Raw genomic sequence first — 286,912 nt, forward strand, 5'->3', positions numbered from 1 at the left:
TCCCCTTCACACCACAAGGTGTGTGTGTGTGCGTGTGTTAATGAAGAGGTTTGTCAATGAGTGGTTTATTCGAGTTAAGGGAGTTTCCCATTCTGCTTTCAATTTCCCAAAACAAGTTGTGAGAGCACTAGTTTATGGAAAATAGTTGAAAAAGTTCCACACAAACATGCAGAATAGAATTTCTCTGATGGTTAAGAGCTAGGTTGAAATTACAAGAAGTAGTGTCAACTAAAGCTGGCAAAAATACATGTTGGGAGTAGAGGTGACACCGTATATGTAGTAGAAGCCACACAACACTGACATTACCAAATAACCAATGTATAAACTATGACAAATCGATATTTTATCTGAAGAGTGATGATACATTGTTTTACTTCACTAAATAAAATACTGTGGTTACAGAGGTCAATGAGAATTCCAGTGTATTGTCAATACACTGAAAAGGAAAGGGAAAGTATTTTTTTATTTTTTTTTTTATTCCAGTGGGACGGATTTTTTTTATTTATTTATTTTTAATTCCAGTGGGATACATCCTCAAACAGTGAGAATTATCAGGAGTTGGGACAGTCATGCGGGTCTGTTAACTCATATCCAACAACCCAATCTTTCCCAATAAGCCACAAAGCCAGGTTGTTGTGCTGAGTCAACCACCACAATAACTCCAGCATTAACCAAGACTTTAGAGCCTTGTGACGTGATCAGATCGTCAGCTGGGCACATGGCTGATACATTTAGTTAATCCCAAAAATGCCTGTTAGCATAATACTTCTAAAGTATAAAGTCACCAACTAGTAGGCACCAAGAACAGATTCAGGAAGATGTAGGGCACCACCAAGAGGTCACACGAGGAATGACTTTCACAATATATTTCACAGCATCCTGCTGCGTTTGTCAAACGAAGAAAAAAAAAAAAAAAAACACTTAGTCACAAATTCCACACTGGTTTAATAAAGATGGTAGCAAATTATTAAATTACAGCAAGGAAAAACAATACTTTTTTTCTGAAAAGGGAACAAAACAACTATAGTTTCAGTGCTTGAGACTATGAGGTCGCCCCACCAATTGTACACTGGACGTACTAAGATTAAAGACTTGCAACAAAAGATTTATCTAACAACTTTCGGAACGTTGTTGGGTTTAACACATAAGATTGGACGCCATGAGATACTGCTTCACACGGACACCTCATCCGAAGGCAAGTGCTTCTGTTAGGAAATTGGGTAGAAGACCTTCACATTTACTGCTTGGAGAAGTAGTCTTTGCTCTTGTCGACGTCAGGGACGATGGTGTCGCTGCCAGGTTTCCAGCCAGCAGGGCACACTGTGGGTGGGGGTGGGGAGAGCAGGGACAAAGTTTACCACGAGGCATAACTAAAGAGACCTTGAACTTTGCATACCTTGAGCACAAAGCAAATGTGGGAAAACCCTGGAGGATAAACCAATAGTGCCTTCAAGTCAGTTTACAGCTTCAGGCAAACTCATTTTAAAAATAAATTTACTTTTTACATGCTAGCTGTAAGATGTGCAGTCAAAAAAATAAAAATAAAAAAAATAATCACGGATGAAAATGCAGACAACAAAAAAATAAAGCACGACGCGATAACAAATCTGTGGCAGATGAACCACTTTAGCTATCAACCAACACCTAACTTCATAACCTGCTCATCACACTTAAAAAAAAAAGAAAAGAAAAGGGAAGAGCAGTTACTTATTGAATTACCTGGAGCTGATGCTAAGGGCACAAACATAAATGCATTTAGTTACAAATGACTGATTTGGAGTTTCCTGTACAGAGAGCTGTAACAAAAAAAACAGCGACGAAACTATGCATGTAATAGTGCAAGGGTTATATTCAACTGAACCAAGGGGATGTTACTCACCCTCTCCATGTTTGTCAGTGTGCTGGAAGGCCTGGACCAGGCGCAGAGTCTCATCCACGGAGCGACCCACAGGCAAGTCATTGATGGTGATCTGCCGCAAGATGCCCTTGTCGTCAATCACAAACAGACCCCTGAGAGGCACAAAGTAAGGTTAAAGTAATGCACAACAGACATTTCTTTGCATTCGTAACTTGTGTCCCAAGTGCAAGTAACTTGCACAAGCACGCATGGCATACTGGCCAAGCTGGATGTGTATGGGTTAATGCTCTTGTGAAAGACACAAATAAGTACGTTGGGATGCTGAAATGCATTCTGGTACTCCAAAGCAAAACGTTTCATATCCGGGAACACTCATTACACCTGCCTTCTTCAGTATCTCGGTGTCCTCGGTGCTTAAGTCGTTAGGCTCGTTCGAGATGAACTGCGCCTCGCCTGTAAAGTAGACGAGAGCAGGCGGCAGCAGCGGGGGGCGGGGACAAAAGTCCGCTCTCAAGTCGGACAGTTTTCCAGCTGACTCCAGCAGCCTTCAGGCTGAACAGGAAGTGACACAAACACTGTGATCCGTTTGGGTCCGATTTAATAAAATGTTATCAGACCCATGTATCAGCTCCTACACAGTCTCCAGTTGTTTTAATTATGACAGAGTAGCTGTCAAAATTCTCTACATGCGATCTGTTGCTGATTTTAATTACCAACAGACTGTAGGTGATCGGTAATCTGAACAGATTTAGTCTCTGACTTCTAAACATAACTATCAGCCACACAACATGTGTTCTGTAAAGAATAAGCCTTTAAAATCAGACAGATCACAGTTAAAATCCCTCCGATTGAAAATCAATGAAAAGTTTATATAAAACGTCATCATGTTGAGTCGATTCTGAACCAATCAGCTGTTTGATCAGCTGAGAGGCCGGCGTTTCCCAGCATGCCCTGGTTCCGCCTGCGTCCGCCTGGCTCTTGCAGTTGGTGAAAAGCAACTGCGCTACCTGCGTCTCAGAACTGCGGCCGCCTTGGTCTCGTGAGATTATCGTTGCCCACGTGTGCATGACATCAGAGCAAGTCGGGATCAAGTCGGACACAAATCTAACCGGCATGCATTGGGCGCAGATCGCCGGTGATCGATTCTGCGCAGATCTGGCTCATCTCGAACGAGCCTATTGTAGTAGTCGTGGTACAGGAGTTGGTGCTCCAGCTGCACAGTGGCTACTGGCCTGTCATTTAAAAACGTATTCCAATCACACAACCTGTCTGCCTCACCTGTACGCGATGCCGTCGTCCTCTTTCAGCACGCCGTAGTCTCTGGAGATGGTCTTGGTGAGGTCTGCCACAAGGGGGATTTTCATGGTACCCAGACCTCCCTGCTTCCTTGGTGTGTTGATCCTGCAGGGGAAAAATAGAATAATCAAAAACCCATTTATAGGCCACCAACCTGACAAGACAGCATTACATTCACTGAATGAATGTAACTCCCATCACCAAAGCGGTATTTTACAGATTGTAATTATAAAAACACACCGGTTGGAAAGTGTTTTTTTTTTTTTTATATATATATATATATATATATATATATATATATATATATATATATATATATATATATATATATATATATATATATATATATATATATATATATCTCTTCCTTACAACCTATTAAGACATCAGAAGGCAGTCCACACTAGGGCAACATTTCCACAAAACCTGACAACTCGACAACATATTTAAACTCCAAAACAATTTACTACACCTAAAATTGTGCAGGTGCAATTAATAAGCCCAATTTCCTCACTTCTCTTATTCCCTTTCAGTTAGTCTAGTTTGACTCAGACCGTTGCATCAAAACTTATCAGGACTATGCAGAGAAGCACAGTGATGGGAGCTGAACTGATAAGCTGGGTGGGTGTTACTCCAGACCGTCACTATTAACGGAGTCATTAGAAACTGCCAATTAGGGATGTTCTGATCTTAGTTATTTAAACATTCAATAAACAGGATCCTGATCCAATATTTATATTTCCCTGGATATCATGGCTGCCCATCGCACACAAATGTTAAACTAAGCCTGGACCAAAAATTGTTAACACCAACTACAGCTTTCATTCAATGGATTCCGTGTGTGTTTTTTAGTGTCCAATAGCTTTTGTTTTTTTCTTTCAAAAACAGTAGTACTAAAAAAGGCACAGTTCACCTGCAAAATGATGAATGGACTACAAGCAAAGAAAACTTTTGTTAAAGCAGCTCTGCTTAATCCATTTGCTGGCTGCGTGGAGGTTATTTCAAAACAGTTGTGGCTGTTTCCCGTGCATACCATCACATGGATTACAGTGAAACTCAAGCCACGATTTCCCTTCAGTTAGCAGGAATTCTCACCATGCCAAGTGACTGAAGTGAGAGTCCACGGAGCAGCCGATAACCTCACAGCCGATACGGCGGAAATCCTCAGCCCTGTCGCTGAAAGCCACGATCTCAGTGGGACACACAAACGTGAAGTCCAGGGGGTAGAAGAAGAAGATAACATACTTCCCTGAAAAGCACAGAAGGAAAAGATGGGACAAATCCAATCAAACCATATTAGATAAAACATCAAATCTAAAAGTAATCGATAGTGAAGAAAACTGGGCTTAAATGTACTGCAAATACAAAGTTTTTGACGAGAGTAAACTCCTCAGAGATATTTAACAAAATGTGCAAACACTTCAACTACTAGTGGTGTACACATGTAAAAATAACACTAAGCTACCTTTGTAGTCTGAGAGCTGGATGTCCTTGAACTGCCCATCCACTACAGCTGTGGCTTTGAAGTTTGGGGCAGGCTTGCCAATCTGAGCATTTCCAGAGGACATGGTGGTTATGGGGAATGACTGAGGAAGAGATGGCACATATAGTTAACAGAAAATTCCTGAAACTCATAAACCGTCATAGATCAATTCAGCTGGTTGGAGCTCTGATAGCAGCAACATCCTCAACGTATTCAAATAGCCTAAACAAACCGGACACTTTGACTAAATAGACCAAGTGCCCGAGGGGCTTAACCAGACACCCGGGTTCTGCAGCTCTTTGATATTTGGTGCACAGCTCAAAAGCGTATTCAGTTTGGAAAACCACGTAAAGTCACATGCAAGTCATGCTCAGGCCGCAGGGAACAATAGCCTATTAGGAAGCTTACATAACCATGATAAGCAGAAAGCGATGAGGATAATTATTTGATAGGTCTATTTATAAGAGGGGTGTACATGTGATGTTTTTTTGTTTTTATCAAGTTGTATCGTTTGCAGTTATATAGAAATGCAGGATAATCACTTTACACACTAAACATAGTATCCAACCAGGCCTTCACATCAGCCATGAGGTACTAATTCCTTTACATATCTACAGTTTGGTGGTAACTGAAACTAACGTTACAACGAGTGCATATAAATCAATTATTTGACTGCCCTTGTCATAATTCAAAACTAGACAAAAGCTAACAATCCCTTGTCGTCTTCAATGACGTATAGATATATACCCCAGTAGCAGACATTGCCTGATCAAAGTTCAGCGCTGTAGGTCAAAGCTTTACAATTACAATGAGTTTGTCAAATGACTTGGTGGCAACTAACGTTAATGTTGAACAAAGCGATGGGGCACTGGCCAGTCTCTCCTGCAAGCTGCAGCACAGGGACAAAGAAAGAGCCAGAAACAGGCCCACATACTTAAGGAGGGGAGTAACTGACCCGCACTGCCTGGTTAGCTTAACGTTAGCTTTATGTAGTAACGTTAAAGCGGGTTTTTTTGTTGTTGTTGCATTCTCTCGGTTCCAGGCCGAACAGGTGCTGCTCTGCTCGAGCTGTGCAGACACAATAGGAACTTGTAACAGTAAAGAGTCAAACAAATGCACAATTTGCGGCTCACCTGTCTTTGTGTAAAGCCGAGTAGAAGTTGGCAGAGCGGAGGTCTGTTGCTGGCAGGAGGAGCGCACTCAAAGGAGGGACGGTTGAGTGCAAGAAGTAGGCAGGGCCAGCTGTGGCCTCCGGAAGTGAAATAACGATTTTCAAACTAAAGGCTAATAGAGTATCTGTGTGCACAGTGCAGGTGAACCATATTACTGTCTTTATTCAGACTTGAATTGCGTAGGCCTACATTAACTCCAAACTTCATAACTTGGGACATTGATCTCCATACACCAGGCAGTGGTGAAATGCAGTGGTGTCAGAAATACACTGGGATTTTACTGAAGAGGAACACCACCTAAAATAAGAATTCCAATATGTTATTTCCATAGACTAGGGCAATTCAATCAATATTTTGGAACATGAGCTACTCTCTCTCTCTTAAAGGTCCCATGACTTGGTGCTCTTTGGATGCTTTTATATAGACCTTAGTGGTCCCCTAATACTGTATCTGAAGTCTCTTTTATATAGACCTTAGTGGTCCCCTAATACTGTATCTGAAGTCTCTTTTATATAGGCCTTAGTGGTCCCCTAATACTGTATCTGAAGTCTCTTTTATATAGGCCTTAGTGGTCCCCTAATACTGTATCTGAAGTCTCTTTTATATAGGCCTTAGTGGTCCCCTAATACTGTATCTGAAGTCTCTTTTATATAGACCTTAGTGGTCCCCTAATACTGTATCTGAAGTCTCTTTCCCGAAATTCAGCCTTGGTGCAGAATTACAGCCACTAGAGCCAGTCCCACAATAAGCTTTCCTTCGTATGTGCCATTTATGTGTCTGTAGATATTGAGGAGGAGAGAGGGGGGGGCAAGGTGAAGGGTGGGGGTGTGGCCTTGACCAACTGCCATAATGTCTCTCTCTGTCATGGGTGGGCCAAATTCTCTGGGCGGGCAAAGCAGAGAAAGGGGAGGTAACCTTGCTCCTTATGACCTCATAAGGAGCAAGATTCCAGATCGGCCCATCTGAGCTTTCATTTTCTCAAAGGCAGAGCAGGATACCCAGGGCTCGGTTTACACCTATCACCATTTCTAGCCACTGGGGGACCACAGGCAGGCTGGGGGAACGCACATTAATGTTAAAAAACCTCATAAAGTGACATTTTCATGCCATGGGACCTTTAAAAGCCAGAAACCAGAGAAGCAATTGTGATGTCATAAAGTATAAAGTCTGCTCCATAGACAATGAATGGGAGACTGATTTTGTGGACATGTTACACACTCTTTTCATTCTGAACAAACCACTTATCAGTTTTCCCACAATCCATGTGTGAATGAAAACAAATATTCGAATGCATCAAAAACATGTATGTTCTCCACATTGACTTCCGGCAGCACCTACAGTATCCCAGTATGTCAATTCCTTTATATTCTTCTCACTGCACATCTGTTTCTTTCCAGAGGTTTTGTGGATCATTTTTTAAACGACGCAGGCTTATCTAACAATACTTACCTTATCGTATGTATCCTGTGTTGCCACATCAGACCAATACATTTGTTCAAACCTGAGTTTTGTTTTTCAGAAAATGCAAAGCAAAGTAGAGAATCAGGATGAACAGAGTTTTATAAAACCCTCCTTCACTGTTGTCGGTGTATAAAGTCATGTTATAGCCATGACAATGTAGGGAAATATTTTCTGTCATCTTTTTTCTTTGGGCTCAAAGGTCATAGTTGTGACAGTATATGCATCCATTTTGTGTCTTGGGATTGTTTTATGTTGGACATTTTTTATTGTTGGTACAATAGCAATTACCTCAGTCCCACTATTTATGTCTTCTTGTCTTCTACTTATTGTCTTCAGAAAATGGCACAACCAGTATGAGTGCTTATCAATTCATTTAGCTAATCTTTTCCATGCAAGCTGTTGGATTGTTAGAATAGTTTTCCTTTAAACTTTATGAAACTGTCATTAAAATGGCATCATAGTCATGTTCTTGTATTATATCTGTAACCAAAATCGTTTGAAAGCCTGTTATGATGATAATGACATTTTTAACAAACATTTGTACATTTTGTATAAGAGTTATTACTAGTAATACTTCATTAAGTAGTGAAATGATTTTGTTTAATCCCTTTTGGATTTCAAAAGCTGGTTCATTAATTATTATTATTCTTTCCTTAACTCCTCCTTTCCTGTCTTTCAGCTTTTAAAAATTAAGTTATTTTCCACTGAGGCGCACGACAGATAATTGATGGGTTTTTGGGACAGTCCACTTGATGGCAGTGCAGTTCTGTTATCATGATGCAAATAGAGTTGCACCAGCTCACATGACTTCTGACCCCAGTGACATTTATTTACCTCCTGGTAAAATCCTTCATTTGTTACTTTTCTTCTTGACTTGTTAAAATCAAATGCTAACACTTGCCTCTATTTGGCAATGCACTGAATGCAGCATACTTTAAATATATTTGTGTTAGATTTGAATACAATACAAGCAATCTAAATGCTTAATTCTGAGGAAGGCCCAGGGCCTGCTAAATCATGCTCTTACTCATTGTGAACATTATGAATTCCCCCGTTGTGAGATTAAGAAAGGAATTTTTTTCAGTGAGTAGTAGTCACTGAAAAAAAAAAATAGTAATACCAAATATTCAGTGAAATAAGTAAACCCCCTGCCTTTTTATTTGTAAATTGTCCCAAGAGATCAGAATTGGTCACCTGAAGCTCTGTTGGCATAGCCCTGTAAAACTGTAAAGGCATAGCCTCAGTGCTTTTATTTTGAAAACACACCGCATCGGGAATGTGTGGACAGCTACTTCCGCTAAGCTTGTCAGTGTCTAAAACTGATGTACTGAGGCAGTCTGTTCAAGCTTTTAGGTAAATTAACTTTTGTCTATAATTGATTATTGAAGTTTGGTTTCTAGTCCAGGGCGTAGGATGTGCAGCTAGTCGCGGTTTCGCTCAAATTGACATTTAATTTGAGCTAGCGTGCAGCTAACGTTAGCATGCTTCCAAAGCTAAACAAAGGGTGCAACGGAGTTATCCTAAGTTAGCTTTTGTAGCTTTACCTCATATATATATATATATATATATGGCTTTAACTTACAAGATGCTTCCGCCACCTGCAATTTTATAAGTAGTCTATTGCGTTTTGCTCAAAGAGATGTTAAAATGCGAATTAGAATTAGAAATGGGGACGTTTCTCTACAGTAAATAATGTTACAAGTTCCATTCCACAGCTAAAGAGGACATAAAACACTAATGTAGCTAGCTAGCTAGATGGATTCCCATTCTAAAAAGTAAAGGTCTAACACTGTCAGTGAAACTGGTTTAAAATAATATGTCATCAAAGTTACATTTTCAAAGGTGTAGCTCCATCTTGTCCTAGTGTAGCCTGTGACGTCATGGGGTTGTTTGGTTTGGAAGTCCTACATTTGGGCTCACATTATACCCCTTTCACACCGAGGGCTCAACCAGGGTTGACTTTGTGTTTAAAAGTGTTAACTCACAATCAAGTCTGCATATTGCAGGGAAGTTACACTTTTATTTAGCATTTTGGAAGCTAAATCCATGATCTGTAAATTCTTGTCATCACTTTTTAACACCATACATTAATTCATTGATATTCTTAATTTATATAATCCTCTTCCATTTGTGTACCCAAGGATCCGCAGAGTCAACTTTCTCATCCCTCAGAATCAACCCCCAAACATTATCAGCACTCATGGATTCACCAGGTAGGGGGCACTGTTATGAATGAGCTACCAATAATTACATTATTTCTTAGGTTGCATTGTTACAAGAGCCTGAGCTTGTTCATTTAAGTTCATTGGTCATCACCATGATTAGACCTCGGTCGTAGTATCATTTTAATTAGATTCTTTATAGAGGTTGGTTCTTCTATCACGTACATTCATTCAATCATTGGTGGGCAATGCCTCAGTTTTTAGTGCCACAGCAATCTCTGGCCTCAAGTTACTTTACAGATCGTTGATCCCAAGTTTCTTGCAGTGTAATACAGATGTGCTACAGATTAAAAATTTTGGAAGAAGAGAACTGGTATTGGATCAGTACTCTGTATCAGCAGATAACCTGAGTTTAGGTATCTTGAGTTTAAAAAAAAGTTGTATTGGTGCATTGCTATTAATTTGTGTTCATTGCAACTCATATTGTTATCAAATCTTGACATAAATAAAGGTTGTCAAGTCTGTCGTTAAGTGACAATATCTTAATCCGCTCATAACAAAACAAGCTTTAGGTTTGTTCTTTTTCTTGGTTAGAGACACTGACTGAAGATCTCATATTTAATTCTGTGATGACCAACTCCCATCTGGACTTCCCCACAGCAACCCCGCAGCCAGTCATATGTGAGGTCTGTGGTACGTACTTCGAGACACGGCGAGGGCTCTCCAGCCACGCCCGCCTCCATCTACGGCAGCTCGGTGTGACGGTGTCAGAAAGCAGCGGTGCTCCCATTGAGCTCCTCTACCAGCTCGTCCAGGAGAGAGGTGACTCTCTCCCTGATATCAAAGCAGACTCCTCTGTACCTGGGACGGCCCCTCTCAAAAAGACATCGAAGCAGGAGTCCAGGACACCTTCAGCACCAGAGGACAGGAGTGACTTCTTAAAAGCAGGCAGTAGAGTCATGACAACTCCGCAAAAGATGCATCAACAGGAATCTCCAGCCAGACTGAAAGAGTCACCAATTGCTCTCCTCCACTCGCCCCCCTCTGGTCTTAGGCTGGGGGAGTCAACAACAAGTGAAGGCAGCAGCTCATCATCAAAGCACAAAACCACAGCCAAGCCAATGTGGGCGCCGCTGGCGACTGACGCCCCCATCACCTTAGGTACGGCTGAATTCTGAATCAATGTTTTAAAGAAATGTTGGAAGTAGTGAGGGGAGTAGCTGTGTGTGCAAGACGGAGCTTAAACACCCAGGTACCTTATCTGATTATTTGACCACTGATAGCAGGTAGTTATTCATGTAACATTTGTTTTAATAACGTTAGCATGACAGCATTGTCTCATTGAGACTGAATTCCTCATCATTTTCTTTATTCTTGCAGCTTCAGACACTAACAATGAGGTCCATGTGTGCCAACTTTGTGGCTGCTGGTACGGGACACGCAAAGGCCTGTCCGGTCATGCTCGGGACCATCTCCGCCAGATTGGGATCCCTGACAGGGACGTTAAGGGCAGCCCGATTGATTTGCTTTACAAGATCATGGAGGAGGAGGACCTCAAGCCCATCAGCAGCGCGAAACAGGAGGAGCTCACCTCAAACGATCCCCCTAGACCCTCCTCTAAACGACCCTCCAATCAATCCTCTCCACCCAGCAAGCAGCGTAAATCATCAGAGGACTTTACCTGTATTCTGTGCGGGGAGGAGTTTGAGAATCGCAAAGGCCTGGCCATCCATGCACGCGCTCACCTGCGTCAGATCGGAGTGGTTGACCTGCAGGGGAAAATCTCTGCGATTGACACCGTCCAGGAACTGGTCAGCAGTGGCATGCTAGAAGCCACACACCCTCCCAAAACATCTGCAGCACTATCTCCAGCCCCGTTTGCCTCCACATCGCTCTCCTCAAGCCCTGCAAAATACACCAGGTCTCCTGTTAACAGGGCCCCAAAGGCTAAGAAAGGCTTTCGGCTAGCAGTGGACCCCCTTCATAGGAAGCCCAAGCCTGAGCCTTTGGAGATTGAGGTGTCTGTTCAGCCGAAGGGATCCAGCACTAACAGCAACTCTCCCACGCAGAAGTCCACTGCTGCTTCAAAGCCTGCCAATGCAGGTAAACCAGAGAGTCATTATTCTGTATTAGTTGTTGGAAAATGCTATTTTTTTTGGTACCATATCATGTTATATCACGCTCCAATTGAGTTTTTGATTCGTACTCTCAACAGCTGTGATATACCCCAGATTTCTTTCCATGTATTAATTTGTTTGTTTGTATACAGTACAGGCCAAACGTTTGGACACACCTTCTCATTCAATGTGTTCCTTTATTTTCATGACTATTTACTTTGTAGATTCTCACTGAAGGCATCAAAACTATGAATGAACACATATGGAATTATGTACTTAAGAAAAAAGTGTGAAATAACTGAAAACATGTCTTATATTTTAGATTCTTCAAAGTAGCCACCCTTTGCTTTTTTTGATACAATGCAAACCCTTGGTGTTCTCTCAATGAGCTTCATGAGATAGTCACCTGAAATGGTTTTCACTTCACAGGTGTGCTTTGTCAGGGTTAATTAGTGGAATTGTTTCCCTTATTAATAAAAAAGCAAAGGGTGGCTACTTTGAAGAATCTAAAATATAAGACCCACTTTTTTGTTAAGTACATAATTCCATTTATAGTTTTGATGCCTTCAGTGAGAATCTACAATGTAAATAGTCATGAAAATAAAAAGGAAACGCATTGAATGAGAAGGTGTGTCCAAACTTTTGGCCTGCACTGTATGTATACCAGATATTGTGTATTCATCCTCTTTATTTCACTTCCACCTTTTCTCAGTGTCCTCCACAGATGTACAATCCACGCCAACAGTTCTTTGTGATTTCTGCGGCCAGCTGTTTGAGACTCGCAAAGCCCTGTCATGCCACGCCCGTGCCCATCTGCGCCAGCTCGGCCTCAGCTGGTCGATCAAAACCTCGCCGATCGATCTCCTCAAAGAGGTCATGATTCATGGTGAAGAAGGCAAGAAAGGGTCATCAGGCAAAGCCACGTGGACCCCTCAAGGCTCCAGAAGGTCCCTGGACAGCCTCCGGTCAGGGGAACCAGCCACCAACCCTTCCACCTCACCTCTTGATTATTCCATGAAAGAGAAATCCCCCCCTGGCAAGAGTGGAGCCGCACACCCCGGTAAGACATTAACACCACAGGCTAATTATGTCAGTTTTACAACCATGTTTTTATGATAGTGAGCCACATTGTTGTGTCACAGCAACTGTGACATGTTTCTCATTAACTAAGATGAACAAGGACACTGAGTCAATCCTACATAAACTGCCCTGGTGCCATAAATACTCACTAGAACACCAAATGTGTGTTGGTCTGCAGCTGAAAATAGTCCTCAACAACAGACTAGGTACTATTGTTTGAGTTACATTTGTTAAAAACTACAGTGGCCAGATTTACATCTTCAGTAGGAACAAATGGAACGGAGTGCAATTTATTAGATTAGCCTCTTTTCTATGTAATGTCTTTTCATGAGACACATCCCACAATGCAATGCTGCCTCAACACATGCTGCATTTTGAGTAAAGCAAGCATTTGACTTTTACCTCAACAGGAAAACTGCAGTATTGACATTGCTCTGCTGATACTCTAACTGATTCTACCTGCATGCACAAACGTTCTGTTAGGTGAGATATAGTCTCACATTGCCGGACCTATATCTATAGCGATGTGGAGTAAGGTCTGGCAACACCACAGATCCATTCTAAGATGGAAGAAAAAAAAGTATCGGGGTTGTTTGCATTTCTTTTAAACCAATCACAATGCCTTGGGCAGCGCTAAGTTCCGGATGCAGCTACGGTGGCGAGAAGAAACTTGTTTTGGTGAAACATTTGCACCCCGCAAAAGAAAAACGCCACATACAATATTAAATAAGGTTAACTGTTCACACAATACAGTAACGTGAGCTATTTAAATTAGCTGGATATACATGGTTAAATGTAATTTGCTCTTACCAGTGCACAAAACTATTCCTGGAACTCACTTGAACTGGTAATACATGTCTCATCTGTCATTGGTAGTTAACATCTGTCATGTAGATTCTGATCCTTGTTCCAAAATCTCTCATCTTTGTGTCAGACGCATCCTGTGAGCTTTGTGGGTTTGAGTTTGAAAACCGCAAGGCGCTGGCCAGTCACGCGCGGGCCCACCTCCGACAGCTGGGAATTATTGAATGGAAGGTAGATGGAGCTAGTTCGCCAATTGACCTCCTCAGTGATTTGATGCGGAGGGACCCAGCCAAGGTAGCAGCAATAACCAGACGCTATCGTATGGGAGACCTTTACATCAAGAAGGTTGGCTGTGCCCTAAAATATGCTTAAAATACTTCCTATTCAGATTTGGATACACACAACAATGTATTAAGCAATGCCAGTTTTAATTTACTGTATATTCATTTTCTTTCAGTCCCAGAGAGGTGCTGCGTCGCCCTCTCGGTCCACAGACTCTGACTCTGTCCCCGGCAGCAGCCTGAAGCCTTCAGTGGGCAGAGAGAACTTAGGCGTAACTGCCGGCTCATCCAGACACTCTCACAGCCACATACGGACTATTGCAGCCCACGGCACCCCCAGTGTGCGCTTCCCAAGGGGTGAGAGACGAAACTAGCTGGAAACAGATTTACTGTAATTGATGAAAAGACATTTAGATTTGTTTCTGTTCCGTTACTCTTATTTCCTTTCTGTGTGGTTTCAGGGGTCCATCCACCAAAACATGTTGTGCCTTCAGGGGAAGAAAATCAGGACACCAATCCCCAGCAGCCATCACGGTCTGGCAGCATCCCCGCTATGCTGCCAAAGCCTCCGCTAACACCGCTGGTCAAACTGGTGGGCAAAGTCTACTCCCTTCAGTGCAGGTCAGTCTATGAAGTACAAAATATATATAATCACATTCCCCTTGCATTCAGTGAATAATAGTGTTGAGAGTAATAGACCAATTTTCAGCAGCTTGCATTGTCAAATATAAAAAATACATCTTTACTTTTAAGTCAGTAGAGAAGTGACAGAAAATGAGGGGGGAAGGAGACGGGGGATGGCGTTAGAGGTCTGCCATCTGAGCCGGGTTCTGGCCTTTTTAAAAAAAAAAATGTATAGACTGGGCTTGGGTCAAACTCTGGCTCATATAACTTCTCTCCTTTCATTGTGCCCATATGTGCTGCAGAGCACACAGTGAGGAACCATGACTGAGAGCTATCCCACCACAGCCTGTGCGTTGGTGTGTGCGTCGAGCTCTTTAACTGAACAGCAGGGCCGGCATGTGTGTGGTAGAGCGGGTGAGAGAGAGACGGTGGTTAGCTTCGGAGCGAGTACTGACTCTAGAGGCATAGCGAGAGAAACAAAGTGTCTCCCCTGTGCTTTCTGACCACTGTTGGAAATCTGTAGCAGGAAAAGTTAACCCTCTCCTTGATTTAATGTTGTTTATGGAAAAGGAGAACCAGGAAATGAGTCGGGAATGCAACGCTACCAAGCCGTAGGGGTGGGAAACACCAGCGGTCTGATGATACGATACATATGACACAATACGATATTATTGCGATTTTAAATGTGAACACATCTCAGAGAACCGTCGACTCGTTACACGTATGTTATCAACCCCTAGGTTCATTTTGCGCCGGAATTGCCCTTTAAGTGATCGGTATCGGTCTCTGGCTAAAAAATTGCTTTGTTGGGCTGAGGCTGGGTTAGGGCTTTTTTTTTTTTTTTATAAACAAGCTCTATTTTCAATGCTTGTTTATGCAATCTGACACCTTATTTACCTTCAAGGTACATGTCTTCATCTTGAAAAAATATAATTTGTACCTCAAAAACTGTTTACTTTCCAGATTAATTATAAATTGTGATGTTAATATATTATTAGTTGTTAGTATTGCATAGAAACAGAATTCTTCACAACTGCTATCATTAATCATTTATTGGCGTTAGAAAAACCGTTCCACGTATTCATGTTAACATTCATTTATTGAAAGATTAAAAGGGTTTTCTCTTTCACTGTCACACACACACACACACACACACACACACAATTACACAGTCCCACTGTTGTTGAGGTGATGACGTTCACATACGTTTCTTTGTTGAGCTTCACATGGGCTTACATTTAAAATTACATTTGGGGATACACTAGCAACATTGAAACTCTGTTGCTAAATTACATTCTCAAGAAATTGTTGTACCTCATTTAATGCAGTTAAGATCATATCCCCCTCTCTGTGCTGCTGTTCAGGTTCTGTGAAGAAGTGTTTCATGGACCTCAGTCTGTTCAAGAGCGGTGGATCATACACCTGCAGAAACACATCCTGTCGCTGGGCTACAAAGGCAAAGCATCTCCTCCTGCTGCACCAGTGGCAGCTCCAGCACTTGTCCATCCAGTAGCTGTCTAGTCCACAAAGTCTTTCTGCAATGCACATTAAACATCATTTTATTTCCAACTTCATCATTTAAAAATGTCACAACAAAGTCGAGAAGAAGTCTTTGTGTCTATTTTGAGGCAACAGATCAGTCAGAAACGTGCAAATTAGATGTTCCTTTTTTGTCCTAAAGAGGGCGAGCTTGAGCCATATGAGGGAGCAGCAGCAGAAGGTAATCCACTCAGGTAAAATCCACCCCAAACAATAGATCACAATTCTGATCACTGGAAGTTTTTAGAAAATATCCAAAGATAGTTCAGCCCTCATTTTGATGGTCAGTGCTTTCTTCCTGCTCATCAATCCTACCATTTGTTTAGATGTTGTAAATGTGTTGGAATGCCATTCAATATTTGTCATCAGCACGTTTCATGTCCCATACGGATAGGACGATCCTGGTCAATGATTTTCACTTTTTGTTTTTGTCCTACTGAGTAGACTGGTGTGGTCGCCATTTCACTGTGATATAGTTCATCTCCTTTATATGCTTATGAATTTTATGTATTTTTAAGTATTTTTCTATAAATCTGGATTGATTAAATAATGATAGAAGAAAGTTAGACGCAAAATTTGTACCCAACTCGTGACAACTTTGTTGAAAAAAAAAAAAAAGGTTATCATTAATTTAATCAAAGCCTCAGCCGTCTTGACCATAGAGACACTGTGTTCCCGTTATTGCCATTTTCTTCGGGTATAACTGCAAGTTTAGTTTTTGTATTAATTATTTTCTATTGTCAATGTCTGTGAAAGGATTGTAACTTTAAAACTCCCTGACTTTCTCGGTTGCCTATAACAGCATGTGGACTGATTTCTATGTAGAGGACCCAGGACAGGTTTTTCAAAGGCAATTCCCCCCCCCCCCCCTATACTTCCGGTGCCTTTCCTCGGGGTGTTATCTACCAGACCGAAAGGCAACGCAGATTTCGGTGCCACTTAAATGTCTGCGCTGCCCCTCTGGTGCTCTGAAACAGACCTAACGGACAAAGAAGCGTTATACCTGGCAGCAGGTAACGCTAGCCTACCGTTAGCTACTAGCTGGCTTAAACGCTGTTTAAATGCTTAAAGCTGAACTGTCTAAAGTGTAGCTGTATTTTACTGCAAAAGGTTTCCAACAGCAGGACGTGCAGCTGTCTGCAGCTAAAGACACAGTGTAGCCTAGCTGCACTTTTTGAGACACCATGGCCACTGCCGGAGTTGGAGAATCAACACAGACTGGGCTTAATGGTGCATTCACTTGCACCTTGTAAAATCATGGTGCATTCATGTGCAGCTCCAGAAACTTAACCTATTGTTGTAAATTACCTTTTTGCCATCTACTGTTGTTTACCAGCAATTGACTTGTGAAATAAGTTTTTGTATTTCAAATAAATTATTTAAATGAATTTTTAATTTTAATCAATGGACAAATAATTACAAACAACCTGCACTTCACCAGCAGCCACAGTACTCTGTGTAAGACTCCGATAATATAGATAGTTTCTCCATATAGCGGTTTCCAAAACAAGCCAATATATTAAACAATGTAGTTCAAGTTGCTTGTTTTAGACATAAAACTCTGCCTGTGTCAGATAGATGCTACATAACTGACCACTTGTGAAAAGAAACTCCAAATTCAATTTTCACTTTCCTTCTCATGTAAAACCCTGTCATTGTTGTGTCTCAGGCTTGGTTAACATTTCAAACTTCAGACCAGAATCTAATTCCCCCCCTCCCTCCCCTCCCCTCATGGAAGAATGTGTGAACAGCACTGTTTTGAATAACTGTACATTTCTCCAGTCTTCGATGCAGATTGCTGCTTTTCTGATGGTGCCTGTGAATCCTAAAAAAAAAAATTCCTTTGTTTACACATTCCTTGAAAACCTGAAGGCTTAATGTTCCTTCTCTGCCATGTTGCATTATAATCACATCTCCCCTTTGTTTAAACAACCTCATGCTCACAGTCAGATAAGAGATCACTTTTCACACAGCATCATTGTCTTGAAAATGTGGAAGTCATGAAAATAAAAAAGAAGCACATTCACCATCAGATTTATCACCGTGACCTCACCACACAACTATGTGTTTCTGTACTCCTCAGTCCGAAAAGGGTTTCCATTTCATAGACATCATATTGTTGATAAGTGTGTCTTGATGCTAGCAGTGACTTCTTTATTTATTTTTTTTCTGTTGATAAATACAGTATATAAGTGTGTTGACAAGGAGTCATTAATTTCACTACCTGTCTGGCTTCTGCACTAGGTCCTCCATCCTTTATTGCTCTTGGGTGGAGCTTGAATCCCTCCGCTCATGAAGAGGAAAGGCTTAAATTGGTAAACTCTGCACACAACCGTAAAGAATAATCTGCCCCGTATCTGCTCAGATTCTCTCAAAACGTGTGTTTGTGTGTGTGTGTGTGTGTGTGTGTGTGTGTGTGTGTGTGTGTGTGTGTGTGTGTGTATATATATATATATATATATATATGTATATATATGTATGTATGTATATACACACACACACGTTTTTTTACATCTTGAAAAGCTGTAAAATACATTTCAAAATTTAAATTATTTAAATTTATGTATTGCTATACATTTTATTTTTCATTCACTTTTCATTTTATTATTTATCTTGAACAATCAACAATGTTGTAAAAGAAACCAAAACAAAAAAATTAAAACCACAAAATAAAACAATCAGAATTTACCAAAAAATAAATAAAGGATAAGTTCGAGAAGGAGCAGGTGGAAGTAAATAGCTTATTAGGTCCTGCCCCTACTTCACAATATATTATTACAAAACAAATAAGATATGCAAATACAGCATACAGTCTTTCGGGTCTTACAATAACTTGCAACAATACCTTTACATTACAATTCCATTCTTATGTTTCGGTCTATTCTTTTCTGTATTGGTCAAGTATTGATTTCTTTAATGTATTTTTGAACTGAATGATTGATTACGGCTCTGTTTGAAGTCATTGTTCAGTCCGCTCCATAAGGTCACCCCACAAACTGAAACACACATGCTTTTAACAGCAGTTCACACAAGAGGTTGTTTGAACATACAATGTCCTCTTAGGTGATATCCCCTGTTTCTTTCATTAAACATTGCGCGTATGTTACATGGTAAATTATTTTCTTTAACTTTAAACATAAATTGTGCAGTTTTACATGTAACAATGTCCATACAGTTCAGCAAATGTGAATTAAAAAACAGATGATTAATGTGCTCATAATACCCGGTGTGTTTTATTATCCTGATTGCTCTTTGTTGCAATGTGCAAATATTTTGTAAGTTGCTTTTGTGGGTATTTCCCCAAACTTCCATAACATAACATATATGGTAAAATAAGTGTGCAGTATAGAGTATGTAATGTATTTTGGTTCAATATGTATCTAGTTTTGCTCAATATACCAACACTCCTGGCCATCTTCATGCACAGATATTGAATGTGGGGCTTCCAGCACAGTTTGTACAACGACTCTTTCAATTGTTTCGTTATCAATTTAACATCTGTACGATTTCCAAATATCATGAATTTAGTTTTGTTCGAGTTTAAAGATAACTTATTTGAATCAAACCAAAGTTTCAAATACATCTACAAAAATACTGCAGGTGAGATCAGATTTAAATCTATAAGACAGCTGAAGTGTCTCATACAACTTGTTCAGATAAGAAAAAAAATGTGTTTTATTCTAAAAGAGGGACATCTTTGTCGTGCAATGTATATTGAACAGCTGCTGAATGGGCCCTCTGTTCTGCAGTGAAGTAGAGAAAACACCTCACAGAAATGCTGAGAAGATGATCTGTAATAACTCTCTATGCAGCACAGCACAATTTCTGTCTCCACCGTAGACCGTACATGGTCTCCAGTCTCCTCTGTCTCTGCTATACTCATGTCACAGTGATGATCTCTGGAGCCTCATTCTTTGTAATTTACTACCAAGGGGAGCAGGCAGCGTTTCTGTCTGCCTTCAGTCACTGATGGATAAATCTGATGTCTATTCCTCTGCTGGCACACCAATCTCAAAGAATTTAGTGAGCGAGTGATGCCACTTGACAGGGTCTGAGCAGGCTGTAGCTTACAGCTATCAACGCCCGGTGGTTTAATCACAGACTCAGGGGACTCAAAGCAGCTATTTCCAAGCACTCATTGAAGTGAGAGCCCAAATTAGGAGCACATATGTCTTCCAGGGCTGTGGGATTTGGAAGATCTGGTCAAATAACTTTGGGTTTCTGACTGTGGTCCATGGGATTTAAAAGTGGAAGCTGGACAGTATAGCGCAACCATTCAATTCTTGTAGTCAAGTACAAGCCTTATTAGCTTACTCTTGACAAGACTGCACGCATCAATGTGGACTTTAGGAAGAATAGGAGTTCTAAAGTCTAAGTCACCAGGAAATTAAATAACTTGCAAATGCCATTAACTTTCCAATTAATTATGATTTATTAACGTGCCATTTATGAGGTTTTAAGGGACACTTAATGGATTATAATTTCCAATGGTATTTGAATGTGGTTTTCCACATGGTTTAAATGTTTTAAGCAGAGGAACCCCATAAAATTCACTATATTAAATCTTAACCTTAAAAGGTTCTTAGAGGTGGGGGAAAACGTGGATTGAAACAAAAGTTGAATAGCACAGCAGTCATTTAGGCTTGTCTGACACAGCTCTAGCACAGCCCTCATAATATTAATGTTATTGGTAGCCTACCAGCTGTGCTTTTACTGCTGACAAAGTCTGTACTCCATCTGATGAGCACCAAACAGCAGGCAGCCTTTGATACACCAACTCAGAGCTAAAAGAGAGAGTGACTATTCAGCTTAAATTTGACAAACTTTATAAGGTGATGTCAGCATGTAGGTACATCAGCTTGTTGTGTAGTTCTTTTGTCCCAAGTTACCTACAAAATCATTTAATGCCATCCAACTGGAGGTTCATTTGAAACCATAATACTCCTGGTTTATTAATGATTTTATTTTAGCAAACAGTTTGCACAAGAGTTAAAGGTCCCATGGCATGAAAATTTGACTTTATGAGATTTTTTTACATTAATATGCGTTCCCCCAGCCTGCCTACGGTCCCCCAGTGGCTAGAAATGGTGATAGGTGTAAACCGAGCCCTGGGTATCCTGCTCTGCCTTTGAGAAAATGAAAGCTCAGATGGGCCGATCTGAAATCTTCTCCTTATGAGGTCATAAGGGGAAAGGTTACCTCCCCTTTCTCTGCTTTGCCCGCCCAGAGAATTTGGCCCACCCATGAGAGAGAGACATCATGGCTTTCAAACGGGAAAAGTGGCAGTTGGTCAAGGCCACAAAATGTGGAAAATGCTAACCATAGGCACTGCTCAAATTGATCTCAAGGGATCCACATTCCCATAAAAAAAAACACCTGCAGAAAACAAATTAAAATTCTTCTTCATTCACAGGACATTAGGGCGGGGCAGGTGATCACACAAAGACCGCAAGGAAAGTTACCTGCCACAGAAACAAACGGTGAGATTCCAATAGAAAACAGGAAGTGTGCAAAGAACGATGAATGTAAAAAGAAAACCAAAACGTGACCTAGGAGCGAGAGCTGGGCGTGACAGGTAGCAATATGTGGAAACACCTGGTAACACTCAGCTATTTTAAGCATACATATTAAGCATAAATGTCCTCCTAATATCCAGTCATCAAATCTAACAACGGTGTTTTAAATCATGTTTTTTTTTTTTTTAGTTACTTCCTTGAAAGGAAGGTAAAGGCAGAAGTTTATAACTGTTGATTTGTTATTTGGGCAAAAGCAAAGCAGCGGATCAGAAGGGAACAAGGCTTTCTCTCCCTTCTCGAGTTTGTCTATGACTCAGTGTCTGAAAGGAGATTCTTCCAGCATCTCCAGTAGGATTTATAACATGTTTTAGGGCCTTGGCAGAAGATGGAGTTTTATCACACAACTTGTGGCTTCGCAATCATCCCTCAGAGAGGACCGATTCCCCAAGACTGTGCAATGTTTGCACTTTTGTACTTTTCCCATTCCGTTTTTGGGTTGATTTTTTTTTTTTTTAAATAGCTGGTGTTGGTATACTGCACAAGTACGCCACAGATGTATGCAAACACAATGTGTGCAGTTGTAACAGCTTTTGTGAAACAAACAAGCTCCTTGTATTTTTGCACCAGGAGTAAAGCCATCTGTCCCTTGGATCACACAGCGTGATACAGTCGTTTTACTGCGCTGTCATATTTCAGGCAGGGAGGTTAGGATTATGTCATCAAAGTGCACTTGGCTGCTCAGGTTGCCAGCTTTGCAGCATTCAGACTCACATTGGACACCAGAGACGCAGCGCAGAGCCTTTCCCAGGGGGCCGTGCTGCTGCTGGTGTCATCATGCCGCTGTTCTTGAGACTGCTCAGATGACCTCGCATAACTCCTGCGTTTACAGATTCTGGATCAGTCAAACATAATCTGAAACCTATTTGCCACAAGCAATATATCACTCCAGTGAATTACAGTGGAACAAACACATGACTTACTGCCAAGGGGCTTTTTGGAAATCCAGCCCAGAACCCATATTTGTGAATCACATCTCAACCATACAAGAAGTTAACAAGCGAAAGTTGTGCAAGGCTGGAAAACAAAACAAGCCACCAACTGCTGGAGCAGATGCAGCAGATGTTTGACAGACAGGCTGCAACTCAACCTCTGACCCCCTGAACAGAGCAGAGCATGAAGTGTGTGTTTGGAATTACTGCATCTGCAAACATAACAGAGATGTTGGGCATTACTATGTTTTATACCTCATCTATAAAACTGACAATCTTTAACATTTATTCTAAATAAAGGAAACGGTGTTTTCATTTGGTTTCAACATGTTTTTTTCATCAGATGGAATAATCATATTCCAAAGTCTCAAATTAGATACAGAGCTTTTTTTTCCCTTTTTTTTTTTAAACCCTGCTTTTAATCTTCTAGAGATTTTTGTGTGATGATTATTTCAGTACTTTACATAAATATTCCTTCCCCAGACAGACCTGATCATGAAAATATGGCCGCTGTAGAGATTTAGAGCAGCCTGCCATCACACTATATTCTGAAACTAGCTGCAGCTCGGAGCCCTGTTTTTGCCTGGGTCGATGCAGAACGACGCTCACATCTGGTCGGGGTTTGGGTGTGTGGCAGTAGCCTATATTTGTGTGGATGTATATGTTTTTATTTCTTGTTAGTATTTCATTTATAATGTTTCCAACACATCCAGTATCTTTTTTTCTCCTCCCAGGAAACTAAACAAACAGTCACATCTGGCATCATGTGAGAACGCCAACGGCGGTCGTTCAGACTTGGCCTCGGGGTGTCTCCGACGACCATAATGTCTGTTGCTGTTACAACAGCCAGGAGCACTGACAAACAAAGTGGTATCACTCATCTTGACAACAACCCCACCGAGGTTGAATAGCCGAAGAAGTCTCTCAGATGAGAGCCAAAACGTCTTCGAGCAGCTTTAACCAGGTCCAGTTGCCGTTAATTTTTAACCTTCCTCGGAGAACACATCACCTACTTACGTACAACCATAACAAGGATTATATGTGACAACAAACATTACATAAATGACATCCAGTCTAGCACAAAAGCATTGGGCAACACAACAACAGAACAGCATACACAAGTAGTAAGACAAAGAGGCAAAGCAAAACAGCAGCAGCAAAAGTATGCAATGGACAACAGCAGACAGATAAGGGTTAGGGCATATTAGTGGGTCGGGAAACAGCAGCATGTTAGCTAAATAAATATCCACAATAGAGTTCTTAAAAGCTGACTTGGAGATAAAATTCTCTTTTTTTTTTGCAAATGGTTCTAGTCTTTGGCTGCAGCAGACCGGAATGACGACAGACCGAATTCCGGTATTTGTTTTTGGAAACTTTCAAACAGAATACGGTTAGAAGAACAGGTGTTAGGGTACAGCTAAAGCAGATGTAAACGGAAAAAAAATGTCTGTGTTTGGAGCTATCAGAGCGTTTCAGTGAACACACACAAATATATGTCTCCACAACACAATAACAAGACATTTGAAATATGACAACATGTACGGGACCCTAGAGAGCAGACGCCAGAAAAAAACATTTACAAAAAAATTCTCATTTCATTTTCTCTACAGTTCTATCAATCTGATGTCTTTGGTTTTGCTCCAGAGTTCTAGCAATTTATTTTGTGATGATGTGGTTTGACTTGTTAATTTTATTTAGACAGACAATTAATCATGACACACTTAATGTGTCAGTAATGAATAGCAATTACGATGTGGAGCTCTAATATGCCACTGAACATAAAACCTGCCGTTGCTGATTTGTTTGTCTTTTTTGGCCATGTGGAAGCAGCAGAAACAAGTCTTAATACATCCATGGTGGAAATGGCAAAATTTGTTAGCAAACAGTTGTCTATTTACACGTCCAGCAGACATGGAGCAACAATAGCATTCATTTAGAGTTACGCCTCTGACCGCAAGGAAGATTTATGTTCAATTCTATATATATTCTTTTTTTAGCTCAGATTCCTGAGTAAAATATGTGGCTCTATGATGCCTTAAGCCAGAAGGAGAATTTCCTCTGTGATAAGATTAATATGGGATCAGGAGTATGGCTGCACAATATATTGTTTTTTTATCGTCATCGCTATATCAACTGGTGCAATATACACATCGTGAAAGGCTGCGACATATCACAAAAGACACATTTTTTGTGTTAGTTGAAAGAAATTATGAGTAGAAAAATGCTCTTTAAAATGTAACTCATTTTTTAGTGGTGCCTTTTATAATCAATTCAAATAATGTTGGAAATATGTCTTTTTCTCTTTTTTTTTTAGTCAACAAGCAATTTGTTGTATTTTAGCAGACTGCTGAAAGCAGCAGAAATGCATAACTGAGTACGCTTTAATATCTCTTTATTTATCGCAAGTAATATCGTTATCGCGATATTCAACAACGTTATCGATATTGCATATTTTCCTCATATGGTGCAGCCCTAATCAGGAGATTCTTTCTACAGCCAGCAAAGAAGAAAAGACAGCAGTTCATACTGCTTGTCACAAACCGACTCAATGCATGTGACAAAAGAGGGGAGACCAAACAGATTAAAATGCCAATAAAGTGTTTATTGCAACATAAAGTAACTACTATTAACAAAAGAATCAAAACAGATGTGGAATCAGTGTGATCAGTAGCGTAAGCGGTGTATGTGTGAGTGAAAGATATATAAGCAAATGACAACTGCAACAAAAGAAACAAACCAAACCCAAACCAGGAGATGTGGAACCTAAGAGCAGGAGAATGAAGACCCAGAACAATCAAACATGACTTGTATAAATAGTCTTGGTTGAGGCCTACCCAGGAGTCCACCAATCAAGTAACGAGCCCTCCCAAACTGCCAGCTCAGCCAATCAAGCCAAAGAAGCCAACAGCAGGCAGAAAAGGGAGGGTTCGTAACATCCCCCTCCATAAGAACGGGGTTCCTCTAAGAACCACGTCAATCGTAAACACTAAGCCTATCTCCTGTACGGTCTTTACACAATAATCATCAATACACTTTGGTTATGATTGAAGACAAATTAACTAAAAAAGGTCAATACATTACCCATAGTCCCATGTAAATACTACTCCTTCTGGTTACTTCCCCCAAAACAGTCCATCTGTCTCCAAGATCCAGCAACCCTGGATACTACAGGAGCAATTTAAGGCAAAGAAAAACAGAGGAAATAGGGGAAAACTCAGAAAATAGAACAATTATGAACATGAGTCCTATGGTAACAGGGACAAATGAGCTCTTGAATGTCTTGGTCTTACACCTATAGGTACAACGTACCTGCGACCAGACGGCAGCCGCCTGTATTCCTAAGACAAGGGGGCGACTAGGGTCAGCGAGTATACAGTAGCTTTGGCCTTCCTCATGGCTCTGAGCCTGTAGTAGAGTTTTCACGATGCTGTTTAGTCTTATGCTTATTTTTCAAAGTGAGAGACCCTAACCAGCAGATAAAAGAGAAAGTTAAATCAGACTCGATAAAACCAGAATACAACATTTTCATAAAAGATGTATCAGCATAAAAGTACATTCGCTGGTGGGCCTTAGCACAAACCGCATCTGTCTTGGCATCAAATGTCAGGTCTAAAATTCTACCCAGATGTTCAACAGTCTAGCCATGAATAGAAAACTTGGCGGAGGCTTCTTCTTACTAAAATCAATAATAATTGTTTTGTTTTAAAAGACATTTATGTTTAAGAACGAGCGCTTACATCAATCAATAACATCATTCACCACCACACCATGATTAGTGTCGTGGTCATTAAGTAGCGACAAAATAACTGAATCATCCGCAAACTTAACAATGTGTCTGTCTACATTTGGTCTCCGGTACTCATTATTGGTGTATAAGTTAAATAAAAGTGGTGAAAGGACTCATCCCTGAGGGGAGCCGATGGAAGATAAAAGCACTATAAAAGTATTTGATCAAGCACCATTTACCCTCGCCCTCTGAGATCTGTCTGTTAAAAAAGTCAACTAGCCAGCCTACTAGATTATTGTCAATATTGTGTATGTTGGTGAGACGATCGGTTGAAATGTGAGGCTGTATACAGTTTAAAGCAGAGGAAAAGTCAATAAAAAGCAAGCGAGCACATTTTGTTTTGCCCCATCAAGATGACCCAGTAACAAGTTAAGTAAGGTGTTAACAGCGTCACCAACCCCCCCTACATACCCACCCTGTAGGCAAATTGGATTGGGTCGAAACTGCTTTGAGTTGCTTTGTTTTTATAACTTTCTCAAAAGTCTTCATAATGAGAGAAGTTAGGGCAACAGGCCATTGGTCATTTGGTGGTTTCGGTGTTTTGGTTTTGGGCACGGAAAACAATTACAGAAGCTTTCCAAAGACGGGGGACCCTGTGGAGCTGAAGAGACTCTGTGAAAATAAAAGAGAAGATGCCAGCCAGCTGCTCTCTGCACAATGCTTCAGAAGTCTACCCCCAGTGTTGTCTGGTACAGGACTTTTTTTTCCGCCTTCACTCCCCTGAAGAGTTTAAAAACAGTGACGCGTGACGTGATATTCACTGAAATGTCCATCTCAGGGGGAGAATTTCTGTATACAGACAGTTCATTACTAAACTCATGGGTGCTAAATAGATGAGCTCAATTGTCCAATTTTCATTTGGAGCAAAAAATGTCTAAATATTTTTACTGTAATTAGAATCTTGTACGAATTGACTCCGTGGGAATGAAGGAATACTAGTCAGTGTGTATTTTCTGGAGGTAAGAAGAGAAGGAGGAAGGCGGGGCTGTAAGTTTCATTATCTTGTCACATAATACTCCTAATAACACCACATTATTTATGAAACTATTTGGCATTGCCGTGGTAGGACGTTTCTATCACTGGGCCGTTTTAATCAATGCATATTTCTCTCAGGGAGTTCCAAAGTGCAGATCAAGCTTTTCTTTTGCTTTACAACTGCCTTTGATTTGTATCGACTGGCAACTTCAGAGAGGAATTTAACAAACAAAAACTAATCACACTGCCCATTTTCATTGAAGAGGAAACAATGTAAGCAATTGCAGTTGTTGGGGGCTATTTCTCAGGAGCCCATGTGTGCAGTGAAGGCTTAGGTTGCCTTATTTCACAGAGAGGGTGATTCTGAGCTAGCCACATACCAAAACTGAAATACTATTAGCTGCCATGCCTAAATATCCTGTGGTTGCTTTTCTGCTTTCAATTTAGAACATGAACTCTTGTACCAGCACATAAAGGTACCAGTGACATTATTTGGCCTACAGCATGTTTCCTCTCTGTCAGAACTGGCCAGGGTTGATGTTGACATTTGTACTGTGCAAAGGCAAGAAAACATTGCGTGGAATTAAACTGGAGGCCCTGAGACAGAGCCAGGGCAGATTGCCAGTCCATCACAGTGCTCAACACAGATGGTCAGATACAAAATGACTCACATTCATATTTCATATAAAATATAGAGAAAAGGGATGTGGCAGAGCACCAAATTGCTTCTTTCAGTAAGTACTTTGTAGATAAAAAACACTCCATAGGTGTCGCTCTTGTTAATAACTATGTGTCCGAGTTTACCATACTGACAGTCGTGTGGCCAGAAGCTTTGCCTCCCCTGACAACATTTCCCATCAGCAGGTCCCATTTTCCTGTCCCTCTGTCCAACTCTGACTCCTGATTTATTCATGGTCCAACCGCACCCATCCACATTAAATATATAGTGTGAATGGGCCCAGGGAGAATACTACATTTCAGATGAATGAGCTAAGATGTTTTAAATTCAAAGCAAATCATCAAAGTCCTTAAATTTTCACTCATTAACAATAGTTCAGTGCAAAGCCTTTCCTCCCCTCCCAACACTGTATAATCTTACATGAACCATTTTTTTTTAACTTTATAAGATACTGTGACAGGACACAGGCAGACACAGTAGCTCTGCTCATTACAGAGGAGTGCCTCGACCAAACAAAGCATGCTCCAAACCAGTGTGGCTACCGGAATGTGGGAAACAGGGTGCTGCAAGGTGTAAGCCATGCAAAATGGATATTTCACTTACAGTCCAAAAATCTGGAACTCATTGGGACAATTTAGTGAGAGCCCTAAAAACCCTTCCCTTTGTCACAAACTGGGTTTGTACATTCGATGAGGGGGACAAAATACAAAAAAATGACTATAAAGCGTTGATAAATACACCATGTAAGTAAATAATTCATGTTTTAAATTGTTACATTAGCTATGCACAGAGGTGTATAAAGTACTAGAGACCCATACTTAAGTAAAAGTACAAGTGCTCTATCAAAAAAGTGACTTGAGTAGAAGTTGAAGTGCTCTTTAAGCACCCCACTTAAGTGGAAGTACTAAATTATTCAACAGTTTTTGTACTTAAGTATTGCAAGTAGTTTATTTTAAAATATACTACTCAAGTACTAAAAGTAAAAGTATTGTGTTATGTAGTTATTAAAGAAAGCAGTCACATTTTGAATACCATATTGTTGGAGTTCAACTACTTTTTCTTGGTATTAAGGCAGTCACAAGCTGTACATTGCTGGATATGAAGGACGTTTCTGAAATAAACCCCAAAAGGTACATTAATGTCACAGCTGTTATAACTACTATTATCTGATTATTAATCACTTATTAACAAATACTGAAATAAAATGTGTGATGTACAGGAAAGTTAGCAAGCTAGCAAAATACAGATAAACTAGCAGCTTCACATCACAGGGTCAAACGGTTAACATTCAGGACTCACTGCAGACTCAAACAACTCAGGAATAGCTTCATCTGCTGCAACAATAGCTAAATAGAAAGAGTACAAACTTAGATCGTCTCGGACTTATAAACGGGCAACCGTAATGAAAAGAAACACGACGCGATCTCTGAGATTCTTTAATTATCGTACGTAACTAACGTAGCCGTAACTACACGCATCTGTAACCTACACAGTCTCCGTAGCGTGAGGATTTCACAACAGTAACGAGTAACTATGCAATACATAAAAAATGTATCGGAGTAAAAGTATTAAACTCATCGAAAATATGTACTCAAGTAAAAGTGGAAGTAGGAGAAAAAAATAATACTCCAGTACAGTTACAGTACAGATACGACCTTTTAGTACTTAAGTAGAGTAGTGAAGTAGTTCTACTTTGTTACTATACAGCTCTGGCTATGCATGAACAAATATATTTCCCTCATTCACAGATAGGGTCGACATACAGTATGATGTCCTGCTATTTATACTTTGTAGATTAAAATCCACACGACTGTGTTGTTAGGCACTGTGAAGTCTCAAGTCTTTCTTTTACTCCACAGTAACAGTAAACTCAGTGCACACTGACTCACAAGTAATTTCCAGGAAAGTCGTACAGTAGAGTACAGCTGTTGTGACTGTTTGAGCCTCTGTCACTCATCAACACTTCGGTATGGTTCATCAGACAGAGAGAGTCTGCAGATACAGCCAGTCAAAAAGGTCCAGACTCAGGGAATGAATACTGAGTCGGAGTCAGACAGTGAACAAGGAACACATTCGGGGTGTTTTGAGGTTAAGACCCAGCCTGAAATTGAATTGGTGTCTGAATGTTTAACTTGGAAAATAAACACCTTATTATGTCTCATAATTATTCAAAATACAACCCATATTTACAAGGCAACTCAAAATAACATTCCAGAATGTTACAGTAATCCCATAATCAATAAGTCAACAAACCTTATACACCAAAAACACCTGCAGCAATATTTATAGTACATCAGATAACAGTCATCTTATGCAAAACTAAGCATTAGGTGTTCTTTCCTGAATAATAACAACCTTGTGTGACATATTTGCAAGTCTCACATCATTTGCTGCACAGAGCTGCGGAGTTCGTACATAACATTCAGTGACTCCTCATTGTGTCACATAAACACACGACTCCTCCATGGTGCTGTGATGCTCTGCAGGGCAGCACAAGCTCCAAATATGGATCCAAAAATATTGGGGAGCGACCAAAATCTCTAAAAGCTCGCTGTATGATTTTGTTTCTGTGATGTTTACACTGATGCCTCAATCAGCAGCGAGCACAGGCTAATGTGACTGCCCGTCTCGTCTCGATCCCGCTGAGGGAGCTTGGCTCCTGAACAGCGGTTGACTCATGTTGTTTCGTAACGGATTGTTCACTCTCCTCTTCGATTTGTCTCACCGTGTTCTACCTTCTGCTCTCTGTGGTCCTCCTTAACAAATCAAAGCATGTGAAAGTGGAAAAACAAGTTTGAACACCCTTATGTGAGATTTATTTGCAACTAGTAGCTTTAAAAGCTTTATTTCACATACCGACCATTACATCACACACACAATAAACCAATTTGGCACCATTGATAACTCACATGTTAGTAGAAACCAACACACAGAGACACGCTAATTCATACCGTAGATAACTCACTGCCACCCTGAGGTTGCAGACAGACACTAATGATCTTTTCATGATGAATCTTGTTTATTCCCTTATGTCCGCAGTATATTGGCAGACCTGTTGGGTGAGTGTAATTTACGGCTGGTAACAAATGGATCAATTTGACCAGTTCAAGGCAGGACCGCCTGCAGTCACACACAAACAATGTGGCTAACAGGTCAATCGGTGCACTCCTCTGCCTGTATCTGTATGTGATACATCTTTAGCTGCTACCCTTCAAATCTCTTGAGCTGTTTATAGACGGTCATGGAAGTCATCCAGCAGGCTCCACCCTCTCCCTTTGTGACTGGATCACACCAGTCCAGTAATTCAGTGTCCTCTCCACCCACGGTACACAGAGGTCAGTCAACACATTTTTTTTTATCCTTTTCTCGAGCTGCAAAGTAGAACCACCCCATTTCTGAACTGAATATAGACAATGTTTTTCCCATAAATTCATACAAGGACGACTTCAGGACATGCTGCACCTCCCAAATGGCAAAGACTGAAAATATGGATGTGTACTGATTTATAAAAACGGACCCACCCAGACTAATTCCAGCAAGAATTTACAGAAAAAAAAAGAGAAAACATGATCTGAAATTGCAATAGTGCAGATCTCATGTGGATTGTTCAGAAAGAGAGAGTGCAGCCAATATGCTGGACAAAACGCCAAAATGAATGTAGCTTACTGTGTCCTAACATGCATCAAACTTCCAGATTTTTAGCTTCACACCCATTGGATCAAACCTCCTTGTAGTTTTTTGATTTTCATCATCCCTTTCATCTCTGCTTCTTTCCCCCTCTCCTTCTCTCCGCTGGGATCTGCATGTGATTCATGGGTTCATGCATTTCAGAAGCCTGTGGAGAGCCGAGGTCGAGTGTGTGAAAAGACTGAAAATTCCCAGTGAAACAGAACAAAGAAACACTGTACATTCCATCCCAGGTGCACCTGCTGCACACTTTTTATGTTAGCTTCACTGACTTGACCGTTCGTCCAGTTTCTGTTGCTTCACCTATCAAGCAAGGCATATGCAGTTTACAATAAAAAACAGTGGCAGATTTTAGCAATAAAACCCATAGTATTTTTTTTAAAACAATCACTACGTTTACATGCAGCCAATAACCCGTTCAAAACCGGAATATTAGCAATAACCAGGTCGCGCACGGCCATGTAAACTCCGGCAAAAACAGGATGCTCATATTCCTGTTTTTAAAAACCCAAAAATGATCCCTGGGTTACCCCTTTTCTAACCCGAAATTTTGGTCATGTAAACGCGTATCAGCATATCCCCATCAAAAGGAACATTCATTTGTGTTCTGCGCATGTTCTATTCGCAAGGAATCTTGGTCTTTTGAGTAGAGGAACTTCTTGTATGCACCAGAAAACCTGCGCGCAGTATACTGGAAGAAAACAAGAAGTAGAGGTAAACATGGCGAGACGCAGCACAGCACCACACTTTTGGAGCGAGGAGGAAACCAATTTCTTTATTAGTGTGGTGAAAAGCATGAATATAATGTCTTTTGTTGACGGCAGAAAGTACCGAGATAGTGAGATTTATAAGAAGGTGACTGAAAAGTTACGCAAAGCAGGGTTTGTCCGTACGTCCAGACGCTAACCGTGCGTCGCCGTTTACATCGGGATATTGCCAATTGATTACAAATTCCATGTATACAGGAGTAACTCTCTCTGCTCACGCATGTAAACGGGTTATTACGAATGTTTCAGAAACCCGAATAGTGACCTTAACCCGACCATAACCCGAAAATTGACAGCTTGTAAACGTAATCACTGACTCATTGGTTTAAGACAGATGTAGACAAAAACTGGCCTCTAATTTCTACACAGCGACAGTCAATATCAGCCGTAGCTAACTAGCTAATTAAGCTAACGACTTTTCATGTCCGGCTGACATAAAACTAACTCATTTTAAAACAAGAATCCTGTAAAATGGATCCTAAACATGCACTTAATGATACACAAGCTCAATCTTTTAAGATTGAACATTAGTCTGGGGAGTCTGCTCTGTATTTACTACTGAACAAGAGGCGTGATCAACGGGCATAGTTCAAATGACTGTACGCAATTGGATAGTCCTTCAACCAATCAGACCAACGATACGGGTGACATAGCAGCAACAGCGGCATCAACGGGTTGCTGCGCTTCCATGCCCGCCATGTTGAATGTCAAAGTGATGGTTCGGAGTAATTCACCCTAGGGTCCTTTGCACCATGACCTCGAGCCAAACACCCCCCCAGAAGCTTTTTTCACCTGGGTCTAACATTGGGCGAGTTAGCGTAGAGTAGCGTTAGCCGCTGAATAGCTGAGCGCAGGGGCTAATGGACCCACGTTTGTATCTCTTAAATGACCCCACTAATAATGCCCGAAATGATACCAAAGGTCTACACTAGTATATATAGGTTATGCACTCATAAAACGATGGATTGGAAAGTTTGTAAGTACACCAGAAGTTTATGTAAATAACACTTGCCTGCTGTCTTCTGCTCTCTGCTGTTGTTGTTGCTGCTGTGAGACGAGTGCTTAGGGACATCTACAAATTACAACACCGAAAAGAGATGCAACAAAAATATTTTTTAATTTAACTTATTTTTTAAAGTAAGTGCTGTAATATAACTAGCAGGAGACAAGTAATAATTGAGGTAAGTTTGGAGACATTACCTTATTTAATCATTAAATTAATACACATTTTTGTTGTATCTCTTTCGGTGTAGTAATTTATAGGCGCCGCCCTAAGCACTCGCTTCGTCCGCAGGTAGCAGCAGCAGCAGCAACAGCAACAGAGAGCAGAAGAGAGCAGGCAAGTGTTCATAAACTTCTGGTGTACTTACAAACTTTCCAATCCATCGTTTTATGAGAGCATAACCTATATATACTAGTGTAGACCTTTGGTATCATTTTGGGCATTATTAGTTGGGTCATTTAAGAGATACAAACGTGGGTCCATTAGCCCCACGCTAAGCTACTCAGCGGCTAATGCTACTCTACGCTAACTCGCCCAGTGTTAGACCCAGGTGAAAAAAGCTTCTGGGGGCGTGTTTGGCTCGAGGTCATGGTGCAAAGGACCCTAGGGTAAATTACTCCGAACCATCACTTTAACAAAAAGCTGCTTGGTCACTTCTCTATCGTCATCGTGTTAAACCCGCCAACAGCGCGCCAGGTGGATAGGCCAGTTTGTGATTGGTCCCCGCAAATTTGTAACGGAAGCAGTATAGAATAATGTACAGGTTTCCAGCCTGAGCTGCAGGGCGAAATCAAATACCCAGTCTAACGTAGCGTACTTGTTTGCATTAAACACTATTTTAACATACTGCTATCTCGGCTTACGTTGGCTGAAGTGTACCACAGTGGGGAAATACTACAGAGTGGATATGTTGTAGTGAACGTAACCGTAACACCACAAACTAATGTAGATTTAATGATGTGCTCCTTGAACTTGGTAGTAATACTGGGTCACTCCTAATTGGTAGTAAGCTAGTTAGCTGGGCATACTATATGCTTATATGATATTAGAGCACATAATCATGTTAAGGCCATTCCTTGCCTTCATCATCCAAACTCTTTAAATTCAGAGAATTGCTCTACAGCCCCATGAGCCCTGCTTCAACATGTGGAGAAATGCAAAGCTTGACAGGTCTGCCATGCCTAGTAACAGTTTCTAAGTTAGTTAGGGTTGGACAATCACTGTTTGGGGACGGGGTGAACAGTGAACTGCATAACTGATTTTAACTGTGTCGGGCTCGGACACAAATTTCTTAATGCATGTCGGCCTCGGGCCGGGTTCGGACACGGCTCTGTCGGACACGGGCCGGCCTCGGACAGAAAAATTTGGCCCGATCCGGACTCTAATCAGCAGGGACTTCTGCATCTGATAGACTCATTATATAAATATCTAATGGGTTTTCAAGGGCTGTTGCAATAGTGTGCTTATCCAATAAAACAGAACAGGGACAGAAACTACCTCTATTTCCTGATTTGTTATAACTATAAAGTCCAAACAGTTGATTCAATCATTACACAATATTAGCTTTATTTAGATTCCAGATTTTTTAATAAAACCAGCCAGGCACAAGGACATACAAAAGTAGCGAACATTAGCTGTACCGGCCATTTCCTGCTTTCTATGCTTACTGGTTAGCCATCCAACGTGTTTTTTTTTTCACACTGCATCTTTCCAAAGCTGAACACCAGAGCAACAAGATGGACCTGAGTTCAAAGGAAAAAGATTCTGTCTGGCAGGAAAATATTCTGTAATGGTGTACAGATGTCGATATTACACAGCTGAGTTCAAAAGTCTGCTAAATGTCAAAGTCAAGATTCTTCAGGTCCCGTTCTTGAGAATTACATTTAGGGTTTCTTTGGTATAGACACAGTCCTAACAGCAACCATAAACATATTGAAGCCATTTGTTGTTACATTGGATTTTAAAAAGAAACTACTGTAAATGGTGACTTCTACTACACTGGCCTCCAATCAGCCTTCAGCCATACTCTATTCAGCAGCATTTAATCAGCCACAGTGAACGACTTTCCATGCCAACACATTGTATATTTAACAGGAACTCAGACAGGAGTGGCTCACCTGTGTCAAAAAGGAGTTTAAACCAGTTCTTGACCTACTTTGAACTGGCTTGAACATCACAGAGAATTGCAGACTGACAGCTGGCACACAGGAACTATTAAACATCGCCCCACCAACATTCACCTAAGTGCTTTTACAAAAAACATTAGTATATAATGTAATTACACTCAATATTTCCAAGTTTTTGTTTGATTGAAATGATTTGTGCTGCATCTTTTTTGTAAAAATATTTTCCTTCCAAAAACCATTTGGCCTTAAACCCATTTCCCCATGGCCAGGTTCATTACAAATTCTAACTCAATAGTAGAGCTGATAACAGGGTTTATCATAATCTGGCAGTCAATGGATGTATCTGGTTGGGACTACGACATCTGTGTCAGCTGTACAGATCAGTTCTTTTCCTTTGTTCTTTTACACAAACGTTTTTCATTTTTTGTGAAGACAGTTTTATTGACATATTTTTTAAAGGCTTTATTTAATCATTATATTGCACATACATTTAATTTGCTATTTACATTAGCTGGGAGGAAAAATTCTAGCTAATAACTTAAGATACCATGAGGCAAAGTATAGTAATGTAAAGAAATTGCAATCTGCCAGAATGATTTAATACCACCATAAGCGACTACCTTAAAATTGGTTCCAAAAACAAAATGTAGAGGATACACATATATACAGTTGAACTTGAAATAATGTGTAATGCGTAAGTGGAAGGACAGACAGGGTTTTGGAATAAAGATTGCATTTCACATTATGAATGGAAGTAAGGAATGAGTAATGGGACTGTAGTGAAATCCTAAAAGAACATTCATAAGTCTATAAGCTAAAAAAAGTTTCCAGCTTTTAGTCACAACCTTTGAAATGCTGCCAAATGATACACAATGCACAGAGTACAATGTAAGGGCCGTCTGATCACATTTAAAAGACAAACGGAGCCCAACCTCCGGTGGAGTGACTCTCTCACGGTCATCTGATACATCATTTGTCTTCATCAGCCAAGTTCATTGTTCGACTTAAATTACAACCTTTCGGACTGTGTTTGAACTAATAACCATTATAATATGTATTTATCACTGACACCTGCTCGCAGTACGAGTGAAATGTGAAAAATCTCAAACGTTGCCCAGATCTTGAACACGAAAGTATTATTTGTTCCAGACGTTTTGAAGTCTGGATCATCACTCTGTGCTTTGAACAACAGCCGGGCCTTTGTGCGCTTAAAAGTCGTCCACTCAAATACTGTATTTTCCTGACTTATGGGAAAAGATATGTGAGTAAGATTGATATTTTTCCTAATTCAAAGTACAGCGCAGAATTAGTTTTAGTTGAAGAAACTCTTTAACCACATAAAATGTGTGTTGTACTACCCTTGTATAGACATTGCAGCGATTGGCACAAAGTCTTGTTGTGGTGAGCAGCATCGTGCCAAACATGTGGTTTAGGTTTAGTGTGTGAGAATGCCAGGGCACACTGACATCCTGTAACTTAGTGCTAACACAGACATACATACATACATCCAGCAGCTGTGGAGTACTAAAATGCCCCGCTGAAGCACTTCTTCACTGATATATTTCTTGAGTTACCGAGTTGAGTTTGATATTTTGAGTTTCCAATGTAAGTGTTTTAGATGGATAATATGGAAATTACAAAATAAAAAGTGCACATTTGTAAAGACAAATCACTCTTCTGTGCTGACAAAATTCTGTGGTCTGGCCAGTTTACAGCTGTTGAGTTTCCGTTTCAAATGTTGTAATAATCTTTTTATTCTGCAATGAATGCGATTTAAAATGTAATGGCGTACAAAATATACTCATTATTATTGAAAAACATATTTAAAAGTTTGACAGTTTGGGAGATGAGAAGATTGATACCAGTCTATTTACAGAATCAGAAGTTAATCTTTTAGTTCCACCCTTGCATGTAACACACACATGCACACACTCATATACTGGATGGCACGCACTTCTTATTAACTTCCTCCTTGTTTTCCATCAAGTTCCACCCCTCAAACACTTACAGTAGGTATCTAACTAATAAAGGCAGGGATCTCTGTCTGTGAGTGAGTGAGTCCATCCGGCTGTCTGTTTTGCAAATGTGCTGACCCGCGCATGCGCAAAAGGCGTCACAGATACTCTCGCAGGCCACCGGTGTCTATCTGGAAATGACTGTAATACCTCTGCTGTATATTTCACCATGTGTGTTTTGTTGATGCTGGATATACCAACCAAACTCTTCCTTATTTCCCATGTCGACTCACAAGCATGAGTGGATATCTAAAAAGGTTGCAACTAAAATTGTATAAGTTTGTCTTACTAACTTATAACACTTATAACGTTATCGCCGCTAATTAAATCCATTCTTTAAAGCAACATTATGTAACTATTTTACCTTAAAATAACTTTATAACCAGCGGTGGTCAAAGCAGGTGACTAATAACGTCTGTAGCAAATCTCGCCAGCACCGTGAGTTCTCTCTGTACAAACACAGACAGGACAATCCGCTCACAGACAATGGCACTTTTTATTCTCACAACTGCTCACACACATTGCCAACATAAATACACAGCTTCTTTTCTGTTGCACATAGTACACAAACTCCTGACAAAGGTCGGCAAACTTATTTACTTAAATAGTAAACAAAAAAACAGTCGGCGTGGCTGTCTGTCTCTGGTGTGTACTAGACATCCCAGGTTCCAGCATGCTACTGCATTTGAATGGAGAGTATATCTAGTCAATGAGCACCAGCTGTGTCAATCAACGCACGGCAGTGCTGCAAACCATGCCCACATCCACAAACACACTACCTCCGCTGAGGACGCCGAGTAACTCTAAAGCTGCATTCATAATCATTTAACCAGGGGTTCAACCTTCGATTATTAAGTAAATAAATCTAATCATACATCAGTGTTTCATTTGCGCGCCACCGTCCATAAATGAGGCAAATGTCTATGCTTAGTTCACGTCTTTAATTACAGTAGGACAGTCCCGTGTCTATGCTTAGTCCACGTCTGTAATTAAAGTAGGATAGTCGAGTGTCTGTGCTTAGTTCACATGTCTGTAATTACAGTAGGACAGTCTAGTGTCTATGCTTAGTCCACATGTCTGTAATTACAGTAGGACAGCAGAGTGTCTATGCTCAGTCCACATGTCTGTAATTACGTCTTCTACGTCCTGCTACGCCCTGCTACATCCTGCTATGCCCTGCAGTGCCCTGCTACGCCATGAACTACTACAACTACTATATCTAGTCATAGTTCCATTATCTTTATTGTGACCGTCAGACACCGCCTACCAAGAGCCTGGGTCTGTCCCAGGTTTATCCCTAAAAGGAAGTTTTTCCTCGCCACTGTTGCACTAACTGCTTGCTCTTGGGAGAATTACTGGAATTGTTGGGTCTTTGTAAATTATAGAGTGTGGTCTAGACCTACTCTATCTGTAAAGTGTCTTGAGATAACTTTTGTTATGATTTGATACTATAAATAAAATTGAATTGAATTGAATTGAATTGAAAATGACTTCAGGAAGAAAACCTTTTTACTCAAAGTAATGACTAAAATTAGACTAAGATGTAATAACTTTTCATCATCTAAAACTGGACTAAAACGTTTTGAGACGTCAATGTTGGTATTGGCAGTAGTAGAAGAAGTACTCAAAACATTTTTCTGAAGTGAAACTATTAATAGGCTAACACTTTTAATACTGCACAGTACAAGTCCTGCATTCAAATGAGAGAGGCATTATCAGTACAATGTATTTAAATTGACTTAATGTCTGTTCAAGGTGGAGCTTTCAACTCTGATATAATGCTGGATATGTTTATTGAATAATAATGCATTACATTTTTATTTTTATGTTTTGTGATTAATTGATCTGAATCTGCAACATAACCAGTAACATATCTCTGGCAGGTAAATGTAGTAGAATGATGTTTTCCTCCGAAGTAGAAGTACACAGTAAGTCAGTAGTATACAGTCGGGTTGCTTGGAGGGCCTTCTGTGAGTTATTTCGGGGTACAATGGTTCTCGAGGAAGCTGCAAGCAGCAATACCACAGGCCGAGCAATCGGGCCGTTCTAAACAGGCACATTTTGAACGGGCACTGCACTAGTTGTAGTAATTTGGCAGAAGCTGCTTCAGGCCACCTACATAGAACTGGCCGCACTTTGCCAAAGTGAACATTACACACTGCAGCAAATTTACATCACTGTCTCTATCAGACAAAGGAATGCAACAAATGTTCTTTGAGCCACGGCACGGATCAATTAAAGAGTGTTTTGACGTGTCCTTGTATGTTTTTTGATGCTTCATAAAGTACACAGGACTATAAAAGAGGATTATGTGAAAACAATGAGATGTATATTGGCATTTAGAGTCTACCATTTTAATGACCCTCAGCTCTATTTACAGGTTAAATATTAGTGTTATGTCTCATCATTCCTAATTCTCTACATGACATAATGTTCCTGCTGTAAAACCTTTTATAGAAATGTCTAACCACATTGTTTATCATCAGCAAAAGTTGGCTCATAAAACCTAATTTTCAAACGGATCTTCAGTTTTTGACCCTGTAAAAACAAACTAAACTGAGAAATAAATCAGTTTTAATAAGGTGTCTCACTGCGAGCATACTGTATGTGCATATGAAACTAGAACCTAAATGTTAGAAATCTAACATAGACACGCCATTAAAAAGCAGAAGGAAAAACATCCCCAAAACTGCCACTTTTTTCTTTTACTGTATTTCTTATTTCCCCAAACTAACAATTGTACATTACAATAAACATAACAAAAGTGAATATACAAATACAACACGGGGCAATAAATAAGTATAGAATAAACAACAATAACATTAGAGTTTAATCACATTGTACCACATGTAATGAATCATCAGGTAATGAGACCAAAGAAATCAAAGCGATGACAGCAACAGCAAACAAGAAAAAACTCCATCATAAAATACAGGAAACACGGAGCACTAACCAGTCCAGTAAGGGAGGGTGACGTGGTAGGTGTTGCTACAAACATGGAGGAATGTAAGGACAGCAATCTGTTTCTGGAAATAGATACTTCGCAGTTCAGCTGCGTTCCTCACTTCAAACCATGTCGATCTTTGTTACATTTACTTGACAGTGAACTGAGATGCCATCACGTCAGGGTGAGCCTGGACTTTGGAGATGCTGTGGGAACAAGGCTCAATGATGAGCCTTTGATCCTTTCATGGAGCCTCAACAGGTTCCTATAACAAGGGCGCACTGACTGATATATATATGATGTATTTCTGTCGCTCTTGCACCCCTGTCCCAGCTGTTTGTGTTTTATCATCAATGAGAGACTGAAACAGAGAGAACTAACAGTATTCGGGGAACAGTATCACTATCCATTATGATTAATGGCCAGAACATCAGTTCACTGGATGTCAAGCGGTTTGTGGTGATTTGACTATTTAAAAATCAGTCTGGGGATCCAGTTGTAAGACCTTCATTATTTCAGTTTAGTTTTTCCATCTTGCATTGGTATTAGGTTAACCAAATTACTACACAGCAAGGTTGTGGCCAGGTAGTGCTCCATAGAGATAACATACACTGTTATCATTTATATACAGTATAGAAACACTTGATAAATAGGGGTTATAACACACAATCATGTATAATATGTTTAAAACAGATATAAGGAGATATAAGTTCTTATTCGCATATTTGTCAACAATAACAACTCCTGTGAAGTATCCATGTATAAACAGATAATGAATGATTGACAATATATATAAAATAAGTCTTATTTATATTCATGTTAGTATGCATTATATGTATTAATTATGCACTTATTGTAATTATCATACCTATTAATGAGGTATGTATTTGTTAATAAAGACTGCTTTGCTCTTCATGACAACATCTGCTGATAAAGGCTGTGAGTTGTGGCTGACAGCTCAACAAGAAATCAGGTAATTCAACCTTGCCTTAATGACTTTCTGTTATTTAGACCATTTCCCAGGTCAATCAAAACGTTGAAGCTCAATATTTTTTCATGATTTTGAGCCCATTTATAAACCTGCTTGTGAATAATTTATGCATGTGTGTAGACAAATATTATTTATGATGATTACAGCTATGTTATACTGTGATATATCACTCTTTCATTAGCTGTTTATACACAGATGCTTCACAGTTATTCACAAGTTATAATTGATGACAATACATAAATAACCATCTGCTTACAACTGTGTTAGGGTGTGTTATAAACAATGTTCATTGATTATAAACTGCTTGTAAATGCTAAATAGGGGGTGTTAACGACTTTATGCTATTAAGAATGATATTGTGTTACTTTTTGGGTTGATTTAACTGATGATCTACTTTCACAAATAGAATATATGCCACAATTTAGAGGGATTTTGATTCTAGACATTATAGTTTCGAACCCCTCTGACATACAGTACTATGTATAGGAGGGGAAAAAATCTGTTAGTAGAGAAGGGAGGACACATGATTATCAGCTTTGTTACCAAAATCAGTGAGCTGGCATGTTACTTTCTCTGTGTCACCACAGTACAGTATGTACCTTTAAAAGCACTATGCTGAGCAAGTTCAGTGTGGTGAACGCGGCAGAAGTTTTAAGGTCGAGAGTGTGAGTTATCTGTCCGTCTGCCTACGCTCTCTCCCGTAGCGTCACAGCTGTGTTCGGCCTGCCTGCACTTAATCTGTCATACACTACTGTACACTCATCCCTGCATAGCCGTTCAGACTGAAGATAAATGCAGGGGAATTATGGGGAGGAAAGCTTCTTATGCAGACCGTTTCCCAATCAGGCAACTTCCCGGGCCATTTATCATGAAACATTTACAAAGATTTTACCCAAAGTGTTTGAGTTCAGTAATATATGTGACAAATGACATTTTATTCTATGATGAGAGCCACTATGACAATACTTGAGTCCAGATGAATCCTATTAATTCCAGCCCTCAAGCTGCAGCGTATACAGCCACTGACATTTCATCATGGCTATGAGACTGATGATGAAATGGAAATGAAATGGAGGGAGGGAGGGAGCTGGACTGAAGAGACGGATGGCTTCAAAAATCCCAACCAAGCCACAGCTCCTATTATTGTTGACACTGTAAATCTCTTTGTGTGCAGCAGAGCATCTGATTTTAAAGGAGTGACATCGACATATATTACAATTGTGGTCTTTGCTCCCTCAGTTTCAAAGGTTAATTGCTACCCGATCAATAACCATTTGCCTGACTCCAAACTATCTACATGTATGCATAAACAGTAACCTGCCATTAAAATCCATATAACCTGTGCAAAAAAGGTTTATAAAAGTGGGTGTAGTAAGTGGTAAAACTCAATGGCAAGGTTATTCATATAAAACTGTATTTGATGCTTGTCTAATCAGAGGGCATTTCCATAACAATATCATACAAAATCATAGTAAACACACAAAGAATATTGAGAAACAAAAAGAACAGTACAAAAAAAAAATGTCTGTTGTAAATGGTCACACTATTGCTTCAAATTAAATTAAGGGTGGTGGTAAATGATTTCTCTATCAGTATGGTCACACATTTTCTCCAGTTTGGTTTTGACAGATGAAAGATATGATGTGTGAGAGCATGAATTGCCTTTAGCCAGACAGGGAACATCTATGTATGCCTTATTTAATGGCATCCAGAATTTATTTTACAAGGTTGATGGGAGTTAAATGTTTCTCACTTGATTCAGTAGCAAGTCAGAAATAGACAAAAAGAAGAAGAAAACCGAAACTAATGGGCTGTGTTTCATTTCCTGGCTTGGCTCACTACCATACATTTGAGCCCTCAATACCAGTCTGTGATCAATTAACAACCTTCACTGAGCAAATTGCTTGTGAAAAACAATCTGGCATTTAAAGGAACAGTTCGACATTTTTCCATCCATCGTCATCCGCTTGTCCCTTTCCCGAGCCACATTAGCCAGCTCTGACTGGGGGATCCCGATACGTTCCCAGGCCAGGGTGGGGATATAATCTCTCCACCTAGTCCTGGGTCTTACCCGAGGCCTTCTCCCAGCTGGACGTGCCTGGGACACCCTCACCAATCCTCACCTGAAACGAGTCTGACTTACTACCGAGAACCCAGACACAGCTCACGCTTTGGACGTACAGGGGTTATGCCATGTGAAGTGATTCCTTCCGAGTGAACACAGTGAATATGGCTGCAGTAGATGTGAAAAAAATGCATAAAAGTTGTGCTAATTCATACCTCTGTTTAGTTCCGGTGTTCCGGTGGTGAGACTGCAAGACGAGTGCTTCGTGACCGTCTACGAACTACAACACCGAAAAGCGATACAAAAGTATTTTCTAAAATAGGCATATGCTTATTTTTTTAAAGTAAGTGCTGTAGTACAACTAGCAGGAGACAGGTTATAATTGAGGTAAGTTTGGAGACACTACCTTATTTAATCATGAAATTAATAAATATTTTTGTTGTATCTCTTTTCGTTATTGTAGTTTGTAGACGGTCCCTAAGCATTCATCGTGCCGTCTCAACACCGGAACTAAACAGAGGTATGGATTAGCACAACGTTTATGCATTTCTTTCATATCTACTGCAGCCATATTCACTGTGTTCACTCAGAAGGAATCACTTCACATGGGTAGGCACTTGTAATGACATCTCGAACATGTTAAGAGGCTAAACGCACGTTTAAAACCTGCCCTGTTTCAGCCGCCTGGGTGCGAAAGCTAGCAGTAGCATAACTCGTTGTAGGCAACACCGATTAGTTTCATTTTTCTCCCTACTGACAGCACTACGTGACAACAAACAACATAACTACGTGTTGAAATCGACCGGAATTCTCCTTTAATCTTCTCATATATCTCTCAGCAACAAAGTGAATAAGTGAATAAGTGAATTTTCAAAAAGTAGTGCTTTAATGTTTTAAGAAATAAACATGACACAACTCTGAGAAATAAAGCACATAACTAATTGATTTCATCCAAATGCAATTAAACTCACAGCATTCTCTTTGCAAATACCATATAAAAGTGCTATGTAAATAATGCAATTGCCAATAGTATTAAATGGAATTAAAATCTCAAATTTGATCAGAATGAACAGATTAACACATTGCTTTTTGAAGTACTTACTGGTGGTTCCAGCTAAGAGGTTAATGTGTGACTGAATATGTGACAGTATAATTGTTTGTTTTTGTGTGGGGAGTGGATAGGTGGTTGGGTGCTTGTGTCACCACACTATATTAATATTATCTCTGCTGACTTGATTAGCATGCTGTGGTTCTTAAATCTTGCTCTGCTGCAAACCCACTATAATTACCACTGCCCCTCTTTTCTTCACACTGACAGGACTTCTCATTTATCAAAGTGATTATTTTGTACTCTTCTTTGATCTAAAATGTCCTGGAATAGGAATGTGGAAGACACATTTATGGAGCAGCAGAAGAAAATAATGTCAACTCAGGATTTATGTTTTTCCATTGGCCCTCATGTATTTTGTATTTAAATTCTATGTCTGGGAAATCCATCCAATTTTAACCATACCAAAAGCCAAACACGTCAGCCAACTCAGCTGGAGACAGCCATGGTCCCCTTATAGATTTATTCAAATATTGACTAAACATGGGTTTAGTTTGGCCGAGGCAGTGTAGGGAGAATCTGAACTGATGTCGACCATTAAACACTGATATGGAAAACTGTCACTGGTTTCCCCTATGAAAAAAAAAAAAGAGAAAAGAAGCCACAGAAATGTTACGGTTTTGCAAAGACAACAGGAAGGAAGTTTCGGAAATTACATTTGGTTGAGATCCTGTACTGGATGTGTTGCCTGGCACCTGCAGACTTTCAAGCTGCTGAATTACATAATGGTTAACTGTAAAAGGAAATATATTAATGTCTTTTCTTTTCTTTTTAAGGTCACAGGGTTCTTTCTGTGATCTTAGAAAAACTTCCCAAAGTTAGAAACCAGAGCTCAGACTGTTACGTGCATGAACTTATCTTGAGGCTGATGTTTGACTTTTGCAAGGAGACGCATTTTTAAAGTCGTGAAATAAAGCATATCAGTATATTCAGAAAACTAGCAAAAACACTTTCACTGATTTAATGCAAATGGAGCGGTTGTGGGAATAAGTGATGTTTGAGGGCATTTTAGAAGATGGTTCATGACAGTAGAAAGGGAATGGAAAAAAAATTGCATGAGAAAACGAATGCCTGAAGCAAGCTAAGCAGTAGAGACAATGCCTGTACTTGGCATGACAGACTACTCAGTGCTAAAACAGCATGCCTGTGTGTGAATGGACAGCCACAGAGGCTGGCGTCCCAATCACTGCGGTGTTTTCTTCTCCTTCTTACTTTGCACATGTCATGACACCACTTTGTTCTGCAGTCCTAAGTGTTCGTCTCCCTCCAAATCCCCAAACCCCAACAATTAAATCCTGACACAGATCATAAATTTGTACAAAACAGGCAAATCGTGTTGGCTTTGCTAGTCTCCAGATACTGCGACACGCTGCTCCATTTTCTGAAACCCTTTTATCAGTGTCATCCGCGCTGTACAATGCTGATGCCTTGTGTTAAGTCATTGTCTTTGCTGTCTTTGCTGTCCAGTTTTACTTTACTTACCAAACCGTAGATAAAGATAAAGAGTGGAATTCATAATCACAAACACCATCACACACACTAACATATTTCACTGAGAGTGTAGTGTCACTGTCATTGGTGTAAAGACTTTCAAGGACATCCATCACCGTGTTGGGTCTACACAGTGATAGATTTATGACAGAGGGAGAACGTTGTCCTCCAGAACAGACGTCATTCAGTCAGACATTTCATTTGACCTTCATTGACAGCTGGAAACTGAAGAAGAAACAGAAGAAAGATTACACTTTTTTTTTTTGTGAGGAATCTGTCCAACATTTGTAAATATTAAGTCAGCTTAACTTTATAACCATTATCCATTTATGTATTGTATGACTGTAACAATATCTTAGCACGACAAAATAAACAAAGATATGTCAATAATCTGGGAATGATGCATTTCATTTCTATTTTTAATGTAATGTTGCTGGTAGTGATCAATAGAAACAGATATCACAAAGTGATAGCTATCTGTGTACGCCTGATATAGTGGCAGGGCAGAGTAGACACAGTGATATACTGCAGAAAAGAAGAAAAGAAGAACATTTCTATTTGATGGTAAACAAATACGTCTACAGCTACACTAACAGCTAGAGAGGCCACTTAAGCAAATTCGTGCTTTGAGCTAACAATGATATAATAATAACAATGCTAACTATTATTGCTATACATGCAGATGTTAGCATGCTTACATTTGCTAATTAGCACTAAACACAAAGTAGCCTACGGCTGAGGCTGACGGGATTGGGATTAGTTTTGTTTGTATTTGGTCATAAACCAAAGTATTAGACAAGCTTAAATTTTGACCTGGTGGTGCAAGAGAAAAGGTCAGGGGATCCCTGAAGTCATTAGAAGTCATCCTGAGGGTAGTCTCGCATTGCCAGACCTTCCTCCAAAGCACTGCGGAGGAGGGTCCGGCTAGTCCACACAGAATTCCAGGATGGGAGAAAAACGTCCTCTGGTTTATTGGCATTTCTTTAAACCAATCACAATCGTCTTGGGCGGTGCTAATTGCCCGACGGAGCAACGGTGCCGTTGCCCTGCTATATCCTGCTACGCCCTGCTACGTCCTGCAGTGCCCTGCTACGTCTGGCTATGTCCTGCTATGCCCTGCAGTGTCCTGCTACGCCCTGCTACATCCTGTAACACCCTGCAGTGCCCTGCTACGCCATGAACTACTACAACTTCTATTTCTAGTCATAGTTCCATTATCTTTATTGTGACTATTATTGCCACTGTTCATCACACCCCCAACCGGCACCGTCAGACACCGCCTATCAAGAGCCTGGGTCTGTCCGAGGTTTCTCCCTAAAAGGAAGTTTTTCCTCGCCACTGTCGCATTAAATGCTTGCTCTTGGGGGAATTACTGGAATTGTTGGGTCTTTGTAAATTATTGAATTGAATTGAATTGAAAATAGCCTCGGGAAGGAACTTGTTTTGGTGGAACATGTGTAGTCTCAGATTGGACAGATAGTCTAGCTAGCTGTCTGGATTTACCCTGCAGAGATCTGAGAAGCAGTTAACCATAGTCCTCGTAAAGCCTTCGGAGTTTAGAATTCCAACACAAAGAAAGCGGAAGGTAACGGACATCCGGCCAAAAAGAGTGACATCCAGCGGAATTTCTGGCGGCACCGCAGCAATCCCAGAAGTGGAACGTTGGTGGATATAGACTATCCTGAGGGGAACATGAGCGTGTGTACCAAATGTTATGGCAATCCATACAATAGTGGTTAAGACATTTCGCGCAAAACCAAAAATGTCAAACTCATGGTGTCGCTAGAGGAAATCTCAGAGCTGGTTAGCTATGCCAGTTTGTATGATGTTCTAGTGTCTTCCAACCCAACCCTGTCTCCTTAAAAAATATGTTCTCAAACAACGAAACTGCATTTTCAATTACATTTTCGAGGGCAATGTATTTTCCAGTGACCTGCGCACGTTGTGAAACATTTGTGTCAATCCATCAATCACATGTTGTGATATTTCACTGCATGAGTGCAAAAGGTCAGTGGGCTTCATCTTCTATGGACCATAAATGTCTGTACAAAATTCCATGGAAATCCATCCAATGGTTATATTATATATTTCTGTCTGGACCAAAGTGGTGGACCGACTGACCGATGTTGCCTTACCATACCTGGTCATTGGTAAGAGCTTGTATGAGTAGCGGAGTGGCAATCGAGGCCGCGAGGGCCGGTCTGATAATAGCTATACATTGCAAGTTCTTAGCAACACCATCCGGCCGCTGCCCGCTGGTCAAACTGTGCAGCCTCTGCTCAACCCGTACAGCGGGTCGCAGCAGCCTCTTATTTCAATACAAACACAGGCTAATCAGAAAACAGTAATGAAGTCCAGGTCACAACCATGTCTAGGATTTTCAGAAATATAGGGGGAATATATCAGTGAGCGGCCCCTCCCCAAATGGCATAGCCCTGCTCGGCCTATGACGTAAAGCCATCAAACACCCCTTTTTTTCCTCGCCATGTTTGGAAGTCTATCAGTAACGTTAACAGACAGTGTATGAGTCTAATGATGGAAAGCCAAAAAAGAAAAGGGAAAGGTGGCGCTGAGAAGGTCAGACGAAGAAATGCTCCAAAATAAAGGACATGTTCCGGGCATCAACAAGTAAAGATACTACAGGTGAAATAAGCTTTGCTGAGCACCTAGGCACAGATGGGAATTAGAACCAGCTACCAGCCAGCCAAAAATGTGTGAAATTTGAAAGTAGCTTGTGGTAAATATGAGACAAATTAATGGTTTACTATCGAGTGGCTCTTGAATTTGTCTTTCTGTGGTTGGCAGATATTCCTAGTTTTAAAATGAGTAACTTGTTATTAAAACACAATGTATTAGGTAGCTAGAAATGATGCCACATGTCTACCACTTCGAAAGTTTGTTTAGATCCTGTGAAACTGCCGTTTCGCTACTCTATTTAAAATTCCAAAATAATAAAACGTATTAACAGGAAGTGGAAGGCAGGACTTAGGTTGTTTGTTTTGGGTGAATATGTAGCTGTGTGTAGCCTACCGTCTAGAGCAACCAAAGCTAGAAGTACACATTGGGTTGTGAAAACATTACACCTAATCAGTTTAAAACTCGGACCCTCCACTCGCCTTGCCTAGAACCTGTGAGGTAGGTCAGTGGCTTTCCTTTTCTCAATTTGGCTGGCTGTGGCATAAGTTAGGTTGGCAGTCAGTTCCAATGCGCTACTTGCGTTGGGCTAGTGTGGATCATGTTGCTGTGCTGTGTTGTCCCCCCCCCCCACCCGAGGGCCGGTGGTCCACGGAATTTCCCGGTAGACTTTTTTGGTCCCACTCTGCCCCTGCCTTGTATGAATCAGTTCTGTAGTATTTAGGGATGCACTGTATCTTGTTGGTCGGTTAGTCACTAGAGGCAGCAGGAGTGTATCGAATGTTTCGAGCACTAATGCTCTTCATCAGACTAAGACAACTGCTTGAAATGTCACCTAGGTGTAATAAATAAGTGGACATTGGATCCCTGCAGTGTGAGAGCTATTTATTCGTTTATTTCATGATCTATATACTAATGCAGCCTGCTTTCACATCATGTCACATCATGATCAGGGGTTCTGTGCTGCTGTGGAAATGGAAGACTGGAGTTCTTCTGTCTAAACACTGTGGTTCTGTTCGCTCAAACGCTCCAGTAAATATTCAGCTGTGTCGACACAGGACAGCATCTTAATACTGACGAAATATTTCTGTATTAATATTTCTTATTATATGTATCGAACATCTTTAAGTTTATTGTAGAAAGCAGTGACACAGCCCTCCATCCTGAACAACCAATCTTGTCTTCAGTCTTGTTTAACCTTTACCTTGAAATCTGCATTGCATCACTGGATAGACTTCATCTTAACTTTGAGTTTGGCATCGCCCAAAATGGATGACAACTGTGAGTACTTTTGGATCTCACCATATTTTGCTAGTTCTCTCAGCACAGTGAGCTCTCCCTCCCATCTTTGCAGAATTTGAGACACACAGCAGGCAAAACAGTAACCAAATATTAGAAATTTCTGGGTTCCAGCCAGACAGTCAGACGGCAGTTTTTAAACAATTTGCACTATGAGGAGTGTGCATTTCATCAGAGAAAAGTAGCTGAACTTATTTCTGTCTTTGACAGCATGTTTGTCTCCTCTTCTCTGGGCTGAATATTCTCATGCAAACATTCCACTGTTTCATTTCTGGCCAGTAGTTTGTGAGGCGCCCAGACAGATAGTGTGTGGCTTTCCACTCATAATAGCTAGCATCTCCTTAAAATGTCAGTGCGGAATGCACAAGCACACAACCACCTGTGTACATTTACATGATGTCACATTGCTAGATAGAAACTAGCACCTTGCAGTTGTAAAAAAAAAAAAAAAAAAGGTCATAGGCCTAAATGTCCTTGCTGTAGAAACAAAACATTTCAAATATTAGAAAGCAAACCAGACTCCTGTCGAATGGTGAAAATAATCTCTCTGACATACAGGCATATGCACTGCAGAAAGTTTTGGCAAAAAGGGCGAATGAGAGGAACCGTTCCACAGCTGTGGAAGCCAAGATGGAATACTTGGGTGTAGGGCTGCTCCCTCTAAGTCGATTAGTCGACTGATCGGTCGTTTTGGTCTTAGTCAACTTAGATTTCTTTAGTCGATTAGTCATGTTTTATGCTTTTTTAACGCTGAATGACTTATTTCCGAAGAAACGTATGAGCACATCTCTGGTAAACACAAGAATTAAATTTGTGCTTTTGCATGACTCTTTGCGGAGAAACTCAGATTTACAGATCTGTCGATTAAATCAACTAATCAATTAGTCGATACAATTGAATGAGTGTTAGTCGACTAAGAATTTCTTCAATCGAGCACAGCCCTACTTGGGTACACATGCAACAAGAAAAGAGTTTTTTTCTATATAACATTTCAGACTTACAGAAAAGATAGAGATGTTACCCTTTTCTAACTTCTCCAATCTGAAGAGCTCCTCCATCTCAGAGTGCTTTAAAAATCATCAGGTATGCACTCTGGGGTTTTTCACTTTGTGGTCAGCAGAAGGAGAGCGGGTGTAGAAGCTGCCTCAAACCCCAAAAACCCAGACTTAGTATTGGAAGAGCCAGTGGGCTGCAGAGGCCAAATGGCACCATTTGTAAGAGCAGTTGATGAGGAAAATGGGGGCAACAGGGTCTCCTTTCAGAGCCGGAGGAAAAACACACATGGCGGCCAAACGCTTGATTGTTGCACTTAGAGTCAAAATGGGCACCAGGAAAGGAAGACAATCAGACATAAATAACTGGCTCTTAGTCCAAGAGCAGCACACACTGAAACATGCCTATTCTAATGTGCTAATAAGATATATGAAGCCAATAAGAAAAAGCATTCTAGTTCAGCATTGACTTCCCAATATGTCCGGTCTATTCTATCTGAATTCCTTCTGAGGTCTGGTCTGAACTGCATGAGTATAAAATTGCAGTCAGCCTTTTTACTGTGATATGTCTATAGAAAAATAGAAGCAGAATTGCAGTAATTTTTCAATATTTCTTTAGCCATGCTAAAATATCTCAACAACTATTGGATGGATTGCTTTCAAATGTAGAGGCATTCTTGCTCACCAGACAATGAATCCTAATGACTATGGTGATCCCCTGACTTTCGTCTAGCGCATTGTTTTCTTTTTTTTTTATTCTTCAACAAATTCTTTAACAACTGGCATAAAATGACATTCATGGTACCCAGAGGATGAAGCCAACTGACTTTGGCGATCCCCTGACGTTTCCTAGCGCCATCATTTTGGTACAAACATCTGTGTTCCTCAGGATGAGTTGTAATGACTTCAATGATCCCCTAAAGTGGCTGTACTCGACATACTGAAAAAAAAACTGCTATAATAATGTTCTGAATATTGAGTACAGCCCCAGTAACTTTTCATCTAGCGCCATGGTCAGATCTGCAACATTCCCATCAGCCTCAGCTGTACTAAACTGTGTTTAGTGCTAATTAGCAATAGTTAGCAAGCCAACATGTGAAATGATGGTAAATATGGTAAAGAATATATCTGCTAAATATCACCACATTAGCATTGTCATTGCAAGCATGGCAGCATCCTTACGCTAGCATGTAGCTCAAATGCAAAGTAAAGATCAGAAAAGTGGTTCTATGTCCAAAGCAAAGGTGTTATATTTCACCCCTTAAAGCTTCAGTGCGTAACTTTTTAATATTAATAAACGTTTGTTACATTACAAGACGTTGCCAAATGAGTTGCTGCAAAGCTTATTAAGACTATCAGCTCCACACAACTCTCTCTGTATTTCTCAGTATGGCTATGTTCAGAAGATTGTGGCGTCCGGTGACTTTCCCGCGCAGAAACTCAAGTGAAGATTACCTCTTCTGAAGAGTCCATCATGTTCTTTAATTCTCCGTGTCCTCCTTGGCTACAAGTAACTGTGTGGAGGAGGGGTGGGGCCGCATGTGTGATCACGTAAGGCTTGTATCATGTGGACGCGCCAACAGTTTTGTTGTCATTACTTACGCTGCGGCTCCACTTTTGCGACACGACTGAAGCATGGTGTCGCGATGCCTCCCCTCGTTCAGACGTGTGTAGGCGTTTCTTTTAAAATGTCAGTTTGCAGCTCATAGTCAGTTCGTTTTAACTTGTGTTTCTCACAAATGTACAACCATTTTAGGAATGTATTTAACAGTATAAGAAAATATTAATAGCCTATACAAACAATACAAGCCATTTCGAAATCTTATTTAATTTAAATTAGTCAAAGCAATCTCAAATCCTCACCAGAAACAGTCAATATTTTTCTCCAAATCCTAGTTTCATTAGTTTTATGGACTACTAGGTGGTCGTGGTGCAATAAATTGTCTAAGCGGAACCAAAGTTTCACAGGCACAGTTGTGGTACAACAAAGGACCTACAACCTTGTGCTTTCATTGGATAGTCGTGTCACGGATTAATTTGCATAAAGATAAAGATGGGTATTGGCCAGATTTTTGATGCGCAGCAATTTTTCAAATGCAGCACCGCCTTCCCGGGATGCTTTTCTGGTGCGTTACAGTCGTTTGACGTCACCCATAGGAATAAAGTGGAGTGCGGCGCAACAGAAGTGTCGCACGGCCAGGTGGATCTGCACGGTTAGAATTCCTCATGGGGGTGACAGAAACTACGCACTATAGCTTTAAGGCGTTGATACACCAACACGGTTATCGGCCGTCGGACAGTCTGGCGAGGTCGCTGACTCGAGTCTGTTCGGTGTGTTCCGTGCCGTCCCCAGTCGGAGGAGCCGTCGGCCTTCATTTGGGCCGATTTGACTTGTTGAATCTCTCAACAATGACCAATCTGATTGGTGGAGTGCTAGCCCGTGACTAGCGAATCAGTGCACGAGAAAACCGGAGCTGACAACGCCAGTATCTTCATAGCCATCGTATTTTCTTCCGTTCAGCGAGTAATGACAACAACGATCCTTCTTGACTGCTATCAACACTCTCTGATGAAAACAATGACTGACGACAGCATGCTCTGTGTGTATATGAATGGACAGAGCATGTGTGACATCACCCATTGGTTTGTGGAGATCTGCTATCCGTCGTCGAGTTTGCCGCTACGGGCGCAGCCATCCTGGTTGCGGATGTGACGATTTTAGACGAGAGGGAGGGAGGAGCCCTTACACTCTACGTTACGTTCCACACTTTCACTGACAATCATTCTGTGTTGCAGAAGACTTAAAACTAGCGATTGAGACCATAAACTCATTATGAAAATGTTTACTCATATTTAGGCTATCAGTAATAAATCAAGTGAGAAGTGGGTCACTTTCTCATAGACTTCTACAGAAACCGACCTCCTTTTGCAACTGCAAACAACCCCTGTTGGAATGCAGGTTTAAGGCACTTCCGCATTTGCAGCACTTTGCCAAATCGGATGCATTGTCCATTAATATTTACAGTCTATGGTCTAGAGAGATGTTCCGTCATTTCCGGTTTTAATTAATACAGATTAGCTCCACCTGCTGTTATGGAGACTTTACGTCTCAGGCACGCGCAGAACATATGCTCAAGTGTGTTCCGATCAAGTCACTTCCCAGACAGCAAAATGTATTTGGGCCAGATTTGGACCAGGTCTTCATTGGCATTTGGCGCAGATCCGCTAAACGGACCTGGGCCGGGCTCATCCTTTCCAACGGCCCAATACCGGAACAGGTTGGAATTACGGATCAGAGACAGATCTGGGCCAGAATTGGCCCAGTACAGTTATTGATGCCTTGACGTGTGGTGCGGATCTAGCCCAAACTCATATTTTAAATCTGGGGCTCATCTGGCCCTGATCTGTGATTCATATTTAGGCTATCAGACAATTAAGGCCAAATAAAATACCCACACAATTTGTAATTTTCAAAATAGTTTTAATTTTTTATTTTAAAAAGGTAAAAGAGAAAACTACAGCATGAACAACCATCTGACGTGAATCCAGATGCACAAAAAGACAATACAAACCAATACAATCAAAAATCAAAGACAAGAACAAAGACAAAAAGCATATGATTAAAGATCAATGTTAATTATTCAAATTACAAAAGAAAATACAAAACCAAGTAAAAGCTAATGTGAACACTGCGCCTACTGTATATTTACTGCTCATTAGTTGGGTGAGACCAGGCAAGGCGGCGGCCACCCCCGCAGTCGCAAGGCAGATTAAACCATCTGATGGCTATTGATTTATCTCCGTGTCCGTGGCTTTGTCAGACATGCGATTCTTCCTCACTGCTCCTGTCAGACGTAGCCTACAAAAAGCACACAAAGCAAAGAAACAAACAGTATGTTAGATTAAATATTCAAAGATTATTTATTACAAGACATTATAGTAAAATGCTTGCACAAATAAATATGAATAGGCTAAATGTGGCTTAAGTGGTGTGTAGTGAGTGAATGAGTGAGGTAGTGGTGATTAAGTAAAGACTGAGTGAAAGGTATCTATATAGGCTATGCTTATGAGACATATTGGCCTTGGTTGCCATCTCACTGAATTTGTTTTTATTGTTAGGGTAACTACAGACAAAAGACAGCCTAGTTAGCCTAGTGGGTAGCGCTAACAAACGATTTTGCAGCTAACACACAATGGACACGATATTCATTATCCTAATTTTGGTGAATAATAAGCAAAGATCACCGATTCAGCCTTAAAGCCTATGTTCACATTAGTTGTGGATGTTTAAAATAACCTATACTACAAGCATAGCCTAGGCTATAGGTCTACTAGCCTACCCAGCTTGTCTGACACGTCTCAGGTTGTAAGAATGTCAGTGTAAACTAAAATTGTAAACTTTTATGTTTAGCCTATACATATTTAACAGATTAACATGACATCAACAGCAGTTTACTTTTACAATTTTACTTGTATAATGCACTTACCAATAATCACAAAGACGGTGCAGCCTGCAGTCTTCTTCTCTGCATTTCAAATAGAGTTGCGGGTTTATGCATGAAAAAAGCGGTTTCCATTAGTTGTGGCGCGTCTGGTCTGCGCAGCTCCTGCGGATCTGGCCCACACCCGCCGGGCAGACTCAATTCAGTTGTGGCGCGTCCGGTCTGCGCAACTCCCGTGGATCCGGCCCACACCATGATGTATTAGAACAGGCCCACACCCGCCGAGTGGACTCAATTCAGTTGTGGCGTGTCCAGTCCGGCCCACACCTGCTGGGCGGAATCATTTCAGTTGTGGCGCGTCCGGTCTGTGCAACTCCCGTGGATCCGACCCACACTCGCCGGGCGGACTTAATTCAGTTGTGGGGCGTCTGGTCTGCGCAGCTGCCCCGGATCTGCGTCACACCCGCCGGACGGACTGTCATACTCAGAAGCTACAGACAAGTCTGGCGCAAAGGTGCAGATGTGCATACTGAGTGTGACTGCTGCGCGAATCTGCTGATTCGAAAACGGATCTGGCACAGATGTAAATGCTGTCTGGGTTTTTTTACCTCAGGGAGCCGACTGATCAGTCCGACTGCCTTTTCTGCCGACGGTCGGCCGTCGGGTTGGTACGTCAGAGCCTTTGAGGCCGGGACACACAGGGCCGATAATCGGCTGTTGGACAGTCTGGCGAGGTCTGTGACTCGAGTCTGTTCGGTGTGTCCCGTGCCGTCGTCATTCTGAGGGGCTGTCGGCGTTCATTTTGGCCGACCTGACATGTTCAGTCGGAGGCAGGGCAGTCGGGACTCACCCAGAAATGGCGAGCGGAATGAGCATGACTTGAGTCTCTCAAAATCTGACGAAAATCTTTTAAACTGACCTTTGTTGAGCTGAAATGAAGAACGATTCAGGAACTGCATGGCCTATTTCTCGCTTAAAATGTTTTCAGAAACATGTTTCAGTGAACTATTTTAGTACAATATGAGATTGTATTCTGAACAAGCCGCCATAACCAAGGGGGTAAGCGAGCGTCTGGAATGCGTAACTCCTATGGCGCCATTTTGATGCTAACAAGAGATCACCCGCCGTTAGCATTCCATTGACTGCCATTCATTTTGACGTCACTTTGACAGCGAGTAACTTTACATCTGAAGCGTTTAAAGACTCTATTTGTCCATTGTTTATTTCTAAAGAAACACCACAATGTATAAAAGGCTCCATTACCTTGTACCTCACGTTATGGCTCCATAGCAGACGTTTTTGTAAAAATAGGCTGACGATTGTGTCATAACCAAGCGACTTACTGTAGAGAAACATAGTAGAGAAATTACCGTATAGTACAGGAGAAGCTTGCAGGCAGTTTGGGCTTACATTAGCTGTTTAGGTTTAATTACTGATGTTAACTAGCATTTTAGTTAGCAATAATTAGCTTGTGCCCATGTTATCTCCTTACATATACCTACGCTCTCTGTCTCTGTAAGATTGGGAATGATTGAGATTTCTCTTGGCACAGCTACCAGAAGACTTACAACTTTCAGACACATTGCTCACGTCACATTTACGCTGTCTCTCTCAGTTGGAGGCTGCGCATTAAAGCTGGCCATCACCGGAAAAGTGCTTCTAATATCCTTCACTGGTCTCCGTCCAGAGCAACGGGGTCTATTGGTCCATTATATACTGTCTATGGCCATGACAGTCTGGCTTTGAATTTCTGGAGAAAACAAACTCATGTGATGCGTTCGTCCAATCAGCTGCCGGTTTTCATTTCTTGGGAAACAATACAGAGTAGCACCGCCTGCTGCTATGGAGAGGTATTACATTTCTCAAGTCGGTGTCGCCTCAGTGTGTTCCGAGGCACTTTTTTGGACCTCAGGACCGACTGATCATCTCGACTGGCTTTTCTGTCGATGGTCAGCCGTCTGGCTGGTGTGTCCCGGCCTTTAAACCTCTCGCTCAACCGACGCACTCTCTCATTTAATATGAAAAATTTTTCTCTAACAGACATTTTCTACAATAGGCAAATGACAGCTGTCAGTTTACATACTCATTACGCTGTTGTCAATCCGTAGAATATTTCACGCAGGTGCCTCTTTTTAAAAGAAAGAAAGAAAAGAAGAAGAAAAAACAATTTATATGACTTTGCCCACCTCTGCCCTTTTTCCTGTGAACCAGCAGCCAATTTGGATGTTTATTTTTACCCTGTTTCCAAACCTCTACTTATGCAATAATCTGTCCAGCTGGTTGCCAGGTCCCTGTAAAATGAAAACAAACATGACCACCTGTCCCCAGTATGCAGCGAGAGGACCAAAATCAGAAATACATTATGCCTCCTCGTGGTTTCCCCTTTCAGTGTCAATCAAACAGAAGAAAAATTGACGTGTTTTCCTTAATGCAGCTGCAAAAACCTCAAGGACTAAAATCACAGGAACATCTGGAGCTTCCATGAGGTTAAATATGACTTCTCCATTTGAGTTTCCATATCATAGACATTTGGATCAAAAATACAAATGCAAAACAAACAACATACCTCATAATTCGACCACAACTAATCGTTTTAATTTACTCTAAATAATAGACCTGCCTCCTTTTCACTGAGGCCATTTTATTCAGAGAAGTGAAATAGAAAACCCCTGTACCAGCAGACGGATGAACAGCCTGCTCTGGATAACTGATACCTCAGAGGTTATTCTGAGCGCAGTATTGCGCATCATACAGCCAAAGCAATTAATGTAGTGTATGAAACTGAATATTTACATCGATCCAGGCTCCAGAAAACAAAAAGCTCAACAACATCTTCACCACGAGACAACTGGTCACAAACTAATCCTAACCTTGTGAACTGTTTCCAAGTCTGCGCATTGAAACATTTTGGTGACGTTTAAAAGGTGACAAAGCTTTTTTTGGTGAGCACAGCTGTAGCCTACTGCCTACAGATTAAATAAATAAATATAACCAGGCCAATCTTAGATCATTTCTTAGAAATGTAGGCGACAAACATAACGTGAGTGGCGACATTAAAGTTGATGTAAACAGAGAGACGCGATCCAGAGCCATGCAGCAGAGACGTGGGCTGACTCAGGGGCGCACAGCAGCAGAGACGCCCACACATACTGAAGGCATCAAGACGCGCTATAAAAACGTTACTCGGTATTTGAGTGTCAGTGGGGATCCTTTACTATCTTTAAGCCACCATGAAACAACCACACGGATTCAGCCATGGGAAATACTCCACAAATGACATCGACGCGTTGGCTTTCATCAAAGGGAAACTTGATTTCTGAGTTTAAGCAAAATACATCTTTTCCCTCTGTCTGTGGACTCTGCTGACATTGTTTCATACAGACCCTGTCTGTGGAGTTTCTCCGGATACCTGATTGTCAAGGAAAACTATCTTCTGGCTGTTCAGCTGGACTGACAAGATTATCTGAACTATGTAGTGGTGAGTCAATTTTTTCATTTTAAAGCTAATAGTAAAGAAGAACAAAGTAGACTTTTTTTTATATGAGGGAACTTAGCCTAAGAAATACAGTAAATGTAAGATTGGATGGATTGCATCTTTAATGAAATATCTGACGACGATTTGATAAATAACATTTATATTGTTTATTACTGTGATCATAATTTTCCTTCCTTTCTTTCACACTGCCAAAGTGTCTATTCGAACTGGTGCAACATAGTGCAAATCTTCCATCAAATTTTTGTTCTAACATGTGTTCCACAACTGATAAAACTGCTCAATGAGAAATTGTATACAGTAGGTCAATTATGATGTTTTATTTATTTATTTTTATCAGGAGTCTGATGTGCTAACATGATCAGGTACAGAAAATCTGCTAGATTTCTTTACATCACTGGATATTTCTTTAATTCACAGTGATGATTTCTTTACATCGCTGGATAAGATACTTTATTTATCCCGAGGGAAATTTATGAAATAATAAGATCTATGTTGTAATTTCTCAAAAATATCAAAACTCATTCTGTGAGAAATCCCAGTAAGAGATTTAAAAAATTGCTCAGTCGTGTGTTTTAATACAGGCCTGTTGCTTTTTGTTGGCTTGTTGCTGGAAAGACTAATTATGACCTGTGATTTGATCTCCAGCCGAACTAAACCTGAGCCATCAGAGTCTGCACCACCTTGTGCTTTCTCGGATATGCAGGCTGGACACCATACACACGGTGAACAGCTGTCTAGTCATGTTAAAAAGGCATTTAGAAGATTTGTGAGGGGACAGGCAGGTCTCCTTGTTACAGATTCTCCAAGTGTCTCTTCTACTGAAGGGATTGGATCATAAATACAGAATAAATTCCCTCATTTGTTGTTTTTTGATGATGGAGAGCTCGTCTAACATGCTCATTTAAGTTGAGATGTCGCAACTGTGGCCATGGCCTATGATTCATATCATTTTCATATGCATCAAACCGCTCAGTGACCACTTTTGCCCTGTATGGAAACGTGTATTCATTAGGTTTTGACTCATTTATTCAGCTTCTCCCTTTGTTTTCACCTGTATGTTTGTGTCATTTATAATTATAATAACATCAAATCATCAGTATTTTCCCTATGTTGACACAATTGTGCCCTTCTTTCTCTTGCAGCCTCCCTTAACTATGGCCCTCATGAGCTTCAGCGTTCAGTGATGTTAGCTCTGAGCCACTACAACACCTCCGCCTCCCCGCTCCTCCCTCGTTTCTCTAATGACAGCGGAGGGAAGGTGGAGGTCATGGTGGCTGTTGAAGGGCTGTCGCAGCAGGGAAACCTCACCTTGGTGCAACCCACCACCAGCGGTGTCATTGTCGTCATACTGTCCATGACACTGGGCATCATCTCCAACATTGTGGCCCTCTTCATCCTGGCCAATGCCTACTCCCTCCAGCGCCGGCGCACCAAAGCCACATTCCTTCTGTTTGCCACTTCACTGGTGGTCACAGACTTCTTTGGCCACGTGATCCCTGGTGCCCTGGTTCTCCGACTCTACCTCTATGGAGGTGTGCACCCCAACTCCTCGGATAGGATGTGTCAGTTCCTGGGTGGCAGCATGGTGTTCTTTGGCCTGTGCCCACTCTTCATGGGCTCTGCCATGGCTGCTGAGCGCTGCCTGGGTGTCACGAAGCCTCTGCTGCACTCATCCCTGGTCACCAAAACCCGCACAAAGATCTGCCTGTCTGTCATCTGGCTGGCAGCTCTGTGTGTGGCCATGCTGCCCTGCTTTCAGCTGGGCTCTTACACCTATCAGGACCCAGGGACCTGGTGTTTCATCCAAGTGCTCAGTGACACTCAGGAGGTGGATGTGGCATTTGTGGTGCTCTTCTCTGGACTAGGTCTGACCTCGCTAGCTGTGGCGCTGGTGTGTAACACCATCAGTGGACTGACGCTGGTGCTCGCTCGGTTCAGGAGGCGGCTGGGCTCCCATCACTCAGCAAAGTCCCATGATATAGAGATGGTGGTGCAGCTGGTCGGCATCATGGTCACCTCGTGTATCTGCTGGAGCCCTCTGCTGGTGAGTATCAGGAAGTACAATGAGAGGGAATCATGATAGGTCATGAGATCACGTCCCCTTTTTTCTAAGTACACCGGCACTCTGAGAGAACTCATTCGGTTTGCATAAGTACCCTATACTGTAAAAAATATTAGCATAGCGAGATATACTGAAAGTCTGTTATTGGTAAAGGCTAATAAAGCGGTATCAATATAACATCAATAGTTTTCTCACACAGAGTTTTCACCTGTGCTGTCTGATTAGAGCTCGGCTCAGGACCGTGAGTGTACAGACTGTGCTTGATTGACAGCTCCATCGTCGTCTTGTCAGTTTTGTTGCAGCTGTTAGGGCGGGACAACTTACACCTTTCTTGTTGGCGCCTAAAGTTTGACAGCATGGGATTCCCAGCATCACAGCCAACTTCAACCTGGCTACAGTTTTAATCAACCAGGGTAATTGAAAGACAATTTGTGGATGTGCAGGGATTTAAAGTATTTTTATACTGCCCACATTTATGGAAAAGATTACCTCCCAAGATTATGTCACTTTATACAAGTTCAAAATTAGCAACAGGTTAAAATTATTGTTGTCTTTTGAAAAAAAAAAAAAAAGACTCTATCTCTAGTACTATTATTGGAGAGGACCAGAGAGATATTCTGCTTCTTCAATTTCTTTTGCAAGGATTTTCACTTTAGGGAAGGCAGGCAGGGCAGCTTTATTTCTATGGCACATTTCAGCAACAAGGCAATTCAAAGTGCAAAAAAACATTAAAATGCAGTTAAAAACAATTAAAAGAAGTTCATTAAAGAGATTTTAAAAACAGCTAAAATAGAAAAAGACAGGTATGAAATACAAGAAGAAAAGTTACAGTGCCGTGTAAGAAATAAAGCAGCATCAAACAGAAAAGTTTTCAGCCTTGATTTAAAAGAACTGAGAGTCGCAGCAGACCTGCAGTTTTCTTTGTTCCAGAAAGATATTCCGCTTCTTTGTTTTCTTTCTCAAGGATTTTCACTTTACACTTGACTTTGTTGTGGAAACAATAACCGTCAAAGCTCCACTAGACCTGAAATAAAAAAATTTTAAATCTGTTGCAATCAATGGAAATTCAATAGGAAAACAGTTATAGTAATGATTAAAAATAATTACTGGTAACTTGACAAATAATATATCCAGTTTACAATCAACATGAAGAGAGGGTCTATGTAACAAACACTGATGGCAGATTCTGCTGCATGCTACTCAAATAGGGACAGGCAGATGAATACCTCCAGTATTAATATAACCTAAAGAGCCTTCTTCTGAGTATCAGCTCTAGTGTCACTAGGGTCAATTAAAAAAAGAACTTGATCCATCTTAAATTTATAACGATCTTGCATGTGATCGAAGTAAACCCGACCCATTGTTCTCCCACATCTTAAAACATATCAGAAAAAGTATCTGTCTGATATGATATGGATGCAACAACACTATTTAAAAACAACATTGGTGTGACCGGGTTGGCTCAGTGGGTAGAGCAGGCGCGCATACACTTGGAGGTTTATGTCTCGATGCAGAGGTCCAGGGTTGGAATCTAACCTGTGACGATTTCCTGCATTTCATTCTCACCTAGCTGTTCTATCAAATAAAGGTGGAAAAGCCCCAAAAATGACCTTTTAAAAAAAATAAAAAATATTGGTGTCACAAAGACATCCAGAACATCCCTTTATTGTGTTTAACAAAATGAACCAGATCACTGTAAGAACTTGTTTGGTGTTCTTAATACTGCAAAGCAGAGTCATTTTAGTTTTTCTATCAATGCAGTGTGTTTGCTCCTTCATCATGTAATAATTGCAAGCACGTGTTTTCATGCCTGCAGATCTTTGGCCTGATGTCGGTGATCCGCTCCTACACAGGATCTATTGGAGAGGACTTGTCCAGCTATAAAACCCTGATGGTGATGGGCGTGAGGCTGGCCACATGGAACCAGATCCTCGACCCCTGGGTGTACATCCTTCTGCGCCGCACCGTTCTCCGCAAAATCTACCTCATCGCCAAGTGCCAGGCAGGACTGAGGGGAAATATATTAGGCCGCTGGGAACCAGCCTCTTTTCACAGCTCAGAGAAGAAGCAAGTCAACCAAGTATGAGCTGAGAGAAAGACTGATAAAGTACTTTGTGGATTTACTTTACCGAACATACGAAGAACTGTGCAAATAAAAAGCTTTAGAAGGAGAGACCCACAGGAGCGTGTGAAAGGAACTAGCTTTGTGGCTGTGATGGAGGAGCCCATTAGTTTAGAAGCACAGTTTGCAATTTCTCAGTTGGTCCGCTTCACAAATGCTCAACGGATTCAATCAATATATCTCTTTCAGACTCCTTAAAAGTTTGAGTTCATTGTCTGACCTGTCAAATGGAAGCTAGCTAATGCTATGATTTTGCACATACACTTTCTACTGTTTACTTATAATAAGTGGACATTCCTGATTATGATTGTATTCTCATTTTGGAAACTCATAGTATTGAAGGCCACAGATGTAGGCCACATTTATGAATGCAGTACTAACCACACTCTGTCCCAAAAGACTCTAAGGTTTGCAGGAGTGATAGAGGTTTATACCGAGTTTTATTTGGTTTTATTTCTCAACTTCAGTTTCACCAGCTTTGGAAGTAAAAAAAAGAATAAGTTGCACATTGACTTGCTAACACTAGATACATGTGGAGAAACTGAGCTGTAGCTGTATAACCAGAGAGGAAAAACAGAAGACTGCACTCAGTGACGGTAATTATTCTGCTGAATGTATTTCATGAAGGACTGTTAATATTCAAATACTGTGGAGCTTATGTATGTTTAAGTTTAAATATGCTTTCCATATGTTTATACAGTGCTCTGTGTGAAATAATGTAAGATTTTATAAGTTAATACTTGAATTGTACCCTCAATTTACTGAGGATATGTTAAGAACTTTAAATTGAATGTAAATAAAAGAATGCAATGTGTCCTTACTTTGAATTTATTTTTGACTAATTGTCGTGTTGAGAAGGACGGTTTTTGTGTGGTTAGTAAATATGTTACACTTTTTTAATGTAAAGGTGTTATACAAATAAAATTGACAATGACTGCATACAGTGGTGTAGTTATCAAAGTTGAACTCCTATAAACACAGGCAGTATTTGATCAGATTTTGAGTCAAATTTCAACAGAGAAGTATCGCTGTACTTAATCTCTCAGCTTTCCTGAGTATTCATGATAAAAAATCTGCAGCTTGGGTTGTGCATGAGTTTGTTTAACTCTGAGGACGGTGTGATCTGCAATAGGCATTTCCTGCTGATTCATTCTGGACTTCACTTTCCATAGATGACAAATCGAAAAGGATTATCCACAAAGGTCAACATAATAAATCAAGAAGATTGTTAAGCAAATCGTTTTGATCCAAGCTTGATTCATTTTCCTTACTAGAGTACGTGTCTAGGCAGGTAGTCTGGCTCTAATGTGACAGGCTTTAGACGAGGTGCAGTGTTTTAATGAAATGCTACTATTAGTACCAGTTTAATTTATCCATTTCCTCCCCTGTATCATTTCTTTCCAACCACATTTGCGTTGTCTGCGACTGAAACATTTGTTCCTTCTTATTCCACATGCCTGCCCAAAAAGCCTTTCAGCCAGTTGCAACTAGTTGAAAACAGCCAGTGATATCTAGATGACTCACTTTGAAGTGCTCAAATAGCACTGTGCTGGTGTGTAACTGACACATAAACATCCTGCATTCTGTTCACCACCTAGAATATGTAACAATAATACATTTGTACAAATTAAATAACTATATATATGGGATATGTGTATTCTAAGTGAGTACCTACAGTGGTGTAGTCTACGTGATACGCAGGTATACGCATTATACCCAAAAGCTCCAGAATTTCCACATACCCACTTAAAAATGCGCAATGGAACGTAACAACATACTTTTTCCATTATAATTTTGATATATTTTGAATTGTCATGCATTTTATTTTCTTCTCATAGGCTAAATTAAGGTATTTCCACTGTAAATTGGTGCATAAAAGTGTGTCAGAATGCAGGAAATGAAGTCTTTGATGCTCAAAATTTCCCTGGGGGAGGACACCAAGACCCCCCACTGTGATATGCACCCCCCCTCCACCCCCACCCCAAAAGGCCCATTCTGGCCCATACAGTACAGTATACTCACTACAATACATCAGACTAGACCACTGCCTACCTACATCTATCACTTACAGATCCAGCTCCACAAGATGACATTAGGTCATGTCTTGATTTTTTCCCCCTAAAATGTAATTCCTAACCTTACAGTGTACTGATGGTTATCTATATTATCACTTTACAAACAAAACAAAAACAACTTCTTTTGGCTTTTTGTGGCAGATCTTTCGTTTCCCCAGTTTAAAAGGGTATCCAAATTAAAATCGTTTAAAGGTTTTCGGTTAGAGAATAAACTTTTATGTTGGCAAAATTTTGCTACTAAAATGATTTATGACATATTGGTTTTGTTCTGAAATGCAGACATCATAAAAAATGAATTTTGAAAAAAATGAAAAAAACAAACAAACAGATATACAGTATTGGACAAATATAGTTGAGTTAAATATAGATAAGTTATCAAACACAGGAATCTTTACTTATGGAGGAAAGTACACATTTCACACTCTCAAAACCCACTTACTGCAATTAACTCTAAATTCAAAAACATTACAGCTTTATAATCTGTGCAATCAATTCAAACGTAGCTAGCGTCAGTCTTAGCCTCTGTGATCTTCCACTCATGTGTGCCCTCTGCCCAGACCAGTCTGCTAAAAAAAAACACAGTTCAAATAGGACAGCAGTGCAGTAGCTTCTTAAATAGGTTCCCAGGCAAAAGCCTACCAACAACCAATTCATAAACCATAAAAACATTGTCGGATTACATTACTGTCCCCACTTTCCACACTGTTTTCTGGATGTGAGAGGTGTATTTGTTTGCCAGTTGAGTTCAAATACCAACAATCTTTGTGCAGCATCACTTACTGCACCTTTAATCTGGGTGAGAAGAAACAATTGAGACTTAAACACTAAACACATTAAAAGTGTTTAATAAAGAAGCCAAATACAAACAAACTGTGTGTGTGTGTGTGTGTGTGTGTGTGTGTGTGTGTGTGTGTGTGTGTTTTAGAAAGATGACAGATTGGCAATTCATTCTTTCATTCTGGGTGGCTTTTGCGCTCCGACCCAGAGTGCGCCGGATAATGGGGAGCTTGTGTTCGGACCCTCTTGACTGGCTGGCTGGCTGTAAACATGGTCATGTCCTGCCGTTACCTTGGCAGGACGTCTCGCCACTGCTGTTGGTTGTGCATGAATAGTAGGGCCAGCATGCCTGGCTGCCCTACGGATGGCTCCAGTTCTTACAGATGCCAAGCTGGTGTTTTTTGAGCGGCCAAACATATGTAAGGCTGTCATGATCTTTGACGGATCGTCTTTTATTGTTTTAAAGGCCTTTACTGCAGCTATTGAGGAGGCTGTAAAAGATGCGTCGCTGTTGACCATGGCTGACAGCTCCTGGCACATTTCAGCAAATCCTGCTGCAGCATCTTGATGTGATACTGGAAAACAATACCAATAATAATTAAGACAACAATAATAGCTTGATTAAAAAAAAAAAAAAGCAGAGTACTTGTTATCACTGCAACCTACAAGAGGGGGATTGGCAAGATAGGGTCTGCGGGGATAGATCGTACTTCAGCTCATCTAAGGCTGAACTTGGGCAGCGTCCTGCTTCAAAAAGCTTGTTCAGTTTAGCTTTTGTATCATCCCCAACATCACAGTGGCTCAGTGCATCAGCCACATAGACGTTGTGGTTGTGGTCACTGCAGATGGACACGATTGTGGGGAAGGTAGGCACGTGAGGGTCCTTGCTTCTGAAGAGAGATAGACAAAAATGCCATGTTCTTAACTGTGTAAGACAGGACAACAGTGCTAAACCTTGGGTACGTTAAAAGGCATAATATTAAGAGTAGGCCTTACTTACAGACTCTGCCTGCCTCTGCTCACTTGAGTGCGTAGTAGTGTCACAGTCATCTTAGCAGAGCAGTTTGTAATCTGGCTTCTTCTGCCTGCCGCGTTTTCATTGCGAGGTCTCGTATTGCGTTGGCATCTGAAGTCCACCTTAAAAGTACAATATACAGGCATTATTTTAGGTCTGTCGAAATAATCTTGATTAATCCTCTCTTTCACATGATTCATTGTGATGTCTGCGATGGTCATTGTAGTTGTACATATTGGTTTCTTCTCCTGCAAACTCTGGGAGAACTCATTCATACTTGTAGGTACGATAAGAATTACAACTACCACAAATGTTAGGATACCTTGAAAAGTACTTTCTGGCCCTTTCTTGGATATGTTCGGTCCACCCTCCAGGTGACTGTGTGACTTTTCAGCCACAGCTTTATATCATACTCTGTGTACAAGGCCATCCGAAGAATGGCCCTATAGTTAATATGATCACCTGTCTCACTTAATGTTTTATAATCACATACATGGTAATCATACCTGCCTGGCAGACAGTCCTGTGAAAAACAACAGAATCACATAACGTTATCATTATTAAAATCGTACACTCTTTATTTTTAACAGAAAAAAAAGACATTGGGTTATTATCATAGATATTGTAAATGGACCTTCAAAGCAGGGAAGTCAGAAATGTTCTGCTTGGGGTTGATGCAGGCAAATCTGAAGAGAAAGATTATATATTTTAGAGTTGTTATTTAAAATATCGTTGGCCTATGGAGAAAGAGAAAGTTATCTATAGTAAAATTAACATTTTTAAGGACAGAAACTGGTTAGTAAAGTTATCAGTTAGCTATAGCTAACTAAATTATCAACATTTTTGTTAACGTTAACTATTATGACTTTGGACTTCATTTTCACTAACTAATGCTAACGAAAACATGATAGTGAAATAAAAATTATTGTAATTTACCGTTTTCCTTTACTGAGAGTCTGAGACATGATGCTATAACGACATCGATGCCTTCTAGCATCCATTTTAAAAAGGTCGTGTAGCGACGTCATATTTAGGCGACCCTTTGATGGTCAATAGCCATATTAACGCGATAGCTACGTTACCGCGAAAAGCTCTTGTCTACGCTGTTTTATTCGCTCGTTGTAAAAGGTAAGCCCTAACTGCACAAACTAAATTTAAACAGAAGTCAGTGGTATTGTGCAAAATCGACATATCGAATGCCAAATTGACAAAAATAGCATTGGCATGCTGGTCAACGTTAGCTAGCTAACTAGCATTAGCTAAGTGGGCGGTCAGTGCTAGCTAAACATTAGCTAGCTAACTAAGGTAGCTGTTTGTTTGTCGCAGTAACGTTACCTTTGTTCACCATAGGATATGAGGACAAATTACGGGACTGCTGTATTGATGTTGGGTAATTTGAGGCGACCTAAACTACTAATGCACACGTTGCTTATTTGTATCCTGAAGAGTCTCTTGTGTGACTTGAGCGTTAACGTTAGCTTGTTAACGTTAGCTAGCTAGCTGTCAGCAGAACATGCATGTCGAGTAACGTTACTAACGTTGCTAATATCATTCATTACACTTAATTTGATTGTATAAGGCCAGTTATCTACCAGTAGTGCACAGACTAACAAAGTTTGTTTCTCCCCTTTTTAGTATAGGTGGTAACGTTACTTTTATCTGAAAGTCGTGACAGGATGGCTGCAGCGCATTGGGATGAGCGCCAGGCGTATGAGGAGCTGCTGTACTGGGACAGCCTGATACAAGAGGGCCACCGCCTCCACCCGCAAGATTTTGATAGGTAAACACGCACATTAAATCAAAGTAAATGCAAGGCATTTAATTTCTATAGCATAATGAATTTTAGGTTCTTTACATCGAAATGCATACAACAAGTAACATACAGTACCGGCCAAAAGTTTGGACACACCTTCTCATTCAATGCGTTTTCTTTATTTTCATGACTATTTACATTGTAGATTCTCACTGAAGGCATCAAAACTATGAATGAACACATATGGAATTATGTACTTAACAAAAAAGTGTGAAATAACTGAACATGTCTTATATTCCTCAAAGTAGCCACCCTTTGCTCCGATTACTGCTTTGCACACTCTTGGCATTCCATTCCAGGAAAGGAAGACCAAGAGTCACCTCTGCTGCTGAGGATAAGTTCATCCGAGTCACCGGCCTCAGAAATCGCAAGTTAACAGCAGCTCAGATTAGAGACCAGATGAATGCCACACAGAGTTCTAGCAGCAGACACATCTCTAGAACAGCTGTTAAGAAGAGACTGCGCGAATCAGGCCTTCATGGTCAAGTAGCTGCTAGGAAACCACTGCTAAGGAGAGGCAACAAGCAGAAGAGATTTGTTTGGGCCAAGAAACACAAGGAATGGACATTAGACCAGTGGAAATCTGTGCTTTGGTCTGATGAGTCCAAATTTGAGATCTTTGGTCCCAACCGCCGTGTCTTTGTCGCGGAGCGAAAAGGTGAACGGATGGATTCTCCACGCGTGGTTCCCCCCCCAAAAAATAAAAAAAAAAATGTTTTTTTGGGGGTGTTTTTTGTTGTTTTTTTGTTGTTTTTTTTTTTTTTTTTGTTTGCCCCCCCCCACCCCCCCCCCCCCCCCCCCCCCCCCCCCCCCCCCCCCCCCCCCCCTTTTTTTGTTTTGGACCATCATTTATTTTTCAACAGGACAATGACCCCAAACACACCTCCAGGCTGTGTAAGGGCTATTTGACCAAGAAGGAGAATGATGGAGTGCTGCGCCAGATGACCTGTCCTCCACAGTCAACGGACCTGAACCCAATCGAGATGGTTTGGGGTGAGCTGGACCGCAGAGTGAAGGCAAAAGGCTAAGCATCTCTGGGAACTCCTTCAAGACTGTTGGAAAACCATTTCAGGTGACTACCTCTTGAAGCTCATCAAGAGAATGCCAAGAGTGTGCAAAGCAGTAATCGGAGCAGAGCGGTGGCTACTTTGAGGAATATAAGACATGTTTTCAGTTATTTCACACTTTTTTTGTGAAGTACATAATTCCATATGTGTTCATTCATAGTTGTAATGCCTTCAGTGAGAATCTACAATGTAAATAGTCATTAAAATAAAGGAAACGCATTGAAGGTGTGTCCAAACTTTTGTACTGTATGTACAGGAGAATACAACTAATACCTTTTTTATAATTTTAATTCAATCATAACAAAATGATATAAAGGAGAAAACACACACAGAAATGTATCAAATCAGAGAAAATAAGAATTTGCTGTTTGCATTTAAACGTGAGTAGCAGTGAAGTGGCAGGTAACAGGTGAGTTTGCCACTGAGCTGATCAGTAAACTGTATAGACAATTTTATTGTCACAGCCTGTTATTAAATATAGAATTATACAATGAAACACTGTGGGTTGATCAACCCTTATAGGGTCCTGCCAATCGTTGAAAAATGCGGATTGTCGTGTTACTACGTTGTTGTAGCACCTGCTTTTGACTTAAACTGGAGTTGTCTTCAGAGCTGTCCTCATTTTATTTCCTTCCTCCAGGTATGAGGATCTGCGTTACTGGTATGACTGCCTGTGCTATGAGGAGGAGCTGAGACAATACCATGATTACATCACTGCTATCGAGGAGATAGAGGGTGAACGGCATCATGAGGTTGTTGTTGTTTTACTTGCTAAATTGTCCCCCAATGACTTGATAATCCATAAGCTTTTTTTGTATTTGAGTCATTTAACCCACTTCTTCAATCCTCCACATTAAGACTGAACATCTAATGTTTTCCAGTTTCTTTTGTACTTATATTAATATTGCTTTACCTCTTCCACGAAAGCTTTATCTGGTGCATGTTTCTTTTTCCAAGTGTTTTATTTATTTATTTATTTTTTTAAATCATGCACTTCCTTACTATTTTTGTTTCTATTATACTTCTCAATTCTATTTTTGCTTTACATGTTCTATATCTTAGTAGCAATAATCTGAATTAAGAGCATTACTGCTTTTAATGACTACTTGTAGTAATCTATTTATTACAAAAAAAATGTCTTAAGTGATTACAGTATAAAAACTAAAGGTATATTTGCTCACATCTACACTGTGTTCTTTTCTCCAAAATAAACCTCACTTAGTCTGATTTCCATATTAAGGAACCTGTGGCCCCACGGGTGCACATGGGGCCATATGAGCGGCACACGATGGCCAAACACTCTGAAGTTTATCCTTCACCAGAGGAGCTGGATGCAGTACAGACAATCATCTCCAGTGTGGAGTGTGCCCTCAAGATTGTGTCTGACCAGATGGATACTCCGCAAGATAACCAGGGAAATACAGAGACAGGGAGGTGAGCGAGGTGTCTAAATGGCGTTTGTCCCAATGATTTTAAAAAGTATACAGAGTGGCATTTTAAAATTTGTCTTTTAACTCAACACTTTTTTATTTTTTTAAATAATTAAATTGTTCTGATTTCCTCTTCACAGTGCAAGCGGTGATTCACAAGAGCGTGTCCTGCGTGGGGTTATGAGGGTCGGCCTGGTGGCCAAGGGACTCCTGCTGACGGGAGACAAGGACCTGGAGCTGGTGCTGCTTTGCTCCAGAAAGCCTACCATCACCCTGCTTAATCAAGTGGCTGAAAAGTTAACTGAACAGTTAGAGGTAGACTTGAGTACCTACAGTTAATGTGTCATTCTCCATTTAAAAAAAAAAAAAAAAAATAAAAAAAATAACAGAATTAGGAAAGCAAAAAAGGAATCTTAATATATAAGAAACAACAACAAATATCTAGGAAACAACAACAAAAACCTAACATTTTGTTTCTCTTTTTAATAGGCAAGTTCAGCTGGGATTTATACAGTAAGCCAGTGTCCAGGGGATGCAGCCCTTGTTGTGAATAGCACTGAGTCGGCCCTGACTCTCACTATCCACTTGACATCACCACTTGTCAGGACGGTGCAAGAGAGTAAAACAGCAGAAGAAGGTACGTATGTTGGTCCAGTCTCCAACATCAGCTACCACAGGCCTGATCTATGTGTTCTCAGTATGCAGACACTGTACTGCTCCACTGATCTGTAGCTCTGCACTGACAACTGAAACGCCACACACGTCCATCTTCTTCTCATTAACCTTCAGTGGAGCTTGTACAGTGACTGTCTCAGACCGATGCCTGTGAACAACCAATGAATGTTGGCTCTTCACTGCCTCGAGAGTCCTGGCGTCGATTTGGGACAAACTGGCGTTTGCCAGCACTACATTTCCTCTGTAGTCGCTGATACACTCTGCACATGTTGTTGATAACAAACAATGCCACAGTCATAAAAAAACAGTTTTACTCATGTTGAATTGTTTTCATGTTTTAAAGTGAAGGCTTTTCAAGAATAACAAGCTAAAGCGCGTATTGCATGTACTTGATGCTGAACATGTACATTTGGCACCAGCTGCAGCAAAACTGATAATTTATAAAACAGAACGGGGACATTTCTATGGCTTCTCTTGGATCATTTAAATGCAACCAGACAGGACAAAAGTAGTAAAAAAAACTAAATCACGGTTGTTGGTTTATAGATGAATGTATTTGGTTAGTGGAGTTTTTGTTGAGCTTCTGTGTTGATCAGCATGAGCTGTATTTACATGGGAGTCTAAAGTTTTAATGATGGGAGTGCTTAAGCCCCCACATACAGAACCATACCGCTCTCAGTGCAGTTTTAGTGCATTTACTACAGTGCACACTGGGGCTGCACTTAAAATAGTGTAATAATTGTGATCCTGATTTAGCTTCCACAATCATTCAGACTTGATCAGTTGCAGCCCTGACTCTGTGTTTGAAGGGCTTACACTGGTGCATCCTATTAGGTGCTCCCTATTCACAGGTACACTTTATCAGTAGTAGTGTCATAAAAGAACAATGGTTCGCATAATGTTAAGAGCTGTGGGTACAAATACGTTTTTTAAATTACAGGGCTCGGTTGCACATGCGACCAAAATTTGTAAAGGTGCGACTAAGATTTTTCCTAGGTCGCACCGGTGCTCATCCGCCTCCAAAACGATGTTTATATAATGGTTTAATTGCTTACATGACCCATTCCTTCTGGAAAGCCGTACCTGTGTTTGGATCTCTACTCTTTCTCTCCGCGCAGCCCCGCCCCCATTCACTCACACACGGCTCCCTTGCAACATGGAAAGACACAGCACCACCGGTCCAAACTGCTGACATTTGTCTACAGTTTTGTTATTAACACAGCTGTATATTGATAAGTATGAGAAGGAAACCTGTATTGGTACCAGTGTTTCCGCTGGTAACTCTGTTATTGCGGCCGCCACAGCAAAAAACACATTAGAAGTTATTAAATGCAACTAACTTCAGTTCGTTGAGTAATAGCGTGTAAGCACGGAGCCTGCTGCACCTTGGCGAGAGATGTGACCCATGGCCACAATATCATAGTTAATCAAAATGCAGCGCAGTGACAATACAGACATTTCATACACAAGACGTGTGTAATGCCGCTGCATCCGCCAAAGGGGGTGTGTGTGTGTGTGTGAGAGTGTGTGTGAGAGAGTGTGTAAAAGCTGAAGACATGAAAGGGGGGAGAGAGAGGGGGGAATGACATGCAGGAAAGGGCCGCACTTTTAATCAGTCTGTTATTGTTGTGAAGGAGCTTTCTCAGATAGATAATTATTTTTATGTATCCTAGGCTATTTATTTCAGATAACCTTCATTTACATGTGTTGCAGCTGTATATTTTCAAACTGGTAAAGGAAACCCTGTCTTTGCATTTTATTTTAATCACAATCTGTTTTAATAAAAGAGCTTGTGAAAAGTGGCTTTGACTTAAAACTGAACATTTAGCCCACTTTGTATAAAAATAAAATACAGAGTTATATATTGTGTATCGCCATTCAGCGTTAACGGCGACGCAAGGAAAGATTTGGGTGCACCTAAATTTTGTGCTGGTGCACCTAAATAAAGAAAGTTAGGCGTACCAGTGCAACGAAGGCAAAAAGTTAGTCTTGAGCCCTGAATTAACTGTGTAAACTATAGCTGTCAGTCTTCCTCTATAATACCAGTCAAATTCTTTTTTTTTTTTTTTCCTTTCTATTTTTTTATTCAAATATTTGAATATTAAAATATATTAAATATTTTCCACACAGCAACAAACGCAATCTGCAGAAAACTCTGTAATGAAACATTATCTAACAAGTGTATTGAAGCAGCTCTGTAAAGGCTAACGTTGCTCTGTTACCAGAATGATATCATGTTAGAAAACACAGCCAACGATTTGTCATAAACTAAGTAACAATAGTGTTAGCTACAATGTTAACAGCATTGATAACTAAGCCAAACGGTGCTGCCACTGCTATCTAAGTGATTTATAAGCAACCGGTTTCTTGCAGATTGTCACGTTACTGAGAATACAGCTGTTAGAAGGTAATCTATGAAGTCAAAGCTAACTGGCAGCTAACATAATCTTTAGCTTTCTCCTTGAAGCTCCCAGCTAAGATGATGATGATGATGATGACGATAATAACTCGCGACGCAGCTAGGAAACCATGACGACCTAACTATTGATAACCTAAGCATTTTGGCTTGGTGGATGTCAATTTTAAAGTCATGTTAAAACTATTTCCCATCCTTCTTCTGATTTCCAGCCGCAGCCTGTCACTCCCCCTTGTACTAACTTTACTCAATACGTAACGTTGGCTCACAATGCTTTGTTTCTCACTCCCGTAACTTATGTTCATCAGACATGAGAAGAGGGAGATTATCTTACGTTAGCCATCTATTTATATAAAAAAAAATCACATTCGAATAGTATTGATTTTTTTTTTTTTTTTTTACTATTCAAATTATATTCTACTTTCGGATTTCGTTCCAACAGCCCTAGTGTAAACTTATTGTCCCTTTAGGGACCGAGCTAACTAAGGCTGGGCGATATGGACAAAATCAAATATCACTATATTTTTGACCAAATACCTCTATCAATACTGCAACGATACTGTTGTGTTGACTACTAGTGCTTTAACTAAATATTTACACAATGAGATTTTTGATAAATAATCATCAGTAATGTGGATATAATGACAAAGTGGGTAAAGGTAAATAATAGAACAATTACGGTCTGGTAAGTTCAGAAAATGACAACTTCATTGTAATGCAGCCTTAAAAACCAGAAAAAGACAACACTTATGCCATATCACCATATTAGGATATCCAAAATCTGGGACGATATCTAGTCTCATATCACAATATCGAAATATTGCCCAGCTCTAGAGCTAACTGTTTGCCAACTGACCCTTAGCAAACCCATTACCTCAGACCGCTTTATTTTCCCTCTTCAACCCCTTAATTTCAGTAACTTTGTTATTGATTGGGATGATGTACAGTGGTGTTGAACACAATGCTGGTAAATGGAACAGTGAAGGGAAATAGAGAGAAGCTGCGGGAGTTATTGTGACTGAGCTAATGAGATTTAGTAGGCCGCAGCTGTTCTTTCAATGTGTCAGATACACATTGAATTAAAATGTAAGTAAATATAAGTATTGGATCTGAGCAGATATAAGGGATACCCAATAAAAAGGACATTACTTTGGTGACATGAATTATGGAATCTTATTATATTTACTGGTGTGTTGAGCTTTAAGAAAATACTGTACTTTTACTTAAACGATTTGACCATTTTTAATATGTAACTCAGTAGTTCAGATTTCCTGTGTCGATAATTGTCATTTCAGTTCAGTATTATTGGCATTAAAATTTTGGCTTTTATCGTGCAGCCCTGTTGCAAGCATACTTTACTGTTGGCGATTTGTTTTTCAGTTTTTAATCTGTCCTATAACTCATTCAGCCGTTCATTTTGGTGCAAATGAAATGGAAATCAACTTGCAGAAACTTAAAAACCTGCTGAGGTTAGATTAGTTGAATTGGATCTGTAGTGTAGAAAATGAGCTAAAACTTGCACAAAGCTGGTATGGCCTGGTATATTTGTTTTTAATTTTTCATAAGGCCAGTTAAAGCCACTTATAGGTCAGGCACTCGATCAGTTTTGCTGCAGTGTGGGGCTGACGTGAAGATTCTCTAAATGCTTGTGATTTTCAATTGATTGCCTTTTAGTTTGTCAAGTTTTTAGGGACGCTGGACCTTTGACCAACTGGACATACTGTCTCAGGAGGGGGGGAAGCAGCAAACCCAAGCCGAGGGATAGGGGGTATTTATTGTAGTTTACACAGTGCACACATCAACAACATTCTATGTCATTTTGTAAGTACTACTGTGTCTTTATGACATTCTTCCACTTTCACACACTGTGGAAAGGTTAACTGGCGTCTGTGACAGATGACTGTTATGCTTGTTGGGACCATAGATTTATACATTAGGTACCTGGGACCCCCTTTCCCTGCTGCTGCTGGTTTGGGGAAAGCTGCTACTCCCTGAGCTGCAAGACAGATCCGACCCCCTTGGTCAAACTGTACCTTTTCTTCTTACCCCACCTCGTCAATAGAAACGCAAACAGTCAACGATCCGCCGGACGTTCTGGACAGGCAGAAATGCCTAACTGCCTTGGCGTCTCTCCGCCACGCCAAGTGGTTCCAGGTTTGCATTCACGTCCTTATTTGTACACATTTTAAAATGTGCTCTCAGTTGTTGTTGTTGTAGTCTTCTATGATCTTACGAAAGGGGAAAGTGTCTTCAACTCCAGAGTTTTACTTGGTAACTCATAAAGAGTGATCTGCTGAGCCATACCTATGTCACATTTGGATGATTGGTATTGACACCAGCATATACTTTGATTTATCCAAATGTCCTCTGTCAGTCTGAGCTTTCTCAATATCAACTGTGGGGCAGTTTCTCCTATTGACCACAACAAACAGCATTTGGACGAAAATGTGTAGAGATGCACCGATTACAACTTTCTAGGCCGATTCCGATTTTCATTGAGTTAGGCCAGCCGATACCGATTTTAGCAGATTCCGATTTTTCTAACCACTTAACAGCACACACAAATATTTCTTTTCTTTTCTTTAATAGAACATTTTGCACATAATTTTTTTTTTTAACAGATAATGGATCACTATAAAATAGAACTACATAAATTACTCCTGGTGTGGGAAATTCACACACATCTAAACTGCAATGTTAGAACTATTTCCTTCTTTTCACATCCAATATCCAACAAAAAAAATGTGATTTTTGGTGTAATCCCTCCACGCCCTGCTTTTTTCTTGCAGGTGTTGCATATTGCAAACTTGTTATCTTCTGCACACTCTTGACAACTGTAACTAGTATAATTTATGTTGTCAGTTAATTGTAGCATTGACCGCCAGGAAATTGGCATATGTCACACTGACCTGCCGGTCATGGCCGAGCACGTGAAAACCGTCCACTTCCGGTCACCGCCCGGTCTATCGGTGCATCTCTAGTAATATGTATTAGTCCTAACAGTTGTTGATGTAAAGATGGCTCAGTTCTGACCTGTCTGTGCTTTGTTTTCTGGGTCATTTGTGGAACCTCATGGCACAGGGTTGAGCTGACATCTGAGGTGGCAACACCTCACACTGAACTGCCTTTTGTTTGTGTCTCCAGGCCAAAGTCATAGACCTGAGTTCTGCTGTTGTCGTGATCCGGATCATGAGAGACTTGTGTAACCGTGTTCCTACCTGGACGCCACTCTCAGGATGGGTGAGGACACACTGGTTGCACATGTTGCAGCTAAGAAGTTGTGTACAAACCAGCCTCATTTTTGGCAGCTTCTCTTTAGCTCTTTGATTGTTGGCGCTTGATAAGTAGTGTCTTTACTTTGTGCTTTCATCTCCACATAGCCTCTTGAACTGCTGGTAGAGAAGGCTCTTGTTACATCTGAGAGACCAATGGGAGCAGGCGAGTCATTGCGCAGGGTTTTGGAGTGTGTTGCATCTGGAATGCTATTGGAAGGTAAACTTTTTATTGAGTTGTCAAACCAGCATGCATGTTTATACACTAACAATAACATTAATGCATTACTTTAACTAACTGTGCAAAGATGGCCCTGGATTAAAAGATCCATGTGAGAAGGAAGCAGTCGACGCCACTGAATGTCTGACTCCACAGCAGCGTGAGGACATCACGCAGAGTGCTCAGGTAAGATGAGGATGCTAATACATGTAGGCATGGGCCGATTATAAGGTGTACCGCGGTTTGAAAAAGTCATGGTTTCAAAACCACTAACATTTTCTGTTAAATCGTTCCTAAGGTATGAGCTGTGAGTGGTCAAGGAGAGAAACTGCAGTTTAGTAATCCGTCTCCCTGCCAGTGTGCAGTGTGTTTAAAAATAAAATGCATTGTGTTCAATGGAGAGAAAAAGTTTTTTTTTACCCAGACATTTAAAAAAACAAAACCTTTTAAAGCTGTAATTGCAATACTGTGAAACCGTGATATTTCTGCTGAAGGTGATCATACCATCAGAATCGAATACCGACCCATGCCTAAATACATGCACCTAAGCACACTCAGGATTTTGACCTAACTTTTACATTTTCCATTTAGTTTGCCCTAAGACTGTGTGCATTTGGACAAATGCACAAGGTGTTGGGGATGGACTTAAAACCTCTAAAGCCACGGAAATCAATGGGTGCAGGCAGCAAAGGTGGCTCAGGTACCTAATGATCCTTTCCTCTTTTCTGTGCAGTTCAGTAAAAATCTTCCACGAAACGATGTGTCCTCAGGCTTGTTTCTACTGTTTCATGCAGCCCAGATACCACCTGCAGGCCAGTTCAACCTGCCTGCTAAGAGATCGTACGCAGAGGTAGAGAAAGAAGACGAAGAAGATGAGGAGGAGCCCCAGCTCAACAGCAAACAGAGGAAGTTTCTCAAGTTCCAGAAGCGCTTTCAGAGGAAATCATGTTAGTAAAGACTATCCAAGGCCTCGGTATAGGCTGAGCCTTTTTACTTTTAAATGAACTGTAGATATTTTATATAGACTGTATATAAAGAAAGTGGCTTGACAGCTCCCCAAAAGTAAAGCCAAAACATCTCGATCATCCCCTGGTAGCTGGCTTTTGTAAAGGGCATAAACCCTGCCCCCTCCAGGACATCGGCCATACTTAAGAACCAAAGTGCACGTCAAATAAATGTTTCCCAAAGGTGGTTTCTGTTAACTTGCGTAGTTCTTATCGCACTGATGATTATGATGTTATGATAATTTTTCTGAAGACTTTGGTTTTTATTAGTAATTTAATGCTTTAAAAACTGGGTGAAACATGAGTCATGATTGATAGCTGTGATTAGCTCGCAATTGGCGAGGTGGGTGTATTGGTGGCTCCACCGCCCGATCACAACCGCGCAGATTCGGGCTCCAAAATTACAACATGGCAGCATCTGTATCCGGGATATTTTGGCTTTACTTTTGTACAGTGGGAGGAAGTGGAGATGAGTCATCCATCTTTAGATAAGTCTGATATTTTATTTAAGTCTTCACCTTGAACTTCATGACACAACTTGACCCTGTCATTGTACAGGTGTTATAATATACAACTGTATGTTGTCAATTCAACAGGGCTTATTTAAAGAAACACGGAGTTCAATTGGAGTCCTGGGTCTTTCTATTTTCCATCCAATTTAATGTTCATTTTTACAGTTTGTACAATACATTTTTTACATGCATCATCATACCCTGAGATGACAGTTTATTATGTACACTTAGATAAATCTAATGCAATCTAATATATGTACCTAATAAATTGGCAACACAATCTAACTATAAAGCAAGACATCTCTCTGTGTGTGTGTGCGTGTGTGTTTCTCCTTCGCGTAGCTCGAGAACAGTTCATCCAATCTACTTCACACTTGGATGTATTTCTGTGGACCCAAGGAATTGCGGTGTAGAATCTGCATGCGTTATATTTTAATGAGAAGCGTGAATTCTTTTTGATAGTGCGTGTCATCCTTGCACCAGGATCCATGCTAATCTGTTTCCAGTTAATGTGAGGTGACATGAAGCTTTTAAGAGACAACCGGACGACTGCCTGAGTACTGATGAACTCTGTCGTGCGGAGCCAGGCGTGTATGTGTGGTTGGAATGTTTTTGGGTGCAGGCTGGAGTAGAACACGCTGCATGAGCAGGATGTAATGGTCTGAAATCCAGCTTGTTTTTATTTCTTTAAACCAATCCCAATTGTCCTGTGTGGAGCTAAGCCCTGGATGTAGCGATGGTGCCGTTGCAAAATCGATAGCGGAAGGGGAGGGACATGTCAGGCGTTATCCCATTACATCTGGTGAGGCAGACTACATTGTAGCAAACTCTTCGCTTCAGCGATGTAACTCGGAATGAACGCTTTTGTTCCCGGGAATAGGCTGTTCCAAAATAGGTCAGCGTATAGGCCTACTCTAGCATTGCTAGGGGACGCAACTATGTCATAGCAGTTGTATTGCTGAGGATCCAAGGGAGTGAAGTTTGAATGAGCGGTTCTCGAGAAAGCTGCAAACCGCAATGCCAGAGGCCAAGCAATTGTACTCTTCAAATATTAAAGGATAGATTTGCATTTTTACAGCAACCTATAACCGTAACCCAATAGCATATTGCATCAATCACATAGTGTATTAGACCACAGCATTAGTGTCAACAGTGCATATTTAGAGGTTAATGACAACATTGAACCCCTTGTGACACTGGACCCTAAACCCCATGAGAATGAGTTTATTTTGACCCAAAACCACTATCCTTTCCTAAACTTAGTGTTCATATTATTCTTTTCCCTTTCCTTTATTGTTATATATCTTTTTTTGTGCAGGTTATAGTTTACAAAGTGAAAAAGCCCAAAGTCCACCCCCAAGGGACTTACCATCTCCAACAGAAAACCCTGTTCACAAACTGCTCCAAACAGCTCTATTGTAGACCTATTGTCAACCTTTACTTCAGAGACAAACGTGGACACTTTGTAACACCCGTTATAATGCTCGCCTAGCTGCTAGCATGGCACGCCCTCGTGCTCTGCAACTGACAAGCTAGCAGTACTTACTGTGCATGTGCGACTCCCAACAAAGATAGTACAGAAGTGCGATTCCTCACTCTGTCGCTAAAACGGAGAGGGCTCAAGACAGGGTGAAAAGAGGAGCAAGTATATGGTGTTTTCTGAAAATTAAACCCCAAACCTATTCTGGTACAACCTCTAAATACAATTATGAATCTGAAAATGAGCATAATATGAGCACTTTAATGAAGAGATTTGTCAAAAGCTTTCAGGCCAACTTTCTCCCACCCTGTGTGTGTCAGCAAACTGAATCTGGAATGTTTTGACTGCTACTAGAAACGTGGTGTATTGATAATAAAAGATCTTCTGTAAATATGCTTAAATATACAATTAATCAATATAACAAGTTTTGGGGAAGACATGAATAATGTCAAATACCCACGCATTTTTGTTGGATAAAACGTAACATTTGATTGCTCATAATTCTATTTCTGCCTTTTCTCTACCTCTACCTGTTTCTCTGTAGTCACAGATGATTTCAGCATGAATGCCGTAATGCGTCTGAACCAGTACAGACCTGGCCTGGAGTACCGACTTACATCTCAGACTGGTCCCGTTCATGAGCCGGTCTTCACAATGGCTGTGGACGTAAATGGGAAGACCTACGAGTCAACGGGGCCCTCCAAACGAGCTGCCAAGCTTAATGTAGCAACCAAGGCAAGATACTTGTCTACATAAGTTGCTTTAGTATTGTAGCGCAATAGTAGCAATTATTAATGATCAATAATCAATTTATGCCCAAAATATATAAACGATAACTAATACCTCAAAATGATGCATCATAAACCCATACATTCGTATCACAGATGGCGAGTGATGGCTCTCAACTTCAGCTATCAGAATTAGTTTAGCTTGAATAACAGCATTTAAACTTAACTTTAGTCTTTGTAAAGATTGGATATAAGGGCTCTTAGCTGTAGTCCTATATTACTAAATGCCTGAAGGTAATCATGTGGTAATCGGCGCTTTTGTCCAGCAGGCCCAAAGAGACGTAAAAACAAGCAAGACAGCATCCTTTGTCCTTACACCACAGTGTATGCTATTATATATTCAGAAGTGTGGTGCTGCCCATGTGATCACATTTCATCAGGTCAACCTTCCTTAAGACATCAGATCCTGTTCTTAAACAATACACAATGCATTCTGTGTCTCTCTAGTCTGTAAACAACTTTGGTATTCCTTTCCCAGATTTCACGCATTGACATCGTTTAAGGACACACCACCTAGAACATATGCCTGTCTTCATTGTTGACTGTTTTTCTTCACCGTTACAGCCCACACTAAGCATGTGAATGAAGGAAGAGTTGTTAATGTTTTGACTTTTTGTAATTAACAGGCCCTGCAGGATCTCGGTCTCCCAACAGGCTCAGAATCTAAAGCAGAGACCATTAGTGATGTGGAAGGAACCCAGGAATTAGTAAAAGCTGCTAGCACGGCCTCTACTACGTCAGACGACGTATGTACCTCCGGTTCCTCCCTTTCGTAGTGGTTTATTAAGAAGCCTCTTTTAAATAAATAAATAAGCCCATGCAATAAAGCCATCTCAGCATTTGCTTTCCCCCAGTGAGAAAACAAAAAGTGAGATGTTATAAAAAAATAAGGGTTTGTAGTCACATGCGTTTAACAGCCATTGTTTGTCTATTTGCTATGAACAGAGCGGTCAGGGTCCTATCTTAACCAAACATGGCAAGAACCCTGTGATGGAGCTGAATGAGAAGCGCCGCAGTCTGAAGTACGCGCTGTCTGCAGAGACGGGGGGCTCCCATGAAAAGTGCTTTGTCATGGAGGTGAGTCGGCAGTATTCTATGCACAGTAGAGGTGTGAATCTTCACTCATCTCCCGATTGGATTAAGATTATCAGGTCTTCGATTAGATATCTCGATGCATCACGATGCTTCAAAATACATTTTTCTATTCAAGCCATACAGGATATTTGACTTAACAAACTTGCATTGTCAAGTGCAATGCCCAAGCTGCAATACGTAACTTTAGACTGGAAAGATGAAGTGTTTGGGTTCATTTCTTTAAGGTAGCTACCACGAAGGTTTTTTTTTTTTGGATTAGTCATATACCACCCTACTTTTAGCCAGCAAATCTATTGTTCTGTATTGGAATAACTGACCCCAGACAACTCTTTAACAAAAAAGGTATAGTTTACTGAACAATAACTTAAATTTAATAAATAACATTTAGCCGTTGGATTAAATAACAAAAATAACTCAAATCACACCTTTTCAAATAAGCTAACTGCAATATTTCTTCAAATGATATTACACACAACTACCCTACCCCTTTTCCCGTTTCTCTATCAGTATCCACTTAAAACACTCCAGCTACACAAAATTATTCCTCCTTACAGCATTTCAATGAAAACCTACTCAAACCCTATTAAACCACTGTGTTAACACACACCTACCCACCCACCCACACACACCGAGAGGAAGAAAAAACGTGCAACAGCCAGCAGGACGTTATCTTCAGTGCAGCAAACGCACAGAAATCCAACTTACAGTTAGCTGTTAGTCCAAGAAACACAGCTCAAACACAAAAACCAGTCACCAGCTGCGGCAATGTCCTCTTCAGCAGGGAAACACGCAGTCGTCCTCTCTGGTCCAAAATCAGCATCCTCCAAACCAGCAACTCTCCGCTGTTAGCTCCAACTTTAGCTAGTCCGTTAGCTCCAACTTTAGCTAGCTAAGACCGTTAGCTCCAACTTTAGCCAGGCACGCTAGCACAACGTTTGATCTAAACCACTGCTGTTAGACAGGAAAAGTGCCGTAGTGTAGCTACACCTCTTGAGCTTCATTATTTCACTTAGATCGTTTCCAACCTAACTAGTGTCTCTCAATGTTTCTGTGTGTGTGTGTGTGTGTGTGTGTGTGTGTGTGTGTGTGTGTGTGTGTGTGTGTGTGTGTGTGTGTGTGTGTGTGTGTGTGTGTGTGAGAGTGAGTAAAACTGGTTAGCTAGGCTACTGAGAATGTTGTTTTTCATTTGAATGTTTATGCCGCGGCCGGAAAATTAACGAGCGACGTCATTGCGTTATAATCGATTATGGTGGGCCACTGCATCGATGCAGCATCGTCCATGTCCACGATGTTCATCGATTATTTGATTAATTTCAACACCTCTAATGCACAGGCTACCTGCGGGATCTTAAAAGTCTTAAATTCAGTATTCTAAAAATAAAGTCTTAAATTTCGTCCACAAAGTATTACATTTCATTAAAGGTCCAGTGTGTAACATGTTGAGTTGTTCATTATCAAAATCGGTGTTGCCCGTTCACAAACTTGTCCTTTTTCATGAATATTTACCACCACCATCAATTCCAAGTATTCCTTTTGGCTTGAAATTTTACATTTGCATTCACATGAGCTGGGGTAGACGCTCCATATTCATGCTCCATCTTGAAATACGTTAGCCAGTAAGGGACATACAGGACATACTGCTCCGCCTTTTGCGTTTTCGCTGTCACATGATAAACTCCCAGGTGCTGCTAATAGGTATCATAGCTTCCCGGCCCCGGCAACTTTGAAGAAGGAAACATGGAGGACCACACGCATTCAAAATCCAAATTTCAGGAGCAGGAGTCTTCTTCTTCGCCCAGAAAAAGAAAAAGGATATTGAAAAGTGCAAGAGACCGGCTTTTTCAAGCGTGAAGGCTACCGTAGCTGTAATGCGTACTTTGAGCTGCTTGGTGCGAGAGAGCTGATTGCAATATATGATCTCAACGCTAGATGGGAGAAATTCCCACACATTGGACCTTTAACAAAGGTCTTACATTATTTCTTGTCCTTTCCTAGATTAAATAAATACTGTAACGTCATAAATAAATGCTTATTGCTTGTTAATGCTTATTACTGCTACTAATGCTTATTTTTTTATTTATTTTTTTTACATTTTTGATGCCATTTTTTCGAAGTTTGAAATTGTTAAATTTTTCTTCTACACATTTTCAGTGCTTATTTCTACGTCCCATATTTTCTAATATAAAACAGAAATTGAAAACGGGTCAATTTGATCCGAAGTCAACACAAGGGTTAAATACGACAGTACCGGTACTGTTTACGTCAGTGTTTTACCTTACGCTCTTGACTGTGGATTGTGCGTGACAGTCTATATCCACGGCGTTCCACTTCCGGGATTGCTCGAGTGCCGCAGGAAATTCCGCCTGATGCATGTATTTTAGCTGACGTTAGTTTCCTTCCACTTCCTTTGTGTTGGAATTTTAAACTTCGGTGGATTTCTGAGGACTATGGTTAACTACTCCTCAGATCTCTGCAGGGTAAATCCAAACAGCTAGCTAGACCATCTGTCCAATCTGAGTTTTCTGTTGCACGACAAACAACTTTAAAACATACACACGTTCCACTAAAACAATTTCCTTCCCGAGGCTATTTGCAGCGGTTCCATGCAGAGATTAGCGCTGCCCATGACGATTGTGATTGGTTTAAAGAAATGCCAATAAACCAGAGCACGTTCTTCTCCCAAACCCCAGAATGCTGTGTGGCCTTCCCAGACCTTCCTCCGCAGCGCCTTGGAGGATGGTCTGGCAAAGCGAGACAACTAACAAGCTAACGTTAGCTCGTCGGTTAGAATGGGCAAGTGTCTGAAGGTCTGGCCAGAGATGCGGAGGGCCACGGGGCTGAGGTTAGCACAACAAGCGGATCGGTGTGTGAGTCAATCTAGTGCTAATGAAACGGCAGTATGCAGGTTCCTGATCAGCTAGCAACGGAGAGAGGGTGGTGTATGACGAGGACGGTGTCAGCGGTGCTCCACCTTTTGTAGGATATGTTGGAAACAAGCACGCACATTTGACGGCATCACCCTGGGTGAGAAAACGAAACCAACCGGAGCCCAACTCTCTATCCCCGCTGCTTTCAAGCAGCCTTTTGACGCAAAAGCAGAACAGGATGGAACAATCACTGAAGCAATAGGCATTTGCATTGGCATATATTATATTTGTTTTATAGCAAAAGAGCTCTTCATGCAACAAATACTTTATTATCTTATGTTATTAGATTACAAACACCCCTTACAAAGCTATTATGAACTAATTATGATGAGTATTATGTTTTATTCAATTCAGGTTACGTTGCATAGTAAATAACTTTTCTCAGGCCTAAAATCCACACTGATTTCCCATTGTATGGCTGTGAAGTTGGAATTAAATTTCATCCTAGGTGGTATTAAAATGGTCTTAAAAAGTCTTAAAGTTAATCCTGGGGGTACCCTGTATGCAAGAAACAAGACTAAAAAGATAATCAAAAGGTTTCTGTTGTCTGTTTTGCTCTTAGTGTCGAGTGAAAAAAAAAAAAAAAAAAAAAAAAAACCTACCCAAATTAAATTAAAAAAAAAAAAAAAAAAAAAAAATGCTTTCTTATTATCCCCCCCCCCCCCCCCCAAATAGTGTTGTTGTTTTTTTAATTTTAATTTTTCATTGTACAGTAGAGAGACAGCAAAATAAAGCATATTTTATGATATTAAAAGTAAAGTTGGGCTTTGCTGTCGGCTTCCCAACGCAGGAAAAGAGATTTGCGCTACCCAGCAGCTGCACTGAACTGCAGGCTAGAGAAGCGTCTTGTGTGACAGGGGCGGTGCTGAGAGAATTAAACTCAACTTTTTTATCTATCTATAAATCTATACTCACTCACTCACTCGATTTTACAGGTAGTTTTGCCTGTAAAACTCTGCTACCGTTCTGCAAAAGTTGACTTGTAGAGTCAACTTTGGAGACGGACATCCGGGCACACTGTCAGACATCTCTTCTCAGAGAATGAATTAAACCGCTCTACTCTGCTGTAGTTAGAACTGCCTGTGAAAAAAACCCAGCGTAGAGCACAGTGAGACAAAAACTATGATGATGATGTTGTTTTTTCAAAGTGTGTGGCGACCTCTGACGACTGCCCCACTCTCATTTCCAACCAATCACATAATTTGTCCTGCCCCGGCTGTTAGCAACCCAGGTCGTGTGCAATTCACATTGAAATCGACCCTAGTGCTACCCTGATCCAGCCCACCTCGGGACCTGGGTTGCGAGGCAGAGATGGTTGATGAGAGTTAACCCATTCAAACGCACAGTCACCCTTGGTTCAACCCTGGTTGAGCCCTTGGTGTGAAAGGGGTATTTGTAGAAGAATCATATAAGAATAAACACTGATAGAAAGTTTTTTCCTGTGTAGGTGGAGGTTGATGGGCAGAAGTTTAAAGGTCGAGGCTCTAATAAGAAGGAAGCAAAGGCCTACGCTGCCCTCGCTGCTCTGGAGAAGCTGTTTCCAGAAGACGGAGAGGAAGACTCAAACGCCAACAGAAATTCGAGTTTTACAAAGAAGAAGGTCACCTACACCGACATGGCAAGTTATCTAGTTAAGGATGTGATCTATGGTTTATCTAGGTAATACTGCTGACCAGTCAGGGTGCATTTTCATTAGTGTACAAGGTATTATATAATTGCTTTTATGTTGAATAAAACATTTTAGTTCCTCAGTTAAATATCTAAATTTTAATTTAAACCTTAAGAAATTCATGCTCACTTAGGGAATTATTTCTTTTTATCTTCATATATAAATGCATATCTGACACATTAGCCACTGCATGCACATCTCCACTAAAGCATACAGTCTTGCCTAAAAGCATTTGCCCTAACATCAAATCTTCTGCCATTTTCTGCTCAACAGCACATCCCAGGGTTCGGCACTATCCGTGGCATTCCTTCAGACTCTGGGCCTCGTGGCTGGGGTCCCAACAGAGGTCGAGGCAGGGGCCGAGGCAAACCGTATTCTTCAGGACCCAGCTATAACAAAAGTAAATACTTTAACACTCACTAGGTGTCGGGCTAGCTTTACAAAGAAAATATAAGATTCTTTTAAATACACTTAACATACCTGCAAGGAAATTGATTAAATGGCCATTTCTTTTCTTTATTTTAAAAGCAAACTATAGTTATGAGGGCGTCACTGGCACAGGCTATCGTAAGTAAACCCTTTTCACTAAAATACACTATAGATTCCTCTGTAGTCGCCTTAATGTTAGTAGTAAAAGTCAACCTTTTTTTTAATGCTGCGCATATCTTGCTTGACTCAAGTTATACTGCTGTAGGTTTCTCTAGAGATTGGTCCGTTTTTAGTTTGTTCCAAGCGTGTACAGAACTGATTTTACATAGCAGTGATGTTGCTCTCGTTGTCTCTGTCTTTTAGATAAACTGTATGATAATAATGCAGCCAGCACCACAGCCCAAGCCCCTGACACCACTGGATCCGGCAGCAACATTGGCTACGGCACCTTTTATCCGGAGGGCAGCAGCTCCACCTACCCTCCCACACCCGTCCCCAGCGCCGACTTCAGCACCACAAAGGGAGAAAGCTACCAGTCAATGCCGCCTCCCGCCGACCAGGAGAGCCCCTACAGCTACGGGTATGGAGATGAGAAGAAGAAGATGCTGACCCAAAGTCAGACTGAGGGCCAGGGAGGAGACTACTCTATGTACAGCACGGCTTACCCTAGCTCGGTGACGGGTGGCCAAATGTATAATAATTATGGTGAGTAAAGACGTAGCAAGTTGAAATTCCCCCCTGTAATCATATATATATGTACTTGTCTCTTCCTGCTAGTGCTTTTTTTAAATACCGACATAAAAAAATTCCTTGCTGCATTTATGTCCTGTTTCAGAAAATGCATCCGATACAATAAATGATGCCTTTTTGTTTTGATCTCACTCCACAGACTGGGGGAACCAGCAAGGGTATGACACGAACCAGGGCTACGCAGGGCAGAACCAGAGCTTCGGGGCTCAAAACCAGAACTACGGGGCTCAAAACCAGAACTACGGGGCTCAAAACCAGAACTTCGGAGCTCAAAACCAGAGCTTCGGAGCTCCAAACCAGGGCTCATACTCTGGATACAGCAACATGAATTACTAAAATCACATTGTGTGCAACCATTCTCACCTCACTATCTTTTGAATCTGTCTCTGTCCTCTCTTGATGATGATCCTGGGTTAGTACTTCTGCTTGTGTTGTCTCTGAAACTGGATTTAGTTTTTTGTGTTTTCACCTAACTTGTTAGTTCTTGGACATATGGCAACGGTAGACGGATACAGACTTATCTTTTGATTTATCGGTTTACTTTTTTTCTGCCGCATCCTTCATCATGCCTGTGTTGACATGAGTGTAAAAAAAAAAAACCATACATGGTTTATCATTATGTTTTGTTTCTAGGGTCATGTTTTTTAATCTAGTGTACTGGTTCTGTATCAGTATGTTGTGGTCTTTATTTGAAGCCGCTTGTAGGTTTGAACTGAAGAATTATTTCTGTCACATAAACTGCTCTAATCTTTCTTGTAAAATAAACAACTCTTATTTTGGAGCAAAGATTCTTACCATCCGTTTGCTAATTCATAGACAAATACAATGTTTCTAAATTCTAACATTGATCTTTTAGAGCTTTTTTGCCTTTTCAGTTACTGGATGGAGCTGTGATATTGAATGTCACAGTTCCAGTCAGAGTTGGGCTACTGTTTGTTGGATTATGAATTATGAAGGCGGGTCAACTTGACCTTCCCTTTAAAAATGACAACGATATTCCTCACATCAGTGTTATGAGGAATGTTTTGCAACACCGAGTGCTGTGAATGGCTTTTGCAGCGTAACTCCACAGTATCAGCCATTTATGTATTATCGCCATGTAGCAGCGTGCATGCTCTGTATATGATGAGCAAAGATGAGATAAAGCCTCAATGATCGCTGTGAGGAAATGATGTTACTGAAGTTGAGAAAGCCCAAGCAGATGTAAAATAGGCCATACACGTACACTTCCCTGCCTTATAAACGAGCACATCTTTCAAACTCCAATCCACTAGATTGTAACAGGCTTGAAGTTCAATCCGAGATAACCCTAATGACATCACCAGGGTTATTTTCTCAAACTTAAACAACAGTACACCTGAGTATCGTTCTTAACTTTTCACATCCCTCAAACAAAAGAAAAAACTTAATTTTTGTGAAAATCAACAACAAGTGGACACAACATGAAGTGGAACGAAATTTATTGATATTTCAAACCTTTTAAACAAATAAAAACTGAAATATTGGTGCAAAATTATCAGCCCCTTAAGTTAATACTTTGTAGCGCCACCTTTTCGCATTACAGCTGTAAGTCGCGGGGTATGTCTCTATCAGTTTTGCACATCGGAGACTGACATTTTGCCCATTCCTCCTTGCAAAACAGCTCGAGCTCAGTGATTGGATGGAGAGCGTTTAACAGCATCAGTTCTCCACAGATCGATACATCTGACTTTGACTTGGCCATTCTAACACCTGGATATGTTTATTTGTGAACCATTCCATTGTAGATTTTGCTTTATGTTTGATCATTGTCTTGTTGGAAGACAAATCTCCATCCTCTTGCAGACTCCACATTTCTTCCAAATTCCTGTGTGGCTCCATCCATCCCCATCAATTTTAACCATCTTCCCTGTCCTGCTGAAAAAAGCGCCCAAACCATGATGCTGCACCACCATGTTGACAGGGGATGGTGAGTTCAGGTGATGAGCTGTGTTGCTTTATGCCAAACATAACGTTTTGCATTGTTGCCAAAAGTCGATTTTGTTTCATCTGACCACAGCACCTTCTTCCACATGTTTGGTGTGTCTCCCAGGTGGCTTTTGGCAAACTTTAAACAACACTTTTATGGATATCTTTAAAAATGGCTTTCTTCTTGCCACTCTTCCATAAAGCCAGATTTGTGCAGTATACACGATTGTTGTCCTATGGACAAGTCCCACCCACTGTAATCTCTCAGATCCAGAGTATCATGGGCCTCTTGGCTCATCTCTAAGCCTCCTTGTAGCTGAAAGTTTAGAGGGACGGCGGGCTAATTTGTAGTGGTCTGATACTCCTTCCATTTCAATATTATCTTGCAAGTGCTCTGGATGTTAAACTGGGAAATCTTTTGTATCCAACCTTAAACCCACACAGTATCCGACTGGTGTGTTGTCATATCTCTTCACCCCTGAACTAACAGAAAAACATAACACCTCATACACATGATAGTCAAAAACCCAGCTGGGATGACAAGTAAGGCTGAATATTTGCACGCCCACTTTCTTTTTATTTGTTAAAAAGTTTGAAATAGCCAAAGAATTTCGTTCCACTTCATAATTGGGACCCACTTGTTGTTGATTCTTCACAAAAAATTACAGTTTTATATCTTTATGTTTGAGGCCTGAAATGTGGCAAAAGGTCGAAACGTTCAAGGGGGCCAAATACTTTCGCAAGGCACTGTATATACAGGCGGACTGCTGGCAAGTGCTAGTTCTTCATCTGTCCATGTAAAAATGTCTTCTGTAGCTTGATTTAGGGCTGCAAAAAGTCAATCCATGGCTTATGATGCTGTACCAATGGCCTTCTAGTTCAGCAGATAATTATATGCTTGCATCAAAGTGAAAAAAGAGCAGTGAGTCCTGTTTTCAGTGTGAAAATAGGGGGTCGTGGAACCCAAGTTTAATAAGACCATAAAACAAATAAAAGACTGCATTCTTTTGAGACTATACAATTTATTTTGCATGTATTGTGCTTTATGTTAAAGCTACATTTCTTATTCCAAAATTATCCTTAAAGATGGAAAAAATGAAGAAGGAAAACAGTGATTAACACGGGAAGTGGATCAAGTGCAGTCTGGACACCCCAGCTATTATAACCGTTGCAGATCACATGTGGCCCAGATGACTGGGGTCCCAAGACTGAGTCAGTGTGTGAGCAATGATCATTCATCCAAGGCTGGTCCTCCTGATATAAGACGGGCAGAAAGAGGACGGAGAGTGTCCCGTCAGGTCCTCCTGAGCACACCACCAGCTATCAGCCGTGAGTGTTTGTTTTACTCTTATCTTTGGCTCTCTGACATTAATACCTCTGAACACTGACACCACGTCTTGGCATGTTGTTTTTCTTGTCAGGACAGCTTTGTCTTCTTTGTGATGGGAAAGGATCGGGGCATGAGATAGTGCTTTACTTTTGAGGTGTCTCTGCTAAGGCTGGAGAAGTTAACGTGATTGAGTTTCTTATTATAAAAGAAGCAGACTGATTAAATGCTTTGACAAACATGAATGTGTGACCTCTGATCCTCTCAGCCTCATGGACATTGCTCCTTTGATTAGCTTCTATAAGCTCCAGCTGGGACATGTCCGCTTCAGGCTGCAGCCAATCACAACTCACCTGAAAGCATACAAGCAAGCGCTATTGTTGTTTAGTGAAGTAGGAGGAAGAGAAAGAGAGAGAGAGGGGGGAAGCAGAGGCTTGCATGGTACGTTGAAGCTGCGCTTTGGTTCTGCTTCCTCTTCTGGTTTCTTTGATTGTGCATGCGTTGACTTTCAGTTGTGGTTATAGCTGTTATATGTCATGTTCTTACTCTGCGCTGTGTTCAGTTCTGCTGCTTTCTGTTGATCTGATTTGGGTTTTTCTTTCTTTCTTTAAAGATGGCACTTGCAATAGCATACCTCTTGATTGCTGCCATTCCTGTCGCCTACTGCTACCCTACTGCCTTCCAGGACCTGAAGCAAAGTAGCAGTAAGTATCACTTGACATGGGCTTTCATGATGAACAACTGTATATCTGTGAGGTCCTGCTCCTCAGACTTGTCAGCTCTCTCTGATTTAGTTGTGATCCCTTACAGCAAACCGAACCTCCATTAGGTTCCTGGCTATAGGAGACTGGGGCGGCATTCCTTCCCCCCCCTACATCACCGCTGTGCAGGAGTCTACTGCTCAAGAAATGAGCAGGGTAGCAGAGCAGATGGGAGCTGACTTTGTTCTGGCCCTTGGCGATAACTTCTACTACAGAGGCGTGGACAGTGTGGATTCTCCTCGGTTTCAGGTCAGTGGAGTAAACTTGATCTCTTCAAAAATGAGTTTAACCTGATGTGAAAGCGACATTGAAAACCCCTGGTTTCTGCTCTGAATCTGTCAGGAAACCTTTGAGTCCGTGTACACGGCAAAGTCTCTCAAAGTCCCCTGGTATGTGATTGCTGGCAATCATGACCATGCAGGGAACGTCAAAGCCCAGATCGAGTACAGCACCAGATCTGACCGATGGTAAGAACCAGCTTAAATGTTTTCTAAACTTGAAACACTAGCAGTTTTTTTTTTTTTTTTTTTTCTTCAAAATTGCTAAAACATATTTCCAACCCAAATGTATCTCAAAACTGTAAACGAAAAAAAAAAAATCTTCAATACCTTCAAAAAACCTGACTCAACACCTCCAAACTACGGTACTTTAAACTCAAACAATGATCAACATGTAGCTACATTTTTATTTATTTTTTAAAAGGTGAGCATTAAGTTGACCCATGATTTGCTATCTGATGCTCACAGATTTGTTAGAATATATCTAAAATGTAAATCAATGCTGTAGGCTCCTTGCTTAGAATATCTTTTCAGTTCTATTCAGCAATACAAACGGTGCCAATATTTTACTGTATACAAATGTTCTAAGATTTCAAATTGTAAATTCCCTAAACATGCAGTAATGTTCGGTAAATTTGAGTCAATACTGTGGAGGTGCTGAACAAAAGTTTAAAGTGGTGGTTGCAGAAGTTGATATTGATGTCTGTATTTGTGTGAACGCTGACTCGGCTGCATTCACAGTATTGTTATTTGATTCTTTATTTCTTTCTTTGGTTGCCTCTAACTTCTGCATACGTTAAGCTACAGAAAACATTCAAATATCAAAATGTTCAGCTCTTTAAGCACAAGATGGGACTTCTTCGACATTTGTTCTTTTTTTTTTATAACAAAGTTAATGAGAGCAGGCTTTAAATCCTCTTCTACTTCAACATGCTACTCCTACTTCATACTTTTACCTACAGACACCAATCAAACTTTAAAACCTCCACAAAAACTTCAGCTATTGGGCTCGATCTCAGCAGTTTGATATCTTTAACAGTTTTTGTGAAAATTAAGTTTAGTGTTTCTTTCAGAAAGCTTTTAATGGGTGTGACTTACAGTGGGTGATGTCATTGCTAGAGCATGGAGCCTTGCTAGAGCACGGAGCCTTAAAAAAATCATCTTAGTCCCTTCTCTATAACTTGCTCTCACGCCCGCAATGTTTCCTTGTCATACAACATGTATACCTCATAACGCAGGTATGCTTGTCTACTTTCAGCCAATGTGCTCATTTAAGCAATAGGACTTGTACATTTTGCTCGGTGAGCTTACGAATGACAACCGTTCCAAATCTTCCTCCATTCGCTGCCCATGTTAAACATCCTTGACATTTCCACGCAAAGGCACAGCGAACCACTTTTTTGAATCGCTGATATGCCCACATTTTTGAATTTTTCAAATGAGGTCATTTCAATTATTCTACCTATAGTTTAGGCTGTCTGAGCCTTTCTTTCACAGGTCGCTCTGTGTCCCTTAATGCCAGCAGTCTGACACAGGTGATAGGTCATTGGCTGATTACAGAGATCAAAGGGATCTCCTCTGTGTTTACAAACATGGCCACTGATTAGTAAGCATGACGCAGCATTTTCGCCAGACAGTCAAACTGCAACTACAGACCGTAATATGTCGCTTGCTTGCCACTGCTAAACCTCTGTTGTAACACCTACAACTTTCATACAATATGGCTATTATTCAACTTTTAAAGATATTAATTAAAAACATTATCACTTTTCTACATGTCTTAAAACTTCACCTTCTTCTTAACACATTTAAACTAGCAATCCAGTTTAGCTTTAGCATTAGCTTTTCAAAAAACGTTAATTATTCCCCATCTTTTTTTTTTTTTTTACATTAGTGATGTTATTCAACTTGTCAATGAAATTCATACTAATAAAAACTATTACCACTTTTCCAACTATTCTCACTACTTCAACTTCTTACAGATTTTGGCTATTAATCCACTTTAGCATTAGCGATTTAGCTATTCAGCATTCACACGCATTTTCTGCAGGAAATGCATTTTCTAGTTCATATTTTTATTATTTTATGAGCGCAAATTGTAGGTTTTGATGGGTGTATTGATAAGTTGTTGAGAAGGTGTCCTTTTGTTTTCTTGAGGGCTGTGTGGTTTTGGGAAACTGAATGGGGATTTGCCAAAGCAATCACGGCACTGCATCACTGAAGACAAAGTGTGAAAATGTTTTCATCTTCTGCCGCCTGCACTTACTTGCATTTACCATTAGGCAACACAAAGTGCTTCACATTGCAACGGTTTTAGGGAGTGAGAATGTGTTTATTTCCACTCTGCTCTTCTGTTACCTCATTAGGAAATTCCCCTCCTACTACTACGAGCTGAACTTCCACATCCCCAACACCGGGAAAACCTTGACCATTATCATGCTCGACACCATAATGCTGTGCGGCAACTCTGACGACTTCTCGGATGAGAAGCCCAGAGGCCCCCTGTGTGCGGGGGATGCCAACCGTCAGCTGACGTGGCTGCAGGAGAGACTGGCCCGGTCTAAGGCAGACTTCCTGTTGGTGGCCGGACACTACCCTGTGTGGTCCGTGTCCGAACACGGGCCCACCGCGTGTCTCCTGCAGAAGCTCCATCCTCTGCTCCTTAAATACAAAGCCACAGCTTACTTCTGCGGCCATGACCACAATCTGCAGGTTGGTTCATGCTAAATGTAGTAGAGCTGTTCAAATGATTGACTGGTAGTGTATCATTTTTGTATGAACTTGTTTCAGTGGTGTTGTGATCTATTTAGAAGCAAATTGTGCTTGATAGATATAATGGATGGACGTAGTGGTACGTGGACAAATTATTTAATTAAGAAATTGATGGAATAGTAAGTTGATCTATTAATTGATCAGCATTTTATTTATTTTTTTATTATAGGGTTGTATGGTTGTTGAAAAACAATAGATTGAAAACACTTTAGTAAGGGTATGGACATTTCAAAAAGGGTAGGACCAGAAAATCATTTAGCTTCTACCTACTCCTTTTCGGACAAGAGTATTTATGTATTTTGCTTGTGTCTGCCTTTTTTTTTTTTTTTTGTGAAATACTTTTGTATTAAGGTTGTTTTTTTTATGTTTGAAATAAAACTATTCATTCAAATTTAAATGATTGGTTTAAAATCTGCAAGGCTGCTTTTGCCTTCAATCCCATCTTGTCCTTGTCCCCCATACAGTACATTGAAGAGTCTGGTGTGGGCTACGTGGTGAGCGGTGCTGGAAACTTCCTGGATCCCGATACCACTCACTGGAACCATGTACCCAAAGGTTCTGTGAAGTTCTTCACTGGCCAAGCGTCAACACTGGGAGGCTTCGTCCACGCTGAAGTCACAAAGGACAAGATGATCGTGACCTTTTTCCAGGCTAAAGGAACTTCTCTCTATCGCACCGTGCTCTCCCAAAGGAGCTTTGAGTAGACGAGCTCGTCACAGGGGCATTCAAGTTTTTAATAGCAGACTGCACTGTCTGCAGAGATCAGTGTAACTGCTGTTACTGTTTTTAAGAATTTCAAAGTAATCGTAATGCACATTTTAAAAAGAATTGACTAGTTTTACTTGTACATTTATTGTGTGATAAAGAATAAATGGGGTTTCTAACAAACATGCCTGTCTTGTGACTTGTGGCGTAAATTTGACTCTGAGCTTGCAGTGATTGCTTCAATCTGCTTAGAGTAGAAGGGGTACAATACCGTGTGTGCTGACTCTTTTGAATTGTAATTTATAGAATGGCTTTGTGTACCATCTGTAAACACAACTGAGAATGGATCTGCTTAGTCGGCTGTATTTCTGTATGGAAAGGAGAATTCAACATGAGGCTTGGGATAAATTCAGGTTCTTGAAGACCTCAATGCATTCACTTCTCCTTTGGTCTGGTACGTAGGTCACAAGGAAGAGAAACCAGAACACCTGGTAGCAACTCTTTTTTTTTTTTCTTTTTTTTTTCTTTTTCTAAAATTGATCCATTTAACACTTAATGCTAAATGTCTCCATTTATTTGGGCCTACTTTGCTCACATGAGGAGTCTGGTAGGAATCTATAGTATCTACAGTAGCATAGCTCCCAGTATGGCTAATATGACTTGACAAACAGTAGCTGCTTTGTTATGATTATGATCATTTGACAATGAGCATATGACATACGCTTGCAGTTATGCACATCTAAGTCATGAAATACATATTCCTCTAAGCTTTCCTGCTAACCTTTTAGGTATACAAAATGTAAATGTTTTGTGTTTTTGTGTGTCTGGCAGATGTAAATGACTAGTTTGAGACAATTGCATGACTTTAATATTCCAAATGAGGATTATGGTGCAAAACTATGGCTTACATTTTGCTTTTAGTTTAGTTGCATGGATACCAGGCTGAGCCAACAGTAGCTCTTTTGCAAATTTTTTTTTACCCATTTCACCTGTTTTGGCTTTGCCTAATTTTCTTAGGCATTATGGAAAACCGCATAAGAGTTGTATTTTAGAATTCACTTCAAGGTGTGCATTTCCATTGCTTTCATTTGCAACATTCAAATTGTAAAAGTTTTAAATACTAAATCTATTGTAACACATTTGGATCCCATCACAAAATGGTTAAATATACAGACCATATAATGGTGTAATGCTGATCCTATTAGAAGCCCATGTGCAGAGTTCAAATACTGCCATGACATTGCTGCTGCTGAAGGATGGGAGAGGTCAAGACGTCCACAGTCGCTGATCTTTTGTCCCTCACAGAGAACCACCTGGCCTGCCAACAGAGGATTAGGCTGACAGACAGCCGATTGGCAGATAAACTCAGCCAACTGATGACATCACATCATTAACCTGGGAGCAAAGCAGAACAGATGGGATTTTCCCCCTCCTGCAGAAAGTTGAATTGTTTAGCTTTGCTGCCTTTAATTTTCTTATTATGTAAGCAGGATTCTTTTTTTTTTATCTCACCTCTTTTATTGCAGTTATTACTACATCGATAAAAGAAAGAAAAGTTGCATGAGAATGACCACTGTATGTTGGTTAATAGGTTCACAAATCCCCAAACAGGCCAGGATGCTGTACTGTCTTATTGTATAATGTAATGAATGTGTTTTTCATGTCTTAACCACAGTCTGGCTACTATAGGGTTACTGACTCTTTAACTGTTTTGTCATGATCCACTTAGGATGAGTTACAGTCCGCTGATCGTCAAACTGAGCTGGAACTAAGAATTGAGTCAACGGCAATAAGAAGGCGGCCCAGGGTAAGACGGTCACCTGAGGCTAAAGAACAGGTAAGGATCGCTTAACTCTGACGGCAGAGCAAAAGAAAGCCTAACGTTTGCAAGTCACGTCAGACAGACTGATGATTAGACACTATCTGATTTTACAGTAATTATATGCTTGTACATTTTGATCTCTCACCTGCAGGGGTCCTCGGTGGGTGTTTAAATTGATGATTATATCGGCTAAAACCGATATTTTTTTTGCAATAATCACATATATACTGACAAAGCTGTCCGGCCTATAACTTTAGAACTTTACTGTTTGGGTTGTTTTCAGTGAAGAAGCTTTAAAACCCACTGTACACTACCCGCAAAGTGCCAAATGGCACACTGGCAAATTTAGCAACTAGATGGTAAACATAGTGGGGTAATGTAGCAGATAAAGTGCCAGATATTTCCCCCAAGAGTTGGTAGAGACCAAAAACAGAGCTGAAAGAGAGTAAATATTGGGCTTATTCACCAGGTGGACACAAACAGCACTTCAGATGAATGCTAATGTTTCTCAGGTGATTGTTAACAGTTGTTGCAGGCCTTTGGTGTGGCAGTAGCTCAGTCTGTAAGGAGTTGGTTTGGGAGATGGAGGGTTGCTGGTTCAAGTCCCCATACGGACCAAAGTATGGTGGTGGACTGGTAGCTAGAGAGGTGCCAGTTCACCTTCTGGGTGCTGCCAAGGTACTCTTGAGCAAGGTGCCGAACCCCCAACTGCTTGGGGTGCCTTTCAATGGGCAGCCCCCCCACTTTGACATCTCTCCATTAGTGCATGTATAGGTACTGAGCATGTGTGTGGCCTGTGTATAATAACAGGGTGATTTTTTGAACATTGTAATTTACCCTTGTGGGATTAATAGAGTATAAATTATTATGTCATCATAAAGTAGCTGCTAACAATCAGCATTTTCATACATGCGATTTCAAAGCAACACAAGAAACCCAAAAGGTCCACATTGTGTTTGTAGAAACACCTGACAAACCGAGTCAAACTGCACTGACAAAGAGGAACAAGTTCACATGTTTGAAACTTACCGAGAGAAATATGCAGAACAAGGTACAGGAGTTGACTGATACTGACACTGTTTTTTTAAAGATTATTTTTTAGGGCATTTTCGGCCTTTCTTTTTGACAGGACAGCTGAAGACATGAAAGGGGAGAGGGGGGTGGGAAATGACATGCAGCAAAGGGCCACAGGTCAGAGTCGAACCCCTGGCCCGCTGTGTCGAGGAATAAACCTCTACATAAGGGCACCCGCTCTACCAACTGAGCTATCCGGGCGCCCGATGACACTGACACTGTTAATTGGCCTGTAACCTAATGGGAGCCATGTTCCTACTGTAGCGGTTATTGAGTTTATTTGGTTTACCATCTGTAACATATTCAGCTATCAATGTTACATTTCTTGAATTTCAGCAGTTTTTCAGCAGTGGCCCAACCCTCAGTCACACAGGTGTAGATTCAGTTGAAATGTAGCTACATATGTATCCCACCTGCCAACAAATGTCCAAAACTGGAGCGCAGTAATCCTGCACTCACGTGTTCCAGACAACAGCTGATCCTAAAATGTCTTTACACTCCGTGTCAATGTGGTGTTTGTGTCTGACAGCTCAATATTTTTATTCCAATGATGTAGTGTAGGATTATGTGCAGGTACTATACGTCCGGAGCTTTGCCTTAACTTCACTCAAATTAAAACGTTCACGTCATTTACCAACACAGACACAATAAAAGGATCTTTCAACAACATCAACAACCCAGGAAAAAAAAAAAAAAAGCCTGGGGTCAACTTTTGAAACACTACATCCAGGGTCAGAAGAAATGATAGAAATGAAATGAATGTGTTGAGAAGGGTGATATAATTACCCATGCAGTTTAAGGGTTACACAGTGGGTCTGGAACCCTCCTGTGTAGCACTTCCTCACAGGTTTACCTTCTTTATCAATTGACTCCACCTTAACCTCTTACCCCTCTGCACCACTTACACAGCTCCTGGGCACCTCCCGCAGTGTCAGTGTTGGAGTTTAGAGCACTAAGATCTCCTGCCTAAGGAAATAGGCTTAGCAAACCTTCTATCTTCTTTCCTCAAGTCAGAACTATAAAAAGCCACATTTAAAAAGATATATTTAATTTCTAACTTGTCGATACCCTTGAATAAACGTTGATTTATTTGAAACACGTTTTTACCAGAGAACTGAGTAAGTAACTAAGTAAGAACTAAACGGTAAGCAGAAGAATACATCTAATGTGATATTCTATTCTGTTCTATATCTCCTATGTTTTTAGGTTTTGGGATTTATTTATTAGGACAATCTACATTAATCAACATTTCTGTGTTAGCCGGATGGCTGATTTTCGACTGTAGTCCCAGTTGCCTAGCATGCATGTCTTTATATGGAGGAATCTGGAGCACATCGTGAGGAAACCCACTCAAACACGGGGAGAACATGCAAACGCCACACAGGAAGGCCCTGCCCGGACCGGGGGTCGCTGAGCCACCGTCATGTGTCTACATGCATACACCCCCACAACTTGTACCACTGCAACACCAGGGATGTTTTAACTTCACACCAGGTTGTTGCAAACATCAGCTCTTGCCTATTAGATACAATACTTTGGATGTGTGTGCAGCACAGTGCCGCTGTCCCCTTTTTTTCCGGACATACTCCACACTCGTCCCTCTTGAAACTCTTAATCTCTGCACACCTCAGCCTGGATCCAATGACTCCTGGCATACAGGCAGGATAATAATGTTCAGTGTCATGTCCGTTCACTCAGATTAGGCTGCTGCTGTCCGATTACCTAATTCCACAGCTCAAAAGTAATAAAAGGATGCTGTATTAAAGGCTAAGCTGCTCATCTAATCTTCTCTCCCTAATCTCCATCCCTCACTGAATACAGGGACTCTGGGTTTAACAGATGGATTGAACAATGTTAATTGAGAAAAGGTGCAATAATCTCCTTTTTAGTTATGGGCACGGAGTGAAGATGAAAGTTAATAATGAAAGAAATGAATACAAGTACAGACACTGTCTGTGTCTGTGTGTGCGTGTGTGTTTGTGTGTGTGTGTGTGTAATGTCACAGACTTCATATCTTAACAGCTGATCAGACTTGTGTAAATCATGTAGCTAGGTTAAGGCCATAATGTAGTATCTATGTCACACCTTTTACCAATTTAACATTATGTAATCACTTATTTCTGTATTTATTGTGGCTATTTGCCGAAACAGATAAGTGGAGATGATCATTCTAATTAATCGTACGCATGCTGTCCTTAAAAGGCCTCACAGTCACGTTAACGCGCTCACCTACACTAATTAAATTAACTTCACCCGATTAGTTAGTAGGCCGATCCTCCTAAGTGCCAGAAATACACATAGCATCAGAATAACATTGACACACAAAGTGTTTAGCAAACATTATCTTAGCGTACACCTACAGTACATATTCACCTTTATTTGACACGAGAACTCACTTGGCTTTCCTGTACTATACACATGCTCTCTTCGTCATTCCTCTTCAGGTATTCATAAAACAGGATATTCTGAAAATATATATGTGGAACACATTTGAGAATCACTCAGTGGAACGGTGAAGATTAAAGACATTATCCATCCATCTAAAGTTTGTCCAATGAAGTAAAGATGCTACACAAAAACAAATGTGACAGCATGGCCTGAAGTAAGAGGTGTGTGTGTGGAAGGAGGTTAATAGTCATAATGCTAACTTGGCACAAATCCATAGGGATAATGAACAAGTAAAGGCCGTCCCACTCAGTGTCCCAGGCTCTGATCCTGAGAAGATTAGATTTTTGTCTCAGGTAGACACATCAGTTACTCCGACTGAAGTAAATCTATAGATCAAAGTCTTAATGCATACTTTCCAAGTCTCTCCAGGCCATATGACGTTGCTGACATGTTACACATTTTACAAAATAGATTGGGGTAAAATGTGTTTCAGAGGTGAAAACATGGAGCTAAAGCACTCAACTAAAGAAAATCAAAGTGCACAAAGGGATACAAAAAGAGAGAAGGAACCATGTTTAGCAGATATACACTGTAAATGAAAACTGTCTTGGATCCTTTGTGTTGCCTCATGCATCACTCTCCTTCGGGATTGGCTGACTGTAGGACGGGCTGTGGACGCTGTGGGAGTTGGGAAAAATTGAAGGTATGTATGGGATGACGGCCATCAGAGGGCTGGAATCCGGGCTCTCATCTGGGGGAGTCATGGGGATGATGATGTCATCCTGGTCCCACACGTGGAATGCATTTGGGTGGGAGTGACTGAGGACAGGTGGCAAGTGCAGAGGGGTGACTCCCTTCGCTCTCTCTTGGTTTGTTTTCAGGTCCTCATCGAGTGGGCCCAGCAAACAGTCTGTGGAAGGACAGAAATGGGGGATTGAGAATTGTATTACATAATTAATATTCCCACATCTTTACAACTGTCTTGTTTATATACCACACATAGTAGCTGTTAGGGCCGCACGATGTGAGGAAAATATGCGATAACATTGTTGAATATCGTCATAAAGATATTGATAAACAGATATTGAAGTGTACTCACTTCTGCCTCTCTGTTTTCAGTATTCTGCTAAAATACAACAAAATGCTTTTTTGAATTTAAAACAAAAGAAAGAAATAATTTCCAACATTCTTTTGTTTAACAAATTGAACATTGAATTGAATATAAAAGACACAAAAATAAGTGCAATTTTACTCATATTTATGTTCGACCAACACAAAACGATCTGTGGGTGTATGTCGCAGCCTTTGCGATGTGTTTATTGCGCCAGTTGATATTGATATTGCGATGAGAATTTTAAAAGAAAACTACGTATTGTGCAGCCCTAGTAGCTGTTGCTGAAAAGTCCACTGACAGCAAGTTTGCTCCGGCACTTACATGTATGAGCTCCAAGAAACATTACTTGGACAAGATTTTGTTATTTCAGCCTTTATGTTTTTCACAGAAATATTTGTTTTAAAACACACAAACACACACACACTGTGATTCTACGTGTGTATTGAATTTAGAGTCTTGTGTTGAATGTTGAAGTGCATCAGCCCTGATATTTTTCTAATTCAGCCAGAGTACAGTCTTAGACATCTGCTGATCTTGTCTCAATAACAGACTCAAGTTGTAGACATACCCTGGTGGAGTTTACTTTTTGCATCACTAGCTCCAAACTACCGGCATATGTGTTGTACACTGTCATGCAGCATCAAACTTGATTCGATGTATGAGGATAGACAGCACAAGGTGACAAACGTATATAAAGACCAAGGGGAATTCTGGTAAACTAATAGTAACATGAGACAGCTACCTCTATTAGACTTGGGTACCTGTTATATCCAGCATGAGGTCTTTGATGAGGTGACCCACGATAGCGTAAGCAACACCAACTACGACCAGAGCAGCCACCACAAGGTAGAGGACCGATTTAGGAAGCTGGATGAGGTCCCTGGAAGGAGGCTTGTACTCCGTGTACAGAGGCTCCTCATTTTGAACAGAGAACTGGAATGGAATTCCGCCTTTGTTTGTGTAGTTAAAGTTGTCCATATTCCCAGAGTAGGAGCTTCCACGTCCTCCAAGGAGTTGTAGTTATTTTATTATATTCAAATTGAAAGGTTACCCAATTCGATCATCCACTTCTGAGATGTCACTGCCTAAAATGCAGAGAGGCAAAGTCTACAATTTAAAAAATATGTATATTTTATTGTTTAAATAACTTTAACACAGAGCAGATGGAAGCCACTTAACGAACATGAAAATAGGCCATCAGGGAATAAATCCACCCACCTGTCAAGACCAAGTTTTTGCATCTTCCAGATTAAACGTGTGGATCTTTGCAGTTCTGATTCACCGACATGTTTCTACACAGCGGTTATTATTAGTACCATAATGTTATCATCAGGCCATCCTCCACAGACATCAGGGCATTTAAAACAGCCTCTGTGCCTCCCTGCTGTGTCCTCTCTGCAGAATTAATCCAGACTGTGGGCGGTGACACAGAGAGGCAGAGAGAGAGGAAGGGAGGGATTACACTTCCAATCACAGCAACGATCAATCAGTCCCTCATCCCAGCCCCATCCCATGGTCCTCCCACACACAGATTACTTAATCCACAGTGAGGGCTTTCTCGCCCATAATTCTCTCTCTCTCTCTTTCTCTCTCTCTCTCTCTCACACACACACACACACACACACAGAAAAAACTAATTGTAAATTGTTTTGAAGTCATCAAATAAAAGATTTGTCTCTGTCATAGGCTACTCACTACTAATATAGCCTGTAAAAAGCTGATAAATTAGGGTTTCTGTTGAATTGGTGGTAAATGCTGTCAATTTTGAAGTAACTATTTCCATTTTCTGCTTACATTACTTTGCATCAGTTACCCCATCTAATCCTGCAATATATTGATTACATTTAATTGAAATAAAACACTCAAATGGACGATCACAAGGTTGCATAATGAGTAATTTAGTTTTGATTGTAATGAGTACTTTTGCAGTGCTAACGTTACTTTCATAGAAATAAAACGAAATTGAATATTATTTATATATGGTTAACGTTACTTTACGGCTGCTAACCAGGTCAAGGTGAAAACATCTCTTCATTTTAGCCATAGACGGTATTAGAGCGAAACCACGTGACAAATGGTAGCTAGCGAGATCGAGATACAGGACATTAGCACTTAGCAGCAAGCTAGCTACTGAGCGCAGTTAGCTAACGGCCTGGCTACGCGCCAAATAGCTAGCTATATCTTGGTAAAGGAAACATTATACGCATTTGTTTGCAACGTACTATAACTAGGTTACATAACTGTATTACTTCTGTGGTTTGTAAGTGTGAAGCTAATGGTAATATATTTGCCAGTCAAGATGGGTTAAGGTGCCTGTTAGCTAACATTAGCTGAAACTGCTAGCTAGCTAATTGAGAATTGAGCCACATTATACTCCTAACGTTATTTGTGTATATTTAACAGGTGTTTTTTGTTTTGTTTTATTCAACTTAGATTTATACCTGTAGTCAAACAAAGCAACATGGATTTTTTCTTTGACGACCTACCATCCACCTCACAGTCCGCTCCCAAGATCGGACATGAAGATTCACAGCTGGTAATTACAGGTTATCATAGCACACTAAGGAGCCAGAAAGAGAGAGAGAAAAGATTCCTTTAAAAAGAAAAAAAGGACATTAACTTGTGGAATGTTGAAGTTTAAAAAGTTAAAACATTGATGTTTTAGAGCAATATACTTTTAGGTCAAAAATGTAATTTATTTTATGTAAACTGTTGTGAAACTGAGCCGAAAATGATTGTTTCAATACTGATTAAGCCTAATCAGCATTCGACTGCCTCACTCCAAACCTAGCTTCTAAAGAATTAAAGACTTGATTAGAACAAAGAAAACGCATATATCTGTAAACTTGAATAGAATCGGCACTACCATGATAAACGACCTTTGTCTGTGACCTGGAGTAAATCTGAAATCAGAGGTGTGTCCTTAACCTGAGAGACTTTTCACACACAATTCCACAGGAATATAATTCGGAAACAGAGGTGATTTCGGGACTGCAAGCCTGTGACCCGACAAGGGAACCAGGTGTTGTCTTTTCCTGCTTTTAAAGGCTGCATTACAGTAAAGTGATGACGACGCTGAAGTTGGCATCCGATTCGCAGCTTCCGATTCGGCAGTTAAGGGGAAATTTAAGGGAAACTTAAAACTGTCCGATTCAGCAGGGAAACAAGATTTACATTGCTGATCCTCCGTTTTTTTAACCTATTACTGTATTGAATGAGTGTTAGTCATTACGATAAATTATTAATTATCTCTAAAACACACTTTTAGATTTGTGAAAGCTTTATTGTCTTTATGAGAACACAATAAAAGTAGGTTTCACCGTTTTCTTTCATATGTAGACCACATTGGACCAGGTCTAGATCCAAAACCGCAATACCTAGACTTGTCAAACGTGGACTAAATTATCCCAGAGAGTCTAAGGAGTCTTAAAAACACAGTTTGAGATTTGTGAAAGCTTCATTCTATTTGTGAAAATGCAATAAAGGGAGATTATACTGTTTTTTTTACACATAGACCACATTGGACCAGGTCCAGATCCAAAACCGCAATACCTAGACTTGTCAAACCTGGACTAAATTATCCCAGAGAGCCTAAGGAGTCTTAAAAACACAGTTTGAGATTTGTGAAAGCTTCATTCTATTTGTGAAAATGCAATAAAGGGAGATTATACTGTTTTTTGCATATGTAGACCACATCGGACCAGGTCTAGATCCAAAACTGCAATACCTAGACTTGTCAAACCTGGACTAAATTATCCCAGAGAGCCTAAGGAGTCTTAAAAACACAGTTTGAGATTTGTGAAAGCTTCATTCTATTTGTGAAAATGCAATAAAGGGAGATTATACTGTTTTTTTTTACACATAGACCACATTGGACCAGGTCCAGATCCAAAACCGCCAACCACTTGTCAAAACTGGACAAGAATTATTCCAGAGAGGCTAACGAGTCTTAAATACATTTTTCAGATTAGTAATGCTTTTATAGCAGGTCTGCTGTTGCTAGTTGACATTCAACGTATAAGTCCACGTCTCTCCATGTCCTTTCTTATCTCCATGAGCAGGTCTTCCTTCTCACTTCAAAAGAAAAGTAGAAACAGTTATTTTTACCTTTTGGAAAACAATCAAAATATCTTCAAAGATTTGCCAATGGTTTAATTTACTCTTCAAATCCTTCTCCTTCAACATAATTGTTGTTCTCTCACCTTTCCTCCATCTGGCCCTGTTCAACCTCTCTTACTGCTTCTGCCAATGTCATTTTCCTCACCTTAGCCAAAGCTTGCACTGTGGCCTGTGTTAGAGGCAACATCATTTAGACATAGTGTGATTGGTTTTCATTTTATCTATAAATGAAGACATTTTTATTACAAAGCTTTTTGTCAGTTCTTATTCACAGTTATGAAATCTTGTTTGATTCTCACATCTGCCGCCATTTCAGACCCTGCCCTTCAACTTCTGCCCACCAGGTGTCCATTGTGTTCCTACTTTGCCAGTCACCTCACAACTGCCTGCACTCATGATCTTCATTGTCCTCGTAGCATTGCTAACATTTTGTTTTGACTAAATCTGCCTGACTGCAAATCATGCCTGTCTTAACATTTTGCCTGTTTTTCTCTTTTTTGTGTCTGTGTTATGCCTGCCGACAAAGTAATCTCTGTTATGAATATTTGGGCTTTTTGAGTCTGTTAATCTGTCAAAGTTCAGAGCCTATACACAGACAAACCTACATCATACATTTATACACATAAAATAGTATATTGTAGTAGCAGACAGATCTAATTGTGCATTTATATTATATATCTTTTTTTTTTCTTCTCATTCACTGTGTTTCCTTTTTTATTTTGATAACTTTTACATTGTAGATTCTCAATGAAGGCATCAAAACTATTAATGAACACATGGAATTATGTACTTAACAAAAAAGTGTGAAATAACTGAAAACATGTCTTATATTTTAGATTCTTCAAAGTAGCCACCCTTTGCTTTTTATTAATAAGGGGGAAAAATTCCACTAATTAACCCTGACAAAGCACACCTGTGAAGGTAAAACCATTTCAGGTGACTACATCATGAAGCTCATTGAGAGAACACCAAGGGTTTGCAGAGTTATCAAAAAGCAAAGGGTGGCTACTTTGAAGAATCTAAAATATAAGACATGTTTTCAGTTATTTTACACTACTTTTGTTAAGTACATAATTCCATATGTGTTCATTAATAGTTTTGATGCCTCATTGACAATCAACAATGTAAATAGTCATGAAAAAAAAGAAACAATTGAATGAGAAGGTGTGCCAAAACTTTTGTGTACAGCTATATATATATATATATATATATATATATATATATATATATATATATATATATATATATATATATATATATATGCACAATTAGAATCTGTCTGCTAGTTCTGCACTTACAACAATATAAGCAGTATAGAGTATAACACATAAATACAGTGGACCAGCCTCCTCTGATATATAACGGGCCAGATGGAGGAAAGGTGAGAGAACAACAATTATGTTGAAGGAGAAGGATTTGAAGAGTAAATTAAACCATTGGCAAATCTTTGAAGATATTTTGATTGTTTTCCAAAAGGTAAAAATAACTGTTTCTACTTTTCTTTTGAAGTGAGAAGGAAGACCTGCTCATGGAGATAAGAAAGGACATGGAGAGACGTGGACGTTGAATGTCAACTAGCAACAGCAGACCTGCTATAAAAGCATTACTAATCTGAAAAATGTATTTAAGACTCGTTAGCCTCTCTGGAATAATTCTTGTCCAGTTTTGACAAGTGGTTGGCGGTTTTGGATCTGGACCTGGTCCAATGTGGTCTATGTGTAAAAAAAACAGTATAATCTCCCTTTATTGCATTTTCACAAATATAATGAAGCTTTCACAAATCTCAAACTGTGTTTTTAAGACTCCTTAGACTCTCTGGGATAATTTAGTCCAGGTTTGACAAGTCTAGGTATTGCGGTTTTGGATCTAGACCTGGTCCAATGTGGTCTAAATATGAAAAAAAACGGTGAAACCTACTTTTATTGTGTTCTCATAAAGACAATAAAGCTTTCACAAATCTAAAAGTGTGTTTTAGAGATAATTAATAATTTATCGTAATGACTAACACTCATTCAATACAGTAATAGGTTAAAAAAACGGAGGATCAGCAATGTAAATCTTGTTTCCCTGCTGAATCGGACAGTTTTAAGTTTCCCTTAAATTTCCACTTAACTGCCGAATCGGAAGCTGCGAATCGGATGCCAACTTCAGCGTCGTAAAGTGATGTCGTTTTCTGTATCGTTGCAGTATCGATATCAGGGTATTTGGTCAAAAATATTGTGATATTTGATTTTCTCCATATCGCCCAGCCCTACTTGTACAGTAACTGATTACTGTCGGCCACCTGGTGGTGATGGAAAAAGTTGTTTTGTCATTGTCCTTGACAATATAGACAGAAGACATGGACCCAGATTCATCAAGAGGGAAGCCTTCAAACACAAGCATGACTGAGACTCAAGGACAGGACACCTGGTACTGCATTACCTGCACAGTCTATTCCATTCACTGAAGTGATAGGAGCTACTTTTTCCTCAACAGTTCTGTCCACTTTCCCCTGGATGGACAGTACTCTATTGTTCCTCAATTAATAAAACATTTAGAGATACATCCACATTCAACCCTGCATGCATGTCTGTTGTAGCTCCAAAATAGATGACATCAGCAGGAGAGTACAGGAACTGGTGGAAAAGATAAACGACAACCGCACCAGTGACCAGAAAGTGATGGACAGCTTCCAGGAGAAGTTAGTGCAAAAGGTACAAAACTTCTTTTGTATACCACAAATGTTCATCTGGTCAACAGACTGATTTTTGTTTTACTCACATTTAATTCCCTAGGTGACAGAGATGTGTCGGCAGATGAAGGAGCACATGTACACGGTCTATGAAGAGAACAGTAATGAGATGCAGGTGAAGCTGCAGGTGTTGTCCGAGGTGCTGGAGAGCTGCACTAAGCTTAACAGTGAGCTAATAGAGGCCAACCAGGCGCTGGCAAGTCTCAGAGGGGGCCTGGCCATTAACCAGACATCAGAACCCTGATAAACTAGCTACTGTTGTCATCTTAGCTTATATTTGAACTAGTTAATGTTCTTTTGTTTATTATGTTGAGTATTCAGAATAGTTGACTTGAATGAGATTACTACTTTTGGTTTCCTCTTTGTTCTTCCTCCTTTTTCAAGAATAGACAGTAGACTGTGCCTAGGTTTTTAGGGCAGTTCAGGTTACAGCTTGTGATTGCAGTCTAAGAAAACAAAAACAAAAGCTGAATCCATGTTTTAATGTATGTTCAATTCCAGCATCCGTTGATTTAATAAATACAAGTACAACAAGGACAAAATAAACCATGTTATTTTGCTCTCAGGTGTTTAACATTTTACACCAACACTTAAATGAGAGTTATTCAGACCTACAGTAACTAACATGATAATGTAATATGACAACAGAAGAGATTTGTAGTCTGTATCAAGGGATCTGTACATACTGAATCTCAGCTACACTCAATATATTTCTCATTCAAAGCCATTTATTTACATATTTAATTATCACAAAATAAACCAACATAATGCCACAACATTTACATGCACCCTTCATAGTCAGTATGTGAAGTATATTTTAGGCATCCTAACTATAAATGTCATCCCAGTTGGACGCAATGCTTAGTTAGGTTGACCTTAGATATTCACCAAAGACACCGAACAGAGACAGTAACAGACGGCTCATATCGCTAGTTTGAAAACATAAAATGTAATGAGCCATTTGAGATTCATCCCACCAGCCAACGCTCATAATGTGAGACAGATTAAGTGCACTTTATGTTTCTATACACATGAGTTTGCCCAATGGCAAACAGGTAGCACGGCACTAATCCACATCAAGTCCATTTCAACCTTTACTTTCCAACAGTGAAAGACTGCAGTCCAGTGATGGCTCTGCCCAGGATCAAGGCATGGATGTCGTGAGTTCCTATAAACAACAATGACATTTTACATCATGAACAAGGTGTTTTCACATGAAAGGATACTTCATTTGCAGTAAGAATCACTGGATTCCTCTGAAATGTATGTGGTACTTTCCAAACCTTACTCTTTTAAAAAGTCCTCCTTGGGTATGAGAAAGAATATCTATTTTAAGTTTCCTTTTACAGTAATTTGGCTAAATTCAAACAGAACAGTTTATTTGTATTCATTTTAACAAATGTGTTTGATTTTAAGTGGACAGAGCATTCTGAAAAATCTATCGCTTAATCAACCTGTAATAATCTATACACTGCTGACCTCTGGTGGTAGAATTACATAATTGCAGCTACAGTTTGCAATCATTTCCACTACAAACCTGCCTTCTGTTGGTACTTTTAAAAATGCTAAAAAAAAAAGGAAGACTAAATGTATCCACAGGTGTGTGCCTACCCTCGTATGTGTTGACGGCCTCCAGGTTCATGACGTGACGGATTATGTGGTACTCATCTGCGATGCCATTTCCTCCCAGCATGTCTCTGGCTTGTCTGGCAATATCCAAAGCCTTGCCACAGCTATTCCTCTTTAGCATGGAGATCATATCTGGTGCTGCTCTATTAGGATAAGAATACGCACACGAAAAGTTTTGTTTTTCCTCTTAGTAGAAGACAGGACTAACAGACGCCAAAACAAAACGGGAACGAAATTCTAAGACAGAAAGAGGAGACTCACTTCTTCTGATCAATAAGTCTTCCCAGGGTCAGACAGGACTGCAGCCCAAGGGTGATCTCTGTCAGCATGTCAGCCATTTTCTTCTGCATCAGCTGGTTCCTGGCCAGTGGCACCCCAAACTGGATTCTGATTGGAGGGCAGAAAGACATGAAAATCCATCCTTCCCCCAAAAAAAGCTGAGGCTAGTATAACACAAGGAGACCTAGATGGTAATGTGGACACTTTTTTCACTGGAGTTGGATTTGTTTATGTCTGTAAGATCCTCTGACCTTAACTTTGACACACACACACACACACACACACACACACACGCACGCACACGCACGTACCTGTCCAGCGTGTACTGCCGTGCAGCATGGAAGCAGAATTCAGCAGCTCCCAGAGCTCCCCATGCAATGCCATACCGGGCGTTGTTCAGACAGCCAAAAGGACCCTGGTCACAAAGGTCAACAACGTTGTTAGATATGAGCACACAGTAACATTGTTGTTGTAATATTTAAGTAAAACATATTTGGTTTTGTTGGACTTGAACTTGATCTAAGGGAGAAGCCACTTACAGCCAGACCAGAGACGTTGGGCAGCAGGTTCTCCTGGGGAACTTCCACTTCGTCCATCAGGATCATGCCGGTGGCGGACGCCCTCAGCGAGAACTTGCCCTCAATCTTGGGGGTGGCCAACCCCTTCATCCCACGCTCCAAGATGAAACCCCGCACCTTACCATCTTCACACTTGGCCCACACCACTGCGATGTCTGCCACGGGGGAATTTGTGATCCTAGCAGAGGAAGGAAAGTGAGGAACAAGAAAAACATTAACTGCCCGATTACACGTTTAGGTCATTCACAAAAAGGGATTGACACTTGGTACAGACCCGAGTTTCATTTAAAGTTTGCAGTTTTCTATCACTAAGCTACCCCAAAAGAGAGGAGCAGGCTTTGTCGACGTGTGGGATGTACTGCATCCGTTAGGACTTTATAAATACACACTGGCTGCACTGTAGTAAAAGTTATTTTCACGTCATTTATCACCAGAACTCTGTGTGTCAGACACATTCGTTTTAGTCCCCAGTAGTAGGCAGTAAACAGAGTCCAAAACTAAAAGGACACACTGGGACAGAATATTTCCCTATTCTTCTTTGCAGCGACAGAGTAAAATATGACTTTGAAATGGTTAAGTAGTAACATTTATTTTGTTGCTAGAATTCATTATTTAAATTTTCTGTTTTCCACAGTATATCAGATTTTTTTCACACCGATTAGCCTAGACCAAACAATTAACACTGTACCTTCTAAGGCCGGCTCCACACTGGCTGCGCGGCGTGAGCGTGGCGTTTCTGTTGCGTGGCGTTTTCTATGTCTTTACACACCAGAAACGTGTCTGACGTGGCGCTGCTGCTGCTAGCCTTGTCTGTACACATGTATGTTTCCCATTGATAAAATGAAATACCATGTTAAAACATAAATATATACTGATTTGATTACAGCAAAGACAACGTCGGCAGTACTGACGGCAAAATAGGCTACAGAATATCTCGTTCTGTATTGACAGGTGAAATATTTGAAAATCGATAATACATTTTTTATTTTTTTTTAAATTACATTTATATCTGCATTTATGTCAAAACCTAGAGACTTTCAAACATCAAAATTTCATTTATTCAAATGTATTTGTGTCAAAATGACATATAAACACCTTTTTGTATTCTATTTTGCCTGGAAACGCTTCCAACACGCTTGCGTGTCATGTGAAAAATAGGCCTCCTATTTCTAGCACGCACGCGTTATTGGCGCGGCTCGAGCCGCGTCTGAGACGTGCGTGTCACGCAGGCAGTGTGCAAGCTCTGACCGGTTAACATGGGAGCCAAAATAAAAAAAACGGACACGCCACGCAGCCAGTGTGCAGCCGGCCTAAAGCACAAATCGTTGTCCAGGACTAGCATTCATATTTTCATGTTTGTTTCAGGTCAATAGAGAGCTTTGACAAAACACTCCTTATCAGGAAAACCAGTGTTTCTTATATTTGTCCGTCTACCTACCAGGTCTTGGCTCCACTGATGGTGAAGGTACCACTGGATGGGTTGTATTTGGCCTTGGTCTCCATACTGCTGGGATCACTGCCGTGGTTAGGCTCCGTCAAGCCAAAGCAGCCCAGGATTTCTCCCCGAGCTGCGAGACAAATGAAAAAAAACACGAGGGACACTCTTGAGACTGCCCTTTGCCATTTTTAAAATGTCATGTACAATTGCAGAAAATGGCACTCTCACCAAGCCGGGGCAGGTACTTCTCCTTTTGGGCCTCAGTGCCATAAGCATTGATAGGGTGCATGACCAGTGAAGACTGGACACTCATGACCGACCGATACCCGCTGTCCACTCGCTCAACCTCTCTGGCAATCAAGCCGTACGCCACATAACTCGTGCCTGCACAGCCGTACCCTGCAGGGTAAATAAAACGGCGTAATGCGCTACAAGTAATCATCATCCGAACATATAGAAAACACATTTTAAAAGGTCCCATGACATGGTGCTCTTTGGATGCTTTTAGACCTTAGTGGTCCCCTAATACTGTATCTGAAGTCTCTTTTATATAGACCTTAGTGGTCCCCTAATACTGTATCTGAAGTCTCTTTTATATAGACCTTTATGGTCCCCTAATACTGTATCTGAAGTCTCTTTTATATAGACCTTAGTGATCCCCTAATACTGTATCTGAAGTCTCTTTTATATAGACCTTAGTGATCCCCTAATACTGTATCTGAAGTCTCTTTTATATAGACCTTAGTGGTCCCCTAATACTGTATCTGAAGTCTCTTTTATATAGACCTTAGTGGTCCCCTAATACTGTATCTGAAGTCTCTTTTATATAGACCTTATTGGTCCCCTAATACTGTATCTGAAGTCTCTTTCCCGAAATTCAGCTTTGGTGCAGAACTACAGCCACTAAAGCCAGTCCCACAATGAGCTTTCCTTAGTATGTGCCATTTCTGTGTCTGTAGTTATTGAGGAGGAGAGGGGGGGGGGGCAAGGTGGATGGTGGGGGTGTGGCCTTGACCAACTGCCACTTTTCTCGTTTGAAAGCCATGATGTCTCTCTCTCATGGGTGGGCCAAATTCTCTGGGCGGGCAAAGCAGAGAAAGGGGAGGTAACCTTGCTTGTTATGACCTCATAACAATCAGATTCCAAAACGGCTCATCTGAGCTTTCATTTTCTCAAAGGCAGAGCAGGATACTCACGGTTCGGTTTACACCTATCACCATTTCTAGCCACTGGGGGACCATAGACAGGCTGGGGGAACTCATATTAATGTTAAAAAACCTCATAAAGTGAAATTTTCATGCCATGGGACCTTTAAGATCTTCGAAATACTGCAGAACTAAGATATTGTCCTAAGACAAAAGGCTTACATACTGTAGGACAAAATGATGATAATGTAGTTTTCTGTTTACCTTTAATAGTTGGGCCTAAGACGCCCAACTCTCCCATCTCTGAGACAATCTCACGGTGGAAATCTGTGGGATGGTGCACGTTGGGAAATTAGGAACTTGCAGTCAAATATTTATCAGAAAATAATAAACACTTTTTGCACACCTCACTTAACCTAAACGTCGCAACTCGAGAAGTAAAAAGAAAAACGGCCTAAAAGACATTAGACTTTGTATAGACAACAACAAAGTTCAGCTTCTATGAGCTCGACATAAGTTCGTCCATGTAGTCGAACACGGACGTAATTCTTACGTTCGTGTCTGTTGGCCATGAGGATGCGGGGCATGAGTTTTTCCTGGCAGTAGTCGCGGAAAGAGTCCCGGATCATGATCTCCTCCTCGGTCAGCTGGCCCTCCAGATTCAGTGCATCCCGCCAGTTGAAGGCCACCTTGGCTAAGGGTCAAAACATGTACACACACACACAATCGCACATACACAGTGGTTATGTCACTGTGACATGTGACAACATAACGTGTAAAGGAATCTGGAGAGATCAGGTTCAACGTATCAAAACTTCACTTACGTTCCTTCGTTGGCTTTTTATTTTCTTCAGCATCTAAAATGGAAGAAGAATAAAAGTGGTGAGTCTTGTGGATGACACATCATCTTAACAACTTATATCTGTTTCACCTTCTGGGAGTTTTTTTTTTTTTTTGGACAAAAGTGAAATCAAGGGAGATATTTCCCTCAAGACTGTCACGCCAAACTTTATCCAATCATTTCTTTCTATATATTTAAAGAATTTAAAGCGTACCTTTGGCAGCGGTAGCAGCTGTGCCCTGGGCTCTAGACACCGTGACAGCAGCACATTTTTGGCTGTTGGAGAGCAGGCGGGTGACGGCACCTCTGAGAGCCATACTGTAGGTTTATTGATCATAGAGGAAAAGCAAATTAAACACATATGCATTTTATATTATTCAATATCCATAAACAGAGTGAAAGCACATTTCATAGTTAATGGCACATTGTCATGCAACATTGTTGTAGGTTAAGTTGCCAGACCAATGAAAAGCAGGCAAATTTGTCAAAACATAATATTACAATTTCCTTAATTATCTATGTCAACTTTTTTTGTTTGAGCATTCATTAAATATTATTGCATTATTATCACTCCATGCAGTACCAAAGATAGTGGTTTTTGGGGTATTGATTATTTACAAGTTTTCTCAAGAAGAGAAAAGAAGAGAGAGAGAAAAAAAAAAGTGTTGCCTGTTTATAATGTCAGACATCAAACTTTGATGAACCAACTAGCATGCTGTCCCTTGGTGAGCAACGTTCAAATACCCTGAATCCACTTGCAACTTCCATGCAACAATGTTAAACATTTAGTGACTTTTTATGTTTTAGTAAATCTCAGACTAAACATGCAACGGTACAGTACCTTTTTTTTTCTGCCGGCTGGTGGCTTTAATCTGATGCTGCGATAACTTTTCTGCGGTAGAGGTGAGCTATAAAAGTCGCTTAAGTAATATTTCGCCGGTTGCAACGTCACAGGGATATGTAACGGCAAACGTAGGAGCTCTTTTCCTCCATGACAGGTGAGGCAAAATACACTGGAGGCAATGCACGACCTATAAGTTGCGCAACGCGTGGGAGTTTATGCAACCAAAGTTGGACTGCTTATAGAACTGGAAACTTAATTATACTAAAGACATCCGGGGTTTGTCTGTTGGGAACGTGCGATTCTGCTTCCTGCGCCGTGTCGAGCGATGCGTTTTAATTAGGTGCGTGAATTAAACCCGCTGTCACACCCGCAGCGCATTTCCACACTCAAAATGGCGCATATGGATCCCTGTTCGGCCGGGATGTGTTAAGGGAATCGGCCCACGCGCTCCCATCTCATTGGCTGGTAAAATAAGGAGCCATGCACAGACGTCTTCAGGGCCTGTCGAACATTTCTATGTTGATCTGCAGCGGACAGTGGAGCCAGCTGACAACAGGCAAATTCAACATTTCAACAACAATCATATATATGATATGAATGTTGGTATTTAGCTTTGTATATTGTATATTCAACAGACTTTTGTGAGAGAATTGTTATGTAGGTAGTAGGCCTATATTTAAGCAAGGCAATAACTCTGGAAAACTGAAAAATGCCCACCAAAAGCTACTAAAAAGTAAATATTTTGTAGTTGTTTAATATGACCACCCCCAGGTGGAAAATATAAAGACAAAATATAACCTGTCTTGATAACTCATAATAACCTAAAAATGTAAACTTCCCTTGGGGATCATTAAAGTATGTCTTTATTCTTCTTCTTTTATTTTTTTATAGATAAAATATAACCCAGTTAAATTAGACATTAGACACAACATTAAATCAGTTGATATAACCAAGACATTTTCTTAACATGAAGCTTTGTCAGATGCATTACTTTATTTGTTGTTTGTTATTTAAGATAGTTAAATGATCTCATGAGGATTTTCTTAACAAACCCGATACTATTTCTTATTTATTGCTTTACCGGCACACCTACACATGACACTTTAGTGGTCAGAGGTGGGGCAGAGCTGCCACTCGACACAGTTCACCTTCCAGCCAGACGAGTTATATAAAAACATGAGATAGTCTCTCCTAAATGTTTGTCCTTCAGAGGAATTTTTCATTTTTGGAGGAATGTTATGGAGTTAGTTTTGTTTTTGTAGGCCTACGTCACAGATTTGCTGTAGTGTCTATATGAGCTGAGTGGAGCAGCACAGTAAGCAGTAGGTCAGTCATGGTCTATCACCAGTTTCACTTCTCATGAAAATGTACATGGTAAGAGTATGCTATATCTATTACTCTCATGTCATGAGTTATATGGTCAAATGAATAGTTTTTCCTCAGAGTAGTGGAGACTGTGCTCCAGTGGTGGAAGACCAGTGGTGGATATCCTTAAGTAAAGGTAACAATACTACATATTTTATTTATAATAACTTCATTAAGAATTTAAAATGTTATTTAGTTGGGTATACAGCGTAATCCGCTAAATGTAGGCTACAGGAAGTATCAAAAGAAAAGTAAGTTGTGGTCAGCATTTTTAGCTGTATTTGGTCAATGTTTAGCCAATTTTGACTACTTTATATACCGGTAGATTAATCATCAGTAACATTTTATACACTGATACTTTGTGAATGAAAAAAAACAAACAAAAAACTCAATCAGCACAGTACAGTGGAGTAGAGCTCTTTATACAGAAGTAGGCTATAAAATAGCATGAAAGTACATTACAAGAAGCTCTCAATTGTAGCCCACTTACAGTTTTTCTCAATTGCTAAAACACTAAAACCCATTGGCTGAACACAGTTCCCAGTTGCCTGAACTCATTTAGCTAATTGTGCAGTCATGTTGTCAATACCTTAAACCATTTCACATGGTAAAACACAATTTGCAGATCTCACTTATAGACTTTTCAGCAAAACTCTAAACACATTCTGCACTCTAATGCACATGTCATCCATACTGGTAAACACAAGTGGCAACAATCAAATACAAATAGAGAACACATTTTTTTGATTTCACTTGTTTCAAGTGAAGTGTCACAACCAATATAAGCTAGTTCAGAGAGCAAACAGGTTGTTGAAGGTGGGAAGGAGAAAGTCTGAGAATGGATAGAAGAAACAATGTGAGAGGACGAGGACGAGTGTTTATGCAAGGTGGGTGACAAGGAGGAAGAGGAGGAAGAGGAGGGCAAGAAAGAGGAAGAGGAGGATGAAGAGGAAGAGGAAGACAAAGAGAAATATCTGATGAAATCCGAGCAGCAGTCCATAGACCATGTTCTTGTCTGTGGACAATGACGGAAAAATATGAAATTTGTTTTGATATTAAAAATATAGCAGCCTATACGTACTTCTCCCTGAGAACTATGTTTTGAACAATGTGTTTTCTATTTTTTTTGGTGTATTGTTTAGTGACTGCCTGATAGTGTATATCATTTTGATCACTTTGTTTATGATTTGAGAGCAGTGTTTGATTTTGAACAGGTAAAACTGTTTTGAGGCGAAAGTTTCATTTTGCGAGAGGAGTCTGAGGTTTTGTAAATAGGGCTTGAAGATGAGGTTTATTAGTGTTTTCAGAAAATGGAGCAAGGTTTCAGAAACTGTGTTTTAGCAATTGAGAAAAACTTTAAGTACGGTAGCTGAGTAAATGTACTCTATTTTTCACCCTTGCTGTGCTCTTTTTATTGGGGGTACTTTCTTTCCCACACTCACACACATAAGGTTAAAATAAGAATAAAAAAAAAAAGCTCTCTGATTTACGTCTTAAACGTCTTTCTAAATGCATTATGTACATTAAAAACACATTAGCCCAGGGCTAATAAAATTACAAATTAGATGAGCATGTGGACACACATTCCATTCCATTGAAGTAGCGGCAAGAAAATGGTTTTGTCCCGCTTAGGCGCACTCTGATTGGCTAGGGTAGCTGTCAGTCACCAGGCTCTGCTCTCCGATTGGCTGCTTTCCCTCTCCGCTAGCCAGGAACGCGCCTCTCTCTCTCTCTCTCTCTCTCTCTCTCTCTCTCTCTCTTCTCTCTCTCTCTCTCTCTGTGTAGCTGTAACGGTAGTCGGTCACTGTTATTGATGGTTTTTTCCTCGACATTTCCATGGTAACTGTCCTGTCTAACATCTGATCAGCAGCGAGGAGCCGAGCAGTGTGTCAGAATGGAGCTGGAGGAAAAAAAACCGGACCCTAAATACGGTAAGAACAGGTTTATGTCACTGCTTTCTTCACGATCTTTTATTTTTCTCTAAACGGGCGAAGAAATGGAAACAATGACTGCAAGGGATGGATGGGTGTGGACCTCAGTGGGTCTTATGCAGATCTGAAGTCATTCTCATCCTCCACAGCCGGGTTCTTTAACAGAACATCGGCATTAAATTAGAATCTTTCATTAGTATTTCATAATGCACAGTGAATGAAAGCAACACGATGTGGGGTAAAATGTGTGGTTGTATTTGACTGGTTTGCCCTATTTTACCAGCCTGTAGCTTCCAATGAAACCCAAACTAGGCTACACACCTAGTTGTTTATTGTTGGTATATGTCTTAATGTAGGCCTACTGATAAAATAGGCATATAAAGAAAAGTAGATTGTCATCCATTCAAACAAATGTAAGGCTTGCCTTGATGGGCTTATATTAAATTAACTTCATACACATTCTGTACTGCAGAAACACACACACAAACAGGCCAGATTTATTGTGTTTTCCTCTGGGCTCAAAAACCAGTTGGTGTTTTGTAGATTGGCATATGGTCATTTCATCCACAGATGCACACGCAGATACTCACACAAAGGTACAAACACATGCTCTTCACATGAATTGCTTTTGTTCGCACTATTTTTTTTTTTTTTTACAAGCACATATTATGGAAAATTCTCATATATAGCCTACCAGCCAAAGACATGACTCATTGCCTATTATTATGTGTGTCACACATGCAGTTTCTCAACTTAGCAGCCCACCGCAGCCTGGCGTGCTCATCTTGTGTCTGGGCTTGGTTTTTGTTCGAATGGACTGTTGAGTCAGGAAGTTTTCCTAACCAGTGTTATTCTTGCTTGAATACCCCTCGTCAGTGTTGTTATATGAGACGACGGCCAATAGCTCAGAAGCAAACCGCAGCCTTCACACTGTCATTGAATTAGGAAGACGACACTAATGCTGTCTCATTGTTAAGTTATAAATAATTCAGGAGTTAATAGAAGTAACAATTCCTTCTTTGACAATGTAAGAAGCTCCCAACAACAGCCCACGCCCAAAAAGTCCACATCCTCTCCAGTCAATCCATGGAGCTCCCACTGTGGAGCATTTCCTTGTTGCTTTCCTTTTTACCATGTCAACAGCTCTTTCTCTTACCTCTCCTCCCCCAGTAAAGGCTAAAAGGTCAAAAAACACAGGCCTTTTAAAACTGTTATAAAGCTTTATACAATGTAGACACACAAAACACATTCCAGCTCACCGGTATTCCTTAACAGCAGTTTTTTTTATCAGCATAGTTTGACCTGTGAGTAGTCCCTGTTTGCCTGCTACTGCTACCGCATGTTCCCACTGTCTGTTACGGTGAGCATGCAGGCAGGCAGGCAGGCAGGCAGGCAGGCTACAGCCTGCACGGCCTGGATCTGTGTTCAGCCTTGCCTGCTCTTCCCACTCAGCAGACACAGTCAAGAGGCTTCCAGTCAATATTAAGCTGGCAAACACTTGGATGGATTACCACACACACACACTGAATGTACACATACACACATGCATGTGTGCACACGCAGAGACGCACTAATGCTAAATGTTTCACAATGATCGTTTGTCATTGGACTGTTAGTTGGTTTGGGAAAATCAGACAAACTGTCGCTGTTTGATCCGAGCAGTTTTCTGTAGAGAGAGAGAGAGAGAGAGAGAGAGACAGTGATCAGAGCCAGTGGTTGTCAGCTTTTAAGTATTTAGCTCTACAAAAAGATACTTTAATGTGTTTCCTCAAAGACGTCATTGGTAGCTGTCAAAATGGGATTTTTTGAAGCAGTAGCAGCAGATAGACACAGCAGTAGAACGGTAGTAGCTACATGTACACTAGGTTCACCATCTTTATCTACGGGCTCTAAATATGAAAGATAAAAATGTCATGAATGAAAGCGAAGGAGATCAAATGTCTCACAATGTCTCTGTGCATACAGTGCGCGTGCGCACACACATACACCACTCACACACACAAGCACAGTGGCCACTAACCCATTAAGGTAGCCAGAAAGGGTTCATCTGATAACCCCTCTGGGCCCATTAGTGAATCACGTCAGTCATGACATCATCGCATCCTTTTAACACACACACACACACACACACACACACACACACACACACACACACACACACACACACACACACACACACACACACACACACACACATGCATACATCATATCAACTGAAGCAGAGTCAAATTTGTTTCAATTTAATTTTTAAAAATGTTTCATGATTGTACTAAACATCGTTAAGATCAGTACGGTTTGGTTAAGATTTGGCAGACGTCTGGAACTCCATATGGACCTGAATGCAGACAGACCGTCTGGCAGGCCCTGTGGGTTCCCACCGTCAGGGCCCCTGGAGTATGTAATTAACTACTTGAGGAACCCAGGCTGCCGAAATGAGAGAGAAAAACATCTGCAACATGTACACCTTTTAAAAGATATCCCTTCTTAAGGTTGCTATATCTACTCAGTCTGACCTCACTAAACCACCACTATCCCATTAATATTTTGCCAATTACCTAAACAAACAAGACTATTGAAAAGACACTTGGCAGCATTTACACATCAAATGTGCTGGAATGCTTTTCAGCACAATCACAGATTGTTTTTTTTGTTACAAAGCAGGCAAAGAGCCGCCTGTTCCTCTCTAATGGAGCTGTGTCCCTCACATTAGCAGATGGTCCAGCAAATGAAAGGCTGATGGAAAAATCACTTTCAATGTTTATCCTCTTCAGTAAAGAGAAACATACACATGAAGTGATGGCAGGGAGGAGGAGTAAGAACAAACAGCAACTGCAAACCCTTTAAACTTGTATATAGATACTATGCATACAATCAGTAATAATCCTTTTTCTAACTGCAGCCAGGAGACTAAACACCTCAGCAATCCATGTTTGGCCAGAATCATTTTGGTTAACAGTAATTTCTCAATAATTGAAATCTAAAACTGAATTACAGTTTTCCCTGATTTAAAAAAACTAATTCATATCACAAATCCTCACTTTAAAGTGCTCATATTATGCTAATTTTCAGGTTCATAATTGTATTTTGAGGTTGTACCAGAATAGGTTTACATGGTTTAATTTAAAAAAACAACAACATATTTTTGTTGTACTGCACATTGCTGCAGCTCCTCTTTTCACCCTGTGTGTTGAGCTCTCTGTTTTAGCTACAGAGCGAGGCATCACACTTCTGTACCATCTTTGTTGGGAGTCGCACATGCGCAGTACCTAGGTAAGGACTACTAGCTAGAAGCTAGCGCTGCTAGCGGTTAGCAACCTCATTCTCAATGGCAAAACACTGCTACAACACACACGAGTTCACCCCTAATCTGCAAAAGAAATTGTATAGAACTACTTACATGTCCCTCGTCTGCAGGTATTCCACGCAAAGTTGGAAGTGCGCCCTCGTTTAGAAGAAGTCTCCCGGCTAATCCTGCCTCGTACCTCGACCGAAGTTGGAGAAACAGCTAGCTGATGTGGTATTAGCTAAAGTAGCTAGCACACAGCAAATATTTCGGCCGATGGCGTAGACGGCCGTGCAGATTTTGACCAGCTGACCCGGAGACTGAAGGCAGGCTACATTCGGAAACTCACTAAAATCTCACTCAAAACAGCATGGATGGTTATTTTTTCCAAGTTTGTATGCGTGTGGAAGCACCAGAGACACAAAATAACACCCCAAATCCCAGAATTTTCTTTTTTTTTCGTAATATGGGCACTTTAAAAAAAAGAAAACAATTGAAAACAAAAAAACTAAATAGGCTACAGTACAGCTTTTAAATAAAAAACTACAATTTAGAGCCCAGTGCTGATATCATGTATCATTTTAGCTTATCAAAATACACGTAGGCCAATAAGTAACAAAAAATTGCAGTATAGAAACACCGAAGCTACATTTGAGATGTGAGAACGGTGTCCATTACATAGTTTGTACATCTGAGAGGACTGATGAGGTTATTGTTCAAATGCAAAAATGCCCCGCTCGCTCTGTACATGTTTTGATCATCATTCTTTAATTAAACCAAATAGTCAGGATCCATATCAAAATATTTAATTGTGTTATGTCTGCATGCTAAAACATGAATATATTTCAGACTTTCAAAAATATATTGTTTGACATTTTGGATTCACATTCTTGCCAAAAGTTAGATGAGAAGATTGATACCACTCTTAGACATGAGTGGGTTTGATCTTCTCCTCCGACTCTGCTATTACTATTACTATAACTGTCTCAATGCTAGTGTATGAGGCCAGTTGTGAGCATTGTATTTCATGCTGTGGCATGCAGTCAGTCTGCCGCATGGCAGTGGAAGTGGGCAAATCAATCTCTGATGTACCGCCTCCCATGTGTCAAACGCGCACAGTGCATCATAACCAAATCATTCATTTCAAGAAATCTTTGTCCATTGTTTAGGAAGTTAGTTATGTAACTCTGTAGCTCTTGGCTTGGGAACCGGAGGGCGGCCGGATCAGGTCCAGCTCGGACCGTGTCACAGAGTGGGGACTAGACCTTGAGCAAGGAATTGACACCCCCCCCCCCAACTAGTTGGAGTGTTGACTTTGTGGCATTCGCATTTCTCCGATGCATTAATTAAGTGAAGAGAAATTTTTAAGTACTTCTTCTCAAAGTTTGAATATGAAAGAGCTTAGAGGGGGATGTGGTCACAATGCTGCAACAAGATGGAAAATATAGCTTAAAGTAAACCGGAAGCTGAGAAAACAGAAGCCATAGATCTTACTGGATTAGGGTTAAAGAGAAAACTGTTCAGTAGTGTGGTGTTGTTGTTTTTTCCCCCCCCAAAGCTCATGCTGCGTCGTGAGAGTGATATTTTTCGGGCATGTGTGACAACTGAGGTGAGAGTGTAGCTGCAGTTGCAAACTGTAAAACAGATGCAACAAAGAAACAGTGAACGTTTATCACGCTGATTCAATGGATTGACTTGATGCCTAAAACAACTGTTATGGTGCCAGCGTGAAATACTGTTTTGACTTCAGATCATGTCCCTGTAGTCGGATGTGTAAAACACACGCATTTTAGCCTTTACTCCATTTTGGCAACAGCAGGTTCACAGGCGCCACAAGACTTTGTCGCTTCGCTTTCTCTCAGTTCCCCCATCGACAACTGTTTTTCCTGTGATTCCCCCGACGATCCCTGAGCCAAGAGAGGGACCACAGAGAGAACGAGGGAAGAGTAGGTGAAGGCAGTGCTCTGAATACACTGAAAGAAGGAAGTGAAGAGGTTGGAGGACCTCATACAGGAAGGAGACATTAAGAAACAACTGCCATACACAGCAGCACACTGAGAGACATCTTTTTAAACCGCCCATGACAGAAACGGAGACAGAAATAACGACGGAATGACAAAATACGAAAGACAAGGTACTGTAGCGGCCTGCCCTGGCTTGATTTAGGATGATGAAGGTTCTTTAGTTGCTGAATGTGTTACTGATATTATTCGAGCTTGTCAGATAGACTGCTGCATTAATGGCTCATGAAAAGATCACTAATTCAAATGGTTAACGGACTGCTTTAAGTCAAATATGACCCCAAATACAAAGTCCGGTGACGCCTTTGTGGTAGTGCCAGTTGCGTCTCTGTAATGTTTGGAGCAGAGTGTGTGTGTGAGTACATTAGGAGTGTGTGATGATGACATACTGTATGTAAGCACTAGGCAGTGACTACAAGTAGCTGGGTACAGTAATGTGACAGGATGTAGCTCAGAGTCTGGTTATCTTAACAAGATGTCAATGTTTACTGAATTTCTTCACCGAGCTGATTTTCTGTGTGAAACATACGGCCTTTCAAGGTGTGATTTAGAAGACTGAAAATTAGCGATGAGCACATTATTAGACTTTGAAAATGACTCACAGCGTTAGCTCACAATGACCTCACCGTATAGGCAGAGTGGGCTTGGCTGATGTTTCTTCTCTTGCCGCGTCTGAGGTGTTTCCATGGCGGCTGGTGATGTCCATGGGGAGCTCACTGTCGCCGGGGAGCCATTTTGTGGGTTGCCGGGCATGGCATTCAGGCAGAAGAATCCTTTTGTTCTGGAGAACGTCCTGTCTTTGTCAATACATGGACTTACACTTAAATATATATTGTACTCTTGTGAATCTGCCGTACGCAGAGTGCTCTTTGAGTGCACACATACATTGAATGTATTAATATACCCAACTGTAGTTACTTATGAAGTATTATTAATTTAGTGTAATTGGAAATAATGCTGTTCATCTGTACTAAATCAAAAAATTATTTGTTAGTGTGTGTAATCTGTGTCAGTAAACCATGCGCTGACACTGACTAATAGCTCAGTTTCAAAATGTCAGTGGTACATAAATAGCCATATAATCACCATGACAAAAGCTATTGAACAATGTTACTTTTGAGATAGAGAGGGCGGTGTGTTTCCAACTTTCACCTCGGAAAATCCGACTTTCGAGTACAAATGGAACGCGCTATAAGTCTAATCAGATCGAAGTTGAAAGTTATAGTAGTAGGAGACATTAACACACCTGTCGTCCCTTTCTTTCCCCAGGGGAGTCCAGGAAGTTTGACCCAAACTTCAGAGGGCCGATTCACAACAGGTGAGACATCGGTTACAATCAATGATCATAATTCTTTTCTTTTAGGATTACATAACACAAATAATAACAATACTCTCCTCTCCTGTGCCCTCTCCTCTCCTCTCCTCTCCTCTCCTCTCCTCTCCTCTCCTCTCCTCTCCTCTCCTCTCTCCTCTCCTCTCCTCTCTCTCCTCTCCTCTCCTCTCCTCCTGTTTCCTCTACTGTTTCCTATACTCCTCTCCTCTCCTGTTTCCTCTCCTTTCCTCCTCTCTTCCTCCCCTCTCCTGTTTTCTCTCCTTTCCTCTTCGGGTTCCTCTCCTATCCTCAGGGGCTGCACAGATGTCCTCTGCTGTATTCTCTTCATCGTGGCCTTGTTCGGGTACTTTGCTGTCGGCATCGTCGGTAAGATGATCCTATCCTACATTACAGTTTTTCTGAATTGCTAAAGCTCCTAACCCCATCCTCTGAACCAAATGCTCAGTGGCCTAAACCCATTTGTCGAATCAATCACTCTTCTTGCAAATCTCTAAATACATTCTCACTCGCTAAAACACATTTCACACTGGGATGCACTTGTGTTGCATAATGGTTAACACGGGCAGCAAAAGTTAAACACAACTACAACACAGTTGTCATGGTTTACACACAACGATTCAAAACTGTACACACACATTTCTACTGAGGCGATCAAACCAATAGTAGAGAATATGGTTACACTTTACTTTAACTTTTCTACATAAGACTGACATGACACTGTCATGAACGTGTCATAAAACATTATAAACAAGTCATAAACGTTTATGACATAACTCTTTTTTAGTAGGTGTCATTCGGTTTTGTCATGACACTTTATGGTTATGTTATGGTTAGGGTTTGGGTCAGGGTTCATGTGTCATGACTGTGTCATGACAGTGTCATGTTAGTGTCATGTATTCATGACAGTGTCATGTCACTCTTATGTAGAAAACTTAAAGTAAAGTGTTACCGAGAATATAATCCAGTTCAGAGCAGTGACAGACTGGCCATCGGGAATTTGGGCAAATGCCAGAAGGGCTGCACCCCTATGGACCCATATGGGCCACTACTGATAATATGTATTTGGTTAAAAAAGTTATTTTATGCATGCAGCCACAGATATTAAAGATTGTACTGCGGCGAGGTGTGTGGAAAGATTTACTCGGAAGGCAGAGTTACTACAGGTTTTTTTCCAGTTGCTAACACACTAAAATGACATGCACATATAGCACAATTATTTAAATGGACACACAGAGAGCAAAACCTCTTCTTAAGTCTCCAAAAGTCTAAACACATTTTCTGCTTTACACACATTTTGCAAATCAAAATGGCACTTTTTGAACACGGTTCTCTGCATAAGACACAACAATCTGACATAAAGTCACATGTTTGCCATTTCAAAACACTAATTGGCCGATACATGCGCCACCTGGCCAAACACCTCAATGGTTCATTGTTACCACTTCAATCAGGAAGTAAGTGCTAAGATTCCTCTTTTCTTTCTATATATTTTCTTTTTCAGTTTACTGTTTTTTGTGAGCATATTTTTGTTCAGTCCAATGTAAATATATCTGCTGTGCATATTTTGCACTGACTAGTTTTGTGAAAAAAAAAAAGTTTCAACAGCATGTGTGTGTATCTTTACATTGCATTTCTGTGCATGTGAACAATCTGAAGAATCTTCTACAATTTGAACTATTTTAGTATTATGGAAAAGCATACTAAAGATGGGAGTGCTTTTCATTATGCCCAACAGTGTGTAGTTGGTTAGACAAAAAATCTGGTAATATGAATGAAGTGTGTGCCATTTTTGGTGCAAAAGTTTGATTTTGATAATGCTATATAGTTTTGGTTGCAGTGCTTCATGTTGCAGGATATATGAGGTATTTTGCAGTTTGGGTGTGTGGTTTTGTGAATTGGGTTAAGTATTTTGATAAAACCAGCCTAGTTTGCAAAATAGTGTTTTAGCAATTGGAAAAAAACTGTAATTTCCAAGCTAGGTTATTGACAAAAATAGGGCCGGTGTGTTGCAAATGCCAGGGCCGTTTTTTGATCCCAGTCCGTCACTGGTTCAGAGTGCACAGGAGGTCACAGGAGCATTGAATGTTGATGTCTGATTTTGCAGTTTCACATTTTGTGTACTGTCATCTGCTTTTCCTTTCGTTTTCTTTGTTCTTTGGCCTTTTTCAGTTGGGACTACTGTATTGGCTTACAAATGCCTACAGTAATATACAGATATTCAATATTGTATTACTTGAACTACTTGCAGTGTACAAGATATTCACTGTACAAGTTGTGATATACCTTTTGTTGTGTGTGTGTGTTTACTGTATGAAATAAAAAAAAGGAATAGAATTCTGTAACTAGAAGCCCTGGACACTGTTCTTGAATGTTTTAGCTAATGTCTAATGAATGCTCTGTAGTGTTTAGTTATTGACTGGCTCTTCGTATGATCTGAAAGCATTGTTTGATTTTGCCAGCAGAGTCAGGTGTTTAGTGAATAGTTTTGAGAAAATGGGTGAGGGTTTCAAAATAATGTGTCTTAGCAATCGAGAAAAACTGTACTACAATATGTACTGTTTAATTGCTTGAACACTTGAGCACTATTGTGTATGTTATGTAAGACCATCACAATTAATTAATGTTGCACAGGTCTCCTATATCTACCTTGCCTTCATCAGTGTGGTGTATAAGGCTGTTCTGAGACTCCTTAGAAACCTCAGTCCACCACACATATTTGAGACGTAATGCTTTGTCTGCTTCCCCAGAATGCAACTGTCTATCCGTACGTACTGGAGTTTTACTCACCAAATATTGCCAGCAAAGCGATAAATCGTACACATGTGAAATTGCAAAATTTGCTCAATAACATTTAATTTATTTGAGTCAGTATTAATAGGAAGATCTGGTGATGCGCAAGAGCAGTATGTGCGACTTTCCATTTTGTTTTATATTTATTGTCATTTGATCTAATGTCCTCTTTTGTTCTGAATGATTTGAATTCTTCTCCGTGCAGCCTGGTCCCAGGGTGACCCCAGGAAAGTGATCTATCCCACCGACAGCAGGGGGCAGTTCTGCGGACAAGCTGGAACACCTCTGGAGTGAGTAACCTGACAATAGGAATATGATGTTACAGTATACAGTATAAGTGACCTTGGAAACCTCTCACATGCAGACTATCTTGTGTATTGTTTATGTAATCATAAGTATTACTGTAATCTGTTACCCCTAATTTAGGACTTAAAGACATTTATTTATGATACAGGCCAAATAATAGTTCTGTTATACTGTTCTCACTGAACAGGAAGAAGCCTCTTCTGTTCTACTTTAACATCCTGAAATGTGCCAGCCCTCTGGTGCTGCTGGAGTTCCAGTGTCCCACCACACAGGTCAGAAACCATATCTTATCTTTTATGTGCATTGCAACATTTTTCTCCTCTCTAACAATCACTGATTGATTGTTGTTATTTGTGTCTAGTTATGTGTGGAAAAGTGTCCTGACAGGCATCTGACGTTAATGAAAGCCAAGTTAGGCAGCAATGAAGACCGTGAATACTACCAACAATACTGTAAGGATGGCGTGAACCTGTCCAAATTGGTAAGCATTCAAATCATTGTAATTATTTGCATGTTATACGTGCTTAAAGTGATACTGTGACATGCATTACAGCACAAAAATGTAGTGAATTGAACTGCGTTTTTACATGATTCAGAGTCCTCCTGAGATCCTGAAGGATGGCCTGTGTCCTGCCATTCTGATGCCCAGTAAAGCCTGTAAGTGAGAAGAAGCTCGTTCTAAACTTACTTCACCTTCGCCCACAATCACAGCTGTGTCTGTAGATCTGTTGTTTCTGTGTGAAACTGAAACAAATAGGACCATATACCGTACATAAATAGATCATCTCCTTCCTCCATAGTCACGCGTCGGTGCCTTCCTGCCTTGGGAACGTTGAAAGGTGGGGTGGTGGTGGTGGGCAATGAGACCACTTTCAATGATGGAGAGGGCTCCAGTATCAATGCCACAGACGTGCTGGAGGCATCCAAGTGAGTACTTTTCACTGTATGGCGGCACACATTTTGACATTGTCGAAAGATTCATTGAATAATCAGAACAAGTGTTTATAGATTAAAGGTCCTCTAAGCGATGTCACGCGTTTTTTAGGCTACAACATGTTTTGTCACATACACCAATCATCTCCTCACTATCCGCGAGCTGCCGGTCCCCTAAAACACACTGTAAAAAAACGCGGTGGGGGGGGGGTTAGTGCGCTGAAGCACAGAAGGGAGGGGATGGGATGAGGAGGAGGGAGGAGCGAGCTAGTCTTCGTTTTGTTTGAAAATACTTTGAACGTCAACAAGAAGTAACGTCACCCAACATCGCTTAGAGCACCTTTAATCCGTAAAAATGAAAATAATCCCTACTTTTAAGCCCAAGAGAAAATGCTGTTAGGTGGGTATATGAACCAGTTCAGGGTCGACACTCTCGACACACGTGTTGCTATGCTGTGTCAGCTGACAGCTAGCACGTCACATCCACGCCACATCTAACTGCAGTGATTTCATTGGCTACTTAACAGTCTTAATGCGCTTATTTACTCCATACGCTGATGTGTGTTTGCTACAGTGTTCGCTGCTATCTGTATGCACCCGGGAGGATATTTATGTCAGTGTTTTTTTATTAGCGTTATTCCCACTGGGGCTGGTTGCAATGTTCCCTGCATGTTATTTATCAAGATGATGATTATGGAGAGGGTACAACCACACCGCCAAGTCAAATTGATTGTCATAGTTGTCATCTTAATTTGCAGTCTGACACAACTAGACTAATACATTTATAACATAATAATAACTTGTTTCTTTGAGGAGAATCACTTCAGAATGACAGTAAATTTGAAATTTCAATTTCATTTCAAATTAAAAGTCTAAATTTTGCAGTTGTCTCATTTCTTTTACCAAGTAACTAGTTTTGTAGAGCAACATTAAACAGTATTTCTTTCTGACAAACGTATGTTAAATATTGCAGCTGGTAAAAATGTTTTTTGATTTCTTAGTTTGTCAGTCCTCGACTATGAAGCCCTAAAATGTAGTAAAAGGCGTAGTGGCTAACTTGTTAGCGTTAGCTTGCCGGCTAAAATGTAATTAAGAAAGTAACCACAATTGTGGTTTGTTTTTAATTCATTTCCTCTTTTTTTTTTTTTACAGGAAATCAAATGTAGTTGTTGAAGCTCGCCAGGTGGCCATGAGAATCTTTGAGGACTACACTCAGTCTTGGCACTGGATATTGCTGTAAGTCTGTCAACTTTCCAGTGTTTACAGTAACACAACAGTGTTGTGTAGAACATCAGGAGTAAAATCCAAGACAAAATGCTAGTAAAAAAAACACCAATCTTTTACATTTACTCATTAAAGGTCCCATGGTATGAAAATTTCACTTGAGTTTTTTTTTAACATTAATATGCGTTCCCCCAGCCTGCATATCGTCCCCCAGTGGCTAGAAATGGTGATAGGTGTAAACCGAGCCCTGGGTATCCTGCTCTGCCTTTGAGAAAATGAAAGCTCAGATGGGCCGAACTGGAATCTTCCCTTTATTTGGCCCGCCCATGAGAAAGAGAGAGACATCATGGCCTACAAACAAGCGAAGCATGGCAGTTGGTCAAGGCCACACCCCCACCCTCCTCCTTGCCCCCCCCCTCTATCCTCCTCAATGGCATTTAATGCTACAGACACAGAAATGACACATACTAAGGAAAGCTCATTGTGGGACTAGTGGCTGTAATTCTGCACCAAGGCTGAATTTCGGGAAAGTATAGTAATACAGTATTAGGGGACCACTAAAGCCTATATAAAAGCATCCAAAAAGCAGCATGTCATAGGACCTTTAACTGTTTTTTCCAGCCAGTAAACAGATTCAGTCAGCTGAGCTAACACACACAGTTATCATGCCTTTTAAATGTTTTCACTTGGTAAATGAAAGCATCTGAGTGTTCAAGACCGACTTTTGCTGATTGATCATTTTGAAACCAGAAAATATGCATGATCACAACTGTCAACGTCATTCGATGTGTCCCTCTGCAGTGGTCTGGTGATCGCCATGCTCGTCAGCTTGCTTTTCATCGTCTTGCTGCGATTCCTTGCTGGCATCATGGTCTGGGTCATGATTGTTCTGGTTATTCTAGTCATCGGATATGGTAAGTCTTTAGCCTCTGGAGATGATACATGACCTGCTTTTATCAAAATGAAAAGCTTCTAAATATTTGAACAATTTCTTTAGGGATTTTCCACTGTTACATGGAGTTTGCGAGTCTGAAGGGAGAGCCGGGCTCTGACATCACCATCCGTGACCTGGGCCTGCAGACGGACTTCTCTGTCTACCTGCAGATCAGACAGACCTGGCTGGCTTTCAGTATGCACTAACAAACACACTTTAATTTTTTTTTTAAATACTGTACATTTCTGCAGTGTTCAATCTATACCGTGGCCTTTGGGGGAGCCCACTTTTCGTGCACTTGCGACTTACAATGACTTACAAAGATACATAACAGCTACAAGTGTATGCACTATGGATTTACCCTATTATACTTTATCGACAGGAATTGATAGGTCACACAGCAAACTGCCACCCACAAATAGTCTGTAAACGCATGAAGCATCAGGCTGTCTTTGAGATTTCACATGAACAACGGTTAAAGTTACTCAGGCTACCGAAGAATACCATAATTCCTCCGTTCCATTAGGCCTAAGCGATGCATCCCAAGCTTCCATCCTTAACCGTTTTGCCAGCAGCGTGTTAGCATTTGAACAAAGTGCTGTGTGACCACAGTGTGTGCAGACTGTATTTACAGTATTACCCAAGGCCTTTTGGAGGAACAACACTTAGGTTTTAGTTTGTGATCTCCCTGCAGGGGAAACGGTCTCTAACACGTTCCGTTTAAGCTTCAACTTTACTGTGTATTGGGAGTTGCACCTGGAATTGCCTATAGCCTGAAAATAAACAAGAACACCAAAGGATGCAGCCAATGGCCAAGTGTGACTTAGCTCAAGATGCAAAGGTGTTATACTGCCAGCTATTCCATCAATCAATAGATAATCTCTCTCAAGGGTTAAAGACGACAAAAGGGTTAACAAACAGCCATGTATATGGGCTCTTCCGGTCTCTCCACTGCTGGATGTTAATTTAACAGGGGAGAGGAGCAAGAGGGGTTATGATCGTGACCGGCCTCTGACGAGCTGTTACCACCTCCATCTTCAGCCAGAGAGGACATTATTTCTTCAGCTTCTTCTTGCGTCGTCACCCCCGGTGGGAGGTGTGCTAACAGGGCTTGCAGCAGGTGAATTAGTCGTGCTATTAACGTCATCGCTACACAATTCCTTAGTAAAACCAAAATCAATTAAACTGCCTTGTTTTCTTTTTGCCATGGCTATATGATGCCTACTGCAGAATAGATTTCAAGGACATTGCGCGCCGATTAATGGCCTCCAACATTTATATTTTTGTACTAAACATGAGTTGAATTTGCACCACAGCGCCGCCACGCCTTGATGCTCATGACGAGAATAGCATGTAGTTATCTTTATTGAAGTGAATTAGGTTTGAATCGCCATACACATAATAATCCACGATGGTCACATTACACAAAACTGAAATTGCACGTCAAAATGACACACTGTTAATATTTTTATAGACCCCCCCCCCCCAAAATGTTTTCACAAATCACGTTTTCAGGGGAACCCATTTCTTATTAAGGGGAGCCTTGCTCCCCTGTAGTTCGCACCCTGCATCTCTGTATGAAGTGTTAATGAATCCTGTGAATCTAATGCCTTCACTGTTTTGCAGTGATCATCTTGGCTATTGTGGAGGTCATCATCATCCTGCTCCTCATCTTCCTCAGGAAGAGAATCATGATTGCCATCGCCCTCATCAAAGAGGCCAGCAGGTCAGTCTGAGTTGGGCGTGTCTGGTTTTGTGCAGTGTCTTTTCCATTCCCGATTTCTCTGCTGAGGTAGACAAGAGACCAGACCTGCAGTGCTCACATATTTTAGAGCTGTACTAATCAATCATTTTATAATGAAAGGGGTTGCCCATAGTGACAGACGGACAGAGAATTACCACCCAACTCTGCATTTCCTTTCAGCTCTACAGTGTTTTTAGCTTCTTTCAGCTCGTTGTTTTGGTTTTTGTTCACTCTATCAGCTCTCATCAACCTCCTTGTGAATGCAGCAGACAGCTTTCTGTTTTCAGCCCTAACCTTTGATAAACCCACTATAGTCTATCTGTTAAGTACCAAAATGCGTTGTGGAGCATGTAGCAGCTAAAGTAAAGAGGCAAAATTTGCCCTTAGTACTTTGCGGAGACCAAACAGAGTTAAAATGATTGTTAATATTTGACTCCATGTTTGCTGAATGTGTAAACAGGCAACGTTTAGCTAATACCTTCATCATAATAACATCATAAATGAGTAATATGTCAATGTTATATTTACTGCTTGCTGCCTCCAAACTAGAGAATAGATACCCGAACCCGGGTCGGGTTCGGACAGATATTTAGAAATGATGTTCGGGTTCGGGTCGGGCTCGGTAACATCAGCGCGATAAGGCACTGAGCATTTTAAATTTAAAAAAGCTTATTATATAGGTGTGCGCCTGTGTTAACATGCGCTTGTTGCCCCGTGTGCACTGATTCGCTCATCTGTTGACATTTCCGAATGTCAACAGATGTATGAGAAGATTAGTATGAGAAAAAAATTAGATTTTAACTGTGTCGGGCTCGGGCCGGGCTCAGACAGAAAAATGCGGCCCGATCCGGACTCTACTCCAAACGGTGAAAAAAAAAAATTAATGCTACTCTTATTTAATTGCATTTGTTTTTGTGACAGTTAAAAAGAGATCTAACACTTGAACAGGACTGTAAGAGAGTGCTATGCTGCGTCTCTTTGTTTGGGAATCTTTCCTCCTTTTGGAGGGTGTTACATCTAAACTTGTTCCCATAACGTTTCCATTGTTTTCTTTTTCAGAGCTGTCGGGCACGTGATGTCATCGCTGTTCTACCCACTGCTGACCTTTGCCCTCCTGGCGGTGGTGATCGCTTACTGGGCCATCACTGCTGTGTATCCTTTTAATTTGTTCCAGTGATGATCAAAACATAAATGTGTCGCTTTGTATTGTGTTGTTTCCAACTCTACACTGCACCATTTCTATATTCTATTCTATATTTTTGCATTGAAAAAGAAAGAAAGAAAGAAAGAAAGAAAGAAAGAAAGAAAGAAAGAAAGAAAGAAGAAAACCTCTAGAATTTTATTTTCTATACAAAGGCATTAAATGTGCTAAGGCATAACCAAAAAAAGAAAAAAGAAATAGATAATAAATGACGAAAATGAATGAACTGGACAACCTGTCAGTTTGAATGATCATCTAAATGAATCCATCAGTTAAACATTCAATCCATCACATTTACTACTTCTCAAGGCTGTAGCCTTTGTTTTCCTTGTTTGTTACATATTTCCATGGACTTATAAATAGATGCAGATGTGTCATGACTGTGGCCTTTTCAGAAATATCCACCCTTTGTTGGCGTAATCTCCTTGACCACTCTGACCAGTTTCTTGTCCACCTCTAATGAGCAGGTGTACAAAGTGTTCAACAACTCTGAGTGTGAGTACTCACGAGAGACCTGCGACCCCAAGGTACGCTTTTAATGTCACTGACTGAAGATGTGAGTGGGGTTCAGCCAAAAAGCCAAATCAATATTCTGCTAATATTTGACACATTTTAGGAAGAAACTCTTTGCCTGGACAGCATCACAGGTTACTGTGTGAAAACTCACTCCAGTAATCCTGTGGTCTGCCTCTTCTCTTTTTCTCCAGACATTCAACACCTCCAACGCTTCAGCTCAGTGTCCTGATGCAGAGTGCCTGTTTGCCTTCTACGGTGGGGAGACCTATTACCACAAATACCTCATCCTGTTCCAGTTCTACAACGTCTTCCTCTTCTTCTGGTGCGCCAACTTTGTGACGGCTCTGGGCCAGGTCACTCTGTCGGGAGCCTTCGCCTCGTATTACTGGGCCTTCAAAAAGCCGGATGATATTCCCTCCTACCCCATCTTCTCCTCACTGGGACGAGCCCTCCGGTAAGCCACATTTATATTTGTGTGTGCAGTATCTCACTGTGTGTTTGTGGATCAACTCCTCATTTTTTTTAAATAAATAACATTCAGTCAGGAACACTCTCGTCATAGATATAACCATTTATTGCAACAAATGGAAATACAGTTATGCTTGGCGCTGATGGCTCCGCTCTTAATAATGCTCTCTGGATCAACAAAGCAACATGCTAAGCTGAAACAAGCAATGGAGAAACTCCCCCTGTATACAAGAGTGGGCCCTAAGCCTTGGTGTAGCAGGGATCAGTGAGGAGGAGGGAGACATATTTAAATGGGCCGCCTTGATGTGAGAATGGATGTGATTGGTTTGTGACTGATAGAAATGATAATTCAATTAGTGGGTGTATGACTAACGTGTCCTGCATGAACTAACGCAATGCTTAATAAAAAAAAAAAAAACATCTAAATTTCACCAATTTATTTACTTACTATCACCTGCCAACTACTGCATAAAAATGACATGACTTCCATTTTCCTTTATGCTCTGATGAAGGCCACTAGGCCGAAACATTAGCGTATTTGTTTGAATAAATGGGTGAAATAGAGATAGAGTCTACTTTGTCTTGAAGATCTGTGTGTGTGTGTGTGTGTTACCTTTTTACCATTGGGTATTCAATGGAGTGTTGACTGTAAACAAGAAGAGATGTACAATGTTGGCTCCTGTTTCCTCCTCCTGTCCAGATACCACACAGGCTCCCTGGCTTTTGGCTCTCTGATCCTGTCTATTGTCCAGACCATCAGGGTCCTTCTGGAGTACCTGGATCACAAGTTGAAAGGTCAGAAGATTTAATTCAGAACAAGATGAATGACTTCTACTATGACTAATAAATTACTTGACAGTGTAACTTCATCATTATCATATATTTATTAGTGAATGTGTGTTATGTGCATTTAGGATATTGTTGTAGAACTGGTTAGTCTTGAATCCTGGGTTTGGATAGATTCATGTATAATGCCAAAGGTCAGAATAAAGCAAGTTATCTAATCAATCATAAATTAATTGGAACATTCTTGCTTTCAGGTGCTCAGAACAAGTTCGCTAAATTCTTGCTAAGCTGCATGAAGTGCTGCTTCTGGTGCCTGGAGAAATGCATCAAGTTCATCAACAGGAATGCCTACATCATGGTGAGTACAGCTACAGCTGCATGAGAGATGTTGATTCTGCTCAGGTCTTAAAAATGGCAAATTGTTGTTTTTTCCCTCCAGATTGCCATCTATGGGAAAAGTTTCTGCCCCTCAGCTCGAGATGCCTTTTTCCTTCTCATGAGGAACATTATCAGGTGGGATTTCATTATATTAATACCAGCATTAGTCTCCAACATTTATTCAATGTTTAAACTACTCTTAGTCCGGTTTAATGTGATATACTCTCATATCCTCCGCTGTGCCCGTTCAACACAGGGTGGCTGTTTTAGATAAAGTGACTGACTTCCTGCTGTTTCTTGGGAAGCTCCTCATTGTTGGAATCGTTGGTAGGAGGCTTTTTTATTTTTAGACCAAACATTGTTTTTTCTACACTATAGAGAGATCTGTCTAATTCACTTTTTTTTCTGTACAGGCATCTTCTCTTTCTTCTTCTTCTCTGGAAGAATCAGAGCGATAGAGGATGCTGCTCCATCTCTGAACTACTACTGGGTGCCAATACTGGTGAGAGACATATGTATTTGTATGATTTGATGCTTTACGCTTGCTTGTGGGTTTTTGATGCCACAGCAGAGTTCTTGATGTATGTGATTTTCTTCACCCAGACGGTGGTAGTGGGATCCTACCTCATCGCCCATGGCTTCTTCAGCGTGTACGCCATGTGTGTGGACACACTGTTCCTCTGCTTCTGTGAGTAACTTTGCATTCAGCCAGATCGCCTCTCTTCTTGCTGTTTTCAAGCGCTCATACAACTGTCTGAAGCTGAAATGCTGGTTTCTTCTTCCTGCCATGTTTCTGACTCCTCTTCTCTTTGTCTCATTTCTCCCATTAATTTTGCTTTACTTTATTTTCACTCATTCCCTTTATTTCATGTTTCCATTTTCCCCTGATTTCCCATTAACCCAAACAAAAACTCAAAACGCGCATCCCCACACACGCAAAAGGTGAGGACTTGGAGAGAAATGACGGCTCGTCTGAAAGGCCTTACTATATGTCCCCCGAGTTGCACGAGATCCTCTCCAAAACCAAGAGCCTGGAGGAAGATAGTGTCGAGCAGGGCGATTCTGCGGATGCCGCGAAGCGAGCGGACGAGGTGACACTGGAGGAGGAGACCCCTCTCCAGCAGCACCAAGATGGAGAGATCCAACTGAAACATCAGACGGTGCTCAAGCAGGAAAACGAGGAGGAGCAGCCTCTGCAGGCCACGGTGACGGATGCCGAAGAGCCAAAAGAGGAGAAAAACGAAGAACAAAAAGTCTGTCCGGATGAGGAGGCTGAAAAGAAAGAAGAAGCAGAGGTGAAAGGAGAGGCGGAACAGCAGGTGTTCAAACCGGAGGAAAAGACAGAGGAGGCTGAGAAAGAGAAGACTGATGAGAAGAAAGAGGAAAAAGAGGAATCTTTGGAAGAAAATCCTCCCTCTGCACCACAGAAGTAGATGTTAAAAAGTGAGATTTGGTAAACCTCATAAGGAATGAAAGAACTGTATCTACAACTGTGTGACATGCGCCTGTTAAATGTACGGCAAGCTAAAATTTCAGATGGCCTTGCTATGTGAGTGATGTGACGTCCAGCTGGAGAGGGTTGTGGTCCACACGTGAAGTTCAAAGCAGGTCAAAAGCCCAGTGCATCTCTGTAGCTTGACAAAAAAATGCTCTCTTGTGTTGGTTGTAGAACAGTGTTGGTTTTTATATTGTGAAGATCTGTAGAAAATTGTGAGTGCTGAACCTGTGCCTGATTACTGTCACTAATATTTGTTGTCTGAACCCTGTTAATGAATGCACTACAGAACCACTAAGTACCGTGTTTACAGTCACAACACACCCATCTCAATGAATGGTGAATGTCTTTCACTGTTTACAATAATACCAGCTGACGGCCAAAATGTTACAGACACATTTGATATACTCCTATGGAACTTGTATACAGTAGTGAACGTCTGTTATGGATTTTTTTGGCTTCAGTCTTGTAGACATCCAAGATGGTGTCCCGTGTATTGTATTGCCACCTACTTGCCTTGGTATTTCGGACTGGCGTAAGTGCTGTGATTGTGTCTCCATGACGCAGCCATCGTGACCTCTCTGCGGCCCCCCGTTGTTTACTGATCCACCTGCCTTGCTCTGTCCCTATCCTCTGTCTCTCTAAGTGCTGCATGGTGTTGACATGGCCTTCTGAATGCTCACAACTAACATCTTAATTCTCTGGATGCTTTTGTACCATTTTCTTCTTGTTGGTCACAGTGAAAGATGTAAGTTGATTTCCCAATGAAATTGCTGATGACATTCCATATTTATTGGATGTAAATCTTGATTAAAGGTGATTGTATTTAATCGTGGTAGTTCTGTTGTGTGGGTAAACATGTGAGTTTGAAGGTGGTTTGGCGTACTGGAAGCAGGTGAGTTTTCATGTCCAACAAAGTCAGCCAGGACTTTGATTTTGTCTTAAAGGGGCACTCCAACAATTTGACATGTTAAAGCCTCTTGACTTGTCAAGGGAGTACCACTCAGCCTGTAAAACAGATAATGGTTTCTGTAGCTTTGGAGTAGGCTTTTCTTAAATCTGTGGAAATGAAAGGACAGGAAAAAAACAAACATATTGAGATGCATTATGGGAAGTGTAGTATTCTGTTTTATTTTACTTGAGCCATGTTAGGGACTTAAATCAGGATATTCCTCTGCTGTATTGATTTAGAACAGTGGTTCCTGTCGGTACACGATCCGTTCTGCCTGCGCGACCCGTTCTGCACATGCGCAAAATGTTTGTGCATGCGCTGTTGTACGAAGATTTACGACACCACACGATCTGTTCCACGCTTCCGGTCGACAGCCAAGCTAATGTTAGTTTAGCCAACAGCTAATTCGGCTAACCGCTAGCTAAGACAGCATGTAATAACTTTAAAAGACCCTCAAATTAAAACTTGAAAATAAACGTTTACATATATAACAGCTGTTACGTCAGTTCTACTTTACTTGTGCTCATTTAAAATACAATCACTCAATATTTGTCTTTATTGTTATTACTGTAAAGTCTTAATTTAGCTGTAGCCTGCTTTTCCCATTGAAATTATAGTTTTTTGCTTACACCTAGTGGTTCATCCTGTTAAAGTGATGTACAGGTGTACTCCACGACCCGGGGGGGACATCACTATTGGTTGTGGTTACCGGGACAACCGAGCACACTTCTGACCACACCCAAGGGACTTGACATGTTCAACCAGAGATGGGAGCCAAACACTGCTTTACAGCCTGGTGTCTCTTTCGGGTCTCCCTACATTATTGAAGTGCAATATTAAATTGTTGTTGTACTCCTTTAATTCCTAATCAGATGAAAGGCAAAACAGACTATACGCAGAGAATGCATGAATGCAAGAACGGTTAAATGACCCTTGAGGGTTAGCATGCTGTTGGAAAAATGTTGTTCCTCACCTGCTTCTGTCCATGTCACAGTGGAGGATCTGGAGCGCAACGATGGATCAGCAGAGAGGCCCTATTTCATGTCGCAGAACCTGCTCAGCCTCCTAAACAAGTCCAATGAGCAGGCCAAATCTTTAGATTAAGTCATCTGTGTGTGTGTGTGTGTGTGTGTGTGTGTGTGTGTGTGTGTGTGTGTGTGTGTGTGTGTGTGTGTGTGTGTGTGTGTGTGTGTGTGTGTGTGTGTTTAAGTGGAAATCTGAATAAAAGGAGAAATTGCAGTGCCATTTCCTGTGATACATTATGTATGTATCAGTATATTTGTGTCTTGCTGCCAAATGAGATTCATGTATGTTCTCTGTATGATATTATTGATCCTTTGGTATTTTGTTACAAAGCCTTAAGCTCATTGACTCCCTGTATTTGCCCAAGCGTGATTGTATATTGGAAGGAATATGGAAGCTTGACTTATAAATGATAACTAGTTAATTTAAGCAACAGTTTGCTTTAAATACTTATGTTTTTTGTTTTTCATTGTAAATGTTGGTCTTTTTGTGACTTTGTGTGTATTTTGTCATGCAGGTTTTTTTTTTGTGGAATCTTCAAAGGGTCCAGTTTCTTTCAAATTCGATCTCCATTTTATGGCAGATGTTGATATATAAATAAAGCTGTGCTTTTTCAGTTTATCTAAGCATATTGCACTGTTGAAAATTAGCTCACCAAAGCAAAGTTGCTAAACTGCAGGCGATTAAAAGCTTAGTATGACACTCCAAGCTTTAAGAGATTACAGATGAACCAAGTGCTTTAACTTGAATTTGCAGTCTTGATTTTTTTTTAACAGCTTGTGTTATTTTTTGTTCATACTTTGAACATAAAATATATCCATGCTTAATGTGCACATTTTGAGTTTGTAAAAGACAACCTCTCATTTTGTTGTAAACTAATAAAAGTCTGTGTTCCCATATCAGTGTTTAAAGGACAAAAAAAACAGAAAGACCACTGCTTCTTAGTTTTATTTGGATACAAAAACATGTAGATTAATCTTTGTTTTTATCAGTGTTGTCCATCTAAGTTTGATACAAATCGTATACACAAAAGTAAGTTATTTTTTTAAGAATAGGCAATTTGAAATATAAGCGCATTAAATATTTATATTACATATTTTATAATATGTACAATGTACAGACTTTGAATGATATCCTGTACAGTCATGTAAGAAATATAGTTTCAAGGATGAAATGCTTAAAGTAGTCATACAAAGTTCACAAATTGTATAGGCTGTATGCGTCTTATATCCTTATGTCCTTATGTGAGCCTTTATTTATTACTGTTTTACAGGAGCATCATACTGGTAGGATAAGGCTATTTAATGACATGTCTAAAATAAATAAACTGTGTTAAGTGGTTGAATTAAATATTTAGTAACTAAGAAGGGGACGTGTCCCTAAGTGACTAATGTATTGTATTTATCATTTATTTATTATTATTTATAATTTTAAATACCGTTTTCTGTTTCCACAGTCACTGTAAATGAGACTAATGTCAAATCTGTATTTGTCAGCATTGCAGTGGCTCGAGAGGGTTAATGTCAAACTTCTCAGAGCCCTCTTAATAGTAGCTACGTCCATGTCAGAGCCTCGCTTTAGTGTAAGTGTACAGGTTGCTTGGCAACACTGGAGCCTGCCAGAGCTGGTCTTCGTACAGGTCAAGCTAACACCGATTGTGTGCAAATGTTCTTCGCCAACGTTAATTGTGTACAACAATAACGAAGCAGGGAAATGCCGTTTAGTGCCGACGCAATGAAACCTCCGCTGCATGACCAAATAACGGAGATGCAGCATAAAATCCAACTTCTGGGTAAGTTTGTTTACCAAGTCACTAGTCTGAGCGTCGCTTTCAGTTCATGCTAAAGGACGTGTGCTTTGCTAGCTGCCATATTTAGCTAGGTTACCATGTCTAGCCACTTATATATGTCAATGCTGTAAACCCCATAACTAAATCTATTAAAAACAGCAGCTAGCTTAAGTCGGCATACCTAAATGTGTTGTTAGTGTAACTATGAAATGTGTCCACCAGAGGGCGACAGAACTGCATACTATGAGAGTTCTCAGTCCACCATAAAGAAGAACAGAGATACCGTCCGCCAGCTGAGGCAGGAGAACAAGAGGCTGTGCAGAAAATTGGCAGAAGTTAATGCCGTAAGTCCCATAAACAGAGGCAACGTTCCCAGCTTAGTTGCTTCTTCTCTGTCCTCACATATCTTAGTCAAAGAAAACAGGCATAACATCACATAAAAGTCACAGCATCATGACAAACTTTATTCAATCTTGTTCCCTTTTGGTGTCTTGCCTCCCAGGGTGATGACAATCTCATCAAAGTGGCCTTTCATAACAGAGGGTTGGAGAAGGATGCCTACCGCAACATGTCAGGGAAGGTGAGAGGAAGGACCGTAAATACTGTACGATTCACCTTTTTATAGCAGCATTGCTGTTCATTCTAATAATTAATATAAAATCATTTATGTATTTAAGGTTCATATTAGTGGACTACAAAATTATATTGTGAATGGACTGTTTTTATATAGCTTTTCTAGTCTTAACGACTGCTCAAAGCGCTTTCACATAGTACAGGAACCATTCACCATTCACATGCTGTGGCCAAGGCAAGGTGCCACCTGCTCATCAGATAAACATTCACGCACACATATACACTCCGATGGTGCAGCATCAGGGGCAACTCAGGGTTCAGTGTCTTGCCCAAGGACACTTCAACATGGGACTGCAGGGCCAGAGATCAAGCCACCAACTTTACGATTGGCAGGCAACCGCTCTACCACTGAGCCACAGCCACCCATTGTTGGACTATTTTCACCATAGGTGTTCCCACTGTTAACCCCTCAGCTGTTGTCGATAGCTACGAAGCTGAGAAAGTTCTCAGTTTTGTGTCTCACTAAAGCAGTCTTGTATGAAGTACTTGAAAGCAATACTTGAGTAAAGGTACAAGTATCTTACCAGAAAATGACTTGAGTAAAAGTCTTAAAGTATCTGCTATTTACTGTACTTAAGTATCAAAAGTAGTTTTCTGAAATCAAATGTACTTAGGTATTAGAAGTAAAAGTAAAAGTAAAAAAAAAACTTTAATTATGAACTTTATGGCCAATGGTGTGTAACATCACCACTGCCTTTGAGGTGGTCATCGTCTGTTACCAGCAGGTGCTTCCATGACACTGTCATGCTTCCTCCTCTTCTTCTTTAGTTTTTTCCTGTGTTTTTTTTTTTTTTTTTTGCTGCTTGGCAACAAACAGGCATCACGTTTCCAACTGGAATGGAGCGTGCATTATCTTGGCAATCTACGAGCAATGATTCGCCAAACCTGCTTTGTAACAAATTTGTTCAGATTTTTTTTTTTAGTAACGAGTAACTAAGATGCTTAGGGGAAATGTAGTGGAGTAAAAGTATACATTTTATTTAGGAAATGCAGTGGAGTAAGAGTAATAGTAAAAGTTTACAGAAATAAAAATAACGAAGGAAAGTACAGATACGTGAAAATTCTACTTAAGTACAGTAGTGAAGTATTTGTACTTTGTTACATTACAGCACTGCACTAAAGTGACATAAATAAAAGTTTGACACTGCTTGCAAGTATACAACTCTCTGTTTCCCCTCACTGTCTCTCTTGTGCACTTACACGCTCTCCCTGTCGTTACTCTTTTCTCAGGCAGCCCTATCAACGCTCGACCAGAGGGTGCTGTCCAAGATGAAGCGTCTCAATGCCCTTAAACACTCCACCCAGACCTACCAGCGCCGCCTCGAAGAGCTGAAGATGGAATATCAGAGAATGAAACCAGCGGGCAGCAGCGGAGCACCGTCTGCCGGTGCCCGCGCTTGGAAAAAAGAGGAAGATGCCATGGTGGTTACTTCTCAAGCTCATGGGGAAATGTGCAAAACATGAAAATCTATTTTTCTTTTTTTGTTCTAATGTTCACCCTCATGAAGTACATGACAGAATAGTACACTCTTTAAACAGTGTGTGCGTTTGTGTTTCTTCAGAAGCTGCGGGCGCTGGAGAACAGTCTGGAGAAGACCCAGTTTAAGTGCAAGGAGGCTGAGAACATCATGACTAACTATCAGAAACTCAAAAGTCACCTGGAGGTTTGTCCAACATACACATCGTTAGACTCCGAATAATGTTTTGTACTCAACGTCACTTGCTTGACATGTTGCAGGGGTACTGTCGGCACCACCTCCCATAATGATTTGTGTCTGCCCATTGTAGATGTTATTTTGCAACTCGTGTATGTACAAATATGGTAACTGTGCATTATCATGCGGTCTATTTGCATCAGCAGACACCCTTATGAGAGTAAAAGTACTTGTAACATCAGTGTTTTGTACATCCTGCTAATAATCTTCATCCAGGTATCATGTAAAGAAAAAAGTGGATGCTGTGATGCCTGTGCTAAGACTCTTTGTTGTTCCTTTGATATCCGATTCTGTGTTTGTGATTTGTAAACAGATATTCCCAGTGCTTGACAATGCACTTAAATCTCCTTACAGTTACATTTTTATATTTGGTTAATGGTTTTATCCAGTGCAACTGAAGTGCATCAATAGATCAAGCTTTCAGGCTTTCATGTCTAGATCACAACCTACTGTAATGATCAGCCAGTAATATTTCATGAGGTGGTCCAGGTCACAGTGTTGCAGCAGTCCTCTTGTGATCTTATGCTTTTGATGTTCTAAAACACTCGCTGCTCTTTACATCCATATTTCTTGTCCTTTCTCTTTCTACCCCTCACTTTTCCACTGTCACCACTTCAGGAGGAGAGTCTGACTTTCCATGGCCAGTTGGACAGTCTGGAGGCAGAAATCCTGAAGCACAGAGAGGAGCTTCACAACATGCAGGCCATGAACAACAACGCCCAGCTCTCTAAAGAAGCTGCTAAGGTGACCTGCAACCTCCTCTGCTATGACTTCGCAACACGCATGTTTCTAATAAAGGCTTCACAAGGATGATTCACTCATCATTACTATCACTATTAATAGAAGTTATATGAGTCACAAGTAAAGCAGCTGCAATGGCTTTTTCAGTGTTTGTTCACCTGTGTTTTTAATGTTGCTGCATATATCGGTATACAACTTGCAAATACAGATACATTAGCCTACCTTATCACTATGCTGTACATTGTGCAAACAGCATTTTTTCCCCCCAAAACAAAGTTACACTCTTTTTCCCTTTCATCTTCCTGCCAGGTTGAATTACAGCAGCAGGAGGAACTGCTCTACAAGGAGCGCAAGGAGAGAGAGCGTATTATAGCAAGCTACAGGAAAAAGGTCGACGAGCGCAAGTCCCAGGCTGAAAAAGTCGATAGAAGGGTGAGATACACACGATGCTACATGTACACTTCAGGAACATTACTGTAGTTATATTTTGATCACCTGCTTTCTCATTGACCACGTGCAAACGATTTAACATGACATCAAGAAACATGACCACAGAAGAGCCAGTCCAAAAGCACTCACACTCATAGCTATCTGATTTTCGGTCATTAGTGAATGTTTTGAGTTCTAATAACCTCCGCCACCGTTAGGCTCAGAGAACAACTATGCAGCCAGACGAGCTGAGCAGTGAGGCCCAGCGCAGCACCCCCAGGATGGCAGGGGAAGAGGAGAAGGCCATCTCCTCCTTTGAGGAGGCCTTCCGACGCATCAAGGAGGCCACCGGAGTCACAGATATACAGGTATGGATGTGGAAAGAGAAGGATTGGCTGTACCAGCTGTGTATTCTCACACACACGCTGTACATTGTGTTTACATGTACGTTTGTTTTTCTTCACGTGTGTAGGAGATAGTGGAGCGCTTCATCTCACAGAAGGAGACCCACCAACATCTGGAGAAGCTGAGGGAAGAGAACGAGAAGGTGCTGCAGCAGCTGAAGGAGCAGAAGGAGCTTCTGAACCAACAGTTCCAGGATATGAAATATTCTGGAGAGGCTAAACTCTCCAGGTGAGACACTCAGACAGTAGCAGAGGATCAAAGGCGTTGTGTATGCAGCTGTGTAAGGTTTATTCTCAAGCCTTAACTCTTTCTGTGTGTTTGTGTGTGTGTGTGTGTGTGTGTGTGTGTGTGTGTGTGTGTGTGTGTGTTTTGTTAGTGACCAACAGATGCTGGAGGAGTGTGAGCAGCAACTGCAGGCTCAACAGCAGAAGTGTGATGCAGGTAAACAGCGCCTGGAGTGGCTCGTTAAAGCCCTCGGTACTGTCCGAGCCGGTGTGGAGCATCTCGCAGACAAACTTCAACACATCACACTGGTAAATACAACTTTGACCATTATGACAGTAGGTTTAACCTCCAGGGTTTAATCATCTGTCATATTCCTAACATGTGTTCATTTTATTTCCCTCCCATCAGCCCATACGTCTTTAGTTTGAATTCTTTTTCCCGTCAAGATTTTTGGTGACAATCAAGCGTATGTGTGTTCACCCTTCTTCCATTTCTCTCCAGAGTGAGGACGCGGTGGCTGACGTGTCTCCAGACTCTGATGAGTTTGTGGTGGAGCTGATGACCCAGTGTGAGCTGAAGTTGCGGTTACTGCAAGAGGAGCTTCACGGAAAGGATTTGGCCGCTATAATGAAGGAGATGGAGGAAGAGGAGGTGAGTCGAATCTGATTGGTCGAGTCGTGTCTATCGTCGACTGATTGTCCATCTCCATTTTTTAGGGTGGGGTTTGATCCATACTCTCATTTGCGACATTGGCTTCCATTTTTTTCCAGGCAAACGACAAAAAGAGCTAAAACGGTCCCGACGTCAAGAGTTGTCAGTTGTAATTTTTGCCCCCTGTGTTTAAGCGTTATGTATCTATAGAAAAATAATAACAAAAACAACAACATTATTGGCCGAGATTCATGATGTGACTATCAAACTGGAAAGCATCTCCACATTTGCAGCTTTTTAAGGAGCTGATCATTTCGTTCACTTGTTCGTCTCTACCAGCTCGAAAAAACCTGGCATGTAGCATCTAAAGGAACAATATCAAGTTTCCTTTTTGTAAATTTGTTTCCTAGCTCAAAAAAATATATTTATTTATTTTTTATAAGTTCTACTTGTGAGATTATTAATGTTTTTCCAGATCAATTTACTGTTGCCTTTTCCCTCATTCAATATATTGAGCTAAAAAACGAGATTTCGCTCATCGTACCTCTTGGATAACTTTGTTCCTTAAACCTTTATAAATCAGCGTGGCAGTGTCTCTTCTAGTTTTATATCATAAAATCGCTCCCTCACAGAGGTGTTACAGCCATTGTCCCAGTTCATGCTGTTTATTTCACTGAAATTAACTGAAATTCTTCTTGCCTAGCTTTAGGTATGCACGGAAGGATCTTTGGCTTAGTTGCTGTGTTCCTGAATCTATTTTTTGTCAGTTTTCTCACAAATAATGTTAAGTTATGATCTGATGAGCCAGTGATTCAATGATATCTTTTAGTTTTTCTTTCTGGTTTGTTAGTAAATATCAGCTCAATTTGTGTACTGGAACGTTTTTCAATCCTAGTTGGACCTACTACTAGTTTGTTTTATGTGAAATTTCTCTGTGATCAGGATTAGTTTTTTCTTCTTAGATTTATCCTCTCAGTTCACATTATACTCACCCATAACAATTAATTATTTGCTGAGATTTCACTTCATTGCATTGCATTTTCAAGACTTCTTCTGTGAGTTGATCAAAGACAGTGGCCTCAGCAGAAGCAAGCCTATAAACACCTAAAATGGGAAATGGCATTTGTTGGGACAAGATTAATTTTATCCCGACATATTCTAATGTGTTATCCGCTTTGAAAACCAACCGTCACTGACCTGCGGATGGAAACATATTATCTTATAGACATGGTGCAGGTCACTGTGAAAGCCAACACCTGTGACAAATCCCGCCTTTATTTAATGGGTGAATCACGTTGCCACTAGAGATGCACGTGCATGCTTTCTCCCAGAAACATGTGAAACCTTCCCTGCTCGTAGACATGCCACCCCAACTATGTCTGCTATGTTCGGCATCTCAGAAATGCTTGAGCCTATTTGCATAAATGTTTTGGGGTTAATTGGAGCCAGCTCTTAGGTGACTCATCACTCACAATCATCAACACTCACAGTGGCTTTAATTATAGGTTCTGTTTCGGGACAGGATATTGAAACCTGTTTTGCATTCTTACAGAGGTAGTCCTTGTAAACATACGCGGGAGGTTAGTGTACAGTTTTACTGACAGGTGTGTGGGAAATTCAAGAGATAATCAGATCAACCACAAAATATAGTACACACTGCTAGAGGTGTTGAAATTAATCAAATAATCGATGCATCGAATCGTGGACATGGACGATGCTGCATCGATAATCGGCAGGCTCATAATCGATTATTTCTGTTTACAATTTAATGTAGGCCTAACAACATTTCTTTTTACATATTCTGTTATGTTTTGCACATTCAGGAAGTGCCATGTGCTCAGTGTTGTAGTTTTTTGTATCCAATTTATTTAGTATTAGAGCACTGCAGAATGTTTTGTTTTTGAAGCTATGAAAAGCTATGAATTAAATATCCTACAAGGCTTTTATAGAAAAATGTATTTGACGCATCGTGATGCATCGAGATATCGATGAGAGATATCGGGAGATCAGTGAAGATTCACACCTCTACACACTGTCCTCATTAACAGAGACTCTCGGCTCTTATTGGCCGAGATACATGATGTGCATTTGCTTTGCTGTTGCTTGAGGACAGCGGACAGCTCTGTTTGTTGTGTGTAGGGGGTGTGTTTGTGTGTGTGTATGTGTGGCACTGTCCATACTGAAACAGAGTGGAGGGCATCGATAGACAGACAGACAGAGCACGTCACTTAGTTCGGTTTCTTAGCCTGCTTGCTTGTGAATTGAACGTTCGGCCCAAATTCCATGCCTCCCCCCCCCCCCACTATTGTAGCAATCCACAGACAGAGGAGAAATGACAGGGAAGTTAAGGGTGTCTCTGGTGACTTGCCTTATGAAAGTTGTGTGACTAACATAATATCTCTGTAACTGATTAAATGGTTCCCAAAAACCCTATTATATGTGTAAAATTAACTTTGAATATGGACTTCTGGTTTGAGAATTGACTAACAGTCCCCTCTGTAATGGCTGTGCCTAAGCTTGAACTTTTGATAATAAATGCAGTTTGGCAAAGGGCATGTTTTTTAAGCCTACATCGCACGGGGCGACAAATGAACACTGCATGGCTGAACATGTATGCATGCGTGCTGCTGTGCTTGCATAGCTTATCTTAATGGAAAGGCAGCCATTAGAGCCACCTCAAGTGTTTGTTCTTGATTACTAACGCTCGGCAGCACTTTGTTCTCTGTTTGAGAACAAAGGATATCAAAGTGTACCACAGGAAACACTTAACAGTCTGTAGGCCATTTTTCTAATGACATTGACTTTTTTATTCTCAAATGTAGTTTTAGAAGGCATAATCTTTGTAACTGACGTCACCCTGAGCTGATCTTTTTTTTTTTAATCAGTGACCGGTACTGTTAGAAACTGTTTGGTTGTCCTCGTCAAACAGCTTGCACCTATACCATAAAGAAGTACAGTACTTCCATTCTGGGCAAGATCCACCTGCTGCTCATCATACCTGTTACATAATAAGAACATAGACACAGACATCACTCGCTATTACTCAGTGTTAATACTTATCATACACCAGAATAGGTGAACACCACTAGGCCTATGTAAATGACAATGTATACTGATTAAAAAAACAACGCTAAAACAAAGGTTAGTGGTTTGTTTTATAGCTTATATAGATATAAATCTGTCCTACAACTTCAACTGGCTCTTTTAAAGTTTTTGTTTCTAAACTGGCCTCACACTAATTTAATTTCTTTTAAATAAATGTGAAATCCTGTTTATATTACAAGGCTTGAAAAATCAATAAGCCAACTAGAATATTATTTATCAGTTTTGCGATATTTCGTGCATGAACAGACCTACATACGCTCAGATTTCATGGAGATAGGGGATTTTGAAGAATAATATTGAATATTATAAGCTACGTTGGCAAACATAGAAAAAAATAAATGTTTGACTGGTGGTAATCATTTACTTTTTTTTCGTTTTGTTTCTCTGAGCAGTTCTATGTCAGGATTGAGGGGAAACTGCCAGCTTACAACACCCGCGTCAAGCTGCCTGACGACCAAAGACTGGACCTCTTCAATGACGGTGAGTTGGGAGCCACACACACACACACACACACACACAAGCACAGAGTGTAAACTGTCACTGTTTGGGTCTCAGAGGACGACAGTGAAGAGGACGAGGCTGACATCATCACACGTGAGACATTGAAGCGCCAGTCTCTGATGCTCATCGACTCCAATAACAAGAAGAAGCCCTGGAAGAAGAAGAAGGGCAAATTCTGAAACAACGCCACCGTCTCAAGACTCAAGAAAAATTAAGAACCATCTGAGATTTTCTCTGCTATTTTAGCCATTAAATGTTTCATCTCCACAATTATTATTATGATGTGTTGCCACCAAGATTTTAAGTCTTAGCTGAAAATACAAATGAAAATGTTGAAAGATGAATTTAACAGCTCTCAGGTGATTCATATTAATATGTTTGTTTCTTTAAAGCTGGTTACTTGTAGAAGTGGATGTGTTGTGACAACAGTAATGTTCTCTGTCAGGTGTCAATGTTGCATCAACAATTGTTTCTCTTCCTCTTTTTTTTTCTCACTTTTTCAGAATTCCACCCTCTGCTTCATGGGAAGCCAATAAAAATTGCTTTCACTTTTGATCGTATATCGTATTTTCTTTTACCATAAATGTCTGTACGTTGGCAAAACAGCTAACTTGTGTCCAGAGGTTTTCTCTTTCATTGTCCTGCTGATCAAAACCTAGTCATTGTGAATGTCATGGGTTTTATCTTACAGACGTGGTGCAGGTCACTGAAAGCCAACGCCTGTGTTAAATCCGGCCTTTATTTGATGGTGAATCACGTTGACACTTTAGACGCACATGCATGCTTTGTTCCTGTGTAAAACTTGACACAGTTTGTAGACATGGAGTGCCACCTACTTCTGCTATGATCAGAATCTCAGAAATGGTTGTGCCTCTTTGCTTAAATGCTTTGAGGTGGATGGAGCCAGCTCTTGGGTGTTAGGTGGAACGTGTTGGTTGAGTTATTGGCAGAACAATACAACAATTATAGATATGGCGTCATTGTTGTTAATGTGCTTGTTTGTGTCTAAATACCTTTATATTATATCTTTATATTATCTGTTGATGTATTTGTCCGTGTATATTGCCACGTGCAGAGTGTGAAAACAAATGTCCCCTAGGACAATATCCATCTATCTATCTATCTATCTATCTATCTATCTATCTATCTATCTATCTATCTATCTATCTATCTATCTATCTATCTATCTATCTATCTATCTATCTGTCTATCTATTTGTCTATATATCTATCTATCTATCTATCTATCTATCTATCTATCTATCTATCTACTTGTCTATCTATCTATCTTTCTATCTATATCTATCTATCTATCTATTTGTCTATCTATCTATCTATATATATATTAACTATCTATCAACTATCTATTTATTTATCCATCTATCTATCAATAATACTTTGTGCCAAAATGTCAGAATGTAACCTTATGATGTACAGTTTTTAATTGTCTAACTAATAATTGCAGCTGCTGCAGTAACCAACAATTAAAGACAGAGTAGTGTAGAGAACTATAACCTGTAACCAGACAGACAACCAGGGCCAAGGCCAGGGGAAAAACTGCAATGGCCATTTTCAAATGGGTCCCTTAACCTTTGACTTCAAGATATCTAAATGAAAATGGGTCGTCGTCGTCACAGCCTCATGCAACTTTACGAACACAAACTAGAGACCTAGAACAACAATCAGAGGATTTTGTTATTGACAAGATTATTATATGATGGATTCAAATGCAGCAGATCTGTCAGCTAAACATTCAGTCTGTGAACTCCACTTCAGCATAGTATAACACAACCCTAGTGTTCCACTGGGATGGGTGATGGATCAGAGGAATACAGTAGAAAAACACAGATAGATCCGCACACCAAATAGTTTCTGTTAGAAGAATTGTAATGCTTTAAATAGTGATGCTTCGAGCCAGACTTACTTAAAGCATTAACATCCTTCTAATGGGAGCTATTAGGTGTGCAGATCTAGCTGTGTTTTCCCCCATTTCTTCACCATGATAGCTGCCTCCAATAGGAACAAACTCTTACACAGAAGTTTCATGTCAAAGAAGGACATTTGATCGGATTGGATTAGATCAGTCACATACTAAGTTCTCACAAAAGATAAGAAAAGAAGAAAACACTCTCAAAACAAACTATAAATATCACATAACAGAAAAACGGTGTATGCATAGAAAGTAATGGATTTTTATTTTCATAGTGATCCCGACCTGCCCAATACTGTAATACCAAACAAAGAATGTTGTGTCTGTGCTACATTACAGGTTTAACTACTGTAGTTGTTACTCATCAAACAAATAGCACATCAAATATTAAACATTATACAAAAATAAAGTTTGATTGATCCCACAGCCTGGAGAGAACCTCTGTCACGTCGGAAACTGATTGGCTAATATACAGGCCGGCCAGACTTCGAGAAGCCCCAGGACCTTTTCTCCCCGTCTATTGTTTTATGTGTCACCCGGTAAAAACGGGAGTGTTGGCAGCTATGGTATACATGTGGGACATATACAGTATATATATATATATATATATATATATATATATATATATATATATATATATATATATATATATAGATATGTATAGATATGTATATATTTTGTGTGTGTGTTTGTGTTTGTGTGTGTGTGTTGTTGTGTGTTGTTGTTGTGTGTGTGTGTGTTTTTTTTTTTGAAGTGTTGTGTGTGTGTGTGTGTGTGTGTTTTTTTTTTTTTTTTTTTTTTTTTTTTTTTTTGGTGTGAGTTTTTGAATGCGCTGCAGACCAGCAACGGAGTTTGTTTCTTGTCTCTCAACATCTCCAGCCATCCACCGGCCTCCAATTTCAATTCAACAAGTTATCAGCAGTCTGTAGAGGTTTTAAATGGCGAATTGGTCACGTTTTTATAGACGCACCCTGTCTGAACAGTGTACTGTTACCCAACCTCAGGTAAGAAACATTTCAGCCCTTAACAGCTTTCAGCAAACTCTTTAATACCATCAGCCAGTCCAGTTCAAATTAGCTAACTATATACACACTGAAAGAATATAATAATGTGGATGACTCTGCATTTCTGTGCACTTTCTGTAAGCAGAATCCAACCATCCATATGTGTGCTTCAGTGTTTGTATATCACTCTATACTGTAGTGATGGTGAAGAGGAGTTTGTGCTTTTATTCTAATGAGATGGTTAGTGAACTGGAATGATGGGATGTGAAATGAAATCAAAATGGGACACAATTATATATTACTGTGTAGCTTACAGCCAACAGAAGGAGGCCAATCCAACACACACCCACCCACACATAAACATGCCCGCAGAGCATCATCCACCCACAAACACAAAGAACAATCAGTCCTCAGTGATGCATGCCAGTTCCATCCAAGTTTGACACTGACTGTCTCTACATGAATATTGTGGCTGCCGGACAAACACAGCTCAGAACATAGTCTTCATCAGGACTCAGGAGACGCAGATTCACGACCAGCAAGATTATGGTAAAGTAACTATTTGTTTTTTAGGGTTTTTAATTTTATTCAAAGTATGTTTTGAATGCTAAGTTATCCAGATTTCAGTTGGGGATGCTGTAGAGGATACAATGTTCTCAATAGTTACAGTTGTGAATTGTGTATGTTATTGAATAATGTTGATTTTGTACCTTTTTTTTTGTATTTAAAGAAATATTTTATGGTTCTTGAACATTGAATTGAAAGTCGTATTCTGTACCTCATTGTAGTCTTTATATTTTCAGTGATTGTTCACCAATGGGGCCATTTTGAAGCCATTTGAGACTGTATTAAATATCATATAAATAAAGTTAATATTATGTAGGCCTACACTTTTTCAGTATTGTCATCTCAGTAAAAACAATACTGGCAGAGAGACAGTCCTCAATATGCTTTTGTTTAATGCAGATACTTTCCAGGTGTAAAGCTGTAGAGAGGATTCCTCAATCAGTTCAGACAAAATGTATTTTTATATGTCAGTTTAGAGGTATTCTGTGCCCTTTTTATTATGAAGGGAACTCGTTGAATTAAGATAATTTACGTCATTGTGCTGTGCTGCTCCTAATGAACTGAGTTAGGCTAATATACCTCAACCCTATTTCTGTCCCAGCATGGCAAATCCAATAACCATTTTTATGCTCAAATTAAACTACAACTAACCCAGTTTTTTTAGAACTGATCTTTGTTTAATAAAATTTAAGAACAGTAGGTTTAAAAGTGTAACCAGCTGACCGGGACACTTCTTTGATGGTTGTAAAAAAAACAACAACATGAAATTACGAGAAAATGTTACAGCAAGGGACTATGCCTAATGTTTTCACTCTCCTCCCTGGCACAGATGAGGCAGCAGGTGTGGGAGAGATCTGACAAGCTGTGTGTGGGCCCGTAAGCGTGACACAGAGCACGAGATGAGGACCATTATTCCTGTGTTTGGAGGCGGTGATGGAGGGGAGTCCCGCGGCCTCCGCAGCAGGGTGGGCAGGATGAAGAATCTGCTTTGGCTCAGGCCGAGTCAGTGCGTGGACGTCCACATGGACACAGAGCCCGGCGTGTGGCTGACCAGCTTCCAGTCGTTGGACACTGATGGACAGTACGAGGTGAGTTGGAACCCGGGTTCCCTGAACCCCAAATTATCAATGCGGGATTCACCTGTTGTGTTCCTGTGCTGCAGTTTACTGTAACAGCTGCTCTTGGTGTCCTTTGAAATTTTTTTAAAAAAAAAAACCTGGGGCTTTATTTAAAACTCATTTTTTTTTTTGGGGGTTTTCAAAAAAAAAAAAAAAAAAAAAAAAAAAAAAAAAAAATCTCCACTGTGAACACCTGGTTTATTGGGCAAACGGAGCATGATGGATGACGCACACACGCACACACACACACACCAAACACCAAACGTAGGAGGGTCTCTCAGATGTAGGAGGATTCATCATTCATCATCATAAGAATATTAAAATGTCTGAGGTATTCCACCTAGAGCTAGGAGGAGTTAATATAATATTCATATTGTAATATGCTGTTAAACGTTGCCTGGTGATTTGGTAATTATAATGTTTTATGGCTGCATGAGACGCAACACATTCAAATGCTAAGGCTATTTGGCTGCCTGGTAGTGTAGAGAAAACACAAATTTGATGTCTCTGTCTGCATTAGTAATGAGTCCACATCATCCACTCCAAGGGCTGCAAGTAATGATGATTTCCTTGTTGCTTAATCTGTCCATTTTTTTTTTCATATTAACTGTTCTATACATGGTCTATACATTTTAACAAAAATAATAAAAAAAAAAAACCTCTGTCACAATTTCCAAGAGCCCAACGCATCATCTTCAAGTTCCTTGTTTTGTCCAACAGTCCAAAACCCAGAGATATTAGATGGACAGTGACATAAAACAAAGAAAAGCAGCCAATCATCACTTTTGCTACGCTAGAACCAGCAAATAATATTAATAGTCTTAGTAATAGTTTGGTCTATAAAATGAGAAAAGATGTTTACATTTCAGAAGCAGGAATCTGTGAGATTTTACAATTGTTTTTGCTTAAAATGATATCTAATTGATTTTAAGAATTACAATTAATGCATCATCAAAATTGTTGTCGATAAATTATCTGCTGATGAACTAATTAAAGGTAATTGCCTAATTGTTTCGCCTCCAAAGCAAATATTTGGCATTTTGCTTGATAATTGAGCGATTAAGCAATTATCAAAATTATGTTTGTTTGATTTCCTGGTCAGTAATTGATTTTATTGACAAATGGCTCCAGCACTAACACGAGTAAAGTGTGATAATGAGGCTGGGTGTTCTAAAGTATGCTACCTTTTATATACAATACAGGCCAAAAGTTTGGACACACCTTCTCATTCAATGCATTTCCTTTTTATTTTCATGACTATTTACATTGTAGATTCTCACTGAAGGCATCAAAACTATGAATGAACACATATGGAATTATGTACTTAACAAAAAAGTGTGTCTTATATTTTAGATTCCTCAAAGTAGCCACCCTTTGCTTTTTTATTAATAAGGGAAAAAATTCCACTAATTAACCCTGACAAGGCACACCTGTGAAGTGAAAATCATTTCAGGTGACTACCTCATGAAGCTCATTGAGAGAACACCAAGGGTTTGCAGAGTTATCAAAAAAAGCAAAGGGTGGCTACTTTGAGGAATCTCAAATATAAGACATGTTTTCAGTTATTTCACACTTTTTTGTTAAGTACATAATTCCATATGTGTTCATTCATAGTTTTGATGCCTTCAGTGAGAATCTACAATGTAAATAGTCATGAAAATAAAGAAACACATTGAATGAGAAGGTGTGTCCAAACTTTTGGCCTGTACTGTAGTAGCGGTGTTATTTTAAATGATTGGCTGCTGAATGATTGTTCATTTTGATTGACTCCTTCCTAGATTAGATATCCTGTTGTATTGAGAGTCCTGTGATAAAAGTGGTAGTATTTGGGCATCCTGAAATCCCGTGGGATCATTGGACCGGCGCTGTGCTCGGAGTTGCCCACTGTGGTGCTGGAGCTGAGTCTCTTGTGATTGCGAGGTCCCAAGCGAGAGTGGCACTGTGCTCCGTGAATTATTAGTTGTACTTTGACCACTGGCCATGCACGTATCTGTGACGGAACAGCTGTCATACATTCAGTCATTGTCTACGTCAGGTTTCTCTCTGGGAACTTTTGCCGTTCCCGTTCAGCTTAACATTTTTCCACTCAGGACGTCATCAACACCTGACATTTACTGACACTGCAGACGCTCCAGGAAGTATATTGTGATCATAGATATAGAACAATATCTATGATTGTGATCCTGTGGGTGTGCTGTGTATTTCCAGCTAAAACGAGCCTTTTTAATGGTCTGAGGGTTTTTGAGCACACAACTTCAACCAGCATGTTTCGGCATCATCTTGCATGCATGCTTCCGCTTGTTGCTTGCCCGTCGCCTCATCACCCATTCATGTGTCTAATGAGTACTAATTGAGATCTCTCCTGGCACTTTCTCTGCTCTTTTGTTGAGCCTCTGTAGAGAGACTGGATGACATCATGACATGGGAAAACATGGCAGAATGTTTGTAGCTTTTCAGTTCAGAGAGAGAGAGACTCATTAGAGAAACAAAAAGCTCACTATTTTCGTTGAACTAGCGAGTTATGGACAGCCTGATTTAAAGACGTCCCATCGGCTCAGCTTGTCATTGTAATGTGTTGCTGCTAGTCAATTTTGTCTCTGGATGTAATGAAATGCCCTGTTTTCACTACCGAAGGCTCTTCATTTGTACATTCCTTGAAGTCACAATGTTGAAGTCAGTGTTTAGGAGCAGAACAGACCTGTTTCATGCGCTAAGTCCCCACCACGCCCCTGACACCATAAGCAGGAACAAATAGAGGCGGTAGAGAAAAACTGTCCTGACTGGATTCTTTAGCGGCAGTGGCGCTGAAATGCAAAATTCCTAGCATTTTGATATTGGCCTGAAGCTACTCAGCAGATGGAACATTCCTTTTGTAACTTGCATTGAATCTCTTACTGGAAAATTATCACTGGAGTTTTGATTTTAGATTTTAGGTGGCTGTGGCTCAGGTGGTAGAGCTCTCGCCTTCCCTATCGGAAGGTTGATGGTTCAATTCCTGGCCCTGCAGTCCCATGTCGTTGGGCAAGACACTAAACCCCAAATTGCTCCCAATGCTGCGCCATCAGAGTGTATATGTGTGTGAATGTTTATCTGATGAGCAGGTGGCACCTTGTATGGCAGTATCGCCCGCAGTGTATGAATGTGTGTGAATGGTTCCTGTACTGTGTTAAAGCAGTTTGAGTAGTCGTTAAGACTCGAAAAGCGCTATATAAATACAGTCCATTTACAGTCCACTTTTATCTCTGATAACTTAAAGGAACATGCCGAGTTATTGGGACTTTAGCTAAAGTCAGCATGTTCCTTTTTGTTTCTCTGATAACTTTAGATCCGATGACTAAAATCTTTCATCCGGTTAAAAATGTACAGTATAGTAAAAACGACCAAGATCTAAAAATGTGGCTTTAAACTGGATAAAAAATAATTTTATGACCGCTTCTGGCAGTCAACCACAATGCTTGATGCATGTGCAAGGGGATACGAGGCCATCGACGGGCGACAGCGAGCAAACAACGCGGACCGTGTCCTTGATTAAGATTACAGATCTTCTGGGTTTGAACGTTGTTGGAAATATTTGGTATAATGTAAGTACACTACTCAACTACAACAAAATATATAACATAGGTCTAATCGTTTTTAGACATTTAAATGCAGAACAGTTACATGTTATATCTTTAACTGTAAATAATTTAGTAAGTAATGTAAATTATGCTTTTAATTAGCCCACTAGGCAGCCCACTGCTTGTAGTAACAGTGCCATGATTATCAGTAACAATTCTTTTCAATCATAGCCTCATTTTTAAAAATCTGCATAACAATAGCTGGTGATTTCCCACACCGTATCCTCATTGGTCAATACATTTAGCACCGCCCACATATTTTTCATTAGCCACGCCCAACGCAAAACAGCCCCCACCCTGTCCTCTCACTCAAAGACTGGTCCATCTACCGTCGCCCCCACGTCCACTGTCGCTGTTCGTCTACTACTACGTCTGGACACACTTCATCTTTTTTTAACTTCATCGTGCTGTGTGCCATTTAATTCTCAAAAATGAGCGATATCATTTAGACTGAAGTGAGCTGTCGCAGTACAGCGCTAATTCCTTAATTTCTGCCTGGGCTGCTAGCTTAATCAACTGCAGCAATAGGAGTTTACTGACAAGTTTTTGGAAAACTTTTCTTCGCGAGAGGACAAGCATGGGAAAATGGCACTTATCGATGGTAGGTTAAATGACATGTGTTCGGCCTTGTTGTCATTTCCATGTCATTTTGTCAAACTTTTGTATTAATTAATTTATTATCTAACGTTACATGTGTAGTCAGTCAGCAATATGTGGACGTTGTTGTCTCTGGTCACCCGGACAAACATATTGCTATAACGTTAGTGGTTTCATTCATGTAGGGCCCATGGAGGATGTATTAAGAGAACTAGATCCACCAGTGTCTCTGCCATGCAGCTAGCAAACTGGTTTTTGTCTGAGTTTCTGTCATGTGATATCAGCTGTTCTCAAGCATGGTCTGCTTCTGTTACATATTTGTGCCAAATACAATTGTGTGAGGTGTATATATGGACAAACTGCCACCATGTTTTCTACAAGTCCAGTCTCACCTCAAAGCAATGCAAAGTTGTTAAAAGTGGTATTGTGTGTGGGGGGCTAAACCCAGATATCATAATCTGCATCATGCTTCATTTTGTCAACAACCCCTACATTCCTCAGCCTGGATTTCTTGTGTACTTTGACTGACTGTACACACAATATTATAGAGTCCAGACAACTATATGTGAGTGTGATAGTGAAGAGACAGATAATGGGACAACTTGCATCAAATAGTTTTGCTTTTTGAAAGGACACATAGTTGACTGTCCAGTTACATGTCATGTTGTGTCGTATAGATGGATTTTCTTGCCACACATTTAGCTCCTACCTTCTTCCACTAAGTTGCATTGTGGTGTGACAGTAACATCCCTCTTTAAGTACTTGTCCATTATGTAATATTATTGTTCATCATCACTCCAAATATGACAAAAGTTTCATCTGTAGGTTTTCGTTTTCTCAGCTCTCGTGTGTAAAATATGAAAAATATTATCTGTCACAACCCAGGATATTCAATGCTTGATACTATTTTCAGTAAAACATTTTTATTTTATTAAAATACAGAGTTTAAACTAGAGATGGCCCGAGATGACAATTTTTTTGCTTCCCGATTCCGATACCTGAACTTGCGTATCGACTGATACCGAGTACCGATCCGATACCAGTGTGTCATATATTTTATTATGTTTTAACAACTGTATACTACTATCCCTGTATGGATGTGATATTATTTCTATCTTTGTTGTCTGTCTGGCTCAGGTTAAACTCTTTGTAAAACATGAACAAATACAAACAATGAATGCCACAGAACTTTCTTTTATTATCCAGTTTGACAGTCAGTTATAACGGAAAAAGAACCTAAACAAACTACTTTAACGTAGATTTTCTTTAGGGCTTTATTACGTGGTATCAGATCGGTGCATAAACTCCAGTACTTCCCGATACCAGCGTTTTAGGCAGTATCGGAGCCGATACCGATACTGGTAACAATATGACCATATGAGAGCTAATGCTGTGATAATTATTGGGATATTATATCCCTCACACTTAAAGAATCCAGTGAAACATGTGTTTACTTGTTGGTCCAGGTCAAAGAAAAACATCCTGACCTCTCCTGGACAATTTATATTGTTTCTCTACAGTTTTGTAACGTGTAGTGTAGTTTGAGGGGAAAGCGTATTGCTGTTGCTATCTAAACCGATCCAAAGTTAGAATTAAATTAAGAAAGAAATGGTGTCATGGTTCAAGACGTTGTCCCTCCCTTTGTTTGTGGACATAAACAAGTGAATGCTTCTTTGTCCAATGATGGGCCCAGTCACCAGGTGTCTGTCTGCGTCAGAGTTCAAGGCTGGGGGGGGGTCACAAGCAGAATCTCAAGAATGAGGTCCATTGACGTTGAGTTTGGCCTTTTTAACGAAATGACTCAGTCTGAAGGCTTATTTCATTCGTCATGAGTTCTAGATATGTAAGATTATCACTGTAATTCAGTTAAGTAGCCGGTGTCGATGACTGCCGGGGATTCAGAAAAACTTTGCAAAAGTTTCTTGTTGTCCTATGTTTGTATTTGTTTCTCTCGGTTCAGTAAATTATTGTATGTGTTTCCGTTATGTTGTATGTGACACATTGACCGTAGGGCTGGGCAATGTATCAATAGTATATCGACATCGATATATGAGACTAGATATCGTCTTAAACTTTGGATATCATAATATTGTGATATGACACAAGTGGTCTTTTCCTGGTTTTAGAGGCTGCATTACAGTGAAGTGATGTCATTTTCTGAACTTGACTGTTCTAGCTTTATTTGCCTTTACCCACCTAATCATTGTATCCACATTATTGGTGATTATTTATCAAAACTCATTGTCTTAATATTTTGTGAAAGCATCAATAGTCACACTACACACTGCAATATCGACATTGAGGTATTTTGTCAAAAATATCGTGATATTTGATTTTTGCCATAACGCCCAGCTCTAATTGACAGGCACAATAAAGTCTGTGTTATCTACCCTCTCGTGAAGCCGAACAGAAGGCTGTATCGTGTATTTGGGTGATTATTTGCCAGATCTTGATGACCTTGCTTTCTCTCCTGCAGGACCCGGTGCAAGAGTGGGGGGAGGAGGAGGAGGACGGGGCTGTGTTTGGCATCACGCTGCGCAGGGAGCCCATCCTGCCGAGCCTGGACACGGCGGAGCTCCCTACAACCTTCGCCCAGTACCGCGCGGTGAAGGTGCGCAGGCTGAAGGCCGCCACCCTGGAGCGTCTGCTCAGCCACCTGCTGGACCCCGAGCACCAGGAGCCCGACTTCATCCGTGTCTTCCTCTCCACCTACCGGGCCTTCATCTCCTCCACCAACACCCTTATCAAGCTGCTGTTTCAGAGGTGAGAAACTTTCCTCACCAAGGCAACCGTGAGGGCTCAGTCAGCCCGTCTGCAAGCCCACTTACAGTATAAGGTCTTTGCTGTTGATTTATCCTGATGGAGAACCTGACATTTAGACACTCTTTTTGCCTTCTTGCTGAGAGTAATGATAGAGCTTCTCGGCAAGAAGGCCCCTAACAGTCTAAACCAGGGGGTCTTCAATGTTTTTTAAGCCAGGGACCCCTAAGCTGAAAGAGAGACTGAGTAGGGACCCCATACTGTATATAATTGAGTTGCATATTAAACTGGGTCGAATGGATATTATTTATACAAAGTGTTTTAACGTTAAGCATACATGTCGAAGTCACAGTGACTTCTTTTTTCACAAGTAGGCCAATTTATCTTTGCTATAAAATGATTGATTCATATTAATGTATATTTTCAGACATTTTAATTTTTGAAAAAAGAAACTTTCAAAAAAAATATTTTTTAACGTAATTTGGCGGCCCCCCTTCACTAACTCTGAGTTCCCCCTTGGGGTCACGGACCCCCTGTTAAAGATCTCTGGTCTAAACTATTATTATTAGTATTATTATTATTATTATTATTTTCTTTTTCTTTTAAAGCTCTTGGCCTCAGTTACCCGTCACCTTTTTCGGATGCCAGATACAGATTTGAGAGCTTTAATATTTTCTTCATCACTTTCTTTTTTTGACATTGATTTGTTTTTCCAGCATGTGCTACTTTTAGAAAGGTCAACACTCTGTTTGATGTAATTGGAGCATGACCAGGTTGCCAGATGCACACATCAGTTTCTAAAAGAAGACAACTATATCTCACACCCTCTTTACGTCGCCTCGGCAAACCCTCTATTGATGCCTGGCAGGTTTCTATGGCAAGTCTTAACGTCATGAAACAAAGCAGTCAGCCGCTTTGTTCTATTCCAGTGTAGTCATGACTACACCCTCCACACCCAGCGGAGCTTCTTTACCGCACTGAAGCTCAGTGACCTGAACACTGACATTTAATTTGACTGAGTGGGGAATCCTACTAATACAATCTGGGTTAGACACAGAAAGACTCTTTATTTTTTTTTTTTAATGCTCCATGAGAGGCCAGTTGTAGTTTTCTTTTCTCCGTAATCTAATTGTTTTTACATAATTGAACAGCTAAAACAGGCTCTGATCCAGTCCATAGAACTTTCCTGGTCTTCTGTCTCTCTCGGCTCCTTACAGCTCACGTTTGCCGAATCTACTGCAAAAATTGGCCATTAGTTCTGTTCAGTTGATATACTGTGTTATTTGTCAAACAGTCGCCCCCATATCTGTGGTGCTGGTGGCAACAGGTATCCTGTAAGCTTGGTGTGAGGTCAGGACAACCTGGGAAGTGCGTTTTCCCTCCTTTTTTGCCTTTTTAAATTATTTTGTACAGGATGTAACATTTTGTTGCCGTCATTAAATTGTAAACCACCTGCTCTGAAACGTGATAGGTGCTTATTTGTTTGATCAAACACAACTTTCACAGTCTTTTATTTGCTCTCTTGTGTCACATTTTGATGCAGTAAAGAGAATCGCCCTGTTATAAAACTTCAGGGATACTACCATTTATGTTTTTATGATGGGAGACTTGACCCGTGAGGGAAACATCGTTCATCTCTTTTCACTCGTCGCTCTGTAAGGCCCCAGTGTCTCTGCTGGGATCCAGGGTGTTGCAGGACATTTCCACAGGGTGAACCGTTCTAGAGGGTCAACCTTGGGACACTTGTTGTTTACAGGATGTTTTCTTTCACCATGTGGCCTCTTTATGTGATGATTATCCTTGAAATGTAGTGCTCAGCTGATAGGAAAATGTGTTTACCTTTTTCCACAGAAATGACTCAATCGCCAACCTGGATAACACTGTCTGTCAACGCAGGTGAGTGCGGCCACTCCTCCTTTAGCAAAGATTAGTTTGGATTTGGATTTCAGTCCAAATAGAGTTTTCATAATTGGATGTAATTGAGGAAAATTATATAATTGTTTATGTGTCTGTTTCACGCAGGCCAATGTTGTCCAGGCCTCCTTTAATCTTTATCAAGGGTGAACCTGAACAAGTAAAGGGCTGACACTATAATTAACACTTCTTAATGTCCCTGATCATCTCCCCACAGTCCCTTACCCCCAGTGATCCGGCTGTGGCTGGAGGAATACGGTGAAGACTTCCGCGACCCCCCTCAGTACCAAGACCTCCAGCTGCTGTGTGTCCACTTGCGGCATGGCCTCTGCTTCAGACGCTTGGCTCAGACTGCCGAGACCCTCCTCAAGAGGCTCCAGGAACAAGGTACGGGGGAGGGGTCCTCCTGATGGACCGCAGATAATGTCAAATCCTCGGCGCGTCCTGTTTCGTTGTCATTTAGGATTTTGGTTTGTTTGACAGATTGCAGCGACTCTGCGTCACAGCACAACAGCGAATCATTGCAGCAGGAGCTCAGAGACCAGGAGGACGGAGGAGAGGCGTCCACTAAGGACGAAGACAAACACTTTATGGACTTCCCTGTGAGAGATGTGGCGGAGCAGCTGACCCGATTGGACGCTGTAGGTTTCATTAACAAATATATCTCAAAGCTCATTTCTGTGTCAGTGGTGGTCACTCATTGGCATCGTGTCTCTCCCTCAGAAGCTGTTTGTCCGAGTGGTTCCCTTCCACTGCCTGGGCTGCATCTGGTCCCAGCGCGACAAGAAGGAAAACCGAAACCTGGCGCCCACCGTCCGCGCCACCATCTCCCAGTTTAACGCCGTCACCAACCGTGTCATCACCTCACTCCTCTGGCCGTCCTCTCCCAGCCCTTCCACTTCCTCTCCCATGTCATCGCCCAGCTCCTCCTCCTCCTCCTCCTTCCTGTACCCCTCGATGGCCCCGAGCTCACCTCGCTGCTCTCACACCAGCCCCGCCCACAGGGCACGCATCATCGAGAGGTGGATCGCCATAGCTCAGGTCAGTGTCCAGATACCTTTTTAGAATTTAGTTTGTCATCAAGTGATGTAAATGAACATGACTTTTGTCAGAATGTCATAACCAAACAGCCTTTCCTTGTGTTTTCTCTGTGCAGGAGTGCAGGCAGCTGAAGAATTTCTCCTCTCTGAGGGCCGTCCTTTCAGCCCTGCAGTCCAACGCTGTGTATCGCCTCAAGAAGACCTGGGCTGCTGTCAGCAGGTCAGCAGACTCTTACAACACACTACGCTTTCTTAATACTGAATCTGCAGACACAGAATTCCACAGATTTTTCGGCAGAATTTTCCACAGATTGTTCGGCAGAATTTTCCACAGATTTGTCCGCAGATTCTTCTGAGATTTTTCCGAGATTTTAAAAAAAGTTCAAATTAAACTCCGAGGCCCTATTTTTTATATTTTTTTAAGATTATTTTTTGGGCATTTTTAGGCCTTTTATTGACAGGACAGCTGAAGAAGTGAAAGGGGAGAGAGAGGGGGAATGACGTGCAGCAAAGGGCCGCAGGTCGGAGTCGAAACCCGTGCCCACTGCGTCGAGGAGTAAACCCTCTATACATGGGCGCCCGTTCTACCAACTGAGCCATCCGGGCGCCCCAGGGGGCCCTATTTTAACGAGCTGTGTAAGGCACCTGGTGCAGGTGCATTAAGGGCGTGTACGAATCCACTTTTGCTAGTTTACGGCAGAAAAAAGGGTCAAACATGGTTCAAAAGTGTTGTACTTAGTGTCTTCATTAATTCATAGGTGTGTTTTGGGCGTAACATGCAATAAACCAATCCGAGTGTCATCTCCCATTCCCTTTAAAAGTCAGGTGCGTTTGTACCTTGGCGCATTGCTATTATGATGGCGGATTTGCTAAGCGGGAAGGAGAGATTTTCAGGAAAAGAAACTGATCTGCAAAAGCTGAAAGCGAAAATTGGCTGAGGGGGAATAAAGTCCATAGTGGGTTTCCCGAATCATTTTGTCTTTTTTGAGCATGCAGACTGAATATTGACCCTACACGAAGAACACTGTCTTAACCGAGTGAATTTTTTTGGTTTCAGGGAAAGCATGGCCACCTTCGACCTCTTGTGTGAGATTTTCCCTGATGAGAACTGTGTACTAACCAGCAGAGAGATCCTGGTGGAGGTAACTACGTGACATAAACACACACGTGAACGAGAATGCAGACTGGTGGCTCTGCCTGAATAATGATGAAAATAGATCTGTGTGTAGCTTCTCTCCCGAGGCGTGGGCGGAAACACAAACTGTTGAATGCGCTGCAGTAAGATAATAACAGGTTGCTTGTGTGGCTTCTGCCATACAACCTTCTTTTTCTTCTTCTTTTGACTGGGATTTTGGGGCTCTGCATGGTTCAAACTGTACGTACTGTACAGCTGAAAAATATGATTATGATTATTCAGCTAGTTGACAGAAATCTTGATTTATTATTTTGGTTGTTTAGTCAGTGAAAAACGTCAACCATTCCCTGTGAGGATTTGCTGCTTTTCTCTGTTTTATAAAAAAAACAAGATATTTAATATATCTGACATTTTATTTATCTACAGAATAAGCAATACTGAAAATAATTGTTAGTTGCAGGCAGCCTTGGCTACTTCCACACTACTAAAATATCCGTCCACGAGCGTTTTAGCACCGTTTTAAAACTAATCTCCGTCCGTACTAAAAGGCCTGAAAACTCATATCCCTGACCAACCAACCAACTAATCAATCAATCAATCAATCAATCAACAACAAACTACAAGTACAGTACAGTGTGAACTGTTACTGTCATCCTATTATCATCATCATCACCAACAAAAAGCCACAATACAGTGTGTACTATATCTGTCACTGTAATTTTCACTCTATTATCATCATCAGGATCACTATTCACCACAGGCAATGGAAACTAAGATGGTGACCTCCTTCTGCTTATAGCATTTAAAGTATGAATGGCGACAGGAATAAAATAGTTTTTGAACCTGTTTTTCTTGGTAACCGGGGCGCTGAGGCGTAGGCCAGATGGTAACAGCTTATACGCAGTATTATACTCAGAATTCACGTACACTGGGCATGTGTGTGCGCCGGTAAGGCTGATAACGCCACTGGACACGGGATTTGTCACAAGCGTACTTCCTACAGTTGTAGGCCGTAGTGGCATCATAAAATTTAACTGCTAGCATCAACATCAAGGTCATAAATGGCTGTAATTTGTTATCTATGTTGAATTAACCAACGGTAGTTTCAAGGCTGTTGTGTTTGTTTTCTCTCTCTCGAAAAAAAAAGGGTAACCTGAGAGGGGCGTGACCAACCAGGGAAGGACACCTTGTAACTAATAAGGCCCAATCAGGAAGCGAACATAGACGTTTGTGTCATCTTTTCAAAGGGCCAGACTAAAACGCAGTTTTCAAACCAAGACGGCGTCAGCAGCGTTTTCAAATGTCTCCGTTTTTAGTGGTTCTAAAACGCTGGAGTGGTGTGGATGCGAGGCGTGAACTTGGCGAAAGATATGCATTTTAAAACTAAAACGTAGTAGTGTTGATGTAGCCCTGTGAAAAGTGTTACACACACATGTCACCTGTTGATCCATTTACTTAACGTATTGTCTACAAATGGCCTCTAATCGCTGGCTATTTATGGTCTCATTTCTTTTTCAAATCACAAAACTGAACGTTCAGTCTCCAGTTCACCTGCCAGCCTGTGTCCTTTGTTCCCCGTGAAAAAAACAATTGATATGAATGTGTATTCAGTGATGTTATCAGCAGCCCAGTTTCTATAGAGTAATAAAGAAGGTCATTGTTGGCTGCCAACGCAAATAAAACCACAAATAAAAGTGGTAAGTTGGGCACTAACGAGTACTTACTGCCAAACCCTGTCAGCAGGCGCTCAAACCAAAATCGGTGGATGTGCTTTGTTGTCATCTCACACCCAGCAGCCCTCTCACATCAACACCCTGAATTACAGTTAATGTGTTTTATCGAAGTTGACAGGACATGTTGTGTGTTTCCTGCAGGATGGGACTCAACCAGAAGGCAGCGCCACCCCCGGCTCAGCGTCCAGACATGTAAGATAATGGTCATCACTTTGTTTGGAAATAACCTTTTTGGTTCCCCAATTTCTGGTTTGACCACCAAAATAAAGTGAATGTGTCAGCTATACCAGCCACCTAAAAATGAAAGGCTGAGGTCTATTTTTTTTCTCTGCTTGGATCATCTATTCTGCTTCCCTAAAAGTCACATGATTTCAAGCTGAAATAATTGAGCTAAAATAGAAACGAGATTTGCGGGCGCCCATATATAGAGGTTTACTCCTCGACGCAGCAGCCATGTGTTCGACTCCGACCTACGGCCCTTTGCAGCATGTCTTTCCCCTTCTCTCTCCCCTTTCATGTCTAATCTGTCCTATACAAATAAAAGCCTAAAATGCCCAAAAAAGAATCTTAAAAAAAAAAGAGAATAGAAACCAGGTTCCCTGTTCCCTCTTCTTCTTCTTCTTCGATCTGTGATTACACTTCCAACTGTTAGTTTTGCCCCTTACGTAGGTTAAGGGTATAAAAGCTGACGTGTGTGAAGGGTTTCTCACAGTTTGGCAGTTTACTTAGTCCCGGTGGGGCTGCGTGTAAAATGTTTTATACCCCCATGTTCACTCTGTTTAAACAGTGATGGTCTTGTGTTTTCAGTTTCTACTTCAGTTTCAGTAGAATCTTTGATTTTCATTAACACAACATAACATAAGATCAATATTCTGTCCTCCTGTGGTCAAGTTTCTTACGCTTTCTTACTTCTAATTTTCTATTAGAGCGACATTTAGGAGTTCACGATGAAATATTTTCAGCTTTTTGCAAATATCTTACATGTATATTTTTATTTGCATGAAGTAATAAGTTGATTGGTTCTCTTTTTGTCAATGGAGGCCATAGTGATCACCAAAATGTTTCAGTGTGGCTTGATTTGTGTCCTCAGAGCTTCAGCAGTGGTGTGGTGCCGTACCTGGGCACTTACCTGACTGTCCTCACCATGCTGGACACAGCGCTGCCTGACACAGTGGAGGTGAGGACACATCACACTCACACACCCACCTGATGTTTTAGTTTGTTGTGCTTTATGGTACTTTTTAATCACGCCATATTTGTAAGACAGCTTTTTTTATTTCTTTTTTTTTTTTCCACAGGGTGGACTCATCAACTTTGAGAAGCGCAGACGGGTAGGTGTCGCCTCCTAGTGGTGTCTTACATGAATGACTAGGATTGTTTTAAATTCAATTTGAATAGCCAGCGCCGATGTCTATTTGTCTCTTCTGCTATATTCTTTTCTGTTTTATGACTTAATCTGTGCGTTGTTTTATTTAATTCTCTTGTAGGAGTTTGAGATTGTCTCTCAGATTCGGCAGCTTCAGGCTTCCTGCTCCAACTACAGCCTACCAGTAAACCATCGTATCGCCGCCTGGCTGCAGGCACATACACTGCTCACAGACCAGGAGAGGTGAGACACGCTCTAACACCACTGCCATACAATTTAAAGACAATCGAGTGGATTGGAGGGCTTTTGCAAAGCCTTTTGCAAAGCCTTTTGCATCATTTCTTAATTTCTCTATTTTTTGTCTCCTGAAGCTATGAGCTGTCTCGTGACCTGGAGCCTCCAGTTGACCCCTGTCCCAGCTCTCCCAACTCATGGAGCAGTCGCCTGCTCGCCAAGAAACTTGCCACGTAAGTCTGGAAACCACCTCTAGTCTGTAACTCTAAACACAGCTGCCCTGACGTTAGGGCTGTGCAATTAATCTGAACTCCGGCTCCTAATGATCACAAAAACGGAATAATCGAGAAAAACGATTATTTTGCACATTCCGTTTTGCAAGTAAACTGTTATTTTGTCTTGTGTTCTGAATGAAAACAAAATTGTTCAAATGGGAAGAGTGTTAAAGAAATTTCACAGGTGTTTTCACTGTTGATTTGTTCACTTTTTTAAGTTCAATAATTGCAACATCTTTCCAAAAGTCAATGAGTAATCTTGTTAAATAATCGGAATTTCAATATTTACCAAAATAATTTTTTTTTTTCATAATTGAGCAGCCCTACCTGATGTGACACTGACTGGTGTCATTTAAGTATTTTAATATAAGACATGTCAGTTATGTTAATGGTAGAAAAATATGTAGATGTTTTCAATCTGCATCCAAATACACATATACAGTCATGAGATACAGATTGTATTTTTGAGCAAATTCAGTAGTTGAGAGGAAATAAACATTCCTGGATCTTTAGCTTTCCTATCTTTAAGGCCAGACACGGCACTCATCAATTTTGAGATTTGGGTTTTTTTGTTTCCGTAACATGTCTTCTTTCAGACTAGTGGAAAGAAACAGATACATTAGGTGTATATATGATACAACTTCTAGGATGCTAAGGATTTGATTAGAGAGTAGATTAGATATGATTAGATATATTGTGTCTGTAAATAGTGGTTTCCAACTAAATTTAAATGGAGTTTACAATACATATCTTTTTAGAAAATGAGTTTTTCTCTGAGCCAGACATCTCCACTTCAGTAGCACTTACATGCACCAAACCTTCCAGTTTAATTACTATCTGTATTCTGGAGGTTTGTACAGAGGGGTTTTGTTCATATACCATTCATAGACCGATTTATAGAACATTTTATTCCTAAAAACATAGCAAAAATTGTTTGTTTGATTTTTGCCTGTTGATAGCATTTTGTAATGTATGGAGTGATACAAAGAGATGTCCAAAATTGACTCTAAAATGTCAACAAAATGAAACACAAATGTTCAACTGTGACTATATCCAATGTTAACATTTCTGTTCTGGAAATGTTTGCTAATTAGCACATATTTATTAAATAATGCCTTATTTGCATATTTAAACGATTTCAGAACACTAATAATACAAAAAAAGAATTGCCTTAATGTAAGTAATCAACTGGGAAAGTTTCATGGTGATATCTCTGAGTTTAAAATGTTCACCTTATTCACCTGTAGTGTAGAATGGAATGTGTTTCAGTTGCTATTTCGGGAAAAGGTACACAACTAAACCGTGTTTGTGTGTGCAGGTTGCGATCATCCAGCGACAGCTCCCTCAGGAAGACCCACGCTGACCAGATCAGTGTGTCGTCTTCTGGCTCCAGCAGTTCAGACATGGAGGACCTCTCTGGCCCTCAGCCCTCCCCCCTCAGAGTCAAAATCAAGGTGAGCGCTGAAGTTAGATTTATGGTAGTCTCGCTTTGCCAGACCATCTACACGCTGCGGAGCGGAGGAGGGTCTGGCTAGTCCACATAGCATTCCAGGATGGGAGAGAAACGTGCTCTGATTTATTGGCATTTCTTGAAACCAATCACAATGGTCATGGGCAGCGCTAAGCTCTGCACGGAGCAGCTACAAAAAATGGTCGTGCGAAAGAAAACTCAGATTGAACAGATAGTCTAGCTAGCTGTCTGGATTTCCCCTGCAGAGATCTGAGGAGCAGTTAACCATAGTCCTCAGAAATCGACCAGAGTTTAAAATGCCAACACAAAAAAAGCGGAAGGAAACGGAAATCAGCGAAAATACATGCATCTGGCGAAATTTCCTGCGGCAGCGGAGCAATGGCGGAAGTGGAACGTCAAGGATATAAACTAGATTTATGGTATCGTTTTCAGCGCGAAGGCTCCGCACGTTGTCGCGGCGTGCGGTCGTACGCCTCTGAATTTTTGTAACTTGCCGTGCGCTGAGCTTTCAGTTCACATCATCTGTATGATTCTTCACATACAGACCACAGGGAGTCAAACAGCCTTAAATATATGGTCAGAGAAAGACACCACACTGGAAAAATAATAAACATTTTGCTGGAGAGTGTGGATAAACAAGAAAGATGAGAGAGTCAAAGCCAACAAAAAAAATGGCTCATGGAAAGAGTGTTCTTAACAGTGTTAAGTTAATACTTAGAGTAGATAAATGTAATGTTTTGTAGTACGTCCGTGTTGATCATGGATGTGTTTACTAATGTTGCCAGGCAGCGATATTACGAATCCCACTATGGCCACGCCAAGACCCGCCCTTCATTAGCATTTATTGGCCAGGCGTCCATGCTTACGCAAGGTAACGTAACCCCATTTGTTCAGGTCCTATCCCCTGACCTATCGGCTATCCTAACCTTAACCACTCGAGGTCAGTGCTAACCCCAACCAATCGAGCTGCTTCGTAGGGCGGGTCTTGATGTGGTAGTGGGATTCGTAAATTTGCTGCCAGGCAGCCTGCTTTCCTGTACTTCCGCTCTCTTCTTCTTCTTCTCTACTACTTCTTGCTTATTCACAGATTATTTTGTTTGTACGCCTCTGGCGTTTTTGTAGAATACCGCAACGTACAACGCATCAAGCATAAACATCTGTGTGCATGCTTGTAGTGCGCACCATCTATTGGTGCCAGCGCCACGATGTTGAGCGCCAGCATAACTAAAGCGAGTGTATGGAAGTCAGGAGCAGAGACATAGTTAAAGGTCCCATGGCATGAAAGTTTTTTTTTTTAAATTAATATGCGTTCCCCCAGCCTGCCTGTGGTCCCCCAGTGGCTAGAAATGGTGATAGGTGTAAACCGAGCCCTGGGTATCCTGCTCTGCCTTTGAGAAAATGAAAGCTCAGATGGGCCGATCTGGAATCTTCTCCTTATGAGGTCATAAGGAGCAAGGTTACCTCCCCTTTCTCTGCTTTGCCCGCCCAGAGAATTTGGCCCACCCATGAGAGAGAGACATCATGGCTTTCAAACGAGCAAAGTGGCAGTTGGTCAAGCCCACCCCCACCCTCCACCTTGCCCCCTAAGGTCTATATAAAGAGACTTAAGATACAGTATTAGGGGACCACTAAGGTCTATATAAAGAGACTTCAGATACAGTATTAGGGGACCACTAAGGTCTATATAAAAGAGACTTCAGATACAGTATTAGGGGACCACTAAGGTCTATATAAAAGAGACTTCAGATACAGTATTAGGGGACCACTAAGGTCTATATAAAAGAGACTTCAGATACAGTATTAGGGGACCACTAAGGTCTATATAAAAGAGACTTAAGATACAGTATTAGGGGACCACAAAGGTCTATATAAAAGAGACTTAAGATACAGTATTAGAGGACCACTAAGGTCTATATAAAAGAGACTTCAGATACAGTATTAGGGGACCACTAAGGTCTATATAAAAGAGACTTCAGATACAGTATTAGGGGACCACTAAGGTCTATATAAAAGAGACTTCAGATACAGTATTAGGGGACCACTAAGGTCTATATAAAAGAGACTTAAGATACAGTATTAGGGGACCACAAAGGTCTATATAAAAGAGACTTCAGATACAGTATTAGAGGACCACTAAGGTCTATATAAAAGCATTCAAAGAGCACCATGTCATGGGACCTTTTTTAAAAAAAAAAAACAACACAATTTCAAAGGGGTTTTCCACTTCGTTGGTTTAAAAAACTGTGTAAATGGTTTTAAAACTGGAACACAATATTCCTATTTTCCCCTCCTGTCTTTCCCTCTCGTCCCCTCCCTCAGTCTCTGTCAAGCTCGCTCCACAATGTTGCAGAGGATTTCTCCGTCAGCTCCATGTCCTCCTCCTCTCCCAATCTGTCCAGCTCCTCCAGCAGCTCCTCACACCCAGACCTCAGCTCTTCTTTGGCGCTGAGCCCGGAGTCGCCATTGCCCGGCTGCTCTCCTCAGGCCGCGCTGCCCGTCTACAACAAGCAGGTCGCTGACTCATGTATCATCAGGGTGAGCGTGGAGTGCGTCAGCAACGGAAACGTCTACAAGAGCATACTGGTGAGGACGGTGGTTTCCTGATCTTGTATTTCTAAGGTCAGCCAGCTTGTTTTTTTTGGTTGACTTAGTCGAACACTTTCTTAAACTAAAAAGTAGGAAAGTAGAAGGAAAAAAGAAAGCAGAACAGGAACGTCTTGGTATTGCTTAAATCATTTGTGTCGGCACTCATTACATGGAAAGAAAACTGACGTGTCATCAAAGAGTATTTAAAAAAAAATGCATGATCAGAAGTCTAAAAATTTAGGATTTTTCCTGTGGCATTTGCAAAAAAGCTGTTATCAGCCAAAGATTTATGAATGAACCCTTTTAAGAAAACATTATTAATATCAACTGAAACTACTAACGGTTATTTAAATTTTAAATGTTTCTGAAAACATTTGAGGGGAGAAAATATGCAATGCAGTAATAGAATCTTGCGCTGCCTAGTTTGACAGTTTGATCAGAGTTCTCGAGCCGTCATTGACACAGCGATGGAGACTCCTCGGCTCTGATTGGTCGTTTTCCTTATGCCATTATTTCAGCAAAGTTACCAACTGTAGCTTTAAGCGGAGTGGGATGTGCACTAGTAGCCAACAGCATCGACCATTGTTAATCATAACCCACATGTCAAGAAAGTGTATTTTCTCTCTACTAAACTCAACGTGTAAACTGAAGATTGTTCTTAAAGCCATTTAGCTAATTCTAAATCATTTAATTCCTCTCAGTCACCTTGAAAGACGCAGCAAATATCGTCAATGTAACTGTAGTATTTGAACCGTTTGGGAAGATGCCTATTTTTTTGCACAGATTAAGCCCATGCTTGTCCCTGAAATCTGTTGGGGAATGATCAAGAAATAGTTCATGACGGAGTTGGCCAAATCAATGATAAACTAATTAAGTGGATATTCTGCACGGTCTCAGTGGTGTGCGTGCGTGTGAAATTGCTGCTCACATACATGATGATGAAGGTCGGAAAGAAACGTGTCAATAAATATTCTTCATCTCATTTGAAAGAGTCACTGGAATCTCTGAGAATTCTCTAAATCCTGTTTCCTCTCCAGCTGACCAGTCAGGACCACACGCGTCAGGTGATTCAGAGGGCTCTGGAAAAACACAACATGGAGCATGTCTGCCCCTGTGATTACAACCTCTGCCAGATGCTCAACAATCATGGCAAAGGTGAATATCTATTTTTTTTTTTTAACACCAAATCTCTTCTTAGTCATCACTTGTCAATCATCACTTAGTCGTTACTTGTCATCAAATATAAGACACAGTGAAGACCACGAATCATGTGTAGTATTTAAACTGATTATGTACTGAACTACAAAGCTGCCAGGCAATCAGCATCAGACCTAAAACGTACTATATTTATATTTTGGGGGTGGCAGTAGCTCAGTCTGTAGGGAGTTGGTTTGGGAACCGCAGGGTCGATGGTTCAAGTCCCCATACGGACCAAAGTATGGTGGTGGACTGGTAGCTGGAGAGGTGCCAGTTCACCTCCTGGGTACTGCCAAGGTGCTCTTGAGCAAGGCACCGAAACCTGTCTATCGACAGCTGCAGCCCCCCCCACTCTGACATCTCTCCATTAGTGCATGTATAGGTACTGAGCATGTGTGTGTGAAATTCAGGCCTGCTTGTAAAGTGTATAATAACAAAAGAAAAAAAAAATTTTATTTTTTTTTTTTATTAATAAAAAAATTTAATTTTATATTTTATAGTCCCCCCCAAAGGAATGGTTTTTTTTTTTTTTTTAAAAAAAAAAAAAAAAAAAAAAAAAAAAATTTATTTTTTTATTTAGAAAAAAAAAAAAAAAAAAATAAAAAAAAATAAAAAAAATGTGCCCCCATTCAAAAAAAAAAAAAAAAAAAAAAAAAAAAAACCCACAACAACCCCCCCTCCTTTTTAATCAACTATAATGCAAATCCACTGCAAGACATGAAGGGGTGTAACTCAAGTTATTTTCAGCTGGAAAACATATTATATTTTTGTTGTCTTCAATGATGCTTTCATTCTTTCTAAATAGATTTACAACGAAAAATACTCTTTATCATTGTGAGAAACAGCTGTAATCCCTAACTGAAATAGAAGCAGATGAAGTAAGCTAAGGTAAAATAAAATAAGTGTCGTCACTTCATCACTTCATTCCTCTTTCTGCCTCAGAGCTCCACATCCCCGACAAAGCCAACGTGTTTTATGCCATGTGCACCTCCGCCAACTATGACTTTGTGCTGCGTCAGCGCTGGAGGAGCCACAGGAGACATCTGGGCTCCTCTTCCAGTCCCGGAGCTCAACCCAGGAGCCGCTACGCCAGGTGAAACGCATCTGTCCTGGCTGACTGTTTATTTAGAGGACAAAGGAGCTGCTCGTGTGCAAACAAACGCATCCGTATTTACTCACCGCCAGGAGATATGAGCCACTCTGAAATAGAGACTCGCAAGCAACTGAGCTTTGACTGCAAAATATCCTTCTCCTCTTTGCCTGGAGCAACACTGAAATGTGTTATACCGAGAATTATCGTGGACCGTTTTTAAAAGAGTGATGCAAGAAGAGAGATATATCCAAGTACACCGAAGTGAGACACCAAGTAGGATTTTGTAATTGTCGTCCATCATCTTGAACATCAACATCATTGGATAAATGAACCACACTTCCCAGGAGCTGTTTTTCCTAAGATAAACACACTTGTATTATGTAGACAAAGGCACATTGCATCGTGGACTATTGGGCATCAATGAGGTGAACAGGGCCTAACGTATCACTGCAGCGACATACAAACAGGATGAGGATCAGCTGGTCTGGGAAAACAGGGGTGTCATGGTCAGGAGAAAACGTGGCCGCAGTTGCTCGTCCGGAACTCGGACAAGACGTGGGACTTTTCCTTCAACGTGTGTGACTGAATGAGTAACGGACTCCTTTTTAACTAAGTGAAGCAGAGCGACTAAGTAGGGATGCTCCCTGTTAGTCTATGAGGAACGGTTTTAGTCATGCTGACCGCGTTGAAGAACAACGAGACTCCCCTCAGATGTTTTTAACGTAACTTAATTTAATCAACTTAAATTATTAAATGCATTTCAGTATTCAGCTTTTAGAGCAAAAGTGGCACAAGGAAAATGTGTTAGTTTGTGTTTTGTTTTGTTGGTTTTGGATTCTCTTTTCGGTCTTCAATGCTGATCTGTTTTTAGCGTACTTAAAGTTGCTTTGAAGCTCAACTTAAGTTCGCATTATTTTGAATGAAGAAACTTGACTTTTTACTGTCTGCATTGTATATGTGCGCGTAACGTGCACATGCCCAGTGGTCGCGCCTGGACTGTGGCATTCACGTCGGAGGGTTTGAAGAGGACTTGAACAGCTGACATTAGAAGTTATCTCTGGTATGTTTTCCTCGCTGATGATGAAGGCCGGGATTCACGTGGGGCTGCTAGTCACTACAGTCTGTAATACAGCGAGTGGTATGAAGCGCACTCCACCCGTGTGAGGCTGTGAATGAGATTAACCTGGAGAATGGTTCGTGTATGTAAAAACAAAGTGTCTTAGTATGTGAATTTAAGATCATCTCGGTGATGTGAAATCCTCCCCAAAACTCTAAGGCAGCCTTTTTGCAAGTATTAAAAGTAAAAAAAAAATTGGGGTTTGAAGGGTAAGACAAGATTTTGGAGTGGTTAACATATTTAGAATGAACAAAGCAAACACACTGGTGACGTTTCTCCTCAGTTTTGGGCAGGATTTAGCATCTCTGGGGGCAGCTTTAATGCTGCTGGGGGTTTTTGTAAGTCACGAGAATGGTTGGTAACAAAGGTCTGGCAGCTGCAACTTAAAGTATGAAGGAGGAGTCCACAGAGTGATTCCCTCTGTCTGTCGACTCTATTATTAGCAGCTTTCATGTTCATGATCTTCCTTCATTATGTATGAAATGTAAGTGAAGTCGTCAAACGTTACTGTATGCAAGTTGTAGTTCAAGCCTAATGTACATGTCTTTGTTCTAATATTTTATTTCAACAGATACTTTATTTTTAAATTTTAATCTGAGCACTTCCTGTTTATAATTAGTATTTAATGTCCACTAATAAAGACAATTTGCTATTTATCCTAGTGCCACAAGTGTTTGTTTTTTTGTGTTGAGTTGCTTATGATTTAGGAACTTCTTGAGTCCAGAAAAAAAGAAAAGGCTGATATTTTTTCATACCACTGTTGGGGTTCATATAAAATGTAGGCTTTAGTTTATATGTTGAATATTTGTAAAAATTGAAATGAGCTCTGGCTTGGTAGGTCTGCCAGGGAGGGACTCCCGAAAACTGAAACTGAACATTTTGGATAAAGATGATGGCGGTAACTGACCAGCAGGTGGAGCCTAACTCCAACGCTTTAAATGTTTTGTCTCGCTTTGTTCACCCGCCTAGTTCAAAGCCAAACAACTGGTTTATCCAGTCCAACATCCAGTCTGTTCAGGAGTGACCTACATTTCACTTCCTACAACGTCAAGCGAGTTAAAATAACATCCGTGTGGGGAGGGGGGGGAACCACGTTGTCTAAGCAGCTGAAGAAATCATACTGAGGTGAGAATCAAACAAAAGAACGAACCCAAATCATCTGCAAAAAGATCTGCAGAAATGTAGCTAAAAGCGAGTGAGCAGAGGAGAGTCGGGTCAGCAGGGGCGTTCCCCTGCCTCTGCACCCTGATAACACATTCAACAATGTGGGAGGTCAGAGGTCACAGTGACAGATGTGTGTGTGTGGGGGGGGGGGTTGTGACAGGTTGTGACCTGTCTGGCCAGTCCGCTGCATGTTGTCGAAGCTCTAATTTCCAGGCACCATGAACACTGTGTGTGTGTGTGTAGTGAGAGGTTGTGACCTGTGTGTGTGTGTGTGTGTATGTGTGTAGTGAGAGGTTGTGACCTGTGTGTGTGTGTGTGTGTGTGTGTTGAGAGGTTGTGACGTGTGTGTGTAGTGAGAGGTTGTGACCTGTGTGTGTGTGTGTGTGTGTGTTGAGAGGTTGTGACCTGTGTGTGTGTGTGGTAAGAGGTTGTGACCTGTGTGTGTGTGTGTGTGTGTGTGTGTGTGTGTGTGTGTGTGTGTGTGTGTGTGTGTGTGTGTGTGTGTGTGTGTAGTGAGAGGTTGTGACCTGTCTGGCCAGTCAGCTACTTGTTGTCCAAGCTGTAATTTCCATATTTTGAACACTCTTTAACCCCTTAAATGTCGGTAGGATTTCAAAGAGCTCAATGCCAACGGTTCATAGTGTCTGGTTACCTGTATTAGTTTTGACTGACCCCCACCTGTGCAGGATGTCCCAGTGACACTTGGGTCACATGCTCACTTCACCCTCAGCTGACCACTTCTAATATATTAAAGGCATCTGTGTGTTTTTCTTTCCTCAGGGCAGAGCAGCGTCTCTTTTTTTTTTTTTTTTTTTCCTCACTTGTGGTTTCTTGTTGTCCTCCTCTGCCCCGGGGCCTCGTGGCTAATTGAGTCCTAATGACTTCCAGTGCGTACGGGGGCCAGATCAGGCCACTTTCCTGGCATCTGCTTACAAACCGATGAATCGATCGATAGACTGACTAACATTCAGTCAACTGGTGTCATGTGAGAAGCGAATATAAAGTAGTCTCTGTTCACTCCGGGTTGACTCACGGAAGATTCACTCGGAGCTGCTGAAATTAGTTTTACAGGATTTGTGTTTAATGGAGCGTTTGTTCTTTTTAATGGAATAAATTAGGCCTGCAGCAAAAATCAAATCATCAGTAGTTTGGTTTAGTATAATAGTTTGTTTGGAGCCAACATTTTGATGTTACATGTAAAGATAGAAATGTTTGGGGGCACCGAGCATGAGCTGCAACGTTCCCTGTTCACTAAAAAAAATTAAGAAATAGTAATTACAAATGTTCGGTGAGTAATTAAGCACAACAGTCATCTATCTGGATAAGCAGCAACACAACGAGAGCTAGAAAGCACTCGAAGAGCATTTGCAGCTGTATCAGGTCTGCCTAATCTAATTTATTTAGAAGATTAGGCAAATCGATGAAAGATTATTTCATCTATCTGCCTGGAAATATTATTGCTTTGAGGAAGGGTGAATTGTACCAAATTTCAGGTGAGGAAGATTTCTGACCAGAGATCGTGGCAGCGTGAGTTGAGCATGTTGCTGTAAGTTCCACATATTGGTGAAAGAGTTTGTGTGCACTTGTCATATAAATCATGCTGCACAAAAGTTATGGTGGTCGTTACCAAAACAGGCCTCACATATCAGAATTTGGACACCACTTATAATAAAATATTTAAAAATGTAATATTTTGTTTAATTTGTAGCGTTTTTTCCCTCTATTTCTATCAGGTATCAAATGACGATGTTTTGTATGAGAGATTGAAACATGCAGGGATATTTTAAGGTAAGGGTGTAAGTTTTCATGTAATCATGCAATAATTATTTCTTTAATTATTTTGCTGCTGATCAGGAGAAAAAAAATCATGAGGAATTTATGCACTCTTGTCCTCTGTTGCCTTCTACAGAAAAATGTAGCTCTTTGTTACTTTTCTTGAGGCCTTAATCATAATAAGCTTAACCAATTTGAATAAAAAAAACTCCAAGTAAACAAACTTTTATCATTCCTTCTTGGAAAGTCAAACAATTACAAATAAACGCAAAACAACTACAAAGAGACGCAAATCAACTGCAAAGAGACACAAGAAGACTACAAGGAGACACAAAACAACTACACAGAGACAAAATGACTGAAAAAGACACAAAATGACTACAAAGAGATGTAAAACGACTATAAAGAGACCGTATGGAGGATTGTGCATAATGTTCAACATGAGTTACATGTCTCCTGTTCACTCAACTGAGAATAATAACCAACGACTAATCGCAGATTAGTGTATGTGAGGCAGAGGCCACTGTGTGAGCAAGTCAGCCTACAGTAACATGTAAGTATGTAAGGGTGTGTGTGTGTGTGTGTGTGTGTGTGTGTGTGTGTGTGTGTGTGTGTGTGTGTGTGTGTGTGTGTGCGCGTGCGTGTGTGTGTGCGTGCGCGTGCGTGCAGTCACGCACAGATATACAGTACAGTAGGTCAGTGGGAGAAGATCTGCTCACATGCTCATGTAAACATATTTCTAATACCTCTTTTGGTGTGTGTGTGTGTGTGTGTGTGTGTGTGTGTGTGTGTGTCCTGTGGCGGCTGTACAGTAGCAGATCTGTGGTGTAACAGTAGACAGATGGGAGAAATGGCTGAGACTAATCTAAAGGGGTTAATCCACCATAATAACCATCACGAAGGACTGCAGGTTACCTAACTAACCAAAGCTTCAACATGTTTGTCTGTCAGGCTGCTGCTGGAGCTCCAAAAATGGAAAAATGCAAGACTGTGCATTAATCCTGATCAGCTGTGTGTGCTGTATCTGGAGCATCAGCGTTATATAAACATGTCGGTTAAAGGATAGGTAAGTTTGTCTCAATAGGATACTCACATGCCCACATGTATCTCTGTAATCAGTTGCCCTCTCCATGCTGTCCCTGAAGACATCCCATGCTGAAGTAATTTCAATATAATAAGTGATGGGAGATGAAATGACTTTGTTTTTGTGTAAAAATGCATTATAACAAGTATCAAGTAAATAAAAAAGGCTAGGTAGGACATATATGTTTTCAAGTGCTGTTTAAAAATTGTCAACAGAGCCTGCCTCTCTAATATCTTTGGGTAGTCTGTTCCACAGTTTGGGAGCTGTGGAACAACAACTTTGTTTTTGGTGGGGTTTTGAGTATTTAGAAAAGCAGCAGAAGAGGATCTAAGGGTTTGTAAAGGAACATAAGACGACAGGGAATCTGTGAAGTAGGCCGGTCCTAAGCCGCACAGAGCTTTGTATGCAAGTCAAAATCAATTCTAGAGGATACAGGGAGCCAGTGCAGTGCAGCTAAGACTGGAGTCATGTGTTCTTCCTAAATTTACAGGCCTTTTAGTACAAATCCCCTCTACAGAGTTTTCTTGCTGAGCAGAGTAGCGGAGTGAAGGGGCAGTAACACTAAAAGGGAATTTTTATACTCACGATTTGGCCAATCCAGACTGCTGAAGCCTCAGATTAGAATGACTGTGGGTTGTGTCTCCTATCTTCAAGAAATGTTTTGTTCAGCTGCTCACAGGCAAAATAAATATCATATATATATATATATATATATATATATATATATATTAACACTGGGAGGACAGAGGTCAGCGCCCCATGGCACCTAGCTAGCTAATATATAGCTAGGTGCAGGCTTGATAATTTAGTTCAAACTGAAAAGCATACATCCCTTGCAAATGTGATTGCTTATAAGTAGATATGTAAATAATACAGTATATAATAGAGTATATAATACATCATCATCATCAATGGTCCACGAGTGTCCCTCCTGATCGATTTTTATCTATATTTTTTTTTTTTTTTTATTTTAACGTAACCTTTAGTCGATTGAGAACAATTTCTCTATTGCAACGACGACCTGTCACATTGACACAGGTACACGTTCATACCTGGAAGCTGCCCAGTACAACCACAGTCTGATCTGAGCAGCTCCACTGGAGCGGTTGGGGTTAAATGCTTTGCTCAAGGGCACCTCAGTGGTGGTAATGAGGGAGGGACAAGTGCTCTTTTCTTTTCACTCTTTCACTTTCCCACCCAGATTTTTATCCTGCCGGTCTGGGGATTGAACTCGCTTCCTTAACCCCTAGGCCACCGCTGCTACTTAAAGAGCTAAGAGCTAAAAAAAAAAACACAATATCATTAGATACCACAACAAAAGCCATCCTTCACTTAAATATGTTCACACACCCTTACAGCTTTAGAACAAGGGACATGGCACACGGCATCCATACTAATTACACAAGAAATACACTAATAAATAAGATAAGATACTCACACTTTTATGGCATGTGGCAGGTATGATTTCCTGTAGCAGTCTGTGTGATACTGAAGCTGTCGGAGCCTTGTGGAGAAAGTGCTCCGCTGTTGAACCAGTGTGTGTGTGTGTGTGTGTGTGTGGGGGGGTGGTCAGGGTTATCCATGATAGATAACAGTTTGTTTAGTGACGTCCTCTCCAGCACAGCTTCAAATGTCTCCTGCTTATGAATTTCAGTGGCTTATTGTTATTGCTGAGCAGTAAACCATTGATAAATGCTTTGTTAATAAGGTTGTTGTTGTTTTTTTATCAGAAACAACCTCACCTTATTGCCTTCCTGTGAAGTCTTATCAGAGTATCTTGTAAAGGCAGGTCGTCTACCTCCTCTCCGTGTTTAATTAACTTCTCCAGTGATGTTCCAGGTCAAATATTTATGGAACAACGTGGCAGCTTGGCTTTAAAACTATGCACTTGAGTTAAAGTGTTCGAGGGCTATTAGTTTCCCTCTGATGTCAGTTAAATATGTGTCTTGTACACACACAGCTCACAAATATGCATCAATTGAAGTGGAAGTAAGGGAGACACATTCATAACACCCGAGTCAGAGTTCTCCAACATAAGGTGGGGAAGTGGCCTTGACCAACTGCCACTTTGCTCGTTTGAAAGCCATGATGTCTCTCTCTCATGGGTGGGCCAAATTCTCTGGGCGGGCAAAGCAGAGAAAGGGGAGGTAACCTTGCTCCTTATGACCTCATAAGGAGAAGATTCCAGATCGGCCCATCTGAGCTTTCATTTTCTCAAAGGCAGAGCAGGATACCCAGGGCTCGGTTTACACCTATCACCATTTCTAGCCATTGGGGGACCATAGGCAGGCTGGGGGAACGCATATTAATGTTAAAAAAAACTCATAAAGTGAAATTTTCATGCCATGGGACCTTTAACCAGCGGAGAATCCAGCAACAGAGCCAGTCTTTGGGCTAAGCTAAGCTAAGCTAAGCTAACTGGCTGCTGGCTGTTGCTTTAGAATACAGACATAAATTAAGTATCAATCTAACTATCATCTAACTCATCTAACAAAGCGAATAAGTGTATTTCACAACATTTCAAACTATTCTTTGAGACAATTGGGATTGGATTGTGTAAAATGTGCTGAGCTCAATATAGTATAAATGTTTTGTTAATATTTAGACATCTTCTGAACAAATGAAGGGCCTTGAAGTGGAAGTAACTTTTGTGCCACTCCTCTCACAGTGACATAGATGGGAAAAGAACAGTATTGTGTTATATAAAATGACTAATCATGATGAATCCATGTTACTTAATTTGTGTTTTAGTTCAACTTTTCATTTGTGTTGGAGAAATAAATACTTAAATCCCTAAAAAAAAAAAAAAAACTGGATAGGGAAAAACAAAAACTCCATTTGGACACCAAATGACCTACTTTAAAAAAAAAAAAAAATATCAAAAGGGATTCCTATTTATTTTACATGAACATTCATTATCCATTTGTTGTATGTGTAAAAAAAAAAAAAAAAAAAAAAAAAAAAAAAAAAAAAAAAAAAAAAAAAAAAAAAAAAAAAAAAAAAAAAAAATATGTCTTATATGATGTATTTCATAAGGGAAGTCACTAAAGTTCTGTCAAATCGTTGTTACACAGCCATCTGTAGCAGTGCACACACCCTCACATACATGCATATATACTGACCTATTTCACAGTGCTGTGTAGGACAGAGGCAGCGGGGATGGAATGGGTCATGGCAGGCAACATAACTCTCTCCTGAACCGCAGCCAACCAAGCATGTTCAACAGAGGAGTCGTTTTTCTCCCTCGCTCTGTTTTCTCTTTCAGGCTTTCTGTGGGCATGTACTGAATCTGAACCCCATTTATGGCGGTGGAAACATATATTCAGATTATGAAATTGTCATATTTGCAACTTTTAGAAATAGCCTATATAAATATAAACTCAAACTAAACTAAAAATGTACTGCAAAACATAAAGGTGTTAAAAGTGAAAAACATCAAAAATGTCAACTGAAATCAGACATTCAGTAAAGAAAGACACAGAAGGTGATCCACAACACTACATATTTATTCAAATTATACCAATAATCATCGCAGGAAATGAAGGACGGAATTCAAAAGATGCACCTAAGGTTTATTAATAGCTCTAATAAACCTCACTAAGAGAACCTGAGACTCTCCATTAGCACCGTGTCCAGTCACGCCGCAAAGCGTTTATTAATTCATTAACTGTGTTACTTATTCTTTTACTGGAGAACTTCTCAGTAACCATTATTCATTCACAATTTGCATTATTTTGATTGCTTTATCCGATTTTTCCAACAAACACAGCACAATAGAAAAATATCCTAACTGGTTGTCTTATCTCAACTTAAAACTTAACAATAGAATAAATCCTATCTTCCTATTACAGGAGCAATTCCTAAACTCATTCCTGTGTACTATCCTATCTTAGACCTCCTATCTTCTTAACTTAAGAAATCCTAACAATAACCATAAATGTAGATTGTAGATTTAGATTTTTTTCTTTTTTTCTTTTTTTCTTTGATTGCTTAAGCACTGAAAACAGGACCGGGACACTACACACAATTAGTACAACGACACACCCAATCAGCAGAACACCTCAGACTCTTTGCAAAATGAAACACTCTTGCAAAAACTAGACACTAATTTATAAAAAAATATTTTGTTACCGTATGAAACACATTTTCTGTTCTGTTTGAACCAGTTACACACTGCTGTTGCTAACCTAAAACACTTTTAGCAATTCTACAGAACAAAGTGCACATTTACCATAAGTTCACCAAACACTACACAAGACCAATGCTGCAGACTGAGGAAAATATTATGTATTTCTCTCCATATACCCATATCAGTCAACATGTCAACATGGAGAATCACAACACAACATGTCCCAGTTTTCATGCTACAGTACTACAGTAGTGTGCATAACACTGTTAGCTCAGCAAACAACAGACAAACATAAAATACTGTATCCAGTACAGGCTACAATTACAGTAATAAAAAAACAACAAACTGAAAATACTGTACGGAAAATACTAGACTTACCTGCTGCATTTTTATATTGCTTGAACCTGATTGGTTGGCTACAATTAAGCGATCATGTGTTTCACAGATTGGCTCCTAGGTGTGGTCATTTGACAGTCAGTGCTTTGGAATTGCAAGAAAGTGACATAATGATATACTTCTGTGTCTAATATATACAAGTGTGTTTTGCAAATCACATCTGGGCCGATGTTTTGCTCCTTGAGTGTAAGGTTTTGATAACTGTGTAATACTTTTGATTTCAGTGTGTAAGCAATCGGCAAAAACTGTAAATCGGCACTTGTCCTGTCATGCCTGTATCTTTGATTAGAATGTACCGGTAGGCTGTGAAGTTAAAGACAGGTCTGCATCCTCAGTCTGTCAGTCAGCTTTAGCGAAGAACAAAGTGCATGTGTGATCTGTGCGACCACTGGCAGAGCCTCATCCCTTCTCGTAGGCCTATCCAGAGTCGGACGTATGGCATGCCGATCAAATTATAAAATGAATTGTCTTGGCAGTTGATATATACTGTACATTTAAAGCGTCTTCATACGGTTTGAGCAGCCTTTTAATCATGATATTTTGGTGTTTGTGTTGTTCCCCTTCTTCATTGTTATTGTCATACTGACCTAATGCTGCTGCCATTTTTGGCAGTTATTTTGAATTTAGGACAGGGTCTATGCCATCCTAACGTAGGATTTCTATCTTGGGAAAGACAGTTCTGTAATAGCTAAATTCTTATCCTGAGATAAGATAGATTACTTTCCTAAATGCAGTTAGAAAACAGGGTTTTGTAATACCAGAAATCCTAAATTCAGTTCAATTCAATTCAAATGTCATCCTAAACTGAGATAAGATTACTGATCCTAATCAAATCCAAAATTGTGCATGTTGGTGCTGGTGCTAAAAAGCTGATAATGATATGGTGAAATCTTTTCCTTAAATTTGCATCAGAGGATGCAAAACCTTACCATGTAAAATGTAGGGGGATTTGATTGTGAAAAGCAAGCATCTGCTATTTACACACTAAGTTAATGTTTAAAGCTGGGTCAGTTTAGCTCCGTTGCACAATGACTTTCTACCGCGCCGAGCTTCTGACAATTTGTCCCTCTCAGCCAGTGAATTTGAGTCTCCTTCAGCAGACATTTCTACAGCTAAGTGATGGTATTTGACGTCTGCTCGGCATGATATAAACTGTACATCCTCTGTGTGTGGGAAACCGGCTAAAATGACTCAAACCTGAAATACAGAAGTGTGAACACACACTCATACATAGCAACACATAGTCTAACACACTCCCCAGCTTTCATCCTCCTTACCCCATCCCTGCCTCTCCCTGTGCTGCTGACCTACATACTGCAGCATCGCAGTTACATAACCAGCCAGGGCTGTTGATCGCCGCAGGCAGCCCAGGGCCAACTCCCCCTTCTCTCTTACACACACACACACACACACACACACATACACTCACTCCTTGCCATAACTTACCAGCTTTCATTGACTTCCTCGAACCGCAGGGAGTTAAAAACCCAGGATCATCCACCTAAGAGACCGGTGGATTTAAATGTGTGTGTTTGACCTAATCCAAATTAGGTCAAACTTAAATGTCCATTGTTTTGTATCCAAAGGTTTCAGCTGGTTACGCCGTGAGTCACTGTTTGCCGTGTGAGTGACATCTATCAAAGTGGATATTTACCATTTTCCTCAAAACTACACTTTTCCCCACCCAAAATTTCAGTAGATTCAACTAAAGTCCTAAGAATAAGTTTCAGTCTTTCATAAGAGCTCACTAGAACCTATGAGCTTTCCAGAAGATAATTCTATCATCTCTGAGGCATTAATCAATGTGTAATTTATTTTATAAATGTCAGCTTGATGCAAACTGATAGTGTGTGTGTGTGTGGTGTGTGGTGTGTGGTGTGTGTGTGTGTGTGTGTGTGTGTGTGTGTGTGTGTGTGTGTGTGTGTGCGCGTGCTACTGAACTGCTCCCTCAGGCAGCAACAAGACATAGCTTCTTTTTGAGTAGTTTGTTAAAGTTTACGCGGTACGGGGCATGTGACGTAACCCTTCCTCCCTCCTGAATAACCTCTCTCTCTTCTCTCTCTCTCTCTCTCTCTCTCTCTCTCTCTCTCTCTCTCTCTCTCTCTTCTCTCTCTCCTCTCTCCTCTCCCTCTCCTCCATCCTGTCCTGTCCCTCCTCACTGACCTACTTTTACTCTCCTGGCCCGTTTTCACAAGCCTCCGCACAATACAAAGCAGCTTTTACAGCTCAAAGATGGGTTGGAGAAAAAAAAAAGGGGGGGATGAGTGAGAGAGAACAAGAGACACTGAGAGGAGGGACGAGGGAGGAGAGGAAGGGGGAGAAAAAGGTGTGGGAGAGAGAATGAGGAAAGTAGAGTGCCCAACAAAGCACTGCGGTTTTCTTAGGAATGTCACCATGTTACAGCTGGCTGGTGGGTGGCATGGAGGCTGAGGTGGTTCAAATTTCCGACCGAAGCATCAGCGGGCCTACCTGTGGTCAGCTGCTTCCACGCATGTATGCCTCCTTCTTCTACCTGTCTATGTGAAACTGAGATGCAGCAACAAGGTACTGTTACTGTACACGAGAAGTGCCGTGGATGCATTTCATTTGCTTCACAAAATGTGAAGAAATCCGGTAATACATTTAATATTTAAAATTTTATAATTTGCTCCTCCTGTCTTTGTTGATTTTCAGACCAGAGCTGCTGTCTCGAGGTTCTCAAGAAATGTGGGTGTTTCCTTGAGATTGCAACACCTCTGTATCTGAAATCTGAGGCTCTCGTTCCTGTAATGGCTCTTATGTAACCGTAGTCAGCGGCAGGCTCTGCCCATGCCCACTTGTTGTTCCCAACAGCTATTGCTCCATTAACCGCAGGGTCAGATGGAGGATGTGTTCACAGTCTGACGCAGGTTTCTCCCAAGACTGTTATATAACTTGTTTATGCTTGTTGCACTCTGATACATTCTGCGATTCTTCTCTCTTCTTTTGTCCAACTAAAGCACATCTGTTAGTATTGGCTCATTTCGTGGACTACATCATACAGTTTGCTTATCTTGAAGTACTACACAATGTACTGTAACACTGCTTAGTATGTGGTTTTAAAGGCATGAGCTTTTCTCTCAGTAACTCACAGTGAAAGGAGCCTGTTTTCTCTGGCTTTCACTTGATACTGGTTTAGTCAACTTCCTAATGATCTTAAATACAGCCCAAATTAAAAGCTCTCCTGTTATCTTGTGTCTTTTATTAATTAGAGCAGTATTATTTGTTTTGCGTATTTTATGGCTTGTTATTTTTGCTTTGGCCACCACAGGGCTGCAAAACAAGCTGTAAATGCGACGTTGACGGAGAGCCCTGGTAGCAGATTCCGACCTGTGGCCCTTTGCTGCATGCTTCCCCACCTTTTTTTCCTTTTTTAAACTTTCTTTAAAAAAAAAAAAAAAATACCAAAAAAAAATAATAAAAAATTTTTAAAAAAAAAAAAAAAAAAAACTTACCCACCTCACATTCAGTGGCCACCTTAAGGCATAAAAGTAATTAAAGTGACTATATGTAACTTTTACACGTTTCTGAAACTGTGTAATGTTCCATCTAATGATCATAAGTGACCTGTAACAGCAAACGAGAATAACAGTGAAAAGAACTAGTCAGCTAGTTTTATATATCGTTTTCATTAATGCCTCTGCCCGGGTCCGATTTTTCCCGCAAAGTCACAAAATGATTTACGGCAGGTAGACGACGCTACAGTAACACATTCTGACGGGTCACAGATTTTGGCTGTTAGTGAGTATCCAGCCAGGTAAAAGGTAGCAGGAGATTACTTTATCTAGGCCTGATTGTATTTTAATTTAATTTTAGAAGTTATCTGCTGTAATTATGGCTGATACTGGGGCAGGACCATCACAGGTAAGAAGGAAATTAAACGAAGCACAACTAAAAGCTAAAAGGAGAAGTGAAAGAAAACGGGCGAAACGGAATCAATCTCGGTCGGGCTATCAACAGATGAAGACAATTATGGGATTGTAAATGATTCAAAAACGTCCCTGAATTGTCCCTCAGGTATGTAATATGTCTATTTCATTCATAAAATAACTTTACAATGCGTGATGTGGTTGTACGTCAGTAGCCGACATTAAATGATGTCCCCCTTTCATTTAGCCCGGACGTTTTATTCCTTTTAGTCCGTGTTTGTGTTGGCCTACTATTTTCTTTTTCCTTGTCCCCCTGTACTTGTGTAAAGCGTCCGTGGGTTTCATGAAATGCATTATATGAGTTATTATGTTGGTTGCTACAACAAACTCCTAATGCTTTGGCTCGTGACACAGTGACAGTGATACCAGTCTATCTCACCAGACATCCAAAGTACGCTAAGTTACCGTATGCAACACTGGAAATGCAAAGATGCATCTGTAACTTATTCTCTTATTGTAAATGAATGATTTTCTGTCTGAGCAAAATATTCATCGCGACTATATGACCTCCTGGTAACGCTAACTCAGTAATACAGCGGGCAATACAGCACCGTAAAGAAAAGACCTTTACGACAACAGGTGTGGTAAAAACACTACTGCTTTTGTCCGAAGCGGCCGCTAGAATCAATACACACTGAAAGTTACATATAGCCACTTTAAGTTTTAAGTAATAATAATTCATAATTTTGGTCTTTACCAACTTGTGCCGGGCAGGTAGAGTACAGTGGGTTTATCAGTTCTTTTTGCTGGAAATGAGGTTGATGAGAGCCGTGAGAGTGAATCAAAACAAAGTAGCCCGTTATATAACCAAAACAACAAGCTGAAAGATGTTAAAAATGCTTGGAAGAGCTGATGGGAATTGCAGAGTTGGCGATAACTCTGTGGATTCATCCAGCAGAGTCCTTTCACATTATATATCATAGTAATCCATTGTTAGTATTTAAATATTGTAAAGTGCAGCTTTAATTTTTCTCTATACCACTACTATAATATGTATAATTATGGGAAGTTTATTTCTGCACTTTAACTCTAAATGTTCTTATTATGCATTTCTTTACCTTGCGTAAAGCTCTTGCCCTACTCACACGCAATTTTGGACTACTGCTGTCATATTTTATTCATTCAGTCTCTATTTTATTTAAGCTTAATGCTCGACATCGAGAGTTTTCATGAAATGTCTTTAATATGTCATCCGCTGAATATACCCTTGTGCGCAGACAGCCTGTTTGTAAAATATTATATATTACAGTTTTGCCAACAGGTTCCCTCCTGCACTGCTTGTACCACCCAGTCTGAGTGTTGTTCTGATTTGTTTCATTTCAGTGAATCTATGCTAGTAGGCGGCATTAAGTGATGACGCAGTAAACCAGTGAAGTCGTTCTGTGTCGGCTCACACTGAGCTGTACTGGCAGACTGGGATGCTGCTGTCTGTGAGCTGTGCATCAGCTAGTTGGTCTTCTGCTAGAAAAAGGCTGGGTTTGTGTGTGTGTGTGTGTGTGTGTGTGTGTGTAAGGTGCACACACACACACACACACACACACACACACACACACACACACACACACACACTTTTCCTGTCCTCAAATTATCCCTGCCTCATTAACCTTAAACAACATTGACCTAAAACCATCGCCACTGTGACACATATACAGGCCAGGCCAATTTATTTGTATAGCACCTTTAAACAACAAAGCAGTTAAAAGTTCTTTAAGACATATAAATGGTAGGCTAATTAAGAAAAGATATGACAGTAATATAAATATAGCCTAGGCTAAAAAATGATTTAAAAAATTTAATAATTTGAATAAAACAAAAGGAAGAATAAAACATAGGCTCCTGTATGAGAAGGGCTGGGTACCGAATTCAATACTTTTTAGGCACCCACCGAATTGCCTCTATAGTATTCAGTATCGAAAAATGCCTCGTCATTCAATACCAATAGGAGTAAATCTCATCAGCGACAATGAGCCAGTAAGCATCTACCCAGATCTAATAATGCTGGTGACACGTCGTAGAGACATGCAGGAAAAACTCTACGTTATGCACAAAGACGGGGCTCACGTAGTAGGAGCTGAGAAATAAATGAAAAGATTTGTGCCGTAATGTTTAATATTGTAATTTTTTTTGTTAAAATGGATTTTATAAAATTAGTATCGGAAAAAAGTAACGTTCAGAAACCGGTATTGAAGTCATTGTATTCGTATTTCAAATTTTTTTAACAATGCAGCCATAAGTATGAATGAATTGCAAGATATGAATGAATAATACCAGATTTAGTTAATAAAAGGCAGTTTTTTTATGTAATGTCATATGTGACTGTGTGTGCGCGTGCATGGTGTGAGTGCTTGTGTCACCTTCACCATGCATTTCATTAGAAAGTTCAATAGAGACATATAAATGTAACAACCTTTTATTTTTTTCTCCATTTTCATTCTTTCACAATAAAAAAAAAAGTGTTTTTGTAACCATTTTGCATACCCACGTGAAGTATAGCAATACATAACCACTTCTGGACAAGCCTTATTCAATTTTTTTTTCTTTCATTTTCAGAAAAGCCTTTCGGCAAACAACAAGGTTATACGGTAAGACAGAGTACAAATGGAAACTGGGGCAAAGGGCAGCATGGGTAAATACACAGCACAACCAGGAAGAGCATAGAGCAAAATGACACAACAAGATGACAGAAATATGCACATAATAATAGCCAAAATAATAACCAAATATAATAGAAAATAACAATATTAATAAAATAATAATAAAACAATGACAGCAGTATACAAGAGATAGAGAGACAACTTTACATTTATACATAGTGGCCAGAGGCAGGCACCGGGGAGTGAAACAGTTAAACTTGTACAGACTGTATGAGCTACTGCAGCTAAAACAACTCAGTGCAGAGGTGAGTGGGACCGTTAAGACATTGGCCAAAGTGGGGACGAGGGACAACACAATAAAGAGGCACCTTATGAAGAGAGAGCAGCTTTGCTTGTTTGCGACTGGAGAGTCGAAATTTCATTTATTAGACAAGCAATATTTGTCTGGAAATGTAGCTGTATTGATTTACGCTGAAGGGCTGGCAGGCGAGGCCTGCCTTGTGCTTGTCAGGTTTTGCAAACAGCAATGTGTGACTGCATAGCCTTGACTGATATGCGGATAACTGGCCGTGACTGTTTTGACAGCTTTGAGTGTCAAAGAGCTCAGATCACCTGAATGAGACCCCCGATCTCATCCATAAATCTGGAAAAAGTGTACCTTTCTTGTTTTTTTTCCCAACTAAGTTGTGGCCCGTTCTTTTAGTTCAAAGAAAATCTTTGAGACGTTTTCTAGACAAAGAGCGACTGTACAAAGTATAACAACGAGAGAAAAACGATCACTTTTAAGTCTACGACTTCCGCAACCCACTGCTTTAATTTTTTTTTGTTTTCACCACATTTTTCTTCTTAAAATATATATTCCATATATGCAAATTTATATGTCACAGTAATATACAATCTAAGTGCTTCAGAAGTGAAGGGGACTTGGGGTGTGTACAGATGGTAAGAGAGTGGGTGATCAAATGGGACATGTGTGATCAGAGGGAGGAAGAATGTAACTCTTGATGCCAAAAAGGGAGACACTAAAGGAAGGATGTGTATTCTTTGGTCAAAGGAATGTTACCATAATGCCACAATAAAAATGCTGGCCAGCCACCAAGGCAGTTTACAATAATGAATAATTGAATAATGTTTCTGGAGAGTTTCATTCTGTCCTCTTCCTCATTAAGTGATCTATCATTTTAATTGGAGGGATAGATGGGAGGTAGGAGAGAGCAAAGGAAAGAGGATCAGGTGACACAGTGGAACTTGGTGAAATCCCATCCTAACTGCACCTCGCACAGATCACCGGCTTCTTCTCTGCCTTGTTACGGTGCCGATGTGAGTCATAGTTGTGTTGTCTGTAAATGTCTGCTGAAGATGACAGAGAGGTGACAGGAAAGTTTGTCCCTAATCTCGCCTCTTATTGTGCCCAGTCCAGCTGCTGCTGGATCCCTTTCTCCCTACCTCGTCTTTAGCGTCCGCACTCTCATTCAAAGGATTGACCTCTTGCGCATACTCAATCTCATTGTCCGCCTCTTTGCTCTCCCTGTTGGCCTGGGTGCCGTTAGGGTTGCTGGGTAGAGCTAAGTAAGGGTGCTGAGGCAGAGTGGGAGAGGGGGACATGGAGGTGTTGACTGTTCCCTCCATCTGCCCTGCTGCTGCCCCGTTGGACAGAGCTCTGTACTTGAGGCGGAGCTTGTGGGGCAGGGCAGTGGCTTTGACCTCGGCTTGGAACTCGCCATTCGAGCCGGAAGCTCCCACCGCCTTCTGGTGGTAGCTGCTAATGTCTGAGGAGGACGAGGAGGGGGACTCGTCGTCTGTGGAGCCCTCCTTGTCCGAGCTACGGGGCTCCCCGTCACTGGATGAGGTGTCTTTAGCAGAGGAGTTCTCCTGGTACAAACCGCCAGCTCCGGGGCCTCCCTCGTAGGTGAGCACCGGGGGCTCTTCGTCCAGTGTGTTGAGGTAGCCGTTGTGCTGTGGGAAGGAGGACTTGCCCTCCTCAGTGTTGTGGATCAGATTAGGGGCAAAGGGGTTCTGAGGACTACTCTCCTGACCCTGGTAGCTGCAGTGTCCATGATGGCTCTCACGCTGTTGTTGGGCATTGGGATTGTACCTTTGCTGCAGCTCCTCTGTCGACTCAGCATAACCATTAGTGTATTCGTACTGAGGCGAGTCCATTGTCTTTGTCCTCTCTAGTTTCTCAGAAACCTCTGTGATGGTCACTGAGCCGTCAGAGAACTTGGAGGTTAAGGAGTGCTGGCCATGCTGTAGTGGTCTGTTCTGCTGGGACTGCTGGTCCTCCGGCCTCTGGGTCTCCATGGGGTAACAGCCGCTGCTGGAGCGGTACAAGATGACGCTCCTCTGTGCAGATGTGGCCTGAGGAGCGGGACTGGAGGCCTCCATGTGGCACTGCGGCTGCTGCTGCTGCTGCTGTTGGTGGTGCTGGTAGTCCATGGCACTTTCAGCCAATGGGTCGTTCTGCTGGTGAGGAGAAACCAGAGCAGTGTGGCTGCCATGGTAAGCCCCACTCGGCATACCATTGGGCATCCTGTTGCTTTCCAGTCCGGCCATCTCCATACTTGAGGGCTCGGTCTTTATTTTGTAGCCCATGGGTTCCGGGCTGTCTCTGGAGGAGCCATCAGACATGTCGGAGAAGGAGCCCCGGGGAGAGTACTGGTGGAGCAGGTTGTGGCGCTCGCCACGGCTCGACTGCTCAGTTTCAGAAGAGTCCGAATTCAGCATCACCTGGGATGCACTGGAGTAGCCGCTGCTTGAGAGGTAGGCGTTACCATTTGAGGTGCCATTGCTGCTCCCACTACTACTGTTGCCACCAGCAGCGCTGTTGGAGATCTGCTGACTTTTCTCCATGTAGGAGGCTGTGCTGATGAGGCCAAAGCGCAACTTGAGCTGAAGAAGCTCCGTTTTCACACGTACGTTCTCCTCATTCAGTGCCATGACCCGGTTCTCTAGCACCATGTCATTGAGGCGACGCTTTTCCCTTGAGCGCTTGGCTGCTTCATTGTTCTTCCTCCGTTTTTCCCAATAGGAAGCATCTTTCTTCTCATCGGAAATAAACTCTCGCTTGCGACGGCAGCTCGCACTAGCCTTGGAACCTTTAGACTGGCGGCTGATGCGTTCTCCACTTCCAGGAGTAGGGGATGGGATGCTGCCACTGTAGGAGGAAAACGTGTCGACCTCCATGGCATTTTTGTTGCTGGTGTTCGGGAGGTGTAGACTTAGACTTTCCATTTTGTCCCAGCTGGGGGCCAGAGTGTAACTCTAGCAAAGGGCAAAGGGGAGAAGGGAAAAATTTAAAACTATATGAGCTTTCTGCTTTGTTGTTAAGCAGATTCAAAGTCGCAGGATCGGCAAAAACTTCTTGATGAGGTATTTGTGCTCCTTGAAGGGGTAGCCTCATTGATTTCCTTTTGTTATTTTTCACGATCAAAACATTCAAGTGTCCATATTAGCCAAGAAGATTAGAAAAAGGTGGAACTCCCCAAAAACCTCAGACATTGAACTAGTGTTCTGAACCTAAAAAAAGAAACACGTTTGTATTTTTTTCAGCAAAGAGTCCTCCAGCTGTCTTGTTGGAGGTGATTTTGAGTTTATCAGCTTCTTCCCCAGTCTTCAGCAGAGTTTTGATGCCTGTCAGGCTGCTGCACTGCTTCTTTTAGTGTCTTAGAGAGGGTGTAGGTCAGTCCGTCTACTCTGGGGGCTCCCTGAGGATCCGGCTTCAGTGCTGCTGTTTGCTGACAACTAACTGGGAGAGAGAAAGAGAGAAGGAGGGGGAGAAAGAGAGAGCGTTAGATTAGCTGCAAAACCACTGCAGTTCATTGTAACATATATTTATGTTTCAGAAAGGGTAAAATCAGACTTATCAAAGCTTTAATATGGGTCCCTTGAGTATAACCTCTAAGGTTAAACATGTCATCACATACAACCTGCGCCACAATTCTATGACATAATCCCCAATGTTCTGCAATGTTTGTCTTTTTTGTCTTTGTCTCCTTGACTTCACAGAGAAAAGAATGGTGGATGCAGAGTCTCAGTAGCAGCACATACATGAGCATTAGGGGCTGTAGCTGGGATTAAACATACTGTATGTGCGGCTGCTGCTGCTACTGCAGAGCTCTTGTGTAAGACAGGGTGCTGTCATAGTCACATAAGAGGACTCAGCGAGGCTGACCTGGTGCCAGCTCTGCAGAGACTTGACAGATAAAAGGGCTGAGGGAGGCGGGGAATAAGCTGGGATATGATGTATCATCCACGCTGTGATATATTACTGTAATTATAGTATGGCATATGATGAAACAAATTATGTGCAATTATAATTTCTGCTTTAACATTTTATTTTCTAAAATGCCTCATGAGGTACCAGATTTAAAGTACTGCTTTAAACTCGTTTCGGAAGCGGCTGAAATGGTTGTTTATGGAAGTGGAAAGACGTCCGTGTTGGGCTGTATCTATCTAGGAGATCTCCCTCACAGCGGCAATGTCTCAGTCTGAAATTACACAACACCACAAGCTGCTGAACATCCTTATGCAGTGTCAACATCGTAGTGCAAAAAGAAGCCTTGCCCATTCAACGTGCGTTAACAACAATGCTGGATGCAGCGCGGACGGATGTTGACGGCAGTCCAGCGTTACGTAATAACTAGATCTGCACTTGTTTTCGTCCAGAGTCCTCTGGTTCTCTCACTGCACTGAATTACACAGTTGATATGCAGTAATTAATAACACGCCACTACACTAAGCCCCGGAGTCAATTACAAACATGAAAACATCTTCTTATGACACGCACACAGAGGTAACGTAATAATCTAGGTCACCGTGCCTGTGGGTAACAATGACCCCTCTGGTGTTGATGTTCATTTGCAAAACTGGAATTAAACTTTTATCATTACTTGCACGCATTTGTTAACCTAATCTTTCACATGTTTCCACTATTTTTTTGGGGAGCAACCAAGTATTGGGAACTGGAATCAGTGGAGCACAATTAACACTTTGATAGACAGTTATCTACAGGAATATACTACAGTTTTATAATTGTCAAGCAACTTTTATGCACGCTTTCAAATACTTCAAATCAAACAAGAAGCACTAGTACTATAATGTATTTGCTTTCTGCTATTGAAGCAGAACATTTGCTGCATCTTTTTCACCCAGTACCTCAAAAACCATTAAGGAAAAAATGTTGGTCTTAATGTAATCTATTAATAACATCAGTGTCTTACAACAGTGTTACAGCTGCTATTGTTGTTAAGGAAATAGAAAGCAGCTCCTTATACCTATGTATGCTCCCATATTTATCTTATGTTGTCTCTATCGTGGTGTATGAGACCAGACATGGCGCCAGCAGAGAAAACAGACCTGAACCAGTCTCCAGACTGGTTACAGCATTTCTCTGCTTCCCCCAGAGTCAATGACCCTGTTACATAATCACATTCTAAAAACCCACACTGAGACCTTGAAACAACTTGACTACTGCTCTAAATAATTAGCCGTATATTTCCCCATGTCTGTTCTGTTGTAACTCAGGGGCTAAGCCTAGATATACTGCAGGCTATACTTCGAATTGAGTTTTCCCTTCAGTGCCAAAACAAGGATTTTACCGTGTCGTTTGTCTCCTTATCTCAAAGAACTGGAGTAAAGCTACAATGACCTGAAAAGGATTTGGACACAACCACCAACTGACGTGGAAAAATGTGGGGTCAGCCCCTCCCTCTCTGCCCAACCCTGGATAATTTTAATAAAGACTTGCAGGGGAGGGGGGGCAGGAAACAAAGGCGGGCGCGAAGGAAGCATGCATACTCTCTGCGCTGTCCCACTGACCTAGAAACGACGCTAAGCAGTAAACACTCCTCCTGTCTTTGACGGTGCGCCATAAAATAGGTCAGTATGACTGCAAGGAAAGGAGGCCAGGAGAGGGGAAAAGAGTATTAGCATGCACTCTAAAAATAGAGCGACAGAAAGAAGAGAGGCACGGGGGGAGCAGAAGAGAGATAGGGTGACAGGGGGAGTTCAGTTGGTGGAAATGAGAGGAATTTTACACAGAATCTGCAGCAGGACGAATAAAGAGACAAACTTGAATACGTCATCTGCCTAAAAATCTGGTTATCAAAGCCCCAGTGATTTTCATGCAACATTAATTCCGGTTTGCTCTAGAAAACCCTACGACTCCGTATGCAGCACTGAACAATATGCACCAATAGCAGATGAATAACGATAGTGAGAGATAGAGTGATGGCACTGACGTCAGAGCACACACCCATCTCTGCAGCCAAATTCACATATAACAGGCTCTCTCTCTCTCTCTCTCTCTCTCTCTCTTAGGACTGCATGGGGAGGGGCTGCTGTTGTGGCTCGTAACGTACGTGCTCTGAATAACTCTTGTTGCGAAGTAAAGCTTGTGTAACACATGCATATTACATCGCAGCAGAAGCTACAGGTTACTGGCTGTGAATGCCCTCTGCAATCTCCCCTTTCACTGTCCTTTGTCCTGTGCATGATCTGATCTCTGAATAAAAAGCCAAGACTTAAGATAGAAAACAAAGAGATACTGGGCATGGTATGGCTACACTGTGTAATTGGCTTCTTGTGCAGAGGCTAATTTCCCACTGAAGAAAATAATGATTCACTCCAACTACTGTAAGCAGTTTGTTTTCCGTGTTTTTGGCTGTGGAAAACACAAGCCTGAAGTAGTTCCCAGGTACTTTCCGCTCGGGGAGGAATGCTTCACCTCTGACCTCCTCTGAGGCAAGTGTGAGTCAAACGCATGGCATCCTCTTCCCCTCCTCCATCTTTTAAGTGATCCAATACCACACATGTGGAGCCCCAGGTAGGAGCCTCCATTTTGCCACACAGCTTTGTGTCAAGAACCAAAACTAGCAGACAGAAATCCAGACATTCCAGGTCAGTTAGTGAAAGCATTTAACACGTACTTAACTAAAAACGCTTCAACCTGTATAATGATTAGTAACAGAATACCAGATCTTTCAAATAAATGCTCAGAGGTTCCACATTTCAGTTAGAGTGAATCAAATATTTGTTTCCAAATAAATAAGTATGACCTTATTATGAAATCTCCAAATCTGTATAAGCTTACACATTTGCATAATATTCTGCTTAGTGTTTTTAGTGTTTATTTGGTCAATTAGTGACCACAGTAACATGCAACCTTTATTTCTTTAAATAAAATCTTTAAAAACAAACACTTATTGATTAATAGACAGTAAAGTAGGAAACTGGGACAAGTAGCTGTAGTCACTATAGTCCGCAGCTTGCCATGTCTCCTCACCCAGATACAGGTCTGACCTATATCCCCAAAGCTGGCTGGGATGGAGCAATGCAGACAGCTCTGAAACCAGACCAGCTGGCAGCAGGCGCACTAAGAGCTCACCAGAACTCTGGCTTCGCCAGACAGGGGTTTCCATGCATTGCATCACATCCTGGATGTTCACTTCTTACAACAAAGCCACGCAAAGATCTCACCAGGATCTTGGGACGCAAGCTTTGTACCAAACAAAAGAGACTATTATCTGGTTTAACCTTCTGCTTTTTTAGTATGTTCCATGTTTCCTCTGTGAGGAAAAAGACTGAGAAAGTTAAAAATAACTCACTGAGCAGCTGCGTTACGTCATTGATGAAACCATTTTTAAAACATCTTATCTGCTTTAGAAATAAAGAGTTGGTTTTAATCTGGGTATGAATGATGGGAAGAAAGAGCAGGGTGTGAACAGGAATCAATTACAGGCTTTTCTGTCCCGGGAGAGAGCTGCTGTTTATTGCTTCTCCCTGCTGTGTGCTGGTTATGTCATACCCTCCAACTCCCTCAAAGCAAAGCTCTGTGCTTTACCTCATGAGCAGAAAAAAAAAAAGTGACTCACTTTGAATGAAAATCAGACATTTTGTTTTCTCCTTTGAACTTGAACATCTATTCATGTGTTACTAGGCTAATGTAACCTAGAAACGGAAGCAAAGGCCCTGCACATTGGAAGTTTTATACAAACATAAGCATGAAAGAATTTTTTTTTCTTCTTTTATTAATAGATTGCTGTTGCATAAACGGTTTTTTCTGTAGTATATCTGTAATACTCCCATATTTGTTTTAAATAGCATAATATTAACAAAGGCAATCTATTCAAAAAACATTAGACATCTTTTGTGTGTTTTCTTTTTACTACATTCATTAAAAATGTGACATTACCTTACCCTTTATATACATGGGTATCCTAAAGGAAGCCTGTGTTTGATTAAGATGGACGGCCAAAAAGAGAATTAGTATCTAAGTAACTAAAGTGATCTAGTGACCTTTATGAACGACTATAGCCTACATACGAACCGCAGCATACCACGTGCAGGAGCTAATATAGTACCCTGTGTGTCTGCATTGAGCAGACAACACAGACCGAGCCCAGCAGCTGCCCCCATTCCCTGGAAAACGCCACCATGCGGGGGGAATAACCTCGTTTTGACATTGAGCGTGTAACGTTGGATAACAACCAACCACGTTTTTCCCAGTCCTGTATGTTTCGCGTCAATAGCAAAGCGAGGAAAACGCAACAAAACCGAGAGAAAAAAAACCGTAGCATATTAGCCTCGCCGGTGCCGTGTTTAATGTGACAAAAGCAGCAGCAGCTCGAAACGTTTCAAAGTCACGGACGCGCGGCACAGCCGAGAGTCGCCGTGTGAACAATAACCGGCCATACGCATCATGTCCTCACATCAACGCACCGCTAGAAAAACCTACACGAAACCACGCCGAAAAAAGAACACATAGAGATACAAATAGACAAAGACAAAAAGCCGAAAAGCAGCAAGTCATAACATAGCCTACCTTTTCATGTCCTGGAGGAGGGAGGGGAAAAAAAAGATTCAGGCTTCCCCCGACACAAAAGCTGTCTCGCTCCCGTTTCCTCCTTTCCTTGTGCCCTTTAGAAGAAACCTCCCCAACAAAAAAAACCCGAAAAGTTTTCTTCTCCTGCTTTCGGTGCTCGGGACAGTTGTGGTTGAGTCAGTGGGTCGGATGGATGCTGTTTCTCTGTCTCTTGGCTCGGTCTGCCTGTGTGTTGTGTGCTGCCGCACACTTTGCTCCAGTTTCTCTGGCTCCCTTTCTAGAAATATGTGTTAGTAGGTCAGCGGTTGCATAACAGCTCTTCGGCTGCTTCGTCACGTTTTTGTCCTCTATCTCTCTCGCGCGAGAGTCTCTCTCTCTCTCTCTCTCTCTCGCTCTCTGTGCAATTAGTCCCTCTCTTTTTTCCCCTCTTCTCCACCCCTACGTATCTATCTCCTCCACGACGTAACACCATCGGGGGTGGTTAAGTTTATAACATGGGCATGAATGCGTTTAAGCGGACACCCAGAGGTCCAATAATAGCATGTTACAGCATGTCCTTCAACTTTGCAAGTGTGCAGTCCCTGCTGTGCTATCTCTCATTAGACATTATGTGTTCCCCTGATGATACTATATTACTTAAGTAGCAGCGATAACATTGTATTCAGAATAATTCTTCCACTACTGTTTGCCAGTACAACTTTTGACTTGAACTCACTGTCAACATGTGAAGGATGTTGAAAGAATTGTTAGAAAAATACTGTATAAAATATTACTTTTACTCTGTAATTTTGTGATGCCTTTGTTTTGATGCTGCCACTCTTGATGCGTGCTTAAAATTACATCATAATTTCACTTAATTTTTGCACAAAGGTCACTGGTGACTTCTGGCTAATTTACACAAGAGAAGGACAGGCTGTAGGTCATGGGAAGAGAGACATGCAGATGTGTTAACAGTTATAGTTATAATAAACGTCCTCACCAACCCACATATTATACTGTTATATATAGATTATAAAGAATTTTGAATATTAGTTGCATCTTTAGGAAATCCATTTGCTTTTGACAGTCACTGTTATTTCCCTATTTTGTTTATTCTATTTTAGGTCTATCACACGCATATAGGGGAGAAATGCATCCTGATAGCTTTAGACCACTAGTGTCTATCTGTTTGGATTAAAACATGTTAACAGAACAGTTTTTGCAGTGGCAAACAGAGTTGAACCCTCTGTTTACACATTAAGATCTTTATTGTGGTATTCTTTTTAAAAACATTCTCTGTGATCTGCTATTTTCATTCATCAAGTTTTGCCATGCTCTGTAATAACATTTTAGCATATTTAACAATGTAAATATCTTATAAATACTAATAGTATAACACAGGGAATTGTATCCTCTTTTCTATAATAAAACATGAATCATTATACCATTATTTCTTTTCGTCATGTTATTTATCTTTACTGGAAATGGACGTGTATTATCTGCTCATGAGCTATTCTATTATCCCATAAAATCCATTGTCCTTATCACTACTATATTTCATTGGCAGTTACGTCAGCCCTGGTTGGTATCAGACACACATCCACTTCCAATCCACTCTCTCACTTACATCCCTTCCCCCTGCTTTGTCTCGAACCACACACATGCACCCATTCATTGCAAACACACACACACACACACACACATACAACCACCACCACCACCATTAGACCATGTTGGTGGAAACGGTGGCCTTGAACTTGTCTAGCTCCTTCCCCCACCAGTCCTCTGTTATAACCACCAACCCCCAACATACTCCACCATCTCTTCAGCTGCCTCTGCATGAAGGCATTCCCTTGGCAACTGTGGTGTGGTGGTGCCTGCCTAGCAACCAAAAGGCTCTCACTCCTTCATGGCTCATGGCATGGGGGTTTGCAGACTGGGCTGAATGAAGATTGATTGCAGACAAAAGATCTCATTTGTATCTCTTGTTGTTGTTATCGTCCGGGCCAAAGTCTAAAGGAGGTGTCTCTCTGCAGATGTGTTACCTGTTTAACCTCGCATGTCATTACTAAAATGAATCTGTTATGGTCAAGCACTGTAAATGTCATTTTAAAAGCTCCAGTCTCGATCTTGCCTTGTGCTTTTTGAATAAAGATGGGTCATTTGAAGGTGGGAGTGCTGTACTTCCAACACAAAATGACATATTTGCTTATTCTGCATGTGCAGCATGTGGCACTACAGCAAGCACAATGGAGGAGACGACCTGTAGTAACACTGAATGAATGAATGAATGAATGAGAGTCAGTGATACAGACACTTGGCGCCACCTAGTGTTGATAAAAAATGAATGAAACTAAAAATGGAAATATTCCAAAATGTGTGAGTGTTATCAAGAATAATGGCATTCAGTCAAGTTTATCATCCTTTCAGACCAACATTAATAATTCAGTGTATGTATTGCGGCTTTCTGGCCCCCAACCAATATCAGAATGTATTTCACAGCAGCTTTTCTGATGTCTATGTGCAGATTTGTACTCTTTCCAGGTGTTAATGTATTCTGAACCTGTATCCTTCACTCACATATGGACCAATCAGTTTCCACTGCAGCTGCTTCAATGCTAAAAATAGCTTTCATACTGCTGACGTGATAGATGACTCATGCAGTCTTACTCCTCTCCCTGCATCCGTACACCACTCCCCTCTCCCTGTCCAACACCCCGCTGCCCTCCCCCCCTATTTCAGCAACCTTGGTTGGCAGTGAGGGTGGACTGACACCACAGTGATTTTTCCAGTCTTAAAGCATTTATTAAAGGAAGTAAAGGCCTTACATGACATTTAAATTGTATCAGTTCAGCTAAAAATGAAATTTGTGACATATTGCACTCTTGCGCAGTGCACCTCTCCACTCCAGTGCCACACCTACCATAGCTCTCTCTGCCCTAGCTGGGTTAGCTTTTTTTTTTTTACCACAGCCTCTCCTGGCCTGAGTGTAATGTAAAATGCAGTCTTAAAAGGCTTAAAACTCTCTTACATAATGCATGTTTATGGCTATATCTCTTAAAATATCTGTGGCCTTTAGAACAAATACAAAACAGTAATGTGATTGAATTACTATAACTGTCACACTCATTTCATTTGATGAATTTGCATCATTATTACTGTAAATACAGATATATTACAGTCAAAGACAGTGTATGCCTTGCTATTACGGTGAAACTGAATGCAGATGGTTTGTAATGTAAAATAGCCTGAAAACATTTATCATAAAAGTTTCACCAGTCGTTTATATAAAATACATTTATTTCCAAGTACAGTTCACTTCATTTATAATCCTGAACAACAATGAAATATGCAGTTGTATGTACCTTGCTGTCATAAGATAAATCAAATACAGTAAACAATATAACGATCACAAAAACAAGTACACTCCCCAAAAGTCCCAAAAAGATAACCGTGTGCTTTGTGTTGTATCTAACATGTTTATGTGCAGTGTTTCTGACAGACCTGTTCAGTCAAGTAATCAGAGATGTACAGCATCCTCCAAATCTCATGAAATCAACAACAGAGTTTTGCCTTCCTTAAAGGTCCCATGACATGGTGCTCTTTGGATGCTTTTATATAGACCTTAGTGGTCCCCTAATACTATATCTGAAGTCTCTTTCCAGAAATTCAGCCTTGGTGCAGAATTAGAGCCAGTCCCACAATGAGCTTTCCTTAGTATGTGCCATTTTTGTGTCTCTAGCTACTGAGGAGGAGAGAGGGCGGGGCAAGGTGGAGGGTGGGGGTGTGGCCTTGACTAACTGCCACTTTTCTCGTTTGAAAGCCATGATGTCTCTCTCCCATGGGTGGGCCAAATTCTCTGGGCAGGCAAAGCAGAGAAAGGGGAGGTAACTTTGCTTGTTATGACCTCATAACAAGCAGATTCCAGAACGGCTCATCTGAGCTTTCATTTTCTCAAAGGCAGAGTAGGATACTCAGGGCTCGGTTTACACCTATCACCATTTCTAGCCACTGGGGGAACACATATTAATGTTAAACAACCTCATAAAGTGAAATTTTCATGCCATGGGACCTTTAAGCATTATTTTAAAATGCGTTGGTGTTTTCTGGAAGTGGTGTGCTGACCGTCACAGAACAAACAGGCTCCAAAACTAAGCTTTTCCAGAGAAGCAGGTATTTGTCACTTCAGAGGTAGCTGTTAACACTGGGGTAGTGCCGTTCTGTGGGGAGTCAGCAGTCTGTAAGATCGATGGTTTGTAAAGATGTAGTGTGAAATCTGTCTACTAACTTGAGTCCTTGTGCTCAGGCGTTAAGCGATCTTGGACAGCAGCTGCTGAGAGAAGAGCCTCTTGAGCTGAGCCACTTCCTGAGACAAACAGCTCATCTGAGACCTGAGACTGGCGTCCTCTGTCGAGTACTTGGTGTCCCTGGAGTTCTGCAGGGAGGAGGAATTACAATGTCCAGAGGACGGACCCTGATATTGCGGCCCAAGTCCACCACAGGCCTCCTCCCTGGACCAAGGGGCCTGACTCTGTGTCCGACTGTCCCATCCAGTCTGCTGGTGGTTCCCCACCTGGATGTTTGGCCACACTGTTGCTACAGGTGGTCCACTGGTTCTGGTATCAGAGGATGGAGACGTCTCCCCTCCATCGCTGCAACCAGCGGGCCCTTTGAAGCGGAGCTTGTGCGGGAGGCTCCTCAAACTCTGAGGTGAGTCTAGTCTGTTTACATACTGACTCTCATCGGTCTCCAGGGGGCAGATGTGGGGGTCGTAGCCCTGCTGCTCCTCCGCCAGCTCTCTCGGAGAAGGCCCACTACGCTCACTCAGTGTTTCATCAAAAAACACAGGGCTGCCCACATCTGAGCTACATGAGGTGGAGACACCGGATTCCTCGGATACACTATGACTTGACAGAATCCCGGCTCCCCTCGATCCATAGATGGCACCTGGCTGTGGAGGGTGAGGGTGGACGTGGTGGGTGCCGAGCGGTGTGTTGGGGTATGAGGATCCATCAGTATGAGGCTGGTAGAAATGTTTTCTACTGGGCGTTGGGTGAACACAGACGGGTGCAGACAGCGGCAGGATGGAAACCTCAGATGGATCCTTGACCAGGCCGAAGCGAAACTTCAGGGCCAACAGCTCGGCCCTCAGGCGGGCGTTCTCCTCCAGCAGGCCCAGGACCCGCCTCTCCAGCACCATATCATTGGCCCGCCGCTTCTCTCTGGACCGCTTGGCTGCCTCGTTGTTTTTTTTCCTCTTGTCCCAATAGCCATCATCTTTCTTCTCGGCAGGGATGAACTCTCGTTTGCGGCGTGCAGCGTTGCCGTTGTCTTCATCGCAGCTGCTCCCGGCCTTCGCTTCGGCGTTGGCTATGCTCTCTTTGCGTTTGAGGGAAAAGGTGTGACTCAGGAGGGTTTGGGCCAACTGGCTTGTGGAGGTCAGGATGGAAACAGCCTCATCAGAGAAGGACACAGCCTTTCCCAGAGGCCTGGACCCCGGCCCCTCTACAGCCAGCAGTGAGGGCACCGACAGGTCCTGGATGATGCCTCCCACAGCCTGAGCTGTCATCTTCTAACACTGATTTCACACTTGAGGGAGCTGTGAGGTGTGTGTGGATCTGACTGAGGGTTGATGGTCTGGGGTGAAGTGTGCAGTAATGGCACCAGCTAGTGGTGGAAAAAAAAAAAAACATTTGGTGAGGTTACCATTTGTTTACAATGTTGCAAATCAGTAAATCAACATTATACTGCTGCTAGTTGAATGTTGTAATGTTTTAAACAGCAGGAAAAGACTAGAATAGAATAATAAAAAACTTGAAAAATAATAAAAACTCATATCAAATAAAAACTTGCAGGCCAGTGGGATACAACTACATTAATATAGATTCATAATAATAGTCTTATTTGATACAAAAACTCATTCATTTAGTTATTATCTACATTTCAACAGTGACATTTTAATTATCACATATTAGCGATCAAATAGCCATAAAAAAAGTTAATCAAGAGAAAACATTTCTTTTTTACAGTTTGAGAATTATTAATTGTTATTATGAATGATTTGCTACCCATTGACCATAACCAGGTATTTACAATTAGTGGTTAGTACTAGTAAAATAAATCCTAAAAAAGATGACTAATGAGCCCTAAACTGTTTATCGTTTACATAAAGTAGTCTACATCCTATATGAAATTCCCATGCTATTTCATTGGATGAGAGGATAAAGGAAAAAATAATTTAACAAACAAAATAATATTCAGAATTCAGAAACTTTCTAAACTACTCCATAAGTAGATGGGCTTCAACACATTAGCTCGCATGAGAAAACAAACAAACAAATAAAACAGTGACAAATCTCGGGAAACAATAAAGGAGATCTTACCTACAAATCAAAATCAAACAGCTGCTGAAACCTTTAATGGAAATCTCAGCTTCTCATCACGTCTGCATGTTTCTGCTCCTCAAAAGCTCTCTGTCGTTTCCTCCCCCGCTCACCGGTTCAGCTGGGGACGGATCCTCACCCTGGGTGACCGCACCCCCTCCCCGCTTCCCCTCCTCCTCCTCTTCCTCCTCCTCCTCCTCCTCCCAACGGGAAGCCAGTTGAGTCAAACCAGCGGAGGCAAACACGCGCAGAAAAAACGACAATAAAACCGAACAGCAAGCACCAGGTTGTTTAAAAAGTATATTATGACTTTAATACAGGCACGTCATTGACAGTCGAAGGATGCCGAAACGAAAACGAGGAGGTTGAGATTAAAAATGAACAGTTATAGCTACATGGATTCAAAATTCAACAAGTAGCCTAAAAGACTGCTGCCACCATGGATGGATGTATTATAAGAACACAGTTAGCACTTCTATCTGTCAGAAAGAACATGTGATGTGTCAGCCCTGGAATTTAGACTCTGCCAACCCGTAGGTTTACGTCATTTACAATTTACAGTCACTGGGTACAACACATTTTATATAGCTAGTCTATGATTACAGCCACCTCCCAGGGGCGATTCTAGGATCAAGACCTTTAGGGGGGCTCAGCCCCTAATGAGAATTTAACACGGATAAATCTGTAATTTCACTGGATAACAATAACTATATGTATTTATTATTATAACAGAGGATAAATGAAAAATATTTAACAAATGAAAAAACTACGAAAGTCCCTTTATGGACTACCAGAATCAAATGAATTGATAATGAGGTGTAAACAATAAATAAATAATACATCTTTTTTTGTTTTAACTTTCCTTGACGGGTTTCAAGTGCATAGCATTGGCGACAGTGACACAGGATATTAAACGTTTTTCTTTCAACCTGTAATTGTTTGTCCTCTGTCACTAACAGACAAGTTTACAAACTCTAACTTGAAGCAGTAAAATTGATTTTTATTATAATAATTTTTAGGGGGGCTGAGATGAAATTTAGGGGCTTGAGCCCCCCTAAAAAGGGTCTAAAATCGCCACTGATATAGTAGCCTATAATGTTAAAAGGTTACAACACATTTAATTGAAAACGACAAACCATGGATGTATAAAACAAAACAGCGATAAACAATAGGTCAGTGAATGGTCATATCATATGCGTTTAAGGCAAAAAAGGCAGACTGAAATTTGAACAGGAAAAACAGACAACATTAGAGTTTACGGTCATGCTAGCGGCTCAGAGGTTCCACTTTAGGCAGAGCGGTCTACCATGAGAGCTGCGGTTTGAGCTAAATGCTAATTTCAGCATGCTAACATCTTTAAAATGGATGATGCTCACATGCTGATGTTATCCGGTTATAACATACATCCATGATGTTAGCTAACTAGCTAATATTTAGTACCATTTAGTGTGTTAGCATGTCAACATTTGCTAACTAGCATTAAACACAAAGAAGAGCTGAGGCAGGTAGGAATGTCATTAGTTTTGCAGGTAATGTCATTTAGTCAAAAATCTAAGTATTGGACACATTGAAATTTGACCATTAAAACATTTTTTTTTACTGAGGATGAATTACTAGCAGAAATAATGTATTTCTTACAATTTTAATACTGTAAATATTTTTTTTTCATCCATTTAACGCCTCATATACTAACATGTTTCTGCTTTTTGTTTCTGTTTTTTACATCACTGTAATAAGGTCATCCAGTTTAAAAAGGCCTGTGTGGACAGCAATTGTCCTTATTTGCTCTTTGCAGGTAAGCACCCATAACGATGAGTTCAAGGTAACTCACCTACATGGAAAAATGTGTTATACACAAACTCTCTTTGTTTCTCTACAAACAAATACAATTGTACTTTTGTTTATGCCATAACATTAAATGATCAGTTGCCACTGACAAAGAACAAACGTAAGGATGTGTAATGTCACTTAGTGTATTTTCTCCTTTTTCAGAGACTGTGTTGGCTTCACTGTGTAAGAACAAAAGAAGCTTGTCACTGTGTTACAGCACTTGTGAGTTAATCTAAACATTTTATAACCATGTTTTGTAGTTGAAAAACATAGAGAGCCACACAGAGTGTGTGTCATTTGAATACCAGTGGATAGCATGAAAGGAATAGAGAGCTGTTATGTAATACACACACAGAGAGAGAGATAGAGAGAGAGAGCATGTGAGGACTGTGCGGTGCTGGAAGTTCAGTTGGGGTGAGGTTGCTCAGAAAAAAAGGAACATTGTTCCATGAGCGATCTGCTGGACAGTGATACTTCCTCCCTGCACATGGAAATGCTTCACACAGAACTCTCTGTCTCTGTGTCAATCTCACCAGTTTCTCCAAAACAAGGCAGCAATTAACTTCTCACTCTTGTATTTATGCAAAGCCTCTCGGGAACCTTTAGTCACATCAGTGTCACTATGGACTTGTTTCGATGACCTAGACAGTTCGCACACGTTGGTGCACGGCTGGGACATTCAGTGGTGTGCACAGAGGAGGTTGGGGTGAAATTCTGTGAAAAGAAACCTGTACTGCTGTCCCCAGGTTCAGCTGAATGACCTGCCAACAAATTAGATTAAATTATGAAACATTTTGACTTCAGTTTCTCCCTCCTGTTTTTAAGGTTACCTCTTTTTGGAAAGTATTTTCCAAACAATGCTAGCAACTGCCTGGGTTACATTGCAAAAAGAAGAAAAAGAAAATCATCTTAACAATTACATTTTTACTCTTAATATAATTGTCTTAAACAAACAAAAACACTTCATGGCTGTGGTTATTTCATCTGTTTCCACTTCAAATCAACTTTTCCCACAATGAAGTGTCATCTTCTTGATAAATGCTCTGAGAATAATTTTTCCAGGAATCACTTCTCAAAGATTGCTGAACAAGACTCTACAGCCAAGTCTCTGTGAGGCTGTACTCAGGCATAGTGGTGCTTTGAGCTAAATGCTAACATGCTCACAATAACAGTTCTTACAAGCTGAAGTTTAGCAGATATAGGGCCCTATCTTGCACTCAGCGCAATTGCCTTTGTACACCGACGCATGTATCATTCCTATTTTGCACCCGACGCACAGCGGACTTTTCCCTCCACAGACGCACGTCAGTAAATTAGGGAATGTATTTGCGCTCCCGGGGGCGGTTCAGCGAAAAGAGGAGGCGTGTTCCGGCGCAAACGTTCCCTGGTGCTATTTTGCAGTTTCAGAAAACAGCTAGTCTAAAGTCAGTGACGCTAGTCTAAATTCAGTGGTGCTAGTCTAAAGTCAGTAGCACGTTATTCAGATGCTATTTTAGGGATGCATGCTTGGTCATAATGTAGCGTGTGCACAACGCACATACACTTCTCTCATCTAAACGGACGCAGCAGTTCCCATTTTTGCAAACCATACATAATTACAAAGAAAAATATTACTGAAAATGCGCTTCAGGTGTTTGGATAGATCAGGAGGCACTTTACAGTACAGTCCTCAAAAAGTCGCAGCATTCCTTGTGGCTTGTTGTGTTTTACACAACATTTCCATGAATCATGGATGTGTTGATGACATAAATGAGGAAATATTAGAGAAATTAATCATCAATTAAATGATGTTGAACTACGGTGGGATTGGATGCCGGCGGAATCTGGTCCGGGAATAATGCGCGATGCGCTCCTGGTGGAGCGGGTGGACGGAGATGGAGTGGGGGGAGGAGGAAGGGGCACAACAGGTGCAGGTGGTGCGTTTGGAGGCCCAGCAATCCTCTCCAGACTTGAGGAGATGCGCCCGAGAGGCCGCAACAACATCGCCACCCGGTCAAGACGGGCATTTATTACTTTGCCGCATCTCGGACAGCTCCCGCTGGCGTGCGCCAGGCAAATCCGCCGTCATAATAGCAATCCGCCATGGAACAAGCACGCCTGCTCTTAAAGGGAATGTGAGATGACGCTCTGATTGGTTATTTTCACGTTACGCCCAAACCACACCTAGCTACTTCAGACCAACCCATTTAAGATTTGCGTCGGGCGCAAGACTTATTCATCCCGCCGGTATATTAGCAACAGCGCCCGAGATCCGCCCACAAAGCTCCTTGCGTTTTGCATTTCATACTTGCGTTTCAGATCGTTAAAATAGGGCCCATAATGTTTACCACGTTAAGGTTTGTGTTTTCTGTTTGGGGTGTCAAAATGCAAATTTTTTTTTATATTTGCACGAAATAGTGTTCATTTTGTCACCTATTTTTAATTTAGTCTTAGCCTTGTGCCAAATGTCCATATTAGTTTTAGTCATATTTAGTCATTCACATATCTTTTTTTGTAAGTCAAGTTTTTGTCGACTAAAAGTCTCGTCATTTTAGTCTACTTTTAGTCAAAAGAAAACTCAATATATCTTAGTCAAGTTTTAGTCAAAACATTTTAGTCTTTTTTTAAATAACAAATTATTTCTGAGATTATTTCTGATAACCATTTCAGTCAAACACCAGAGACAGAGTTTGGAGAGAAGTGTTTTCTGAGAAAAGACAGAAGCTGGCAGCAACAGCACAAACTCATTCGGAATATTTGGAAGGCGTAACAGCTGAATATTCTATCTCATGATGAAAAAGTAGAGACGACTGTAGACGAAAATGAAGAGAGATTTTATCTTAGTTTTATTTTATGCAAAACATTTTACTCTTGTCTTTTTTCGTCGACAATAATGCATGTTAATTTAGTCTTAGTCATCGTTTTTGGACATTGGTGCAGTCTCGTCATTGTCTCGTCTTAGTCATGGAAAAAAAGGTTGTTGACGAACATATTTAGTCTCGTCTCGTCTGACGAAATTAACACTAGCACGAAACCAAAGTAGAGCTGAGGCTGATGGGAATGGCTTTATTGTTGCAGGTATCTGTCATAAACCAAAGTACTGAACAAATTAAAAAGTTGACCTAATGATGGCACTGGATGAAAAGTCAGGGGAAATAATAATGTAAAAATATTGGACGTAGCATCCGTGACATCACCCATTGGTTTTTGGACTGCCGTTTTGAAGCCTCCAGGCTGGCGATACGGGCATCGCCATCTTGGTTTTTCACATCAGGTGTGACGATTTTTGACAAGCGGGTGGCGCTGGCGAGGATGACGCTGCCAAGCAGTGCTTATGGTTGCAATGACGCTGCGCTAAGCTAAACGCTAAAGGGGGAAAGTTGCCGTTTTTCAACCCTTCTGAAGCGAGTCATCACAGACTCTGAATTGACTCACCGTTGAACATAACAACCCTCCGTGACTCTAATCCCATCCCCATGTGTGGTGCTGAAGGTTGATGCTGTAACAGTCATTAATGGCTACATGACTGGACATGCTTCACTGGCAGTGTTCACTCTGTATCATGGATTATGTAACTGTAATATTGTGCAAAACACGAAAACTCAGGCAGAAAGCAATTTACTTCCAGTGCTTTGGATAGATACCCTGCAGAAGGGTGGGCTCACCTCTTTTAAAATGCAATGGTATCAATCAATTAAATAGTTGATTATTGATTACTGTATATATTGTATGCATTGCTCTACACTCACTGAGTGACCAACAATCACAGAGAAACAGCATGCACAGACTGCCTCTTCAACAACATACAGACATTTTCAGTAGAAGCAGGAACTGTACATTAATGAAACCGTTATGGGTATTATTAAGGACCATACTGTAATTTCTGCATGTTTTTTTTTAGCCCAGTAACTATTACTGACAGAGTATACATTTTAAATAGATGTTTTAACTTTAATAGAGTCAGTGTTTTCAATTCATGCTGAAATAAGCTCTTAGAGACTTTAGAATAGTAGTATACTGAAGGCAATGGAAGGCATGCTTTTGAGGATACACACTTATTGGTTACGTGAGAGACACTAAATGTAATGCAACATTTTAATTTACATCATCACATCTAAAATAACTAACTGTAAGAACGCCAGTAGCAGCTTTTTGTTTTTTAAAGCCAGAAAATTGAATGATTGATTGTTCTTTATTGCATTACATGTGAATATTATATGAAACTTTATAAACTGGAGTCTGTAAAATCCTCATTGATTACACCAAGGGGTAGCATATGTTCAGATCAGAACAATGTGTGTGCTACTGTACTTCTGTCTTTGCAAGAACTAATTCAGGTTTGCTTTGTTCTCACTTCAGAGGGAAGTTTGTGGGTCAATGTTTGGTTAGAATTGGGTTGAGGTCAGGCTAAGTATTGCTATGTGATGAAGGGAGACACCACCAAATGTACATGTTAAAGTGAGTTTACTACTCATGGGGAGTACTATTCAGTTTGTGAAAACAGTTGTATGTCTTGAGTCAGGAGGAGCTTTGTCAAGTCTTTGAAAATTGCTCATGTGACATGACTGTTACGAGGCGAGGAATGGCGGACCCAAAAATGCAGAGACGAGGCGGCAGTGCAATGTTTGAGGATTTAATAAAGTACACAGAAAACAACAAAGGGAGACCTGAGGATAGCAGGCAGGCAAAAAAGATGATACAAGTAAAACTGGCAAAATGAGTTCCAAAAAGCTGAGAAAAACAAAAGCAAAGCAACTAAGTGGGCAGAACAAACACACACAATGATCTGACAACAGACCAACATAACACAGAGACTAAGGGCCCTATCTTGCACTCAGCGCAATTGCCTTTGTACAGCGGCGCATGTATCATTCCTATTTTGCACCCGACGCACAGCGGACTTTTCCCTCCACAGACGCACGTCGGTAAATTAGGGAATGTATTTGCGCTCCAGGGGGCGGTTCAGCGAAAAGAGGAGGCGTGTTCCGGCGCAAACGTTACTTTGTGCTATTCTGCAGTTTCAGAAAACAATTCCGCCACTGACCAGGAAAAACCTGGTCTAAAGTCAGTGGCGCTAGTCTAAAGTCAGTAGCGCGTTATTCAGATGCTATTTTAGGGACGAATGCTTGGCCATAACGTAGCGTGTGCACAACGTGCATACACTTCTCTCATCTACAGCAGTTCCCATTTTTTAAAATCATACATAATTACAAAGAAAAATATTACTGAAAATGCGCTTCATGTGCTTGGATAGATCAGGAGGCATTTTACAGTACAATCCTCAAAAAGTCGCAGCGTTCTTTGTGGCTTTTTTTTCCATGAATCATGGATGTGTTGATGACATAAATAAGGAAATATTAGAGGAATTAAGGAAACATGATGTTGAACTACGGTGGGATTGGACACTCCGACGGAATCTGGTCCGGGAGTGGCAATGCGCGATGCGATCCTGGTGGAGCGGGTGGACGGAGATGGAGTGGGGGGAGGAGGAAGGGGCACAACAGGTGCAGGTGGTGCATTTGGAGGCCCACGCTCCATGGCTGCAGCAATCCTCTCCAGACTTGAGGAGACGCGCCCGAGAGGCCGCAGCAACATCGCCACCCGGCCAAGACGGGCATTTATTACTTTGCCGCATCTCAGGCAGCTCCCGCTGGCGTGCGCCAGGCAAATCCGCCGTCATAATAGCAATCCACCATGGAACAAGCGTGCCTGCTCTTAAAAGGAATGAGAGATGACGCTCTGATTGGTTATTTTCACGTTACGCCCAAACCACACCTAGCTACTTCAGACCAACCCATTTAAGATTTGCGTTGGGCGCAAGAGTCATTTATCCCGCTGGTATAATAGCAACAGCGCCCGAGATCCGCCCACAAAGCTCCTTGCGTTTTGCGTTTCACACTTGCGTTTCAGATCGTTAAAATAGGGCCCTAAATACACAAGGTAACGAGGGTGAAACAAGGGACAGGTGACACAAGGGCTCAGGAACAGGTGAAACCCATCAGGGCGGGGCAGACCATCACAAAGGCGGGAAAACACTAGGCATGAAGTAAAACAAGACATGACAAGGGAGAAACAGACCGCGCGGTCATAGACATCGGAAAAGCATGTTTACGAGTGAAAACATCATCATTCACGTGACTTCCTGTGGGAATCAGAGGTGGGGAACTGGGGCTGGATTTTGCTAACCGAGTTTCCCAGTTGGTGACGCGTTGTTGACGTTTGATGTAGGCGACTTTGGTTCACTGAACATATTTCAATGACAATAAACTGTTTTTATTGTGGACAAACGGCAAGAAACATACACAGACATACACATAACTTGTTTCAAATTATTCATAAATAGGCCTATGTATAAAAAAACAACAACTTATCCGTGTCCTTTCCTGTTCGTTGTCCTGCAGATAACACAAACAAACACCTGTCCATGTGCTGTTTCTATTCTCGTATAAGAAAATTTTGTTTATTTTTTTTTACTTTTGTTATTGTGGCCTCCATGTTTTCACACACATGATGCTCTAGGCTACGGCCAACCGTTGGTGGCAGTCATGCAACAAGTTGTTATGCCAAACGGCAATGTAACAGAACAAGAAGAACACGCATCCCGACTATGTGAACGCTGGCATTCGGAAAAACAACGTAATCACATTTATTACAGACAGTCTGTCTTATAAACACATGGAGTTTCAGGCAGTTTTCTAACAAAAGACACTATCAGGATGCATGTTTTTTCTCGACTTCACATAAACTTAAGGATATTTAGCTTCATCAGCTATAATTTTGACCATTCTTATTTTAAACTGTCTCTTGTAAGTCCCCCCAAGTAAAATAGTAAATCTCTGGAGGTTAGCCCCCCCCCCGTCCCTTCCCTCTCCCTACCTCTTTTAACATCCCTTGATCCACTTGGCCCCACAGTCCCTCTCAACAATCTAAGCACTGCAGCGGCTTTCACCACTCTAATCCTCATCCTGCTTTTGGACATCAGGCCAAGATTGCCATTTTGTGAGGTTGTGTAATCGCAGTACATCCCAAACAGTACGGCCAATAATTACACACACCCATACAAAGTTATTATACAGTAAATTAGCTTAGTGAAGACTTTCCCGGGAGTGAGAACAGACCCTTATTCTGCTAGATGAGTTTATATTTAGAAATCCTTTGAGTTGTCAGTTTGGCTCTGTCCATGAATGTGTAGCTCTTGTAAAATACAAATGTAGATGGAATGCAAACTGTGGATAGATATCTCAGTTTGAAGGCTGCTGTCCTGAAGTAGCAGGGTTTAATAATGCAGAGAAAATCCATTTACAGATGCCTACTGATGACTGTAGAGGCAGAGCTCCTGAGATATCAACACTACAATATATTGTACTGTGAATTGATGTGGTTTTTACTGTGACTGTGAGTGCAGAAGTTTGTTTTTTCAACTGAAGTTGCTCTGCTGCGTCAAAGTGTTGTTCTGCTGAGTTGACACAGTGTTACCATGCACTGGATGTTACAGTGTGTCTGTGCCTGCAGGAAGATTGAAACAATACCTCTTTGGATTGAACTACTATAATCTTTAGGTAGCTGAAAGTGTTCATCTTCAAATCCATGATAGCTGTAGTTGTAGTTGAAATATCAACTCTTGATGGCATATGGTTTATATGCAAAAATACAAATAGGTTTTTAAGAGTTGAATGTGTTTTCTCTGCAATGGGCACATATCCTCTCCAAGTCATACATCATTTCTCCACAGAGAAAAACAAGAAAGCGAGAGGGAATTAAATTACTCATCTGTCCCCAGTCAACCTTGCTTCAGCTGCTCAGCATTCAAGTTGTTCTGTTTTCCATGTTGACGAAACATGGTTCTCCCCTCTGGGCTGTGGCTGGCTTTCTCTCATATAAATCAAACAAATTAAGTGGTTTTAATGAGCTTTTTCTATTGATTATTTTCCATTGTGCAGTGGGGATTTACAGAAAATGAAACATACAAATCTACAGAGCAGTCCCCTGCTGAAAGAAACTTGCATGAAAACATTGCATTGTTGGCATTGTACCGATTTTAAGCCTTGGCCTGATCACAAAGATTATAATAATGACATTTTCACCTTTGATCTGTTTAGCAGCTCACACCAAGAAAAACATTTCATATACTTCATATAATATTTCAGGTCTTGTTCATGCTTCAGTGCTTGATTTGCAAACTGTTAACGCTTGAATATTGCCATGACTGCATAATACCCTCTCTAGAAGTATACCATGATGTAAACAGGGAAGGAGGAGCTAGAAAGTGGAAATAGAAAGAGTTTGTTTGTTCTTTTCAGGGCACTACAGGTCAGAGCTTTGCCTCGTGTCCTCGTGTCAACTTTAAATCTCAAATCACTTACCCTTGGATGCGGCACTAAAATAAACTCACTCTGCAGATGGAACCTCATAACCATCTCTAACCTATCAGTGAAAGTGTTGTGGATTTATCTGCTGATGTGTAATATCTTGTTATGCGAGCACAGTCTCAGTTGATAGATTACTAATGGCCAAGGAGTATATCTGCAGCACTATAATTAGGATTACTTCATGTGTATATATTTGGCTGTGAGTAGGACACTAACGAATTTGTGATGTGCATGCACACTGTTGTCTCATCTCCCCGCTCGTCTGCTAACATTATGCCATCTTGGATGAGCAGGTTTAAGAAGCCAATTATAGCCATGAAAGTGTACCAAAGAGGAAACTTGGACTGGAGCTAATTACTGTTCCAAGTAAAGTGAATCACTACACCTCTGAACCAGTGTGTTTGTACCTGTCTTCCTTTGGGCCAAGTAGGACTAAATAAATCCTATTAAACCTGCTATAACCCTTTACAATCTTTTGCTGCAAGACCTGTGAGAGACACTTTGGAAAGCTCCCTCCAGAGTCACAGAAGACATTCTACAACTGATTAGACAGGCTGAGCTCTGTTCATGATGAGTAAACTGAAATGTGAACAATCGGTGGAGTGCCCCTTTAAAGGTCCCATGACATGGTGCTCTTTGGATGCTTTTATTTAGACCTTAGTGGTCCCCTAATACTGTATCTGAAGTCTCTTTTATATAGACCTTAGTGGTCCCCTAATACTGTATCTGAAGTCTCTTTTATATAGACCTTTGTGGTCCCCTAATACTGTATCTGAAGTCTCTTTTATATAGACCTTAGTGGTCCCCTAATACTGTATCTGAAGTCTCTTTTATATAGACCTTAGTGGTCCCCTAATACTGTATCTGAAGTCTCTTTTATATAGACCTTTGTGGTCCCCTAATACTGTATCTGAAGTCTCTTTCCTGAAATTCAGCCTTGGTGCAGAATTACAGCCACTAGAGCCAGTCCCACAATGAGCTTTCCTTAGTATGTGCCATTTCTGTGTCTGTAGCTATTGAGGAGGAGAGAGGGGGGGGCAAGGTGGAGGGTGGGGGTGTGGCCTTGACCAAATGCCACTTTGCTCGTTTGAAAGCCATGATGTCTCTCTCTCATGGGTGGGTCAAATTCTCTGGGCAGGCAAAGCAGAGAAAGGGGAGGTAACCTTGCTCCTTATGACCTCATAAGGAGAAGATTCCAGATCGGCCCATCTGAGCTTTCATTTTCTCAAAGGCAGAGCAGGATACCCAGGGCTCGGTTTACACCTATCACCATTTCTAGCCACTGGGGGAACATAGGCAGGCTGGGGGAACGCATATTAATGTTAAAAAACCTCATAAAGTGAAATTTTAATGCCATGGGACCTTTAAAGCCAACATACAATATTCAAACTACAAACAAATTGCCCTCTCTCGTTTACCTCGTAGTTATGCTAATTATATCAATAAATCACCAGCAAGATAAACTGCAACAGGATGTTGTTCATCTTTGGGATTAAAATGGATGTGTGATCTCTGAAGTATATCTCATATACAAAAAGTAACTCTGAGCCTAGTCTCGCATTACCAGACCTATCTCCACAGTACTAGGATAGAAGAAAAAAACACTGGGTTGTTTGCATTTCTTTAAACCAATAACAATCGTCTTGGGCGGCGCTAAGCTCCCGACGCAGCGACGGTGGCTCTGCAAAACAATCTCGGTAAGGAACTTGTTTTGGCGAAACATTTGCACCCCGCAAAAGAAAAAGCCACATACAATATAAGATGAAGTTTTGACTGTTTGAACTGTTGACACAATACAGTAACGTGAGCTATTGAAATGAGCTGGATACATGGTTAAACCTAATTTGCTCTTACCAGTGTATCGCCGTGTGAACTTCGCAATCCTCTCATATCGTTCCCAAAACAACCCAGTTAGATAGTAAATGCCGTAAAAATATTCTTTGAATATCTTTACAGTAATTCCCTGAAAGAACCGTGCAGGCCTGCCTTGTTGCACCATCCAAATTTTCTTCAAAACTTGCCATTTTCAGCATCTAGCTTGCTAGCTCGAAGTTTGTCGTTGTTTCCCCGAAGCGAACAGAGTTTGAAAACGGCATCACACAGAGAGACATTCTACAACTGATTAGAGGGACATCCTGCGCCGGATGTCAGCCAATTATCCTGGTGGTGTAGGTATTATATACTTATTATATACTGTGATGTTATTGTATTTTATTGGTGCTTTACCAAAACACCCGGCACATTGTTACGTTTCGCTTGAGATGTTTCTTGCAACTAAACTGACTTTTGTTAATGGAGCTTTACACCTTGGATAACGCAAAACAAAACTCAAACAAAATCTCCTCTCGTTTTTGTAGTACTTTTCAAGTACTTGCAAATTCATTTCTGTGTGTGTGTGTGTGTGTGTGTGTGTTTGTGTGTGTGCGCGTATAAGTACTTGTTACAAATGTTGGTAAATGAGGATGTAATTGTGTTTACTTTCCTGTGTTTGTCTTTCCTGAGGCGTAATATATACAGTAAGTCTGTGCAAGTGTATAAGAGAGAGAGAGAAAGAGAGAGAGAGAGAGAGAGAGAGTTCCATAATGTCATGACGGCCCTACATCATCTGACATAATCAGGATGAATCAGTGAGTGCCGAGTTACATAAGAAGATTCTTATCCTACCCTCACACTCACCCAGATTAGAAACAATGCAGACATGGCTGCCAGCAGCCTGCTGACCATAAGGGCTGATATACTAACACAAGGCCGCCACCCAAAGAGCAAAGGCTGACATTACATGTGAGAATGACTCCTGAAAAGCTCTAAGAAATATGTACTGTATTAATTGGATTCATATGCGTTATGCAGGACAAATCCATCTGTGAGTAAAGCACTTTAAATGTTGAGTTATTGAAATCATGGTTACTGTAAGGGTCAGCTGCCTGAATAAATCATGTCATACTCTGAGACAGTTTTACAGCATTACAGGTCTTTATTAGAATGATGACAATAAAAACAAGACTTTAAAGCACTCTTTTGAGAATAAAAAAACACTGTACAATAATATAGTATCTTCTGTTGATGTAAAATATTATGTTAATAAATATGTTGCTTGCATGTTTAAATGATAAACAACTGAGAAAGATGCTGGATTATTTACAGTTTTAAATTCTGCTTGATGCAAGAGACAAAAGCATATATGTTTTTCTTAAATTAAAAACCCCAAAAAGACAAACAGAGTTAGGTGACAAAAATGCATAAACCTGCATTTACTGAATACTCACCACATATACTTTATGGTTTATTTATTTGTATTACAATATTCAATTACAAAAACTAAAGTTCTAATGGGAATTCAGACATGCCATGAGCTCCGACAGGACATACTGCTGTGTATTGTATTATAACCCGTATTACACACACTTTTTGGTAGGTCTTTATTTTTAGTGTTAATATTTGCTGGCTACATGCCCACCGTGCATAGTCTTTGTCCAAGTGGCCCTTTTTGCTGAAAGCATTCGAACTTTACATGAGTGTGTTCTTGTACGGGTCCTGTGTGTGTTTGTTAAAAAGTTTAGTCTAAAGCCTTTTGTGATGATGGTGATGTCACTTGAAGAATACAAGTTTGAAAATGAAAGAAATCTGGGTGTGTGGAGTTAGAAAGAAGTGAGCCTACCAGAACTCTGTAGCCCGCTCCTTATCTCTGCTTCAGGCTAGCAGCTACATTAGCTGCTACTAGCATGCCACACCCGAATCTTCAACAGAACTGTTAATGGCCTAATTGCGTTGTGTGCAACGATATCTCTGGTTCTGCCACACCCATTTTTATATTGTTTTTTTTAGTCCAACAATGTTAATATAGGAGTGCATTGCTATATCAGTGGAGTACTCTTAAAAGTTATTGGTTAAGCAGTCATTACCTGATGGTGACTCTTTAAGCCGTGCATATAAATCATTTATAAAAAAATAAATAAATAAAGATGAAAGTATTTCATATATCGAAGGCTTCTGAATTAAATTTGTCTCATTTGTCTTCTGAAGTAAACCAAAAACGGACAACTCCCCCGAGGCAGCATGCACACAATGTTTTGTGATGTCATTCTACCACTTGTTGAGTTCTCATGTCTAGTCTACATGTGAGATTGTATTCTTAACCAGCCAGATAACCAAGTGCAGATTTCAAGGTAATTTTGGTTAAGATGTTCAGTTAATATCTGAGGTCCCTATGAGTCCCAAATGTTCAGTGTACTGATTTGGGTCATAAATTCAAACTATAAAGAATATCCAAATCTTCTACCTTTCAATATCTTTGTTTAAATGGCAGTGATTTGTGTGTGTGTGTGTGTGTGTGTGTATGTATCAGGTCAGGTGTGTCTCTTCATGTGCAGAGCCAGGTGGTCGGAGCGGGAGAAGGCCCTCTGACACAGCAGACACTCGTAGGGTTTTTGGCCCGTGTGCTTGCGGTAGTGACGCGTCAGCTCATCTGAGCGGGCAAATTTCCAGCTGCAGCCCTCCCATGAGCATTGGTAAGGCTTTTCCCCTGAGAGTTAACAATAAAACAGATGGTAATCAAATAGAAAACAAAACAAATAGACAAGATCATATCTTGAGACTAATTGTGACAGACTTTTTGTTGTTGTTTCACTTGTAGAGCCAATGGGGTTGTACCTGTGTGGGTGCGGAGGTGAGCCTTGAGGTGTGAGCTCTTGGTGTAGGTCTTGCTGCAGCCAGGGTATTCACAGCTGTGGATGGCGGGCCTCTTTTTCCCTGGAGCCTTTCGACCACGCTTCCCCTCCACCCCACCAGGGGGCAGCTGAGGCCCAACCAACAGGGGCTGCTGGTGAAGGGGCAGATGACTGGTGGCCTGGCTGTGAGTGTAGTCACAGAAAAGGGTGGCGTTGTGGTGAAAGTGTGGCATGTAGCTGTAGTGTCGAGCGTCAGGGGTCACGACTTGAGGTGGTATGAACCTGCTGTCGGGGTAGGTCACCATGGAGGGGTGTTGCTGGGAATAGTAAGAATTAAAGTCCCATGATGAGACTTTAGTGAGGTTTCCCCTGCTGTGCCTCTCCACACTGCCTCCCTGAGTGAACCCAAAGTGATCTGCTTTAGGTAGACTGGAGAAGGAAACCTGACCTGTTTGGTCATCAATATAACCATGGTGGTACAGCTCCGGCTGGACCGATGTTGTGGTTTCAGCAGGGGACAGGAGCTCTGTCATGAGGCAGCCAGTGTTTATCTGCAGATGCTCCTGTCCTGGTTGGTCCTTAAACAGGGCCACCTCTTGGTACGCTGTGTTTGGGTCCAACTGTGGCAGCTGGTGGTCATTGTTGTCCTGAGAGGGGTTAAGGTCAGGCGATGGGCTGCTCCAATCAGACAGCAGGAACTCAATGTCCCAGGATGCTTGGCTGTCGTCATCCAGGAGCTCCTCTGTCGTTTTTTTAGAGACCTGCAGCTGCTCAGAGCTGCTTGGTGACAGTTCGTTGCTGAGAGAGTCCAAAGGGAGAGAGTCACCCTCAGACTTCCACACCTAGACGGTGTTGGAGAGAAGGGATGATCACCAAGGAAAACATATTGAAAATAAGACATTCCTGCACATTGCTTTTGCATTTAAAGGACAGGTTCACAATTTTTGCAAGTCTGTATTAAAGCTATAGTGCGTAGATTCTGTCTCCGCCATGAGGAATTCTAAGTAACAAAACTGTCGGCGTGTCCACATGATACAAGCCTTACGTGATCGCACGCACCCCCCCACTCCTCCTCCACACAGTTAGTAGTATGCAAGGAGGACACGGAGGATTAAAACAACATAATGGACTCTTCAGAGGTAATTATCTTTACTCGATATACTGTGAGTCAAAGTCGCCGGACAACACAATCTTCTGAACATAGCCATACTGAGAAATCCAGAGAGAGTTGTGTGGAGCTGATAGTCTTAATTAGCTTTGTAGCAACTCATTTGGCAACGGCTTGAATGTAACGGGCGTTCAACAATATAAAAAAGTTATACACTAAAGCTTTAAACAATACCCACATATGTGCATATGTACATTCAAAGCATTAATGGTTGCTGTAGTTGTTACTGTCCATACTGGCTGCTGAATGATCAGCTGAGGGGTCAGCAGTTTGTGTTAATCACTCGATCATCAAGTGTTTATCTTCCAAATGTTTGTTTTTTTGTACAAAATTCCCACTTTGTGTTCCTCCACTGTGGCTCTGCAGGGAAACACTGTCAGTGAAAACACAAAGTGGGAATTCTTTACTACAAAGACTAACTTCACAAGATGCCAACTTGATTTGTCTGACTCAGACTGCTGAAACCTCACATTAGATCCAGTTGAATTTAAGAAGTCATTTTTATACATAAGGAGGATTATGGATTCTGTCCCCCGTCAATTACATTGTTGTAACCACTTTAGGAAGGGAAATCTTTGCAGCCAGGACGGACAGCACAGTCACTGATAACTTTTTTATTGTACATATGGGCATGTCAGATCCTTTAAGACATCAATTGAACCAGGTCATAAAACTAACATTTTACTCCCTGCAGACCTTCGCTGATTTTGAGTTACATTTCTACATTACATTAGCAGATGCTTTTGTCTAAAGAACTTACAAACAAATCAAAAGTGTAGCATTAAAGTGCAAGACTGACACATTTGTGAAGTTTACGTAAAATAATGAATAATTTATCTGTGGAATGTACAAATAATCAGCTCAATGATATAGACCATACAATAGGTAGCCCTGGACACTATTCAAATCAAGTTTTTTTCTGTCACTGTGTAGGAAACATCTGAAGTCCTGAACCCGATACTTACCTTCATATTGTCACTGGATTGAGCGAGGTTGGAGAAGGAGCTGAAGGAAGGGAGCGCAGCCTTTGTAACAGCCATCAAGCACTTTGCTACAACGGCAGTTGTCAGTGGTAGCAACAAAAGTAAAGTTTCTCTTTTATTTAGTATTTTTTTTTTGCTTTTTATTCTTTACATGACCAGCTAACCGCCGCTTACCAGGCCACTCATCCCAGTTACAGTCCACTCAGTGCTAAAAGGCCGCAGAAACAGGTTCTTAAAGCTGCCTGCTGTTCTCTCCCTCCTCTCTCTTGTCTATCTCTGTCAGCTGCAAGTCTAACTTCAAATCTCTCTTTTTCGTGTAGGTTTTGACCGTTGGAGGAGGTGGAGCGTAAGCGTGAGTTACTTTGCTGGCCCCCTTTTTTAGAATACCTTAAGATTGTTCATTTACTAATCACTAAGAAACGCTGCTATCTCACCTCAACTCACTGTCTTCCTGTTCTGTGGGATTCAGAGCAAAAAGCACCAAGCTGTCATTTCACCAAGAAATGAATCATTCTTATATCCAGACCAGTACCTAAATATAAATTCTGAGATCAAAGCCCATATCATCTTTTCAATGTTTCTCCAGTATCTTAAGATGGGCAACAACATCTTTAAAGGGAAATACGCTGTTAACCTTTGCTGAAACTTGTGGATTGGCTATAAGCTGCTTTTTAAGTTAAGTTTTACAAGGTAAAGTGTGATATACAGTAGGTGAAAGCTATATTTTTTAAATTTTTTTTATAAATGGTTATGCAACAGTTATTTAAGAAAGTAATTTAAACAAATTTGTACAAATTATCATGCCTATAGCTATAATGTCGTAATAGAAAATCACATAACAATGAGGATTCGAACAATAATAGTTTTATTTCAAATAAATTGCAAATGGCCTCGCTCTGACAGCTACTGTATATCTACAGTCTAGAAATAAACACAAAACAATCATCCCATCTACAGTAGGTTATAGGTCATTGGAAGATATGAAATTAAAAGTAACTTTAGGCACCTTTCATACACGGAGGCAATTCAAAGTGCTTTATATAAGGAAAGAAATAATGAACAAAAAGAAGAAGAGAAATTAATTAAAACAACATTTAAAACACATTAGACAATAGAATAAAGTGAGATAAATAAAATAGGACAAAATAAAAAAAACATTCATAAAAACTAATCACAGAATACAGGTATTGTACAGTTACAGTTTCCCTAAATTCAAATTAAAGTAAACCAAGCAACCCAATGAGAGCTCTTCTGAGACAAAACAGGAAGGAAGTGTTTAACTCAATTGTATACATAAAACAAACCGAAAAGGATGAAATTTGACTTGTTATTCCTTGATGATTAAATAATAAATAAATAGCAATAATCAATCAAATCTTTCTAAAGATGAAAAAATAAGAAAATATATCAGGATACTACAATAAGAAATTACAATATATAATATAATCTTTAAAATGCCACTACAAAATGTACTAGAAGTTTAATTTTTTTTAAATGCAGCAAACTGACCCCCTAACACTGCGGAGTAGAGCAGTGCAGGGCTCTCTATGTTAGTTTTCATTCACAAGTAAACTTGGCTACCAGATGTCTGGCCACTATCTGATAAAGCATGCTTTGGCACAGAGTGCGGAGTGTGGTGGTGCATGTACAGTGAAGTGTGTGCACATGTCATGTTAATATTGTGTGTGAACTGTTTATAGTAACATGTTTGAATCAATATATGTTCCATCACAAAGAGATATCATTAGAATTGTCTATGTTTATTTATTTTTTTATTACAGAGCTACTTACAGACATTCAATGTGAATACACGATGCAAACAAATATTATTGAATAATAATATACGGATGAGCAGGTTGGTATTAGCTCATAAACACACCAACAAGCAATACAGCTCATGATTCAGTTTATAAGTATGCAATTAAAACCTCATCTTCTTTGTTGGAGCCAATACTGTAATAGCTTTAAGACACTCCAAACACACACATATATACGGGTCGTCCTCTGTCTTCCCAGGGAGCACATGCTGCTCTGACTTCTGAGAAGACCTGTTTGTGAACGGCGATTATATTCTGGCTGCTGTTTATCTGTTGACATGGGCAGAGGCAGGCTGCTGTCTTCTCACAGATAATAAACTCCTGACTGCTGTGGATCCCTGATGACCAGCCCACCACTGATAAAGACTCGCTCTTTCCCTCAGAGTGACGACTACACAGGACATCCACCACGGAGCCTTTTTATGGCCGTAAACACATTAGACCGGGGGTCAATGTTTTTTAAGCCAAGGACCCCTTAACTGAAAGAGACTACATATATTGTATAAAATGAAGTTGCATATTAAACTGGGCCTACAATAACATGTAGGGCGGTCTAAAACCTTTATACATAAATTTTTTGCATATTATACTAAGCTATTAAAATATAATATTTGTTGCCATGATTTTATCAATCATGTTTTAATGTTAAAACATACATGTGGCAAAGTGAATCCTTATAACATATCTGTGGATGGTCTTAGTGACTACCTTACCTATAGGCCAGTAAGCCTATCATCAGTGGGAATTTATATTTGTTAATAATATGTTAGATTCATGTTAAGACTTTTTAAAAATAACATTTCAAAACTTAAGACTAATTTAGAGGGCCCACTGCATTGACTCTGATGACCCCCTGTTGAAGATCCCTTCATTAGACACGTTCATCTGTAGTTTGTTTGCTGACTAACTTGGGAATTTGTGTGAGTATGATGTTATGAGACAGAAGACACTAAAATAAGAGATAATCTGTGCTTTATGTAGCCACTCATATAAATATGAGATAATTTTTCTGTATTTAGTGTCTATTTTAATGTGATCACCTTCTTTTCTTCTTTTCTTCAATTGTATGTATAGTCAAGAGCCTGTGTTTAAAAAAGAAACTTAAAATATTTTTTTTATTTTTTTATTAATTTTATAACTTTTTCTTTTTGCACATTATCAATATAACTGATGGAAGTATCAACACAAACAAAACAATCTATCTTTGTCTCCATCTAGTGGCCATATGTTGTCCATGTGTCTATGGCCTTAGAAGAGTTATACATTAGTAGGGAAAATAAGTGTTTGCTCTAAATAGATAGTCTTTTCAGTTATGTTTTCATGTATTTTTCTTGCTTCTTTAGCCTACTTGTTCATAATATTGTACATGTGAGCATACATGAAGGCCTATAATTAATTTGTTTACTTCATATATGTGTCTATAAATTGCAGGAACGTCTGTGTGTGTGTGTGTGTGTGTGTGTGTGTGTGTGTGTGTGTGTGTGTGTGTGTGTGTGTGTGTGTGTGGGCGTTAAGCGCATATCTCTCGAACCGTTAGTCCGATGGATTTCAAACTTGACGCGTTTGCTATTCTTGCGGGCAACGTAAAGTACAGTGCCAGGTTTGACGTTGTTTGGATAAGAAAGGCAAAATATATCGTCGGTAAAAGAAGCACAGATTGGCTTTTGCTGCTCTAGCCGCTGGCCCCTCCCCCTCTACTCTCACACTTAGGCCACGTCCACACGTACCAAAACAATCCTTTTTTTTTACTCGTCTTCCCTGGATTCGTTTCAAGAATAGTTGCGTCCAAAAAAAAACATTTGTAAAAGACTCAACACGCTACTTCATATTCCAGGCCTATAGGCGGCACTGTTTCTGCTACAGAAATTCACCAAAAAACGGAGAAGAAGAGCATAGTTAACTTCCACTTCCCATCATAACCAATGGTGCGTTCTTTTTGTCCACCGAAGTCGTTTTACGAGTTGTTTTCCGGAGTTACGACCCGGAAGTTGCAAAAAGAACGCCCCCGAGGTCGTATTTACGACTCGTCAAGTCGTCTGAACTCAGAGGACCCCGAGCTCATTTTCAAAGATGGCTACGTCGTGCATCACACGTAGTAAACATTGTGGTTATGTACAATTTTAAGCACTTTTGTCTTTGTTGTAACCAAATGAAGAAGTCGTACACATAGCACTGTATACTGCTACCTATAGGCATGTCGCTACAGTCTTATTAGGAGTTAAATACCGCCTAATTAGTTATTTTGTAGCTTGTGCAGCTGAAATTGGCTAGAGACGCTCGGTTGCTATATGACAACAATGGCTTTAAGCCGAGTCTTGAGCAGAAAGCAGAGCAGTAGCCTAACGTTAACGTTATCAAAACGTAATTTTCATATATCAAACTGTGAAATATATGTGTGTAATATGTCAATAACTGGGTGAATAGAATCCTAAATGTTACTAAAAATGTTACAAAAATCCATCTTTTCTCCGACTCGTAGTATTGTGTGACAAAAAGAATGAAACAACCCGCGGTTATTCGTTTTTCGACACAGATGTGATGTCACGCTCGAGCTACTAGTCGCGATTACAAGACAAAAAGAACGCAGCACAAGCCCCCAGGAAGAGCGCCATGTCTAAAAGCCACCATGGGCTTAGCGGATTGGGGTGGTACTACACCCCATGGCCCAGAAAGACTTTTCACATAGACTTTGCATGGCGAAAGAAACTTTTATATTCCAGCGGATAATTTGTTTCGGGGTATATCAACCTACCAGCCCGAACATTGAAAGGGTCCTTATTTAAAACGTCACGTTTTTAACATTTTTAACATTCACTAGAAGCGAATCCAGAATTATTAAATTTGGCACGATGAATGGGCATAATGAACACGAGCAGACCCACGGGACTGCGCCCGCCCGGTCACATGACTGTTCTCCGGAGCTCATGTAGCTATCTGTAATAATGGATATAGCTAATGGTTGTAATTCACCATGTGTTCTATTAATACGTCTATGGTATTATCTTATGAAGTTATGATACATCCGAGGGATGTACGTATGCTGTAAAGCCTGTTATGTGGATGTAACGTCATTAGCGTTTCCACTAGCTAGTTAGTTGCTAACATCAGGGGTAGCTAGCATGGCTGTATTAAGCTCTATAGCTACATAGCTAGCTATATGCCTACATAACTACAGACATAGTGATGACATGGCCTTGGTTCTCTCTTATGATACATCTGAGGGCTGTATGCTGTAAAGCTTGTAACATGGATGAATGATGAAGCCATAGATGAGCTCTGTTCACGAAACTGCAGGCTAACTGCTAACGCTAGGTAGTAGCTAGCTAGCTAGCTATTAGCACGACATAATTATTAAATCTCCTTGGTTTTCTAGCTGAATACATCCATTGTTTATTTAGCTAAGCATGTAAACGATCGCGAACAACGAAAACACAATGTTTAACGTTAGTGAATATTTTAGACAATGAAAACGGCGAGTTCATGAGTTCGCCACTTGTAAGAGACACGAGAGACGCTCATGAACGAGCATGTTGCTACCGGTTGCTAAGACAACACAAACAAATTGTTGCTAGTGCGCGTGTCCATCATGACGTCATGGGCCAACAATGCGGAAGATCCGAGCTCCATGTTTGCTTTATGCGCTTTTGAGCACTCTCATTGGAATGTACGGGGCTTCCCGCCGAACACTGTATCCAGTTCTCTTAATACATCCATGATCATAACATGACTAGCTAGACTAACGTTCTCTTAATACATCCATGGACTATAATAACTTTTACCACTGCTCATTTTATAAAGGCCGCCGCAAGAAAACGTGTCTTTGTTTACATTGTATAATGTGCTGTTGGATTGCTTTTTATTTTGCAATTCTGTCTGCCATCGGACATGATTGCTAGCTAGCAGAGCTAACATTAGCGCGGTAACGTTAGCTCTGCTAGCTAACATTGGCAGTCAAACAAACATCAATGAACCAATGTCTTTTTGATAATCTACAAGTTTTCTTGCGGTCTTTCTACAATAAGCCGTGGTAAAAGGGACTATAATCTGTTCAAGGAGTTGATAAGCAGAAAGATTAGCTAGCTAGCTGATAAGTTGTCTACTTCCACTTTATAAACAGCTAACCATAGCAGCTAACGTTACAGTCAGCTACTTTAGCGATGTTTAACGTTAGCTAACGTTAGCAATATATCTTGTGTAGAATCCAGGACCGGCAGAGCAGAGGGAAGTGTCAGGGAGCAGAGACAAACTATTTAGCTAGATGAAGTGAGCTGGTTTGGTTTGACCATGGAGATGCTCACTTAGCTTCACTGCAGTGAGTGAAGTTGTGTGTGGCCGTGCACTAGAGGTCGAGGGGTGTGGCGATGACATCATCAATTCGGACGTATTTGTATTCGGCGTCCAAACAAAGCCAAACGAGAGCCGTTTTCGAATTTTTTCACCCTGAGACCACGTTTCAAAAAAATGCGTTTTCAGGCAGTACGTTTACAGAATTTGTTTGGACGGTCAGCCCAAACGATGCAAAACATGTGCATTTGCATCAAAAAGCGTCTCCGTGTGGATGGCCCCTTAGTGAGCAGTGAGCAGGACCAGAGACAGATAAAGAGCAGCAGAGCTTTGGCAGCTAAAATGTGACATACACCTCAGACCCACAAACGTGCAAAGTTGAACTACGTTCACGATCAAACAACACGAGACAACGACACGAGACAACGACAACGTCTCTCTCTCTCTCTCTCTGTCTCTCTCTGTCTCTCTCTCTGTCTCTCTCTCTCTGTCTTTCTCTCTGTCTCTCTCTGACCCACAAACGTGCAAAGTTGCGCTACGTTCACGATCAAACGACACGAGACAACGTCTCTCTCTGTCTCTCTCTGTCTCTCTCTCTCTCTGTCTCTCTCTCTCTGTCTCACTCCGTCTCTGTCTCTGTCTCTGTCTCTTTCTCTCTTTCTGTCTCTCTCTCTCTCTCTGTCTATCTCTCTCTCTGCGTGTGTGTGCACGCACACACACACACACACACACACAAAAACGGTCCGGTTCTAGTGGTTGATGAACACAGATATGTGTTGATTAGTTCTCATAACGGGCCAGGTGGGTAGGGCACTGCCATGAGTCCATGAGGCTATTGTCTGAATACTCCACATTGTCATTGTGGTATTTTGTGATTACATTCTGATTCTGTCAAGTAAATGCAGTAGTACAATGTCTTCCTCTGATGTAAGTCAGTATAGGGTATACAGGGGAGTTGCAGATGAAGTGGTTTGGGGTCCTTCTGTAAGTAATTTTGGGGTACAATTTGGTTTTGAAGAATTCTACAAACAGCAATACCACAGGCCAAGCAATCGGCCCGTTCCAAACAGGCACTGCACTAGTACAGTAAATGTTATGAATACTCTTGGTTTGTGTGTGTGTGTGTGTGTGTGTGTGTGTGTGTGTGTGCAGGAAAGGTTAACACATTGAACATTTTAACAGCTTATTAACGTGCGCTTGTTGCCCCGTGTGCGCTGATGCCTCATCTGTTGACATTTCCGATTGCCTTCCTATAGTTGCTTAATAAAAGCTTTCCACACAGAATCGTAGCCTACATGTGTCATTAGTATGAGAAAAAAAAAACAGATTTTAACTGTGTCGGGCTCGGGTCGGGCTCGGACACAAATTTCTTAATACCTGTCGGGCTCGGGCCGGGTTCGGTCACGGCTCTGTTGGATGCGGGCCTGGCTCGGACAGAAAAATTCGTCCCGATCCGGACTATAGTGTGTGTGTCTATGTGTGTGTGTGTGTGTGTGTGTGTGTGTGTGTTGCGTGTGTGTTAAAAGTACAAAAAAAAAAAACAAGGTTACAGACAAAAATTCTGTATTTAGAATCATCTTGACAATGACCCTATAAAGGTTAAATAGCTGGGTTTCCTTACTGTTCAGTCAGAACTGAAGAAATCTCTCGGATGAGTGACGAAACGTCTTCCGGGCGCATTTGACCAAGGCCAGTTGCCCTTCCCTGGATAAAGCAGTATGCTTCATTATCCCCAAGAATTGTTTTACTCATTGTGATAAATGTGTTAATGCTGCATGTGTATTATTTTTTACAGTAAGTTAACAAAAATGTATTGACTCGTATGTGGTGACATGACAGAAAAGGCTTTGGTAAGTGAGGTGACCAAGAACCTGATGGCCACTCTGGCTGAGCTCCAGAGATGCTGTGTGGAGACGGGAGAAACTTCCAGGACAAACATCACTGCAATAGTCCACCGATCTGGGCTTTATGGTCTGACAGAACCCTCTCCTCAGTGAAAGACATATGAAAGCTGCTTGGAGTTTACAAAAAACATGGTAAGGACTTTCAGACTGTATAGAAACAAGATTCTCTGATCTGAAGAAACCAAGGTTAAACTGTTCAGCCTTAATTCTAAGCGTCTTGTCTGGAGGAAACCGACAGGCCCCGGGCGTGAGGCCTGTAGTCAGATTATAATTTTGTTGTGTAAAGAACAGGGAAATTGAGGACAGGCAACATGTAGTGTGCTTGCTTCCCTTGCTTCTGCCAGACTATATTTATACACATGTATGTGCTTTACCTTAACTGCAGTCTCGACTTCACGTCTCTTCATAAACCCATTACCGCATAATCACAACATATCAAAATTCAGTTTCCCAAATAAAAAAACTATTTCCACAATCCATGCATTTTGTTACTCTTCATTTACAAATGAAAATAATTTTTTCTCCAAACTTCTTTGGTCTGCTTACAGCTTTAATAACTGCACTGCTTATATATGCAAATGGCTAAGGACCTCAGACTGGGCCGAAGGTTCACCTTCCAACAGGACAATGACCCTACAGCCAAGTTAGCAAGGCAAGGCAGCTTTATTTATATAGCACATTTTTGGAAACAAGGCAATTCAAAGTGCTTTTGGAAACATTAAAGAGCAGTTAAAAACAAAAACATTCATTAAAGAGAATATAAAACGAGAAAAAGACAGGTGTGAAATACAAGATTAGAAGTTACAGTGTAGTGTAAGAAATGAACAATTACCTAAATAAGGCAGCATGAAAAAGAAAAGACTTCAGCCTTTATTTACAAGAAGTGATAGTTGCATCGGACCTGCAGTTTTCTGGGAGATTGTTCCAGATATGTGGTGCATGAAAACTGAATGCTGCCTTTCCATGTCTAGTTTTGACTCTGGGGACAGAAAGCAGACCTGTCCCAGACAACCTGAGAGGTCTGGATGGTTCATAATGTAGCAGAAGATCAGAAATGTATTTTGGCCCTAAACCATTCAGTGCCTTCCAAACCAACAGTAGTATTTTGAAATCCATTCTTTGAGGGACAGGAAGCCAGTGTAAATACCTCAGAACTGGAGTGTTGTGATCAACTTTCATAGTCTAAGTCTTAGTGAGGACTCCAGCAGCAGCATTTTGAATCAACTGCAGCTGTCACTACACTGTTACAGTAGTCAAGTCTATTTAAGATAAAAGCATTTTTTATTTTTTTCAAATACTGCAGAGACATAAGTCCTTTAACACTTGATATATTCTTAATAGAGTCCGGATCAGGCCAAATTTTTCTGTCCGAGCCAGGCCCACGTCCGACCGAGCCGTGACCGAACCCGGCCCGAGCCCGACAGGTATTAAGAAATTTGTGTCCGAGCCCGACCCGAGCCCGAGTTAAAATCACTTTTTTTTTCTCATACTAATGACACATGTAGGCTACATTTCTATGTGGAAAGCTTTTATTAAGCAACTATAGGAAGGCAATCGGAAATGCCAACAGACGAGGCATCAGCGTTAAAATGTTCAATGTGTTAACCTTTCCTGCTTGCTTCTTTTCTGACATGTGGTCAGAAAATCTGGGGAGACTTCCAGGGCCGACGTTATAACATGAATATCGTACATATCGTATATCGATATATATATATATAAAGTTATTGCACCAACTCTGCTCCATTTGCATACAACACGTCTGCTTCCTCTTTCTCTCTTCTGCCCACTTTCCACACACACACACACACATGCACTGAGCTCTCTTAAAGGAGCCGCAGCACCATTTTACAACAAATGCCTTATCATGCTGATGTGACCGAGCCCGACTCGAACCTGACCATAATTTCTAAATATCTGTCCGAACCCTGCCCGGTAGCCATGCCTTAATTCTTAAGGTTAGGGTTAGTTGGCTAGCTTTGTAATCGTCAGGTCTGAGTCCATGACTACACCCAGATTTCTGTTTTTGTCCGTTGTTTTAAACATTGCCGATTAAAGTTGAGCACTGACTTCTAATCGTTCCTCTTTGGCTCCAGAAATAACTACCTCTGGTTTGTCCTCGTTAAATAAAAAAAAAAGGTTCTGGCCCCTTCAAATGGTTGATTTGTTCAATGCATTTACTCAGTGTTTGCATTGGAACATAGTCCCCTGGTAGTATGGTTATGGAAATGTGTGTGTCCTCTGCATAATTATGTTAACTTATTTGGTTGTTTTCCATAATCTGAGCCAGTGGAAGCGTTGATGTTGAACAAAAGAGGCCCAAGAATGGAGCCTTGGGGAACTCTGCATATCATATTTGTCCACTCAGATGAGTTTATTTTTTTTGATAGCTGCGTTCAGATCTTTTCTTACCAGAGACAGCTTTCACCTTAGTGGGAGCAATGGCATCAATAACATTTGTAATTTTAGAATAGAAATTATCTACAAGCTCATGGACTGAGATCGAAGATAGTGCGGGTGTAGAGGAAAGAAGCTAAATGAAAGTTTCATTAATATAGTCTACCGTTTTCTGAGAACGTTTTCCTTCATCTGGTCAGCAAACTCCACCAAGGGGGCAGGGGAATGGGTAAGCAGAAAGAAAAATGGCATGCATGGTGTATGGGGCGGTTAAGGAGATGGATCCTTAGGCGTTGGTGTTGGTGAGTGGGGTAGAGGGGGGAGGTGCTCTTTTTCCAGTCCAATTTGATTAACGGATTAATGATCCCTGAATCAGAATCTGAAAATTACTAGCATCAAGCAGCAGGTACATCTAATTGTACATGTAAAATGTGTCCACATGCTGTTAAAGCAACACTATGTAACTTTTCCCTCCTCGGTCCCCCTTACATACAGGTTGTCTCATTGGAACGAGCTGTAGTTCCAATGAGACAACCTGTAGAGGGACCAAAGTGGGAAAAGTTACTGTACAAAGTGTTGCTTTAAAACTTCCAAAATGTCCAGAAAAAATACTTTGGCCAAGACCTCAGTGTAAGGTGACCAGATTTCTGTGACAAAATACGGGGACATTTTCAGCTCAGAAGCGTAAATACCTCCAAAAAAGGTAATGTTTTTATCTTTGTAAAACTTAAAACGGGGACACTGCCCCACGGGCGTCACTAGACTTAGAGCTGCACTGGGACACAAACCCCCCTAGGGGGGTCCATGGGCATGCTCCCCTGTAAGAAAAGTTAGTCTATTTTAACGTTTAAAGAGGTTAGACTTGATTATTCTTATCTATGGATGGAAATATTTGTGCTGTAGTCTAATTATTTTGCACTTCCAAATTATAACCATGCACACACAGGTGGAAAAGTTTTGTCTTCATATATTTGCATTAATGTCACTAGGAAGCATACCAGTAGAAATATATCCATATTTGTAAGTAGGATATATATCTGAGTTTCTATCTGTCGGAGGGAGAGCAGGAATGTGGTTGTGAAAAAGTTGGTAATTTCATGGTGCAGATTAACACTTTTGCATGCACTATATCCGTGTCACATTCTCATTAGGGGCTGAGCCCCCCTAAAGGTCTGATCCTAGAATCGCCCCTGCCGTTACTTCATACTTGTACTCCACTATACGTCAGAGGGAAATGTTGTAATGTTAACTGCAATACATTTATCTGACAGCTTTTGCTTTATTGCTTCAGTCTGGCTTGTTTCTGCAACAGCTCATTGAGTATCGTATAGCCTACAATTAAAACTATTGAGGAAATGACATTGGTCCAGTATTGAACCAGATCGCTGCTCTCGGCAACGGTGAAACAAGCTACAATGTAAGTTAATAGGACAATTGTCCAGCTTGTATTTACGTTCATAGAAGTGCTCGTTTTGCCGCTGACAGGCTCAGATTAATATTCTAAGTGTCTGAAAACGTTATGGAAAGGATTTCTAAGGAGGTCAATCTTTCTGTCTGTAAGATCCTTTTTTTAAACATAAAAAGTCTGCAAAATTGTGTTCGCTAAACCCACCAGACTCCATGTAAATAAACATTTTAGCATCGTAAAATATGAGCATTCTAGAACATCTCTGAGCTCTGAGCAGCACTCTGGCTGTCTTAAGCCTGCGCGTGTAGGGTGCACGACTATACGTTTGGTCAAGGTTTTCTTTCTTTCATTCCAATTTCGGGTCTGTCAGTCACAGTGAAAACCGGGGACATTTCTGGGGACAGCTCCAGCCGGGGACAGCTCACCGAAACCTGGGACTGTCCCCGCAAACTGGGGACATCTGGTCACCTTACCTCAGTGTCCTCAGTGCTAGATGCAGACCTAGCTGGCTATGGAGTCAAAAAGAATATTCTCTTGATAGCTTGAAAGTGTCTCCTACCAAACTTGTTTTTCTTTAACTAACTGTACTGTATCTCATTGTCCACATATAAAACCAGGCTGGCAAACTCTGAGCCTTATTTCAGGTGAAAGATGCATTCATCATGATAATCTGCCTAATTTTAATTAGATTTGAAATAGAGTCCAGATCGGCTGAATTTTTCTGTCCGAGACCGGCCCTCGTCCGACAGAGCCGTGACTGAACCCGGCCCAAGCCCGACAGGTATTAAGAATTAAGACGGGTTCGGACAGATATTTAGAAATTATGGTCGGGTTCGGGTCAGGTTCGGGTCGGGCTCGGTCACATCAGCGTGATAAGGCCTTTTTTGTAAAATGGTGCTGCGGCTCCTTTAAGAGAGCTCAGTGCGTGTGTGTGTGTGTGTATATGTGTGTGTATGTGTGTGTGTGTGTGGAAAGTGGGCAGAAGAGAGAAAGAGGAAGCAAACGGAGCAGAGTTGGTGCAATAAGTTTAACCCTTGTGTTGTCTTCCTGTCAACCTTGAAAAAAAAAAACATTTTTGCCGCCTTTTTTGCCGTTTGTTTTTGCTTTTTCCAACGTTTTAAATTGTAAAAATTTTCTTCTACACATTTTCAGCGCTTATTTCTACGTCCCATATTTTCGGATATAAAACAAAAATTTAAAACGGGTCAATGTGAAGTTTTATTGTAGCTAGGCTACACAGTGTGTGCGGTGTCCGATATAAACCCCAGACTGAAAGCCAAGTTCATTAATTTGCTCACCAGAAACAGGATATTAACCCTGACGATATTCATGTTATAACATCGGCCCTGGAAGTCTCCCCTGATTTTCTGACCACATGTCGGAAAAAAAACATTCAGGAAAGGTTAACACATTGAACATTTTAACAGCTTATTAACGTGCGCTTGTTGCCCCGTGTGCGCTGATGCCTCATCTGTTGAAATTTCCGAATGCCTTCCTATAGTTGCTTAATAAAAGATTTCCATACAAAAATATAGCCTATGTGTGTCATTAGTATGAGAAAAAAAATGTGATTTTAACTGTGTCGGGCTCAGGTCGGGCTTGGACACAAATTTCTTAATGCCTGTCAGGCTCGGGCCGGGTTCAGTCACAGCTCTGTTGGACGCGGGCCTGGCTCGGACAGAAAAATTCGGCCCGATCCGGACTCTGGTGTGTGTGTGTGTGTGTGTTTGAACTTTTGCAAAAAGTCTGCACCAGTGTTTCTTGTTCTGTACAAAAAGAAAGCACGCCGCAGGACTGAGGCAGGTTGAACCAACACAGTGAGTGTGTGTCTGCAGCTGGAGCCATGGCACTCAGGTGGATCATTCTGTTCTTTGGCCTAGGACTGGTAAGTCATTTTGTGAAACATAACATTCATATTGTATCTCCAGTGCAAAACATGTGACATTGCTTTAATGTGGAGTTGCCACCCAGAATATCAGAACATTCTTTATAATCAAATTTCTCTTTTGATTAATGTATTTTCTAATGTATTTACTAGGCAGCAGCTAAGCTGACAGGTGAAACAGGTGAGTCACATATTATCAGTGTGCGAACTATACCATGGCTTTCAGGGAAGCTTATTTTTTCTGAACAACAGGACTGTTGTTGCAAAGAAACAAGCTGAAAGCATGTAGGCCTACTTGCTTTTTGTCAGCACATCTAATCTAAAATAATCAGTAATGACCACAATAAACCTCCACACAGGTATCACAAACAAACATCACAGTACGATGCAATACGGTCTAACTAAAGCAGTTTTTGATATTTTCCTGCCACGCTTCGATGGCGATGGCAAGAATAGCATGCATGCTGGTATCTTTATTAGTGAATTAGTGATGAATTACCCTCATGTATGAATCATACATCAATAATAGCCTAATTTTACGCATGATCCAACATGATATAGATACAGAATAATAGAAATGCATGGCATAAATAGCATTTTGTCAATATAGCTTGACATTTTGTTGGCACAATTCGGAAATGTGCAATTGAAAATATTTTAGATAACACAAAGCTAAGCTGTCTGTACTCCAAAACAACAAACTCCCTGGAACTCCTCTTGCGTTCCACACCATACATCCATGGTTCCACACCAACGTCTTCCGGCATTCACCTCACGAGATTTCAGAATGAGACTTCACCATCTTTCTATGATGTGGTTATGCATAATTATGTAATGCAGTTACACTTATAATATCAATTGGAGCCCAAAAAACCCAAAACCGAAATTAAGGGTGCACATTTGCCCTATAGAATAACATTGCAGCCTGGTTTGCAGCTGCCAGTTAGTGTTCTCGCTCAATACTGGACCGATTTCAAAGATTTGTGTTCACATTAGTCATTTAGACACACATGCATGGGAAAATAGGGTTTAGGTTGAAAAATACCAATATTTCCCTTTAAGAGGTGTCAGCAAACTGAATACTTGAAATAAATCTGTGCTTCCTTGCCAAAAGGGCTCTCACTCAGAACAACATGGAAGTCCATTGCAAATCTTAAAGAGTCAGACGGCAAAATTTAAATATAGAAATAAACAAGCTTTAAAATATGTGGCATTTTAAAGTAAACATGTCTCAGGTCTGTGGGGCAGGGCTCAATGCTAATAGCACCAGTACACAGCACAATAATAATTACGTCAATAATATCATTCTGTAATCCCATTTTTGAGCAGAATATTTTTGATTCTGCTGTACATCTACAGAAACTGATGTGGATGAAGGCCATGACTGGGACATCTTTAACATCAATGAAGGTTTGTCGACACACTATTTTTGTTTTGCTTTGTTATATAATGTCTCGATGCATCTGAGGATTTTCATCAACCAATACAATTTTCCTTTGCAGTGGCTGGGCTGGACCTGCTGGAGGGAGACATCGATCAGGAGGAAGTAAATATATATATATATATATATATATATATATATATATATATATATATATATATATTATAAAACCACAAGCACTCACCTCAGTGAGTCTGTTGAAGTTAGCTCTGTTACTCCTTCATTCATCCCTAATTGTATACCTGTTGTTCACCGTATTCCCATCAGACATTCAGCAGAAACTCCATTATAGGAGACAAGTATCGTTGGCCAACAACCATTCCCTACTACCTTGAGGACAGTCTGGGTAAGAGACTCACATTCTTATTATTCTTATGTTATTTTGGATATGTACTAAACTAGGATGCTTTCTCATGTTTCTTTGTCGTACACCATGTAACATGTACTGTAGAGATGAATGCAAAGGGAGGGATCCTGAAAGCATTTGACCAGTACAGACTGAAGACCTGCATTGACTTTACACCATGGAAAGGAGAGAAGAACTACATCTCTGTGTACAAAGGAAGCGGGTGAGCACCGTGTTCACCTAATATCGCTGTATTCTGCAACCAAACTGTCAGTGCTTATTACATTGCCTGCGTGTACGTGTCCGCCACGAAGCCACAACACACGTTAATGCAATCAGTGCATCCTCAACAAATGTTTGAAGGTGCACTAATAAATACTTTTATATACGCAGTGGGTGAAAAGTCTTGTAGTGGCAAACCCACAGAGAATTATCAGCAGACTCTGCAGTTCCCCTCAGCTCTACAGAACCTTTTAGCATCTTTTAGCACATTGTTTTGGTTTTACGGCACATAACTTTAGCCGTTTTAAGTGGAAAAACCTCTGATAAACTGACAATACACTACCTAGCACAAAGCAGGAGACTGATAAAGTTAACCACCAGCAGGTAAAAGGAGAGTCAATATTTGGAGTTGTCGGTTGACCACAAACATGACTCCAACTGATGCTAATGTTGTTCTTTGTCTGATAGATGCATAAATAGACACTTTTTGTTTGTTGATTTGATTTGTTTGTTACCAGCTCTATACAATCTGCTGTCCCCAAGTGGCAAAACAAATTAGTATTACTGCTCACAGACATTTACTAAAACCTAATGAATAGTGTTACTGAGGCTGATTCTGAGCTAACGCCAGCTAGTTAAGGCTATCTACAGTAGGCCTAAGGCATGGATACCCGACCCGAGGCCGACAGGTCCCGACGGGTCCCGACGGGTCCCGACAGTACACGACAGGCCAGGCCGGGTTCGGACAGATATTTGGAAATTATGGTCGGGGTTGGGTCGGGCTCGGTCACATCAGCGCGATAAGGCATTTGTTGTAAAATGGTGCTGCGGCTCCTTTTAAGAGAGCTCAGTGCATGTGGGTTTGTATGTGTGTGTGTGTGTGTGTGTGTGTGTGTGTGTGTGTGTGTGTGTGTGTGTGTTTGTGTGTGTGTGTGAGTGTGTGTGTTAAGTGGATAGAAGAGAGATAGAGAAAGAGGAAGCAGACGTGTTGTAGATGTAACCGGAGCAGAGTTAGCGGTTATTCATGTTATGACGTGGGCCCTGGAGGTAACAAGTCTCCCCTGGTTTTCTGACCACGGTCGGAAACAAAGCGATCAGGAGAGGTTAACCCATTGAACATTTTAACAGCTGATTAACGTGCTCTTGTTGCCCCCATTGACATATATAAATGGACCAATAGACCCCATTGTTCTGGACGGAGACCAGTGAAGGCTATTAGAAGCACTTTTCCGGTGATCTCTTGCTTTGCGCAGCCTCCAACTGACAGAGACAATGTAAATGTGACCTGAGCAACGTGTCTGAAAGTTGTAAGTCTTCTAGTAGCTGTGCCAAGAGAAATCTCAATCATTCCCAATCTTACAGAGACAGAGAGTGTAGGTATATGTAAGGAGATAACATAAGCACAGTACAGGCTAATTATTGCTAACTAACATGCTAGTTAACATTAGTAAGTAAACCTAAACAGCTAACGTAAGTCGAAACTGCCTGCGAGCTTCTCCTGTACTACACGGTAATTCCTCTACTATGCGACAGTAAGTCACTTGGTTATGACACAATCATTAGCCTATTTTTACAAAAACATCTGCTACGGAGCCATAACGTGAGGTACAAGGTAATGGAGCCTTTTATACATTGTCGTGTTTCTTTAGAACTAAACAATGGACAAATAGAGTCTTTAAACATTTCTGATGTAAAGTTATTCGCTGTCAAAGTGGCGGCAAAATGTATGGTAGTCAGTGGAATGCTAACGGGAGGTGATCTCTTTGTAGCGTCAAAATGGCGCCATAGGAGGTTCGAGTTCTGAAGCGAAGCTCACCCCCTTGGTTGCCCCGTGTGCGCTGATGCCTCATCTGTTGACATTTCTGAATGCCTTCCTAGAGTTGCTTAATAAAAGCTTTCCACACAAACAAATGTAGCCTACATGTGTCATTAGTATGAGGAAAAAAGATTTTAACTGTGTCGGGCTCGGTTCAGGCTCGGACACAAATTTCTTAATGCCTGTCGGGCTCGGGCCGGGTTCGGACACAGCTCGGACAGAAAAATTCGGCCCGATCCGGACTCTAATCTACAGGTGTATTCGGCATCCTCTAAATGATGGCCTTCTCTCCGTGGCTTGAAAGACCATTTAGTCAAGAGTGCTTGCTTTCTCTCTCCATAGATGCTTCTCCTCTGTAGGCAACCAGCGTGTGGGGAAGCAGCGGCTGTCCATTGGTAAAAACTGTGACCGTCTTGGAACCATTGAGCACGAGTTTCTGCACGCTCTGGGCTTCTGGCACGAGCAGTCCAGAGCTGACCGTGATGATTATGTCAACATCATGTGGGATCGCATTGAACCTGGTAGGGCTTTGACTCCGAACTTCGTTATTCAAATATCATTCGAATATTTAAAAAAATAGTGATATTCGAACGAATATTAGGCAGCCCTTAATATTCGAACCTGTTATGGCCATTATTTTTTGTAAATGTGTTTGCTTGCAAACGTTTTCAGTTCAGATTCCGAGGCTTTTTCACGCATTTCAAAATGTAACTACAGGTCGCGACGACGCACATCCTTTGGCCGTGGCTCGGTAGCGTTACATCCCCCCCTAATTCTCAAAGAAGGCTGGCTTGCCCAGGGCCAGGCCAGCTCAGCGTGCCGCTGTCTCTCCTACCTACACCGGCCCCCACACCCTGTCCCTTCCCCTCTTTCTACCTGCCTGCGCGCAGTGCTGCTGCACATGAGGAGAGAGCACGGGGGTGAGGGCGGGGCTGGTCCTCAGTCACACAACAGAAGAGAGAGGTGACTGTTTTGGCGGCCATAGGAGAGAAATACCTCGCGTGCTCGCTGGACAATACTGGCGACTTTTTACAGAAAGTTGCTGTCTTTTCTACAGAATGTCGCCAGATTTGTCGCTAGTCGCTTTTGTGAAAAAAAGTCACTAAGGGGGTCTGAAAAGTCGCTAAGTCGGCAACACTACGCACATACACACACCAACACACAAGTATAAACATTAGACCACTTACGTAGGCTACGGTGAAAGCTCCGAACTTCCTGTCGAAAGCATACTGTTTGTGTTTAATCCCAGGTCTGACTTTTAATTAAAAAAAAAAAAATTAAGTTTGATACCAATATCTAGGTCTTACTGAAGGCATTTAATGGTCAAAATAGTATTAAATATTCGAATATATTCGAGTCCTCTGAACGCGAAGGTCTGTCGCTCTGTCCCTCTGTCGCTGAGTGGCACCATTGGTCGGAGTGAGTGATGACTTCGGTCAGGTTGGAGTTGCCCATTTGGCCGTTGCTCTTTCAAAATGAATCGTGGCAACAGTTACAACACTGATTGTTTAGGATCTACACTGTACATTTACTTTTTAGTAAAACCCTACACTGTAGGTTTTAGTTTGTCCATGCTGCTTTTCAAAACCAACATTTATAGCTGTGAACATAATTTTAATGGGTTGCAACCTACGTAGATCTGGTCTGTTTAACAAAGTAACATTAATTACACAATGACACTTTAGCTAGATGTAGTACACTTTAAAAGCAAATACCTTGACCACTACAGATGAACATTTGATATCAGAGGATTCACGTGATAGACGCCACTGACTATCCCTGTAACAATTAGGCAGCAATTAAGCACCCTGACCATGAGGTCAAGCTACACACTAGGTTTCTACCTGGTCTTGTTAAATTAGTGTATGTAGTAACTTCATACAATAAATGACAAACTGTACAGAAAGTATAATCTCCTGCGTTTTTCTCCTTATGCGTGCCTGCTATCTGAATACATTTTCAAAAACAAAGGGCTATATTCTTCCTTATATTGTTTTAATGCCTTCCTCAGGTAAAGAGAACAACTTCAAAAAATACGATGACAAAGTGTCCAGTGCTTTAGGTGTTGCCTATGACTACGGCTCTGTAATGCACTACACAAAGACGTCCTTTAGCATTGGCTCTGAGCCCACCATCGTCACCAAGATCCCCCACTTCATGGATGTGATTGGTCAGAGGATGGGCTTCAGTGCTAGTGATCTGACCAAGCTCAACCGTCTCTACAACTGCAGTGAGTCATCTCATTCTCAACCTGTCATTTTGTCCAGTAAATGAGACATAAAACCTGCACTTTGAGTATTGCAACTATCAATAAACTAAATCACCTCATAAAATAAGAATGATTTTTGTCCCATAATAACCTATTTACAGAAGAGGATTAGGGCCACATGTGAAAAATGTATTTGAGTTCTGAGTTTTAAATCAGAATTGTGAGATTAAAGTCCAAATACTGATAATAATTCCTCTCAGAATTCAGACTTTAAACTCAGAACTCAAAAACAATTTTCACATTGGTTCTAATTAGGGCTGCACGATGTAAGGAAAATATGTTTTATGCGATATTGCGATAAAGATATTACTTGCAATAAATAAACAGAAAGTGTTTCTTACTTATGCCTTTCTGTTGGTTACAGTGTTCTTCTAAAATACAACAAATGACTTGTTGAATTTAAAACAAATGAAAGGAAATCATTTCCAACATTGAATTGAATATATATGTATATTCAATTCAATTCAATTTTATTTATAGTATCAAATCATAACATAGGTTATCTCGAGACACTTTACAGATAGAGTAGGTCTAGACCACACTCTATAATTTACAAAGCCCCAACAATTACAATAAGTCCCTCAAGAGCAAGCAGTGCGACAGTGGCGAGGAAAAACTCCCTCTTGGGAAGAAACCTTGGACAGACCCAGGCTCTTGGTAGGCGGTGTCTGACGAGCGGTTAGGGGTGTGATGAACAGTGGCGATAATAGTCACATTAATAATGGAACAGTGACTTCAATGGTAGTTGTAGTAGTTCATGTCATATCAGGGCGCTGCAGGGCGTTACAGGATGTAGCGTGGCCCAGCAGAGCATGGATGGATGTAGCGGGAAGCTGCAGGGTTCAGCAGGAAGCAGCAGGGTTCAGCAGGACGCAGCATGACATTGCAGGGCACCGCTGAGCTCAGCAGGGAGTGCAGCAGGACCACGGCGACAGCTGGAACCAGGATCTTGGTGCCAACGTTCTCCAAGGAAATACGCTGGGGGAAAAAACATAAGGACTCCGGGGAGTAAACTCCCCAGAAGCTAGGATTATAGGATATATATATATATATATATATATATATATATATATATATAGTTACATTTTAAAGTGCAGTTTTCTACTGCTTTTTTCTTTCAGCTGACACAAAACATCACTGAGTGTCTTGTGCGATATGTTGCAGCCTTTCGTGATTTGTATATTGCGCCAGTTGATATTGCGATGACGATAAAAAAAACGGTATATTGTGCAGCCCTAGCTCTAATCCTTTTCTGTACCAGCCAGCTCTTTTCTGTTTGTTTTTTTCTTGGTCCACGTGAACTTCTGTTGCAAGATGATGTAACCATATTTGTGTGTTGGCACATTTGCTCTCTATCTGCATTATCAGCCCATGCTTATCAGGCTGACAGATAGAGCACTGTGGCATATCGACACATTTATCACTCCTTTCATGGAGGGCAATAGAAAGCAGGATTTGTGATAACACATTTGACCAAAGGTATCCTGATTAAAAACACTGACATAAAAAGTTTCCATCAAATAGTTATTGAGACTGGTGCTCTAATTAGAAATTATTCATACAACTCTAACAGTCTGGCATCTACTACTACAAAGGGTCGCGGTTTGGTGTCGAACTCTGTAAGGACTCAGTACCTGTACCGAAGTATCTTGATGAAATTGTGACTGTTCCCTTTCCACAGCCAAGTCTTCTAGCTTTGTGGATAGCTGTGACTTTGAGGAGGAGAACATCTGTGGGATGATTCAGGGTCCTGGCAACGCTAAGTGGGAACAACGTAGATCTGCGAGGGGAGGGCCTCAGACTGACTTCTCCAACATGGGACAATGCAAAGGTGACTGTCAACCAAAACAAATACCTAGCGACTTTCCTTTTAAAATCTGCTGGAAAAAGCTTTAAGAGCTTCAAAATATCTAGATCTCTCAATTTTGAGGAAATAAGGCAGCCACAAGAAATGGCATCTTGGGTTTGAACATTTGAATTTTTGGAAACTGCAGATAAACTATACTGTAGCCTGTATAGTTTATCTGCAGTTTCCAAAAATTCAAATGGGTGTCCAAGATCCGGTGCTAATACGGCACCGGTGCCTTAACAACCGTTATCTACCGGACCGAATAGCAACGTGGATTTCGGTGCCACTGAAATGCCTGCGCTTCTCTCTGATGCTCCGAAAACTGACGTTAGAGGGAACTGAAACATTGCTGCACGGGACACTAGTTAACACCACACCTTGCAGCAGGTAACGTTAGCCTACCGTTAGCTAGCAGCTGGAGTAAACACGGTTAAAATGCTGACAGCTAAACGGTGTAAAAGTGTGTCTGTATTTCACTGGAGAGGACTCCAACAACAGTCTATAGCTTCCGTTGTCTGAAAAACAACTCAGATGTTGCGTTCACTTGAAATTTGCCTCGCCAGCCTCGTGCTGCATTCAAAGTTGTTGTAAAATACCCTTTTCCCATTCAGTGGTTGTTTTTGTCATTTAACAGGAATTTACTGGTGAAATAAGTTATTTTTATAAGTTATTGTTATTACATTTTTAATAAATCATTTCATTGTGACCCTGTGGCCTAAGCAATAAACAAGCAGTTCTTTATGTCACCGACTCGTTTTGGGCTCCTTTTTTTATATTATAAATGTATTAACTTTTTATTGTTTTATATTTTTGGACATATAGAACAGACATATACAATTTAACAAGGTTCTCCTTTTTGAATATAATATATATATCTTTTTCAGCCATTCTGAGTTTGCAGGTATGTAATAAGCATAGTAAGCATACTGAATTGACAATGATGAAGTATGTTCTTGAATATGTAATGTGCCCAACATTAGCCCCTGTTGTCTCCTCCTGCTCTCAGGAAAAGGCTACTTCATGCACTTCCGCACAGCCTCTGCAAAACCTGGTGACCGTGCATTCCTGGAGAGTCGTTTGCTTTACCCAAAACCTGGAGCCCAGTGTCTGCAGTTCTTCCTCTATAAGACCGGGGCAGATGATGATGTTCTCAATATCTGGGTGAGGGAGTATGATGAGGCCAACCCCAGCGGTAAACTGAAGCTCTTCAAGAGTATTTCAGGTAACAAATACTCACCCGTATAGTTATAGTTAAAGCCCACTGAATGCATGATTTGGAAGTTTGTGACTTTGGCCACTCCAAGCAACACTATGACTGCACCGATGTTCATGAAATAAGCTGAAATCAAATAAAAAACTCAAATATTTCACCTTAAAACTTATCCATATAATAAATGAGTGATTAATAGTGATTACTAGTCCCTTTCTGACCGGAGGGATTTTTGCAGTTCCTAGAACATAATGTTCCTAGAACCCTTTTTTTCTCGTGTTCTGACTGGACCAATTTGGGCATGATTAGGTTCCTCTGACCGCAGTTCCTGTAACTCTTTCAGGTCCTACTTCAGGGCAGGGTCTTTTCCCCTTTCCCTTTTCCGCATAGTGACCTAGGTCTATGTTGATTGGTCCTACTTATAAGTCACGCCCACTGTCAACCCGACACTTGCAGCGCGCCATCTGTAAAAGCCATGCCGTCTGTGATAGCAAAACATTGAGTACTTGAATTACTTGACTACGTGAATTACTACAAGAATGGACGGAATGCTGAACTCTGAAAAGTGGACTGATGCGGAGGTGCAGGCGCTGCTGGCCATGTACGCCACCGAGGAGGTGCAGAGGGACCTGGAAGGATCCACAAGAAACTCTGTCATAACAGGAACATTGCGATGGCCTTCTCAATGCTGGTTTGTTGTTGTATGTGGCGCTAAAGTCAAGTGACGATGCTTTTTCATCGAATGCAAATGAAAAAAAACGGTTTTGGGGGACAGTAGTTACTAGAACTGTTTAGAAGTGGGCTGCTACTATAACTACGTTCCTGTAAGTACTTGGTCAGAAAGAGACTAATGTCTATTCTCTATTCTGCCTGTTCTCTTTACAGGAGGTGTCATGGGCTCCTGGGAACTGCATAACATCAATCTGAATATGACCCAAAAGGGCCGTGTGGTTTTTGAGGGCGTGAGGGGACGTAGTCCATCAAAGGGAGGTTTCTCTCTGGATGACATTAACCTGTCATCCACAAAGTGCCCTCAGCATGTCTGGCACATCTGCAACATCACCCGCCTGCTGGCCACCACACCAGCAGGAGGTAAACTCTACAGCCCTCGCTTTCTGTCACCAGCAGGTTACTCCTTCCAGGTAAATGCCTTTTAAGTGTTTGATTCTCTCATTCTTGAAGAAATCTAAAGCTTTTACACACCTGCTGTGTATAGTTATGGTTGCTAAGCTATGATTGGACAATTGCTTATCTGGGGAGGCATTTAGAATGGTCAATTCACTTACATTACCATCACATCCTTGCATAGTATTTCATACTACTCTGTGATCTGTAGGTCGGTGTGTACCTAAACGGAACAAGGGACAGTCCAGGGCAAATGGCCGCCTACTTCCACCTGACCTCAGGTCCCAACGACCACAAGCTCAAGTGGCCGTGTCCGTGGCAGCAGGCAACTATGGCCCTGATAGATCAGCAGTCTGACATCAGACAGCAAATGAACATGCACCGAATGGTCACCACTGACCCTGACAAGAAGTCCTCTGATGGTAAGAGATGGGGGATAACTTGTATTAAGTGTAGCACGCCTCACGCCGCCACTCATTTTGTCCTTTAATAGCAGTGATTCCCAACCAGGGGTACATGTACTTCTGCAGTTACTAGGGGCTATGTGGAAAGATTGTAGAGTAGCTCAACTAATTTGAAAAAAATAGAAATGATGTTTTGATTGGAAGAATATATCTACAAATTAACATGAAGTCAACTAAATGCCTGAACACTACATGTTGCAGTTATGTAAGGCCAGTTACACACTGACTGTGTGGCGTGAGCGTGGCGTGGCGTGTCAGCTGAGTGGCGTGGCCGTTTATATTTCGGCTCCCGTGTTAACAGATTAGAGCTCTGAAATAGAACCAACGCCAATTTTTCACGCGACACGCAAGCGTGTTGGAAGCGTTTCCAGGAAAAATAGAATAGAAAAATATGTTTATATGTTGTTTAGACACAAATACATATTAATAAATGAAATGTTGATGTTTGAAAGTCTCTAGGTTTTGATATAAATGCAGATATAAATGTAATATAAAAAAAAATGTATTTTCTAATATTGCACCTGTCAATACAGACCGAGATATTCTGTAGCCTGTTTTGCCGTCAATACCGCCGACGTTGTCTTTGCTGTAATCAAATCAGTATATATTTATGTTTAACATGGTATTTCATTTTATCAATGGGAAACATACATGTGTCCAGACAAGGCTAGCAGCAGCAGCGCCGCGTCAGACACGTTTCTGGTGTGTGGTTGGGAACCACTGCATTTTACAATGAATTGTTGCTTTGTTCGTCAGACAGAGAATGACAGTTCCCCTGTTTCTCCCAGGCACTGAGTACTACTGGGACAATCCCAGGAAGGTGGGAAGTAAAGTGACTGTGTCTGATGGCAGCTATTACTATCGAGGCCCAAGCATGGGAACAAGTGCCTTCATCACTCACCGCAGACTAAAGAGCAGAAACTTCATCAAAGGAGAAGATGCCTTCTTTGTTTTCAGTCTGGAAGGTGTGGAGCCATTCAGACGTGACAGCTGTATTGTACTGTATATCTAAGATCAACCTGTCTCTGAAAGGTCACGGTTGTTCTTCTACTTGTCCTCAGATATATCTGATCTGCAGCTATCTCAGCCTCTTCCCCGCTCGGCTGTCCATGCTGACGCCAGTCTGATGATGAAGGCTGTAGACCAAGGGGCTCGGCAGGGAGCTGCTGATAACTCCATGCTGGTCACAGCTGTGGCAGGGTCAGTGGCAGCAATCATGTTGGTGGTTTCCATGGTGATCGTAGGGAACGCCTGGAGGATGAGGATGAGGAGAAGAAAGCAGGAGAGCGACAAGATGGTGATCATACAGGACATGTTTGGATTCATGGAAGCCAATGTGAGTTAAACATCAGGGTCAACAGTATTTCACATCATTGCCATTTAGGTTAGCGATAGTTTACCGTTCCTCATTTGTTCTTATGCATCTAAAGCAAACTGTTGTGTTCTTAGTTTGTGTTTGAAGAATCTGTACTAAATATGTCTCTATTTCATTACAGGAGCACCAGAACAACTGTCACTACTCCATGATGTCCGGATGAAAGGAAACAATCACCAGGAGAGCACATTGCTAAATGATCTACTTAATCAGATTCTCAAGTATAATATATAATCTGAATTCTGAATCTGTATTAAAAATTTGTTAGAAATAAAATATCTCACAGCATGCATGTTCAAACCATTTGTCCACAGCAACCCTCCTTGTGCAATGCCCTTATGGGACAGTTGTGTCCTAATGGTTAGAGAATTGAGCTTGTGACTGGGAGGTAGAAGGTTCAGTCCCCAGACCGACAGGATGAAATCTGATACCCTGTTTACACATACATGGTTATTTTGAAAAACTGAGACATTTCCCTTTGTTTGTGCCCTTCGTTTACACACAAACGGAGAATTCTCCTCTGAAAACGATTCTTTCTAAAAACTCTGGCCAGATTGGAGATTTTGGAAAACTTTGTTTGCACAAATCATATATCCATGGCCTCTATAACCCTTGTTAATTTAACATTGCAATGGAGTCAAATTACCAAAGACTATAACATATCAACCTATTATGCATCATGTTATTCAACTATTTTCACTCTTAAATGAAGTCTCTCCTGATTGAACTGCCATTACATCATATTCAACGCGACACCAACATGGTGTGTTCTCTCACTGGATCCTTTTATCAGCAACCAAACAGCACTTCATCAATTAACCTCGGTGGGGTTGAATCTGGTTTAAATAAATAAGAAAATTGCAGTGACTATTGACGGTAGCATGGATATTTAAATGGCAGGTTTGTGCAGGATGTCCCGTGTCGGGCTAGTGATGATTCTCTCCCTGACCAATCAGTGGTCGGCAGTGTTTTAGCTCCACCTTAGTGTCGGCTCAAAAAGCCACAAGCATTGCTTCATTGACAGCCGTTGTTTAACATCCTCGGTATTTATGGACGAAAGCACAGGGTAACAGTTTTTCAAATCGCTGATATGCCCATATTGTTTACTTTATCCACATAAATTATATACAGTATCACACAAAAGTGAGTACACCCCTCACATTTTAGCAATTATTTCATTATATCTTTTAATCGGACAACACTGAAGAAATTACACTTTGCTACAATGTAAAGTATTAAGTGTACAGCTTGTATAACAGTGTAAATGTGCTGTCCCCTCAAAATAACTCAACACACAGCCATTAATGTCTAAACTGCTGGCAACAAAAGTGAGTACACCCCTATGTTAAATTCCCATAGAGGCAGGCAGATTTTTATTTTTAAAGGCCAGTTATTTCATTAATCCAGGATACTATGCATCCTGATAAAGTTCCCTTGGCCTTTGGAATTAAAATAGCCCCACATCATCACATACCCTTCACCATACCTACAGATTGGCATGGTTTTATGTCGGTTAGCCTAATAGCTGGTTTGATTTGGTTTGATTTGCTGGGATGCTGGCACCAGCATCCCAGCATCCCATGCTGGTGACCAGCAGGATGCTGGGATGCTGGTGAGGGGATGCTAGTCACCAGCACCCACTCACCAGCTGATCACAAGCAGATTGAGGATGTTATTGTTCACCAGCCTGGACAACCACATTGAATTTTTTGTGTGATGATAAGGCAGAGCACATGAAAAAATTATAATATACAATTGTAATATTTTAACAATAGTATTGTTATATATATTTAAGTATAATAACAGAAACAACATGAATATTCAATAAAAAGGTGAGGTTTAATGTTCATTTAATAAATAAAAAAAAAAATCTGTTAAATATTTAACAATAACAACAACTCTAACGATTTCATTTAATAAAAAAGTGATTACTATTTTCCAAAACAACTCTAACAATTTCATTTAACAAAATAACAATAATAAATAACTGAATATTTGACAAAAGCAATAACAAATCTCAAGTTAAAAAAAATATTCATTTAATAAATAATTTAATAAATAAAATAATAAATAAATGATTCAAATTCTACAAAAAAATAACAGTAATGGTTCCCTAACTATGTACATTTAATAAATAGAAATAATAAATAACTGATTAATTAACAATAAATTTAAAATAAATGAATGAATGTGGTGACATTTTTCAGGAACACAGGACGAGATGTGATACATCCATTGAGTGCAAGCGCGTACCACGAGAATGTACTTGACCTTGGCAGTTTAATTGACCCAGTGTTTTCAGGTGGGCACCCTCCCTTGATGGGAGGGTGCCCATCAAGGGAGGGTGCCCACCTGAATGACATGATTATGACTCTCCGTAGTCGGATTTCTCCAAATTGTATCTGCCAAAAATCCCAAACTAAAATAATCAAAGTATATCATACAGCATACAAAAGTCAGAAACACTACAGTTTTTTACGATTGCTTACTCTTAACACAGTTACCACAACATCCGTCTGTGTAGGCTATACAATTAACACATTTATTGCTGCTTTGACACAAAATGCATTCAGTTCACAAATAACAGTACAAAAACTTTAAATAAATCAACTTATATTTAACTTATTTTACACACAAGCTCAACCAAGACCAAAACAATGGATTTTACTGCCAAATTTACAAATGCTTTCTCACTGTATGTCAGAACAGATAACAGCATGTTCTAAACATAACTTATAGGCTAAAGTAAAAGTGAACAGCTGTTCATATTGTAAATTGTAACACAAATGTATCCCCTGCATTTTATACATTATTAAGAAACAGCTGACTGAAATTTTGCAAATAGATCAATCACAACTGATTCCCATCTAGGAAACACACTCAGGGGTTACGTAAGGTGCTTTCAATCTCATGACCATAAGGTAGTACATACAGTAAAAGTGGTGGTGGCAATGTATAAATATATTGTAAACAGAATAAATACTTTACCTCGTCTGCTTTTGGAGCTGGTTCCACAGTCATCTCACTGCCAGACTCTGCAACTATAGCATAATGTAAGATAATCAACAGCTGCACATAATAATAATAATAATAAATTGAATTTTTATAGCACTTTTCAGGGACTCAAAGTCACTTTAGACTTAGCCTAAATTCACCCACTTTCATCGGAGTCTCTATATAGAATTCTAAGAATTGCTCCTGTATATAAGCCAATTTAGAAATAAAAAACTTATTCTCTTATAAAGCCTAGAACAAGAAACATCTATAAAGTGGCTCAGTCCTACGTATAGCATACTATACAGTTAACCTTAACAGTAGTTCTCAAGTGAACACTTGATTAATGACAACTATGGTCAGATCAGGTGTAAACCAGATCCAAGGATTTATCTTCAATTCATGTCAGCTTTGTCCTTGTAAATGGCAATGTTGATGATTTCTATTTTGTTACATAGCTGCCTAGATATTTTTTGTTTTTGTTGCACTTACTTTGTATGGTCTTTTTTGGGCTCAGGGATACAGGGTCTTTGACAGAGAGAAAACAAGCATATTACAAATATGAGAGATGATACAAAAAATAAAGATTATGCATGGCACACCTAGTTCTAAGATCACAGCTGATGTGTTCTAAGAAGTCTATGTTTCCCCGATCCTATTCTGACCAATGTGCTGGCATTTGAATATGCATATAGCTTCCGTTCCTGGAATTATAATGTCATCATTTTGTTTTATTTCCTGGTTTCTATTAGGGATCATTTTTGTCAGCTTGTGATGTCAAAGAGCTGAGTGGAGATGTTGACCCCTCACACTGGATCCCTAAGGAAAAGGCTTGTACCCCTAGCTGACCAAGTTTTTTTTTTAACCTTTATTTATTCAGGGGAGGTTCACTGAGAGGCAGCCTCTCTTTTGCAGGAATGACCTGTCACATTCACACAGTTCCACATTCATACCTGGAAGCTGCTCAGTACAACCACAGTGTGACCTGCTGGCCACTGAGCAGCTCCACTGGAGCGTTGTTTTTTTTTTAGGTTAAGGGCCTTGCTCAAGGGCACCTCAGTGGTGGTGATGAGGGAGGGACAAGCGCTGCTCTTTCACTTTCCTCACCCAGATTTGACTGCGGTCACGCCATCTGTGCTTCGGAGAAGCGTGGTCACGCCATCTATGCTTAAAAATATATTGCGCGTCTACACGACGTTGCGTGGTAGGCTCAAGGTGTATGCGCTTTGTGTCGGCAGACTTTAAAAAAAATATTCATAATAAAATAAATAAAATCAAATTGTTTTCTGCAAACTCCATCCATCCATCTTCGTCCGCTTATCCGGTGACGGGTCGTGGGGGGAGCAGCTCCAGCATGGGACCCCAAACTTCCCTTTCCCGAGCCACATTAACCAGCTCCGACTGGGGGATCCCGAGGCGTTCCCAGGCCAGGTTGGAGATATAATCCCTCCACCTAGTCCTGGGTCTTCCCCGAGGCCTCCTCCCAGCTGGACGTGCCTGGAACACCTCCCTAGGGAGGCGCCCAGGGGGCATCCTTACCAGATGTCCGAACTACCTCAACTGGCTCCTTTCGACGCAAAGGAGCAGCGGCTCTAGTCCGAGCTCCTCACGGATGACTGAGCTTCTCACCCTATCTCTAAGGGAGACGCCAGCCACCCTCCTGAGGAAACCCATTTCGGCCGCTTGTACCCTGGATCTCGTTCTTAGAGGTGCTGATCCTCATCCCAGCCGCTTCACACTCGGCTGCGAACCGATCCAGTGAGTGCTGAAGGTCACAGGCCGATGATGCCATCAGGACCACATCATCTGCAAAGAGCAGCGATGAGATCCCCAGCCCACCGAACTGCAACCCCTCCCCACCCCGACTACACCTTGATATCCTGTCCATAAATATTACAACAGGATTGGTGACAAAGCGCAGCCCTGGCGGAGGCCAACCCTCACCTGAAATGAGCCCGACTTACTGCCGAGAACCCGGACACAGCTCTCACTTTGGTCGTACAGAGATTGGATGGCCCTGAGTAGAGACCCCCTCACCCCATACTCCCGCAGCACCTCCCACAGTATCTCCCGGGGGACCCGATCATACACCTTTTCCAGATCCACAAAACACATGTAGACCGGTTGGGCATACTCCCAGGCCCCCTCCAGGATCCTTGCGAGAGTAAAGAGCTGGTCCGTTGTTCCACGACCAGGACGGAAGCCGCATTGTTCCTCTTCAACCCGAGGTTCGACTATCAGCCGAACCCTCCTTTCCAGCACCAGACTTTACCAGAGAGGCTGAGAAGTGTGATTCCCCTGTAATTGGCACACACCCTCTGGTCCCCCTTTTTAAAAAGGGGAACCACCACCCCGGTCTGCCACTCCTTTGGCACTGACCCAGACTGACCCAGACTTCCACGCAATGTTGAAGAGGCGTGTCAACCAGGACAGCCCCTCCACACCCAGAGCCTTGAGCATTTCTGGATGGATCTCATCAATTACAGGGGCTTTGCCACTGTGGAGTGGTTTGACTACATCAGTGACTTCCGCCTGGGAAATTGACAACGATCCCACAACATCCTCCAGCTCTGCCTCTAACATAGAGGGCGTATTAGTCGGATTCAGGAGTTCCTCAAAGTGATCCTTCCACCGCCCTATTACCTCCTCCTTACTGTACACAGCTTGGATGGTTCTCCGCTTCCCCCTCCTGAGGTGGCGAACAGTTTTCCAGAAGCACCTTGGTGCCGACCGAAAGTCCTTCTCCATGTCTTCTCCAAATATCTCCTACACCCGCTGCTTTGCCTCTTTCATGGCAGAGGCTGCAGCCCTTCGGGCCCTTCGGTACCCTGCAACTGCCTCCGGAGTCCTCTGGGATAACATATCCCGGAAAGACTCCTTCAGTCGGACGGCTTCCCTGACCACTGGTGTCCACCACGGTGTTCGTGGGTTACCGCCCCTTGAGGCACCTAAGACCCTAAGACCACAGCTCCTCGCCGCAGCTTCAGCAATGGAAACTTTGAACATTGTCCACTCAGGTTCAATGCCCCCAGCCTCCACAGGGATGCACGAAAAGCTCCGCCGGAGGTGTGAGTTGAAAGTCTGTCGGACAGGGGCCTCCTCCAGACGTTCCCAATTTACCCGCACTACCCGTTTGGGCTTACCAGGTCTGTCCAGAGTCTTCCCCACCCCTGACCCAACTCACCACCAGATGGTGATCGGTTGACACGCTCCCCCTCTCTTCACCCGAGTGTCCAAAACATACGGCCTCAGATCAGATGAAACGATTATAAAATCGATCATTGACCTTTGGCCTAGGATGCTCTGGTACCAAGTACACTTATGAGCATCCCTATGTTCAACATGGTGTTTGTTATAGACAATCCATGACTAGCAAAGAAGTCCAACAACAAACAACCACTCTGGTTTAGATCAGGGAGGCCGTTCCTCCCAATCACGCCTCTCCATGTGTCTCCATCATTGCCCGCGCGCGGCCGCGTGAAGTCCCCCAGCAGAACAATGGAGTCCCCCACTGGAGCCCCATGCAGGACTCCAGTCAAGGTCTCCAAGAAGGCGGCAAATACTCTGAACTCTTGTTTGGTGCATATGCACAAACAACAGTCAGAGTTTTCCCCCCCACAACCCGCAGGCGTAGGGAGGCGACCCTCTCGTCCACAGGGGTAAACTCCAACGTAGCGGCGCTCAGCCAGGGGCTTGTGAGTATCCCCACACCCGCCCGGCGCCTCACACCCTGGGCAACTCCGGAGAAGAAAAGAGTCCAACCCCTATCCAGGAGTATGGTTCCAGAACCGAGACTGTGCGTAGAAGTCCGGCTCCTTCCCCCACAGAGAGGTGACGTTCCACATCCCCAGAGCCAGCGTCTGCTGCCCGGGTCTGGTCCGTCGAGGCCCCTGACCTTCACTGCCACCCATGTGGCAGCGCACCCGACCCCAGCGGTTCCTCCCACAGGTGGTGGGCCCATGGGTTTTCTGCAAAGTCCACCAGATTATTGTTCTACATCTCACAGACTACCACTGTGGTAATTATTTAATAATGGCCTGCCAAAGTCCTATACTGTATACCTGGCTATACAGCGATATTTAATAAATTCATAAAAATTTCAAATCAAATTGTTTTCTGCAACTCCAACAGATTATTGTTCTTCATCTCATTGACTACCACTGTGGTGATTTTCATGTTGCTTTACTGTTTTATTATTTAATAATTGTTTGCCAAAGTCCTATACTGTATACCTGGCAATATAGCCATATTTAATAAATTCATAAGAAATTCAAATCAAATTGTTTTCTGCAAAGTCCACCAGATTATTGTTCTACATCTCATTGACTACCACTGTGGTGATTTTCATGTTTTTCTACTGTTTTAGTATTTAATAATTGCCTGCCAAAGTCATGACCAATACTGTTTGTATACATATACTGTATATTGCAAAAGCAATAAAGAAAACAATTCACCAGCCAGAATTTCTTAACTTAATTTATTATTTAGAAAATATGGTAAAGGGAAATCAATGGACTCCATGACTAACACTGACTAATACATGAACATGTATTTTGCAACATACTCCAAAGTACCTATGAACATTTATGTAAGATCATACATAATTAGTTTTGAAATTCGATTTCAAAAAAGCCTTTGACAGTGTGGATAGGGAAAGGCTGTGGAAACTGATGGCTCATTACGGGATCCCAGCAAAGATCATCAACATCATAAGGAGCACCTACCAAGGGACGAGATGTAAAGTCCTCCATGAAGGATGTATATCTGAGGCATTTGAGGTCCTGACTGGTGTGCGGCAAGGGTGCCTGCTCTCACCCTTTCTTTTCCTTCTCTGCATAGACTGGGTGAGGAAAGAAACAACCAACAATAGACGAACCGGCATACAGTGGAGCTTGAATGAGCAGCTAGAAGATCTCGATTTTGCTGATGATCTGGCACTATTGGCTCACACACACCAACAGATGCAGGAAAAATCTGGAAAACTGGAGGAAACAGCTGCTCTGCTCGGACTCAAAATAAACTCATCAAAAACTAAAGTATTGCGTATCAACAGCAAGAACAACACACCCATAACCATGGATCAAAATGCACTAGAGGATGTAAACAGCTTCACATACCTTGGTAGCATCATTTCAGGGGAAGGTGGCACGGAGGACGATGTCCAAGCCAGGATCGGAAAAGCAAGGACAACATTCAACATGCTAAACAATATTTGGAAGGCAAAAAACTTGAAGACCAAACTGCAAATCTTCAACTCAAAAGTAAAGACCCCTCTACTTTATGGCTCAGAAACCTGGAGAATTACCACCACCATACTCAATAAGCTGCGGACCTTCACCAACCGGTGCCTCAGACGCCTCCTAGGAATATACTGGTCCAACACCATCTCTAACGCCAACCTGTGGGAACTCACCAAACAAGACCCAATAGAAACGCAAATCCAGAGGAGGAAATGGAAGTGGATAGGGCACACACTCAGGAGAAAGAAATCAATCACTAAACAGGCGGTGACGTGGAACCCACAGGGCAGGAGGAAGAGATGCAGACCGAGAACCACCTGGAGAAGAACCACAGAACAGGAGATGAAGAAAGAAGGGCTCACGTGGCAACATCTGGAGCGGAAGGCCCAAGACCGGAGAGGATGGAAGAGCTTCGTCGATGGCCTATGTTCCTATGGGAATTTAAAGGCCTAAGTAGTAAGTATACATAATTAGTGCAGATTTCACAGTTCCACTCTTCTGCGGTGGTGTGTTTGTGTGGGACAGACACACACTTGGGGTGGTACCAATTATTGCAGTTGCTGCATTGCACCATCACCTCTTTGTAGTGTGAGGTCTTGCAGATGCAGTGAACCTACACTTGAATTGTTTCCCTTTCAGGTTTTGCTTGTTTTTTTTTGTCAGCAAATACTGGAGCCTTTTTATAAAATAAAACAACCGTAAACTTTTCTCTCACCAGCAGATGCCGGAATTCTGCATCTAACACCTAGATCAAAATCCAGAAACAACTCATATTTAATTTTGATCATCATTAGCGTTTTTTCCCCCCACAATTTTTTTTTATATTTCATATACATTCTATTGATGTAGTTAAGTAAGTTGGTAAAAAAGAATAATAATAATTAATATCCCCAAAAACACAGCATAAACCCATCCCATCTATCTATAAAAATAGATAGATGGGAAGTAAATTTAAAAAAGGTATTTCATTTGTATATTAAGAAATGTATTTAAGTTGGCTTGGGAAAGCCAAGTTACTGAAATCCTATTTAAACTTATTATAATAATAATGACGTACTTTTTTTTAATGAATTTATAAAATATGCCTATATGTCAAGGTAAACCGTAGTGGACTTTGGCAGGCAATTATTACAGAATGAAACAGTAAAGCTCCATGAAAATCACCACAGTGGTAGTCAATGAGATGCAGAACAATAATCTGTTAGAGTTTGCAGAAAACAATTTGATTTAAATTTTTATGATTTTATCAAATATGCCTATATAGCCAGGTATACAGTATAGGACTTTGGCAGGCAATTATTATATAATAAAACAGTAGAACAACATGAAAATCACCACAGTGGCAGTCAATGAGATTAAGAACAATAAGATGGTGGAATTTGCAGAAAACAATTTGATTTGAAATTTGTATGAATTTATTAAATATTGCTGTATAGCCAGGTATACAATATAGTACTTTGGCAGGCCATTATTAAACAATAAAACAGTAAAGCAACATGAAAATCACCACAGTGGTAGTGTTGAGGCTAAACCCAAGCTTTAAGCCCCTGAGGTGCTCGTCTACGGGTAGAGTAATTGTCACACTTTTTACCTTTTTGATCAATGAAAGTCCAAGTCATATTTGCAATTAACGCCATTGGTTCAATTTATTTCCATGAGATATTCATTGGTTTTCCAGACAAATTACTGCTTGTGTGGCATTGGTATGCTTGTGTCTGTGGGTGTGTGTGTGGTCAAAAACTGTATGTGCTTCCCGGTTGCACCTGAGGAACCAAAGATTGGTTCCTATTTATACCAAGAGCACTAATTGGCTCTTACAGGTAGTCTGTGAGATGTAGAACAATAATCTGGTGGAGTTTGCAAAAAACAATTGGATTTGAACTTTTTATGAATTTATTAAATATTGCTGTAGCCAGGTATACAGTATAGGACTTTGGCAGGCCATTTTTAAATAATAAAACAGTAAAGCAACATGAAAAGCACCACAGTGGTAGTCAATGAGATGTAGAACAATAATCTGTTGGAGTTTGCAGAAAACAATTTGATTATTTGTTTTATGAATTTATTAAATATTGCTGTATAGCCAGGTAGGACTTTGGCAGGCCATTATTAAATAATAAAACAGTAAAGCAACATGAAAATCACCACAGTGGTAGTCAATGAGATGTACAACAATAATCTGGTGGAGTTTGCAGAAAACAATTTGATTTGAATTTCTTATGAATTTATTAAATATTGCTGTATAGCCAGGTATACAGTACAGGACTTTGGCAGGCCATTATTAAATAATAAAACAGTAAAGCAACATGAAAATCACCACAGTGGTAGTCTGTGAGATGTAGAACAATAATCTGGTGGAGTTTGCAGAAAACAATTTTATTTTATTTATTTTATTATGAATATTTTTTTTAAGTCTGCCGATGCCAAGTGCATACACCTTGAGCCTACCACGCAACCTCGTGTAGACGCGCAATATATTTTTAAGCGTAGATGGCGTGACCGCAGTGAATCGGGACTGTCCCAGTACAACCGAGACGTCTGGTCACCGTTGATCGCTCGCTAGCTAACACTACTAGCTACTGTAGCTAGCTAGCTAACGTTAGAACCAGTTAGAACGTTAACATTAGATAAAACCTAACTGTCTATAGGTAAAACTCACAACCAGAGATGGGAGGTAACGAAGTACAAATACTTCGTTACAGTACTCAAGTAGATTTTTTTTATTTATTTTTGTGGCGACTTTTTACTTTTACTCCTTACATTTTAACAAGAATATCGGTACTTTATACTCCTTACATTTTAGAAAATTGGCTCGTTACTTTAGTTTTGTACAAAAGGTCGTCGATCAGGAGTGATTGTGAGTGCATGTCGGAAAATAGCGCGGACACGCGTCTTACACCGCAAGCGGGGGAGCATGCCACACAGAGAAAAAAGTTAGAGAAAAGAGGATAAATCAGTTGAAATCGTGTGTGTGTGACCGTGTCGTCCTTGAGAACTGTAAGTCGTATAACTTATGTTGTCAGTTAATTTAATGTTGTATTGGTCTATATTTCTTGCAAACTTAAAGTAAGTTAGCTAGTGATTTTTCTGTTTGTGTTCTTCACCTGTTAGCTAGGTTGCACGTTGCTCGATCTTATTAAAGCATCAAAAGAGAGAAGTTGTCTCCGTCGTGTTTTAACAGATACACCTGGGGCGAAGTTGGAAACCAGATACCAACTTTAAATACAGTCCTAATCTAGTCCTAACTAATACATTTCAAATAATTTCACTGGAGTTACCGTTATTATTTTTTGCGTCATCAATACCGAATTCAATCTAATTGGATCTAATTGGATGGGAATATACTGTAAGTTGCACTTGATGCAACGACTCAACAGATTCGGGCATTCATTTGCGGCAAATCATTGTGGCTTGATGGCGGTAACGTTAGCACTAGTAGTATGGATGTTTGTTTGTTGTCTGTTTAGTAATTCACATTGGTCGCTGGCGTTGGTGCTGTGACTATAGGTTGAAGGTAGTGACTAAGCTAGCTAGCTACGTCATAGGACAGGCTACAGGCTCGTATGAATGAACGTAATATTGTTTAGATGTAAAAATGTCTTTGTACAGCATAATCACAATCACTATCAGTTTAATAGTCATGAATTATATGGTGTACGGTAGAAAGGAAATGTTCAGCATATAATTGATTAGTCTGTCCTTGTATGTTACAGTTTCACACTTTCCTTGCAACGTCATTAAACCTGTGGACGTGACTGTCTTCAGAGTCTTGATGTTAGGAGAGAGTTTAGCTGGCTGTCAGTGTATACGAGCAATACCGAAGACGGCACAAGCTGGTCAATGTAAACTAAATTGTTTAAATCTAATTCTAAATTGAAGGATTGGAAGACATTTCTAGCAATTTTACCTTGTCAGTTAGCTAAGTCTTTTTTTAATGGTTGTATTAGGCTCAGCTTCTATAAACTGAATTATTTATTGTTTATTGTTATCCTGTTATACATGAATGTGTTTGTTAATGATGTCATGTTCTTTTTTAATTTTAGAATGCCGAAACGCAAGTACAAATTGTACTTGGAGCCTAACAGCACAATAAAAATACCCTGTGCAAGACTCAAAAGACATTTGGATGTAAGTCAGTTCATGAGATATATGTGGCAACCCTTGGCATGTATGAATTATATGAGATTTAACTTAAAACGTTTCTGTTGTTCAAAGGATCTATGACTTTAATTTGACCTGATAATGGTATTTGATGATGATAATGTTATTTGATGTTGGCACTATGTTTGTTTTAATCTATACAGGCTTTGCCCTCTACTGATGACTACAATGATGAAATTGGTTCGAGTTCAGCAGATGTTGAGGTAAGCGAATAATAAAAATGCTCTTTTACTTTGTGGTGAGGACAATTACTAATACATATAGTTCTTACTCTCTGTTTGTGTCATTTCTTCTTGATCCTGTTCAGACCATGTCTCCATCTGGCCACTTTGAGCTCTCGTATCAATCAGATCCAGATGACACGACCGACCAGGTGAGCTCTCCTGCCCAGTAGCGGATTTAGAAAATTGTACATGGGGCGGCAAATGGGTAGCGAGAGATCTTGGCCATACCGTCCCTACAAGTTTTGGGACATTTCCCTGTAATTGTATTCTAAAATTTACTTTTGTTTGTTTAGGCCTTGCCCTACCAAGAATACAGCAGAGACGACGACGATGTTGAGGTAAGCGAATAATGTAATAAATCATAAGACACTAGACTTTAAACTTAACTGGTTCTTACTCTCTGTTTGTGCCATTTCTTCTTGATTCTGTTCAGACCATGTCTCCATCTGGCCACTTTGAGCTCTCGTATCAATCAGATCCAGATGACACGACCGAGCAGGTGAGCTCTCCTGCCTGATGATAAGGCATCATATACCTGTCAAGGCAGCTTTACTGTTTTTTTCATGACATGATACTCTCTCACTTAACCTACTGTGTTACTTTATGGGGCCAAGCCTCCCAGACAACAGTCAAACCCATCTTATCATTATACAAACAGGCACTGAAAATAATGGATCAGAAACCAACAAAGTGGCACCACTTTTTGATCGTACAGAAATACAAACTTTTAAATTTTGACAACTTCATTAAGTTCTCTTTTCCTAAACTAACTTTTAAATGTGCAAATAATCTAGCTCCAGCTGTACTCTGTCCCTGTGGTCACGATTCTGTGAAATGTTGATGTAATATCTTAGTATATAATGTATCTGCTGCATGATTGTGTAATTCACACTGTGTAGCTTTAAAAAAAATTATATTTGGATTATCTTTTTAGAAAGGCCTGACCAGGGACTGGGGTTGCAAATTAGCCTATTGGCTAGAAACCTTTTATGCAACACATCTACACATATTGTTATGATAATTGTGTATGTAATAATGTGCGCTGCATTATCTGTTCTGTGACTGTTATTGCCCCTATCCGGCTGTGTCAGCCACCACCTACCAAGAGGTCTGTCCGAGCTTTCTTCCTAAAAGGGAGTTTTCCTTGCCACTGTCGCATTGATGCTTGCTCTTGGGGGAATTCCTGGATTGTCGGGAATTGTTGGGTCTTTGTAAATTATAGAGTGTAGTCTAGACCTACTCTATCTGTAAAGTGTCTTGAGATAACTCCTGTTATGATTTTATACTATAAATAAAATTGAATTGAATTGTCCCTGACAAATAAACTAATAAATTTAATTTAATTTTGCATTCAAACGAATAGTGCTCTGGAGTGCCTTGCTTTTTCAAATGCGTCTTGCAGCTACGGTAGTCGTTATGTTATGTACCAAAAAGCTATTCATCATTTTTCAAAATGGTGGAGCGACATGGAAGCCTCCTTGGACTTACCTGTCCAATGTAAATACAGATAAGATATTCTTCGCTTACGAGGATAAGTCAGATCATTGGCAGAGGTCATTTTACACCAATGAGGACATATTTATGAATGCAGACATTGATTTTAGCTAATAAAATACTTACAACACTACACAGTGTACCTTTAAAGAGCTGAACATTTTGTTATTTTAATAGTTTTTGTAGCTGAACGTGTGCAGAAGTTAGATTGCAAAGACGATGTAAAAACTGCTTCTTTAATTTCTTATACTGCACTGTAACTTTTATTCTTATACTGCATTATCAATTTTATTCTTGTCTTTTGTTTTTAATTTGTTTATTAATGTTTTTAAATTGTTTTAAATTGTTTTCTAACTGCTCTTTAATGTTTTATGTAAAGCACTTTGAATTTCCCTGTTGCTGAAATGTGCTATACTCACATCTGAGTTGCAACCAAGTGACATCACCCGGCAATTACACTGTGATTCCTCATCTGAAGGCAGTGTTTCAGGTGCCGATTCAGAAATTGAAGATTTTACAGAAGATGATCCATTTAGACAGATAGGTTTTGACACAGATATGGATTCAGTACTAATGTCAGCAGGTACAAGGACAAGGGCTGAGGCATTGCTCATGGTAATGAGTCATGCAGCGAGGCATAATATAACTGGAACACAACTTGATGATTTGTTAAAGCTCGTAAATAGTCTGTTTGGCAAAGAGGTGTTACCCAGATCGAAATATTTGTTCAACGAGGTATTTAAAAACAACTCAGACATAGTGGAGTTCCATTTCTACTGCCAAAACCTGTAAAATATACATTGGCACACCAGAAGACATAAAAGACAAAAACATTGCACAGTGTGCAATCTGTAGTGCTCCTGTTGAAATCAGTTCCTTGAACAGTGCAAGTTTTTTTGTCAATGTACCAATTGCACCTCATATACAAGCACTGCTAGAAGTCCTCAGATCCAAAACAGCATGAGCTACAGATTCCAAAGGTCACAAAATGAACATGTCATTTCTGACATATATGATGGTGAAATGTATAAAAACCTTTCAAAACCAGGTGGAATTCTGTCAGATCCAAACAATTTATCATTTAATTTCAGTTTTGACGGCTCACCTGTGTACAAGTCTTCCAAATTTTCAATATGGCCCATACAGCTACATTTAAATGAGCTACCCCCCAAAATGACATTTCAGAATGTTATGCTTGCCGGTCTTTGGTTTGGTGCTCATGAGCCAGTCATGTCCATTTTTCTCAGACCCTTTGTTTATCAGGCCAAAATACTGGCATGCAAAGGTGTGTCATGGAGAAAAGATGGAACCTGTGTAAACAGCAAAAATAGTTGGACTCTGTTGTTGTGTAGATTCAAAGGCAAGACCAACCATGCAAAACACCAAACAATTTAATGGTTACTTTGGTTGTGGCTTCTGTTTACATCCTGGTACTCTAGTGGAGAACCAGGTGAAGTACACTGTGACTACCACGGAATATCCTGAGAGAGAGGCCAAAAAAATGCTGGCAGATATGGAGCAAGCAGTGGCACAAAACAGAAGTATCAGAGGAGTGAAAGGTCCATCACCACTCCTAAACTTGCCATATTTTGATATAGTGCGGGGTTTTGTTCTAGACTATATGCATGCTGTTTTACTTGGTGTCATTAGACAACTCACAGAGCTTCTTTTAAGCAAAAGTGATCAAACATACTATATTGGGAGTCCCAATAGTATGAGGGTGCTAGAAAACAGGATCAAGGACATAAAGCCACCACACCTGATAACACGACTACCCAGTTTGTGGTAGGTTTCAGTTACTGTATGGGGAAGCATCTATGACATTCAATGTACACCTGCTAACTCACCTTGCAATGTCAGTGAAATTGTGGGGACCACTCTGGGCACACTCTGCATTTGTCTTTGAAAATGCAAATGGTGGTCTCTTGAAACTGGTTCACGGAACAAAGTGTGTAGCCCTGCAGATTGTGAACAAATTCCTGTTGCACAGAGCAATACCTCTCTTCACCAAAAGGTATGCAGTTAATGAACAAGTTAAGGAGTTCTGTTTGGAATTGACAAATAACCCAAGAGTAAAGAGTTCCACAAAATGTCAAGACACAACTGTCCTGGATAATGGCAAGGTGACTGAAACAACTGATGATGAGAAGAGTGCCTTCATTTCTGCACAAAAACATGCACCAGATGAAATGGTAGTGCACAGGAGAATGGTGCATAAAGGACTGGTCTATACAAGCAAAAGCTATAGCTTGAGTAAGAGACGAAAGGATTGCTTTGCAAAACTAAGTGATGGTGTTTATGGGGACATTCAGAATATCATATCCTTAATTTCAGAAGGGAGTACAGAAATTGCTGTACTTCTCAAAAAGCTTTGAACACATGCATCATTTCCTTTATCACAAGGTTATGGGTTTGTGTTTCACATCAGACTTGTAAGTGGAAACCTTTTTTCTCCAGTGTGTCTGATTTCAGTAGATAGGTTAGAGCAGAAATGTATGGTTTTAAAAATGGGTGATCAGACGTACATTTGTGACTTTCCAAATGTACATGAGAGAGACTAGTCATTATCGTTGTTGAGGTGGGGGTGGAAGGTGATGTTCTCTTTTCGACAGTAGATAGTTTTGAGTTTGACCTGCCGATACCAATTTGAGCCAGAGTAATAAAATAAACGTACTGGGTTAAAGGAGAATTCTGGTCAATTTCAACACGTAGCTCTGTTGTTTGCTGCCTACACCGTGTTATACTCCTGCTAGAGTTAGCACCCAACAGGCTTAAACAGGGCAGGTTTTAAACCTGTTTTTAGCCTCTGAACATGCTCGAGATGTCATTACAAGTGCCTACCCATGTGCAGTGCAGATTCTCTGTGTTCCCTCAGAAGGAATCACTGCACATGGATAGGCACCTGGAATAACATCTCAAACATGTTTAGAGGCTATAAACCCGTTTAAAACCTGCCCTGTTTAAGCCTGTTGGGTGCTAACTCTAGCAGGAGGATAACACGGTGTAGGCAGCACCGATTGGTTTCGTTTTTTCTTGCTACTGACAACACTCCAAATTTACTACCAACAGAGCTACGTGTTGAAATCGACCGGAATTCTCCTTTAAGATGAGTTCTTTTATGGTGAATGAAAGGCTTGATCCGACTAAGTAGCTCATCCAATCAAATCAAAGAATTGACGTCAATGCTGCTGCCAGTTCTGCCGTTGTTTATCTTTTTCTTCTTCTTCTAGTCCGTAGAAAGAGCAAAGTTGGTAGCCTTTCCTCATTAGCGCCAGCTCTGTTCAGGAGAAGACTGCAACCAGCGCGGGTATAAATAGTTACGGCAATCCCATGACCTGCATTTGTGCGCGCCAGCTTACCCAAGGGGGTAAGCTTCGCTTCAGAACTCAAACCTCCTATGGCGCCATTTTAATGCTACAAAGCGATCACCTCCCGTTAGCATTCCAATGACTGCCATTCATTTTGACGTCACTTTGACAGCGAATAACTTTACATCTGAAGCGTTTAAAGACTCTATTTGTCCATTGTTTATTTCTAAAGAAACACGGCAATGTATAAAAGGCTCCATTACCTTGTACCTCACATTATGGCTCCGTAGCAGACGTTTTTGTAAAAATAGGCTAACGACTGTGTCATAACCACGCGACTTACTGTCGCATAGTAGAGGAATTACCGTATAGTACAGGAGAAGCTCGCAGGCAGTTTTGACTTACATTAGCTGTTTAGGTTTAATTACTGATGTTAACTAGCATTTTAGTTAGCAATAATTAGCCTGTGCCCATGTTATCTCCTTACATATACCTACGCTCTCTGTCTCTGTAAGATTGGGAATGATTGAGATTTCTCTTGGCACAGCTACCAGAAGACTTACAACTTTCAGACAGGTTGCTCACGTCACATTTACGTCATGTAATTCATGAAACAGCAAAATTTCAAAGTGGCTTGTTTGGTGCATATGTTTCCAAGAAGCTCTTAGTCTCGGCCCCCGCTACCAGATGGGTCTGACCCATGAGTTTGCTGTGGGGCAGGGGGAGCTGCCCCCCTGGTGGCTGAAACTGGTAATTGCATTGTTTAAAAAAAAAAGTATTTCCTGGCTGACGATGGGAGCAGCAGGATGCAAAAAACGAAAATGAATGTTGCTGGTCTGGACATCTTACAGTGCCAAGGTTGCAATCATAGACTGTATATTATTAATATTAACAGTCTATGGTTGCAATAAAGGTTTCCTAAATGCAGTGACGGACTGGTAATCTGGCATTTGGGCAGATGTCAGAGGGGCTGCAGGCCCTCATGGTCCGTTTGGGCCGGCTAATCAGAGAGCCACATGATTGTCACAGCCATGCGGCCACTTAATTGTAAACAGTGGCCCATATAATTTCTTTCGGCCCCCTTTCAAAGCTTCAATAATAAAGATCTTTGGCCTTACAATAGCTAAACCTGTCCAAATCCTTCACACCTAGTATCATTGTAATCATCTTATCAGTATTTATACCACATATGAGTCTCTCAATATTACAGTCATGGTTACCCTCTACAGTCACGAACTTTTACATTAGTCTGTATTGTTTTGTAGTAAAATTACTTATTCAGATCAGATGTTCAAAAACGTAAATGTGCATGATTTGAAATAAAACATCTACCTGCATTTCTATTATTTGAATATTTGTTTGCAAAAATTAAAATGAAACAATACCTTCTGGGAATTTCAAAACAGAATCGAGTAGACCGCGTCTGCGTCTTTATACTGTCTATGGTCTGCGTCAGCGTGGTTGTTGGAAGTTGAATATTGGAAGTTGGAAGCTATGGTTGGAAGTTGGAAGCTATACTGTTGACAAAAAAATTAATCGAGGCATCAAGCGACACAAGGGGGGGTGGGGGCAGAGAAAAAGAGAGAGAAATATAAGAGAGCACTGTTGCCTGACGTTGAAAAATGCTGCAAACTGACTGATTTGTTTTTAAAATCAAGTGCAGCTTCAGCTAGCATTAGCGCTAATACTGCTAGCATGTTAGCAAAACATCTGAGCCAGCACACCAGGGAGAAAGACAGGACAGTGAGGAATATGAGGAAGAGGAAGTACAAAACGAGCAAGAGGAGGATGAAGAGATAGCTAGACATGGATAACAAATCTATGGAACTAACCAACACAGAACAACAAGCCTGCTGGGGGTAGGTACAGTAAGTTTGGCTACTTCAGAATATTATATTATTATGGAGCGGCTGGCTCTGATGATTTATTGATTATATATATATATATATATGTTTTGGTGCAGTTGTTTATAGCATGGGAGTTTACGTTCACCATCACTGGGGCTATCAAAAGTGCGTGTTCTTTCCGTGCGTCAAAAGTTCTATCTGCGAACCCTCCCCCCCACCGGTGGGTGGAAATGCTAGGGCCATTTTTTGTTCCCAGTCCGTCACTGCCAAGGGGGTAAGCTTTGCTTCAGAACTCGAGCCATCTATGGCGCCATTTTGTTGCTACCTGGCCATCACCTCCTGTTAGCATTCCGCTGACCGCCATTTTTTTTTACGTCAGTTGACTGCGAATAACTTTACATCTGAAGCATTTAAAGACTCTATTTGTCCATTGTTTATTTCTAAAGAAACACGGCAATGTATAAAAGGCTCCATTACCTTGTACCTCACGTTATGGCGCCGTAGCAGATGTTTTTGTAAAAATAGGCTAACGATTGTGTCATAACCAAGTGACTTACTGTCGCACAGTAGAGGAATTACTGTATAGTACAGGAGAAGCTTACAGGCAGTTTCGACTTACATTAGCTGTTTAGGTTTAATTACTAATGTTAACTAGCATGTTAGTTAGCAATAATTAGCCTATGCTTATGTTATCTCCTTACATATACCTACGCTCTCCATCTCTGTAAGATTGGGAATGATTGAGATTTCTCTTGGCACAGCTACCAGAAGACTTACAACTTTCAGACACGTTGCTCACGTCACATTTACGTTGTCTCTCTCAGGTAGAGGCTGCGCAGTAAAGCTGGCCATCACCGGAAAAGTGCTTCTAATAGCCTTCACTGGTCTCCGTCCAGAGCAACGGGGTCTATTGGTCCATTTTATATATGTCAATGGTCACTGCCTACGGCAAAGTGGAGGAAGCCTAGTGACGAGTCCATACCAACCAGTTTATGTGTTGAATGTTACCCAGAGTGCCTTGCTGAATGGTCTCAATATTTTATTGTTTTATTTCATGTGAATACTAGTTTACTAGATGAGTTACTTAGTATTTGAAGTAATGCAGTAATGCAGGAAGAGTGCATTTAGTTTCCATGCTTATTGTGTTTCCACAACAACGTTAGTGAGTAAATCTACTGAAATGGCCACCACACCATAACAGAGGAGTGTGATGCGTCAGATCAGAATGCAGAGGTTTAGTCACATATGTCAAGGCTGTAAAAAAAAAAAACATAACTGTAATCTGGATATATTTACTAAGCACCAACCAGTACAGAAGGTATTGATAAATTGTTGGGGGAGGTTCATGCCTGTTTTCCAAATCATTTTGGAGGGTCATAGAAAGTTGGTAATTTCATGGTGCAGATTAACACTTTTGCATGCACTATATCCGTGTCACATTCTCATTAGGGGCTGAGCCCCCCTAAAGGTCTTAAATGAAACAAAGTTACCCAAGCGGCTCAAATAGAATAAAAAAGCGAAAAGACATGTTTTCGGCAGTAGCAGGACCTTCATCAGCTCCTGTGGCTGATGATAGTGGTGTTGGTGTCTGCACAGTGGGGAGGAGACTCAGGAGGAGAGGGACAGAGATGAGGGTGTGAGGCTAAAACCTGCGGTAAGCACAACTCCCCTTAAAACACTTAACCCCTTGATAAAACTGAGTGGTGGACAAACTGTTGATGATAACACTACAACAATAAAAGAAGTAGGCATGCCTTACTGTAGGATTGCATTAGTAGCCTATATAAACGATGCACATCATGCAAACTTTCTTAACGAGAATTGATGCTTTTCTATCTGCATTGACAGACAAAAACTCATGATAGACCTCTTCAAATTATAGCATAGGGCCTCTTGAAATGATATATATATACAGGGTGCGAACTACGGGGGAGCTAGGGGGAGCTCGCCTCCCCTTAATAAGACATGGGCTCCCCTGAAAACGTGATTTGTGAAATTTTGGAGGGTCTCCAAAAATACTGACAATGTGTCATTTTGAAGTGCAATTTCAGTTTTGTGTAATGATCATTGTGGATTATTATGTTTAAAATTGCAAAAATATCATTTATTCCTGCATGACGGCGATTTAAACCTAATTCACTTCAATAAAGATAACTATACATGCTATTCTTGTTATGAGCATCAAGGGGTGGCGGTGCTGCGGTGCAAATTCAACTCATGTTTAGTAGCCTATAGGCTACATGTTAACTCAAAGATTTGCAGAAAAAATATAACGTTGGAGGCCATTAATCGGTGCGAAAAGTCCTTGAAATCCATTCTGCAGTTAGCATCATATAGCCATGGCAAAAAGAAAACAAGGCAGTTTAATCAATTTTGGTTTTACTAAGAAATTCTGTAGCGATGACGTTAATAGCACGACCGATTCACCTGCTGCAAGCCCTGTTAGCACACCTCCCACCGGGGTGACAGCGCAAGAAGAAGCTGAAGAAATAATGTCCTCTCTGGCTGAAGATGATCCTAACCCCTCTTGCTCCTCTCTCCCGTTAAATTGGAACGGCCAGCAGTGGAGAGACTGGAAGAGACGATATACATGGCTGTTTGTTAAGGATGGAAGCTTGGGGTGCGTCGCTAAGGTCTAATTGAACGGAGGAATTATGGTATTCTTCGGTAGCCTGAGTAACTTTAACCGTTGTTCATGTGAAATCTCAAAGACAGCCTGATGCTTCATGCGTTTACAGACTATTTGTGGGTGGTAGTTTGCTGTGTGACCTATCAATTCCTGTCGATAAAGTCTAATAAGGTAAATCCTGTATAGTGCATACACTTGTAGCTGTTATGTATCTTTGTAAGTCACTGTAAGTCGCAAGCGCATTATTATTATTATTATTATTATCCTATTATTTCATTTATATTCTGTGTGTGCTGTGTGTCTGATATTGTGCTGCTGCAACACTGGTATTTCCCATTTTTCAGAAAGGTCAGGTTTTAGTTTTAGTTTGTGTTTTCTGTTCTTAGTGCTATTGTGTAATAATTACATTTTCTTTAGTGTGTTTTCACATTTTTGTGATGAAGGATTTGTGCTATTTCAAATATTTATTCTATATTGTGACTTTTGGCAATGTTGGAGGTAGAGATTGTGCACCATAAAAAAAGGAGGGGGTCTCGCCTGGGGCGTCATTCAATGTAGAACCGCCCCTGACTCCACTACACCTCAGAGGGAAATGTTGTAATGTTAACTGCACTACATTTATCTGACAGCTTTTGCTTTATTGCTTCAGGCTGGCTTGTTTCTGCAACAGCTCATTGAGTATCGGATACAATTAAAACCATTGAGGAAATGACATTGGTCCAGTATTAAACCAGATCGCTGCTCTCGGCAGTGCTCGTTTTGCCGCTGACAAAAGTTGGATTTAACACAAATAATTCAATAGCATTGTGCTATACACCTAATAAAACTGTATAAAAAACTTATTTACTAAACTCTGCATAATATAATAGTTTAATTTATGGATTTATTAAAAAATAAAACAAATAAAAATAAAATGTAAAACAATAATAAAAAAAAAATTCTCATTCTGTGGACAAAAGAAATGCAATACATAGTTGTTCACGCTGTACTTCAATAATTTCAAAATACTGGTTTTGAAACATTAATGCAAATAAAAGAAAGAAAAGAACACGTCTAATGACAATGTCATTACATGCCCTGAAGCACATCAAGTTCTACCTTGCACAACCATCTAAAAAACCTGTGTTACATTTAACCCCGCGTAACTTTGTGCCCCGCGCTCCCCTACGTTTGGTCAAGGTTTTCTTTCTTTCATTCCAATTTCGGGTCTGTCAGTCACAGTGAAAACCGGGGACATTTCCGGGGACAGCTCCAGCCAGGGACAGCTCACCAAAACCTGGGACTGTCCCCGCAAACTGGGGATGTCTGGTCACCTTACCTCAGTGTCCTCAGTGCTAGATGCAGACCTGGCTGGCTATGGAGTCAAAAAGAATATTCTCTTGATAGCTTGAAAGTGTCTCCTACCAAACTTGTTTTGCTTTAAAGGGGTGATAGAATGCAAAACCGATTTTACCCTGTCATAGTTGAATAACGACAGTTCGGTGGGTAAATAGGACATACATAGAAGCTCAAAATCCCATTGACACCCCTTTACTATGAAAATCTCATATTTTGAAACTGCCGCTGAAAACAGGCGAATCCCAACAAAGCTGAGTTGCTTACGCAAGCATCTCAAAATCCGGAACCTTAAGAGAACAGTCACGCCCCAACATTTACATAGGCTACACAACTGACCTGAGATCAGGTAGTCTTTTGAATCTAGCTAGGTCACGCAGATCTCTGCTATTCCATTACAAAATTCACTTCTGAAACTTTTTTATGCGAGAAATCAACCATATAAAGCTCAAATATGGGCCGCTTTACGAAAATGGATGGCTAATTGCAAATTTTCTCCGACTGTGTGTCGGAGTTTAGTACCGGTGTTGGTGCTGCCTGGGTTGCTACATCGCCACCCTGACCACAGTGTCAGGGAGCTTGTTACCCGCAATCTTTTACCGCAGCCCGCAGGTTCCAGTTAATCTTATAATGGGTATGTGTGTTGAGTTATTTAAACAAACAATCGGGAAATAAACACCTCTTGTCCGCGAGTCTCATTGATAGATCCGCGGTGAGATGGAGTCCATCAATGAGCGCTAGCTAGCCTCCTCCTAACTCTGACATTCACAAAAATACATTCAATTGAAATCCGAAATCGGACAAGTGTTAGCTAAGCTTTGTAAGACCTTGAGGAACCTGTAATATTCATGCCGTGACGAATTTCAAACTGTAAATATACTTTAGTAGTATAGTTATGCGGAAAGTGAGCAAGCACTGCGATATTTCCCTCCCATTGTAATGAATGGGACATATAGCAAGCAGCGCTGCCGGTCCTACAAAGACGCATGCTTGCGTTCATAAAAATGTCTTAAAATCAAATCGGACAACGGTTAGCTTTATAAGACATTGGGGAATGATGTTATATAAGTGGCGTAGTGAATTCAAACTGTAAATATAATTTAGTTATGGCGACAGTGTAGCTAGCTAGCTGCGGTATTTCCCCATTGTAATGAATGGGACATATAGCAAGCAGCTGCTCGGTTCTACAAAGACGCCTCACGTTCATAAAAATGCCTTAAAAATCAAGTACCGGACACAACGGTTAGCTTTATAAGACATTGGGGAATGATGGTATATAAGTGGCGGTGACGAAATTCAAACTGTAAATATAATTTAGTTATGGCGACAGTGTAGCTAGCTAGCTGCGGTATTTCTCCATTTTAATGAATGGGACATATAGCAAGCAGCTGCTCGTCCTAAAAGACGCCTTACGTTCATAAAAATGCCTTAAAATCAAAGGTGGCGGTGAAATTCAAACCGTAAATATATTATAGTTATGCCGGCAGCTGGCCGCAGAGCCCCGTAGTGCAGTATCCACAAAGGGTGACTTTGCCCTGGGTATGGAGCCCAGCAGGCTGCCGCTTTCTCGTCAGACTGTGTGGAGCTCCTAAAGTCCAACACGTCTTACCAAATTTGCAATTAGCCATCAAATTTTGTAAAACGGCCCATATTTCAGCTTTATATAGTTGATTTCTCGCTTAAAAAAGTCTCAGAAGTGAATTTGGTAATGAAACATTGCAGTGTCTGGAATATGAGATTCTGTCGCTTCTCTAATGTATGTGTATTGGGGATTCGCTCAACCAATCAGCGCGCGTCTCTAATATGTGCGTATGGCAAGTCGCTCAACCAATCAGCGCGCAGCTCATCTAAATATTCATGACCATACCATATTTGGAAGAAAAGCTCTTGTTACAAATAGGGCCAAAACACAGGGATGCATAAGGGCCAATAAAATATCAACCAGGCCATTTTCAGCCCAACCAATGTTACATACCCCATTAGGAGACCATAAGGAACAGTGTGAAATACCCTATATAATCATTCTATCACCCCTTTAACTAACTGTACTATATCTCATTGTCCACATATACAACCAGGCTGGCAAACTCTGAGCCTTATTTCAGGTGAAAGATGCATTCATCATGATAATCTCCCTAATTTTAATTAGATTTGAAATATAGTCCGGATCGGCCGAATTTTTCTGTCCCAGACCGGCCCTCGTACGACAGAGCCGTGATCGAACCCGGCCCAAGCCCGACAGGTATTAAGAATTAAGACGGGTTCGGACAGATATTTAGAAATTATGGTCGGGTTCGGTCAAATCAGCGTGATAAGGCATTTGTTGTAAAATGGTGCTCCTTTAAGAGAGCTCAGTGCGTGTGGTGGTGGTGTGTGTGTGTGTGTGTGTGTGTGTGTGTGTGTGTGTGTGTGTGTGTGTGTGTGTGTGTGTGTGTGTGTGTGTGTGTGAAAAGTGGGCAGAAGAGAGAAAGAGGAAGCAGACGTGTGTGAAAAGTGGGCAGAAGAGAGAAAGAGGCATAGATGTATATATATATATATATATATATATATATGAGAAAGAGGAAGCAGACATGTGTGAAAAGTGGGCAGAAGAGAGAAAGAGGCATAGATGTATATATCTATGAGAAAGAGGAAGCACACATGTTGTGTGAAAAGTGGGCAGAAGAGAGAAAGAGGCATAGATGTATATATTTATGAGAAAGAGGAAGCAGACATGTTGTAGGCTATGCAAACGGAGCAGAGTTGGAGCAGTAAGTTTAACCCTTGTGTTGTCTTCCTGTTGGACGTGTGCCGGGCTCGGACAGAAAAATGAATCCCGATCCGGACTCTAGTGTGTGTGTGTTCGAACTTTTGCAAACCGTCTGCACCAGTGTATGTGTCTGTGGCTACAGTACTTAGATAACCTATTCATGACTATTAAATTAATAATTAATTTGACAGGTGTCTAACCTCTCTCAACCTGAGTCATAAAAACCAGTATATCATGTGAATGTTGCGTGCATTGCAGTGTTTCTTGTTCTGTACAAAAAGAAAGCACGCCGCAGGACTGAGGCAGGTTGAACCAACACAGTGAGTGTGTGTCTGCAGCTGGAGCCATGGCACTCAGGTGGATCATTCTGTTCTTTGGCCTAGGACTGGTAAGTCATTTTGTGAAACATAACATTCATATTGTATCTCCAGTGCAAAAAATGTGACATTGCTTTCATGTGGAGTTGCCACCCAGAATATCAGAACATTCTTTATAATCAAATTTCTCTTTTGATTAATGTATTTTCTAATGTATTTACTAGGCAGCAGCTAAGCTGACAGGTGAAACAGGTGAGTCACATATTATCAGTGTGCGAACTATACCATGGCTTTCAGGGAAGCTTATTTTTTCTGAACAACAGGACTGTTGTTGCAAAGAAACAAGCTGAAAGCATGTAGGCCTACTTGCTTTTTGTCAGCACATCTAATCTAAAATAATCAGTAATGACCACAATAAACCTCCACACAGGTATCACAAACAAACATCACAGTACAATGCAATACGGTCTAACTAAAGCAGTTTTTGATATTTTCCTGCCACGCTTCGATGGCGATGGCAAGAATAGCATGCATGCTGGTATCTTTATTAGTGAATTAGTGATGAATTACCCTCATGTATGAATCATACATCAATAATAGCCTAATTGTACGCATGATCCAACATGATTTAGATACAGAATAATAGAAATGCATGGCATAAATAGCATTTAGTCAATATAGCTTTACATTTTGTTTGCACAATTCGGAAATGTGCAATTGAAAATATTTTAGATAACACAAAACTAAGCTGACTGTACTCCAAAACAACAAACTCCCTGGAACTCCTCTTGCGTTCCACACCATACATCCATGGTTCCACACCAACGTCTTCCGGCATTCACCTCACGAGATTTCAGAATGAGACTTCACCATCTTTCTATGATGTAGTTATGCATAATTATGTAATGCAGTTACACTTATAATATCAATTGGAGCCTGTCAGTGGCAAAAACAACAACAAAATTAAGGGTGCACATTTGCCCTATAGAATAACCTTGCAGCCTAGTTCGCAGCTGCCAGTTACCGGCAATTTCCACTGGATGCGGAACGTCTGCGGAACGTCTTCGGAACGTCTGCGGAACGTCTGCGGAACGTCTCCGGAACGTCTCCGGAGTCATTAGGTTTCCATTAAAGTCAATCTGTGTATTTCCACAGACTGCGGAACGTCTGCGTCCCGACTCCGTCCCAGTTCCGTCAGTCCGCAGCCCTCCGCAGCAGATACGCAGAGCTTCTATTTTTGACGGACGACGGAGAGCTCCCTAGCAATTCAGCACACGGCAGATAGTGCGGGACAGGAAGTCGAGCACAGAAACAAAATAAATATCCGGTTAATTTTCAAAATAAAATACACCGTGCTACGCGGGCGGATCATATTTCCCTGAACTACACCTTGAAAACACAGCTCAGAGTCGTTTCCCCTCTACTCCTCTGGATGGAAACAAACTGTTGTTGGTTTTGTGGTTCTATTCTACCTGAATTCGCGAGAACTTGTGGGTCCTCGTGACTACAGCTGTCAGTTACGGCCGCAGCCGTTCTGCAACAAATCCGGACCCGGTGAGTATTGACGGACGGCGGAGCACGCAGCAGACACGCAGCGGAGCCGGTCCGCAGCTGTTACGCATCCAGTGGAAATCCCCGGTTACAGTGTTCTCGCTCAATACTGGACCGATTTCAAAGATTTGTGTTCACATTAGTCATTTAGACACACATGCATGGGAAAATAGGGTTTAGGTTGAAAAATACCAATATTTCCCTTTAAGAGGTGTCAGCAAACTGAATACCTGAAATAAATCTGTGCTTCCTTGCCAAAAGGGCTCTCACTCAGAACAACATGGAAGTCCATTGCAAATCTTAAAGAGTCAGACGGCAAAATTTAAATATAGAAATAAACAAGCTTTAAAATATGTGGCATTTTAAAGTAAACATGTCTCAGGTCTGTGGGGCAGGGCTCAATGCTAATAGCACCAGTACACAGCACAATAATAATTACGTCAATAATATCATCCTGTAATCGCATTTTTGAGCAGAATATTTTTGATTCTGCTGTACATCTACAGAAACTGATGTGGATGAAGGCCATGACTGGGACATCTTTAACATCAATGAAGGTTTGTCGACACACTATTTTTGTTTTGCTTTGTTATATAATGTCTTGATGCATCTGAGGATTTTCATCAACCAATACAATTTTCCTTTGCAGTGGCTGGGCTGGACCTGCTGGAGGGAGACATCGATCAGGAGGAAGTAAGCCATATATATATATATATATATATATATATTAGGGCTGGGCAATGATTAAAAGTTTTAATCACGATTAATCGCATGATTTCCCTGATTAATCGCGATTAATCGCATTGTTATACGCAAACTCCAATAATGAATTCAAAAGTAGTGTATTGCGCAATTTTATTTTAAATGTGCTGCCATATGAACGAAAGTGCCATAACATTTGTTCTGCAAACACTTAACATCAGCATTTTGTTTATACAGTAGCAGTTAAATAAAATATTTAGTGTAAATCTCAACTTAAACAATGTAATCAAAGCAAATACAAAATTAATGCTTATTGCCACTGCCAGGGCATTCATGTTATCCTGTTATATATATATATATATATATATATATATATATATATATATATATATATATATATATATATACAGCCCATGGGCCCACCACCTGTGGGAGGGAACCGCTGGGGTGCGTGCGCTGCCACATGGGTGGCAGTGAAGGTCAGGGGCCTCGCGGACCAGACCCGGGCAGCAGACGCTGGCTCTGGGGACGTGGAACGTACCTCTCTGTGGGGGAAGGAGCCGGAACTGGTGCGGAAGGTGGAGCGCTACCGGTTAGATCTGGTGGGGCGCTTACCTCTCGCACAGTCTCGGTTCTGGAACTGTACTCCTGGATAGGAGTTGGACTCTTTTCTTCTCCGGAGTTGCTCAGGGTGTGCGGCCGGGGGCGGTGTGGGGATACTAACAAGCCCCCGGCTGAGCCGCCCTGCGTTGGAGTTAACCCCGGTGGACGAGGAGGGTCGCCTCCCTACGCCTACGGGTTGTGGGGGAAAACTCTGACTGTTGTTTGTGCATATGCACCAAACAGGAGTTCGAGTATGTCCTTCTTGGAGACCTTGAGTGGAGTCCTGCATGGGGCACCAGTGGGGGAATCCATTGTTCTGCTGGGGACTTCAACGCAACGTGGGCAATGATGGAGACACCTGGAGAGGCGTGATTGGGAGGAACGGCCTCCCTGATCTAAACCAGAGTGGTTGTTTGTTGTTGGACTTCTGTGCTAGTCATGGATTGTCTATAACGAACACCATGTTCGAACATAGGGATGCTCATAAGTGTACCTGGTACCAGAGCACCCTAGGCCGAAGGTCAATGATCGATTTTATAATCGTTTCATCTGATCTGAGGCCGTATGTTTTGGACACTCGGGTGAAGAGAGGGGCAGAGCTGTCAACCGATCACCATCTGGTGGTGAGTTGGGTCAGGGGGTTGGGGAAGACTCTGGACAGACCTGGTAAGCCCAAACGTGTAGTGCGGGTAAATTGGGAACGTCTGAGGAGGCCCCTGTCCAACGGACTTTCAACTTCGCACCTCCGGGCGGAGCTTTCGTCATCCCTGTGGAGGCTGGGGGCATTGAACCAGAGTGGACAATGTTCAAAGTTTCCATTGCTGTAGGCGCGCGCGAGGAGCTGTGGTCTTAGGGTCTTAGGTGCCTCAAGGGGCGGTAACCCACGAACACCGTGGTGGACACCGGTGGTCAGGGAAGCCGTCCGACTGAAGAAGGAGTCTTTCCGGGATATGTTATCCCAGAGGACTCCGGAGGCAGTTGCAGGGTACCGAAGGGCCCGAAGGGCTGCAGCCTCTGCCGTGAAAGAGGCAAAGCAGCGGGTGTGGGAGAAGTTTGGAGAAGACATGGAGAAGGACTTTCGGGTCGGCACCAAAGTGCTTCTGGAAAACTGTTCGCCACCTCAGGAGGGGGAAGCGGGGAACCATCCAAGCTGTGTACAGTAAGGATGGGACACTGTTGACCTCAACTGAGGAGGTAATAGGGCGGTGGAAGGAGCATTTTGAGGAACTCCTGAATCCGACTAATGCCCTCTATGTTAGAGGCAGAGCTGGAGGGACGGGGGATTGTGTGTCGATTTCCGGGCGGAAGTCACTGATGTAGTCAAACAACTCCACAGTGGCAAAGCCCGGGGATTGATGAGATCCGTCCAGAAATGCTCAAGGCTCTGGGTGTGGAGGGGCTGTCCTGGTTGACACGTCTCTTCAACATTGCTTGGAAGTCTGGAACAGTGCCAAAGGAGTGGCAGACTGGGGTGGTGGTTCCCCTTTTTAAAAGGGGGACCAGAGGGTGTGTGCCAATTACAGGGGTATCACACTTCTCAGCCTCCCTGGTAAAGTCTACTCCAAGGTGCTGGAAAGGAGGGTTCGGCCGATAGTCGAACCTCAGGTTGAGGAGGAACAATGCGGATTCCGTCCTGGGGTCGTGGAACAACGGACCAGCTCTTCACTCTCGCAAGGATCCTGGAGGGGGCCCTGGGAGTATGCTCAACCGGTCTACATGTGTTTTGTGGATTTGGAGAAGGCGTATGACCGGTCCCCCGGGGAAGTACGTGGGAGGTGCTGCGGGAGTATGGGGTGAGGGGGTCTCTACTCAGGGCCATCCAATCTCTGTACGACCAAAGTGAGAGCTGTGTCCCGGGTTCTCGGTAAGTCGGACTCGTTTCAGGTGAGGGTTGGCCTCCGCCAGGGCTGCGCTTTGTCACCAATCCTGTTTGTAATATTTATGGACAGGATATCGGGGGCGTAGTCGGGGTGGGGAGGGTTGGGGTTCGGTGGGCTGGGGATCTCATCGCTGCTTTTTGCAGATGATGTGGTCCTGATGACATCATCGGCCTGCGACCTTCAGCACTCACTGGATCGGTTCGCAGCCGAGTGTGAAGCGGTTGGGATGAGGATCAGCACCTCTAAATCGGAGGCCATGGTTCTCAGCAGGAAACGCGTGGAATGCCTTCTCGTCGGGTAGGAATGAGTCCTTACCCCAAGTGAAGGAGTTCAAGTACCTTGGGGTTTTGTTCGCGAAAGTGAGGGGACAATGGGCGCGGAGATTGGTCGGAGAATCGGCGGGAGGGGGCCGGTATTACATTCCATCTATCGCACCGTTGTGGCGGAAAGAGAGCTGAGCCAGAAGGCAAAGCTCTCGATCTACCGGTCAGTTTTCGTTCCTACCCTCACCTATGGTCATGAAGGCTGGGTCATGACCGAAAGAACGAATCCAGGGTGCAAGCGGCCGAAATGGGTTTCCTCAGGAGGGTGGCTGGCGTCTCCCTTAGAAATAGGGTGAAAAGCTCAGTCATCCTAGGAGCTCGGAGTAGAGCCACTGCTCCTGCGTCGAAAGGAGCCAGTTGAGGTGGTTCGGGCATCTGGTGAGGATGCCCCTGAGCGCCCTCCCTAGGGAGGTGTTCCAGGCACGTCCAGCTGGGAGGAGGCCCGGGGAAGACCCAGGACTAGGTGGAGGGATTATATCTCCAACCTGGCCTGGGAACGCCTCGGGATCCCCCAGTCGGAGCTGGTTAATGTTGCTCGGGAAAGGGAAGTTTGGGGTCCCCTGCTGGAGCTGCTCCCCCGCGACCCGACACCGGATAAGCGGACGCAGATGGATGGATGGATGGATATATATATAAACTGCCCACAAAATCCTGAGCCACATTCATAACACATTCATTAAAACTGTAACTCCGAGGTAATTATTGTTACCCAGTGATGTCCAGTAGTCCCCAGTGAGAATAACATGGGGTGCACGTTGTAAAGTTGTCGTTTTGCCGTCCTCTCCTTTTCATACAACTGGTGTATTCTTCTTGTGATGGTGCGTCTTGAGAGAATCTCATACCTGCCGTCATTTGTTGCGATTCTCAGAATGTTTCTCAGACCGACGTCTTCCACAACACTAATCGGCCTGCAGTCTTTAGCTATCCACTTCGCTATGGCATCTGTTAGCTTCTCCCACACACTGCATCTAACGTAGTCTGCCGATGCACCACTGTTTGTTTCGTTGAGTGATTTGCTGGTATCAACTGTGTGTATTGCATTTAGGTGATATTTCAGACTGGAAGTACTTCAGTGATAAGAAAATTCAACTTTGCAGTGGTTACTAATAACTTTGGTTCTGTCTACTGCGTCATCTGGAAGAACTTTAAAGTGAAACTGGCCATGTAAAAGTTCCGTACCCTTCTCCATGTTTGTTGGTTTGTTTATCTGCCAATTCTTTTCTTTTCCGGTTCCTGTAAGTGCGGCAGCAGTCAGCAACAGACTTTTACAATAATAAAAGAAATAATAAAAACTGCATTAATGCACGATAAAATAATTGTCGGCGTTAATTAATTAATGAGTTAACGCGAAAATAACATGTTAACTTGCCCAGCCCTAATAATATATATATATATATATATATATATATATATATATATATTATAAGACCACAAGCACTCACCTCAGTGAGTCTGTTGAAGTTAGCGCTCTGTTACTCCTTCATTCATCCCTAATTGTATACCTGTTGTTCACCGTATTCCCATCAGACATTCAGCAGAAACTCCATTATAGGAGACAAGTATCGTTGGCCAACAACCATTCCCTACTACCTTGAGGACAGTCTGGGTAAGAGACTCACATTCTTATTATTCTTATGTTATTATGGATATGTACTAAATTAGGATGCTTTCTCATGTTTCTTTGTCGTACACCATGTAACATGTACTGTAGAGATGAATGCAAAGGGAGGGATCCTGAAAGCATTTGACCAGTACAGACTGAAGACCTGCATTGACTTTACACCATGGAAAGGAGAGAAGAACTACATCTCTGTGTACAAAGGAAGCGGGTGAGCACCGTGTTCACCTAATATCGCTGTATTCTTGAACCAAACTGTCAGTGCTTATTACATGCCTGCTCGTTGCATGTGTCCTAGCACATGAAACCACAACACACGTTAATGCAATCATTGCATCCTCAACAAATGTTTGAAGGTGCACTAATAAATACTTTTATATACGCAGTGGGTGAAAAGTCTTGTAGTGGCAAACCCACAGAGAATTGTCGGCAGACTCTGCAGTTCCCCTCAGCTCTGCAGAACCTTTTAGCATCTTTTAGCACATTGTTTTGGTTTTACGGCACATAACTTTAGCCGTTTTCAGTGGAAAAACCTCTGATAAACTGACAATACACTACCTGCCGAGCACAAAGCAGGAGACTGATAAAGTTAACCACCAGCAGGTAAAAGGAGAGTCAATATTTGGAGTTGTCGGTTGATCACAAACATGACTCCAACTGATGCTAATGTTGTTCTTTGTCTGATAGATGCATAAATAGACACTGTTTGTTACCAGCTCTATACAATCTGCTGTCCCCAAGTGGCAAAACAAATTAGTATTACTGCTCACAGACGTTTACTAAAACCTAATGAATAGTGTTACTGAGGCTGATTCTGAGCTAACAACAGCTAGCTAAGGCTATCTACAGGTGTATTTGTCATCCTCTAAATCAGCCAACGTCAACTGGCGGCCCACGGGCCACATCCGGCCCGCCAAAGCTTTTAGTCTGGCCCACAGAATAATCATGAATTCACAAAATGTAAAAAGAAGAAATTGCGTTCTGTTATTTATCATTTCAAGCATTTAGAGCAAAAACCCAGCCCCCTGTATTTACATCTCTATTCACATGCCGGGATTCTGTACAGCGATGCCCAAGCTCCACACATACAGCTGAGCCAAGATGTGTGTGTGTTAAAACACGCAGCACCTGACTGGGAACGATACAGAGAGGATTACCAACAGCCGCTGGGGCAGATGAACTCACGCTAGTCTCTTTTCTGTAAATAGGCTACAATTAAACCTTCGTGAGTAAAAAGTCAATACTTATCAATGCACTCACTTGTGTAGACCGGCATAAACATGTAGAAAGCGATATTTCAATCTGCTTCAGTCTGCTCAGTCCACTCTTGTCCACCGCTTTTTTTTCCAAAAAACACCTCTTTTTTCTTTTTTTATTTTTTTTTACAAACAAGCTAAAACAAAAGCTGTCAGTTTTTAGTCTAACTGTTTATCTTAGTTTGCCGGGAATCTGGAAATTTGGACAAATTCTTGTAAACCTCACTGCTGGCTGAACAAACCAAACTCTCCGCTACAGCGGACAATCTATGGAGGTATTATAAGACCATGCATCATGGCTACTTAATATGCACGTGAATGACGCGATCATTATGTTCAAGTTCTTCATTCTTGATGATGATAATGCTGGTTGTATTATTTTGCAACATCATCTTTCATGGCAAATGAGGCATACATGACGAGTGCATAGCCTGTTTATCAGTCCATTCATCATTAAAGCTGGGCTTTTCCACGTCAACTTTTCCCTTCAGCCTCTTTGACAGTGACATGTATACCTGACAACAGCCATTTCTTTCTGCAGGCATTTTCCACCAATCAGGACGCTGCATGCTACAACAATGTTTCCATAATCACAGACTTTAACCATCACTCCTCAGTGAACTGCCTCCTAGTCTGAGATCTTTTTCTAGTTAAAGAGCCAGTTATCATTATGGAGTTTCCATGTTTTTTAGGAGTTTGCTCACACTAATACATGTAAAAAAAAAAAGAAAAATAGCATTAATTCAGTAAGAAAGTGAAAATTTAGAATAGGCGTATTAGGTATAAATTCATTTTATTTTCTTTATTTGAAAGTCCGGTCCCTGGAGTGTCTGCTTAGAAAAATTCTGGCCCTTGGATGTAGTTGATGACCCCTGCTCTAAATGATGGCCTTCTCTCCGTGGCTTGAAAGACCATTTAGTCAAGAGCGCTTGCTTTCTCTCTCCATAGATGCTTCTCCTCTGTAGGCAACCAGCATGTGGGGAAGCAGCGGCTGTCCATTGGTAAAAACTGTGACCGTCTTGGAACCATTGAGCACGAGTTTCTGCACGCTCTGGGCTTCTGGCACGAGCAGTCCAGAGCTGACCGTGATGATTATGTCAACATCATGTGGGATCGCATTCAACCTGGTAATAACACCTTGAATTACACCTCAACACTTTTTTTTTTTTTGGCTGAACCGCCAAGCTTGGGGGTGGGGGGGATCTATAAACGCGAAGGTCTGTCGCTCTGTCCCTCTGTCGCTGAGTGATAAAGTTACACCATTGGTGAGTGATGACTTCGGTCGGGTTGGAGTTGCCCATTTGGCCGTTGCTCATGGCAACAGTTACAACACCGATTGTGTAGGATCTACACTGTACATTTACTTTTAAGTAAAACCTACACTGTAGGTTTTAGTTTGTCCATGAACATGTTCAGAATTTTAATGGGTTGCAACCTACGTAGGTCTGTTTAACAAAGTAACATTAATTACACTATGACACTTAAGATGAGTAATAGTACACTTTAAAAGCAAATACCTTGACCACTACAGATGAACATTTGATATCCGAGAATTCACGTGATAGACGCCACTGACTATCCCTGTAACAATATGGCCGCAATTAAGCACATTGACCATGAGGTCAAGCTATACACTAGGTTTCTACCTGGTCTTGTTAAATTTTTGTATGTAGTAACTTCATACAATAAATGACAAACTG

The 286,912-nt window shown here is 41.0% G+C and overlaps 16 protein-coding genes and 2 long non-coding RNA genes across 31 annotated transcripts in view; 12 read left to right on the top strand and 6 right to left on the bottom strand.

Moving 5' to 3' along the window:
- Positions 1–925: 925 nt before the first annotated feature.
- On the bottom strand, positions 926–5,914 carry prdx2 (peroxiredoxin 2). Its single transcript, XM_039796360.1, has 6 exons — positions 5,771–5,914; positions 4,620–4,740; positions 4,250–4,403; positions 3,137–3,259; positions 1,880–2,010; positions 926–1,320 (listed from the first exon to the last, which is right to left on the bottom strand). Exons 2-6 carry the CDS (start codon positions 4,720–4,722, stop codon positions 1,238–1,240), a joined length of 594 nt encoding a protein of 197 aa, XP_039652294.1. The 5' UTR covers positions 4,723–4,740; positions 5,771–5,914; the 3' UTR covers positions 926–1,237.
- A 2,601-nt stretch (positions 5,915–8,515) lies between these two features.
- LOC120556674 (protein Wiz-like) lies at positions 8,516–18,074 on the top strand. Its single transcript, XM_039796320.1, has 9 exons — positions 8,516–8,623; positions 9,412–9,483; positions 10,093–10,593; positions 10,813–11,535; positions 12,262–12,609; positions 13,564–13,778; positions 13,891–14,071; positions 14,176–14,335; positions 15,703–18,074. The coding sequence occupies exons 2-9, from the start codon at positions 9,471–9,473 to the stop codon at positions 15,857–15,859; spliced, it is 2,298 nt and encodes a 765-aa protein (XP_039652254.1). The 5' UTR covers positions 8,516–8,623; positions 9,412–9,470; the 3' UTR covers positions 15,860–18,074.
- Positions 18,075–58,422: 40,348 nt separating this feature from the next.
- LOC120565630 (prostaglandin E2 receptor EP1 subtype-like) lies at positions 58,423–63,887 on the top strand. The gene is made up of 3 exons (XM_039811574.1): positions 58,423–58,865; positions 60,026–60,927; positions 62,762–63,887. Exons 2-3 carry the CDS (start codon positions 60,067–60,069, stop codon positions 63,029–63,031), a joined length of 1,131 nt encoding a protein of 376 aa, XP_039667508.1. The 5' UTR covers positions 58,423–58,865; positions 60,026–60,066; the 3' UTR covers positions 63,032–63,887.
- Positions 63,888–65,510: 1,623 nt separating this feature from the next.
- LOC120555967 lies at positions 65,511–68,050 on the bottom strand. 2 transcript variants are annotated; one of them, XM_039795205.1, is made up of 6 exons: positions 67,871–68,050; positions 67,569–67,620; positions 67,257–67,457; positions 66,920–67,056; positions 66,586–66,809; positions 65,511–66,494 (listed from the first exon to the last, which is right to left on the bottom strand). In XM_039795205.1, the coding sequence occupies exons 1-6, from the start codon at positions 67,960–67,962 to the stop codon at positions 66,088–66,090; spliced, it is 1,113 nt and encodes a 370-aa protein (XP_039651139.1). In that variant the 5' UTR covers positions 67,963–68,050; the 3' UTR covers positions 65,511–66,087. The 2 variants fall into 2 exon arrangements, with proteins under 2 accessions (XP_039651139.1, XP_039651145.1); XM_039795211.1 differs by lacking the exon at positions 67,257–67,457.
- On the top strand, positions 67,953–89,275 carry LOC120555945 (interleukin enhancer-binding factor 3-like). 5 transcript variants are annotated; one of them, XM_039795162.1, is made up of 20 exons: positions 67,953–68,062; positions 68,601–68,714; positions 70,455–70,566; positions 71,037–71,248; positions 71,385–71,559; positions 71,734–71,881; positions 76,398–76,489; positions 77,480–77,575; positions 77,716–77,827; positions 77,916–78,013; positions 78,419–78,527; positions 78,622–78,774; positions 81,368–81,558; positions 82,238–82,357; positions 82,557–82,688; positions 87,081–87,251; positions 87,576–87,702; positions 87,831–87,869; positions 88,095–88,436; positions 88,621–89,275. In XM_039795162.1, exons 1-20 carry the CDS (start codon positions 67,980–67,982, stop codon positions 88,815–88,817), a joined length of 2,823 nt encoding a protein of 940 aa, XP_039651096.1. In that variant the 5' UTR covers positions 67,953–67,979; the 3' UTR covers positions 88,818–89,275. The 5 variants fall into 5 exon arrangements, with proteins under 5 accessions (XP_039651096.1, XP_039651104.1, XP_039651127.1 ...); XM_039795170.1 differs by having other exon boundaries at positions 71,055–71,248; XM_039795193.1 differs by having other exon boundaries at positions 68,575–68,714; positions 88,621–88,817.
- A 2,255-nt stretch (positions 89,276–91,530) lies between these two features.
- acp5a (acid phosphatase 5a, tartrate resistant) lies at positions 91,531–96,458 on the top strand. 2 transcript variants are annotated; one of them, XM_039795232.1, is made up of 6 exons: positions 91,531–91,757; positions 92,369–92,459; positions 92,566–92,765; positions 92,859–92,983; positions 95,161–95,506; positions 96,031–96,458. In XM_039795232.1, the coding sequence occupies exons 2-6, from the start codon at positions 92,369–92,371 to the stop codon at positions 96,268–96,270; spliced, it is 1,002 nt and encodes a 333-aa protein (XP_039651166.1). In that variant the 5' UTR covers positions 91,531–91,757; the 3' UTR covers positions 96,271–96,458. The 2 variants fall into 2 exon arrangements, with proteins under 2 accessions (XP_039651166.1, XP_039651156.1); XM_039795222.1 differs by lacking the exon at positions 91,531–91,757 and adding an exon at positions 92,051–92,196.
- Positions 96,459–104,726: 8,268 nt separating this feature from the next.
- Positions 104,727–110,083, top strand: syce2 (synaptonemal complex central element protein 2). The gene is made up of 5 exons (XM_039809094.1): positions 104,727–104,854; positions 105,103–105,205; positions 109,121–109,200; positions 109,370–109,484; positions 109,566–110,083. The coding sequence occupies exons 2-5, from the start codon at positions 105,131–105,133 to the stop codon at positions 109,764–109,766; spliced, it is 471 nt and encodes a 156-aa protein (XP_039665028.1). The 5' UTR covers positions 104,727–104,854; positions 105,103–105,130; the 3' UTR covers positions 109,767–110,083.
- On the bottom strand, positions 109,990–116,692 carry LOC120564231 (glutaryl-CoA dehydrogenase, mitochondrial-like). Of its 2 annotated transcripts, none has more exons than XM_039809084.1 (12): positions 116,274–116,692; positions 115,647–115,750; positions 115,416–115,448; positions 115,145–115,285; positions 114,856–114,918; positions 113,675–113,845; positions 113,447–113,576; positions 111,970–112,186; positions 111,742–111,845; positions 111,413–111,538; positions 111,134–111,294; positions 109,990–110,690 (listed from the first exon to the last, which is right to left on the bottom strand). In XM_039809084.1, the coding sequence occupies exons 2-12, from the start codon at positions 115,747–115,749 to the stop codon at positions 110,617–110,619; spliced, it is 1,323 nt and encodes a 440-aa protein (XP_039665018.1). In that variant the 5' UTR covers position 115,750; positions 116,274–116,692; the 3' UTR covers positions 109,990–110,616. The 2 variants fall into 2 exon arrangements, with proteins under 2 accessions (XP_039665018.1, XP_039665008.1); XM_039809074.1 differs by having other exon boundaries at positions 115,647–115,757.
- Positions 116,693–119,401: 2,709 nt separating this feature from the next.
- slc44a2 (solute carrier family 44 member 2) lies at positions 119,402–141,891 on the top strand. Of its 3 annotated transcripts, none has more exons than XM_039807570.1 (22): positions 119,402–119,572; positions 126,146–126,194; positions 126,502–126,575; positions 129,205–129,289; positions 129,493–129,577; positions 129,667–129,786; positions 129,902–129,962; positions 130,106–130,232; positions 131,391–131,474; positions 132,264–132,376; positions 132,460–132,591; positions 134,023–134,122; positions 135,200–135,292; positions 135,784–135,868; positions 136,049–136,311; positions 137,026–137,120; positions 137,366–137,469; positions 137,551–137,624; positions 137,746–137,816; positions 137,903–137,991; positions 138,093–138,177; positions 140,931–141,891. In XM_039807570.1, the coding sequence occupies exons 1-22, from the start codon at positions 119,536–119,538 to the stop codon at positions 141,038–141,040; spliced, it is 2,136 nt and encodes a 711-aa protein (XP_039663504.1). In that variant the 5' UTR covers positions 119,402–119,535; the 3' UTR covers positions 141,041–141,891. The 3 variants fall into 3 exon arrangements, with proteins under 3 accessions (XP_039663504.1, XP_039663488.1, XP_039663497.1); XM_039807554.1 differs by lacking the exon at positions 140,931–141,891 and adding an exon at positions 138,432–139,814; XM_039807563.1 differs by lacking the exons at positions 119,402–119,572; positions 140,931–141,891 and adding exons at positions 124,658–124,989; positions 138,432–139,814.
- Positions 141,892–142,538: 647 nt separating this feature from the next.
- odad3 (outer dynein arm docking complex subunit 3) lies at positions 142,539–151,706 on the top strand. 2 transcript variants are annotated; one of them, XM_039817232.1, is made up of 13 exons: positions 142,539–142,751; positions 142,971–143,092; positions 143,251–143,328; positions 144,612–144,803; positions 144,947–145,045; positions 145,715–145,840; positions 146,147–146,269; positions 146,485–146,634; positions 146,739–146,899; positions 147,048–147,204; positions 147,398–147,547; positions 151,045–151,132; positions 151,208–151,706. In XM_039817232.1, exons 1-13 carry the CDS (start codon positions 142,673–142,675, stop codon positions 151,330–151,332), a joined length of 1,650 nt encoding a protein of 549 aa, XP_039673166.1. In that variant the 5' UTR covers positions 142,539–142,672; the 3' UTR covers positions 151,333–151,706. The 2 variants fall into 2 exon arrangements, with proteins under 2 accessions (XP_039673166.1, XP_039673085.1); XM_039817151.1 differs by having other exon boundaries at positions 142,540–142,751; positions 144,944–145,045.
- A 2,253-nt stretch (positions 151,707–153,959) lies between these two features.
- rgl3a (ral guanine nucleotide dissociation stimulator-like 3a) lies at positions 153,960–177,496 on the top strand. Of its 3 annotated transcripts, XM_039807100.1 has the most exons (19): positions 153,960–154,086; positions 154,576–154,635; positions 155,483–155,741; positions 162,462–162,748; positions 164,597–164,641; positions 164,877–165,046; positions 165,143–165,300; positions 165,383–165,700; positions 165,816–165,919; positions 166,757–166,841; positions 168,709–168,759; positions 169,658–169,744; positions 169,866–169,898; positions 170,055–170,176; positions 170,305–170,400; positions 171,761–171,896; positions 174,233–174,496; positions 175,537–175,654; positions 176,639–177,496. In XM_039807100.1, exons 3-19 carry the CDS (start codon positions 155,553–155,555, stop codon positions 176,791–176,793), a joined length of 2,418 nt encoding a protein of 805 aa, XP_039663034.1. In that variant the 5' UTR covers positions 153,960–154,086; positions 154,576–154,635; positions 155,483–155,552; the 3' UTR covers positions 176,794–177,496. The 3 variants fall into 3 exon arrangements, 2 of the variants coding, with proteins under 2 accessions (XP_039663034.1, XP_039663127.1); XR_005639913.1 differs by lacking the exons at positions 153,960–154,086; positions 176,639–177,496 and having other exon boundaries at positions 154,466–154,635; positions 174,313–174,496; XM_039807193.1 differs by lacking the exons at positions 153,960–154,086; positions 154,576–154,635; positions 155,483–155,741 and adding an exon at positions 159,699–159,989.
- Positions 177,497–188,584: 11,088 nt separating this feature from the next.
- LOC120563488 lies at positions 188,585–189,660 on the top strand. Its single transcript, XR_005639969.1, has 2 exons — positions 188,585–188,996; positions 189,126–189,660. It is a non-coding gene; the product is annotated as an uncharacterized LOC120563488 (long non-coding RNA).
- A 3,133-nt stretch (positions 189,661–192,793) lies between these two features.
- On the bottom strand, positions 192,794–202,190 carry nfil3-5 (nuclear factor, interleukin 3 regulated, member 5). Its single transcript, XM_039807351.1, has 2 exons — positions 201,815–202,190; positions 192,794–196,738 (listed from the first exon to the last, which is right to left on the bottom strand). The coding sequence occupies exon 2, from the start codon at positions 196,222–196,224 to the stop codon at positions 194,383–194,385; it is 1,842 nt and encodes a 613-aa protein (XP_039663285.1). The 5' UTR covers positions 196,225–196,738; positions 201,815–202,190; the 3' UTR covers positions 192,794–194,382.
- A 3,586-nt stretch (positions 202,191–205,776) lies between these two features.
- LOC120563277 (nuclear factor interleukin-3-regulated protein-like) lies at positions 205,777–208,321 on the bottom strand. Of its 2 annotated transcripts, none has more exons than XM_039807405.1 (2): positions 208,177–208,321; positions 205,777–207,460 (listed from the first exon to the last, which is right to left on the bottom strand). In XM_039807405.1, the coding sequence occupies exon 2, from the start codon at positions 207,360–207,362 to the stop codon at positions 206,103–206,105; it is 1,260 nt and encodes a 419-aa protein (XP_039663339.1). In that variant the 5' UTR covers positions 207,363–207,460; positions 208,177–208,321; the 3' UTR covers positions 205,777–206,102. The 2 variants fall into 2 exon arrangements, with proteins under 2 accessions (XP_039663339.1, XP_039663423.1); XM_039807489.1 differs by having other exon boundaries at positions 208,181–208,311.
- A 12,987-nt stretch (positions 208,322–221,308) lies between these two features.
- Positions 221,309–225,483, bottom strand: klf1 (Kruppel-like factor 1 (erythroid)). The gene is made up of 3 exons (XM_039807596.1): positions 225,155–225,483; positions 223,005–223,863; positions 221,309–222,876 (listed from the first exon to the last, which is right to left on the bottom strand). The coding sequence occupies exons 1-3, from the start codon at positions 225,227–225,229 to the stop codon at positions 222,701–222,703; spliced, it is 1,110 nt and encodes a 369-aa protein (XP_039663530.1). The 5' UTR covers positions 225,230–225,483; the 3' UTR covers positions 221,309–222,700.
- On the top strand, positions 224,127–226,985 carry LOC120563535. The gene is made up of 4 exons (XR_005639977.1): positions 224,127–224,160; positions 225,123–225,273; positions 225,493–225,524; positions 226,954–226,985. It is a non-coding gene; the product is annotated as an uncharacterized LOC120563535 (long non-coding RNA).
- A 9,888-nt stretch (positions 226,986–236,873) lies between these two features.
- On the top strand, positions 236,874–251,281 carry LOC120568897 (meprin A subunit beta-like). Its single transcript, XM_039816644.1, has 16 exons — positions 236,874–236,988; positions 238,758–238,864; positions 239,018–239,045; positions 240,224–240,274; positions 240,367–240,410; positions 240,573–240,651; positions 240,757–240,874; positions 243,032–243,210; positions 244,701–244,919; positions 246,640–246,789; positions 247,814–248,029; positions 248,903–249,159; positions 249,354–249,564; positions 250,395–250,571; positions 250,668–250,942; positions 251,103–251,281. The coding sequence occupies exons 2-16, from the start codon at positions 238,823–238,825 to the stop codon at positions 251,142–251,144; spliced, it is 2,088 nt and encodes a 695-aa protein (XP_039672578.1). The 5' UTR covers positions 236,874–236,988; positions 238,758–238,822; the 3' UTR covers positions 251,145–251,281.
- A 25,624-nt stretch (positions 251,282–276,905) lies between these two features.
- LOC120562843 (meprin A subunit beta-like) overlaps positions 276,906–286,912 on the top strand; it is a 16,753-nt gene continuing 6,746 nt past the window's right edge. The window contains exons 1-7 of the mRNA XM_039806796.1: positions 276,906–277,350; positions 277,504–277,531; positions 279,337–279,387; positions 279,480–279,523; positions 283,866–283,944; positions 284,050–284,167; positions 286,161–286,339. Coding sequence (XP_039662730.1) covers positions 277,309–277,350; positions 277,504–277,531; positions 279,337–279,387; positions 279,480–279,523; positions 283,866–283,944; positions 284,050–284,167; positions 286,161–286,339 — 541 coding nt within the window. The 5' untranslated portion in view covers positions 276,906–277,308. The remainder of the gene's footprint in view (positions 277,351–277,503; positions 277,532–279,336; positions 279,388–279,479; positions 279,524–283,865; positions 283,945–284,049; positions 284,168–286,160; positions 286,340–286,912) is intronic.

The sequence above is a fragment of the Perca fluviatilis genome, chromosome 1 (genome assembly GCF_010015445.1).
Source record: "Perca fluviatilis chromosome 1, GENO_Pfluv_1.0, whole genome shotgun sequence".
Classification (NCBI taxonomy): domain Eukaryota; kingdom Metazoa; phylum Chordata; class Actinopteri; order Perciformes; family Percidae; genus Perca; species Perca fluviatilis.

Bases quoted from the DNA above. Each gene is read 5' to 3' on its own strand.
- syce2 (XM_039809094.1), top strand. From the start codon at position 105,131: ATGGATTTTTTCTTTGACGACCTACCATCCACCTCACAGTCCGCTCCC. The intron at 105,206-109,120 runs GTAATTACAGGT...TTGACAATATAG, and splicing joins GACATGAAGATTCACAGCTG to ACAGAAGACATGGACCCAGA. The intron at 109,485-109,565 runs GTACAAAACTTC...TTAATTCCCTAG, and splicing joins AGGAGAAGTTAGTGCAAAAG to GTGACAGAGATGTGTCGGCA.
- LOC120556674 (XM_039796320.1), top strand. The intron at 13,779-13,890 runs GTTGGCTGTGCC...ATTTTCTTTCAG, and splicing joins GAGACCTTTACATCAAGAAG to TCCCAGAGAGGTGCTGCGTC. The intron at 14,336-15,702 runs GTCAGTCTATGA...GCTGCTGTTCAG, and splicing joins GTCTACTCCCTTCAGTGCAG to GTTCTGTGAAGAAGTGTTTC.
- odad3 (XM_039817151.1), top strand. From the start codon at position 142,673: ATGCCGTTTAGTGCCGACGCAATGAAACCTCCGCTGCATGACCAAATA. The intron at 143,093-143,250 runs GTAAGTCCCATA...CTTGCCTCCCAG, and splicing joins AATTGGCAGAAGTTAATGCC to GGTGATGACAATCTCATCAA. The intron at 147,205-147,397 runs GTAAATACAACT...ATTTCTCTCCAG, and splicing joins AACTTCAACACATCACACTG to AGTGAGGACGCGGTGGCTGA.
- klf1 (XM_039807596.1), bottom strand. From the start codon at position 225,229: ATGGCTGTTACAAAGGCTGCGCTCCCTTCCTTCAGCTCCTTCTCCAAC. The intron at 223,864-225,154 runs GTAAGTATCGGG...AACACCGTCTAG, and splicing joins AATCCAGTGACAATATGAAG to GTGTGGAAGTCTGAGGGTGA. The intron at 222,877-223,004 runs GTACAACCCCAT...GTTAACTCTCAG, and splicing joins TCACCTCCGCACCCACACAG to GGGAAAAGCCTTACCAATGC.
- LOC120555945 (XM_039795162.1), top strand. From the start codon at position 67,980: ATGGTCAATAGCCATATTAACGCGATAGCTACGTTACCGCGAAAAGCT. The intron at 78,014-78,418 runs GTAAGATGAGGA...TTTTCCATTTAG, and splicing joins ACATCACGCAGAGTGCTCAG to TTTGCCCTAAGACTGTGTGC. The intron at 88,437-88,620 runs GTGAGTAAAGAC...CTCACTCCACAG, and splicing joins CCAAATGTATAATAATTATG to ACTGGGGGAACCAGCAAGGG.
- LOC120555967 (XM_039795205.1), bottom strand. From the start codon at position 67,962: ATGACGTCGCTACACGACCTTTTTAAAATGGATGCTAGAAGGCATCGA. The intron at 67,458-67,568 runs GTCCATTTACAA...TGTTTTTCACAG, and splicing joins CTGACTTCCCTGCTTTGAAG to GACTGTCTGCCAGGCAGGTA. The intron at 66,810-66,919 runs GTAAGTAAGGCC...ATCTCTCTTCAG, and splicing joins AGCAGAGGCAGGCAGAGTCT to AAGCAAGGACCCTCACGTGC.
- LOC120564231 (XM_039809084.1), bottom strand. From the start codon at position 115,749: ATGGCTCTCAGAGGTGCCGTCACCCGCCTGCTCTCCAACAGCCAAAAA. The intron at 115,286-115,415 runs GTAAGTGAAGTT...TTTGACCCTTAG, and splicing joins TAAAAAGCCAACGAAGGAAC to CCAAGGTGGCCTTCAACTGG. The intron at 114,919-115,144 runs GTAAGAATTACG...ACCATCCCACAG, and splicing joins CATGGCCAACAGACACGAAC to ATTTCCACCGTGAGATTGTC.
- LOC120565630 (XM_039811574.1), top strand. From the start codon at position 60,067: ATGTTAGCTCTGAGCCACTACAACACCTCCGCCTCCCCGCTCCTCCCT. The intron at 60,928-62,761 runs GTGAGTATCAGG...TCATGCCTGCAG, and splicing joins TCTGCTGGAGCCCTCTGCTG to ATCTTTGGCCTGATGTCGGT.
- slc44a2 (XM_039807554.1), top strand. From the start codon at position 119,536: ATGGAGCTGGAGGAAAAAAAACCGGACCCTAAATACG. The intron at 126,195-126,501 runs GTGAGACATCGG...TCCTATCCTCAG, and splicing joins AGAGGGCCGATTCACAACAG to GGGCTGCACAGATGTCCTCT. The intron at 137,625-137,745 runs GTGGGATTTCAT...CGTTCAACACAG, and splicing joins CTCATGAGGAACATTATCAG to GGTGGCTGTTTTAGATAAAG.
- LOC120563277 (XM_039807405.1), bottom strand. From the start codon at position 207,362: ATGACAGCTCAGGCTGTGGGAGGCATCATCCAGGACCTGTCGGTGCCC.
- LOC120568897 (XM_039816644.1), top strand. From the start codon at position 238,823: ATGGCACTCAGGTGGATCATTCTGTTCTTTGGCCTAGGACTG. The intron at 240,875-243,031 runs GTGAGCACCGTG...CTCTCTCCATAG, and splicing joins TCTGTGTACAAAGGAAGCGG to ATGCTTCTCCTCTGTAGGCA. The intron at 243,211-244,700 runs GTAGGGCTTTGA...TGCCTTCCTCAG, and splicing joins GTGGGATCGCATTGAACCTG to GTAAAGAGAACAACTTCAAA.
- rgl3a (XM_039807100.1), top strand. From the start codon at position 155,553: ATGAGGACCATTATTCCTGTGTTTGGAGGCGGTGATGGAGGGGAGTCC. The intron at 171,897-174,232 runs GTGAGCGCTGAA...CCCCTCCCTCAG, and splicing joins CCCTCAGAGTCAAAATCAAG to TCTCTGTCAAGCTCGCTCCA. The intron at 174,497-175,536 runs GTGAGGACGGTG...TTTCCTCTCCAG, and splicing joins ACGTCTACAAGAGCATACTG to CTGACCAGTCAGGACCACAC.
- acp5a (XM_039795222.1), top strand. The intron at 92,460-92,565 runs GTAAGTATCACT...GATCCCTTACAG, and splicing joins GGACCTGAAGCAAAGTAGCA to CAAACCGAACCTCCATTAGG. The intron at 92,984-95,160 runs GTAAGAACCAGC...TTACCTCATTAG, and splicing joins AGCACCAGATCTGACCGATG to GAAATTCCCCTCCTACTACT.
- prdx2 (XM_039796360.1), bottom strand. From the start codon at position 4,722: ATGTCCTCTGGAAATGCTCAGATTGGCAAGCCTGCCCCAAACTTCAAA. The intron at 4,404-4,619 runs GTAGCTTAGTGT...TGTGCTTTTCAG, and splicing joins CCAGCTCTCAGACTACAAAG to GGAAGTATGTTATCTTCTTC. The intron at 1,321-1,879 runs GTGAGTAACATC...CCCCACCCACAG, and splicing joins CACTGACAAACATGGAGAGG to TGTGCCCTGCTGGCTGGAAA.
- nfil3-5 (XM_039807351.1), bottom strand. From the start codon at position 196,224: ATGGAAAGTCTAAGTCTACACCTCCCGAACACCAGCAACAAAAATGCC.